This window comes from Hemicordylus capensis, chromosome 5 (genome assembly GCF_027244095.1).
Source record: "Hemicordylus capensis ecotype Gifberg chromosome 5, rHemCap1.1.pri, whole genome shotgun sequence".
NCBI lineage: Eukaryota > Metazoa > Chordata > Lepidosauria > Squamata > Cordylidae > Hemicordylus > Hemicordylus capensis.
The window spans coordinates 64,848,446-65,102,255 of NC_069661.1; the positions used below are offsets into that span (position 1 = coordinate 64,848,446).

The window sequence follows — 253,810 nt, forward strand, 5'->3', positions numbered from 1 at the left end:
GCCAACAGTCTTGTGTAAGAGTGCAAATATTTAAAAGTAGTGCACCTATATTCCAGAATTACTTAGACTGGAAACCATCTAAGTAGCTCTTTTGGAGTGTGGGTGTGCTGTTTTAAGTATCTGCACTTTTGTACAAGGCTACCAGCACTTTCCTTAGTCACCTGCAGCAGTGTTGGACAATCAGAGCTGCCTGAATTACATTATGAGAAATGTGGGCCACTATATGTACTGAAAAGGCACCACAGATCAACCACCAGTTGCTTGACACTTTCTTAGGAAGCCCATTTCCTATTATGGAATACTTTCACTAGTGCCAGCATCTGTTGGAAAAGTAGTAGACAGACTGGATGGGTCTTCTGCTTTGGGCAACTACTGCTGAGCAGACCTGGTCCTTCAGAGGGAGTGCAGCCCCATTCAGAACAAGTCAAATGCCCAGAAGTTGATCAATGTAAAGACTAGCAACACCTCTATCTTGTCTGGATACCATCTGTTTATTGGCTTACACCCAGCCCATAGCAGCCTCCATGGTATCCACTGACTCCTTGGAGCAGATGAAAACCAGGGATAGAGCTTGGTGTTATCTCCATACTGATGCTGAAGAGCATGGCAGACAAGATGATATGTGCAGGACCCCATAAGCCAAAGGACCAAGAGTAGCTCCCTAGCATTATATAAAGCTGCCTTATACTGAAACTTAGCATTGGTCCATCTAGCCTGGTACCACCTACCACCAACAGATAACTTCTCTCCAGGATCTTAGGTTGGTGGGGGAGGTATTGCCTAATTTTGCTACAAGAGATTCTTTTAACTGGATAACAAGGATTCAACTTTGTATCTCTTCGGTTTGCAAAGCATGTGCTTTCCCCTTCCTCAGGGAGTAGAGCAGTTTCTCTTTCTTTGTCCTAAACATATTGGAATAAGGCAGTGGGAGAAACAAGAATATTGCAAAATTCTGGGCAGAAATGATGACATTGTGAAGAGTTTCTACAGGTATAACCAATAGAAGCACTCACATGGCTTGAATGTTTGCATGATTTGTGACAGTGCAAGTCCCTTTTATTCATTAAACTTTTAAATTTCATTTGAAAGACAATATTTAAAGAGGAACAAGTGACTCCAAGAACTAGTGGAGCCGTCTTATCTATGACCACCTCCCACTCACTGTCAGTTTGGTTTGTATCCAACTGTCAGCACAGGGATTACAAAGGGGAGTGTTGCCTATACTGTGAGTAGCTGTCATTGCAAAACAACAACGATTTTTGCTGACTGATTTTTTTAAAAGAAGTTGGGATCCCTCTAAATCCTCCCCCACTGTGCTTTGAATTACATTTGTATCAGATTGTAAACACAAATGTTATTACAGAGCGATACATGGACATTGTGATCTCATAAGCCCTCTTCCCTTTAGAAAGGAGGCTAAAAAGGAGGACCCAATAAATAAATAGTGCCACAAAGGCAGGGCATATAACACCATTTCCTTGCAATAGTAGTCTCCAAGGCATTCTTTTCTTTCACGTGGGATATGGAGCTTACTGAAGTGAATAGGAATGCCAACTCTGACAAACTAGCCCTGAAGGTATGTTTTTCAATACTTTAAACTATATATTTTTCACAATATCAAGCCATTAAGATCTCCAGGATCGTTTTCAATAGTTACCCAGAAACCGATGCAGATTCCTGGTGACTCCAGGAGGGCTGGCAACTCTAGAAGTAAAAGGAAGAATGTTGTGCTCAAGCCTCCTCAGGAGGGTCTGCGAGATTCATTGCCAACAAACTATGGTACAACCCCTCCCCCTGCCCGGTGAAGATTCAATTATTCTTAACAAAATAGCAAGGGTTTTTTTTAATGTCAGAGAATATATCCCACAAGAGATGCCAGAATTAGCAGCAAAGAGACCCCTTAGGCTAGAGAACTTCCAATATGAACTGTGCATTGAACTGACGTTCCCAAATGGATCACTTCCCACAAATTGAAGGGATCTCTTTGCTATAATTCTGGCATTTCTTGTGGGATATTTTCTCTGACATAAAAAAAAAAACCCTCTGCATTCTTAACAAGGCACAGAATATGCATACGGACATGAAAGAACAAAAGCTGTACTGCTGGTGTGGCACTGAGAGGGTTAAGGGACCTCATTTTGCTCAGAGACCAGAAGATTGTGACAAGGACTCCTGATGCATCCAATCGTGATTGGCTCCTGTTGTAAAAGTTACAAACAGAGGGACTTATTGATAATTAAACTGTATATTGCTCCAGCTGTGAAAATATACCAATAAATGTGGTGTGTATGGGGCGGGGGGTGGGGAGATACTGAAACTGTGTTCACTATAGAATAGTAAACTCTATGTACAAAAATCAGTCATAATCTTAATTGCAAGTATATTAATAGTTATCTAAATCCCAAAATATGAAACATTCTCCGATCTTATTCAGATGCTTATGTATTGATCTGAGCATGGTCTGGTTCATTAAGAAAAGTAAACATTTGCACAGTAGTAGTTTGATTACATTTAATTGCATTAGATGAAAACAAATGATTCTGGCTATTTCTCAAAGACCAGAGAGCTGAGAGTTCTCCCTGTGCATGCCACTTATTCAAGTCACCGTGGAACAAGTTTGCTTTACCCAATGCAAAAGTCCCTTTCACACATGCACTCAGCACCTGGGATCCACATCTACACGGTAACCGTGTCAATTATGTGGGTCTTTTGCATGCAATAGGCATCCTAGTGGGAGGGAGCTCCTTATTGGAGAGAGACGAGCCTGTCACGCATCCTTTTAGCATGTAATGCACACATGGAACTGTGGTGCAATCCAATACAACGGCATGCGTGAAAAGGGACTAGGCCAGGGCTAGGGAACCTAGGCTCTTCAGCTGTTGCCAAGCTACAACTCCCATCACCCCCAGCCACCATTTATTGCAGCTGGGCATAATGGGAGTTGTAGTTCATCAGCCTAGAGAGCCAAGCTTGCGTACCCCTGGCCTAGGAGGTGGACAATACAACAGGAGCTGCCATAACTGCTATCTGTGAGGCCAGGCCTTGTCCTTTCAGCAGCAGCTGCAGTAGTCACTGTTGCCAAAACTGAGTGCATTGCATATACTTTTTTTTTTTAAAAAAAAAATTAAGCAAATTTATCCATCGCTTGTTAAACCAAGTGATCCTTATTCAAGTTTACTTGGTATTTCTGCAATATAAAAACCTAAATGATGGGAAGGTTTGTGGAAATATGAACATAACAGCAGGCTGTAACCCAATGGACAAATTTATTTCCTTTTCCTGTTCTCACTTGGTTTTGCTCCACATCTCTCTCCCTCAGGCCCATCCTGGCTTCAAGAGCTGCAAGGCTTTTGCTTCCTCTCATTCCCTTGTCTACTACTTTGCCTCTTTGATACGGTTAATGGACTAATACAACCTGATAATGGACTGACCTCCCTTTCTTCTTCTGCTCCCTTCTCATCAGTTCTGCTCTGGTTGTAATCCATACCTGTGGCCACTGTGATGATATATCCATAAGACCGTATAGAAATATGACCTAGAGATACATACTATGCAGTTTCTTTTTGTTGGCTCATGAAGTATATGGCTGTTTTAAAGTCCTGTACTATCATTAGGTTGTGTGTTCAGACAGTAGCTGGACAGCTTGCTGGTGACTTCTATATGCCCAATCCATACTAGTTTTTGATGCTGTTACCAGGCCTTTTGTTGTTGATATAGGGTTAGAGCAGTTGAAGATTAGGTAAAATTGACTTATTATTAGAGAAGGCACTGCAACTTCCTGCAAAGAGGTTTGAGATGATGATAGGGATTGGTTAAATATCAGATGTCACAAAGATGCAGAATGCGTTCTACTCTGGCTGTCTTGTTGCAGCTTTTGCCCACATGTTCCACAAGCAAAGCCTACTGCCTTTCCCCCTCTCATAATTCCACTGGTAATCTTCTACTCCCAGGACAACACCATGTGGGAGAAAGATGAACAAACCTGCTTGTAGACATGTGGATTATTATTGAAGGTCAATTCATACTTAGGGAACAAAGATTTCTAAACTGCCTGCTTGTATCTAATATTAGATTGAAGTACCAAACAGCTTTGAGTAGAGACAAACAGGAGTTTCTGTCCTTATGTTGATACATCAACTGTTTTGAAAGTTCCTCTTCTAGAAGTTTTTGTACCAGGATTTCCTCAATTTGTTTTAATCAGTAATTTTTGGTTTGGGGTAAACCTACACTGAGCCTTATTAGTAGCTTTTCACATTACTCCAAGAATGTAAGATGGCTTACTCTATTCTATCAATAATCACATTGATGTGTCAACATATTGACTGCATGGCTCTGCCATTGCAACTGGCTGCCTAATTCTATGGGTGAGCTATAGCTTTCATGGTGAAAACAGGTATTCATGCCACTAAAGTAACCTCCTATATTTTATAAAGGAGGCAGAACGTTTTGCTCCATTTGCCTAGAACTGCCCTTATTACAAAAGTTGTGCCACTCTTCTTGGCTTTTGGACCAAAAAATAAAAATAAAAATTGGACACTGCTTAAGGGAAAGATGCCATCCCCATTAGCTCACAGTACTGGGCTAAAAATCTGAACACAGATAATTTTATATCTTTTGTCAAGTCGTCACAGGAACAGAGTGTACAAATCATATATCAACACAGGCCAAACGACACACAATATGTGAGATTGTGATTGGAGGTCTTGATGGTTTTGTTTTTAAAGAAAAATGAAGAGGGGGGAAAACACCCCATGGGGCAGAGATTAGGGTTGCAAAACTGGGGAAGGTTTCCAACAAAGTGGCATAAGAGAAGTTTAAACTTCTCTCCCTCAGTGGTGAAGCCCTGATCCAGATTGAAATGTCCTTTAGCTACTTTTTTTTTAAAAAGGAAACATCAGGAGATCGGATCACAGGGTTCCTGCATATTATCTAGTTTGATCGGTTGTAACAGACTCCAAGATTGATTCAAGTGCTCATTACAACTCCCTCTCTTTTCCTAGGCACATTTCCAAACAGAGCATGATTTCATAAGAATCCCACACAACAGACAAATATCACAGCAAACAAGGCAGAGCTAAATAAACAGGTACTGTAGAATTGTGAGCAGAGATTAAAATAAAATGTTTCTATAAATGATTTTACAGATGTCGTCTTGATATTCTTCCACAGTCAAATTCCAGCATTTTTCATCATTTGTATTATTTAAAAAAAAAGTCACACTGGTTTTATTACCTAGAAATAGGATGAAACTAATCTGAATTGTATTTTGGGCTATACAAGGATAAAGAGCTGCCTTATATCAAGGCATGTCACTGGTTCATTGAACTTATTACTGTGTTCTTACTGATAGGCCTCTCAATGCTAGCTGCAGAGGAGCAACAGCAAGAGAGAGGGCAAGCCCTCACATCTTGCCTGTGGGCTCCCCAGAGGCATCCAGTAGTCCACTGTCTGAAACAGGATGCTGGACTAAGATGGGCCTCAAATGCCGGGTGCAGTCAAGAAGTGTACTGTTGTACATGCATTGAACATCATGTTTGAATAACTACCTGAACACAGATGTTAAACATATTGTGTGAATAGGGCAAAGGTCTCAGTTCTTTTCCAGTTCCTGCTGGTTAGAAAGCTATGGGCTCTCCTTGGATAGAACTATCTCCTAGGAATGGAGTTGAAGAACAAACACTTGGTAGGCTTCTTTCATGTACAAATAATGTTTCAATAGCTTGCATGTAGTAGCTTTTCCACTTCAGCCACTAGGCCTGTATTAGATAGTTTTGGTTGTATGGCACCTTCCCCCCTTTGCATTGGCATTTTGGTCAATGTGTTTTAAAGGTTTTGATCCTTCTTTTATTTTTCATCTTATGCCTTGGATGTGCAATTTCAGTGCATGAAGAGAAAGTATAAGAATAAATTCTTCTAATATCACTTTTCCCATCTCAAAGTATCTTCATAAAGAGCGAAGTTCTATCTCTGTTCCTATAAAATGTACTTGATTTGTTGCTTATTTTTTTCAGGCCAGTGTCCTGTGGAATAATATCTTCAGATATCAATCCATATTTATAACAGTGTCATGTATTGAACATGATAAGTTCAGTAAGATGATAAACTGAAGGCACCTACCCACAGGAAAAGAAAAAGTGAAAGATCGGTTGCTCTGAAGCTGTGCTTTTTCATAGCTCCTTAAGTCATAATTTTTAAAAAGTCCTTAAAACAAGTTGTGAAAAACAGCACTTGAAAGATTTAGCATCTTTTTCAGTAAAATTAAAATCTTGATTGTTTTCAGATTATATGTGAAATCCTATGCTTATTCTGATTCTAGTTAACATACTAGTCTAACATACTAATATTAAAACATTCAAATGTATAAAGTTACTGAAAGAAAAAGACGTATTAACATGAAAAAACACATTTTTATTGCACTTAAGTTATAAGAAAATAAAATTTCTAAGTGAATCAAATCATAGACACAATCCCTTTAAAGGTTGTTTTCCTCCATCCTGTCAGGTTGTTACATAACTAAAATTAACAAACTGAAATCTGATTTCTTAAAAAAAACAAAAAACCAGACTATAAATAAACCAAAAAAGGAGGAAAAAAACAAGATCGCCTAGGATACAGTGTTAAACCACTTTCACAGTTCAGCTTGAGTTGTGGCTCTTGGAGAATGAGGCAAACCATTTGACAATTTCATTCTTTTTTCATGTGACAACTTTACCACAAAAACTGAAGTGTTTTTGCTCTGTCAGTTACTCATCGTCATAAAATTGTAACAGTTATTCTCAAATTCTGTAAAACACTAAGACTGACCAGCAACTTTATTTTCATTTTTGTATGCTTTTCTTTAAAATCTTGTCAGTTTCATTATGTCTGTTTATTCCATTCACCACAGCCCTCACAAAGAAACGTTTCCCCACAGAACAGGCTGCAAGAGCTTTGTCCTAAGGAATGTGTTTTAATTTTTGCCCAGAAAAAGAAAGAAAGAAAATAAGCTTTGCACACACTCTCAATTCTTTACTTGCAAGCAAACTTCACTCTACATTGTCTGAAACTCTTCCACTCTCAGCCTCTTAGAGGCACAGTTGGCTCAAGTTTCAGTGGCAAAAAAGTCTTTTTTTTCTCCGTAACCAAACTAGAGCAAATTTGGAATTCAGTCTGGGACTAAAACGTCACAGCAGAAAAAAAAATAAAAATAATTTGCTTTTTTTCCTTTCATTTAGCAGCATAAATAAGTTTGGCCACTGGGAATACAGTACAGGGGTGGGACAACAATCCCATAGTTGAAGACCTACTTCTAGCACCAGCATCATGTATTAAATCCTTCTGAGGAATCTTAGACAACTTGCCACCTCAGAGCAACTTATGCATTGAAGAGCGTAGATGGAAGCAACAGTAAAAAGATCAACGGAGGCTAATACTGTGATTGACATTGGCAATGGTTGGCAAAATAAAAAAAAAAGCTGTAAAACTGTACAAAACAATTCACAGTAAGATTTAGCTTTTCCACACATGGAAAGGATTCTTTGCTGTCACAGATGCTCTCTTGTTTGAAAGACAATCAGTAACTGATATTGGAGGTATGAAGCTCCTTTCTAGATTTCTGTGGTAAAAGAAAAGGGTTAACAAGAATTGTAACAACTTTTAAAGTCTCCACAATGCTCATTGAACACTGAAAGAGAAAGAGAAACAAAAGTAATAATTGCACCTGGCTTGATTTAGAAAGTCATATTTTGCAAAGCTGCCCATTCAAAAGTGAAGCCTTTGATGTAATGAGACAGCAAATGCCTCTCTTGTCAGTTACAGTTTGTCAACTTTTTGTTTTCTCCTTTGTAGTCTGTAGGTCTTTAGGATCTGTTGCCCCAAGCCAACATCCTGCACCACCAAGGACAAGGGATTTTTTTTTTCTTTTTGCGGAGGGAGGGAGGGAGGATAGAACATCATTTGCATTTCTGGACAAAATAATCTTTTCAAGCTTCACTTTATATCCACGTCAAAGTCCAACACCAGCAGCTTGGTTTCCTCAGTCCCATTCCGGCTTCCAACTGCACACACTAGCTTCGTGTTGGAGGCTCTGATCCGCCACACGACGCCTCCACTCCCCCCACTTTCCAATGTAACTAGATTCCGGATAAATTCACCCGTTTTCAAGTCCCATAGTTTTACAGTCCCATCATCTGAGCTGGTAATTACAAAGTTCTTGTTGAACTGTAAACAGGTCACAGCACTTTGATGCTTGTTGGGACCTGGAGCAAATAAAAACAGCAGCAAACAAAAGTAACGTCAGTGGCTATTGTACTTCAAGCAAGTTTTTTTTTTTTTTTTTAAAAAGCATAACACACACTTGATCTGTTAAACATATATAAAAGCAGAGAAAGAACTGTGCTATTTGCCAATGGCTAATAACGTTCCTGAAGTATTTCCCACTTTTGAACACTTCTGCACATATATCAGACAAATTCAGAGAATTACTCTCAAGACACAAAAATAAATGGATCCAGGCAAAACACAGCAACTCAACTATTCCTGATAATTGGGAAAGAACAGTTCCTCCCAAGTCAGTCAATAAGTTCTGTTGCGGAACGATGAAAGGTGGCTTTTACCAACATGCCCATTCTGATTGGAAAGCGGTAGCCTTCTTGGGGAACAGCAATGGCAAGTATCTAAGAAGCAAAGTGCGCCTGCCCTTTCCCCTTCCTCCACCATCACTGCCGGCTTCCACAACCACTGCAGCATCTGTCCTAGCACTCTGAAGTTAAAGCAAGCAGCTGCCATAGTGCTGTCTCACAGCACTGGCATCTATACACAGTACTATGAAAGCTGTGCCCATTTTCTCTCTCTCTTGCATAATTTGACAGACAGAAACAGAGAAAGATCAAGATGAGATTTGCAGCTGTCATAGTGCTGTATTGCTGGCTTACCTGGGAAACACAGAATATACTGACTGCCAGCATGATATTTCGTGCCCAAACAAAAAAGAGTAAACTGAGACTTAAAGTTACCAGAGTGGCTTGTTTACAAGAACAGACCAGCAGTGGTTGTTCACCTTATTGAAAGTGGACCTGGCATAGGAAGGCTGTGGAAGAGGTTCTCTATGGGGCTGGCTGCACTTCCTTTGGCATGTCTAAAGCCTTTCATAGAGCTCGCCCAGCTAGGAGAGAGCAGTGCATCACTGTGGCAGCTGTGCATTTTTTCATAAGCATCAGTGACAAGGGGAAGAGAATGATGGAGCAGCAGCAGCATAAGTGAGCAGAACAAGAGCAGCCCTGCTGGACCAGACCAAAGGGCTATCTGGTTTCCATAGCAACTAATGAGATGCTTTTGGAAGCATACAGAGAGGACATGAGGCAATAGCCTCTCCTGCTGTTGATGCCCAGAAACTGGTATTCTGAGGTTTACAACCTCTGGACTTAAGAGGTAGCATATATGTCTCAAAGCCATTGATCTCCCATGAATTTATCCAACTCCCTTTAACGGGGGCTAAGGCCATCACTGCATCTTGGGGCAGTTAATTCCATAAATTATGTGCTATGTGAAGAAACCTTTCCTTTTGTCTGTTCTCAGACTCCTGCCAATCAATTTCACTGGATGATTCCAAGTTGTGGGGTGTGTGTGTGGGGGGGCTTCTTTCTAGCCACTTTCTCCACACCATGCATAATTTGATAAACCTATATTGTATCCCTCCCTTTGCTGTTTTCTCCATAAAAGGACAGAGGATCCCTTAATTCTAATCTGCAAGGCTAACATTTTCTCTCTCCTTTTACTTCCAGCTACATAAATAAATTGAATGTTAAGGGCTTTGTTTGAGAAATAAGCAGAATCTGCTTCACTGTGCTGTGGGCCTTCTATGAGGTCTGCTGTTTAGTGGAGAATACACTTAATTTGACAACGGGATACCCATTTCTTTTTAAATGCTTGAAATGCTCTTCTTTGAAAAGTATGTGTACATGTCTCTACATATATGCTCACACAATAAAAGTCAAAATGAACACAGAAACCTTCCCTCAGCTTCCTCCACTCTTCACATCTCTAAACACCATATGTACTTTGAAGTCATTCTTTTTGATTTATAGGAACAGGCAGTGCGTTCCTATGTACTGTCTCCCTGCCCAATTAACCTCTGAAACATCTCAATAACTCTGGAACAAAGATACTGACTTGCTGTTTTAATGACTGTATCTTCTATATAATATTGTGGTTTATTAGATTAAATAACCCCGACCAAATTTCTAGCTGTCTCAGGCTATTTTCTCTAACAATAAACATTTTTAATAGAGTAATGCAGAGCCAGTTCACACAAATATGCCCAAGGAAAAAGAGATGAAACCCTCATAACAAGTTTGATTCTGGAACTGTATAATATTTGCTGTACTTCTCTTGCTTTTTATAACGTTAAGTTTTCCATTTCTCTCTGTCCTTCAGAATGCTAAGGAAACAAGACCACACATTAAGCATACAATGTAGCTTCATCTGCAACTGAAGCAGACTCCCTAGTGTTACCTTTATCTTGTAACAAATAGTCTAAAATTCAAATTGTAATTCCCCCCAGAAAAAGGCCCACAGCCATTTTAAACCTACAAGTTCTAAACTTGAAAGCAACATGTCCCACCCCTTCAGGACTGCTCTCAGCATGCTTCTCCTTGCACAATACTGTACACTTTTGGTGCAAATGGGGCAGTAAGGAAGCATTTTAAATGCTTCCCATTAAAAAAAAAAGAGGAAAAAAAGCTCTTCCCCCCACACCAACACACAAAAAAACACAGTACAAGGTACACTGCAAGCAGCCACATCCACATGGTTGAACTCATAACCATATATATACAGTTATGAGTAGTGCACTGTCCTATGGGTTTAAATAAAAACATTTTATTATGAAGACACGAGAAGCTCACCTTGCAACGTTTGTAAACACTGTCCTGTTTTGATATCCCAGATTTTGACTGTGGAATCTGCATTCCCAGAGACTAGAATATTGTCCTTGAGTTCCATTCCGCTTGTTAACGACTGGTGGCCTGTTAACGTATGAATACAGTTGCCTGTCTCCACATCCCAAACTCGGATGGAAGTATCAAGAGACCCGCTCACCACATGGATACCATCAAACTAAAGGGGGGGGGGAGTGAATGATGTTTGTTTGTTAAAATGTGTTTTGGACCGTGCACATACAATTGCATTCATAGCTTGATATATCAAAAATACTAGCACCTACATATCTGTTAATGGGTCACCATTACCTTGTGTTAACTTAACCAAGTATGTATGTAATTTTCAGATATGTAAAGAAGTCTCAATTTAAATTATCACGGCCTACACGGAGTACTGATCTGGTCCAATTTCTGGCTTTCTAAAACAAATTTCTCATCATGGCTCACATTGTCCCAGGAAGTGGCTCCCAAATAATCCGGAACAAGTAGCCAGGGCTAACCTAGGAACTGCCACAAGAGTATATCTGCATCATTATGCATATGATTCATAGTAGCTTACACTCCATCTCATTTTTGTTTTGGCAAGGAGAGAACTAACCTGGAACCATTTTGTCTTCTATGAAAACACCCTAATATATTAAGATGCATGAACATTATGTACAGATGAAGATGAACACAGTTTTAACAGGTCTGCAAGCTTTGATTCTTTTTAACTGAAGATTAATAAACTAATCACAGGTTTTTAAAAAACAACACCACACCCCGTAATACATTGAGATTGAAAGGCATGCTTCAACACGGACCTATTTGATGAAAACTACTTGACCTTGGCGCTCATCTCCCCCCAGTCTATATCCAAGGCTAAAGAAGAACAAGAGAGCTCACCCTGAAATACAGGCTGTTATTAAGAACTAAACAGGAAAAAAGAAGTGGGATAAGTTGAAATTGATTTCAATACATATTTAAAATCTGGATCCTCTATTATATTGGTGGGAATGTATTTCTTTTTGAAGCCATTTTGGCTGTCTGCTACTTCACTAGGAAATACTCTAAGTCAGATTCTGAAACAGAATTATTATATATGGCATTCCTTTCTACTAATGAGTGGCAGCTTTGTTTATCAAATTGTGAGCTCATGTCATATTTACAAGACATCAGCCCTTCCTTCAATATCCTCAAGGAGGTAATTTTATGGAAGTTTTGGTAGCATGCAAATCTAATCATCTAGCAGCTAGCTGATTAAAAGTTTTATTTAACCTAGAACAGTGAGAACAAGATATGCTTTTGTACACTTCTAACAATTTTAAGGTTGCAACGGCATCACAATTTCTTTAAACTTTAGTACATTTGTACTTCAGATTCTTAAAGCTGGAAGAATAACCTAAAACAGTCAGAATACATTGCTCAAATACTTCCCCAAGGTAGCAGCAGAGATGAGTCAAACTCATCTTTCACTTATGTTTGACCCAGAGGTAAGTTCTTAGACTTGTTCTTTATGCTTTTGCTTGTTTATTTTACTAGCACTAAATGAGAGGTCAAAGTAAGACACTACCTCAAGAATTTAAAACGGATGCCAAACTGGGAGCAAGTAAATTTACCAGTGGGAACTTTTTACCTATGTTCTTCATATTATTTATCTATCAAATAGAAGGTAAATGCTTCAATTAACTCTGCTAGAACAATTTTAAAAAACCCTTTACTTTTGAAAAACTGAAAAGCCTAATGCTGGTTATTGTTTCTAAACCTATTGTATTATAATCAAAGTAATTATAACAAATTCATTTTATTTTCATGGGACAGCATCCAGGCCTTTAGGGCTATGTCCCAGTGAAAGTTTCTTCCTTTCATGGAAGGAGAGTTGTGCAAGTTAGAGCAGTGAAGCACTATGTGAAAGGTCTTAATCCACCCATTTATTACGATTTTATCCCACTTATCCTTCAATGGGCTTAGCACCTCCCCTTACTCCTCGAAAGATTATATGGCTTCAGTTTAGATTAGGCTGAAAGCTTCTGACTGTCCCATCCAGTGAGAGTTGGTGCTGAGTAGGGACTGGAACCTAAATGTCCCCAAGATAAGGCCCGCTTCATCCACAGGTTCTAGAGGAATCAATGAGTTCCTTCTTTTACTGAAGCAATTAATCTAGACAGTAGGGTCTTATAACATTTTTGGATGTCCAATCATAATAAAAGGAGTGCAGCTTCATACAGTTGATTAAAACAAGGATTGTTAGGATTGTAATCCTGTGCAGTCCACAGGTTCTAGAGGAATCAATGAGTTCCTTAATTTACTGAAGCAATTAATCTAGACAGTAGGGTCTTATAACATTTTTGGATGTCCAATCATAATAAAAGGAGTGCAGCTTCATACAGTTGATTAAAACACGGATTGTTAGGATTGTAATCCTGTGCAGTACTACTGTGAGAGAGATCCACCAAATCCCACTGTTCATATCAGGAGGAAACAAAACTCTTCCCCTGCTTAACATATGGAACAGAACTCAATCCTATATACGGACCACCCATAAGCTGCTTCCCTAACCAGTTTTTAAGCTGCATAATGCATGACCCAAAGGTTCAATTTGAACATAACATGCATATTAATGAAGTTATGCTTACATAAAATATTTTAGAAAATTCTGAACATGTGTGTGAGAAAGAAGTAAACAATTAACGCAAATCTGTTATAACCCAATTGTCTATAATTACCAGATGAACTCTCTCAAATGCTTTGTGTCTAGGTTTAGGCACAAATACTGAGCTCCAATTTAAACAAACAGAAACAGAAAAAAATTGTTTAAGAAAAAGCATGTCTTCATAGTTGTCAAAAAGTTGTTCTGTAGCAACACAAGAATATACCAAAGTAGGTCTCCTCTTCATCTCCATACCTTGGCTCTAACAACATCTGAATTCATTCTTTGATATAATAACATAACAAGCTATTAATTCCAAACACTTGGTCCACTTAAAATACAGGCTGTAACCTGTTTAAGCATGTTATCCAACGTCTATGCCTTGATTTTAGAATATCTGAAAGGTGAACAAGCAGCAAAGAAATGATTCTGCTATCTGGTTTTTCAGAATCCCCTGAAGATCATAGGGTGGAACATCATGGGAAGATCATGTTTGCTGGTCAATGACCGAATAAACTTATATCTATCATGGGAAGATCAGTCTAAACAGATATTTGCAGAATAGGAGGAGAGCTGGTCTTGTGGTAACAAGCATGAATTGTCCCCTTTCCTAAGCAGGGTCTGCCTTGGTTTGCATTTGAATGGAGCCATTCTGGGAAGAGCAACTGTATGTTTGCAGGTAGATGGTTCCAAGTTTCCTCCCTGGCATCTCCAAGATAGGGCTGAGAGAGACTCCTGCCTGTAACCTTGGAGAAGCCCCTGCCAGTCTGTGTATACAATACTGAGCTAGATGGACCAATGGTCTGACTCAATATACAGCAGCGTCCTATGACAAGTTTAGCTTGGGGGCCCCACAAGCTAAACTGAGTGTTTTAAATCTCTAAATATCTTGAGTCAAAGGTAACTTACAGAGCTGCTCCCCAGATATGAGCCTCCCCATGCATTAAGATCACCTGGCTGCATTAAGATCACCTTGCTGTATGCCTCCTTCTGACTGTCCTCCATTAAAAGAAGTGGTTAGCATCCTGACTAAAAGCAGGGTGTGTGCTCTTAACATCAGTGCACACTGAACACCAGCCTCCATACTAGTCCCACTCTGGCACAAAGTACAAATACTATCAGAGTTCTCCCCATAAGAACATAAGAATATAAGAACAGCCCTGATGGATCAGGCCCAAGGCCCATCTAGTCCAGCATCCTGTTTCGCACAGTGGCCCACCAGATGCTCCAGAAGCACTCAGTTAAAACTGAAACATGTCCCTGACCTTCAGTATTGTAGACTCAGTAATATATTCGGGAATATATTAGCCTGTTCTCCTTCTTTAAACCTTACAAGGACTAGAGGGGCAGAGGAGGGAAGAAAAAAAATAAATCCTGGGTGCATGTAACATGGTTCAACTCTTAGCTGTTTACTACTAATTCAGAGATGTGGGGTGGAAGATTCAGGACTTTCCATTTCTAAAATTTCTACTTGGCTACTTGGGAAAAAAAACTTGAGGTGCAGTGAGGGGGAATTAATATGATGGAGGTTTTTGTTTTGTTTTTACTGTATAAATAGGTCAGGTAACATGCTGAATCAGATCACAATCTATTTAGGGCACCAGGAAAATCTTGTACTGTTTTGTAATTTATTTATTTTTTTGAGTGGGGGGAAGGAAATAAGGGGAAATCTGCATGGGAATTCTTTCAGAAAATGTTCCAATTCAAATTTTTCTGGGAAACCCATTTCTCTGACACTATTATACTTGTTATTCTGCAAACATTCAGTTAGGCATAACAACTGCTAGTGGAATATTGAAGGCATTTTATTTCACCTGAAGCAAAATGCTTACCTGTAATGAATAGACTCTGTTAGTATGTCCTTGCAAGGTGTGTAGACAGGTTTCAGTTTCTGGATCCCATACCTTGACCATAAAATCATATGCTCCACTAACAACCCTCCTGCCATCATATTGTACACACCGGACTGCAGCAACATGACCCATCAGAACATGTAAACACTGGCCTGTCTCTATGTCCCAAACTCTCAGGGTGGCATCTCGAGATCCACTGACAACTCTGAGGTGGGGGGCAGAGAGAAAAGAAAAATGTTGCAATTAGTTACATGTGGTCAGTCATTTTAAATTGGGTCAACTACTAGTTCAGATTATTAAATAAATACTATGTAGAAAAGAAGACCATTAAATTATTCCCATTGACAGATATGGAAGCTACAATCCTTGCTTCTGAAATCTTAGCTCCAAATTTTAAGGTAGTAAATGAAGGGCTTGTTTTCCTGTGCTGCTTTGTAAAGACTCAGACTGACAAGCTTACATTTGCCCTCTAAATATATTAGAATAAAGGGTCAAGCTAGATGCAACATTCAGCACTCCATAGCACCCTTTTGTTTTCTCAAATGAAAACAGCAGCTCCATGGAGGGGGCGAATAGTCATCCACACAGTGAGTGGGGGGCGGGCGGGGTCAAACCCTTAATCCTCACACAATGGTCCCAATGAAAATGACCCGCCTATGGCTATTTGCCCTGGGATGGAAGCTGCCATCAAACAGGATAGGGATGTGTCTCAGTAGTAAAGCACTTTGTATGCAGGAAGTCCCAGTTTCAATCCCTACATCTCCAGATATGGCTGGAAAAACCCCTTGGAGCGCCTCTACCCGTCAATTTGAATAAGACTGAATTATAGATGGACTCATATGCATGTGCATTAGAACAGCCCAGGCTTATGAACCTGTAGGACCTCCTCGATGCCACAGTGAGGCGTCCAGTCATGCTGCACCTTTCTTCACCCAGTTCCATGCATTTCTGGTCCTGTAGGGCCTCTTTTAGAACTCAAGCTACATGGGCTCTGCTGGGGGATGCATCTTCCATCAGAGCCCACGTGTGAGATGCATGGGGATAATTCTGGGTGGAACTACATCTCCCTCACGTGTCTTCCCAAACCCCCTGACAGCACCCATGCAGCTCTGATTCTGGTAAAAGAACCAGAGCCGTATCACCCCCCGCCCCCCACCACACCCCATAAATGCATGGAACTGCATGGGAAAGGCCACAGCATGAGCAGATATCTCCCCATGACTCCAGAGGGAGGGATGGTTAATAGATTCATTGGCACTGGATGTTCCAGTGCACAGCCCTAGTATGTCATAAATGGCGCCTTCCCTCCCGAGACAAACAGCAGCCACGGGACAGGGTTGGAGGAGAATTTTATCAAGATCAAGAGCTAAAAACCCTCTTCCCTTGCCATAATCCCAATTCCTCTCTTCAGCAGCCATTAGTATTATTCCACAAATTGTTGACCTCACTTTTAGCAATTTTTCATTTTAATACTCTTATTTAACTTAACTGGTACACCAGATAACACAGCAATCAAGCATGAAGATTACAGGTTCACTGACTATTTGGCCCCAATTCTAAATTCTATTTGGACCAATTTGCATATGTCACACTGCCTTTTGTATAATAGGTTTGTAATTGCCACTTTAGTCTTCTTTTAAGAGAAAACAAGGGGAAAGAGAGAAATAATTAGTGTAACATTTTAGACACTGTTTTATTAAAAAATGTCATCTATTTTACAGGTTTCAGTTGATTGATTCTGGACTTATATTCTACTCTGCTTTCTGACTACTACTGATTACAGGTAAGGTGACATTTTAAGGCAATTATTAAAGTAAAGATTTACAATACAATAAGGAAACAAACAAAATAAAGATAATCCATTTTCAACTACTAGAGAAACATTTTATCACCTCAAGCAGTATAATTACATAAGATAATAGTGTAAGAAGATAACAGCGATTTCTAAGTTATGTACTGTTTCTTTGCACTTTCTCTGAGGTCCTCCTTCCCCACTTTTTCTCTTCAAAATGTTTTATATTACTGTATTGGTTTCTTTCTAAATGTATATAACTAATATATTTTAATATATTCTAAATTCCTGAATTTCCTGTATCATCTTCTTCTTTATATATATTTCTCTAAGGCATACCCATCGCTAATCCCATGTGTGGCAGCTCTCAAGAGAGTTCACAAGCAGCTGCCCGGATAGTGATGGGGCGGTGGTGAAAATGGTAGGGGTAGCCAGCTGGTCAACAGGCAAAGAAAGTGGTGGTGAATGGTGGTGGGTGGGTGGCCAGCCAAAGAAAACAATGGCAGCGGGTGGGCAGGCAGGAAGAAGACGAAGGCACGGGTGGGGGAAGAAGGCAGAGGGAGAAGACGGATGGCGGGGGGGAGAATGCGGTAGCGGGCGAACTAGAGGTGCAGATGCTCTGTGCCCGGCCCAGTTAATATTTTATTAATACTTTAAATCTCAGTAAAGCTTGCTTTCATTTAAAACACAGGAAAGGTGGTGGTGCTGGGGGGAACACTACCATTGTGTAGAAAAACATTTACCTTTTTTCATGGAGATGCATACAACGTACAGTTGAGGTATGCCCATATAGTGTATGTATACATTCTCCAGTCTCTGCATTCCATACTTTAAGAGTTCGGTCTGTAGATCCACTGATGATTATATTGTCTCTCATTTGTGATGACCAAACTCCACCTGTATGTCCAACAAGTGTTCTTAAACACTGAAAGCAAGCATTTGGCTTGGTTACCATTTAGACAAAAGGTGACAAAATAATGTACAACAAAACAGCTTAATTTACCCAACACTTAATATGTGTTTCACTTCATGATATTCCATAAGTAACTAAGTGGCTAGTCATTCAAGTAAAAGGTTTTAGAACAGTGGGTCCCAAGCCTCCTCCAGATGTTGCTGAACTACAACCCCTATCACCCCCAGTTATAATTTATTGTAGCTGCGGAAGATGGGAGTTGTAATTCAGCAACATCTGGAGGCCCCCAGCTTGGGAACCACTGAATTAGAATATTAAAAATGGAAGAAATGTAGAAAAGATTCCGCTCCCTCCATCGAAGAACCCAAATTCAGCTAGTAGTAGCTTTTTTATACAAAGCGATCAGGATTTTAATGAAAGTAAACAAGTAGAAGCAGATGCTTATGGATGTCACAGTCAAGTTAAAATCACCTTTCCCAGGCCAATAGTTACAATCTAGTCATGGGGATGTTTAGCTGGCAGAAGATGATGACTAAGAGGAGAGAGTCTCCAATTTTCAGAGTGGTTTCTGTTCCTCCCAAGGGCAGGACTAGACCCAAGGGGTTGAAATGTTGAGGAAGTGGTTTTAGGAAAGATATTAGAAGGATTATGCAAGAGCTGCTAAAAGTTTGCCCTGTGCAGTGGTGGGCTCTCCTTGTCTAAAGATTTCCAAACAAGGGCTGGGCAACCCTCTATTAGAGATGCCACCGCAGTTTCCTGGACTGAGCAGGGGGCTGGAGTAGAAGACTGCCAAGGTCCCTTCCAACTCTACAATTCTATGTTTTAGGGTTAAACAACATGTTAATTGGTGCCAGCTGAAGCTTTTCTCTGGGGGGGGGAGGGACAGCAGCCATGGGGTGGCCAATCAAGATAAGGACTATTAAGATCAGGCAAAACGATTGCTTAGCGTAACCTGTAGCTTGGCCCTCAGATTGTAAACTCCTTGAGGACAAGGTCCTAATAGGTAGGCACCCCATTTACTGATGGTGCTGTAAATAAGGGCTGATGTCCTGACTAATGAAATGCTGGCACTGTGCACATGCTGTGGCCTTACAACCTAAGCCAGTGTACATGCTCATGCAGTGGAATAATTTCTGCTAATTTCTCCAGCTTCTGAGTTACAGGGAGTGCTACTGGGGAGAGAGATAATAGGCTCCCCCACCGTGTGACCAGCAGAGCACTACCAGTTTGCAGCACAAAAGCTCCAGTGCTCCTCACAGAGCACTGGTGGTTGTAGTCAGCATTGTAGCCAATAATTATTATATCATCCTCAAAATGTGCCACAGATAATTGCTGGTATGTAAAATAGAGGCTTTCAACCTCTACAAGTAACAGGCCCTAACCCCTCAACCAAGCTCCTACCCAAGGTCAGGGGGCCTCTATAGCAGCATCTTAAAAAGCATGAGAGCTTGCCATCAGCATGAAGAGTTGTCTCTGTTCCAGGTAAGTGAAACTGCTTCCAAAAAACCAGGAGGCCCTCGTTTTCCACCAGATTGGGTGTAGGTTCCTGGCTACTACCACGAATGGCAAAACCATGGGGAATAACACACTGAGTCCATGGGAATCTGGGGATTAGGTTCCTTGGACAATTTCTACATCCCTCACGTCACCAAAAACCATCAAAAAGGAGTGGTGGAGCAGAAATAAGTGAGAAATACAGCACTGTACCTTGGCTGTTCCAGATCCCCAACTCCTGCACTAATGACCCTCAAAACCAACTTAGTCATTATTCCAGCTCTTAAAAATCACTGTACTCTTACCAGCTCCCCACCCCTGGCCTTCTCCTCCCCACAGGGAGGAGAGCTTATCTTGCGGTAGCAAGCATGAATTGTCCCTTTTGCTAAGCAGGCCCTGGTTTGCATTTGAATGGGAGACTACATGTGAACACTGTAAGATATTCCCCTTAGGGGATGAGGCTGCTCTGGGAAGAGTACCTGCATGCTTTCATGCAGACGGTTCCAATTCCCTCCCTGGCATCACCAGACAGAGCTGAGAGAGAGTCCTGCCTGCAGCCTTGGAGAAGCAGCTGCCAGTCTGAGTAGACCATACAGTAGTGAGCTAGAAGGACCAATGGTCTTATTCAGTACAGTATAATGCACTGTACTGTACTGTCCAATACAGTACTGTACAAAGCATGCACGCGCACACACACACACACACACACCCCGCTGCCAGAGGAACAATTCCAAAGGTGACCTGGACTTCACCTTGAGGGGAAGCTCCAAACGACATTCCAAAGCACAACAAACTCCTCCAAATAGACTCTCCAAAACAACCCACAAAGCTCATCTCTCACATCACACAGATATAAGGCACATGCTGAAAGTGAAATGAAAAATTGCGCCTCCAAAAACTGTGAATAGCTGAAACCACATACCACAGAAAACAAGACCTAGTATATGTTTGTCAACTGCGAATAAGCAAAACTGCAGGAAACAAACCTGTGGAAAATGAAGGCCTCTTGTAATAGAAAAACCAGACATGAAGATAATCAGATAGACATAAGAACCATGGGTTTGTGGGGGGAAAGTAACCAAGGGCAGAGGAAAAAGAATTAATGCTGTTTTGCAAGTGCCTGTACAAAAAGATCTACACAATACTATGATAGGTACATTCTATTGCCCTTCTCATGTTTCTGCAAGCTGAACCCAACATTTTGGGTTAATTTCACTTTTTTAAAAAATACAATGCTCTAGATAGCACAGAGCTCTTCTATGAGTAGAAGCTGTCTTCTGCATGTGAAAAAAACAGGTTGCTTACCTATTAACAGGTGATCTTTGGGTGATCTGGGTTGATTCATAACATGGGTTCTACACCTGCACAGTAGTCCCAGCAGAAGGATTTAATAGCTCCCAGAATGCTCTGTAGCTCTGCCCTTTGTATGCAATGCATACTTGGTATCTTTGGCGGCAGAGCACTCTTTGGGTTCAGTTCCTGAACAACCACTGGAAGACTTGATGTCTTGTGATGAGTGATGAAATAAGTCAATGCATTTAGAAGCATCCAAGTAATGGAGATTGAGTAGGTGCTGTAAATGATCCTGGATCACCCAAAAATAACCGGTTACAGGTAAGCAACCTGTTTATGTTTGAGGTGATCCAGGATCCTTCACAACATGGGTGACTATCAAGCTCACCAAGAAGGTGGAGGGCTACAAGGATGCTATTAAAGGACCTTTTAAAAAATAGCCCGCTCGAAGATAACCTCAGCCGCTGCTATCCATAGCATAATTCTTGAGGCAAGGTAAGTTGGAGGACCAAGAAGCTGCTTTACAAATGTCTATAAAACATATTTCAGACTATGAGTTGCAGAAGTCACCAATGCCCTGGTGGAATAAGCTTTAATCAACAGTAGGAGGCTTAACTTGCCGCCTAGAGATAGGATGTCCTTTGTTTTGAAACCTGAAGGCAATGAAAACTCTATGAGATTTTCGAAAGGACTTAGTCCTGTCCATATAGAACAGTGACCTTCTAACGTCCAAAGAGTGAAGATTCCGTTCAAGAGGTGTATTAGGGTTCATAAAGAAGTAGAGAAGGAAAATGTACTTGTGGATGTGAAAATCAGACACTACCTTGGGAATAAATGAAGGGTCAGTCCTCATTACAACCTTATCAGCAAAGAATCTGGTATACGGAGAGTCAGTTCTTAAGGCAGTTAGCTCACTAACTTGCCTTGCAGAAGTGATTGGTACTAAGAAGGTTGTTTTGAGGGTAAGAAGCTTAAGAAACGTTGAAGCTGAACATTGTTCATAGGGAGCTTCCAGCAGAGGGGATAGAACCAAAGAGAGGCTCCAAGCTCAACAGGTTTCCATACTGGAGAAAATAAATTAGTAATGCTCTCAATGAAACCTTTGGAGTCCAGGTGTGAAAAAAGGCTTAGCATCCCAGAGAGCCAGTGTGGTGTAGTGGTTAGAGTGCTGGATTAGGACCGGGGTCACCCGAGTTCAAATCCCCATTCAGCCATGAAACTAGCTGGGTGACTCTGGGCCAGTCACTTCTTTCTCAGCCTAACCTACTTCACAGGGTTGTTGTGAAAGAGAAACTCAAGTATGTAGTACACCGCTCTGGGCTCCTTGGAGGAAGAGCGGGATATAAATGTAATAATAATAATAATAATAAGAAGAAGCAGCAGCAGCAGCAATGAGCATGTGGAGTACACAGTTAACAATCAATGGTGAGACACTTGGACAGGTTAGCATTAGAAGAGGTATTTTCCAAGGCAACTCACTATCCCCTCTGTTGTTTGTAATCGCCATGACCCCACTTTCACAAATACTAAACAAAACAGGCCTCGGATACCAAACATCTAAAACATCAAGTCAAATCAACCATCTGCTGTACATGGATGATCTGAAGTTGTATGGAAAGTCCCAGTCAGAAATCGAATCACTGCTAAACACTGTCCGTATTTTCAGTAGCGATATAGCAATGGAGTTTGGACTAGACAAGTGTGCTGCAATAATAATTAACAGAGGGGAAATAAGAAAAACAGAAGGAATAGAACTGCCCAATGGAAGCAACATCAAGAACCTGGAAGAGAAAGAACATTACAAATACTTGGGCATTCTCCAGGCTGATAACATCGCACACGCTGAAGTTAAAAGAAGAATTGGAAGTGAATACATCAGGAGAGTTAGAAAAATCCTCAAGTCCAAACTCAATGGTGGGAACACCATACAAGCCATAAACACCTGGGCTATACCTGATATCAGATACACTGCAGGAATAATAGACTGGACCCAGGCAGAGCTAGAGATGCTAGATAGTAAGACCAGGAAAATCATGACCATCAATCATGCTCTGCACCCCCCACAGTGATGTAGATAGGCTATACCTCCCTCGCAGCTCAGGCGGAAGAGGAATGCTGCAAGTCCATCAAACAGTAGAGGAGGAGAAAAGAGGCCCTGAAGAATATATCAAGGACAGTGAAGAAGATGCACTTCAAATGGTGAAAACGATAAACTATTCAACACCAATGAAACAAAGCAGGCCTACAAGAAAGAACAAGTCAAGAACCGAGCAGAAAATGGAAAAATAAGCCACTGCATGGTCAATACTTGCACAATATAAGTGGAAAATCAGACATCACCAAGACCTGGAAATGGCTTAAGAATGGCAACTTGAAGAAAGAAACAGAGGGTTTAATACTGGCTGCGCAAGAACAGGCACTAAGAACAAATGCAATAAGTGCAAAAGTTGAAAAATCCACCACAAACAGCAAGTGCCGCCTTTGTAAAGAAGCAGACGAAACAGTGGATCACCTAATCAGCTGTTGTTAAAAGATCGCACAGACTGACTACAAACAAAGGCATGACAAGGTAGCAGGGATGATACACTGGAACATCTGCAAAAAAATACAAGCTACCTGTAGCCAAAAATTGGTGGGACCATCAAATTGAAAAAGTTGTAGCAAATGAAGATGTAAAAATATTATGGGACTTCCGACTACAAACAGACAAACATCTGCCACACAATACACTAGATATAACTGTAGTCGAGAAGAAAGAAAAACAAGTTAAAATAATTGACATAGCAATACCAGGGGATAGCAGAATAGAAGAAATAGAAATAGAAAAAATAACAAAATACAAAGATATTGAAATTGAAAGGCTGTGGCAGAAAAACACCAAAATAATCCCAGTGGTAATTGGCACCCTGAGTGCAGTTCCAAAAGACCTTGAAGAGCACCTCAACACCATAGGGGCCACAGAAATCACCATCAGCCAGTTACAAAAACCAGCTTTACTGGGCACAGCCTGTATTCTGCGACGATATCTATAACAACAGCAACAACATTGACAATAAAATTCTGGCATCCCAGGTCCTTGGGAAGGACTCGATGTCTGAATAGAACAAACCAGTCAATAACACCTGTCTGACGGTGTCAACAAGAAATAAATAATAATAATAAATAATAACCCCAGCCTGGTTGTACCACTGAGAGAGAAGCCATTTGCACCTTAATAGATGGGTTAGAAAGACCCAATTCTTTTATTGGATAAGATAAATCAGAACCTGCCTTATAGAAGCCTGTGAGGGATCAAAGCCTTTGGTTTTGAAGTAACTTACAACCATTTCCATTTGCAGCTGTAATTATATCTTACAGAGGCCTTACAGTCATGTAGTAAGATGTTGTCTAAAGATTCAGCCTCCATGCAGTCAAGTTCAGGGTCTGTAGACCGTGGTGGAAGCTTGACCACCTGCCTGAAAAAGCAAGTCTTGACAGTGTGGGAGGCAACTATTATTTCCCTTTGAAAGTCGTAGGATGAAGGGGAGTCATGGTTGCCTAAGCCACCATGGGGCAAGTATGATGCATCTTATCGGATCTTGCAGAGTACTATGGAGGGGAGGGAGGGAACAAGTAGAATACACGACCCTTCCATGGCATCTGGAAAGCATTGCCTAGTGACCCCTTTCCCAGACCTGCCCTGGAGCAATACAGCCTGCACTTCCTGTTGTCTGTCCACTTGTGGTGTACCCCTTTGACAAAACAGATCATAAAGAATTGTCCAATTGATTTCCGCTGAAGATAATGAGTGTGCATTACATGCAAAGGGTGGAACTACAGAGCACTCTGGGGAGCAATCAAATCCTTCTGTGGGGGCTACTGTGGAGGTGCAGAACCCACGTTGTGAATGATCTCTGATCATCTCAAAGATCTGTACTTTTGGATCTAACCCTATCATTTTGAATGAAGACAACAGACTTGTTTTGCTGGAGGAAATGTGGCCCAATTACTGTTTTGCCTCTTTCTGGTGAAAATTCAGCAACACAGTACAAGACATCCTACTAATTTCATTCAAATGTTCCACTAACATATTGAGGATGATTTTTATTTTTTTATAAGACATTACACTTATTTGGCTTACCTTTCCTGTAACTGCTGACCAAACCTTTAATGTATTATCATCAGAGCCACTGACTATTCGATTACCACAGAACTGTAGACATGTGATCACATGGTCATCATGACCTTTGAGAACCTACAAATATACAAACCATAATGAAATTATATAAATAACTATCATTGAATAAGAAAGATTAATTTGGACTATTAAAATACTAATAACCAATTTGGGAAGCACTTTCCTTAATAGCTTTTAAGCTTGTTATAGCCAACACTGTGACTTCTGGTCCCTTCCAGTCATGCAAATTACCACTCACTCAGTTGTGTAGTAAATAAGTAGCAACTGCTTGTTGATGAACAGCTGTGGGCAAACTGCACCATGGCACATCTTAACATTTATTTCATCAACCATTTTCTAGCACTGACTCTGTTACCACTCTTACTGATATTAAATGGTATTATCTTCAAATACTCCCCCCAAATGAAAACAGATGCTCCTTTACTACTGTGTCTTCTCTGAGCCTGTGCTATTCTCTAAGCTGGTTCCTTGTTCTCTTTCAGCTTGGATACACAACCCATCCCAATTGGCAGCAGCAGGCATGAACAGCAGCTTATACCTAGCTGAGTCACTGTTGATGCTTTTTCTTGGCTTGGAGTCCCTGCCTCAGGCTGGCAAATCTCTGCTGGGATCAGGCACAAAAAGGAGGAGACACTCCCTACAACCAATGCCAAATCTCACCAGTGCCTATTACTTGGGAGATTGGGGGGGGGGGATCCATCTTTCTTCCATATAACGCAAAGTGACTTATATAGAACATTATATCTGCCTAGCTTCAGCATCATGTACTTTCAAAGCCATGCTCTGGTCTGTGACAGGTGCATTAGGTGACATACCCCAGTTAGGTCCCAACATGGTAAGATCCCTTCAAGGTAGAGCTGTGCATCTAGTTAATTACCAGTTGCCCCTATCAAAATCTTTAACTGAAAACAAACAACACAGTTTACTACATTAAACCTTGTTTGTTTTCACAGATGATGTATACTTCTCAAACATTGCTCAGCTAAGCCAAAGCAGAATAACTGTCATGTTTTGCCCTCTAGTACAGAAATATTGATTTCATTCAAATATGTGAGTATAGGCTATTTTAACATCTAAAGTTTTTTAATCAAATCCATTGGGATGAAAAAGGCCCAAAAAATAACCCCTGCAGCAACCATTTACACATCAGAAGGCTTGACAGTGTCACAATTCCATTCATACAGCCTGATATATTAAGTGATATACTGTGTAGGATTCATTTCATTTTTATGAAGCAGTAAGGTAGCAGGTATAGATCTTTCTTTTCCATAGAACATGCTTGCAGCAATCTCCTGTGGTTTTGAAATAATGAAAGGTGCTACTTTTCAATCTAACTTCGTTAAATATTCTCATGGCCTGAATTACTTAGTGCTTAATCCGTAAGGTATTAAAACCAAAAGCTATGCTCCATCAAGCTATGACTAGTCATAATACTATTGGATGTACCTTTGTGTACAGACACACCCAAGTTTCTAAACATATGCTAAATTATAATAACACAGGTTAATGTTTTGGGACTTTGACTAGGGGGAAAGAGTTGTAGCTGTTTTCACAATATGAAAGGAAACACACCAACCCATATATTGTGAATACAGCAAAGATCATGCTAAAGATTAATTGTTATTGTGAGGAGTGGGCTAGGACCTCGCAATGGGGGGGACAATATGCCTCAATATAGATAGCATTGCATCCCTATAGGGCTTTGGTCAGTGAAGACCACATTACCAAATATTCTGCCCACACTGCAATAGTGTTCCATGTGTAGTACTTTTCTTCATGGTAGGTTATAATGGCAATCATTCACTTAACCTGACAGAAGTAAAGCCTTGTAGAGATCATTGTGATGTGGTCTAAACCTGACCCCTATTCAGAGTCCGGTGATGGCCTGTACAATTTTTACTTTGTACTGGTGCACTACATTGCTGTCAGTTTATTTTTTCCCATCAAACTCAATGGAAGTCAATGAGAATTGAGCTGCCATAGCTATAGCCCAACTATTGGGGCTATTTTATGACTATGCTACAAAGAGATGGAAACCATTTCCAGAAGTAGCCATGTTAGTCTTCAGCAGCAAACACAACAAAGGAGTCTATGGCATCTTTTAAAAGACTAACACATTTATTGTTGCGTAAGTTTTTAATTAAGATGCTGTACTAAATAAGTTCTTAAATAAGATACTGTACTAAATATGTATGTACATTCTGGGAATCTGAATCAGATAAACTACCAATATATCAGGGACAGCCAGCAAAAAACGCCTGAATTTCGATGCACTAAAAATATAATGCCTAGTAATGAAAAACACTGGCAAAATGAAGAAAATACCAAAACCTAAAGAAGTTGAATTACTCCTTTCTTAAGTTATTTGAACAGCTTTAGAAGGCTTTTGAATGTCAGAAGTGATTTAGTTCGTGTGGAACAACAGGAACTGAAGGAGTGTTGCTACTTAATTCATTATATGATATCCTTAGTTCAAAGATGGTTACCTTAGGAGATTTAAGTTCTCCTCGCCGCCAGTTAGTATCAATTCTGTGCTGTCTGATATAAGCACTTTTCCATGGACTATGAATGAAGCCGGGTTTTATTACTTTCCTCCTCTTGATATGTAATGGTTCATCAATCCCTATTTTTTTAGCAGAATCAGAAAGCAAGAAACAGACACAAATGTCAACTTCCTTTCTTCCTTACCCTTCTCTTCCAAGAGCATAAGACGATTAGAAACTTATACCACATTGTACCTGATATTATCTTTCCAAATCAGTTCTGCCCTTTTGTCTCTATCCACTGCCCTTTAGTCTCTACTACAATCTCTACTATAAAGCCTATATAAAGCCCTTACTCATTATCTCAAGCCCTTCATTTCTTCTTCTGCTGTCCAATCTCCAACCTCTTTTTCCTTTGAAGTCGATTAATCAAATGCAGTCTAATTTTCAGTTTTCCATATTTCGGAAGTTCACTTTCTCTAGATGAGATGATATAATGGCGAGGATATACGCATTCTCCCCTAGACAAGATTTTAAGAACTCTTTAATGTGTAGGTAAAACAAATAAAAAAACAAGTATCTTTGTAAAATCTTTGTTTTTTAATTTGTTTTACCTACACATTAAAGAGGCCTTAAAACCTTGTCTCTTGAGATGGGTGTTCTGTTCCTTGCTTCTAATGCAGAAATCTCTGCTGAGCTAACCCAGATTTTAATATAGCATCTCATACTCACCCATTATTTAGCTTAATCACACAAATTCAGAATGTTTTGCCACTGACACCTAACATATTTATTATCTAATTGCTTTTATTCACCATTTCTGCCAAAGGCTTTACACATCTTTTCATCATTCTTATTATAAGGAGGATCTAAAGTTCTGTTTTAACCCCCGGTGCATATCATTACTAGCTTGAAATAGTAGTTGCCAGAACATGTGGATCAACTCCCACCACTATAGAACTGCTTGTTCTCTCACCATTTGGTCTGCCAATCCTGAACAGACCACAGTCTTTTTATGAAAGATGCTTTAAAGTACAACAGGCCTATTTAGGATTAAAAGCACCACTCAAATTTAATCTGTTTGGTCTGTCTTTAACACACAAGCCAGGTTCCAGGCCCACAAATCTGGAGACTCATTCTTAAACCCATTTTCTTCATTAAAACAAGAAACAACACAACTCAACATAGCCACACATTGCCTTTAAGGATTTTCACAGAAGTGCAAGGTAACTGCCTAATGTACTGAACTTAATTAACATTGGCTTTCTGGTTTGCTTACACACCTTTGAAAATTCCTACCTAGCCAGATTATGCAACTGATAAGAGGTCACTGAAATCAACCATTTCATTTTCCTTCAGGGAATGGGTGGCTGAAAGTACAAAGGTTGCTAACAGTTAGAAGAATTGAGGCTATTCCCATGATCATCCGAAATCTGGCTAGGGGAGCCTAGCCCGATTTCGGATCATCGTGGGAGCCACTGGGCTCGCAACCGAACCAGGTTGCCTCCCGGCGGTTAACCCACCTAAGTTCCCCTCTCCTTAAACCGGGTTTGTGGAGCGAGCACTCCTCAAACCCGGTTTTTCTGATCGTGAGTAGCCACGGCGTGGGTCCGCGCCATGGCTGCTTACAAGTAGACCCCCAGAGGGGAGGCGAAAAGCCGCCTCCCAGCTCTGGGGGTCTCACCAGTATGCCCTGTGCACTCGCGCAGGGCATACTGGAACTTCCGGGGGTCGCGCGGCCCACGAACTCCCCAGCCCCCGCTGGCTCCGTCATGGTGCTGGCAATTGTGTGGGCAGCCAATCCGGTCGCCCAGGACTCCCGCCCTGCTCGCTTTCCTTCCCAAACCGGGTCTCATTGATCGTGATACCCGGCTCATTCAGTTTTTCACAACCTGTTTCATTGAACATTGATGCTTCCTTACCTTGAAGGCCCTCAGTTAATTTAGCCTGCAACTGACACTGACTTGATCTTCCTTATCACAGTATCCTGTTGCTGGTCTTGAAGTTACTAATCTTTAAATACACTTGCTTGAAACTTTACTAGTAGCACACTTCAACTATCTTCTTCTGCTCCCATTTTAAGTTACTTTGCCTTTGTAAGTTTTATCAAGAATTATTTACCCAAATTATTTAAAGCACTTTCTTCTTATTTGTTCTCTAACTGTAAAGGCAGACATCCCAAAAATAAATGTTATTTCTATTGGCTGACATCCAGACTCACACTGCATGCACGCTTCTAACAGCAACACACATATCTTGCTAGCCCTCATGCTTCCAAAGCATGGGCACTCTTGCACAAGAGCACAACTATTTTTTGGTGCTCTCCCTGTGTTCTGGAAGCACTATTACAGTGGAAATATGCTACATTTCCCAAAAGCCCTTTATGGCTAAATTGACACTTCACTGAGCCTTACCCTCTTCTCTGCATTTCTCTCTCCACAAAAGGTTGTCCTCTGCCAGAATTCTCCAGTATCGACATGTCTGTGCAGCCTGTAGCAGGTCCTTGGGTTCCAGAAATGAAAGCACATATAGAGCCAACTAAAAAAAAAAAAAGGCAGGAAAAAGTAGATTAAGCTCCTTGAGATCATTGTACATTTACTGGGTTTTGTACATTCATGTCACCAAGAAACAGACTGACACAAACAAGACATATGTATAAATATGCCAGACTGTGAAAATCAGATCACCCAATAGTCATAGGCCTATCATACATACCAGTGGGATCATACGAACCACAGAAAATATTAGACAAATCTCATAAACTAATTTAAAAATAATAAATGTTAATAAACCCCTGCTAGCTGAACAAAGAGGCACTTCCTAAAGTGGTGATTCTCTTATATTTAACAGGGGGAGAGCAACTGGCCCTATCCAAACCCAGTTTGGATAGCATCTGTCCTGTGGCTGCTATTGGTAACTTATGTTTCTTTTTCGACAGTGAGTCCTTTAGGGACAAGAAACCAACTTACTTATTTTTCTACAGGTGAAACTCGGAAAATTAGAATATCGTGCAAAAGTCCATTAATTTCAGTAATGCAAATTAAAAGGTGAAACTGATATATGAGGCAGACGCATTACATGCAAAGCGAGTTAAGTCAAGCCTTAATTTGTTATAATTGTGATGATCATGGCATACAGCTCATGAAAACCCCAAATCCACAATCCCAGAAAATTAGAATATTACATGGAACCAATAAGACAAGGATTGTAGAATAGAGCAATATCGGACCTCCGAAAAGTAATGCATCTGTCTCATATATCAGTTTCACCTTTTAATTTGCATTACTGAAATTAATGGACTTTTGCACGATATTCTAATTTTCCGAGTTTCACCTGTATGTAAACTGCTTTGGAAACTTTTAAAAGAGGTATATAAAAAGTAGCAGTAGTAGTAGTAGTATTGTTTGGATAAGAAGGAAAGCAAGTGAAACCATTTCTGCACAATATTTATTTCAAGTATGTAATAAGGGTTTACTAGACACAATAGCCTCTATTCTTTATCAGTGGCATGGTAGTTTCTTCAGCTCAAGCAAAGCATCTCTCTCCCTCCCTCCCTCTATATATATATTTGGGAACTGCTCATAAAACCCTTAATACATTCAGCAAATCTGTCAGACTGCTTACTCTGGATGCCGAGGGGAATAATGGAGCAGGAGCTCAGCGGGAAGTGTGCGGGGGAGCCTGAAATAAGCCCCTGTTATCACAAGGAGCCCGGTGGAGAAGAGAAAGTAAGTACAAATCCCTCCCCCATATTCTTGAGAAAGGCTGTTTGGACAGTTAAGTAGCTGACCATTACAGCTGAGATCTATCCTTCTAATAAACTATCTCTAAATACTATAAACAGCCAACAAAACTAGTATGAAGATAGAAAGCCAGCAGGAGAGGTGGCACTTCCCAGTGTATTGCACAGAGTGTTACATGTATGACTATCTGCTCCATGGGCAGAAGTCATGGGTGTGTACTAGGTGCAAGGAGCGCCTGGCTCTCAGGGAACAAGTTCGTTCCCTCGAGACCAAGGTGGCAGATCTGGAGAAGCTCAGAGAGACAAAGAGGCATGCGGATGAGACCTTCAGGGACGTGATAGAGGCATCCCACTCCACGGCTGATAGCTCCTCTGCTGTCAGAGAGAATGAAGGTCTCGGCGGAGGACATCGATCTGAGGAAGAGGGAAATGCTTCTTTAGAAGGGACCCCTTCCATGGAAGATGAGCCCATATCCTCTTGCACAGGGGATACTCCTCCGGGGGCTGGGGGCCACCTTTGTAGTGGGCGATTCGATCAACACAGAGAGATGGGTTTGTGACCCACTGTGACTTGCCTGCCTGGGGCGAAGGTTGCGGACATCACACAGTGTCTAGATAAGCTTTCAGGCAATGCTGGGGAGGAGACAGCTGTCATGGTGCACATTGGCACCAACAATGTGGGGAAATGTAGTCGGGAGGCCCTGGAAGCCAAATTTAGGCTGATAGGTGGCGTATTGAAGTCCAGGACCCCCAAGGTAGCATTCTCAGAAATGCTACCTGTTCCATGTGCAGGTACAGTGAGACAGACAGAGCTGAGGGGTTTCAATGTGTGGATGAGACGGTGCCAGGAGGAGGGGTTTAGATTTGTTAGGCACTGGGATACATTTTGGGGCAAGCAATGCCTGTACAAAAGGGACAGGCTGCACTTGAACCAAGATGGAACTAGACTGCTGGCGCTTAAAATCAACAAGGTTGCAGAGCAGCTTTTAAAATGATGCCTGGGGAATAGCTGATGGGAGCTGGGCAGTATCCAGTTCGGCAAATGCCATGTGCGAGGGTGCAAAGGATTCAGATAAAAGAGAAAGGGACAGAGCAGAATCACACAGAAGAGCAGACAGAAGGCTGTGCTAGCTGGTCAAAGAGTCAAAAGAAAGATAGCAGACACCAGGGAAGAGATTCAGTGTCTAGGTGCTTATATGCCAATGCTGGAAGCCTCCGAGCCAAGATGGGTGAGCTGGAGTGCTTCGTTGCTAACACAGAAATAGATATAGTGGGCATAACAGAAACATGGTGGAACAGTGAGAACCAGTGGGACACTGTTATCCCTGGATATTAACTCTATAGAAAGGACAGGGAGGGGTGCCTTGGTGGAGTAGCACTATATGTTAAAGAAAGGATAGAGTCTAACAAGGTAGAAACCCTTGTTAGGTAGGTGGACCCAAGGTAGGTGGACCAGAGTACTCCACAGAAACCCTGTGGGTGACAATACAAGGCCTGAAAGGACATGTGCTACTGGGGACGTGCTATCGCCCTCCAGATCAAAATGCTGACAGTGACTGGGAGTTGCAGGAGGAAATCAGGGAGGCCTCAAGGAGAGCAGTAATAATGGTGACTTCAATTACCCACACAGACTGGTTAAATTCAGTCAGGTAATGATAGAGAGGTCAAATTTCTAGATACGCTGAATGACTGTGCCCTAGAACAGTTGATCTTGGAACCAACCAGAGAGAAGGCAACCTTGGACTTAATTCTGAGTGGCACCCGAGACATGGTGTGTGATGTCAGTGTCATCGACCCTTTAGGGAACAGTGTCCATAGTGCGATCAAATTCAGCATACGTGTGGAGAGAGAGTCACCAAGGAAGTCTAACACAGACACTGTGAATTTCAGAAACTTCTCCAAAATGAGGAGTATGGTGAAAAGAAAGTTGAAAGGGAAAATCAGGAGAGTCAGTTCGCTCCAGAATGCATGCATGGAGTTTACTCAAAACCACAATACTAAAATCCCAGTTAGATTGTATACCCCAAAAGAGGAAAGGTACCACTGAGGGAAGGTACCCCCAAAGAGGAAAGGTACCACTAATGTCCAGGAGGATGCCAGCATGGCTAACAGAGACCATCAAGGAAGCCATAAAAGGGAAGCAGACTTCCTTCCAAAATTAGAAAGTCTGCCCAAATGAGGAGAACAGAAAGGAACACAAACTCTGGCAAAATAAATGCAAGGTGACAATAAGGGAGGCAAAAAGAGAGTTTGAGGAACATTCCACTAAAAGCATCAAGGGGAATAACAAAAACTTCTTTAAATACCTCAGAAGCAGGAAATCTGTCAGGGAGGCGGTTGGACCGTTAGATAATGAAGGAGTGAAAGGGATTATTAAGGACGATATGGAGGTTGCAGAGAAGCTAAATGAGTTCTTTGTGTCTGTCTTCATGGCAGAAGATACTGAAAATATACCTGTTCCTGAACCAGGCTTTTGGGGGACGGAGGATGAAGAACTGAGTCAGACAGAAGTGAAAAGAGTTGATTTTCTAAACTTTCTGGCAGAACTGAAAACTAGCAAATTGCCAGGGCCAGATAGCATCCATCCAAGAGTCCTCAAATGTGAAAGCTGAGAGATCAAAGAGTGTGAAGAGAGGAAGGGGCTAGATCCTGTCAGTTTCCTGACCTCTCCTGACGAACAGCCATCTCACCCTGCCTACACATTCCTGTCTCAACTGAGGAGGACTGTTTTTACAGCCCCAGACCTTCTGAAGGACCGGCTTGGGATTGCTGCCCTATTCCACCTGTGCCTTCTCATTGATTGACTAGTTTCACCTGTCCCCAAGAACCAGAGAACTCTCGTGAGAGGAGAGATTTCTGGAGTCCTTGGCAGCATATATTGGAGGGAGGCACGCCAGAGGTGTAGCCGACGGCTCGCCTGTAGGGGGCCGCCAAAGCGGGCCGGCCTTTGGTGCTGGAACTGAGGTCTGGGGTGAGGGGGAGAGTTATAAGGTGGAGTTGGAGGTCTGGGTTGTTTGTTGTTAGTTCTCCCTTTTATAGGGTTGTGCCAGGCCTTCTGTTGTCATGTGTTTGGGTTCTCTTGGTCAGAATGATGCCGGGTGTGTGTCCAGTGGCTCTGGGGCAGCTATTACTGTTATGGTGGGGAATAGAAGAATTGGCGTTGGCAGAGCAGCTGGCCATTACAAGGGAAGGGAAACTAGTAATTTAGTAACTGTTTCCACTTCCGGTTGCCCTGTCAGCTCTCTGGCCTCGGGGAGCAGTTCCAGCTTCTCACAGAACCTAGTCTTGCTCCTTTGCAACGCCAGGTCGGTTCAGAATAAGACCGAAATAATCTATGACTTGATCATGGATGAGGGAGCCGACCTGGCTTGTATAACTGAGACCTGGATGGGGGAAGCTAGTGGCCCAGTTTGGGCCCAGCTTCTTCCACCAGGTTACTCTGTTGTGGAGCAGGCTAGGAGATGTGTGTGTGGGGGGGGGGGGGGCTGTGGTCCATAAGGATACCATTTCCCTTACCAGAGCCCCTGTGCGTCAGTTGACTTACATTGAGTGTGTCTTTCTAAGGTAGGCAACTAGAGACAGATTGGGGATTCTGTTGGTGTACCGTACATACCACTGCCCAACCGACTCCCTAACTGAGCTGATGGAGCTGGTCTCGGAGTTGGTGTTGGAGACACCCAGACTTTTGGTGAGGCTTTTGGGATATCCATTGTGAGGCTGACTTGGCTGGTGTGGCTCGGGAGTTCATAGTGGCCATGACAACTATGGGTCTATCCCAACTAGTTTTCAGGACCAACTCATGTTGTCGGCCACACACTTGATTTGGTCCTTTGTTTGGATCGGGGGGGGGGGGTGTTCCCTGGAAGCGGGAGCCTGTGGTTTCCCCATTGTCATGGATGGACCACTACCTGGTTAAGGTTGGTTTCACAGCCGCAACCCAGCCCTGCAAGGGTGGAGGACCTATTAAGATGGTCTGCCCAAGAAGGCTGTTGGATCCAGTAGGATTCCAAAAAGCCTTGGAGGGTTTTGATGTTGATCCTGCCAGTGATTCTGTCGATGCTCTGGTGGGAACCTGGAATAGGGAACTCACCAGGGCATTAGACATGATCGCTCCTAAGCATCCCTTCCGATCTGCTTTAAAAGTGACCCCTTGGTATACAGAGGAGTTACGGGGTCTGAAGCAGCAAAGTAGGTGACTGGAGCACAAGTGGAGAAGAACTCGGCTTGAATGTGACAGGACACAGCATAGAGCCCATTTGAAGGTTTATGCGGACGCAGTGCGTGCAACAACAAAAACCAATTCTGGTCTACGCAACATTGCTTCTGCGGGTTCGCATCCAGCAGAGCTGTCCTGGGTTGTAAGGAGTTTGATTCAGGCCCCTTCCAATTCAAACCAATCCCCAGGGACTTTGTTCTGCTGTGATGCTTTTAATAGGTTCTTTGTGGACAAAATCTCCTGTATTCGGGCCGACTTGGACTCCACTGTTTCTGCAAAGTCTATTAAGGTGGTGTCCAGCAATCCCTCTTTCAGTATTAGATTGGAGTTTCAATCTGTGATGCCTGATGACGTGGACAAGCTGCTTGGGGTGGTGCAGCTTACCACTTTTTCTCTGGATCCTGGCCTGACTTGGCTGCTTTTATCTAGCAGGGAGATTGTTGGGGATGGCTTAGTTAATATCATGAACTCATCGCTGAGAGAGGGTAGGATGCCTCCTTGTTTGAAGGAGGCAATGATTAGACCACTTCTTAAGAAGCCTTCCCTAGATCCCTCAGTGATGGACAGTTATAGGCCGGTCTCCAATCTCCCATGGTTGGGTAAGGTGATTGAGAGAGTGGTGGCTAACCAGCTCCAGGTGGTTTTGGAAGAAACTGATTATCTAGACCCATTTCAAACTGGATTTAGAGTGGGCTATGGGGTTGAGTCTGCCTTGGTTGGCCTGATGGATGACCTTTACAGGGGAATCAAGAGAGGGAGTGTGACTCTGTTGGTTCTTTTGGATCTCTCGGCGGCGTTCAATACCATCAACCATGGTATCCTTCTGGATCACCTGGGGGAATTGGGGATAGGAGGCACTGCTTTGTAGTGGTTCCGCTCCTATCTCTCAGGCAGATTCCAGATGGTGAAGGTTGGTGACAGTTCTTCTTTAAAAGGGGAGCTATTATATGGAGTCCCTCAGGGCTCCATTTTGTCACCAATGCTTTTTAATATTTACAGTGGTCCCTCGACTTACGAACTACTCGACATAAGTATTTTTCGAGTTACAAACGGCAGTTTTAGATCCGGTTTTAGATGCGGTTTTTTCGACTTACAAATTTTTAGATGGGGTTTCCTCGACTTACGAATTTTACATGCGGTTTCCTTGACTTGCCTGCCTGTTTACTGCCTGTTTATTCTTGAAAAGAAATGTTCCTGTGCCGTTTGCAAGCCTTACTGGGGGTCTGGGTCTTTTTTCTAGGCTCCGGAACGCATTAATCCGTTCCCAATGCATTCCTATGGGAAACCGCTTTTCGACTTACGAACTTTTCGACTTACAAATGTGCATTCAGAACGGATTAATTTCGTAAGTAGAGGGACCACTGTACATGAAACCACTGGGTGACATCATCAGATTTGTTGCAGGGTGTTATCAGTATGCTGATGACACCCAAATCTATTTCTCCTTATCATCATCATTATCTTCATTATCACAAAATAGCATTCACCCCCTAAATGCCTGCCTACAGGCAGTAATGGGCTGGATGAGGGATAACAAATTGAAGCTGAATCCAAGCAAGACGGAGGTGCTCATTGTGGGAGATCGGAATTTAAGGGATGAGTTAGATCTTCCTGTGCTGGATGGGGTTACACTCCCCCCAGAAGGAACAGATACGCAGCTTGGGAGTGCTCTTGGATCCAGACCTCACCATGGTATCTCAGGTGGAGGCTATGGCCATGAGCACTTTCTACCAGCTTCGGCTGATTTGACAGCTGTGTCCATTCCTTGAAAAGAATGATCTCAAAACAGTGGTGCATCAGCCGGTAGCCTCCAGGATCAACTACTGCAATGCGCTCTACGTGGGGCTGCCTTTGTATGTAGTTCGGAAACTTCAGTTAGTTCAAAATGTGGCAGCCAGATTGGTCTCTGGGGTAACCCGGAGAGACCATATTATGCCTGTCTTAAAACCGCTGCACTGGCTGCCGATATGTTTCCAGGTGAAATACAAAGTGCTGGTTATTACCTTTAAAGCTCTGAACGGCTTGGGTCCAGGTTACCTTAGAGAGCACCTTCTTCAGTATGATCCCCATTGCTCGTTGAGGTCATCTGGAGAGGTCCGTCTCCAGTTACCACAGGTACATTTGGTGGGGACTCGGAACCAGGCCTTTTCTGTAGCTGCTCCTGGTCTATGGAATGCACTCCTGGCAGATATTCATAGTTTAGGCTTGCTGTTGGCCTTTAAGAGAGCCCTAAAAACCTATTTATTTGGCCTGGCCTCCCAAGGCTTGTAAAGTGTTGTTGATTTAAATGTATTTTCATTGGTTTTAAATAGTTTTAATCATTTTTGAATTGTTTTTATATTGTTTTTAGCATTGTTTTAATTGTGGGTTTTATGTCTTTTTGAGAGTTGTACACCGCCCAGAGCCTCTGGATGGGGTGGTTTATAAATGTAATAAATAATAATAATAATTTCTTAAGAAATTAGTACATGGTTTAAGTTGCAGAAAGACAGGTCAAGAAAACTGAAAAGATCTCAACAGAATAAAATAACAAGAAACATGTTTCCTACTTAAGCAAAGAAAGACTCACCACAAAACAAAGTCTGAAAGCTGCCTCCTAAAAATCAAGGAAAATAGATGCCTTTCTCCATTTAGGTTTGCCATTTTTCTGGCAAAAATAATAATCTATATGATTCTATTTCCCTCCAAAGGTAGTCAAATTATGTCAAACATTAGTCAGGAATGTTTCATATTGCTAAGCAAAAACTTCCAGATGGAAAAAGATTGCATGGCTATGACTACGCAATAAGGTCATTCACACGACTTACCTGTCCGGAGCCGGGAAGGCAATCTCCTACCTGCCTCCTCCCTCTAAGCTCTGCCGCTTGTTGTGGCACACAAGTGGCACTGTTGCAAACTAACAGTAGCACTGGGAGCCAGATAAGGAAGTCCTCCGGCATCTCACAATGCACCAAGACAGGAGTGTGGTGCACTGGGGGATTCCCCTGCTGATGCATGCTCTTGCCATCTGGCTTTGTGCACCCTCGGGCTACAGGCAGTCTGAGCGTGCACAAGATCTGGTGCTGGGGTAGAAGGGCACTCTTGCACCCTTCTACTTCAGTACTAACCTGGGTAAAAAACTCGGGCTACCTGATCCCAGTGCTCCATACAAGCAGCTCTACCCAGGTAGGGCTGCTTGTGTGCGTGCCCTCACTATTTAGTTAGAAGTGATGCTGTAACTCTTGTCAAAGCAAAGGAATTGTTCTTTTAAAAACCACTATTAGTAGAGTGGGTGACACCATAGTGCAAATGCTCTGGACAACAATTTGGACTTCGGGAGAAGGCAGGAATCGGTGCTTGCTAATGGGTGGTGATGGTGGGCAACAATATAGAAGGTATGCAGGAAGATCCATGACTTGGGGGAAGGGGACAATACACACACACACACACACACACACACACACACTCATTGGGTTGCAATCAGTGTTCCCTCTAAGGTGTGTGTGTGTGCGCGCACACGCACACTCACAAGTTTTTTTATGTCCATTGTCAGTTTTAGATTCCGCTCAAGTTGAATCAGGAAGGCCGCACTCTGAACGCACGTGGTCGCGCACGTGGTCGTACACTGCCTTGATACTAGGGGACTTAAGTTTTGGGAAATGGCACAGGGCAAAAAAAAAAAAAAAGACTAAGTATCCACTAGCATCACTTTTCTGATCCAATAAAGATATTTTCCTGAATGTCAATTATCATAGTCAGTTACTTAGTCAATAGCAATAGGAACAAAAATTGTTACTGTAGCAGTTGAAGTTTAAGAAAAATAAAAGTTGACTGAAAGTACAATCCTGGAAGTAGTATGAATGCTACCTTTCCCCTATTGGCTGACATAATTATGACTTCATTGTTAGTTCCTCCAGATACTGCTTATCAGCCTACCACTACTGAACTGGGTTTTCAATCTCTCGCTTGCTTTTAATAGCTCTGTTGTCACATGGCAGCCTCCAAAATCCTGTCAGTCAGTGCAGTTTCTTAAATGGAAGGAAGATGGGGGCTCCGTTTCTTTAGTTTCTGTTATTAACATAGACTTAATAGAATTTTAGATCCAAAAATAAAATGTTAGATCTAAATAATTAAAAAAACACAGAAAGAAAAATAAAGAGTGTGTGTGTGTGTGTGTGTGTGTGTGTGTGTGTGAGAGAGAGAGAGAGAGAGAGAGAGCGCGGGCGCAAACAAAAACATTCTATATATCTGTGTGGGGGGGGGGGGAATACTGGCCGACCTCCAGGCTAAGTGCAATGAAAAATGTTTTTCATGTGAGGTGATATTCAGTTATCTCTCCTTTCCTCTGCAGACCACTTTGTTTCCTGAAAATATGTCCCTGAGGGTTGCAGGACACTCAGAAACACCTCTGAAATCACCCCTTGACAGCTGTACATGCAAAATGCTTTTCAGTGCCAACATTAGTCTACATGTTAGCCATTGACAGCAGTGTACAATCTCCAGAAAATTAAGAGCTATCAAAATATGAAGTTAATAAAATGGTAGAAAGCTACAAGAGTTAAAAGTATGAAAATATGTTCACATTCTTCCCCTGTCTCCAAAAGGTAGAAACATTTTGGAAAGCCAGTGATAAGAAAAAGAACAGTGTTTGGTATAAGTTAGTTCATGAAGATTTAACAGAAGTACACCACAAAGTCGTACAGGAAGGTAGCTAGATCTGTAGGGGGTGAAAAGCAATCCGGGGGTGGGGATCCACAAATGTTTCCAAAATTAATGTTGAAACTATTTCTCAAAGATAAAATAAAGACTTTTAAAACACAATCAATCATATAGCATCCTCTTTTACAGTATTCCCAAGAAAAATTTACCAGTACATTCCCAAGAGAAGTTTACAAGTACACAGGAAGCTGCGTTATACCAAGGCTTATACCTTATACCACAGGAAGCTGCCTTATACCATTGGTCCATCTAGCTCAGTATTGTCTACACAGACTGGCAGTGGCTTCTCCAAGGTTGCAGGCAAGAGTCTCTCTCAGCCCAATCTTGGAGGTGCCAGGGAGGGAACTTGGAACCCTAAGGGATTCTTAGGGATGCTCTTCCCAGAGAGGCCCCATCCAGGGAAATAGCTTAGAGTGCCACATATACAGTCTCCCAGTACAGATCTTGCTTAGTAAAGGGCACAATACTTATTTGTTACTAGAGTTTTTATTTCTGCTGCAGCTACTATAGAAATCCTACCAGTACATGGACTAACTTCTTAAAAAAAAACCCCACACAAACAATTACACTTAGTGTATAAAAATCTAAAAAACAAGTTTGTTTTAAAAACAAGCAAAAGTGTGGTATTTGTTTTATAATTTAAAAGGGAAGTAACAAAAATGTAGGAGAGAAATACACATACAATACAGCAAAAATTTTCACAACTCTTCACTTATAATCACAGTACAAAAGATAAAATCAAGATGACAGGCCCTGCTGTAAGATTTACAATCCAACAGGCACAAGAAAAAAGGGTAAGTAGAAAGGGCACAACAGAAGGGAAATAATTAAGGGATTCTTAGGGATAGAGATAAATCTTTAGATTTTTTTAATTATTTTAACAGCAAAGAATGTGTCTACTTTATGGTCACAAAGTTTCACAATTCAAGAATATTTGGGACTGATAGGATTAATGGCTGATCAGTCCTTGGGAAGGCAGAAGTGTTACCTCTGATGCAATGGCAAGGGCTTCCTCTGCCATAATCTGCCTAATGGCCTAACTTTTTTCCTTGGTTTAAACTCAATGTCCGGAGGCTGCTTAGTCATATGGCAACTGGAGGAAGAAGCTACTTTTGCCCCTTGAGTTTATGAAATTAGGATCTTGACTTGTAAATAGATGATAGCCACTACTCTCAAGGAAGGGTTTTAAAGGATTTTTCTTTTGGTATGGTAACTTTTGTGAAAAATTGTGAAAGAAAAAGCTTTGACAGGCGAAGAACACTGGATACATGTAAGTATTAAGCAGCAATTACTTCCCCATTACAAGCAAACAATTAACAATGATTGCAATCTAACTGAAATACCCAAGCATTAGAACTAACAAGGGTACAACCAACTCCCCCAGTTAGAAATCCCAGCCCATAATGAATAAAGCACATACTCTGGGGTTGAATTCATGAGGCTGTAGCTCCCTGGTTCAACAAACTGGGCTAGGTGGTACTGGAAACTATAGTTCTGACAGATGGCAATGGGGCAGGACATTCCTGAGCTTGTTCAGAAATGCCCAGGTTTTAAGGATACAAGATTGCAGGTAAGGGGAAGGAAGAAGATCCATTGCTAATTCAGACAGATTGTCCTCCCCACCATTCACAAGGTTGAGTGTGCTTGGGAAAGGGGAGATTGCCAGGGGATGCTGGGAGGAGAGGACCAGCGGTCCCTGTAACAGGGATTCCCAGATACTGCTGACTACAACTTCCATCATCCCCAACTGCAATGGCCTTTGGCTGAGGATTATAGGAGTTGTAGTCAATAACATCTTGGAATTATGTTACAGGGAACACTGATGAAGACCTCAAGGCTTGGGTCTTTCCAAGTACTTTCCTGGAGAACTCTCTAAGAAACCCTGAACTTTCTCTTCAAAATACCTCAGTATAACGAGCAACTTATGAGGCAAACTGGGAGTGGGAGGCAACAAAGCACACCTTTTGCTAATTGAGACACAATACTGGAACAAAGAAAGGACAGGCGGATAGAGATTTTCTGCTCTTGTAATTAATTTATAAGAATAAGGGACTAGAACAGAAATACTAGACACAGGGAACAATAGAATGGTAAATAACAGCTTAGCGGCTTGGGACCAGGTTATTTAAGAGAGCGCCTCCTTTGTCATGAACCCTCCCGGTTTTTATAATCTTCTGGAGAGGTCTGGTTACAGTTGCCACCAGCTCATCTGGTGGTGACTCAGGACTGAGCTTTCTCTGTGGCTGCCCCTGGGCTTTGGAATATGCTCCCTACTGAAATAAGAGCATATCCTTCTCTGTTTGTTTTCAGGAAGACCTTCAAGCCTTTCCTGTTCTCGCAAGCTTTTAATTAGAATTTTAATAATTTGTTTTATATTGTTTTTATCATGTTTTATGTATTTTAACCTGTGATTTAATGTTGGGATTTGTACACTGCCTAAAAATTTACATATCAGGTGGTATAAAAAGATAGATAGATAGATAGATAGATAGATAGATAGATAGATAGATAACTATGGTAGTAACATTCCATCGCATACATTTTAAGGTAATACCCAAGTTAACACAGTGCAAAATGAACAAATCACAAGTGAAGCTAGAATGTAATTCTAACACAACAAGCTACCCAAAATGCAGCAAGTTCAGTGACTATAAGGATCCAGCTGGGCCAGGAAAGAACCCTAACAGATTATTCTGCATTCCTTTCCAGTCGTGTAGCATGTGATCAGGAAGCCTGTTCCTTGTTTAAGAGTCCCCTGTGCACAGAACTGCATCAGCATTTTATGTCTGGCACTTATGCACAAACAAATGTTTGTTCAGACATCAATAGCCATGCCAAGCCACAAGAAACACATAGCTTCTAGAGCTTTTCCTTGAGTCAAGAGGAATAAGCCTGCTGATTACCTATCCAAATAAAATGATATTTAAAAAGCACATGGAAGAAAATATACATATATTGGTAAGCTCAAGACTTTGTGGGAGATTCAAGCCCAGTCATGACTCTAGCAGTCTAGCACTGTATGCAACCAGCTAAATGAACCAAATGGAGATCAAATCCAGTCCACTCACCTTTCTAATAGCTACATGCCACACTGTGCCAAAGATCTGGGAATTCCTTGTTACAGGAATGTCAGTATTTGCCCTGTATCCCTAATGTTCTAGTTTTCCCAAAGCCAATGCAGTATGATTTCTGCATAGAAAATAATCTCTTAAATTTTCTGACGACCAATACTTATGTAATAATTGTATGCCATCAAAGAGCAGCATATTTCTTTTACCAATTCACCGGCTGACACTCCACTTAACGAAGCACCGTTGTAGCACAAATGCTTCTAAAGAGTTCCAGGGTGCTATGGTGCTAGTATGCGTCTGTGGTAATTTCAATGGCCTCCCCTTCTCCCAGAAGCTCTCTATGTCACCCGAAAACATGTCACTGAGGGCTGTGTGACCCACAGTAACATATTTTGGGGTGACACAGAGCACTTCCTGGGATAGAAAGGCGGAGGTGTGGGTTTTCTGGAAAATTCTAGTTTGAAGCACTGTATCTTACAATGATGCTTCCTCAGTATGATATCATTCTACAGTACAGAGAAAACATTTGTGAACCTCCTAGGATGGTCTGTATGTGAGCACAATTCTTATTCAAAGTATGATTAGATCCTAAGCTAAACTGTGATAGGGGAGAAAGGCAACCCCATTGAATAAGTAACTCAAACAAATAGAATATGTTTTGAATATTCACTTGACAGAAAGATTCAACAAAATAAAACCTTGAGTGAAAAAGTATGTGAACCTTTCATTCAGTAACTGATCACACCTCCTTGAGCAGCAATAACTGCAACTAAACATTTTCTTAACTGGTGATCAGTCTTGCACATCGACATGGAGGAATTTTGGCCCATTCTTCCACGCAAAACTGTTTCAACTCTGTGATATTTGACAGCCTCCTTGCATGAACAGATCACTTCAGTTCTTGCCCCATTTCAATAGGATTTAGGGTCAGGACTTTGACTTGGCCACTCCAAAACATGAAATCTCTTCTTCTTCAGCCAATCTGGGTTAGATTTATTTGAATGTTTATGGTCATTGTCTTGCTGCATGACCCACTTTCAGTTCAACTTCAGCTCATTGACAGAAGGCATGAAATTGTCCTCTAGCATTTTCTTATATGCAGCTGAAATCATGGTTCCATCAATGATAGCTTGACCAGGTCCTGATGAAGCAAAGCAGTCATGATGCCTCCACCACCATGCTTGACAGTCAGAATGAGGTTCTTACTTTGGACAGTAGTGTTTGGTTTTTGCCAAACAAAACGCTTGTGATTGTATCAGAAAAGTTCAATTTTTGATTCATCTGTCCAGAGAACATTGTACAAGAAGCTTTGTGGGTCATCTAGATGCTCCTTGGTGAATCTGATCCAGGTAGCAATGTGCTTTTTAGAGAGCAGTGGTTTCCAGTTTTCATTCCCATTCATTGGTGGTTTTCATTCACATTCATTTTTTTCCTAATAGTTGACACGTGAGCCTTTATATCAGCCACAGCGAGAGAAGACTGCAGATTTTTAGATGTTAGTTCAGGGTTCTTTGTGACTTTGGTGGATGATTGATTCCAGGTTGCTCTTGGGGTGATCTTGGCAGGACAACCATTTCTGGGTAGAGTCACTATACAACTTTTTCCATTTGTAAACAAACTATCTGAAGCAGATGGATGAAGCCCCAAATGCTTAGAAATGGCCTTGTAACCCTGTCCAGATAGGTGAGCATCAGCCAATCCTTTTTCATAGGTGCTCTGGAATTTCTTTTGATCATGGCATGGTGAGTACCCACTGACTATCATGGTGCAGTCCTATCTCAGGACCTTTGTACAGGGCAGCATGTCCAAATTCATTCAAGCAGCTTTCCTCTGCAGGGTGGTTTACTTGTTACCCAATTAGCTAGACAACTGATTGTGCTTAGCCCATTAATTGTGCTTCGCCCATTAATTGTGCCAAGGATACTAGGGATTCACTTACTATCTCACACACTGATCCGGAATTAGTCTCATTGTTCCCACTTTGTACATTATTGTGTTTCAAGAAACACAGCATTGTTTAATTCATGCCCTTTACTGCATTAGGACAGGCTGGTTTCCGTTACCAAGGGTATCACAGTAAGGCCTTGCAGTGTGATTTTCATTATTCTACTTGGGGTTCAGACTTTTTCTCAGAACTATATACAATATAGGTAGTTATCTTTTAGAAATCCCTATTAAATCATATTGTTGAAAGGGATCTGTGTAGGATGGACACAATTGTTATTATACAGATAACCACCAAGCTGGTAACTACTTCCTACAAACCCTTTTCATCCAACTTACAACAAGGCACAAAAACAGGTAATAAACTTAGAAGCCAGCTATGCCCTTTAATCAGCCAAAGTAACATTATGTGCAGACCCAAAGGCACCATCTACCAAATACACAGCACTATATCTGCACAAACACCAATGTAGTGTACTGTATATCATGAATCAAATATCCTTTAGCCATCTACATAGAACAAACAGAACAATGACTAAATGGTCTTAAATTTGACATGAGGAGCGCCACCACCACCACAAAGTCAATCTACAAGGACACAGCATCACAAACTTGAGAGTAACTGCTCTCAAAAAGATCAATCCTGGTGGACACATGGAACGGGAAACAGCTGAGCATAGTCTGGTATATTCCACATTGTAAGCTAGACTTAAGTCTTCAATGTTAACTGGACACTGGCTAAAGAAAGGTACAGAGAAATATAGTGTAAAGTTGACTACTAAAATGCAGTTGCCCATCCTTAAACAAGACTGAATGTATACAAATTCTATAACTATCTATATATAAAAGGCTTAGATGGTCCGTGGCAAATGGTGTGTGGCAAGCCCTGCCCACACAGTGCTTTACCAATCAGAGGTAACAGAGCAGGAGCACCATGGTGATTGGGCAGTGGGAATTCCATATGCAGACAGGGAAGAGGAACCTGTGATGGTTAAAGCCAGTTGGAATGCAGCTATTACTGGTGGGAAGATTGTAGAGGAGAGATCTATCTATCCATCCATCCATCCATCCATCCATCCATCCATCCATCCATCCATCCATCCAAAGGATAGTGGGCAGTGGTCTGCAAAGAGAGAGGTTGTGAGGGAGGAAAGAGCGCCTTCAGGAGAAGGAGACTGTCACTGTGCAAATTAGAGGAGGAAACAAGATGAACAACAATGTTAACTCAGGAAGGAAGGAAGGAGGGAGGAGAAGAAAGACAGAGGAGAAGAGCGAGAGGAGAGAGAGAAAAAGAAGGGAGGGGAAGAGAGAAAGTAGGAAGGTTGAGGGACAGGCCTAGGCCTGTCAGCAGCCTGAGGCTGGGAACAAGTGGCCATGGCGGCAGTGAGGAAGGGCACAGTCAACCGTTGTTGCTGATCGGAGCTACAGAGCCCATTGATGGAGGGGTGCAGGCAGGCAAGGGACGGGCCCTGAGCCTGTCAGCGTCCTAAGGGGAATGAGCAGCCATGGTGATGGCAGCAGTGAGAAAGGGCCCGGTCAACTGCTGCTGCTCATATGGGGAGCAGCAGGGCTCAGGTAAGGGTGGGGAGGTCTCTGGAGTTAGTGGGCTGTGGCTTGGCCAATCAGCGCTGGCAATGCTGCAGCTACGACCAAGGGGGGTAAGGAAGATGGAGCAACAGGATGGAGGATGTGAGGGGTGAGGGGATGGAAGCAATGGGAAGGAAGAGCAAGAGCAAGAGAGCAGCTCAGGTGAGGGTGGAGAGAACTCTGAGGTGAGGGGAGCAATCAAGTACTAGAGCACAGATGCTTTACATGGGTTAAGCTAGTATTCAATATATCTGAAGAGTAGTTGTGTGAACAAGTCATGTAGATGTTTTACTCCCTTTACAACATGAAAATAAATGCCAATAATATAGAAAATATTCAACAGTTTATAAATTACTTACCAAGAGTGCTCAAAAAACCTAAAATGTAAAAATCCATTGTAACAAACCAACATGGTACACAGCCTAGTCAGTGAAACTAAGTCACTGGTCTTGCAAGCACACATTAACTGAGAATTACATTATTAAGTCATGGCAGTTTGTCAACTTGCAGCACTCTTTAACACTAATTAACAGTGTTACGCTCACAATACTGAATTCCAAAATTAGCACAGAAATGTTTAAAGATGGCAGATGATGCATTACATAGTCAAACAGTACCTAAAGCCCAGTATTAACTGATAATCCTCACCTCTTTGGGGAGCAAGGATATGAAGTCTCGTTGAAATTGGGGCTCTATCACTTGCATCATATGCTTCACTTGTGTTGGTTCACAACTATCAATCAGTTCATCTAAGGCAAGTAACTTCTCTGGTCCACTCCAGCTCTGTGAGAGACAAATGTATGCTCAGTTTCTACAGCTTTATTTTTGTTTTAATATAACTATGTATTTCAAAAGGACTGCGATATTTCAAAGTTGTTATATAGTACAGTGGAAAGCATGATTACTGCAACAACAATACCAGATTCAAGCAAGAAATACTCAAGTATTCCTTAGAAGAATTAGAAACTTTAAATGATGAGAGATGTAAAAACCCCAAACTTTAAAGCAGTAACTTCATTTAAGGATCATTTGGTTTTGTTTATTGCAAAAAGGGGTTTATCGCCATATGTACATCTGCCACACTATAATCCTCCTGATTCCTGGCTTTAAACCAACATTTTATTTTGTAAACATCATTTTACATCAGGAAGGAAAGGGGGAATTTTGACTGGTAATTTTCTTACTTCATAGTCTTACTAATGGGCATCATAAAATTTGATGGGTTTAATAAGGCACTCATCTGCAAACACAGCAGATTAGCAAAACCATTTGCAGAAAAATTAATAACTGAATATATAGCACATCTGACAGGCATGACTTTCCTCAAACTCATCTCAAAGACTTGATTTGTTACTCAAATGCCAATTATCATGACAAACAATTTTGGGAGGAACACACAGTAAAATGAACCTCTTTTGAAATAGCACCTACACCACCTCAAGAGAAGCTGGAAAATAAAAAGACCACAGTTGTTTGCAAGCTAATATTAATGTTTTTCAGGGTACTAAATTGTAAAGGACAGTAAGGTTATGATTTACACATTCTACTTGAAGTGATACAATCTTATAATAAGCAAGCCAGGTGAAATTCAATTCTGTAGTAACTAACACCGACTGTGTAATTATCTGGTTTATATGGGTAATATGCAGAACCTCTCTCTGTAGATAGACAGGACATGGATAAATAAGCCACACATCCCGTTACAACAGTCTTGTGGCACCTTAAATATTAAAAATGTATTGTAGCATAGGTTTTCATAAACTAGAGCCCACTTCAGGTACATGAAGTGTTATCCTTGGCTGACCTCTCTCTCTCTCTCTCTCTCTCTCTCTCTCTCTGTGTCTCCCCCCTTACCCATGTATAAAGGGGAAGGGGTCCTGCAATATAATGGCCCTGCAATGTAAGAGGTGCAGTCAGTTCCATTATGTTTATGTAATATGCCTATAATATGCCTCATGCTTAAAGTAGTTTCTAATTCTTTTGCAAACTATACCTGCAATCTACTGTACTTTCATAGGAATAGCTGGTTTCAAAAGGTTGAGTCAGAAAGTACATGTTTGTGTAATAATTGAAACACAAGGCCTTTCTTAGCATTGACACTATCAGAGAAAACAATGTGGATATTACTAAAACCCAGATGTGAATTATTCATATGACTGAAATTGGCACTGAACAACATACTCTGTTGACAATTAACATGGCTAACCAAATCAAAGTAAAATGTGCATGACCTAACTGAAATTTGCACATCTACCTTAGAACTAAGACAGCTATATTCCCTGAATCAATAGTTTCCCTTACTTGTTGTAGGTTACCATATGCTACAATTTGTACTAAACACACAGAACATAATTAAATCTCTGTACTGTAGTAGTCAATGAAAGATGGGATGGGTATGTTGAAGATGGTCTACAAATGAAACATAATTAATTCAGATACAAAATCCTATTTACATAAAGATAGTTGTGAATGTAATTTGCTTCAAAATATTTTTGAAACCCTTGAAATCACAAAACTGAACAACCTGTTCAACTATGGACAGTTTGTTAGTATTATACTAGGAGTCACTCCCTATGGAAACAAAAGACAAAGTTTAATACTATGACAACTACCCTTACGGCACAATAAGATTAGATGGGGCGGGGGGGGGGGGAAACACCTTCAAAAGGAAAAACCCTCACACTTTAAGTCAGGGAAGTCTATATTGCTTCAGCTTTCTAAACTGACTAAAGGGAATTAGTAAAAAGTTTTATCCTGGTTCTCGTCACCTTTTATTTTAAGAAAATAAATTGATAACCAGAAAGGCGCTAAAAGAAGAAAAGTGTTGCCAAATGCAGTAATTTCTGTTGCAGCAAGCTAGCTCATAAATACTACTTGAACTAAAAAATGGCTTCTTTGTATGCAGTGATTGCTCCTCAGAGTGACATCATAGATCCAAAATGATCAGGGTACAAAAAAAGTAATGAATAAGAGTGTAGCTGTTAAAAACAAGTCATATATGACATTACAACAAAAAGTGCAATTGTACAGCCTAATACAACATTGCTAGTATTTGTATTTAACTAGAGAATTCCCATCAACAATTTCTCACTGCCACTCTCCTCTTCTGCACAGTTCTAATATACAACACCAACATATGAATTATATTTACATATATAATTTCTTCACACATAAAGAAAATTGCATGGCTGCCTATCACAAGTGCACTGGGAAACCACACGATTAATCTCTGCAACAGGCAATGCAAGTAGGGACCCTTGTCACTACCATTTCTTAAATTATTCTTGGTATCTAACAGAGACAGGTGAAAATGTTGAACAAAAATCAAAAAATGCCTTCCCTGGCTGATGTATTTGTCCATAGACCTACATTATAGCAACCTTTGGTTTCTATCACACACAAAGCATGCACAAAAGGCAGTGATATTTGCTTGCTTTGATGTGCAGAGGAGTGTTACTCTAGAGGTAATCATTTTGATAGCTCACATTCACATAAAGCATTGTTTATTTCTAAGCTTAGTGAAGTACCTGACTCCTTCCCACTATTTTTACCTCTCCACACTTTGCATATTGAAACACACACAAAGGAAAAAATAGCTCTGTATCTTGCAAAACCAGGCAACTAATCAGTTATATAGACATCACAAGAAGTCAAAGACTTTTATGGTTCATTGAGATATGTTCAGGTGAATCATGGGGTGTAGGGATGAGACCAGTGATATATTCAGTCAAATGTCTGATATAGCTATGTCAACAATTTAGACTGTTTGGGCTGCATCCAGACTAAGGCACAATGAAATAAATGGGACTTCAGTTAATTATGACGAAAACTTGACTCATTGATTTCAATGGTGCTTAGTCATGATTAACTAGTTTGGATACTATCTCTTGTGTTAAAATCCTGGGAAAGCAAGCTTATAAAAGATAGGTTGGAACCATAGTTTGTGATTGGAAAAAGGCTTCCTTTCTTTCTTTTTAAAAAAATTACATTTATAGACCACCCCATCCAAAGGCTCTGGGCGGTGCACAAGTTTAATAAGACACAAAACAAACACCATCTAAAACACACTTCTTGAAGCAATTTTAAAACAATTCAAAACCATTTAAAACCAATCAAAATACCCCAAAACAATTTAAAAACCTTGGAAGGCCAGGCCAAACAAATAGGTTTTCAGGGCTGTCTTAAAGGCCAACAGCAAGCCTAAACTATCTGCAGGGTGTGCATTAGAGTGGTGTAAGTGATGGTGCATGTTTTCAGATCTAATTTGGTCCATGTATCTGCACTTAACCTTGCATGGGATGCAAGCACCATGATCTGTGCATACTCTGCACCACTGCATAAGACTGTATGCCTCAATTTGTTTAAAAGTGTGCAGTGCTTTATTTGTACTCAGAGAAAAAATGTAAACAAGATGTAAAGTTATTTGGATGGACAGCTGTCTTTCAAACAAAAACCGATTCTGAAACATTAACAAACAAGGAATTAACAAGGAGGAGTTAGGGGTTCCTAAATTGTCAGAACCTCCACATTAATTCATTAATCTTATGTGAAAGATAATCCATGTATCAAGTTTGCAATGATCGACTGCAAGCCCTTGGATAGTTAGGGCCAACTATCTTTCTTCTGCTGATCTTTCCCTTATTGTCCCTCTTATGTAACACAGTGTACCATTTGTAGAACTCCCTCCCTAGAGTGATTTACCACACTTTCTCTGGCTGTATGCAGACACCAGATTAAAACTTTTATTCCAGAAGGTATTTAGTTCTGAACTGTTATTTTAGAAGTTTATGGTGCTGTTTCATCTTTGAATTATTTTACATTTATACGTGTTTTTATCTGCCTATTGTAAGCCACTTTGTGGCCTTTCAAAAAGAAGCAGCTGGACAAAAATAAAACATCAAGGTTAGATTCTCTGTCCTGATTCAAAGCTTCCAGCAGCTCATTTAAAAACACACACAGACAATGCTCTATTGTCTCACCCCCTGATATACTACTTACATTTTTTCTTCTGAGATTTTATCTGTCCTCTTACAGTTTCCCCCCCAAAAGTTTTTAAACTGCTTAATATTTGTATATTGCAAGTTCAGGTTAAGCTTTAGAATGGATGTACGAACGAATCCTTCAATCAGAGCTATTTTGGCATTATTACTACTGTGCTGGTGATGGTGATGACAGAGTTGTGTCTTTTGGCATATAATTAAGAAGAGCATCTTCTTCCCCTGCAAATTGAAGGAAGGAGGACACAGTGCACTTACATTCTTAATAACAGTCAGTGCTTGAAATCCAGAATAACCTTGCATACACCATACATTTTGTATGTGGAATGGGAGAGGGGCGATTTTTGTCAATCTCCTCTTCCTTCAGCAGCCCTCTGTGCCTCCCAAAAATATTCTGAGGGTTCTGCAGCTCTCAGGGACTTATTTTTAGGAGGCACAGAGGGTTGCAGAAAGAAGGGTGGGTTGGCAAAAATTGCCTCTTCCACCGTACATGCAAAACATGATTCAGCAACATTAGACTGGATTCCAGCCAGTATTCAAGGGATCCACTTTTATACTAAGGGAACAGGGAACTAATAGAACATTGACTCTAGCTACATAAGGATCAGTTTGTTTTGAATCTTAAGTGGAAGAACTACTAACGTATTGATTCAGAGCAGAGTACAGTCTGCCCTGTACTCTCAAATTAAAGTACTCTAATTTTACAGTTAAAAAAATAAATTAAATTAAAAAGTGTGCCTAGACAGTTCTAAACCTGCAACAAGAAAAGCTGAACTCCTCAATTGAAATATATTATGCACAGTGCGAAGTTACACAAAAATGAAATTTTTTAAAAAAATTGTGTAAAATTTGCTCTCCCCCCCCCACTATTTTGCCCAATTCTTTCCAGTGTTGCCACCATGGTGAGGGGCAAGGAGCTATGCATAGCACAAAACCATGATCCCCAACCATTGTTCCCTCTAAGGCAGGACTGCTCAACTTTGGCCCTCTTGCAGATGCTGGCCTACAAGTCCCATAATCTCTGGCTATTTGACTCTCTGGCTGGGGAATATGGGAGTTGTAGTTCAAAAACAGCTGGGGGGCCTAAGTTGAGCAGGCCTGCCTAAGGCATGTACACATGCACAAGCTCACAAGTTTTTTGATGTCCATTCAGTTAATTTTAGATCCTGCTCAGGTTGCATCCGGAAGTCCCTACTCTGAATCCACATGTGCACACACTGCCTTGATACTGCCACCCAGAACAAAACTCATTCCGAACACAGATGAAAAAATTAGAGAAAACACTGACTCCAACAACTGGAAATTAAGCCCAGCCTTTGTTTTTTATTTGTATGTTTTAATAATTTGTTGGAGCCAATTGTCAAAACCATAAAGCTATTGTATTGTGTATTGTACTCAGCCATTTCTCTGGCTTCTAAAATTTAAGCAGGCATTGCCCACAAAACGAATGCGCATACCTTGACACTCATAATGCTTAGAAACCTGTTTTAAAAAATAAAAGCTAAAGATTTATTAAGACTTGGGACTCTGATTCTCAAATACGATATTCTGCACATAGCTCCAATAATAATCTGTTCATATTTCTTCTTAATATGTGTGCTGGTTCAAAGTCTGTTTTTGTGCCTTTTTCAGGGCTTGTACATATCAAATAAGAGGTGAAAGGTGAAGGGTTTTTTAAAAATTTACTCTCATTAAGTGTGTAATTAATTTCACACAAGCAACCTTTACTGGGACCAGTACCACTCACTAGTTACAAACCCAAAATATCTTGTAGCCTAACAATGTCGATGAACACGATGGCATCAGTGGTCCCTCTAATTTTTTTCATCTCTGTGCGGAATGAGTAGTGTTCTAGGTGGCAGAATCAAGGCACTGTGTGTGTACCTGCATTCAGAGTGGGGCCTTCCTAATTCAACCTGAGTGGGATCTAAAATTAACTGAGCGGATATCAGAAAACTTGTGAGCATGCTCATGAGCGCACACCATAGAGGGAACAGTGGATGGCATTGCCTTTCAAAAGCAAATTAGTCCTAATATTTTATATTGCACACTTAACTGACACATCTTGCATGCTAAATGATTGTCCCATATTGGAAATCAGAAAGTAAATTTCTCTTGAAAGTCAGACCATCTGGCAATTGTGGAGATGTGTTCAACATCCTTCCAATCATCCAAAAATCCTACTGAATATACACCCAATCTTTTTGGTATCTCTAGAGTTGTTACACTTTGATCTATCTTGACTCTTCTTTCTGATATACTGTATGTAGTACACCGCTCTGGGCTCCTTGGAGGAAGAGTGGGATATAAAATGTAAAAATAAAAAATAAACAAACTTGGCTTTAGTAAATTTCAGCTATGAGGCTCATAGGGAGGTGTTGCACAATTTACAACACAATCCTGTACAGAGTTAGATTGTTTAAACCCACCAAAATCAAAGGCCTAAATCTGCAGAAAAATGTAGGCTGTTAATCTCATCCTAATCTTCCTCATAGGGTTGTTGTGAAGTTAAAAACATTTCTCTAGGAAAAGCCATGGACAATAGTAAGAAAACAGATTAATTTTTAGTGAAAGATTCAACAGACTAGAAAATGTTGCTTCATTGTAGAAAACAATACAATGAAGACAACATTCCAGAGTCTGATTCTTATTTATAAATCTAGACAATGCATTTAATGTTTATTTTTGCTCAGTCTATCATGTCACTTTTCAAACTGAAGGACAAGATTTCTTTAATTGCATAAATGTATAATTGGGGGGGGGGACAAAAGGCGTTCAAATTTTCTTTCTTCAGTGGCAAGAACAGACTTGATCCATTTTGACAACTGTTTGCTAACTTAATAATGTTGACCATGAATGACTGTATTTAATAACAGTTTCTACCCCAAATATCTTGTAATAAGCTTCCTACTAGAACTATACCATTCACATAGTACTTTTCAAGTGTCATGCAGCTTTGGCCATGTTGTAATAACCTGTGCGACCGTAGTTAAAAGGTTAGCTAAGACTGGCGAGCTTGGAACACTCCTGCAGAGCATAACTTGACAACCCATGCTTTAGTGCCTACTGTAGTCCACTGCCATGGTTAACTAGGATTAAACAAAGATGTGTAACTATGATCTGACTGTAATTACCAATCGTAGCTTAATACTAGTTAATTGTGGCAGTGGAACTGAGTGCGCCCGGCTCACTGTTCATAGTTAACTATGACTGCCTAAGATTGTGGCAACATGGCCAACTTGCACTGTATATGGTTACAGCATTAAAAGGAGTGTGGTGGCAAGCCCCGCCCTCACACTGACATGTTCCTCAACATGCCTCCCCCCCATGCATACAGCACTTGTTTGTGAGAGACAAGCATTGTACCCAGAGAAAGAGCCTCTAAGTGATTGAGAATGCTGGGTTCCCTCAATTATGCTGTAGAAATGGGAGAGTATAGTCAACAAGCACATTGGCAAAAGGTATAACAGCACTCCTGAGAAGATGTGCCTGGGTACATCATCTGTTTGTATTTTATCTAAGATTGTAATAAATTTTAATGATGATGATGGACACATCATCCATGGTGCTTTAATGCTTGAAAACGGTTATTAAGTCTGAGAAACTGTTTACTGATCATAATGGCCATAATTTCCTAAATTGGTTCATTTCTCCCTTTTATAGGGAATAGCACAATATACCAGCGATGAAATATTCATCACACTGCTCCAAAGACTAAATTCAAAATGACCTCTTTAATGCGTAAAAGATATTAAAATAACTTAGATTTTTACACAAAACATGTAAGTTCAAACAAAACCAAACAAATGTTTCATTGTGATACACCATTCTCAGTGATCCATTTAGCATGCCAGCTGAAGGCACTTAAATACAGAAGGTGAGAACCAAAAGCAGGTACAGAAAACTTTGACTAGGCATGGAGTTAAGGTTTGTACAGTACCTAAAACTTTAAAACAGCATTTAGTTAAATCCCATTGTATAACAGATGTGAAGGGAGGAATTGATCTATCTGTGAGGAGCATGACGGCTGGTGTAAGGTGAAGGGGGTAGTGTATAAAATTGAATGTGTGGGATGTGCAGTGTTCTATATTGGAGAAACAGGAAGGCGAGCCACTAATGAAAAGATAAAAAGAACATCTGCCTGATATGCAGCATAATAAAAGTTGAACTGTCAAGTTGTTCTTCAAGAGGGCTAAGAGTCCACAATGCTTAGTAAGTGTTTAGTAAGATCAGAAACATGTCACTGACCCTCCACAATGCTGACCCTCCACAATTTCCAATCTTATTAAGTGCTTCTGGAGTGCATGGAGCACTATGGACTCTTAGCCCTTGCACAAGAGTGCAAGCGCATGAGGACAAGAGAGTTGCACAAGGGGTGCTGCTATGTACCCGTACACCCTTCTTACATGCACGCTTAGTTAGTCAGGATGAAAACCACTGTCTGGAGGAATCTTTTTCTATTTGTCTTTAATGATAGCAATAATTGAAGAGACAAATAAGACTGGGGTTTTTAAAAAAATCAAATAATAATTAAGGAATTCTGAAATATTATAATTAATATTTGCACTTAATTTGTCCTAATACAACCCAGATAAAGTCTACCTTGAACATTTAAAACAAGTGGTTACAAACAATTCATATTACAAAGTGGGTGGGGGGAAGAGTGCTTTGAATCTGTACTGTTGCTGGTTATTTTTATTGTAACCAATGACAAGTTATTCAGCATTATTGTATATCATTGGCTAGTCAAATTCTATTCACCTGAAACATTTTCAGCCATTCCTGAAGTCCTGTTGGTGGCTGGATGGATGTAATTCGGCGTCGTTGCTGTCCTTGACCATTGGCTGCTCTCAGGTCTCCAAACGTAGTAGGTGTTGCCGAGCAAGGCACAAGCCCAGTAGTGCTAGGGTGGGAAGGCCAATGCAGTTCACAACATTATTTAACTGGTTACATATAACATACTATGAGCAAACACATTACTACATGTAGCAGATTCTTCTCTGAGTTTTTCAAGCAAGTTTTATAACTGTATATAATAACAGTATTGTCTCAGGTCTTATGAATGCATGCCTTTACTGTTTTAGGTTTATCTGCCATAGCATAAAGTATACAATATTCAAAGATATTCTGTTCATCTAGATAAAGAATATATAAAGTAACAAAACTTGAAGGCCATGTATTGGCCACGCCAAAACTTGAAGGCCCTGTAGGCCAACAGAGGATGCTATGCAGAGAACAACCTCCTAGGATCCAAACAATTATTTTAGCTGTACCAAAGGCTTGAACATTCACAGTGGGGTTTTTGATCTTGCTTCTTGGAAGAACAGAACCCCATATAATAAAACAAAATTTTAGTCTTTCGTTAAAATTGTTAGTCTTCCATTTACAACATGTCTCTACAGGATATTTATAGTCAAACACATACAATAGGGGAGATCTGAACACAGCTTTGGAGCCAAATAAATCTAGGCAACTGAGACACATTTGTTTTTATTACTCATTTCACTAGACACCTAGGATTACTATATGGCTCTAATTCATAACTGGCATTTGTTTTAATGTAATTATAAGTCAACCACTGATACATGGTCCTTTGTTTTTTGTTTCTTAGTTGTGCTGAATTTGGTGTATGCATGTCAAAACTTGAAGAGTAACAAAGATGGACAGTTTCCTAGGTGCAGGATTCAGTCACTAGTATCTCCAGTTAAATGCTGAGAAGCAAAGCTAGAAAAGACCTTGGAGTGGTAATCTGAGTGGTAGGTAGAATTGGACTAGACTCCAGTATAAGGTAACTTTTTATGTTATACAAAAGTATTTTTTCTATAATGGAGAATTTTATTTTGCAACTTATTTTGCCGACAAAATCAAGTTCATTAAATCTGTCAGCGTTCTAACAAGGATAAAACATTTTAAAACATTTTAAATTGAAGGATTTAAAGTTAAATCCTTCAATTTAAAATATAGCTTGGTGAGTTACTCCTATAAGGATCATAACACATAACTATTTTTCAATTAACTAAAGGACTTATTTTCACTTATTTTAAGCTGAGGAATATTTTTGAAGTTCATTGATGGAGGATATTTATGTCAAATGAACTCCATAAAGAGTTCTTGCAAATTCCAAGAAGGTTAGAAGGGGCCCATGTTGACACTGTCTTCAAAATGTAGCATTTTGCGTTCCAGCTTAGATTTTCAACAGAACTAAAACCATTTTTTAAAAAAAACACCAGTTACACAGAGATTTGTAAGTCTCAAATCCACTAACAGTGTATCTTATTTATTTAATGCTACTTCTACAGTTGTTCACAACAAATTCAGCAGAACTAGTGTTAGGCTGCAAATTAGCATGGATTAGCATTTTTGTTTGTTTAGGTCATATGGTATTTTAAAATTTGAATGTAATAATAATGAATTAAAAAGGTAATTCAAATCTAATCTTAAATGAGTGATAAATGGCCTGTGAAAGCAATATGTTACAGCAAGAAAGTTTTACAGTGATGCAAATCTGAACATGACGAAATGCAGGAGGACTGTATCTAGTTGTTATGGCAACTACCAAGTACTGAAGTTAAACTGAATGCATTTCCTAATACTGAAATGCCTAACGAAAGGAATTGAAGGACCGCTAAATCAACTACTCTGTCTCATGATGAATGTACATCCTTTTAATTTATAAATGCAACTCTATGTTTTAGAGTAGGTATTATTCAACATAATGGGCAAGGAAGTAACTTTATGTTGTTGTGTGCATGAATTTTGCAATTAACATCAGAGATTTTGTTGTTCCTGTATTTCATCTGCTACAGTAGAACTGATACATAACCTATTTTGAAAGTTTGTTTTCATGGGGATATTGCCATTAAAACCATTTAACAACTCTGAAAAATATTAATTTATTAAGGAAGTACAGAATACAGTGATATCTTAAACTGATAATCTGGTATTACACTGAATTTACCTTGTATATTCTGAGACTTTGCAAGGTTTCTTTCCCAGGGAGAAAGAACGGACCTCGGAGCCATGGTCCAACTTTCTCTTCATCTATAAAATGGGGAAGGAACAAGAGATTGTGTTAGCTTGCCAGCATCTTAGGCCTACTAAGAGTAGGGTGGTGTCCTTTATTTTTAATACCACCCCGACACCACAACCTATCTCAAAGCAACATGCTATTTCATAACTTAAATTAACAAAAGAGAAATTATTCCAATGACCCAGCAACCCTTTGTACAACTCAATGCATCATAATCAGTTGACAACTAGGAGATCCCCTGCTGCATTATGATTTCTTTCAACACATTTATTCATTTCAATTAATTATTCAATAATTCAATTAGATGGTTTACAAAAATCAACTTTGCACATTTTCTGCTATGAAAGCTAGTAATCAAGTGTTTTTTTAAAGGAGGGAACACTTTCATAACTTAAAACTGTAGATGAGAAATGCTTTATGAATAAGGGATTGATAAAGTATATAAAGCTACTTTCCTACTGGTAGATTCTTAAAATGAAGACCACAGTCAAGGAGTATGGTTTAGGACGGCCAGAATTTTGAAAAAGGGCAAGAGAAAAATACATATTTAGTACTCTATTTTCAAATACAGGGGCATTTATTCATTTTTAAATAGAAACACACCTTTCAATATTGCTAAAGGGAATAGTAAAGGAAACGTTAAGTCAACAAAATCTAGTTACCGTTATTAAAGCTTATGCACTAAGTAATCTCCAACTATACATTTTTAATATTAAAAAAAGAGGTCTATGCCAAACAAAAGATTTCTAAACAAAAATATATGGAATACAAACTTTTTTGGTTTGACAAGATTCAGCAGTAGCAGAACAGCAAATACCTTGGCTAAAATATGGAATATACATGTGCTTCAGCCCAGATGTGTGTGTGTGTGTGTGTATGTGTATATATATATATATATATATATAAAATTACATACTGTTTAACATGAATTGTTTTATATTGATTGTTGGCAACAAATAAATATATATACTGCCCTTCATATGCATATGTTTTATTTCAATTATTCTTTTATATTAGTTATTATACATTGTTCCAGTCTACCTGACACCAAAGATGCACTAGAAGCTTCCAAGGTTTTAAAAGGGCATTTGCATTAATGAAAAAGCCTTTCTCCCCCCAATACTGCACTTACTCATACTTAGATGTTGAAGTATTATGTTTTATTTTGAACAACACTCCCTTTAAATTGGTATGCTTATCCATTTACTTTTGCAATAATGCAGAAGCCACCTCTTGTAGTCAACCTTATTTGTTTGCCCCTGCCTCACATGGGACAAAACACAGCATGCTGCCATACAGAACCAAAAAGCCCAAAGCAAGAAACAACCTTCTCCACTAACAACCTCTCTATTCAGAGCAAGGCTGAGAATAATGGAGACCATCTTTTTATCCATGTATAGGAGAATGCCAGGAAAGCCACTGGAACACTCCCCATATTTAGTTTTTTTAAAATAATCTATTGTAAAGCATCTCCATGCTATAAATAAACTCACAGCTTTAGAAAAAAGATGTGCATATTAGAAGCTTTTAACCTTTATTAAAAATTAAACTGATTTTCCCCAAGGAGGTATCATGATATACCAATGGCTATTTTTGATTCCTTTTATGAAATTATTTACTTATTTAATTATTTACAAATGTGTCAGCAGACACATTTGTAGGGAATCAGCATTAGAATGCTAACTTTAAGCACATGAGAATCAAGTTAAAAGGGAGAATGCTGTACATCGTAAATATCTAGCAGTCCCTATACTTGCCTAAGGACATCACCAAACTCCTCTTTTCTCAATATTTGCAGGAAACTTTTCCCATCCATTTTAAGCCTAGCTTGTGAAATATACAGATGTTTAGTTCTTCCCACTGTATCAAACTTATATCCTAATAAAATTAGCACATCATACTAAATAGAAGTTTATACACATCAGAATAATCAAATTGAAACATCTGCATTTTTGTAGGGATTGTTATGAAATTCAGAAAGTTGTTTCATAGATACCTGAGGAAACACTAAAATCTTGAAGCACAGTGTTAATTTTTTTAAATAACAGAACCTGCAGCCTGTATTCTGCATTACTACTGGGAACACACCATGTCACCAAAATACTTCAGAGCATTTTTAAAATGCCTCTTTGATATAAGGAATATATGTAAACACCAATACTATCTGCATCCAAGGCCATCTGGGATAACAAAATAAAAAATAAAATACCCTGGGAGCCACTACAAACATACAGAAGGAACCTCTTATTAAAAAAACAAGCCTAAAGTGCTGAGCTGATGTGAAGAGCCAGTTCAGCCAAAGGTAAATAGTCTGATCTGCCTTTGGTTTCTCATGCAGATTCCTAAAATAAAAGGATTTCGCATCTCATTGAGCCTTTTCATTATTTGCCTTTATTCAGCGTATAGAATGTTAAGCATCCAGCCACCCACCGGGGGGGGGGGGATAGAGAGATACTGCAGCCATCTCCGATGATACAGATTTTTCCTTCCTCAACGGGCGCATGCACGCACAGACACACACACTTATACATATACAGAAAACACAACACCCAGATTACTTACTTTGTAAAAAATCATTTTTAAAGTGCCGTAGAAACCCATATTTTCGGTATTTTTCCCCTTCAGCGAGTCCGTGCCCCCGCGTGTCCGGCTGCTTGGTAGTCTCTGACAATATAACCCTTTTTCAGGTAGGTATGTCACAGACTCTAATGTGGACATGCTCGGGCACGTCAGAAAAGGAAGATTAGGCAGCAGAACCAGCAACCCAACTCCACTGCAAACGCGAACGCAGCTCAGTATCAAACAGCTTCTCCGGGCACACATACATACGTATAGCTCGTCTGAGAAGAACTTAAGGGAATAATGAGAGGGGGGGAAGATTATTGGAGGAGACTTTGCCCTGTCAAAGCCTTGACTGAACAGATTCCTCCCTTAGCGGCACGGAGATCAGATTACATCTTCCCTCACGCTGAGAATGGTGCAGTCCAAGCTTCAGCAATGCAGGCTGCACATCAATTATATGGTGCTCAGCTCCGAGGAGCCTGTGAGCACACAGCATGGGAAGGACTTCAGCAGGAAATTAAACCATCCCCACGCCATCCTCGTGTCAGCCACTGGGTTTGGGGAAAGGCTGAATATCTTTAACTAGCTTTTCAGGCTCGGGTAATTTATCTCCCCCATTTTAAACAAACAGGAGAGTACTGGATAATTCAGAATTACCATCTGAAGCAAACAAGATCATTTTCACTAATTACAGCTATATTGTGGCCCTCCGGCACATTGACTGGACCTTTATGTTAATGCATCTAGTAGGTACAAGCACTGCTGCATAAAAATCCAGTTAGTTTTAAAATAATTTGAGAGATAATTTGGCATACAGCCTAAAATTCTCATGGGGGGGTTTGAACTTTTTTGGAATATTTAATACTCAGCTCAGTAATATAGTATACAGCATCTGCTAGAGATTTAAATATTAATACCTTGCTACAGAGGCAAATTGTAAAGTTTCAATGACAGAATAACAGAACTGAAAAAGGTAGCTCATGAGGTTATTTAGTCCACCCCAAATAGGTGCCAGATGGATCAGACTTCATTTTCTAGTCCTCTCTCTCTGCTCCCTACCCATACGTGGTGGTGGTGGGGCTGTATTTCTGCTATCTAAATCCACTACCTGTGGCTCCATCCTCACATTTAAAAGTATGAAACTGCATATGAATAAATCTGAAAACTGCTCATGAAAGACTGTCCAGAACGCCAATTTATTTCTCGGGGCAAATTCAAGACAGCCACTTTTCTTCCAGGACAAGGTGATTTTGTTCAGTCACTTCTTGGGCAGATCTACAATGCAAAATTGCAAAACGTACAACATGCTAAAAACCATCAGGTTTACCAAAGTGTGAAAGGTGAAATGTAAGGTGAACACTTTCACAAGATCCAGCTCCACCTGGATCTTCTCAGAGAAGAACGGGGAGAAACCTACATCATAGTGGGGTCAAAGGAGCTGAACCTTAATATGCAGTTTTGAAATATATGAACACAAATATCAGCTGAAGCCTGTTAAGTCAGGTGGAACTGTCACATGTCTTGAACATGATATTTCTGCTACTTTTTATACACTGCAGTATGGCATTTGTGTGCAAGTATGCTCATATTTTCCCCAGATGGCATTCCTGCCATTAACACTGTGTTCCTTTAGTCCTTCCATTATAATAAAAAACATATCAGAAGGCCTCCAAGTTCTTAATTTATTTAGTTTGCCTTACAATAATTGGATTGTACTCTGTCAGTCTTGACTAAGGCTTGTTTCAGGCATTTGTTTTTATTCTTAAAGCTAGGTCCTGAGTAAAAATATGAGCATGGTGTCATATTCTACCTAAATACAATGGGCATTTCCTCACAAAAAGCATTCAAGTAGTTTCCCAGTGACGTCTAGACCCTGGCTTTATCTTGCAGACAAAATGGTATTTATACATGTGCACACCATGTACATGTACTCCAGATATGTATTCTGTTTTGGCAATTGGGTGCTGAGCACAAAAATTAACATCCGAAGTAGCCATGCCCCCCCCTCAAGCCACCCACTGAGCTATTCTTTTTATTTACTTACTTACTTATTTACTTATGTACATGTGTCAGGAAGCTGTGGCATAGGTGTTTAAAGATGGGTGTATGAAGTCCACATTGTGTGCATCTGCTGTGAGAAATGTAATACAACAACCATAATCTGTAGAGCTGTCTTTGGAGACCATGGTGTAACTATGCTTTCATGGCCAAGCTAACATTATAATGGACCAACACTTACTGATGGATAACTTCAGCTCTCAGACATCAGAAGATTCTTCCGGTCTTACAGAGGCTTGTTATATCCACTGACAGACATTAGCTCTACATAACAGATAGTGAAAAGGCTTTCATATTGAATTATGGAGACAGACATTAGAAAGAACTCACACATTTCGGGATACAATGTGTGCCAATCTGAGAATCTTTGCCTTCATTACTATGGAAAGCAGATCACACGAGAGCTGCAAGTACCCACCAGCAAATATTGGTCTAATATAAAATTATCAACCTGCCAATCAAAACTCACACCACCACCTCTACGGGACACTCAACACTTGATGACTGTTGTGTTACTTTAGTTTTCCCTACAGCAAATGTATACATTGTAGACAAGACATTGGTGATCCAATGACAAGCCCCTCCTCTCATAAAACATTTTTGTAAAAAGCAGTTGGGGGGCAATTTGGATCACTACAATGTTGGAAGAAGAGGTTTAACCCTTTCCTCGTGCCACTTTCCAGAGCACAACCTCAGGTGCCCCTTGGCAAATAGCTGTTTTGGGGAAACAACATGGGGGTGGTCCCCTTGCCCACACACTGTGATCTCAAGGAAAATCGAGGGTGGCAGATTTTGATAAAAAATGAAGATCAGTGATTGTGTCTCCAATGGCTTGTCCAGTTTGACTCTGAAATTAGCAATTGGGGAGCCTAGTTCCCATCTTCCTAGATGCTGAGAATAGAACATAAATATTGAGAACAGCTCACAGTGAAAAATCATAGGCTCTGTATATTGGAAGTCCTAGAGTGAATCCCTGGTGTCTGGACACAAGGTCTTGGGGAAAGAGGAAAAATCTGCCTGAGACATTACAGAGCTATGGCAAAACACAGTAACTCATACTAGCCTCAGTGATCTCACTCAGGACATAACTACTTAAACATGTAGATAGGAGGAGACACATCCTTTGCACATAAAAAAACCACTGGCATCTCCCATTAAAGAGGAAAAAGCTCTGTACAAAAAACAGATGAAAGAGCGAAAATCTCCATTGTGTTACTTCAGACTGCAGGTGAAGGGTCACTTAACAGATTGTTCCCCCCCAAAAAATAGATTGTTAAACACTGAAAACAAGTATGGTATATTAATTGTTTGTTTGTTTGTTTGTTTAACTAACATATTTATATCCCACCCAAAATGTACATCTCTAGGCGGCTCGCTATAAAATACAAATTACAACAAAATAAAAAGGATAAAAAGACACAATAAAATACAGATTACAACAAAATAAAAGGAGAAAATCACAATAATTTAAAATTTAAACAATGTTAAAAACTATCAAAATAGTATCTAAGTAAAAGCCTGGGTGAACAAATGTGTCTTGACTGACTTTGAAAGAGTTGCCAGAGATGGGGAGGCTCCTTATTTGGGCAGGAAGTGCATTCCAGAGCCTCAGGGCAGCAATAGAGAACAGGAAGAAGGATAAGCTAGAATGCTTCTCCCTGTCATCTAGATGCCTACGTACAGTGGAAATTTTTTAATAGTGGAATTTTCAAGAAATTTTTAGAGAAAATATAGTCTGAAGTGATGCAGACAAGAAACAGGTTTACCATTTTTAGGAACCAGACTTCTTCTTCTTATTATTATTATTATATTTATATCCCGCTCTTCCTCCAAGGAGCCCAGAGCGGTGTACTTAAGTTTTTCTTTCACAACAATCCTGTGAAGTAGGTTAGGCTGAGACAGAAGTGACTGGCCCAGAGTCACCCAGCTAGTATCATGGCTGAATTATTATTATTATTATTATTTTTACATTAATATCCCGCTCTTCCTCCAAGGAGCCCAGAGCGGTGTACTACATACCTGAGTTTCTCTTTCACAACAACCCTGTGAAGTAGGTTAGGCTGAGAGAGAAGTGACTGGCCCAGAGTCACCCAGCAAGTTTTAAGGCTGAATGGGGATTTGAACTCGGGTCTCCTCGGTCCTAGTCCAGCACTCTAACCACTACACCATGCTGGCTCACCATTTGAATCTGACATTCAAATCTCAGCACTGAACTAGGCATTATGAGAAGCATGGGGATGCCACCAGAAATAGCAGTCCTGTGTTAGCCCTTCCACTCCCCAGTGCCTCCTGACTTCACACGTTTGTGGACTTCCTCATCTCTACTCCACAATGACTGCTGAAAAAGTCAAACACCAGAGTGGGCCAACACAGGACTGCCGTTTTTACTGTCTAGCTCTGTCCTTAAACAAATATACTATATCTGAATCTCTCTAGTTACATAATATTATATGTACGTGCTTCACAATCTCATTTTCTTCTCAGATAAAAATATGTGACACTGATCAGAAAAAGAGTAAGAAACTAAATACATGGGACTCACTTCACAATCGTTGAGGTAATTACTCCCATTTTACAGAGGGAACCAAAGCACACAAATTAAATGACCTGCCCAAAACACAGTGTTTGTGGCAGGAAGAGTATTATTTAAAAACAAGAATAGTAAATATGAACAGGAATCAAGGGAGGAAGAAAGAGTCAAGCAGGAGACTTCTGTGAAATGTTACAGAAGACAGTAAGCTCCCCCAAGCTGCAGCTTGAGCAATTGCAAACCATTTATACCTATACAATCTTTTAGGCCTTTCAAAATAGCTTAATAAATTTCAATAGAAAAGTAACTCAGCTAAATGATTAGCTTCTAGTAATTTTGAGAATTTTAAAAGTCAAAATACATCCAATTTTTTCAGATCTGAATCTTTTAATGATGAGATGGGCGGGTGGGGTGGCGGCGAAGCTAACACAACTAAAGAGTTTGTTCTAACCTTTAGCCTGCATGGAATAACCATTTGATATCTTTTGCTAAAGTGCTTGTTCCCTTCAATAGTCATCAAACAGAGAAATCTGAAAACATAGAACCTGGCCCGTAAATTTCTTATGACTGTAGCGAATTTCAGCTGGTTCCATATAAGTGGATTCTAATGAATAAATAAGTTAAAAAAAAAAAAAGGAAGGAAAGTCTCAAGAGGAAATTGAATTACAGTCAAATAGGCCTTTGTTAAGATATAGTCCTTAAAATAAGTTTATCAGTTCTCCCAAATGGTTTGTACAACGGTCATATCATTTATTGATTTGGCTCCAAAAAAGGAAGACAAAATAAAAGCATAAATACTGGCATAAAATTACTCAAAGTAGCCCCTCTGAAATTAAAAGGGCAAGTTAGGTGATGCTTAACTTTTTGTTTTAATTTCAGTGGGGCTACTTTCAAGTAATTTCCCTTACTATACCAGCCACTGATTCTAAATTGTTCACTAGCATAATTTCATGCAATTCTTGAGAATTTACTGGTGCATAGCTGTATTCCATTTACTAATCTCGTATTTGCTAGTGCAATAATTCTTAAACCCCCCCCCCAATAAAGTTTTCACATTTCCTTCAGTTCAGTATAATACATACGTTTCCCTACAGTTCATCATTATATAATATCACTTCTTATGACTCCATCACAGTTAAAATAAACTTTCATAACTAAGAAGCACTATGTTTATAGTACTGTCTAGATAGCTTTGGTCTATACTTATTTCATTTTGGAAAGCAGGCCTGAATTCAGCTTATGAATAGCTACATTTCTTCTGGATGCCTCTCTGTATTGAAGCCTGAATTGTATTAGGAAAGAAGGTAAACTGTATTAAGAACTTCACCACCACCTTAAGTGGTGCAGCAGGGAAATGCTTGACTAACAAGCAGAAGGTTGCCGGTTCAAATTCCCCTCCCCACTCACCTAGCATTTCAGGGGCCCATACCCAGATTCACTTTAATATGAACTCAGGCACAGTCATCCTAAAAGCACTGATGTCTTCTAGAAACAAGAATCAAGATGTAAGAGAAGATTCCCTGGTTTTCCCTAAAATTTCAAAGGTTCTGACCTACTTCATACAAATTTTGCCCAACTACTCTTTTATATGCTATATGAATCTACAGTATAGGAGGTGGACAGAATGGTCTGGTTACTCTCAGAAGAGTTTTGGTTAGACATGCTTACCCATTTTTGCATATCATAATAGCTATGCTGCTACCAGTAGCCCTTGAGATAGGGCTCCCTCACTATTCCCTGTTGCATTTTCATTGCCATGTTAGAAAGTGGTAAAGGGATGCTTGACAAATACTAGGTCCAATGGTATATTTCGAGGCTGTGGAACTGTATTGGAAAATGAAGGCAGAGGAATAAATTAATGCCCAATATGCAGTTAAATACTAAGGACAACAGCAAGATTATTTATTTTAAAATATTTCTTTCCCACCTTTCCTGGCAAGACAATCCAAGGTGGCTAACAAATGCAATATACAATTTAAAAACAATGCAAAATTTGAAAGATTGGATTGGAACAATACAACAAAAATGGGATCATAGAAGTCTAGAATTGGAAGCAATCTTGACGTCTTCTAGTCAATGGCAGCCGGTGAGGGCAGCCCTGGGGGATGTGGTGAGAGGTGACTTTAAAATTAAGTTAGAAAGTGCTTACCAATGGTACCATTGGCACCTACAAGCAGCTGAGAGCAGCAGCGCTCCGCCTGGCATCTTGTGCCATGGCTCCAGCACTCACCTGGCCTCTGTGCATGTGTGGAGGCCAGCTGAGTGCCAGAGCTGCTCGTGGCAGCTTGCACTTTCTAATTTAATTTTTAAAAGGTACCTCTCACTCCCCCCAGCCCCCCAGTGCCGCCCTCACTGGCCGCCACTGCTTCTAGTTCAACCACCTGCTCAGTACAGCAACCTTGACAGATTTCCACCCAGTCCCTGTTTGAAAACCTCCAGTAAAGAGGAGACCACTACTGCACAAGACAGACTGTTCCATTGTTGAACAATGTCCTAACGTCTAGTCTGAATCATCTTCCTTGTAATTTCAACCCATTGGATCTAGTCCTGCTCTCAGGAGCAACAAAGAACAAATCTGGACATTATTTTATGTGGCATCCTTCCTACATTTGAAGATGGCAATCATATCTTCCTGTAACCTTCTCTTCTGTAGGCTGAACATTCCCAGCTCCATTAACCATTCCTCACAGAACAGCTTCCAGACCCTTCACCATCTTCACCACCCTCCTCTGAACCCATTCCCATTTATCAACGTCCTCCTTAAAACATGGGGCCAAAAATTGGGATTCCATATGCAGATAGGGAAGAGGAGTGAGTAGGCGGTAAGCGAACAAGTGAGCGAGCACATGGCAAGAAGGGGCAAGTGAGTGAGTAAGCAGTGGGGAGAGGGCGAGCAGCAGCGAGCGAGCAAGCGTCAGGGAAGGATGAGTCAGTGAGCAAGTGGTGGTGAAGGGGTGATTGAGAGTGGGTGGCTGTCACTGAGCAATAAAGCACGGGTTGTGGTGTGGGGCAAGGAGAGCAACTAAGTCCTAGTGCACAGATAATCTGTGTGGGTTCAGCTAGTTATTTTAAAAATATTAAGGCATGAATTAGAAGTGACAATACAAGCACACTTTACTATGAAAGTTACATATTTTAATGCTTTGACTATACATGATATGAAGAAAGGGTTAGGCATGGGTTTCACCATCTAAAACAGAATTTCTCACCCTTGGCATAGGCTAGTCTATAATTACCTTTATTCTAATGCTGCAGCTTGAAATAGCTTGCATACCATATCTTCTTTATGCCACTCATAATGTGGAGCTTCATTATCCATGAGATTTTGACTCACATCCCGGTAGTTAATGGTGGCATGGTAATTTGCCATTCAAAGTGACAGGAGCAAATGGAAAGCAACAATAAACATTTTAGAGACTACATGGGAAGACACCACACTTTGAGCAGCGGCATGATCAAGGTAACAAAGATCATCCAGTCCAAATTAGTGTTTGTTGAAGCATTCATCTTCCCCAATAACTTCAGTTGTCACAGTGGTTTCATTTAATCTAAGACTGTAATTGACTATAATTATATGCAGTCACATTTTAGATCATTACAGTTTAAACTAAGGCATAAAATTCAGAAGGTTGTTTTTGGCTATCTATTAAAAGTAATTTTACTTCAGTAATGTATCTACAACATATTCCAATACTTTAAATTGTAAAAGCAAACAGAAGACACTAGGTTAATATCAACACAAACTAGGTCACTAAACCTTTACATCTTAAAGTAACAGTCTAGTCCAAAAAGCCACACAACATTTTGCAACATAACACTAATCCTGATGCAACACAGAGCACCCATGGCTATTTCTCAGTTCAAATTTGAAAATATTTGTGCCATACTTGCTAAACTCCAGTTACCACCAGTACGTCTGGTGGTGACTCGGAGCCGGGCCTTTTCTGTAGCTGTTCCTGGTCTATGAAATGTACTCCCAGCAGATATTCACAGTTTAGGCTTGCTGTCGGCCTTTAAGAGAGCCCTAAAAACTTATTTGTTTGGCCTGGTCTTCCAAGGCTTGTAAAGTGTTGTTTTTAAAAAAATATTTTAATTGGTTTTAAATGGTTTTAATTGTTTTTGAATTGTTTTAATATTGTTTTTAGCACTATGTTTTGAATTGTGTGTTTTTATGTCTTTTTAAAAGTTGTTGTACCCCTCCCAGAGCCTCTGGATGGGGCGGTTTATAAATGTAATAAACAAACAAACAAACAAACCTTCAGGACACAGATGCACTGCAATTATACTACTATTTCTTGGAATGTCTATGCCTATCAACAATGAAAGAAATAAAAATGTTAAAATAAGCTTGTATTTTACAGATTAAAACATCTATATACATGGTTTAATGTATGTAGTCCCATGACGCACATATTGATTAATATGTCCTGTGTTCACTTGCTGTGGCTTATATATTTCTGGAGGGGTACCATGATTAGTTCCTTGTCCTCCATGTGGTGAGGGTGGAAAGGAAGATGGTAAATGAAACAGTCTTCTTGGGAAGATTTTTTTAAAAATTTACACTACTTTACTTAGCATCATCTTATGATACTGTTGGGAATGGAAGTTGAGTGAGCACAGTTTTTATGTTGCGGCCCTGTCTACCTAGGACATGACACATGACACAGGTCCATGAAAACTGTTGCCATCAACACGACAAGAATAGTGCCACACACCCCTAAAAATTCTCAAGTATCTTTGTGTGGCAATCAGTTACTAATATAATATTTATACATCTCTTTTTAGCCAACACTGGTCTACAATTACCAGCCAAAAAGGGGGGACAATATATTAAGGATACTGGGTAGGGTTTGACAATTCCCAGGTACCAGCTGGGATTCAAGTGTGGCAACTGAGTCAGGCACTGAGTCCTTCACCAGGAGTGAGCAAGCAAGGCAGGAGTGTTTTGCTCTCTTTTCCTAGTCATACCAGTCCATCACCTGCCTGAGCCAGGCAGATATGACCAGGAGAGAAGTGAGCACGTAAGGTAGGGGCAAGGAAGGTGGTTAGTTCACCTTCCCCCGCTCCATGGAGCAGATGGCATTTGCTGCGGTCTCCCATTCCCAAATTGAGCAGAAGGCAATCTGGCTCCTAGTGCCAAAGAGGCCTGGTTTATGACAATTCCTGACACAGAAGGAGGAGAGTGGAGGGAAGTTGCAGATGAACTCAGGGTCTGTCTAATTTAAGAAAAAAATGAGTCAAGCAGAAAACAGCTCCTCCACTTATCTGTAGGATTTTCTAGCTCTTGATGACAGGTGCCAGGCTAATTCCTCTAGGAAGGGGACAGGAGAAACTGCAGGTGATCCATCTCAAAGAACAAGTGTTGTAGTAGTGAGAGTATCAATGCCTCTATGTGCAGAATATTTATGTTCCTGAAGCAAAGTTACTATGAACAACTGTTTACATAACCAAACAACCAATTTTATTCCTTTGCTGCTGGTAGTACTTGATTATGAGTGTGGGGCCTGAGTGAGTCTGACCCAACAACAGCTGGGAATACCAGTCAGTCAGAAAACACAGCAGCAAAACTCAGAGGAGTAGTATGCATTTCAGCCTCTTTCAATACTGCAGCACAGTATGTAATCTCAAAGTAAGATGAGAGAACTCTTAGCCTTACCTTAAAAAACTATAGTACCAATTACAACATTCCCTGCCTTAGGAAAACAGACTATTTTGAAATCTTGTTAATGCTTACACAAACAACAGGCTATTGCTACTGAAATGTTGCAAATGCTAGCTAACTGAAAGCAACAGTTGTTTTCCTGAAAGTACGATATGTTTTAAAGCTGAAAGAGGTACTCTAATCAACCTAATTTTGCTTGCTTCCTTTTTGCTCAAATTATGATGACATTAGTCACTTCAAAGCTCAAGGTACTGCTAGAAGGATAAGTGCTTGAGCACTGGAATGGTACAACAGGGAACCACCCTGCTTCTAAATTAGTAGTTTAAAAGGTCACCAACTTATGGGTGAGTGAGAGAGTTGCCTCACTCATCATGGGAGCTGAACTTGTTGCAGGCCCTATCCAATAAGGGCCAGTGACATTTGCACACTCCATGCAGAACTCACAATTACAAATGTACTAGTTGAAGGAAGACCAGTATTTCCCAAGCAATGCCACATAACCACAACGGTTATGCTGGGAAAATGTGATTATTTCAAAAGGACATAATGGTAAAGGCACCCTGAGATAAACTAGGTCCATACCCTATAGAAACCGAAACTCAATTTTCTCTTCATTGGAATTTGAAGCCAAATTGGCAGTTAGTCCAGTTTGAGGATAATTAAATGCTCAGACCCATTTCCACCTGGAAGTGAGCAGCCATGTTTTGCATTAGTTGAAGCCTCCAAACAGTTTTGGCAGCGCCATGTAGAGTGTGGAAACTGATTCTGGAAGTTGTTTTAAGTGTGCAAAGCAGCTGCCAAATCTGTTCATGCTAGGACTTCAAGCAGCCTGAACAGTCAAAGGATATAACAAAGCAAAATTGACAGAAAATAATCTGGGCTACAGTGTGATCATGAGATTGTAAGTGTTGCTGGATCCAGTATTGCTCTCAGACTGCAAGTCTAATCTGCTATGGCTGGGGAGGCTTCACAAGCTACCAGTCACCCAGACTTCTGCCTTGTTTCTCAACCTATTCAATCTTATCAACTCACCATCTCCAAAGAATGGGTCAGAACTGAAACTTCTATTCCAGATTCTTTTTTCTCTTCAAACAAAATAACAAACAAAAAAGTCAGATATACCCAACCTACTGATAACACTTCAAACTTCTGGATGATTTCTGCAGCAGCTTCAGCACAGATGTTAAACAAGAGACTGTTACTATCCCGATCATTAACATTACATTTTAAAATGATAAAATTACAGTTTTTCTAATAAGTTTGTACTATTATATCAAAGCAAGCCACAACTCTGAAATCAGGAATGTTTTCTAAAAAGATAAAAAATTTCAGAGGAATGGTGATATGCTTCCTGATCCTCAGATCAGCTATATGGGTTTAACCTGCTTTAGTCCTGTTGACTTCAGACAGTAGATCTAGATGAAAAAGATATAGCTAAAGAAACAAGAACTCTGTTTTAAGTTACTGGTGTATCATGCTGTTTAAATGTGCCACTTATTCAGAGTTCAACAGTGCATGTGTCTGGTCTGCAGTATAACTAATCTCTTTAAACATTAAATGTGAAACATCCACATTTCAAGGACATAAGAATAATATTCAGGCATAACATTTTTTATTTACCAATGCAATTTTTTAAAAACTTATCCGGAGTTCAAGAATGCTAGACTATATCCCAAGCACTAATGATTGTTTATAAAATCTAAATTTCTACTGATGCTGAGATAAAAGTGTGTCATGTTCTGAGATGACAAGATACCTGACACTTCATGCCCAACAAGGGAATATTCCTCAAAGGGATGAGAATACAGCACTAGCTTGGTCAAGAGTGGTACACTGGTCATGAATGAAACTGGTGGCATATTGACCACAGAGCAATGCAAACCGGATACATCTATATGTAACAGCCTGTACGGGGGCTCCCTCCTGTTGCCTCCATGGTTGATGAAGAAGCTGGTGATAAACAAGTAGTTCCAAGTAGCAATAATGGAGTCTATTTTCCTTTAAGATGGTGGCTCTTACGTAGGGCCTACTTCCCTGTGCTATGAATCTGGTTTATATCCGTCAGCACATAGGTTACAAAGGGCTGTTATCTATACTTCAAATGGTTGCCATTTTGAATTAGCATAGCAAATAGGCAAAAAGACCCTCATTGGGGTCTCCCTAGAACTCCTTCCCTTGTGCTGTGAATGTGATTTGTATCGCATGCGTGTGTGTGCGCGCGCACACACAGACACACGGTCATCTCATAAGTCTTCTTCCCTTCAGAATATAGGCTAAAAATGGGAATGCACACTTAGAAGTGATACAAAGAGAAGAGAAGGCTCAGAAAGAGAAAGGAAATGACTAAAAATGGGGCTAGAGAAGCCTCTGAATACAGAAACAGTTTAAAACCAAACAGATACAGCACCCTGAACCTCTTGAAGAAAAGATAGAATAGAAATGCAGTAAACCAGGTAGTCAATCAGCCAACTTCACTGGGCAGGATTAGTATGGTATTTCTCTAGGTTGGCTGCAGTTTGCTTAAAGAAAGGGAGTATTTTGTGCACTGGAATATGAAGACTGCAGTGCAGTTGAAGAAACTGCACATGAGTTGTGCCCAGCAGATCTCACTTGCATTTGAGGCTTGGATGTGGTCTTCCATGCGAATTACCACCCAAAGAAAAAGCCCTCTGTATTGTAGGCTGCACACACATCACCTACTGATATGACTGGGCAAGTTACACGCAGAACAAGAACAACTTGAATAGAAATCATACCCTAGGGGAATGACTGAGATACAATTATCATATTTATTCATATTTTTATAAAACCACTATCTCCTTTGTAGAATATGGTTTTTAAAATGAAGAAAGGATTCAAACACATCCAGAATTTACTTTACCGGTCGTACACTAGTTTATATCTTTATCTACAGGATTATTTTTCTTCTTAATTGTACATCTATTAAATGTAACTTTAACTTATTTAATAAATATATCATTACACCTACTATAAATGTAAACCTATTTACAAATGCACCTATAAATGTGTCACTTGCTTAAATTGCACAATCGAGAAAATACTCCAGGGTTGAGATATTTAGCATATTTTTTAAAGATTAACATCTTTTCTGTACAACAGCACTGACCTAGTTTATGGACATTATATTATGATTTCTGGACATTACAGATGATAATGCAGAAGAAGATGAAGCTGTGAGCTAGCTACTAATCCTTAGTTTTATGCACAATAGCTGAAATCTTAATACTAGAGAACAACCATTTTGGAAGTAACAAAGGGAAGTCCAATAGCTTTGAAAAACCATAGGAAAACCTGCAAACACTTCCATCTTATACTTTTAATTTTCAGTGCTTATTGAACACTACCTCTCTCAAGGGAAGGCCGCTGCATAAATATAGGTAGCTGAAACTACTCCTCCACTGGAAAAGAATTCAATCTTTTCAATATCATATCTATTTCTCAGACATTTACCAAGTTAAGGCAGTATTACAGAACTAGCCACCTTAAGACACTGGTCAGTCACTGGCTCTATTTCTTTAATTTTTGAATTTACTGCCTCAACTTGGTAAATATCTGAGATACAAATACAAGAAAGAAGGCTGTGTTCTATCAAATGGGTGAGCCAACTGTCTTGGCTATTTGTGAAGCAATGATTCCCCTGAGGAACGGCTGTGTTCAAAATCTATTAGGAATTATAGAAACTTTATATCTACTTAGCTGGTACTAAATTGTGAACCAATACAAAAACTGGAGGAAAAGGAATGCTATATACTTCTGGCAAGAAATGTTTATCTAAAGACATTGTTCACATAATTGTATTTAAATATGATTGTATTTCCAACAGATTAGCTGTACTACAAAATCTGAATCTCCATATTGAATACACGACCAGTCCTGGAATACAGTACTAAGGGTTTTCACAGTGAGAAGCAACAATCACTTCTCCATTTTCCTGCCTGCACACAGGATTATAGAAGGCAGCTTTAGTGCTGGTAGGCTCCAGGCTTTCTGCAAGCACGCAGCCATTTTTCCAACTTGGTACTGCTCCACAGCATGTGGGCTAATGTCTATATGTTACGCACCCACCTGTTACCTAGTTACAACAGTTTCCTTTCTCCTCAAAAAATGTATTTGAACAACACAGTGTGGCAGAGCTTATCCTGTTCCCTTCATATCCCTATGGTCTGTTTCTATTTAATGCCATGATTCCCACACCTAGGTATAAAAGAGCAACCTACCCTGAAGTTTGGTTTAGTATCTTGCCCAGGCCTTGGTCTCTGAACCAATAGCAGGCATTCCCACAACTGTACACAGCAGAAAGGAATCTCTAGAATGCTGGAGGTTACACAAAGTTCTTTTAAGTTTGCCTAACGCATTGTCATTCATTGCCTGCTATATAATTTTCCTGGACTGAAGCTGCAATTAGGGCTGGTAAGCAAGCATATTTGCCCAACCCAAATACAGTACTTTTCTATAGTAGGAGTCTCAAAAGTTCAAAGTCAGTTTTGTAGATATTTTCTTATTCACAGGATGTCTGTCTCTTGGGATGTTTCGCTGTCACAGCAGGATATATTAATGTATTTTTGCATTACATTTAACAAAATTGAAGAACCAAACTAAACACTCTGGTCATTTCCTTCTCAGAATAGTTAGCAGAATAAGAGTTTGCAACAAGATAGGCTAAGTTCAGGAAAATGAACAGTGATGAATTGAAGAACTGAAGAAAGATCTTTGGGTCACCACCTTTATGCCCATAACTGTAATAGTGGACACTTCATTAAAACTGATACTTTGGAGAAATCTACAAAGGAAAATAAAAGAACAGCAAACAAACCAAAGGTCAGTTTTTCCTAAACAAGAAAACTGCAAGCTGAAACTTTTGTGTGTTTATTATTTTATTATTTTTTTAGATTTTATATCCTGCTCTTCCTCCAAGGAGCCCAGAGTGGTGTACTACATCCTTAAGTTTCTCCTCACAACAGCCCTGTGAAGTAGGTTAGGTAGAGAGAGAAGTGACTGGCCCAGAGTCACCCAGCAGCTATCATGGCTGAATGGGGATTTGAACTCGGGTTTCCCCGGTCCTAGTCCAGCACTCTAACGCTCTTTCCCCAGAGACATGATACTGCAAACTATATATATATATATTTAAAAATCTAGTTGCTTCCTGGTTTACTGTTCATTGTATAACCAAATTCAGATGCCAAAGAAAAGGGAAGGGAAACCCACCCTTTTTCCTTTAGCTCAAACTCACTTATATACATAAACTAAGACTGAAAGGCCAATAATGCATAATAATATTAAATGAAATATTCACTGCTTCAGAAGGAAGGAGGGCTGTGAGCTCCTCCCAGGGCTGCTTTACACAAAAATATTTAAGACTATTGTTGAGCTTTCATTTGAAGCTATGGGCAGAATTAGTTTTATGGTTGCAGTCCAGGAGTTCTCGCCTGAAATCTATTCTATTCCTCAATCCCTCTCTCTGTGGATCGTGGTTCCCCCAACATTACAGTTAAGAGAGGCACTCAGCAAGGTTTCTATTGTATTCTTTGCTTTGCTTTGTCTAGCGGTTTTTCAGATGCTGACACAGGAGACACACAAAGTTCCAAGTAGTCCCCCTCACAGAAGATGAAGGCACTGTTTCGGCAGGACTACAAAATTTACACCTTTGCAACCTCAGCCCACACAGAATCATCAGTGGTGGAGACATGGAGAGAATGAGAAGACTACTTGGTACTCTGTCTCAGACTTGCACACAAATAGGCTGGATAGATAGCATGCAAACATATGCCTCTGCCAACTACCGAGATTACCTCATCAGTAGGCTTGCCGGCTTGTGGAAAATGCACGCATACACTCTGGAAAGTTGCTTCTGATGTTTTATTCTTGAACTGATTTGTGAAAATTTGTGGTGAAGGAGACAGATTTAAGTCATTGTCTGTCTATCTATCTATCTATCTATCTATCTATCTATCTATCTAATTTGTACGCTGCCCCGAACTCTCATCCCTGGGCGGTTGACAATAGCATAAAACAAGTTAAAAACATATACAAAAGCTTAAAACAATTTAACAATTTAAAAATAAACCAGAGATTAAAACCTAAAAAATTTAAAAAGCTGAAAAAAATTGGCAAAAAGATGGGTTTTCAGGTGTTTTTTAAAAACTGCCAGAGATGGGAAGGATCGTACCTCAGCAGGGAGCGTGTTCCACAATCTCGGGGCAGCGACCGAGAAGGCCCGTCTCCGTGTAGCCACCAAATGAGTTAGTGGTAACTGGAGACGGAGCCCCTCAGATGACCTCAATGGGCAATGGGGCTCGTAGGGAAGAAGACACTCTCTTAAATATGTCATTTAGGGCTTTATAAGTTAAAACTAGCACTTTGTATTTTTTCCAGAAACCTATTGGCAGCCAGTGTAGCTGGCTGCACACACACTAACTAGTTGCCACAGCCAAAACAAAAAAGTGGGGTTAGAGGTCATTCTGTGAATGGAAGGCACTTTGATTTGCGTGATTTTTGCCAGAGTTCTCCCTACCATTACCCTTGTGCTTCTTGAAAGCACAGGGGTAATGGGAGTTCTTCAACTCTTGAAGATTGGAGAACTCCCTGGAGCACTGCACGCAGAGGCTGCGAAAGGGAGATTAGAAAAAAATATCTCACAGGGTTTGAGTATGCCTTGGGTATTTGTCTGAGGCTCTTGGGCACTGGCAGGCAGCTTGGATCACTAAACTCGCACAACAGGAATGGCAAACATGTCTCGGGAGCCTTCATACATGTATCTTTGGGGTGGGGGGAGAGACAGATTCTATCTGTCACACAGATAGAATCCATGGCTCTATCTGGGTGACAGCTGTCATCCATGGTTCTATCTGGGTGATTTTTAAAACTTCTTTTATGTCTAGTAGCTATCTGATTTCCACAACTAGCTCAGAATCTGAATCAGAAGTATATATTACTCTGCCTGACAATTAAAGAATATGGGCATTTTCCTTCTGTCTCATGGAGAATGCTGATCTGGCTAGTAATTCCTCTTTTGTGTTTGGATGTGGGTGAGAGGAGGGCAGAGCAGTTATAGGATAAAGAAAAATGGCAGACTAAAACAAAGGAATGCTGGGAAGAAGCACCTTCTAGTGGTGTTCTCAACCAACATCAGTCTACAAAAACTTGCAAAGCAAGTACCTCCTATCCTCAATTTCCCAGGCGATCCAGGAGGATACCATGGTTGATGGTATCGAACGCCACCAAGAGATCTAAAAGAACCAACGGAGTCACACTCCCTCTGTTGATTCCCTGGTAAAAGTCATCCATCAGGCCAAACAAGGCCATCTCAACCTCATAGCCTGCTCTAAAGCCAGTTTGAAATGGGTCTAGATAATCGGTTTCCTCCAAAACTGCCTGGAGCTGGTTAGTCACCACTCTCTCAATCACCTTGCCCAACCATGGGAGATGGCTTCTTAAGAAGTGGTCTAATCATTGCATCCTTCAAAATAGGAGGCATCCTACCTTCCCTAGGGTATGAGTTAATGAGGCCACCTCCAACCATTTTCTCCAACAAGGCTGCCTCCAACCATTTCCCTGATAGATAGAAGCAGTCAAGTTGAGCAAGGATCCAGAGAGCAAATGGTAGGCCGCGTCACCCCAAGCAGCTTGTGTACATCTTCAGGCATCACAGATTGAAACTAGTCCAATCTAATACTGCAAGCAGGATTGCTGGACCCCACCTTCATAGACTCTGCAAGAACAGTGGGGTCCAAGTCGGCCCGAATACAAGAAATTTTGTCTGCAAAGAACCCATTAAAAGCATTACAGCAGAACATAGTCTCTGGGGATTGTTTTGAACTAGAAGAAGGCTGAATCAAACTCCTCACAACCAGGGACAACTCTGCTGAACTTGAATCTGTAGAAGCAATTTGCGCAGCCCAGAATTGGGGGTTTTGCTGCATGCACCGCTTCCACATAAACCTTCAAATGGGCTCTATGCTGCGTCATATCAAATTCAAGTCAAGGTCTCTTCCACTTGCGTTCCACTTGCACCATAAAAATGTGGACCTTTGACCATTTCTGACCACTTTGCTGCATACATTTTTGGAATGCATGTCGAAAAATTAGATACGGAAGAGAACTGGTGGACCAGTCTTTTCCTTTTCTTAAGAAACATAGCAGTACACTACAAAGTAAGATACTAAGAAAATAGCCTGTACCTTATGCAGGAAGTATCACCAACTATTTCACCTGCCTTTGTCTTCTGCACCTAAGTGATGCCCCAAGTAGTATATAAGCTTATATCTAATTTCCTCTATGCTGAAGGACACTACTGCAAAATACTGTAAGCCATGTATGAACACTTGCAGTTTTCTTTTGCAAGAAACATGACAACTGTAATGTGGAATCCCTAAAACAGAATAGTGTATAGAATCTGCTTTTTCTCATGTAAATATTAACTGGGTTCCATTTTCTATTCTTAGTAAAAACAGAGAAAAGGTTGCTATACACAACATTCTCTGGAGGGTTTGCTCAAAAAGATTGCACAAAAGGGATGCACAGATGGAAGCTTCATGGATAAGAGGACAAAAGGAATACTTGCACAATGCCTGATACAATGCCAGTGTTTTAGGGACTTGAAGTATCATAACTGGTGCCTATAAGAGACTAAACAAGCTATTTTTTCAGTGCAAAGAACCCTACTCTTCTCCCACTTCAGCCAACCATGTACAATTTAAATATAGCTCTAAAAGGAAAACACCACACATTATAAGGCAATATTGATTATACCCAATGACATACCAGTTAAGCCATTGAAAAAAGTTATGATGGGACGACTCTGCAAACATTTACGTCAAGTTTCAAATCACACATAAAGGGAGTGGCACTTTGTAAATGGGCAACAGTATGAGTGTTTTGTGCCTGCCAACAATCAACTTGCTATATAAAAGAACAGCTCTAGAGGAAACCTGAATGTCATTTTCAATAATAAACATGTAGCATCATGAAAGATTATAGAAACTAGCATAAGAATGGACTGAAGAAGTTGAAATATGCTAACTTCTATTTTGCCATTGTTCTAATAGTGCATTGTGTCCTTTTTCCATCTTATTAGTGAAAGAAGGAGGTTCAAGTAACAATCCATGAAAGTGAAATTTGCAGTAAAAACTGCAAGGTAGTAAGGAAGACAGGAGAGCCTAAATATAGTCACACTGACATTAGACCATACAAATTCCATTATTTTTCACTGACTGTGAAGAAATCATCAGAATGTTAGAGCTTATTTCTATACATATCAATTGCATTTCTTATGGCCGATGTAAACATCCTTCTGGTGTATAATAAGTGCTTTCAGCAAACAATTAGAGAAAATGTATTACAATTTTCTCACAATGGGTTGGTTGAAAATACGTTGAAATTGTACCAGTGTTTAGTGTAGAAGAGATGGGCTTAATGTGGCAATAAGAATTGTTGATAGCCCATTAAATACTATTGTTCAGAGTGCACCTCACTTAACATTTTTTTGGATGTAGGAAAAATAGTACCAAACAGATCTGCAGAAGTGACAGCAGAATATAAGGAAGGTGATGAATCAAAAGAGATGGGAGAAACTGTGGACTAGAGAGATGAAACAATAGCACAGAGGGGGCAAACATCACTTGACCCACACGCCCACCCTCTCCTCAGGTACTCAAAAGCTAAGATTATTAAATTTAGGATTACACACCTTTAGGCTGAAACTCATTGTCCTTAGGCTTGTTAGTAACACTTTTTAGTCCCATAGCCTTCAATGCGCTTAACTTTATTTATTGTTCATTTTTCCCCTTTTTCCTTTCATAAAGAATCCCAAGTAGTGTTCCCTCTAATTTTTATTATTAGTGAGCGGAAAGAGTTTTGTTCTGGGTGGCAGTATAAAGGCAGTGTGCGCACTGAACACACACACTCTCTCTCTCTCTCTCTCTCTCTCTCTCTCACACACACACACACACACACACAGAGACAGAAATAATTAATGCGCTGTGCACAAAAGTTTTAGGATGCAGGGGGCTGCTCTGGGGAGCTGCCAGACATTCATCTATTAACTAAACTTTCTAGTATTTCTCTCTCCCTTTCTAGTAAATTTATTTATAATGATGAAATTATAATCCCAAGATTACAACTGGGCATTAGTAGTCAGAAAATCTCACTAGACTATGAGAAAAGGATGCCAATAACTCATGCACCGAAATTCCAATAACGAGTTATGAATGTTTTAAAATCATGTTTCACTCTTGAAAACCTCAACTTCTATTTGAATTCTGTGAAAATTAAAGAATTATTAAAATGTATATACTGACAGCTACACAGAAACAAACCAGAAATGATCCTCACTATATACAAAGCGCCTCTCTCCCTCAATACCTGTCTTTAGTGTCAGTGGTCTGACTTCTTTTAATGGCTATTAGTTTGTTAAGCCGCTCCCTACCGCTTTCTCTGCGTTAGCAGGGATATGGGATAAGCCGGGTAGAATTGCAGGCTTGGCCCAAGAGACAGGCATGTGGGCAGCCATTTTAGTCCCACAGCACATGACACCGGCAGACCAATCACGTACAAGGAGCAGCTGCATAAGCAGTCGGCTTCTTTGCTCTGTCTTTCAGTTGTTCTATAGGCTGGTACCCCCCACCCCTGGACTCAGTGAGGTATATTCTGGTCACCATTAGGGCCAAGTAGGAATTTTTGGGTCTCAAATGATTGGCTAATGTTGGGGCCTTTTTTTGCTTACTTCTCACTGATTTCGTTAAGGCAGTCCCTGGGGTTAACTGGTCACATTGCGTTTGAGTGTGGGTCAGCGTGGGTTAATTTACATTGGTGTTGGGCTGGAGGACCATTATGGTGAGTGGGAATACGGAGGAAGGCTTTGTGATCTTGTGACTCTCATCCTGGAACTGCTCCCACTCGGATGCATGCCAGCGAAATCCCCTCAGTGCCTTGCGACCTGGGTTAAGGTGGGCTGGCATGCATCTTCTCAATGGGGATAATCTCATGGTAGAGAAGAGGTCCAAACTGGGTACCAAGCCAAATCAAAGCCTGGTCCTTCGTCTTCCTGTGGATGCAGGAAGACCTCCTATGAGACTGACCCACACAGGGAATACCTGCATTTAGTTAAGATTCCTCGTTGCAGGTTTTGTAAATATTCAATAAAGTGGCCCTAGTTTTTTCCAACTATCCGTGTCCTGTCATTATTTGGGCCTGGTTTTGCAATAGATTGTGCTTTTTGTATGAATTATTTTCTGCATGCTGACTTCACTGCCTAGTTCAAGGGTCAAATCCAGTGCTTGGCATGCCTCCTCAGGGAGCCGCCGGGGGGAGGGGCATGATTAAACACACAGCCCTAACCGTGCAAATATAGTTTTCCAGAATATGACAATTCTAACAAACAACCACCGCCACAAGCCCCTCACTCCCTCAACACCTAGTTGCACCTCTCTCCTTCAATACTCCCTTTCAGTTTTTTGTTTGTTCTTTTGATACTAATATAGACTGAGAGACAGAAAAGCCCTCTTACAAGAAACAAATAAAGTAGAAACCATTCTGCAGTGGGTTGCCAGGGGAAGCCGCCACCGCTGCCTCCCGTCCAACTCCCTCCATCCTCCTCTGGGAGCCGGGGGGGGGCTGCTGGGGGAGCTGCCACCACTGCCTCCCTTCCTCCTCCTTCCGTCCTCCTCTGGCTCTGAAGTTCTTGACAGAGGTCTCGCAAAATATGCAGCTGGAACTGGAGGCAGTGGCAGCCCGGCCGGGAGGAGGCGGAAGCCCGGCTGGGGAGAGGGGAAAATGGGGCAATGCTTCCTGGTCGGGGAGAGGAGGAAAAGGGCTGTCAGGCAGTAGGGCGAAGGCGGCGAATGCAACAGAGACTGTGTGCCCACCAGAAACTGCTGTGCAGGGGCCTCGGGGGTATGTGCATGCACAAACCTTAGAGGGAACAGTGATCCCAAGGTGGTTTACAAAAGTTAAAATACAATAAAACTCCATAAAGATCACATATATAGCCCAGCAGAGGAGAGAGGAAGAGCCCATCTGCTCCCCCCTCAGTGTTGCTCAGGGTGGGAGATAGAGTATGTGCTGTTGGCTCCTTCTGCTACTGCCTGCCTGCTTTGGCTTCCCCCGTGAGCTTGTTCCCCCTGTGAGATCTTACCCAGAGCTTGCTGCCTCTGGGTAACATCTGGGAAGTGTGTGCAGGACTGGGGCCAGGGATACGTGACTCAGCAGTTCCTGGGGTCAGCTACCCAGCTCTGGGCCTTTATAGGAACGCTGCCTGTGGGGGTCACCCCTTTGGGAGAGCCACTTTGAGGGATAACAAGGGCGTGGGCTAGGTTTTTTTTGGCTCAGGATCCCCTGCAGTGTGTGAAGGTAGGTGGGTATTTTAAATTCAGCCTCTGTCTGAAATCATGGGTGAGTTGAGTTTTAATGTGTCTGGGTCTGCCTGGAGATGGGGAGACAGGGTGTATCCATTGATTATGGGGCAGCTATTCAGTGGTGGTGGGAAATAGAAGAAGTAAAGTTGACAGGTCAGCAGGCCATTGCAGGGGAAGGGAAATCTGCCAGCTCTTTGACCATGGAAAGCAATGCCAACCATTCACAGAGCCTCGCCTTGCTCCTTTGTAATGTGATGTTGGCCCAGTATAAACCTGAAATCATCCATGATTCTATTCTGGATGAAGATGCCGATCTGGTATGTATTACAGAGACTTGGTTGGGGGAGGATGGTGGCCCAGTTTGCTCCCAGCTTCTTCCTCCAGCATATTCTGTTGAGAAGCAGGGGAGGGGACGCGGGCGGGGAGGTGGAGTGGCTGTAGTCTATAAGAACAATAGTTCCTTGCCAGGATCCCTGTCGAAGTGTCTGACTATACTGAATGGGTGTACGTACGTTTGGGGACCAGGGATAGATTGGGACTTTTGTTGGTGTATCAATCACCCCGCTGCCCAATGGAGTCCCTAACTGAGCTGATAGACTTGGTCTCTGGCTTAGCATTGGACTCTCCCAGGCTTGTGGTGCTGGGGGACTTCAATATCCTAGAGATATGCATTTCAGGTGATATAAAAATATGATAAATAGATAGATAGATAGATAGATAGATAGATAGATAGATAGATAGATAGATAGATAATATTCACTTTGAGACCAATTTGTCCAGGGTGGCTCAGGAGTTCATAGCAGCCATGACAACTATGGGCCTATCCCAAGTGGTCTCGGGACCGACGCATATTGCTGGTCACATGCTTGATCTGGTTTTTCACTCTGAACAGGGTGGTTTTCCATAGGTGGGGACTCCGATGATTTCCCCACTGTCATGGAGGGACCACCATCTGGTTAAGGTTGGACTCATGACAACGTCCCACCTCTCTCAGGGGCCCTAATTGGTCACATTGCTACCACTCACGGAGTCAGGCAAGGTTGTTTGTCGGCACCTGCATTGTTTAATCTATTTATAAATGACCTGGCCCAGGTTTTGGGAAAGGTGGATGCTCATTCCCCTAAACTGGCAAACATACGAGTACCAGAGCTATTATATGCTGACAACATGGTGCTCTTATCTTAGTCTCGGCTTGGTTTAATGAAACTTCTCAAACCGTTTGGCCACTATTGTAACTCAAATAAACTTTCCATTAATTACGATAAATCAAAGGTTTTGGTATTTTCGAACTCTGGGAAAGTCTATAACTGGAGGATTAATCAGATCTGTATAGAACAGGTCACAAAGTTCAAATATCTTGGGATTTATTTTCAAGCCAATCTAAACTGGAAATCTCAGTGCCTATATGCTATTTCTTTGGCATACAACACATTATTTGCCTTTTTGTGCTTCTTCTTTAGAAAAGGCGCCCAATTTATACCTATGGCCTTGCGAGTGTTTCGCACTAAAATTGCATCTCAATTGCTCTTTGGTGTCTCCATATGGACTCAGGGGGTCTGTTTGGATATTGAATGGATCCAGTCTAGATTCCTTAGAGCTATCTTCCGAGTCTCTAAATGTGTATATTACACTGCTCTTTGTCTTGAGACTGGTTTTTGTTCGATCTCCTGTCTAGCTTGGGAGGCTTCACTCACATGTTGGCTCAAACTTTGTTTGAACCCCCTGGGATCTCTTTATGTTCAATATATGTGGAGGGATTCTTTTCCTAATCCATGGTTGTCTGTAGTTACCAACAAAATGATGGGCATGGGGCTTTATGCCTCCCACATTCTATGCTTGGGCTATGTAAAGGCAAAGGCCATTGTCATTCAGCACCCAAAGGATATTGAGCATCAACGTCTGGTTGCCCTTGGAAATAGACGTTGTTCCCCCTTATATCTTGGTGTCTTCCTCCCAGTTGGAAACCAGGCTGCCAGATATTTATCTTCCCTTCACTTTGTTAAATTCAGGTCGGCCTTTGTAAGGGCCAGGTTGAATGTATTACCTTCTGCTATACTCCTAAGCAGGTTTTCTAAGATCCTACTGCTTTGGGGTTGTGTTCATGTGGAGAGGGTAGCCTTGAAACTGTCATTCACATCTTGTGATACTGTCTCCTATATCGTGATTCTAGGAGAGAATTATTGTCTCCAATTTTAGAGCAGTTCCCTGGCAGGCCTGACTCCTTTTATCTTAACTACTGCTTGGCTGACACTAATGATGAAGTCACCAAAATAGTAGCTAAATTCATTTATGGGGCTATGAGACAGACATCCCGACATGGTTTTCTATAATGTATTTTTAGATTTATTTGCATGCTTGTTTTTACATTTTTGATATCCTTTTTGATATTTATTGCACCTCTGTATGTTCTTCCTATCATTTTTCTATCGTTTTTCTTCCTGGTTGGCTTAAGGCTGTAATAATAAAATTGACAGATTGATTGACGTCTCACCTCTGCAGGGACGGAGGGCCCAATAGGATGGTCCGCCTGAGAAGGTTACTGTATCCAACAGGATTCCGAGAAGCCTTGGGTGGGATTTATTATTTATTTGTTTAACATATTTTTATACCACCCAAAACACAAGTTTTCTGGGCAGTTTACAAGAAAAATTTAAAAAACCAATAAAAAGATTAAAACATTTCAACAATTAAAATTTTAAAAGTTAAAACTATTAAAACACAGTTAATTGTGTTTAATTAGTGTTGGCTCTGCTGGTGACCCTGTCGACACTATGGTGGAGAATTGGAATAATCAACTCTCCAGGGCACTGGACATAATTGCTCCTAAGCATCTCCTCAGACCCTCTTCAAAACTGGCTCCTTGGTATACAGAAGAACTACGGGACTCGGGAGCTGAAGCGGCGAGGTAGACAACTAGAGCACAAGTGGAGAAAGACTTGATTCGTATCTGACAGATTATTACATAAGAGTGCATTTGAAGATCTATTCTCAGGTGGTACATGTGGCAAAGGAGCGATTCTTTTCCTCCTGTATCGTGTCTGCAAGTTCACTTCCGGCGGAGTTGTTCAGAGTCGTGAAGGGGCTAATGTGCACCCATTCTCCCTTGAATCAGTACTTGGAACCAACAATTACTCGCTGTGAACTATTTAATGAGTTTTTTTTGTGGACAAAGTCTCTCATATTAGGGGTGACTTAGATTCAAACTCCACAGTTCTTACAGAGTCCGATTCCGAAGTGTCGGACTCCTCTTATGTGATGACACTGGATCAGTTTCAGTTCGTGATCCCTGAGGATGTGGACAAGGTGCTTGGAATGGTGCAGCCTACCACCTACCCTCTTGATCCTTGCCTAACATGGCTTATAATATCTGGCAGGGAGGCTGTTGTAAATGGCCTGTTAGAGATAATAACTGCTTCTCTGAAGAGTGCAGGATGCCTCCTTGACTTAAGGAGGCAAAGGAGGCAATCATTAAACTACTCTGAAGAAGCCTGCCTTGGATCCCTCAGAGTTAAGCAATTACAGGCTTGTCTCCAACTTTCCATGACTGGGCAAGGTGACTGAGAAGGTGGTGGCCTCCCAGCTCCAGGCAATCTTGGAGGAAACTGATTATATAGACCCATTTCAAACTGGCTTTCGGACAGGCTATGGGGTGGAGACTGCCTTGGTCGGCCTGATGGATGATCTTCAATTGAGAATTGACAGAGGGAGCGTGACTCTGTTGGTCCTCTTGGGAGCTTTCAATACTATTGGCCATAGTATCCTTCTGGTACGGCTGGGGGATTTGGGGTGGGAGGCACTGCTTTGCCGTGGTTCTGCTCCTACCTCATGGGGAGATTCCAGATGGTGTTGATTGGAGACTGCTCTTCAAAATCTGAACTTTTGAATGATGTCCCTCAGGGCTCCACATTGTCTCCGATGCTGTTTAACATCTACATGAAACCGCTTGGAGAGATCATCAGGAGATTTGGTGCAGGGTGTTATCAGTATGCTGATGATACCCAAATCTATTTCTCCATGTCAACATCATCAGGAGAAGGCATAACCTCCCTAAATGCCCGCCTGGAGGCCGTAATGGGCTGGATGAGGGATAACAAACTGAGACTGAATCCAGATAAGATGGAGGTACTTATTGTGCAGGGTCGCAACTCAGGAGATGATTGTGATCTGCCGGTTCTGGAAGGAACAGGTAAGCAGTCTGGTGGTACTTCTGGATCCAAATCTCTCTCTGGTTTCCCAGGTTGAGACGGTGGCCAGAGGTGCTTTTTATCGGCCTCGGCTGATACACCAGCTGCGTCCGTTTCTTGAGATGAACTAACTCAAAACGGTGGTACATCTGCTGGTAATTTCCAGGCTGGATAACTGCAATGCACTCCAAGTGGGGCTGCCTTTGTACGTAGTCCGGAAACTGAAGTTGGTCCAGAATGCAGCAGCCAGGTTGGTCTCTGGGTCATCTAGGAGAGACCATATTACTCCTGTCTTGAAAGCTACCAATACATTTCCGGTACCGATACTGGCTACCGATACATTTCCGATACCAACACTGGCTACCAATACATTTCCGGGTGCTGGTTATTACCTATAAAGCCCTAAACAGCTTAGGCCCTGGGTATTTAAGAGAATGTCTTCTTCGCCATGAGCCCCACCTCTGTTAAGATCATCTGGAGAAGTTAGTCTGCAGTTGCTGCCAACTCGTCTGGTGGCTACTCAGGAACGGGCCTCCTCTGTTGCTGCCCCTTGATTATGGAATGCACTCCCTGTTGAAATAAGAGCCTCCCCATCTCTGGCAACTTTTTAAAACGTACTGAAGACACATGTATTCACCCAGACTTTTAATTAGATTTATAGTTTTAAAATTTTCAATTCTGAGTTTTAAATGTTTTTAATGTTTTAAATGATTTTAATTGTAAACCACCCAGAGATGCAGGTTTTGGGTGGTATAGAAATATTTTAAATAAATAAATATAACCTTAAAATCAGTTAAACAGTTAAAACCATCACACACACACACACACACCTAAAAAGACAAACAGAAGCAGGAGAGCTGACATACCTGGCAGCCCCTAAGGGGTAAAAGCCTGAACAAACAAAAAGGTCTTTAATTGTTTTATAAAAGCAGCCACAGATGTTAAAAAATAGATATTCACTAAGAGAGCATTCCAGAGCCTGGGGACAACAACAGAAAAGGCCTTGTCCCATGTGCACAAAAATTTAGCTTCTCTCAACATCAGGACGTGGAGCAAAGGCCCCCCTGATGACCTTGTTTGGTGGGCAGAAGCTCTTGGGAGCAGGTGGTCCTTCATGTATCCAGGGCCCAAACCCTTAAGGGCTTTAAATGTAATAACCATAACACTGAATTTGATCCAGAAACAAATTGGCAGCCAGTGCAGCTCTTTCAAAATAGGTTGAGATGCTCCGAGTGAGCAGTTCCAGAGAGAATCCTGGCAGCTGCATTCTATACCAACTAAAGTTTATGAATATTCAAGGGCAGACCCATGTAAAGTGCATTGCAGTAATCCAGCTGCATCATGATTCAAGGCATGGTAACTGTTGCCAGATCTGAAGCTGTGCAAAGGCACCCCTGGCCACTGCCTCCACCTGAGTATCCAAAAGCAGAGCAGGGTCCAACGACACCCACAAGTTGTGCACTTGCTCTTTCAATGGAATACCATCCGAGCTGGTTGAATCACTCTATCCTGATTGGCTTTTCTGCCTTAATACTTAGGCTGAAGCATTCACAATGTAATAAAATAATAGGCATATTTTATTAAAGATGTGAAAAAAGCATCAGCATTAAGCAACATCTTGCAGCTGATTTATTGAACATTCCAACCATTAACATAAGTGTTGGATACATAAGATGGCTGTCAAAGCTGCAATATCTGACAAAAAGTGGCATTATCATATTTGATTGCATAGCAGATACAATACCATTACAAATCAATATGCTTGTGCAAATATGGTGTAGATGTGAATCACGATCAGCCTTAACCCAACTCTACCCAATTTTGTGATGCATGTGGGATTTGTATTAGGCCAGTATAAACTTCTCTACAATGTATTTGCAGACAAATATTTGATTATAATGGTTTCAGATAACTAGCATAAAATTTACTTCTGCAATTACAAAGGATTTGCTAAAACAAATGTAAGTGTATGCTCTGCAGAGGATACTAGCCATTATATTAAAGAGTACTAAATCATAAGCTACCACTCCAAATATATATTTGGTTTATATGTATCTGAGTTTTAGAAAGACTGTTTCAAACTAACAACTGTTGATCATAAGATGAGTGGAATGAGGCTTTGCCTGAATCACCAAGTCATTAAGGGAGATATGAAAACAGACTGTGCACACTTTTGGAAAGGACACTAGACTGCCAGGGGCATAACTATAATAGGGCAAGGGGAGACAGTTGTCTGGGAGCCCATTGCCTTGGGCCCCCCCCCGAAGCAAGTCACATGACTGACTCCCCCAGCCACGCACCCGCCTGGGCTTCCTTCAGTTGTATTCATCTTCCGAAAGCGATGTGAGTGGTAAGACCTGGAGCTACCAGAACAGTATGTCTTTCTCTAGTACCATTAAATGACTTGCATCGTTCACAATTTACAAAACCTTTTAAAAAATAATTTAGGATGATATTCTATTGTGGCACATAGGGGTGTGTGTGTGTGTGTGTGTGTGAATATATATATATATATATATATATATATATAGAGAGAGAGAGAGAGAGAGAGAGAGAGAGAGAGAGAGAGAGAGAGAGAGAGAGATATTTTATACAGATATAGATAAACACTATGCTTTTTGTTACCACTATTAAGCCTCATTTAAGATTTCTTTACTTCATGAACTGAGCTTCAGTGGGGGGGGGGCATTTTAAAATCTTGTCTCTGGGCACATTCTAACCTTGTTATGCCCCTGAAGACTGTAAAGTTGTTGTAAGCTTTCCTATGTCCATAACACGTGTGCCCATATGCACACACACGTTTGCATTCAACAATGCCCTTTCAATAGTGCTAAGCCAGAGGGAAAGTAACCCCAAATCCAAAGAAGTTCCTCCATTTACACAAGTTCTTTTACAAAAGGTCTTTTCAAAATCTTTTGATGGTCCACTGCTAAAATGTATATCTTCCTTCTCTACTATGTTTCCTGTACTGTAGTGCAATACTTGATACCTCATGGCTCAGACCGTGAGAAGTCTCACACAGTGCTTGGAAACGAGTTCATGGAAAAGCACCAAGTCATTTTCTTGTTCTTCTCACTGGCTGATATGCTGTGCAATCCAGTGCTGGTGTTTCCGACATGCTAGAGTGCTGTATATGTAAAAAGCAGCTCCACAGGTGTTGTAGAGGTGGGCAGTTGGGTAATGACCTACAATAGCACGTGGGCACTTCTGCAGTGCTATTTCCATTGGCAACAATAGCAATGACACACTGTTTTAGGTCTTTACACAACTGCCAACCTCTGCAACACTCCCAGGATTGTCTTTCACACAGAAGCCCCGGCATACTAGAAATGTCAGCATTGAGTTGTGCAGCACCTTGGCCATTCTTCTTTAGATTCAAGCCAATTATTTGCCAGTTATTTGTGCAACAACTGGCAAATCTACAGAATTTACACAGGCCAATATTTGGGAAAGTTTATATAAACTCTGAATATACTCTCAAGAAAAAAACTGTCTTCAGCCAGAGAAAATCCAAAGTAACCATATAAAGCCCAGCAGTGGCTCTCCAGTCCTGCAACATGAGATCTGTTAGCTGAAGATGCTACGGATTGAATCTAGATATGTCTGCATACAACGTATGCGCTATACCACTGTGTTCCTGCAATTTTTACCATCATTTTAAAAATTTAAATATGCCCCACCTCTCAAAGATTCCCAAGTCTGCTTTTATTGTGGTAAATAAAAATTAAGTAAACGATAAAAGAGCAAAACCTTTAAAAAGAAAGAGTAGGGACAGGAAGAATATCTGTTATGCAAACAGGCCATTTGTCACTTTCATGTGGTAGGTTAATTAAAATTCTAAAAAGGGTTTCCAAAAGCTGAATACCTCTCAAGCTCTGAATTCATAGGGCTGACCTTGGACTTTCTCAGAATGATTTTTAATGCAGTCTGTTATCAGCAAAACCCGTTCAAAACACATGCCCCATCTGCCAGTACCCCATTTGCAAAAGAACTTCTTATACTTGCAGACAGTGCAGCTTCTGCCTAATTCCCTCTCTCCTCTAAATACCAGCTGTATGATAATGAGCTCACACAGCTGAAAAATACTGCACAGTAACAAAGCTGGTACGAAATGGGCAGAACAACGCTCCCACTCAAAGAAGCAGTTGCAGCATGAACTTTGCAGATTAACCATTGAACAGAGGTGGGGGAGGCTTGGAAAAAAGAAAAGAAGGGCCTGTACAGATAGTGAGAGTATGTATGTATGTATGTATGTATGTATTTAGAAGAGAGTGACTGACTCAAGAAGGGGTATAAGCAGCCAATGAAAAGCCCAAGTTCTAAAGTACTTTTGTTAAACTGCATGAACTGATTCTTCAATTTTTCCTGCAGCTTATTTCTCATGCACTAATGATATGCCTACTGCCTTTCTGATAACTTGCAAGTTCAGTCTGTTTCCAAAAACAGAGCAACTTGTTAATGCAAATTTTCTATTGATTAAGAAACTTCTCCATAAGCTACAGGGGGTTATATGGAGGAAAATACACATGAATTAACAAACACTATTTCCCTTTTAAAAGTTTCTTCCACTAGGGACTGACCAACAATTACACTCTTCGAGGTTTACATAGCGTCATCTTAGTTTAAAGAGCTCTTTGTTCAATAACGCTTCTGTTTTGTTGCACATAATTCACATTTGCAACTGAGCTGTAAGAAACGTCAGGCTGGATTTGGAAAACCATGCATGATTGCAGGTACATCTGGTTTCAGCTTACTTGTTTGGATATTTAGCTAACCAAACACTTTGTACCACAGTAGCTCAAACTTAATGCCAAGTAAAATCACAACTGATATAAAGTTATGTAGATTAAGCTAGTAGTGGAGGAATAAAGACTGGAGATGAATGATGAACTAGATGCAAATTGGACCAATCCAGCTAGGCAACTAATTTCAGGGCTTGCTTCAGAATTATGGAGAACAAAGATGTGAGCATGCACCATGAATACTTACAGAATTTAGCACTAGGCATAACAAGTACATACAGTTTTTAGACTATGGTCAAACTAAGGTTTAGGACTATGATCTTCTAAACTACAGTTTAGGAGGCTCGTAAATGAGTCACAGTGGGCCCTGGGCTTGCATGCTCCCTGTTCTGTTCATGTGCATGGGGAGGAAATATATAAAACTTCCATTTCCAGTTTCAATTCCCAATTCATCCAGATACAAGAAACTGTATTTTGTTAAAACCACTTAGCAAACCAGATCAAACACCTATGCTTGTTGTCTATGCTTATCTATGCTTGTTGAACTTCAGCAAAACAACCACTAAACAAATAAGTGCAGACAATACAATCGTCAGTTCTTTCAATTTTTACCTTCTTTTCAATAGCTTTGGCTCGTCTACTGCAAATTTGCCAACTGTGAGGGTTTCCAGGAATGGAACCCACGCAGTTGGTGAAGGACGACTGTACTGATTGAAACGGACCGATGGTCTAAGTATAAGGTCACATTGTGTGTTCAAACAGGAAACTACAGTTTATCACAAATAATAAATTTTAGATTTATCACAAAAAAGAAATTCCCATAAGAAAATAGAAAGAAATTTTAAATGTCTTTCTACTGCATGTGAAAGCGAGAGAGAAGCATATGACCCTCAGGCATGCTACAACTTGTATCACAGTCCTCTAAACCAAGCTTCAGAGCAGGGGTAGGCAACATGTGGTTCTTCAGATGCTGCTGAACTACAACTCCCATCACACTCAGCCATGATTTATGGCTGAGGATGATGCAAACTGTAGTTCAACAACATCTAGTGAGCCACATGTTGCCTAACTCCGCTTTAGAGGATTGTCCAGGTTTGATCTATGTATGTCCTAAAGTATACATCAGGCAAGATAGTGAATACATTGCATACAATTGCTATGCAGTAAGTATTTTTCCTAAACCAAAAAAATATAAAACTCATTCTCAAAACGTAGTGTAATATTTCAATGGCTGTAACATGCCAACTTTGAAACTCTTTCCCTCATTAAAAGTAATCATTTCAGGAAGAACCATTTTGAATTTCATAGCTCACACATAAACAAATTTTCCATTTAATACAGAAATAAGCCTTGACCAAACCCAACTCAGTAGGCAACATACCAACGCAAACCAAATTGACATGCTAATTCTGACAACTGACATACAATCTGATGATTGTATGATTGCAAGACAAGGTTGATATTAAAAAATTGAGGTGTTTAAAAAAATCAATTTAAAGAAAATTTAAATGGAATTTTATTTAAATCAATTTTTAATTTAAATTGGATTTCAATTTTTAAAAAAACCAATTCATTAAAAAGAATCTAGGTCAAAGATATAATCATGAATATTAATCATAACTTCTAATTACATTCTATGAACATGTTAACAGAAGTAGATGGAGATGAGAGATAAAAGACCTGATCAATCTTATTCTGCAGGTGGTGCATATGCAGCACATACATATGCACACACCAATCAGAATCAAATGTATTACAGTCAATGACCAGACAAAAGATATAATACAACAGCACAGAATACATCATTGTATACCAATCTATTTACAGTGACGGGGCGGAGAGAGGGTGTCCTGCCTGTGTGTGTGTGTGTGTGTGTGTGTGTGTGTGTGTGTGTGTGTGAGAGAGAGAGAGAGAGAGTGTTTAAAATATGTATTAAGGTATATTAAACAAGAAGAATATACTTTTACTAGAAAATGATAATTAAATAGAATTTTCCTGACTAGTGATTTAAATCATTAGAATTGAGTCCTTCTGTGAAGAAATTTAAATTATGAATTAAATTGAATCAATCCAGTTTCAAATTCCCAAGGACTGCTTATCTAGTAATCAGTACTTCAGTCAAAGGGTTGTATGACTGTAGACACTTTAGTCAAGGATTATTTCATAATCTTTAACATACCTTAATCATACGTTAAACAGTAAAGAACTGTAGAAAGTGATGCAATATGTACTGGGCACGTTTGTGAATACTGCAATATTTTTATACATTAGTTTCATACAGCTTTTCAGAAACACATTAGAGTGTTGAAGACAGATATGTCTAGGTTCTCTATAACAGCACCCATTAATTCACACTGGAAACCAATTCCTGCATGTTCTACTCAAAATGTTGATAATCAGAAATGAAGTGCAACACAAATGAGATTTATTTATTTATTTGGGATTTGATACTACATACTACTGCTTACAATCAACATTATTGATGACAGCCATTCTTAACTCCAAATGTTATAAACTATTCAAAAGAACATTAGTTTTTCCAATATACATCTCATCTTTCACTACCTAGCGGATTTTTTTAAAAAGGGTGGGGGGGGGAATAATTAATATTAATAGAAATTAGGATAAGCTTTCCATTCCACATCCAATACCTGAAGTACAAGAAGAAAAACTTAATTTACAAGCTACACTCACTGTTTTGCTGTGATAAAATTTACTAATAATTAGAATATCCACAATTCTGGCAGTATCTGCAGAGTAACACCAAGCTTTCAGAGTACATATTAAATTGCAACACTTGGAACTTAAAAACAGTACTACACTGCCCCTATATGTTCATAGATGGAAGAACATCTCAACCTATACTTCCGACACTCAGTTGAAATAGTTAAACAGTCATATCCATTCTAAGTGTGTACACTATAAGTTTTCTGTGCAAATAGAAAAATGTGTATTCAGAAAAAAGGAGTGTTTTGGATGCTTAGATCCTGCAAACATGTTTCTGGAGAATGGCTGAAGGCTTTGACAGTATCTGGATGAAAACTGCCTGGGAACTCCATATACGCTGAGCTCCTTGCAGTTAAAAATAAAATTCTACATACTGCCATGCATGAGTGTGCTGGATGTATTTTGTTTTATTGTGTTTCAGCATTGTTTATTGATTGTTGTATTGGACATATTTGCTACTTCTATATTTGCTGGTCAATGGCTGTAATAAAATTGATGATGATGATGATGATGATGAGTGTGCTGGCTTGTCCCAGCCCCATGCTCTTAAACTGCACACCCCATTCTTCACAGCATGTGTCTGTGGAGACAGATGCCATAACTGAGGAGAGACACTCTCTGCAAGTGAAATGCCACAGGGTAGATCTCTCCACAAGTACAGGGCTTTTCTCTGTAGAAATATGCTTTATCTGAAATCATGGTTGAAGAGCACATTGGCACCAGGTGGTGGGGGGGCTGAAGCTCCTCAGTGCACTCTCATGGATACTGTAAAGGTTAAGTCATGGGCGCAACTGGGAGAAGCAGCCAGGGCATGTGCCCTAGGCACCACTGAGGGGGGGTGCCATGACAGTGCCTGCTACCCCCCACCCCATTGCCCACCTGCCCAGCCCCAAGGCCCCTTAGCCACTTGCCCTCCTGCTTGCCTTTCCCTCTGGCCTAGGATCAGAGTGGCCTGAAAACTGCAGAGCTCCTTCTCTGCCCGCCTCTCAGCTGATTGGCAGGTGGGCGGGGCTTCCAGAGAGGCCTCTGTGCAGGCCTCCCTGAAGCCTGAACTCGGAAGTCCCCAAGCAAGGAAGGAGGCAGGCAAAGTTCTCTGCAGCAGACCCTCTGCCCAGACCATCCAGCACAGCTTTTACCAGGTAGAATGTGAATTCTGTTTTTGTGGTTACCACCACCACCCCATATATAGGGATCTGCTTGCCATAGGGCTTTGATTGGGGGTGGGGAAGACTGAGAAGTCTCTGAATATTTAATTTAAAACAGACTGGAAAATTTGCTGGCTTTAAAAACAAAAACTATCTAAAAAGGCCTATAAGTGGCTTGTTTCATGGCAGAAAATTACAAAAACTTCTGGAACAAACAATATTATATCCATTCATTCATTCATAAATGCACTTGTGTTCAAGTTGTTCAAGGTCTGAGTGAGAACTGTGAAACATGTGTTGTCCTTTTATTTTATTTTTCTTGTGTGTGAACTGCTCCCCAATAACTCGCAGGTACATCTGGTCAACATGTGAATGCAGCACCTCCATTCCAGAAGAAGATGTGGGTTAAAGCCTCATGGGAAAAACTTCCTGGAATCAAACTTTACTGAATTTGTTCAGAATCCTGAGAAAACATACACAGGCTCACACTGCATGGTTGAAAGACTCCTTTGCTAATCTGCAGCAAGGGGCCCATTTTAATAATTAGTGTTTCTAGTGTGTTCTAGGCATTAAAAGTAGCACAAATATATAGTACTCAATGTATATCACTATATATTGTGAAGTGTGTGTGTGTGTGTGTATTCAATGAAATGTATTTCCAGACAGCATACTTATTTTGAAATATCAGACTTAAATCCTTGGGGGCCTGAAGTGTGCGGAGGCCCTGGACTTTGAGGGGCTGGGGGCCCATTTCAAAATCTCGTCTTGGCCCATTCCAACCTTGCTATGCCCCTGGCGGAATAGATACTTATGTACTGATCATTACACATGGGTTTCTGCACAACACCTGCACAGAAGAAACTTCCATGTAGAAAAATGTGTTTCTTGTAAATTGACCCTGAATTTTCCATCCATGACTGGGATATCTGAGAGTTAGAATCAATAATAAAGAAACAGCACACTGTTTGTGACAGGAAGGGGAAAATTACAATAATTTCTTAGTCTGGCAGGGGCTGGTTTTGGCCCTGGCAGAACTTGGCTGTCTGCTCCTGTTGCAAATTCCTCTGTCTAGTATGGCAAACTAATGTATCCTCCTCCCTCCTTGTGCCAAAGTAAGCACTAGTGTGGTGAATGCACATATACCTCATCATGAACCAACAGTCATCACAAGACAAAGGCTGGCAGGAATCATTCACTGGTTTATAGGCTCCCCACCCCCACCACCTTTTTCTTCACCTATTTTACTAGTGGCTATTTGGGCAGGTGATCCTCTAGGACAAAGTCGTGTCTCATCACATGCTTTTAAAAAGAGAACTATTAAAACTATTTTACTAGTGGCTATTTGGGCAGGTGATCCTCTAGGATAGTGTTTCTCAACCACCGGTCCCTGGACCGCTGCCGGTCCCCGAAGGGTTGAGTGCTGGTCCCTGACTGGGAGTCAAACCCCCCTCCAACTGAAATCAATTCCTCAATTTTGCACATGGCACGGAAGAGGAAGAGTATCACGGAGGCATGGGACCCTTCTTGTGCCTTGCCTCCACGTGCTGCTGAGATCTTCCTACAGCTATCTTATTCCCTATCTTTACAGCTTCAAACTGTATGCGATGCGGGGGCATGGAGGAAAAAGTATGGCAGTGGGCGCCACTTGAAGGGCTGCTGGTTCTTGCATGCTCATTGTTTGCAGCCAAAGGTTGGTTGATTGAAACCCAGCTGCCTGTTGTGGTTGAGGCGCCTTGAGAGGGAACACTGTTTCCCTCTTGCATCAGTGGGGCTTGCTTGTATGTTGTTTTCATTGGCCCCATGTAGCTTTTGAATTTTTCTAATGGCCCAACATCCCCTCTCCATTGAGTAATCACAAGCACCTCCACTCCAGACATACTGGAGACAAATTTGTTCACCCAGGCTTTTAGATTCAGGGGTTCTCAACCTTGGGTACCCAGACGTTGGTGGACTTCTACTCCCATAATCCCCAGCCATAATGGCCAAATGCCATTGTTGTTGGGGGTTATGGGAGTTTAACTGAGGGAACCAAGGTTAAGAACCCCTAATATTCAATGTTTGCAAAATATTCCAAATTTAATTATTTTAATGCTTATATTATTTTCATTCTAAACTGCCCAGAGATGCAAGTTTTGGGCAGTATAGAAGTCTGATAGATAGATAGACAGACAGACAGACAGACAGATAGACAGACTTGAAACCCCTTTACTAAGTACTGGTCCGGGAAACTGCGCATGAAGAATGTAGCGGTCCTTGAAACTCTGCACGAAGAATTTAGCGGTCCTTGACTCCAAAAAGTTTGAGAAACACTGCTCTAGGACAAAGTCTCTGTCTCATCACATGCTTTTAAAAAGAGAATATGACACTTGGAATCTTCACATAACTCCCGACGGTTGTTCTAAGTCTTTAACAGAGATGGCTCATGTTTTCAGGTTTTGATCAACAACCATGTCTAGATGGTACAGTGTTCCTTTTAACAGGGATTTCCAAATATTGTTGACTACAAGTCCCATCATCAACAGGGGCGCAATTTCAGTGCTTGCCCTAGGCTCTATTTTCCCTAGATACGCCCCTGGGATCAGTTGTGCCATCGAGTCAGTGCCGCTGTCAACTCCTGGCGACCACAGAGCCATGTGGTTTTCTTTGGTAGAATACAGGAGGGGTTTACCACTGCCATCTCCTACGCAGTAGGAGATGATGCCTTTGAGCATCTTCCTATATCACTGCTGCCCAATATAGGGGTTTCCCATAGTCTAGGAAACATACCAATGGGGATTCAAACCAGGAACCTCTTGCTCCCTAGGCAAATTACTTCCCCACTACACCATTAGGTGGTTTTCTGTAGATACTGTACCTGGGTACCATGTCTACAGCTTCCTGACACCTGAACTGGGCTAACTGTGTGTGTTCCCAGGCATTCCTTTTAATCCTGTTTCCTTTGGATGAAGATTATAATATCATAGAGGGAATGGGCATGTAGGAAACAGGAGAGAAAGAGGACACCCTCATCACGTATTCCTTTACTAACTCTGTATAACACAGAAGACCAAGTTTGAGATTGAATATCAGCTTCATCTCCCATAAAGCTGGGAAAGGAAAGTTGTGGAGAGCAGGAAAGAAAAGCTGTCCTTTTTCCTTTCCTTCCTCCTGAAACATCCCTATATAGTGCAAAGAGGGGAGTTTGTTTTGTTTTTTAGTCTCACAGCACATATCCTTTAGCTATAAACCCTGCAATTTTAAGACATATTCTATCTTTAAATTACTAGGAACTTGGATAATCATGTAAGTTCCCAGGGCCATTCTGTTTTGTTTTTTAAAATTTTATTTAAATAAATAAATAAATAAATTTCCAAACTTATAAGTGTATATACTTTTATTATAAATACTTCTGTAAACCTAGAGCAGGTCTGCTCAACTTAGGCCCCCCACATCTGTTCTGGAACTACAACTCCCATAATCCCCAGTAGCCAATAGCCAGGGATTATGGGAACTGTAGGGCGACATCTGCAGGAGGGCTGAAGCTGAGCAGCTCTGACTCACGAGAGTTCTCCAAGTATGCAGAAACCACTAGCTTATTTTTGTGTGGCCCTGCTTTGCTTCCAAACTGATTGGGCCATCTGAGCTCACTATTCACATATTAGATATGACCACGATGGCCCAACAGTCGCAGGCAGCCCCCCCACCCCATAACCTGTTGTGTGGCCTTCAGAAGATTTCTTTGAAAAAGCAGTATCTGTAGCGGACTGCCCCTTTTCCCACTCTAGGCAGAAAAAGGCAATTGAGTTTTGGAAACTCATTTCAAGTTACCAATTCTTGGAACTAAATGACTTTTCAAAAACAACTACTTCCATGCTCGTCTTGTGGTAGTAGGCATGAATTGTCTCCTTTACTAAGCAGGGTCTACCCTGGTTTGCATTTGAATGGGAGACTCAGAGAGACTCCTGCCTGTAACCTTGGAGAAGATGCTGCCAGCCTGTATAGACAATTCTGAGCTAGATGGGCCAATGGTCTGACTTCTTATGTTCCTATGCTTGGAAGGACACATATGTGAGAGCAAATTTATACCTCTCAAAGACAAGTCACACAAAGCACTTCCAGGGGGGGAGGGGCAACTGGTGAAAACCTTCCTGCCAGGTACAATGTAACTCTGGATTACTTACACTGTGGAGGAGTTTTGTATGCTGCACCTCGGCTTCTTATGGCTGAAATCAACATTTCAGCCATTGATAATGGTTCTTAAACAATCATTGGTTTGGGGTAGGTTTTATTCTCCCACGGCCCCACAGATTACTACAACAAACATGTGCTAATAGACATTTCCTTTACTTTATATGCTGAAAAGAGAGGGTGAAACCAGAGTGCTAAAGCACTGATTCATGAAATTACTGCCCCCCTCAAAAAATCCTGAATGCATTTCAAGCTCTTTCTCTTCTTTAGAGGCAACTATGAATGAGATATGTTGTACAATATGACATTAAGTTATTTTAATTTGAAGATATTTAACATTCCATGGAATATTAGATGATACAGCATTACGTTTTTATTAGCTAATCTATCTAGTAAGAGCTTGAATTGCATGAGGCATTTTGGGGAGTCATTTTATAAAAGAGTTTTTAGCACAGTTTTTCGCCTTTGGAGGGAAGCTCACATTGGTGCCAATTCTTCTCCACTCCTTTGCTTTCTTAATATTATCTTCCATACCTTGATTGTGAACTTTCCAGGTTATATTTGACCAGTCACTCTTTATTATCCAGAATGCCAATCCTTAAAGGCATAGATCAAACACATTTTACCAAGTACACACACTACGTTTTGTCTTTTGCAAAAGTCTAAATAAATGGAAGTTAAAATATCAAGTTCTCCATAGTAGATGTATGTTAAACATCAGGACTGTAAAGATACTGGCCCTAGTCAAATTGTTTCCAGAGAATGACGTCCCAAATGAATATTCATGACCCAGCCAAAGTTATGTGGAAACCAGCTTCTATGCATAGTTTTCCCTTCCTGGATTTGGAAGACAAAATGTAACCTCTGTGTGTTTGTGAGGAGGGAGGGAATACATCTCCTGGCTTGCCCTCCCAACTCTCAATTTCATTGTTATCTGACAACATCATATACTATTCATAATCTTACAACAGTGTTCTCTCTGTGACTCAAACTTTTAATTGGAACAGCAGTACTTAGCTTTCTTTACCATCAGTAACTATTTTTCAATATGAACCATCTGTGTAAAGTGGTAGGAAATGCCATCCCTCTCGAACAATGTTGGTAAAAGGAATAATCACTTAAAGACTACACAGAAGGCAGCTCAAGTTTTATTTGTTGATTAACACATACCATTGCAGAACACACTGGAGTCATTCATGGCCTTAAATGTTTTATGCAAAAATTGCAGAATGTCTAGGGAAAATAGGTTGAGACTTCTAACAATGTCATGAAACTAATTTGTTTTCAGAACAATAGGCCAGGGATCTTCCATGTTTGAGGGGGACCTATCTTATGGTGGGGGAGCAAGAGCTGCAAGTGGAGGTGTGGCTCTACATTCCAACTTAAATGCAGCAAATAATTTTCATTCATCACACTTGCCATGGTAACTGGGGCACCACTATCTGACAAACACATCAAGCCCCAGTCTTTCTCCCAACATTAGAGCAGGACTGCTGGAAGAAGTGCATCCCCATAGTTGCATGCTGATCTCCCACCTTTCCCCAGGTGCTATGTTGGGAGGATGGCAGAGGGTTATGGCAGAGGGTTATAGGTCAGTCTATGTTAAGGTGCTCAAAGCATCTTGCTCATGCAGGACCAAGTAAGAGAACATCATGCCTTGCTTTTCTGCTGTTGAGTGCCCTGGCCAAGCAATGGTTAAATGGTCCCACACCACCTGTTTCTGCTCAAGAGCCAAGTTTCTGCTTGGCTGCTGTGGCACTTGGAGTTATCAAAAACAGACCCCCCCTTTCCTTGAGCATGAAAGGCAGCTTCTTTGGCAACCCCAACTTTTTTTGGCTTAACAACAAAAGGCCAAGCAAAAATTGTTAATTGGGGACTTCTACTTAAATGCCTATTTTGAGTGAAAGTCATCTTGTTATTTCAGAATATTTAGGCTTTTGATGAAGTTTTTAACCTAACACACAAAGTGACTTTGCTACAGGAAAAATTACAACTTGGGGAGAAAAAAACGTATTTCGGATCCAATGCTAAGTATGAATATTGATACTACAGAAAGGAATAGCTCAAGACAGATTCAAATTATCTCTCAAGCATAAACACATATTTATTTAGTATAACAATACATATACACACCACTTTTTAGATAAACTTCCCAAAGTAATTGGGAAATAATACAATCACTAAGACAAACACACAAAACAGAAACAATATGAAGCCAGAATAAAACCACTAATTGTACTCACACACACTAAAAAGCCTATACACCTGCTACAGAATCAAAGTCATATGCATACATACACACGCACACATGCACACACCCCCTACAGTATGGTACTAAGCATAGATTAATCCAAGAATACAAAACTCTAAACAAGGAGGTTACTGTGGTTCATAACAAAATACAATGAATATTTATATACTGCTTATCGACAAAAGTTCCCAAAGTGGTTTACATAGATACAAATAAAGACAGATCCCTGTCCCCAAAAGGCTCACAATCTAAAAAAGAAACATGACAGCCACCAGCAACAGCCACTGGAGGTATGTTGTCATGAGTTTGGATAGGGCCAATTGCTCTCCTCCGGCTAAATAGAGAGAATCACCACTTTTGAAAGGTACCTCTTTGCTCAGTTAGCAGGGGACTGAGAAAGTTTGGCAGTAATAAGGATTTGTGATAGAAAAAATGGCAAAAAGAGAAAAGGGGGAGAAGGAGGGAGGAAGGTGTGTGGGTGTCAGGGGATTAGAAAACTACAAGCATTTTGTGAAGCTAGATCCAATTTCATAATCGTTTACAGATACAGAAGAGTAAAGGGCCAGTGAGTGACTACTGTGCATTTTCTAGGTTTGCAATGATTGTTTTTTGAACTAATTATAAGTAACAGTAATTTCTTTCACTGCTTTCATTCTCTTTCACTGCTGATGGATTTCATCACAGAGATTTTAACACAACATCTGCCTTGTATTCCCCAACGTAACATTGCATACTTGAGACTATGACACCCAATATCTGACATGTTTATTCTTCAAAGAAAATAAAAACATCTCTTATGCACACTTATTTTTCATTCTCAATACAAAAGCATGAACACAGTTTTCAGGCTTCCATGAAGCACTGTAAAATAATCAAAGCTAATGACCACTCTGGTGGTCTTGTTAGCAACTGATTTCTCCTCACAGTATTTTGGAGGCCATTTGACCTTGGAGCCGATTTCACATAGCAGTTTCTCATGTCTGATGTTATCAAGGTGTGCTAAAAAAAATTATTATTTACTAAGACCCAACATGTTTGCATTGCACTCTGTTCTTCAGGGATACTGACAAAGAACAGCAATATTTTATATTATCTCAAATCATATCCGAAGAGATCAGTACTTTACATTCCCTCATTGAAAGTGGACAACAAAACATCCCAACACTAGCTCATTCAGTCAATCAGCATCAAAGACTTCACCTTCACAAGCACAACATAATATAAACATTTCTAGTTTCAAAAAGAAGGAAAACAAGATGTACACAGTTCACTTGAAAACTGTTTGTTTTAAATTTGAATTGTTTTAAATTTACTTGAAAACTGTTTGTTTTAAATTTGAATTGTTTTAAATTTAAATTTGAAATTTGAACAAAAAAGGGAGAAATTTAGCTCACCAAAAGCGATGGAAATGGATAGAAGAAGAGGGGCAGGAGCCCCGTGTGTCTGATCAGGAGCGTAGACAGGAAGGAACTGGGGACACACCTGAGCATGCTCGGAAAGGTGGGTGGACCTACGACACCTGAAAGACCTGAGACTTCCTGTCTATTAGGAGCAAAGGAGTGGAAGATAACCCTATGTAAGCCGTGACCTCCTACTTCGAGGGAGAAAAGAGCCACACTATATGTTATAAGCTTCAGTGGCCTGCTGTTTAACTTCCTCGTAATTTTAATTCCACCTACAAAGGAATCTTTCAAGGCAGAGCCTCTTGGACTCCCTTCACATCTAAGGCAGAACTTTGCCTTCTGCCCATCTAACTCTGTACAGGGCTGCTCAACTTCGGCCCTCAAGCTGCTTTTGGACTACAGGTCCCATAATCCCCAGCTACAGCTGTCAATAGCCAGAGATTATGGGAACTGTAGGCAACATCTGCAGGAGGGCCAAAGTTGAGCAGCTAACCTTCTGCAAGTGTCACCATCGAGAGTTGGCAATATTCCTGCAAGACAACATTCTGAGATCTGTGAGTAAACATCTACCCACCTCCTAGACAGAGCACTAGAGACACTAGCATCACCACACCTGAGACTGGGCTTCCTCAGCCCGGCCCAAACTTCTTTTCAACTGAATTTAGGTTCACAAGTCTCTTTTATTCCCCAAATGTAATCATTTAGACTGTGAATGCCTTGGGCCCAATAGTATTTTCATACAAATACTACCTAACCTATGGAAGCAGAATATAAATCAAAGGAGAAAGAAACAGTCAATACAACAGCATATATCTTATTTTTTATTTTACATATAAGGCTTTAAAATGTATGTGCTTTTAACAATAAGACATGTTACACTTAACATTACTATTCAGCACTTGTGCAAACCCTGTATTTTATAGTCTATGCTGGTCATAGACTGAAATAAAGACTTGATTATTTTATAGTCTGGTTTAATTTAATTTCTGGCATATGAAAAGATGAAATTGAAATTGTATTGGCACCTAAGTTAGATTTTTCTATTAAGCAAACTGATTTTTGAACAGGTGAATTGTCTTTACAGAAAAGAAAAATATCAATTAATCAAGCTGGTGGGAAACGATTCTAAAAGTTACCCCATATTTATACTGAAGGTTTACACAAGTCAATTATTTGTTTGTAATGCATGTAACAATGATCTGGAAAGGCAGATTCAAGGTTTACAGGATAGGGCAAAAAGCACATCATGATAAAACTGAAGTAAAATGGACATAAGGTCGGCCTCGACATGTATAGTATGCTGACTGCAACCTAGGAAACTCAAGAAAAACAGAAATATTAACCTGTCCCCACTCGCAGTTTCAACTCTAATCTACTGCTAGTCGTGTTTTTTTTTTTTTTAGGGATTCATTTTGCACAACATTCTCTAGATGGTCACTCCAGTACTCTGTTTCCTGGCTTCCTGATGAAAAATAATGCACTACTTAAAAGGTCTAAACTTCTCCCATGAAGTATAGACTGAATCATCCATTGTCCTCCTTCATGGCTATCGTACTGGTCTTTTCCCTTTACGATTACAACCTCTCTCTCTCTCTCTCTCTCTCTTTAATGTTTGTGAATTTGCACCATTACATTCACACATCTGTTCACCCAGACACCTTGTCGTCTGCAAGCAATAATTAAAAACATAGCTACACTAAATTAGACTGGACTTGGCTACTGCCCATTTTAAGGACCCCAATCCTTCCCTTTCTCAGCACAAATGATACTGGAAGGTGTATAGATGCTTCAGTGCTATTTTTAAAGTTCAGTGACTGTGCTATGTAACTTCTTCACACAATGCTAAATTAACTTATGGAATTATCTGCCACAGGATCTGGTGATGACCACAAGGCTGGATGGCTTTAAAAGGGGGCTTAGACATAGTCATGGAGGATAGGTCTATCAATTGCTACTAGTCTGGTGGCTATAGGCCCCCTCCAGCCTCAGAGGCAAGATGTCACTAAATCTCAGTTGCAGGGGAGCAATGGCAGGAGAGGAGGCAAGCCCTCACTCCCTGCCTGTGGGCTTGTCAGAGGCATCTGGGGGCAGGGGCACTGTGTAAAACAGGATGCTAGACTAGATAGGCCTTGGACCTGATCCAGCAGGACTGTTCTTATGAAAGTATATTTTAAAAAAACCAACATCTATTTAATCTGAGAAATGTTTGTGCAGCAAGCATATCAAGCTTACAAGGGGCCAACAAGGGATTAAAACCTGAACTGAAATTAACTGATAAGAGTGTTAACCCTGATAACTGAGCAGACACACCTTTTAAAGTGGTGATTCTCTTATATTTAGCAGGGGGAGAGCAACTGCTCTATCCAACCCCAGCACAGCACTTTTCCAGTGGCTGTTGCTGGTATCTGACTTTATATTTCTTTTTAGATTGTGAGCCCTTTGGGGACAGGAGACCATCTTATTTATGTATTTATTTTTCTATGTACACTTGCTTTGAGAACTTTAGTTGAAGAGCGGTATATAAATATATGATGATGGAGGAGGAGGAGGAGGCTGCCACCTAATGGCCCAGCAGGGAAATGCTTAACAAACAGAAGGTTGCCAGTTCGAATCCCCGCTAGTACTATATCGGGCAGCAGCAATATAGGAAGATACTGAAAGGCATCATCTTATACTGCATGGGAGGAGGCAATGGTAAATTCCTCCTGTGTTCTACCAAAAGAAAATCACAGGGCTCTGTGGGTGCCAGGAGTCGAAATTGACTTGACAGCACACTTTATTTTACTTAGCAGCAGCAGTAGTCGTAGTAGTAGTGTTGGTATAGGTGGGAAAGAAACTGATAAGAGTGTTGGTAAAGGTCTCCTCCCACCACAAGTGGGAGGAGATGGCCTCCCTCTCAAGAGCAAAGAACTTTGCCAATATTATGGAAAGTGCTACCATCTTGAAGATGCTGGATGGGGGGGAGAGAAGAGTCTGTAAATGTGTTGAAGAACAATATGCTATGAGAAAAATGTGGATGGAATGCAGTCATGCTAAAGCAAATAGCCAAGATTGTCTGCATTCTTGTCAGCAGTTGGTGCTATCATGAAAATAAAATGTATGGCAGTGTTATTAATAGCAATTTGTCTTTGGGGAATGTCTGCTATTTGTAGTCTCAGAACAATCAGAAGTGCAGATTGTAATGTAAGCAACAAACACTCCAGACCATACTCAACATTTAATACAATTGTTGTATTTCAGACATTAAGGTGATCATTTCACAATGTGCTTCTCCAGATAAATATCAGGAAAAGCAGTGGTAGCTTGCTACCAGCAGTAGTTTGTAGTTAAGTTTTTGCCAGATAACAGCCATGTTAAATATGGTATAACTTCTCTCTGAGCACTGTGTGAGTTTTCTCCCTGCCAAGCCACCTTAAAGATCCTCCTCCAGCTGAAGGACAGCTGGGATAAAAATCACTTGATGGCACTCAGAGGAAACAAGAGCTGGACGATGTACCTCAGAGGCAGAGCTATATGAGATTATTGCTAGACTTCAGAGACTTGTGATGTGTGTTCTGGGGCCGAGGCATCTATCTAGTTTAGATTCTCCAGGGTTAAAAATGCAATGTCAATATTTTTCAGATTTCAGTTGTACACAGCAGTGAACCAATATAATAATAAAAGGCCAAATACAATATTTGACTATCAGAAGTGTCTTCACTGCACAAAAGTGAAACAGGATATTCTGTTTAATATTACAATGGAATTGCCACCAATAGATGTCTAAACTTGGTAGACACAGACACAGACACAGACACAGACACAGACACACACACACACACACACACACACACAAAAATCAAACTTCAGTATTTATTTCTAACAGTAGAAAATAGTATAAAATATCCAGTGGCCTGGACAGTTCCAATTGAGAGCATAAACTGGAGAACCACACAACACATACTACGAACTCAGCTGGGCTTCAAGCGGCCATTCTTGAAACAGAAGAATATTTCCTATTCTGCAATCAAGGACAGAGCACTACTGTTCAAAGAAAAAACAAAGTACGTCAAACGTTATAGTGGGTTTCCCTCGAGAACTTAAGCAAACCCTTTGGCTTGTTTAAAATCTTGTTTAAGGGATTATGGCTCAAGTTCTCAATAGTGGTAAAAATAAAATGGAAGTTTGATCAAATGATACTTGTGATAAATTTTGAACCTAGACGTTTTACAAAAGAAAATCGAGATGACAAAAGGATAATTTTAGTGCAGTGTTTGGAACATTATAACTGCATGTAAATGATCAAAGACTACCTTGACACTTTCAAGATTAACAGTATAACACTGACTGGGAACTTGCACGACTACAAATAAAATTCATACAAATTCCTCTAGTCTCACTATTTTCACGTGACATAGGAATAGAGAGCAAAATGCCTGTAGAAGTGAACAGACTTCTCAAGTTTGAAGTGACTACACTATAAACTCTGTTTTTGTCAGGTCATCTGCATCTCAGTGAAAGACACCAAGAAACCATCTACAAAAAGGCTTTCGAAACTTTGTAACCTTAACATGCTTCAAGTTGATCCAGGAAGAAGTGCTATATAATGTTCAAGATCCTTATCCAGACACTGACTTATGCCCAGTAAAATTTTGGAATTTCTTTACTTTGTATCAACTCATTTTAGGCTACTGGGTGCATTTTCCATGACTACAATCATCCACTTCCTCCCCAACAGGTCACTTTACTCAGGCCACAAATAGAAATTTCTGTGCACCACAACAGAGGGTCTGCCAAGCAAAATAGTTCCAGGTAACTCTAGCAACATGGTATAGGAAAATGCAACCCCACCCTATACATACACATTCCAAGGTCATAAGCCCATCTGATCAAAAAAGATGAACAGGCAGTCTGTGTGTATGAACAAACCTATTCACTGAAATGGAGAAGGCGACAATTACAAACTGAAGATTATTTCTCTGCTCCCTTTTAATAGTGCCACAGGGAGAGCTGCTCTTCAGGGCAAAGGAAATTGCAGTGACTAGTTGTTTTCTCATTCACATAAGCAGCTAACAAGAAATTTTACTTTTTGGAGAGAACCTAGCTCTATTAAATATCTAGTAGTGCAGACAACAGAAAGAATGTGTTATATCATATGGAAGCTTGTGGAGTATTAGCAAAGGTAGTGTAGCAATACGAGGACTGGGTCTACTGCTAAGAGAAATGGATTAGATTCCACTAGCACAAACTAGATGCCGCTGCCTAAAGGAATATCGAATAAGCACATGCAATCTTCATTATGTGCTTAAAATGAAGGGCAGCAGGTTAGATAGCTGAAAATTGGTCAGTAATCTGAGAGGAAAGGTATGGTTTCCAAAGTTCAATGAACAATGTTCTTAAGATTGCATACTTTGCTAAAGAACCAGTTGAAAAGCGGTATATAAACAGTAATAGTAGTAAACCACCATTAATTCTGGTGTTGTGGCAGCTCAATTGAAGCATGAACCAAGAACAGTAAGCCTCTTTGGAAACAGTTTAATTATAGTGAAGTATGTGGACCTTTAATGGATGCCCATGCCCAAGAAAAAGCAACTAACAATTCAGACTTTAGAGTAAACCACAAGAAGTGGGGAAAATTAAGTCGGCATTGTGTAATTTATGGTTTACACATTATACATATTTACTGAGATTAATGCAATGCTTACACAGTATTGCAGATGTGAACAAAGCTACATATTTAAACATTTTACAATCTGAAAACTGGGTATCATTGGTTCAGATTATGTTCTAAAGCACCACATCCATGATTATTTCAAGTATGAGCCACATATGCTGTTTTCAAGTTTAAAACATAACATTACAATATTGGTTTGTACCAATTCCAGTATTCTTAATATGAAGAGAACTAATAACTAGTGCTGAACCCCAGTTTGTTTCTTGACAAAAGTATTTTTTTTTAAACCAGATGGCAAACTGTTGTTTCTGTGACCATTTATAGTAATGTACTCAACAGAAGCTGAATATAACTAGTGCTAGAGATGCATAAGACATGAACTGTCAGATCTCATAACAAAAATATTTTTACTAGCAAGGATTACTATACATGTTTCAGAGATTTTTGACTGCTACATGATTGAGTTCAAACAAGGAGAAAATGGGTATCAATCAAATCAAGGTTTAAATAATTTTCAGTTCAAAATATCAGTCATTCTTAGAACTCTGAAATTTACTTCAGAGTTGTTTATCTTGTGGAACCTACTCTGGTCACCAGCAATTTACATTTCATCAAACAATAACCTTTAAAACTTCCATAAAGCGTAATCAGGGTAAATCTATTTTACAGTAAACTGTAGCACATTTTTAGATGCAAAGCAGCTCAAACCAATAGCCAGCCTGACCTGGAATGGGGGGAGGGGTCTTTTTCTAGCCCTAACTATGGTATTAAATACTAATAAGATGCATCAATTAAGCCAAAAGAGTTTAAGTAAAATTTCATCTGGCAAACTCCATAGAAGACTATACATGTATTCCCTTGGCTATCTAAGTATTATTTAGGGCAATTTAACTAAAACAAACCGTAATATTTTTGAGGAATATGAATAATATGTTCCAATCGGGCTTTCATCTATTACATACTTACTTATGGACTAAAATTGATATTATGAACAAATTACAAAGATTCCATGATATACAAAGTTGCTACCCTCAAGGTAACTTAAGTAGGTGCAGTAACTTAAAAGAAAAATTAAACAGGACTTACTTCCAAGTATGTAAGCTAGGATCAATATCCTATAATTCTAATGAAATAAAGGATAAAGACAGACATACAGGAAATGCTTTAGAACTCTGTTGTTAAAGCTACCTCCAATGAGGTAATGAGATGGAATATACTTGTAATAAGTTTTACTCTTATTTAAAACATTTGAAATTGCAAACAGCTACTGACTGAGCGCCGACGACTGTGTTGTAATACATACACTATCAAACTGTATTTAAATTTTCACCAACAGCTGCTTATGAGAATAAAAATTCATGGATTATCTTTTCCTGCAAAGAAGTTATAATTGTAATAGATTGGTATGTTGTCATGCATTCATCAATGATCTAAATTTCCAGTTCCTTAAGTATTAAAGAAGGAACTTTAACAAATACAAATAAATGTGGCAAATAAACAAGAGTCAAACTGTGTGTGTGCGTGTGTGTGTGTGTTTATAATTTTTTTTCATGGGGGTCCCCCTACCAAAATTTCAAACAAATATAAATTCCAGAAGAAAACCACAAAGATATCCAACACTTTTCTTTTTTCTTTTTAAAGAGGGACTGAAACCATCATAGCAGAGTTATGATAACTTAAAGGCCTGCAGCTAGATACTTTGGTTTTATGAACAAGAGGATAACAATATTAACACTTACCCGTCTGCGGCAGAAAGGGAGACCTTGAGCAATGATGCTGATGCTAAATATCTTCATCACAGTTTGGTGTGGCAAAGGCTCTTTTGCACTTGGAAGATCAACAGGAACCAAGCCATGATTTATGGAAACTTTCCCAGTTTTTGACATTGTACAGTTCTCACTTGGTCCAGAATTATATGCAGTGAAAAGGCATTACTAAAAAGCTTAATGAAAATTGGTATCTTGTGTAATTGAAGTTTTTGCACTAGGGATTCAGCTTCCCAAGGCCTGCTTTGCCTTTGTCTCTCAATCTTCTCAATCTTCCCTACCAAGTGTCTTGACCTGTCTGCTGCTTAGTGAAGTGCAAGCTATCCTAGTAGAGACCAGAATTATAAACGACTATGCCGACAGACTGTCCCTGCCAATCAAATAGCAATTGGCCCACCCATGCAGTATCACTAACACATACACGGTCTAAATAGGTGACATGACTTTTTTTTGCTTGTTTTTAAAAAGTCAATTGCTTAGAGCTAAAATAGTAAAGCTTTAAACTGGGGTCAAACTTACAAGTTATAGTAAACTGATTTTGACTGGAATTTTTTTTAAGACATGAGGAGACAGAGCTTTAACATCTTCAGTTAGAACAGTATGAAGAACAAAGGATATCTTGAAACAGTAAGTAGTTTTAATCATGTAAACCATACATGAATTCAGCCTTACAGTGTATAAAGTTAACAGAATACAGCATCATCATGTGTGTCAAAGTCTGTGTGTGTCTTGGTCATGCTCAGTGTGATCCCTATATGAGAAGCAAACTGTCATGACAGCAAAAGCTGCAGCCATTCAGATAAAGTGGAGAAGTGGACTCCCTGTTTTAGGGTTGGACAATTTAGCTAGTCTCCCACTGTTACAACATTCACATGAAGATGCAATTTCTATGGCAGTACTGAGAGAGAGGCTGATAGTTTTAGAGGGCTGCAATTATTGTACTTTATTTTGAAAACAACACTGAAACAATTATATTGTTAGACCTACTGAAATATTGGTTCTATCCTTCAGCAAATCACAATCACTTAATTCTGACAAGACAAAACTAAAACCCTGACTAATCCAAGTGAATTTAAAAAAAGAAAAAGACTAAAGTGACAGATCTCCACATTAGCAGGAAGATGATACTGTACATGTAAAGGCAATGGGTGTATAAGCCATTAAAGCAGCAGTTTCAGGATTGGAGCCAAAACTTTGCATTCATCCTCTAAGTTTTTACCACAGAGTGCTATATGAAGTACAGACCCATAGGCTTGAAAGTTGTTCATGCTCACATAATCTGGGAAAAGATGAAGAAGCAGGAAAAAAAAGCCCTTGATAAAAAGAAAAGGAGAGGTTAAGCTAGTAGCAGACAGTATAACAGAAGGAGAGATTAATGATCCAGGAAAGGCTTTGCAAAAAATGAGATTTAAATTGACCCAGCATAACTATCAAGTTATCAAGTATGACTGGAGATTATTGCTTAGTATGGAAACTCACTCTGAAAGCATTTATTTTAGTACTTTTATTATTCTAGTTTATAATCCACTTTCCTGAACTAGGTAGTAGCCTCTGGCACTTCATTACCATGGCTTAGAGCAATGTTTCTCAACATTTTTGCAGTCATGGACAGGAATATTATTCATGAGCAGCTTCCCGGACCAGTAGTTAGTTAGGGAGTCACCCCCCTTACCCCCAAGCTTGCCCTTAGGCACCCCCCAAAAAAAATTTTGGGCCAGAGGGGACCTCCACCACTGGGAGCTCTCCGGATCTCATTTGTAAGGAGCCTTTGCTGCTGGATAATGTTCATTTTGAGGAAGCAAAATGAATGTTATCCAGCAGCAAGGGCAGCTTGGAAATGAGCTCTGGAGAGTTCCCGCCAGTCCCTGCTGGCCCAAAATTGTTTTTTTTGGGGGGGGGGGGGATTTAGTCATGCTTCACAGACCAGTGAGGCATGACACCAGTGAGGTATGGCACCAGTCCGCGGACCAGCAGTTGAGAAACACTGGCTTAGAGGAATGACATCCTCAAGTCCCAATATATAAATACCCATAAATATTAATTAGGAACATTTGTGTGCACCTTTCTGCTGAATCATAAGAGTTTAGCAACTCCACAACTAAAAGGAGCTTCATAGGCTGCCTATTAGTGTAGTAATCCATCTGGTAATATCAACATCAATTCAGTACTTTTTGCAGTTTGTACTGGGATGCTTAGAACTGACCAAATTACAAAGGGAATTGATTCACATTAACTTGCCAAATGGAGTTGCCCTACATAGTTGAATATGGACAACATGGCTACATAAATTGACCCCCTAAGCGTTTCAAATTACTCCCAAGTGTGACCTGAGAGGAAGGTCAGGGGAGAGCATAACATTGGCTCCCATGGAGACCACCTCTGGCCTATGATGACTGTTGGGGCAACCTCTCTGCCACCTACCCAGGAATACTGAAAGACCTGTGTGACATGAGAAGAAGGCAAGAAAGGAGGCATCCAGGCGGGTAAGCTCTTCTCTTCAGCTCCTGAAAAGACCAACAGCTTGAGACCTTTTATTAACCTTATGTAATTTGCTTAGCCAACTAATGGCGCAGCGGGGAAACGCTTGACTAACAAGCAGAAGGTTGCTGGTTAAGATCCCTGCTGGTACTATATCTGGCAGCAGCAATATAGGAAGGCATCATCTCATACTGAGCAGGAGGCGGCAATAGTAAACCCCTCCTGTAATCTACTAAAAGAAAACCACAGGGCACTGTGGACGTCAGGAGTCGAAATCGACTTGACAGCACACTTTACCTTTAATATTGTAAACCACTTTGGGTGCCTTTGTCAAGGCAGAAAGGTGGTATAAAACTGTAACAAATAATAAATAAGTTATACTAGCTCAACTTTTTTTTATACTGAATTCTAATGTTATGGTGTAACTGAGATACCAAGAAGAATAGGCAAGATTAGGTGAAATGATGATTAAGGAGCTGATCTTAATAAGATCAAGCACCTTAAACACTGCAGTGCTTCCAAGGCAAGAAAAGTTGTTCTGTAGAAAATTTCATCCTCCACTCAAAAAGCAGAATGATCTTGTCATTAACATACATTTAAGCATAGCATTAAACATTTATTAGAACACAACAGGCCTTGACAAATTTCTGTTGGATCTAGAAGCCCGTCAAAAAAAATGTAGGAGCTAGACAGTGGACACTTGACAAAGTTACCGGAATTAGTGCCCGACTCTCTGGCGGGGAGGGTAAGTGGATTTCTCATCATTCCCTTTAGAACAGAAATAGGGTTGCCTGGGACACACAGATTTTATTAAGTACTTGTACATCTGAACAGCCTCATCTAGGCAGCACAGTTGAATTTCTAGAGACCCATGACTCTCTAACACCTGGGATTTGTTAAGCCTGGAAAACAATATTTACTTGGAACATGAGGGAGATTGTTACAGTACAAGTTAGTCAAAACCTTTCTAGCTAAGCTGCAGCCAATGATGTGTTTTCCATCAGCACAGAAACAAACACAAGCAATAGGTATTTGGTAAGGAAAGAACGATGTAAAAACACTAACAGCCATAGGATTTGAGAGGACAAGAAGTCATGGATAAAGGCTTTAGGAAAAAGAGTAAATGAAAAGATGACTGTTTTCAGGAAAGAAGTTTAATGGTCTGTTTTCCAGTGTTTCACAAATGAGATACAAGCATCCATACCTGACTTTACAGGCATGGAAGGAGCCTCCTCTCAACAATTAGATTTTTCATTCCAGTCAGCCTGGTTTATGTTTGCCAACAGGATAGACCTGCATAGCAAGGGTGCAAAAAGGGCACAGAAGAAAAGCTCTCTTTTCATCATATGTTGCTCTATATGGCCACCTTTACACTAAACAGATTTATCACAATTTATCTAGGAGTGTATAAAAGGGGGGGGGGGGAGCACAAAGACAGAAGAACAGTTAGTGAATTATCTCTGAAGGAATTGTTGCTTGCTGTTGAAACTTCAACTTCAGTGATGAAGAAAATTGATTTTTTACTGGCAGTGTGCTAAATGTTTCTTTATAGTAGAAAGTAGTACTAGCAGAACACATTACCTGCAATCAGACAAGGGCCAAAAGATCTTAGATACTATCAGATCTTAGATACTATCAACTGGTGATTATCTGCTTTCAAATGGATTTGTGAGCACTAAAATGTTTGATAGTGTTTACATTAATTTCTTATTTATTTATTACAGACATTTCCCAAAGTAAATATATCACATCTGCTAAGACACAAAATTTAGGGGTGAACAATTTTCACAAAGTGTGCTGTCAAGTCAATTCTAATTCCTGGAGCCCACAGAGCCCTGTGGTTTTCTTTTGGTAGAATACAGGAGGGGTTTACCATTGCTTTCTCCCGCGCAGTATGAGATGATGCCTTTCAGCATCTTCCTGTATCGCTGCTGCCCAATATAGTACCAGCAGGGATTCAAACCAGCAACCTTCTGCTTGTTAGTCAAGCATTTCCCTGCTATGCCACTTATCACATCTGCTAAGATACAAATTTAGGGGTGAACAATTTTCACAACCATAGATAGCAACAAACATCTGCCATCTCAGATTCAAACTTATCTTCAAAATAAAAAAGGTTAAGCAAGTTACTTTTTAAGATAAGATGTGGCATTTTATCACAGAAGAGCTTTAGAAGCCACATGCTCACAAGCTGCACCACATTTTACTTAATTTAACACAGCTGTGAGATTTATCATGTAGAGGTTTATCATACAAACATGAATGTGCCTCTTTTACTTTACCTTTACTTTTCAGTCGTCCTCCAGATGCCTCTGGGAAGCCCACAGGCAAGAGGCGAGGGCATGTTCTCTCTCCTGCTGTGGCTCCACTGCACTTGGTGTTCAGAGGCATCTTGCCTCTGAGGCTTGAGGTGGCCTGTAGCCACCAGACTAGTAGCCATTGATAGACTGTCCTCCATTAATGTATCTGAGCTCTTCTTAAAGCCATCCAGGCTGTTGGCTGTCACCATATCTTGTGGCAGAGAATTCCATAGGTTAATTATGCATTGTGTGAAAAAGTACTTCCTTTTTTCGGTCCTAAATTTCTCAGCAATCAGTTTCATAGGATGACCCGACCCCTGGCTATTGTATTATGCGAGAAGGAGGAAAGTATCTGGTGGGTTCTTCAGTTTTTATATTTCTCAGTTTTTAGCATTTTATTAACAATTTAATTTGAAACTGTGTGGCTTTAGCCTGGTCTTAACTTGTTTAACTTTACTCTTATTTTGCATTGCATCTATTTTATTAATGTTGTGAGTCGCCCCAAGCACTAGGGTACTGGAGGGGCAGGTTATAAATATCTTTAATATTATTTATCATCATCATCATCATCATCATCAATAGTTTCTCTCTATTTCACTCTCTCCACACCATGCATCATTTTATAAGCCTCTATCATATCTCCCTTCAGTCTTTTTTCTAAACTAAAAAGCCCCAGGTGTTATAGCCTTGCCTTATAGGGAAGGTGCTCTAGGCCCCTGATCATCTTGGTGGCCCTCTTTGTACTTCTTCCAGTTCTATAATGTACTTTCTGAGGTAGGTGACCGGAACTGTAGACAGTATTCCAAATGTGGCTGCACCACAGATTTGTATAGGAGCATTATGATATTAGCAGTTTTATTTTCAATCCCCTTCCTAATGATTCCTTCCCATGATAGCCTCAAAGGGGAGGTGCTGCTGCTACAATATACCTGGTACAGCAGTACATGGGTGGCAAGGGAAGGGGAAAAGTTGCAACACAGTCTAAACCTTCCACACACTGATATCCATACATGTATAATGGTGTACTTCAAGGAAAGCAGAGATCATTAATAGAAAACTTGGTAAATATATTATGTATACTAAAAAGGCATGCACTTTTTTTGTTTCCCTACAATCCCACAGCTCTCCTGACTTCTGGCTCACTTCCCCTACCTGTTTTTAAATTAGCATTTCAAGAGCATTTGTCTTCACTCTTACATTAAATATTTCAGGAAGTATTTCAGATATGTAATACAAACCCAGCTGCATCATCTTGCATTCTGCAAACATTCTAAAAATGTCAACCCAATCTTTATCGGCTATAGCATGATTTATCTGATGATTAAGTTCAACTCTTTGGTCGTCTCAGGATAGTACCAGCTGTTAAAGAAACATGCAGCTGCTCTTCAAGAATTTAGTTGCTGATTGCGTTTTTGTGCTCTAGTACTGTACACCTTTTAAATAAGTATTAGAATAATAGATACTATAAAGCAGGGGAACAAATAATATTTTTAATTATTTGCTACATGCTAGGAAATGAAGTTACATTTATATATTTACATGATGATTCATCAACAAGGTGCTTTACAATGGCTTTAGTTTGTTCTCTCAATCATCTTATGATATTCACTTAAGAAACTGATAGCAGAGACTTCGAGGATTATGACTTTCCCTTGGTCAATTTATGGCTCAGCTGCAATTTGAATCCAAGTCCAGGTTTCTATACAATGAAATAGACTGTTCACATTTTATCTGTGTGAAAACAAACCTATTTTATCATTCTATGTAAACAGCTTTGAGGACTTTGGTTAAAGGTAGTATATAAAATGTTAATAACAGTTCTCAATAGTAAGTTACATAAACTAGAATACCACATAATATTACCAAATTTCACCCCCTACCTGAACTAACTATAAAAAGCCCCTGCAGAAGACCTTCATAAGAGAAAAGAAAACCCAAACCGTTGGCAGGGGATGTGGTGGGGAGAAAGATCTTGTGCTAGCTTGCTGTCACATGCATGTTAACATCAGTGGATTTTAATGGCCACAAATAAAAAGAACTGTATTATGCACTTGTTTAAACAAGTTTATAAAAACTTGTTTAAACACCACCAGCACCATGGCAAGTTTACTCACTTTACAGTAGCCATTTTTGGTATCTGAAAACATGTTTTATGTATTTAAAAATATTTGCAAAATATATAACCTAGCTAATGAAAAGCAACCAATTGTTACATGGCATTCACATGGTAGTGGCAGTTTAAGCTGCATAATCCTGTTCAGCTGGCAATAGCATACTGAAAAGAGTGTGAGGTTATTAATAATAACTCAAAATATGCAAAGTAAAGAATGCACGAACAGTAGAAAAAAGCAGGTAGGGCTGCGCCAGGATGAAATTCCTTGCCAGTCTTGTTTGTTCTTATGTGCTCTATTGGGCCCAACAAATGTGAGAAAGATTTGTATATAAAATGGATATAGTTACATCATAATACATCATAATTAAGTTTACAAAGACTTGGCTGAAGAGAGCCACTGAGTGGTATCCCCTGCTAAATGAGCAAAGAGGCACCTTTTAAAGTGGTGATTCTCTTATATTTAGCAGAGGGAGAGCCATTGTTCCTATCCAACCCCAACACAGCAACCCTCCAGTGGTTGTTGCTGGCAATGTTCTCTCTAATTTTTTTCATCTGTGTGCAGAATAAGTTTTCTTCTGGATGGCAGTATCAAGGCAGTGTGTGCACATGTGCATTCAGAAGGGGGACTTCCCGATTCAACCTGAGTGGGATCTAAAATTAACTGAGCAGATATCAAAAAATGTGTGAGCGCATACACATGCACACACCTTAGGAGAGAACACCGGTTGCTGGTGTCCATCTTATATTCCTTTTTTGATTGCGAGCCCTTTTGGACAGTGAACTCTCATTTGTTTTTCTGTCAACTGTTTTGTGCACTTTGTTGAAAAGCAGTATATAAATAACCACAGCAGCAGTAGCACTATTGGCTTAAGCAAATCCTATCTGCAGGCCCATCCTTAGGGAGGATGACTGCTCTGAGCCCCATACTTGGACAGGCCCCCTGCTGCTTCTCACTGCACTGCCCCCTCGGACTGTAGGTGCAGCAGCTCTTCTGGGTGTTCCCTACCCCACCACACTGAAACACAGAATAAGCTGTAGGATTGTTGTTTTCCTGGATCCTGGCTACCTGCACAAGTGCTGCCTCTGCAGCTGGCCAGGGAAAAGCGCCATCTCCGCCACTGCAGCACCAGTGGCTGTGGTGAGCCCGGATCGCTGGGTTTGATGTTCCCCACCCAAGCCGTAGCAGAGAGCACGCTGGCACAGCATGTGAGCAAGCAGCAGGTGACACAAGCAGCACACATGTGTCGCCTCCAGTCTCGTAACTGCTACATGTGATCTCTGCTACAGTTTAACTGGGCAAAGAGGCACCTTTTTAACGTGGTGATTCTCTTTATTTAGCAAGTGGAGAGTAACTGGCCCTATCCACCCCCAGCACAGTACCTCCAGTGACTGTTGCTGGTGTCTATCTTGTGTTTTTTTAGATTGTGAGCCCTTTGGGGACAGGGAGCCATCTTGTTTATTCATTTGGTGTTTCTCTATGTAAATGGCTTTGGAAACTTTTGTTGAAAAGCAGAATATACATATTTGTTGTTTGATGTTTGTTTTGATGAAAAGAGAAAGGAAAGAAAACACCACCTTTGGCAGGTTGAAGCAAGGAGCAGGTGTTGGTGGTGTTAAGCAGTAAATTTTCAGCAGTGAGGCAAATGGACAGATTGAAGGGCTAGGGGGAGCGGGGGAGAAGGGCTTGGGTATAGAGCTGTCCAGTGCATAAGATGCCTGCTGGAAGCCAGGGACAAGGGGAGAGGTCCAGGGGCAGATCACTGAAGCTGGGCAGCAGTGTTTCCTAAGGCATACACACATGGGCGGAACTACCATTAGGCAAGGGGACACAGTTGTCTGGGGGCCCCACTGCCTGGAGGGGCCCCCCAGAGACACCTCACATGACTCCCCATTGCCCCCTGCCCAGCCCCAAGGCCCCTCAGCCACTTGCCCTGTTCACCCTCTCTCCTGCTTGTCCTCCTGGCCGGCAATCGAAGCAGGGGACAAGCTGCTAGGAGCTCCTTTTCTCCCTGCCTCTCACTTGATCGGCGGGTGGGTGGGGCTTCCAGGGAGGCCTCCGTGTAGACCTCCGTGAAGCCTGAACTGCAGTAGGCCTGCAGGTCCCAAGCAAGCAAGGAAGGAGGCAGGCAGGTAGAGTGGCCCCTACAGTTCTCTGCAGCAGACCCTCTGCCCAGGCCAGCCCAGCCCAGCATTTGCCAGGTAGAATATGAACTCCTTTTTGTGATTAACCCTCCCCTCCCCGATATATAGAGATCTGCTTGCCATAGGGCTTTGATATGGAGGGGAGGGAAGACTGAGAAGTCTCTGAATATTTAATTTAAAACAACTTGGAAAACTTGTTGGCTAAAAAAAAACACAACTATCTAAAAAGTCCTATGAGTGGCTTGTTTCATGGCAGAAAATTACAAATACTTCTGGAACAAACAATATTATATTTTATTAATTCAGTCATTCATTTATAAATGCACTTATGTTCAAGTTATTTTGCAGCCCAGAAGGTCTGAGTGAGAACTGTGAAGCATGTGTGGTGCTTTTATTTTATTTTTCTTGCGTGTGAACTGCTCCCCAATAACTCACAGGGACTTCAGGGTACATCTGGCCAACATGTGAGTGCAGCACGTCCATTCCACAGGAGATGTGTGTTAAAGGGCTTTAAAAGCCCCGTGTGAAAAACCTCCTGGAATCAAACTTTACTGAATTTGTTCTGAATTCTGAGAAAACATACATAGGCTCAAACTGCATGGTTGAAAGTCTCCTCTGCTCATCTATAGCAAGGGGGCCATTTTAATAATTAGTGTTTCTAGTGTGTTCTAGGCATTAAAAGTAGCACAAATATATAGTATTCAATGTATATCACTATATATACTGTATAGTATGTGTGTATGTATGTATGTATATATATATATATATATATAGAGAGAGAGAGAGAGAGAGAGAGAGAGAGAGAGAGAGAGAGAAGAGAGAGAGAGAGAGAGAGAGAGAATTCAGTGAAATGTATTTCCAGGCAGCATACTTATTTCCTATATCGCTGCTGCCCAATATAGTACCATTGGGGATTCAAACTGGCAACCTTCAGCTTGTTAGTCAAGGATTCCCCTGCTGCGCCACTTAAGGTGACCGGGGGTGGGGGGTGGGGATAGAGGAAGGCAATCCTGAAACAAGGGTTTAAACACAGGGGTGGCCATTGTGGAGGCAAAGATAGGGTGGAAAAGAAAGGCTTGGGTGGTCTTGGTCATACACTGAGATGTGCTCAAGGATTGGAAGCACTATTCTTAAGTAATTATAGTACAGTGCATCTTTAGATCATTCATAACATTTTGCATTATCTTGTGGCAGTCTTATAACAGCCCTGTAGGCAAGATTCCATATTTCAGATGGGTTGAGCCTGAAACTTGCTTGTCTAAGGTCAACATCCTAGACAAGGCAAAGAGTTCAACTCAGGGGCTTAATTGATAATAAGACGGCTAAGTCTGCTTAGCCACTGCTCTACAACAGCTATTTAGTACAAACTTGTTTATCTTTAAAATAAATGTGAACATTGTCACTTTAGAAAGATCAAGCATAAATTATAAAAGCATAAATGATAAAAACAAAAACAAATTTTTTAAAAATCAGATGGAATAAAACACATTAAAAAGCCAGACTACACCACCCAGTAGAAGATCATAAAAATGCATCATTGTACAGCATCCTATCCACCTCATCCCAGAAAGGCTCTCTTATATAAAATTATCTTTAACCATTCTTACAAATGTGAATTCATGCACATACTGCCCTGGTTCAGGCTATCATCTGGTTTAGATTACTGGGAACGAGCATGGTTTTGAACCAATCACAGTTCTCCATTATGTTTCAATTTGGGGAACAGGATCAAGCTGTATTCTTGTCTCTTAACAAAACACAATGGTAAACAAAACGAATTTCACTGCACAAAGTGTAGTGTAGATTCAGGTTTTGCTGAATCGTACCCATTTTTCTTCATGTTATTCCTGCTTTTGTGACAAAAGCAAAGTAATGCTTTTTCGCGTTTCACTGTCAGTTTTAAAGACAGGAGCAACTATAAGATCTGGGTTCTTGTCCAATATATTCAACTAGTAAGTGAGGCCTGTTGATTGGGCAAAGTCATTTTGCTTCGTTTGCACTGATAGAGGAATTAAATTTAACAGGAGAAGCTCGATATTCATGTATCCTGCATCAGTGGATTTGCATATCTGTAGCAACGTTGCTTCTAAGACGTGTGGCTGCGTGCCTGCTCACAAAATTTCATTGCCCAGCGCAGAGGATCTCAACATCCGCACAGTTTCACACTGTACTCCAATGGCTGCTTAAAATGCTGGCAGTCCCCCCCACCCCCACGTTAGACCTTGCTGTGGCCAGAGCAGGGGAAATCGGCTTTCTTGTGCAAGCGAGAGAGCAGGTTCTCCCACTTTGACCTCAGCAAAGGGCTACTGAAAGTCTTTGCCTCCTCCTGGAGTGGCTGGCAGCCTCTCTCTGGGTTCCAGGAGCCTCCAGCTGCAAGAAAAGCACCTGCGGTGCTGGCTGCCTGTAAGATCCCTCCTGCCTTCACTGGAGCCCAGAGAGTGGCTGCCAGCCAGTCCGAGAGGAGGCGTAGGTTTGCAGGCACGTGTGTACTCTATACCCAGCCCGCACCACCTTCGGCAACTTTCTAATTAACTGATTAAATAACACATTCCTCCAATATTTGGCTAGAAGCATTGAAGAGGGAGAGCTGAGATGAAAAAAAGTCTGTCCCCCCTGCCCCGCTCCACGGCCATGCTCAACTCTGAGCCACCCTCAAGAGTTCACTGGGGATGCACAAGGGTAAATACCAAACTAGGAAATAGGCAGGGAACGGAGTGAATGGCAGGGACGGACTGGGGGCACTGAGAGGACAGTGGAACGTATGTGGGAAGAGCGCCGGGTTTTGAGCAGAATAGGTAATTAATGGAGTTGGGGCGCAGGGCAGGTAAGGCACACCAGGAATATGCCCTGTTGCCCTGTGGGCCAGTCTGAGCCTGGTGAATGGACAGTACAACGAACAGATGGCAGGGAGTGGAGAAAGCAGCCAGAGGTGGTGGGCTGGCTGGCTCTGATGTTTTCAGCTAGGGGAAGCCTTGTGAGCAGCTTCCCTTCCCTTCTGCCTCCCCCCATCCCTGGCTCCCTACAGGCTTCCTTATCCAATGGGAAAGCCAGGGGAGGGTCTTCTGCCGGGAGCTCCAGTGCACCAGCACTGGGAGAGAGAACAAGGGAGAGAGAATGTGTGCACTACAATAAGCCAGTATAAAGCTTTGAAGAAGCCAGAAGGAGAGGTCAAGGGAGTGCTGAGGAGGAGAGGGGACAAGACACTGTGTGTGCGCATGCGTAGACTGTAGAGGGCGATGTATGAGAAGGGAAGGGAAGAAGTGTATCAGAGGGAGTGTGTGGGGGGGGGAGGGAGGTGTGTGGATGGGAAGGAAAGGAGTGAGTAAGTGTGTGTGTTATGGAGAGGAGAGCTGGTCTTGTGGTAGCAATCATGACTTGTCTCCTTAGCTAAGCAGGGTCCACCATGGTTGCATATGAAAGGGGGACTAGAAGGGTGAGAACTGTAAGATATTCCCCTCAGGGGATGGAGCCGCTCTGGGAATAGCTGAAGGTTTCAAGTTCCCTCCCTGGCTTCTCCAAGATAGGATGAGAGAGATTCCTGCCTGCAACCTTGAAGAATCCGCTGCCAGTCTGTGAAGACAATACTCAGTTAGATAGACCAATGGTCTGACTCAGTATATGACAGAGGGGGGTGTGTGTGTGTGTGTGAGAGAGAGGGGGGGAGGGAGAGAGAGGGAGGGAGGGGGAAGGGAGAGAGAGGGAGGGAGGGGGAAGGGAGAGAGAGAAAGAGAGAGGGGGGGTAGGAAAGGAGTGTATCAGAGGGACTCATGTGTGTACAAACCATGTTCTTTATCTCTCTGGAAACTATTGCCCAAAATCACAGACTAAAGGCTGGTTAAGAGTAGCTTTAAGGGGGCTTACTCCCAAAGTAATTGTGCACAGAACTGCAGCCCCAAGTACTAGAAATGAAGCAGCTTTCAGTGCCATTCCAGTTCGTTTCTTCTGGAGATCGCCCCTGTAAGTTTCTTTAATGGACCAAGCACTTTGCTTACTTGAGTCACCAACAGAAGCTATTACTCTTATAGATTCAGGAAAGACCCTTAGGGATATTTTATATGAAAGTAAGTTCCCCTATATCGGCGAAGTCTTCATTTGAGGAATTCAGATTTACTGTTACCTAAAGCCAAGCATTTCGCTGCAGTGAAGCTGTGTTTTACATCCCTCTCACTGCTGGTATTTAGCTAGCTACAGGTATAGCAGAAGAGTAAGTGAATCTGCGTTCTTTCCATTTCTCTCTTTCACCTGTCTATAATGAAAATTTTCACCAAAATCATGGAGCAACTTCCCAACTATTCCCAAGCCATCACCTGAACTATCTGAGCCATTTTGTTCACACAGGGCGATCCTGCCTCACTGCAGGGATTCCTGAAACCTCCAGATCCCATCTAGGATTCTATGCAATTAAGTATGCTGGGTAGGGATTTACCCTCAAGGGTGTAGTGCTCAAATTGTAGTACTATAGTAATCTCAGTCAGTGCACTGTGACCATGAATGATCCAGTCTTCTTAAAGCCAGTATTATTGCTTTTCAACAAGTACAGTTTGCACTTTTAAACTGTTTGTTTCAGAATCAGAATCATTGTGATGCTAATCTAAATGCATTACATTCTTATCTAAGTGTATGAAAATCTGAATGTATGACATCCTTATCTTGCAAACTTTGTGTTGTATCTATAGTGGCACATAATAATGCACATGCGCCACTTGATAATGCCATTCAGAACAAAACTCATTCTGTTCACTGATGAAAAAAATTAGGGAAAACACTGATCCGAAGCCAGGTAATGGACATCCAACCTCGGTATACGTGGTGAATTAAAATCCGGGGTGGGGGAGAGAGGGATAAACCTACATATCCATGGGTTGGAGTGGCCAGAAATGACCTCAGAGGTCATTTTGAGGAAAAGGGCCATTTTGTAGCTCATTTTTTAAAAAGAAAAGAAAAAGGGGGAAACACAGTTTTCTGTTGATTTTTGACTCTTGGGGTGCACTGCAGGATTGCTAGGGACCCGTGGATCACGGTAGGGTACCTTACCATGCTTTTTTGGACGTTTTGAGCCACCCCCACCCCAAAGCTAACCTCCGCATTGTCATTGCCCAATTACTCCATATTCGCGGTTTCAGTATCCATGGCACTAGCCAGAAACAGAACCCCCGTGAATACTGAGGTTTTCCTGTATGTAATAGATTTTTAAAAAAAAAAATGGCTTGCAAAACAAGAGACAAAAAAGAGCAATTTGAAATTTGTAGGATTCAATCTAAATGTTATTCATTTAATTGAATGACCATATATGGTGAATGTGAATCTGAGAAAGATCTTCTGCTTCTCTGGGGAATTATGTGGTATTGGGAGTTACAAATCTGATTATGAGTGGTAATATATGTGGAGAACAACAACATTTAAGAGCTGATAGTTATTTTGAGGATTTCTTCTGGTTTAAGTGTAAAGGATATTGCATCCAGCTAATTCTAGTGGCAGGATGGTTCATGCAAAATTTGGTGTCTGTAAGTTGTTGCCAGTTCGAATCCCTGCTGGTATGTTTCCAGACTATGGGAAACACCTATATTGGGCAGCAGCTATATAGGAAGATGCTGAAAGGCATCATCTCATACTGCATGGGAGGAGGCAATGGTAAACCCCCTCTTGTATTCTACCAAAAGAAAACCACAGGGCTCTGTGGGGTCCAGGAGTCAAAATCGACTTGACGGCACACATTACCTTTAAGTCATTAGAAGTTTATTCAAAATATATAATAGATTATTTAACTATAACTATATACTCAGTGGCCACCATCCAACTTTGAGTTAACTTAAGTGTGTCTAAATGCATTGAAAGCAATCAAATTATGTATTGGATGATATTACATAAGTGGAGTACAATGTAATGCCATAAACAGATTGTTTTCTTCCTTTGAAATGAAGGAGCAGTGGGCATTCTGTAAATAATTTGGATGGGTAGTTCTTTCCATCAGGCTGTAATTTTGGCTTAAAATTAGATTTCTCCTTTAAAATGGTTGTAGAAATTTCAGGTTACACATTCACTGTGTATTGTGATGCTGGAGGAAAGAAACATGCTTCATATGACTAGGTAGTAGTAGTAGTAGTAGTAGATGCCTTTCTGCCCATCATTGCCCTGGAAGATAAGCCTTTTAAGTAGAAGGAATCTAACCCACTGAACAATTTGATGCAGAGTTGTTTTCAGCCACCCTTTAAAAGACATACCGTATTTTACGGACTATAAGACGCTATGGACTATAAGACGCACCTTAATTTTAATCCAGTTTTTCAGAGTTTTAACATATTAAACTGTTAAAACATATAAGACGCTCCTGAATTTTGGCGGATGTTTTTCGAGGAAAAAAGTGAGTCTTATAGTCCATAAAATACGGTAGTTGTTTCTCCCCATCCTTTAATGAAGGAGCAAAGATTGCATTACTTCTGCCTCCATGTAAAAGGGTGGAGTGCCTCATTCAAATGATACCTGCCCCTTGCAATAAATGTACAGTTATGTTGGGAATCCAAGTGTCTTCCTTATTTTTATTGCAAGAGAATTCAATTTTGGAATGAAAGTTATGCAAATGTATATGTTTGTGTTTTCCATATAATATATATTAGATTGAAATGCTAGGGGGCCCCAACTCATGCTGTTTCGCCCTCAGCCCTATACCTTCCTAGGGACAGCCCTGCCTATAGGATCTAACACTTGGTCAAGTTGCATTGTATTTCGCTTTGCACTGTTGGTTAGTCTAATATCTTACTTGCTAGGCTCCTGTAAGCCACTGTTGAGTCCCAATCTATTTGGAAATCCCTGTATAAAGAACACTAGCAATGTGAATATTCTATAAATTGGCTTGATCTTCCAGAGTCAAGGATAATCCTACATTCAAACACTGCAAAATATTCCAGTTTGGCCTTCACATTTCTCTATGGTAAAAGGGAAGTGGGAATGAGTCCAACACCTCTCCCAATCTCACAGCAGGGGGAACATCAATGTCTGAACTAGTCCCTAGCAGTGTTCCCTCTAAGGCGTGCACACATGCCTAAGCTCACAAGTTTTTTGATATCCGGTCAGTTGATTTTAGATCATATTCAGGTTGAATCAAGAAGGCCCCATTCTGAATGCATGTGTGCACACACTGCCTTGATACTCCCGCCCAGAACAAAACTCATTCCACACACAGATGAAAATATGAGAGAGAGAGAGAGAGAGAGAGAGAGACAGAGACAGAGAGAGAGAGAGAGAGAACACACTGATCCCTAGGATCTTCATTTTATAGTATTAACCAGCTTCAGAGAAACAAGCGTAAGTGTGACACACTGTTTTCCCACACATTTTAAATAAAAACTATTGTAAGGAAGTAGCAGTATGAATCAGTAGACTGTTTTGCCGTAGTCTAAAAGAAAAGCCAGGTAACCCAATCCAGGAATAATCGAGGAAAGAGGTCTACTTCCTATTCTGCAAACTGATTCAGTTTCCAACTTCACAGATGTTTCAAGTCCATGGATAAATAAGGCGCATTATTGTATGGCGGGGCCCTGCCAGCCTTAATGGTTCCCTCAGTGACCGAAGCCAAAGAGAGCCCAGGCAGGCAGGCGGCCGGGCAGGCGGCTGGGCAGAGCAGCCCAACGAGCGGCCAGCCAAGATCCTGTGGGAGCAATGAGCTGGGCTAGAGAGGTGGGGGTTGCATCAGCTGTAAGGAGGGATTTAAGGCAGGTTTGGCCAGTGATGAGAGGCAGTTGGAGGGCGAGTGGTGGAGGTCTCCAGAGAGAGACTGCCACAGTGACCCCAAGGAGCCTGGAGGACGACGACTAAGGTGAACCAAGCCCCCTCCCCTCAAAAACTCTGAGTCCCTGCCTGGGGGAGGTGAGAAGGAGAAGTAAACAAGAGAATGGCCATGGAGACGAGGCCAGGGTCATGACAATGATTTTTAAAGGTTCTGGTGAAAATACAATCAGAAGGGGAGGTTTTAAATAGCTTTGAAACACATTAAAGAACACTGTAAATAGAATGATAATTATTTCCAGAATCATTACCTTAAGTGGTGCAGCGGGGAAATGCTTGACCAACAAGCATAAGGTTGCCAGTTCGAATCCCCACTGGTATGTTTCCCAGACTATGGGAAACAATTATCAGGCAGCAGCAATATAGGAAGATCTCTGGCAATCTCTGGCTAGCTAGTCAAGTCATTTCCCCATTTTGCCCAATATTAAAGCAGGGTAGACTGGATGCGTTTTTCTCATATTTTATTCATTGTGCTCATATGGTTTCTGTTTTGTGCTAAATTTTCTAAAAGAACTATTGTTTTGAATTGAACTATTTTAAAGTAAAATTTTATTGCTCTGAATTTAAAAATGTATAAGCTTCTGTTTCCCCACCCCATGCCTCGAAGCCTTTCTACCCTACCTAACCTTGAATGAGACAGAGGTTTGGAAGGCTGTTTTAGGAGACACAGCCAGAAAAAATACAAAATCTATTTGGTGGCAGCAGAGAAGCTTCAGATCATGGGGCTGGTTGAGACTGGGCCATGACACATGGTTGCAGCATGGTGGGATCCATGACACAAGGTATGCAAGCAAATATAAAAATTTACCCATTCTTCACTGGTCAAAAACTTACATACAAAAGAGTAACACTGAATCAATATCTTAAAAGTGCCATTCTAAAAACATCTACCAAGAACACTAAAACAATACAGAATATTGCACTGAAGTGTCCAGCTGCACCCTCTAGTGCTCAATGATCTAAAATTAAATTTTGTTTCAAAGCTGAGATATCTACACATATACACAAGACACAGTATCCAAATAATTTTAAACTTTGTTGCAAATGTTATTTCTGTAAAACCATGAAGTGCATGAGAACCTGTGTATCATGAAGCAATATTACTGAACACAAACTGCACCCCGCCCCCTTATGATATCTTGGTAAAGATCTCATTCTCTACCTCTTAAAGACAGCAAGAAGTGTACAAAACTGATCTTTATAACATTCACAATTAGTGATGAAGAACCCACCTATGTATTCAAGAGAGTCAGTTCAGCAGATGGATACAAAACTCTTAAGTTGAGAAAGCAAAATACGGCATAGAACCCAGTCAAACGGCAGAACTGAATGGAGCTCTGTAGAAAAAAATAGCACAACAAAGGGAATACGTCTGTTTCCCCTGCCAGCACTCTTTTTAAAAACGGTCCGGCAGGGCAGCAGTGTACTTCCGTGTCGTCCCATTGCCTTCTCGGACTGGAAGTGACTGGCATGCGTGCACATGTCAGGCGCACATGCAAGTGGTGCGACATGAACAACAAAGGGAATATTTATGAGTCTGCCACAGTACAGCGACAGATCTGAAGTAACTCCACATGCTTTCAGTTAAGAATAAAGTTCATGACCATAACTATCCTGAGCACTATTTCCCCCCTCTAATTTTTACTGGAGCTAATTTTTACTGGAGCTAATTTTTACTGGGAGCCCACGGGTAACACTTTAGAGTAGTGGTGTGCACAGAACCGGTGCCTGCTGGTTCAAAGGTGTGTGGGGGGGATAATTTTCAGGACTGGGAAGGGTGAACAACTTACCCCGCCACACACACACACACACACACACGTTTTCTCCGCCGTCACTCTCTTTAAAAACAGTTCGGCAGGGCAGCAGCGTACCTCCCTGCCACCCCATTGCCTCCTCTGATCAGAAGTACTGTGTGTGTGTGTGTGTGTGCGCGCGCGCGCTCGTCGGGCATGTCACACCACTCATGTGCATGCCCAACATGTGCACGCACGCCGGTCACTTCCAGTCCGAGGAGACATTGGGACGACAGGGAGGTACGCTGCTACCCCACCAGACCGTTTTTAAAGAGAGTGCCGGTGAGGGAAACACGGGGGTGTGGTGGGGTATGTGCACCCTCAACAGTCCTTAGTTACCCCTCCACCTCTGAACCAACTGAACTGCCAATCTTTCAAACCTGTTCAGAGGCCCATAAAAGGGCCTCCAAACAAGTTCGTGCACATCCCTACTTTAGGATGGACCTCCAAGGGGTCCATATGTGCAAAAAGGTTAAGAACCACTTTCTTAATGGTTTTCCTCTCTCTTTGCTCTTATGTTGACACTTTCCCTCCCTCTCTCATACTGCCCAAAGATTACTTCAATTTGATGATTACCCCACATATCAATGGTACAGGAGAATCTCCATATTTGCAGACTCCATATCCACAGTTTAGCATATCCGGTCAGGGAATTGGCACCCAACCCTGGTATATATGGGGGGAAACGGAAACTAAGGGGTTAAATTTTGTGTGTCTGTGGGTGGCCAGAAATTATCTTGAAGGTCATTTCCAGCTGGCATTTTGTGTTTGGGAGGCTCAAAATGGTTCCATTTTAAAATAAAAATCAACAAAAACCACAAATTTCAGCCACTTGGGGGCACAGCTCAAGAAGAACCATAATTTTCAGCCACTTAGGGGCACAGCTCAACTCAAGAAGAACAGCAAAGTATCGTCAGCAGCTTTCCCCCCACATCCCCCCCCCAATTTTGCCAGTTTTTTATGATTTCCCCCGGCCTCCAGGAACCTAACCCCCACAATCCCACTGCACAAATGCTTCCGTATTCACATTTTCCATATCCACGGTAGCAGCAGAGAATGGAACCCCCACTAATACGGAGGTTCTCCTGTATCAAGAACAGATAGCATTCTGGAGAACAATACTACAGGAGTTCCCATGTAATCCTCCTTAATTACATTGCTCCTGGACATAGATGTCCCTGGGGTGGAGTGGGTACCCACCACACTTAAATAGCTTGTTCTCATCAACACCACAGCACTAATTTCAAAATTGGCCTAACTTAGAAGAGGCATTGAATGCTACAAAGGATCTACAGATATCTATATCATTCTGACAGAGCAAAAAGCAAGTTGATGACTCAGCTCAGCAGAGACTGTTCATCACATTTTTTTATTTAAAAAGTTTGAAAAGTGTTAGCTTTCTTTGTAGCAAATGTGCCCCAGGACCCTGATCATTTTGGTCGCCTATTTCTGCAACATTTTGAGCTCTACAATACATTTTTTGCATCATGGCAGCCAGAACTGCATCCAGTATTCCAAGTCTGGTCATACCATAGATTTGTATTAAGGCAGTTTTAATCTCTTTCCTAATTATCCATAGCATGAAGTTCATCTGTTTTTTTTACAGCCGCCACACCCTGAATTGATGTTTTCACTGAGCTATAAACTATGACCCCAGGATTTATCTCCTAATTAGTTAACACCAGTTCAGATCCTAACAATGTATATGTATAATTTGGATTATTTGCCACCAAAGTGCAACACTTTATGCTTATATACACTGATATATACCCATTCACCCAATGCCATTCACCCGGAAGGCCACTCTGCACTCAGAGTGAACCGCCCCCACCCCCACACCACTGCCCGCATCCTCTCCTTTCACAAAGGATAGCAGCCAGCTAATGTACCAATTAGCAGGAAGAAGCTCACAGAGGTGCTTCCTCACCTTTCACAAAAGAGGTTGAGTCAGCAATATGCACCCATTAAACGACTGATCGGATTATTGGACCTTCCATCCATACAGATTTCTTCTTCTCACATCTATGCACTCTGTTTTCAGGACAAAAGCCTTGGCATACCTTGGCAATCCCCACATTGTTACACACAGGAAGAAAGATCAGCAACACTGGAATCCTTGCCGGTTCCACCCAACAGGAAAGGTCGATTGAGATGTGCCCCATTCCATACAAATATGATTTTGGGTATAAGAAGTTCCAATTTCATGATCCAATTGTACCCACTACCTTGGAGTCACCAGTTGCTGTTTGGGCGATTTACTGTTCACAGGCCACCACGCAAGGCTGTGTCCAGAACTTCATGCCACCCTTCAAAATGGCTCTCTTGCCCAGCCTGATCTTCCCAGTCTTCCTTGCTAACATAGGAAGCTGTTCCCAGAGAGGAAGCACCCTCATGGATTCATCTCTCACAACTAACCCCTCCAACCTTCTTGCACCCACCTTTGCCAGAGCTGTCCCCAAGGAACAAGGTCCCTCGGTAGTTCCAGGAGCCTTGTGATCCCTTCATCCAGATCAGGTGATATGAGCATTTGCCCCTCATTGGGTCCAATTCTATCTCTATTCCCCTTTCTTGAATCCAACCACCTCCTCTAAGAAGCCTCTTTCTCTTGACCTCCTGGGTACTTATACAATTAGGAATTTAAGCTAAAACACCTCAATTGCAGTAAATTTATTTTTATTGCTTTAATCACACATTTCTTTCCACTGTACCCCTCCCTACAATAATACTCTCCTTTGATTTTGAAACTTAAATCTTGTCTCAGTCCAATCATTTCCTTGGTCCATAACTTTGCGCAAATTAAATCTGATGTGAAACTGTCCTTTCTGAGGTAATTTTCCCCACGTAAGCCCAAACACAGATTTAGGGGTGTTCACCAATCATCCCGGGGCAGTTTCATTAACAATGACCTCCCAATTTCTTTCTCCAAGAGACAACAATTACTGTACATTACAAACCAGCATGGGTATGTCCTAACTGTAACAGTACAGATTTTCTTAGATTGCCTGGAAATTATTTCTACAGGAATCTAAGAGAGAGTGACCAACTGGATGCAATGCAAAGAAAACATGTACTTCAAGACACTATCTAGAAAACTTATTGAACAATGTAATTGCAGTCCATTAGAACAAGCAAAATTAGTAAAGTATATGTATGCTTATAGTACAACTACATCTAAAAACGTAAAGTAATTTCATGTAGCACTAACAACTCTGCTTCTCGCATCTTCACATGGGTGACAGCAACAAACTACATGATGGAAACCCATCTGCAAGGCAAGATACATGAGGTGGCTATGCAGAGGCAGTTTATAAAGAGCTTCTTGTGTGACAGCAGTATCCTGAAACAGTCCCCAGTTAGAACAGATATTATAAAAGCTACAAAAAAAAATTTTTTAATGAGTATAACACATTATTTTTATCAAATTGTGGTTAGCAGGTGCCAATCTCTGTGCACTGCTCACTAATTTTTTAGTATGATTTAAATGATCAGACAAAGCTTACATGCTATTGTATGTGAACTTTGTCACAGGTCAGACCTTGAATGGATGTGGATGTTTTCCAAGGAGCTAAGCCAATGAAGTCCAATGTATGGAAGGAATGACAAAGCAAGATTATTCCATACTATCCCTTTAAATACTAGATTGGGTAGAGTTGGTCTCTGCTAATCCCAAGAGCATTTTCTGGTTCAGCTCACTACTTTGATGTGGCTGGAGACTTGTCTTCAGCTGCTCACACCATAGGCCTTACTGTGCTCCACTCTGATTCAAATGGACACATTTAAAACTGTGCTACTACTTCTATGCCACCTAGATCAGATCTCCCTCGCCTGTGTAAACCATTACAGCTCAATAACTGATGTCCTCAAAAACCACACTCCTGACTTCTTACCCATGCTTGCACTTTCCAGGAATAGCATCTGACAAGCATATTTAGGCATAGATGGTGACTGGCTCATTCTCTAACAAACAGCAGCACTTATTATAAGAGGATAAACATTTTTCAGCCTGGAAAGATGATGGAATTAATATTGCCTTTTCAGAAGGAAGAACAAATTGGTCTGGTAAGAACTAATCTGCCTACTTTCCTTTCACTATCATCTTAATTGATAATTACCTTATTTACAAATTAGTCCACTTCATCCACACATCCGCCATCTTGAATTGGGGTGGATGTCATCATCACAAACTATGCTGTTGAGGTGTCCCTATGTGTCATGCACTACAACTGTACCAAATTTGGTTCAAATTGGTTAGACAGTGCACAAGTTATCCCACTTGTGCCTCAACCATTCACGCATGTGCAATTTTGAATGGAGGATGACATCATTAGAAACTATGCTGCTGAGGTGTCCTTATGTGTGACTCACTAAAATTGTACCAAATTTGGTCCAAATTGATTCCAACTTGTGCCTGAAATGTTCATGCATCCGCCATCTTGAATCAAAGTGGATGACATCATTACAAACTATGCCTTTGAGCCATCCCTATGTGTTACTCAATACAACTGTACCAAATTTGGTTCAAATCACTTAGACAGTCCACAAGTTGGCACACTTGTGCTTCAAAGCGTTCATGCCTCTGCCATCTTGAACTGGGGTGAATAACTTTGTCACAAACTATGCCATTGAGGCATCCCTATGTGTCCTTACAGTTGTAGCAAATTTGGTTTATATTGGTAAAGGCATTGCAAAGTTGATAGAGGGAAACACAGACACAGACACAGACAGACAGACACACACACGGACAGACAGACAGACACACACACGGACAGACAGACAGACACACACACGGACAGACAGACAGACACACACACGGACAGACAGACAGACAGACACACACACACGGACAGACAGACAGAGACACACACACACGGACAGACAGAGACAGACACACACACACACGGACAGACAGACAGACAGACAGACACACACACGGACAGACAGACAGACAGACAGACACACACACACACGGACAGACAGACAGACAGACAGACACACACACACACGGACAGACAGACAGACAGACAGACACACACACACACGGACAGACAGACAGACAGACAGACACACACACACGGACAGACAGACAGACACACGGACAGACAGACAGACACACGGACAGACAGACACACACACGGACAGACAGACACACACACGGACACAGAAGGCCGGGTGGTCTCATAAGCTTACTTTCCAAAAATGGGCTTTAAAAAGGCATTTTCTTGTTTACCTGTTAATTTCAGTGAGCACATCACCTCCTGAAACAGATTAAGTAGGTTTTGAGAGAGAAGCTTACAAACTCATTACTTTAAACATGAATTGCACATCTTCTCTCACAAAATCTGGTTAATCCAAGCAATTTAGGGCTAATATGCAGAATATCAACTGTGCACAATTATACAAATTCCTTTGCATTTGCTTTGAAGGGAAAACAGCACAGAGGTTTCTGAAGTGCTGCTTTACTCAATAAGATCCGCACATAGAGGAAAGATAGCAATACTGTAGTGCTTAGTGTTATTAAAGAACAATACAATTATTCTCACAGTAAATTTTTAAAAATACTTGAACACTGATAAAACAACTTCACAGCAAATCAACATAGAAGTACATTATTCTAGTAAATGCATGATCATTTTATATATTTATATGAAATTTTATAGAGAGAGTTTGGGAGCAACTGCCGGATAGGCAAGGATGGAAAGAGACGGCTAGGTCAGCGGGCAGGAAAAGAGCCGCCAGAGGGCGATGAGAGAAAGCAGACTGGGAGGGGGAGAGTGAACTGGGGCTGAAGGGTGGGGGGAGAATGGACTGGAGCTGAAGATGAAATGAAGATGGAGGGGGAGAGACAGGGAGAACTAGGGGAGAAGATGCTCTGCGACAGATAAGCTAGTTTAAATTATTACTCTCCATGCTTCAGTGCTTTACTTAAAATAATTTAAAGTTACTCACTTTTGACTTTATGTAGAACGGAGATGACTGTTGATGTATTGCTAAGTCCATTATACTATTTGAATTTGTGACACTATTACTATTAGCATGTTCATCATCTCTGCTGCTTTCATCAGACTGATCAAAATCATCACTGTCCTGGTCCATATCTTCCTCTTCCTCCATCTCCTCCTCATCTTGTTCACCAACGTGTTCATCATCTTCCTCTTCTTCTTGATTACCAGAGTATTCTTCATCCACTGCAATAAACCTGTTGTTGTTTTCTTCTAATTGTTCCTGATGTTCATTTCTGTGGCAGAGTCCAGCCTCCCCTCCACCTATTTCCCCATTCCTTGCAACGTGAGCCTCCTCTTGCTGCCGTAACTGCTGCTGCTGTTCTTCCTCTACAACTCGATTCATCTGCTCTTCATCCACCTGGCTTGAGGAAGCATTACCTCGAACAGACCCACCAGTTCGTCGTCTCTTGCTGCCGACAGACAGCAGTTCCTGATTCATTTCCAAAAGCCAGCTTGCTACTTCTTGGACCTTTGCTAGACTATCTGAAGATGCAAATGTTTTCACATTCTAAGGAGAGAAAAAGAAGCAGAGAATAATGACAAGGATTGTACACTATTATCTCAGTTATTTATACAAAGGTAGATTTCAACTCTTTCTCTGGCCCAAGACACTTCTGAGCAAACCATGGCAGAATTATTTTGAATCTGAAAAAATTGTATGGTCATTCCAATTTCAAATTAATCCTGATGTATTTTATAATAAGTAATCAGTTTTATAATTTTGGGTTAATCTGCACACCAAGACAGAAGAGAGAACATGAACCTCAAATACCCCCTCCTCCAGGGCTGTCCTTAGTGCATGGCAAGCAGGGTGACTGCCCCAGGACCCGCTCCTTTAACCACCATTAGAATTAAATGGAAGGGGGCCCTGCACTGGCTGATTTGTCCTGGGCCCTGCATCCCACCAGGGCTCTCTTAAGGACAGCCCTGCCCTCCCCAATAACTATAATAAAGCTTTTGTGATCCATGAATTTTAAATAAGGCATCCCGGACAGTGCCAATTTTAAAGGAAGTAATACAGATAGTAAAATGTATTGCTTATATCAAGTTACTTCTAAACATCTATTTCTTTCATAACTGGTTGCAAACAATGTGTACTCCACTATTACATTAATTATTTCTTTTGACAATTGTCTTAGGCAACATACTTGTGAGCATGGTTAATTCCAGCCTGAAAATTTGGGAAAGATTTTCAGATTAAACCAACTAGTTTAAAAATAACAAAGCATTTAGATACTCTGAGTACAGAGGCTGCAAAAAAACAAAAACAAAATATTTTTAAAATCTTTAAAATTCTCCTTTTAAAAAGGAGAAAAGAAAGATTAAAGGTATTATTGGGCTTGAAAGTGTTTGCAAAATCTCCATTTTTTAAAATACAGTGGGTGCCATCACCCTACTGCAGATAAGTGAATGTGCTGGCAGAAACCAGCTTTCCTTGCATCCCAGTTACTTTGCCAAAAGAAAAAACTGGCAACAAAAGGGGGGAATTCACATGCAACGCTGAAGCATATGTGTGAAGCTCTCATGCATCATGTGGTGTGACAGTTAGAGTGTTGGACTAGGACTGGGAAGACCCATGTTCAAATCGCCATCCAGCCATGAAACTCACTGGGTGACTCTGGGCCAGTCACCTATCTCTTAGCCTAACCTCCCCTCATAGGGTTGTTGTGAAGATAAACATAACCATGTACACCACTCTGGGCTCCTTGGAGGAATAGCGGGATATAAATGTAATAAATAAAATAAAATAAAATAAAATAAAAGTGGCCCCCAGAGTTAAACTTGAAAACATGAAGCACCTGTTGAGTATATGGCAAGTCAGGACATAGATGCAGAACAGTGCAAAGGCACTCCTTTCCGCAATTCTGCCTGACCAGCATTTTGTGGGTTTTGACAACACTGATCTTAGAGGATAGGTTGCTGGAACAGGAGAAATAGAACTCTGAGAATAACTGACAGATTACTACAGTTGTCCCTCGCCAACCATGAGGGTTCAGTTCCTGGAAAACCTCGTGTTTGGCGAATCCATGGTAGACGAGCAATAGGAAGGTATTAGAAACGGGGTTAGGGGAATCGAGGTCTCAGAAGGGCTGAAAAACAAGGTAAAAAAACATAAAGAATCGCCCAACCTCCAGAAATGACCCCCTGACCCTTGGAAATACAACCCCCCCTACACACCCAAAATAGAAATTTTTTAAAATCAGGAAACCGTGGATACTCAGGTTGTAGTTGGTGAGACCTGTGACAATTTCCCCATCACATATACTCAAATCTGTGATTGGGAAAACCACGGTTGGAGAGGGATAGCTGTACTGTGTTTATAGATCTCTTGATCAGGGTCACTGTCTGAAAGGCAAGTTGCAGTACAATTTGTACCTTATAACAATGTTCACACACATGCAAGATTCTTCACCGACCGTTGATATTTCTATGCAAATTTGGAGATCTATTTCTAAATGTCTGGGTAATGGATTTAGCATAGGAATTGTTTGTTTTACTTAATTCCTATAGTTTCTAATTGAAATTTTTTATACTTATGCCATGACAAAACAAATATATGATTTATTTTTTTTAAGAAAACCTATCTTTACTTTAAAATCTTCATTAATAATATATACAAAAAATTAAAGCTTTCTATGTTTGTGATAAAACTATTCTGAACTAATATGACAAGGCAGGGCCATTCATATAATTTTAGTCAAAATGTATAATGGGGCAATACTTTTAAAACGTTCCTTTCACTCATTTTTTGTATGCGACTGACTTGCACATAATTTTTTTCCAAAAGAATTCAGTGACTCAGAACCCTATTTGGTTAACATTCCAAACTAAAGCATACATGGAATCAAGCTATTTATAATCATCCATAACACTTAAAGTGCTATCCACATATTTCAGTCTAACTGCTAACTTGGCAAAGAGGCACCCCCTGCTAACTTGGCAAAGAGGCAACTTTTACCGTGGTGATTCTCTTTATTTAGCAGGGGGAGAGTAACTGGCCCTATCCACCCCCAGCACAGTATCTCCAGTGACTGTTGCTGGTGTCTATCTTATGTTTCTTTTTAGATTGTGAGCCCTTTGGGGACAGGGTTCCATCTCATTTATTTATTATTTCTCTGTGTAAATCACCCTGAGCCATTTTTGGAAGGGTGGTATAAAAATCGAATGAATGTATGAATGAATGAATAAAATCTATGTATTGTACTAGAACAAGAAACAATTTTCTGTATATAAAAACAGCAATAACATATTTCTCCAAAGCATGTGGTTTTAGCTTTGTACATTCACATCTTTCTAAGCAAGTATACACTTTTAATACAGAAAAACCCTCAACTGCATTTAGCATGTAAGAATCTTATCACTATAAAACTACAAACTCCTTTCCAAGTCATCATTTTCACTAACAGGTACCACTGATAGTTAAGGATGTAGTATGGTAGTATTTTTAATAGTTATTTCTAAATGCACCTGCAAAACCTAAGAGGAATTATGGTCATGATCCAAAGAGATATTTTAGGCTAGCCCAATGACATATGACTGCTTTTTCTTCAAACATCAAAGTGATATGTCATATCAAAGACTGGTTTCCCAACTTCCCTCAACTTCAAAAAAAAGTTTTATCATGCATTCATGGGTGAAGCCTAAGGCGGGGGTTGATTTAAGAAATGTAAGAACCAAAAGAACACTTGGACATTCAGAACTAATAGTTCAGTTCTTTAGAACCTAGCCAAAAATTCCATACATCACATACTAGGGCTAGCACAACCACTGGCTTAGAGGAAATTTTGATCAACAATCTCCCTTTCTTACAGGACTTAATACTGGTATAATCTGAGCTGGTATAGTGCAGTGGCTAAGAGCAGTAGAACCTAGAAGTAGAGATGTTAAAACACTAAACAGTTAAATGTCTAATTGTAAAGATGAGCAATTTCAGTAAATGACCCAGTTCAATCTCTCCATCAGCTCTACAACTATTTATATATAATTTCTGAACCAAAAGCTCCCAAAGTGGTTTACATAGCAAAAAAAAAAAAAAAGATGGTTCCCTGTACCAAAAGGGCTCATGGACTAAAACGGCTCATGGCCTTGAGTTTCATGGACCTGAAACCCAAGGTGGACACCAGCAACAACCACTGGAGAGGTGCTTTTTTGGAGTTGGATGGGAGACAGCTGCTTTCCTCCTGCTAAATATAAGAGAGTCACCACTTCAGAATGTGCCTGTTTCCTTAGTTAGCAGGGTCCCTGTATTCCTGCTTGCAGGCTCTCGAGGTTTGTTTCCAAAAATTGTGATATGATTGTATATGTGACCTTGCAAACACTACCAAAATGTGACACAGTTTCCATAGCAATAGCAGCAGAAAGGAATTTATGGAAGCTAATATTCCACACATTTTTAACAGGCACAGTCGGTACCTTTTCAAAATGGACATCAGGTATAATACCTACTGAAGTCAACTGCACAATTAATGTAACATCATGTGAAATGGACATGAATTGAAACTTTTTGTGTTTTGTTTGTGCAATTAGAGGCTGTGGGTGTTTTATTTTTTTCCTAAGGAGCTTAAAAAATAAAATAAAATAGATCAGAGCCAACCATGTTAATAGCAAAACAATAAAAGATTAATCATTTAAATGTTTAATAAATTAACTCATATTTACAGACCCACTTAGAAGCCCTTTTCAATGTTTACCGTATCTCAGCCACAAACTCAGAAGAAATGTCTTTGCTCAGCCTCAGTGGCAGCATCCCTCCATCTACAAATATGGAAATACTAATACTAGAATCTAGAAGTGGTCTGAATGTTCTAAACCAATTGCATTTAGGTCATTATCACCATCTCATTACTTAATGGTGGTGCTTAACCCACCAGTTAAGCAAACACATTTGATTCTGGAAATGCTGTCACAAAACACAATGAAATGTGTTTCAATGCAACTATTGTGAGCCTTAGACATTGAAAATATTGCAAGGTATAAAATATACTCAAAACAGAAGACATGAACATTGATTATAGTACTGCCAAATGAGGATGTGTACGATACAAGAAAAAAGTGGATTCTTATATTACTCCACCAGAGGGCAGTCTTATCTGCATATCAAGTTCACTATGAGAACAGCTAATAAATATGAACTAACAACATGTGAAAGCCGCACAAGATGCCAGAGTCATGAGCTTAGAAAGGGCTATCACTAGTTCTTAATGTCTTTTTATCATTTTAGAACAGATCTTGAAATTATTAAGAGACACCAAGGACTAAGTTTACAACCCCTTCAAGAAAAAGTGTTTATATGCAGAAAATATTGAGTTAAAAACAGATAATGGAATCATAACAAGAAGGGAACTAAATCTTTACTATTCCCAAGATCCTATCTTAAGGCAGGACTCTGCACACAAGAATAAAGAATATTCTACTGATACATTTGACTTGTGGGTGATTACTATGTGCTTGATGGGTAAAGAAAGGATGCAGGTGATAGACAGGTATGCAGAACAGAAGAAGGGAAAAACAAGTAAAGTCAGGGCTCTCCTTTTGTAATCCTGAGCATTTAGTCTTGCATCAGAACAAAGTAAATAAAACTATATTACTACACATCTATTGTACCATAAGGGTCACTCTTGTCTCTCACCAATAACCCACCATACACCATTTTAGTGCTAAGCATCCGGAAGTGCAAAGATAAGAACTTTAGAAATATCCACATGAAGGTCCCTGTCTCTGTTTCTTGCAGGGGAGGAGACAGGGACAGATGTTACATTCACAGGAGGGAGGGGAGTATAGTCAAGCGTGTCAGCATACTGCAGAAGATAAAAGTATGAGCTGGGAAATCCCCGGTTCAAATCTCACCTCTGTCATGAACTCACTTAGGTGGCTTAGGCAAGCTACTCTCTCCTTGGCCACAGACCCTACCTAAGGTACAAGGATGCTACCAGCTTATTTCACAGGGCTGCTCTATGGATTACTGAGATTGCACATGAAGTTCTCACAACACCCTAAAGCACTTATGTAGTATGCCAAGTGCCACTAAGAGGAGAATCCAAATCCTCTTCCCCAGAGCAGGGCATGACCATTACCTCAGAGCCTATTTACAAGGTTTGTAAACCTCAGTTCAGCCAAAAGCAAGTGGTTTTGGTCACTGTTCCAAATGCTTAAAGCAGATTTACCTTTCCAGAACAGATTCACTACCAACTACATGATCTCCACAAGACTCTTAGCAGCGTAGTGACTCCCCCGATTTAAAAAGGTTAAGAAAGAAGTGCTCAGGTCCTCCCTGGAGGCTGGTGATATCCCATACTCAGTTGGGAGGCTTATAAACCTTCCAGCAGCCAGGCGAAGAACCTTGTTTTTCCTTCTGGTTTTCTGAGACATGATTGCATGTTCTCAGTGACCAATACAGTGGCCTTAACCATCGACTGAGAGATCAAATACGAGCCATCAGAAAAAACAACACTGTCCTCTAAAGCAAGTCTAATACCACTTATTAGCTGAACATCAGCAACAGCATCTGAAATATGCCAGTAAAATAAAATCATGATTTTAAAAGCATAAGCAGCTGTTTAAAGTTACCTTCAGTGGTATGTTATTGATTATGGGTTATAACAATTCACTCCAATGCCTGGAGGTCAGTGGGCAGTTCCCATAAGCCAAGTGTAGATCTCTGACTTGTTTATGAAGCCTGTGCAAAGCTTCAGCCAAAGTCAAATACTCCACATAGTCCCTGGCACCATGTGGAAGTGGCCACTCCCTCCATGGGGCTCTGTAAAGGGAAACGGCCACCCTCCTACACCCCAGCACTATCTTGTACAGAACACTGGGAATATAGTCCATCCCAGCACTTCCTCCCAGAGCCCTATGGTGAAAGCACTGAGGAGGACTGAACTTCCCAGCACTCCATGTAGGTCTTCCCAGGATCCAGACATCAACTGGGCTTCACAGTTCCTATTAAATACCCTCTTGGAGCTGGGAAGAGTGCAGCACTGCTCAGAGGCCAGCACAATGTGGAAATTGCTCTCACACTATCTATCTACTTGCCAAAGTGGTCCCCACTTGAAATACAGTGAAATCACTGGGTTACAAAGTGTACACACCACTTTATTTTCAAATTGCCATGTTTCCTTTCATAAATGCATCAAGTTTCCATGCCTTTTACTACCTCAAGTTATACAATTAAAGCTACCACACTGGCCAATGAGGATAAAATTGATCAATTTTGCACTCCCTCGCCTTTTGGCATTTAACCTTATCCTTAATATGTAATCAAATTTTTCTCTCCACTGAATTTCTCTCTGTTTAAGTGAATACTACAATACACTCTTACATTCAAGTATATAAAGTTGATGAATGATGCTCAGCCTTATTCTACATTGGGACCTGGTACTGGTCGAGATATTATTTTCCCTTCACAGTTTTCGAAAGACTCTGTTATGCCTGCTTTTCCTCCCAAAAGGACCGCATGGGGGTGGGAGAACCATAGAAAACAAACGTTATCACTTTAGATGCCAGCCTATACAGAACTGAGCATGGGCAACCCACAACTCAATCTTCTTCAGAATAGAGTTTTTCCAAAGCTCAGTCCTTTCCTCCATGTTCCCCCTTGACCATCAGATCCTTCACATTTCCACTTATAGGTAAGCCCCCCAGCTGCCCCTGCATAACCCTGGCATGCATGTGGCCTCTGCACACACATGGCAGCCATTTACATAGTCAGTTGCTGACCATGCAAATGGATACTGCACATGCGCAGAGGCCACATGTGTGCCAACGTGGTGTGTGGGCAGCTGGGGAGAGCACTGCCGGCACACCAAGGTAGCTGGGAGGAGCACCGCCAATTCAGGAAGTGGCAGTGAGCAGCATGGGAGCAGGTATGCTGCTCTCCTCCATTTTAAGGGTGCAGGGGATGTGTTGCAAATCGCCCTTCCAATTGTGATTTGTGAACATCCCTAGACTAATATGCATGACTCTCAGATTCTCCAGTCTGCAAGTGAAGAGGGCCATGACAACCCCTTCCCACAGATGAAAGCGTCTGCAGGGTGGTGGATTATAGCCTTCCCTTTTAAAATAAACATATGATTTTAAAGACACAAACTTCTGTCCTGGCAACTGTACAATATTTCATTTCTTAGACAATAATATTCTGACTGGCTGTAAAAAGCCTGCAGATAAGCTTATGATGCTCTTGAGTGCAGATTCCTTGGAATGACAAACAGCTTCTGGCAGAAGGAGGACGACACATCTAACAATCCTATGTATGTTTTCAATTGCTGTCTTCTAGTAAACTTAACACGTTTACAGTTCTGCCAAATATGTAAAGAAATCTGCAAGCTTCAGATAATACCAGATTATACCAACAACTTTAAACAACGAAGCCCAACTGAACAGTAGAGTTTACTTTCAGGTTTGAGTTTACAGGATGCTATTAGACAGAAAGGTATTTTTCTTTAATGAGCCTTCTATAATTTATTCAAATCATTTTAATTCTTAAGCTACCCTGAAATTTATCTCACAGACTTTATCTGAAAACATTGAAAGAGGGGTTCTCTCTTTTCTTTTCCACAGTATGTACAAAGAAAGTATTTTTGACTGAAGAAAAACAAAAAATCAATCTTACTAAGTTACATTTCTTCCCTCTAAGGCTAATCAGCTATTATTCTGGTATTTAAAACTTCAACATAATGAAGGACAAACACTAAAACCAGTACACCTGAATTTATCTGAGTTCTGAGATTTGTCCTAGATTGTTAGGCATTGTGGTACTAATATTTTAACTTTAATAACTTTCAGCTTGTCTTTTTTCTCTGCCAATATAAAGAAGGCAAGGTAACTTATTTTTTAAATGTTCTGTTTGTACCAAAAAGAACACTTTCCCTTCAAGCCAAAATTCAGGGGGAAAGGGAGGAGGAGGGGCACCTCTAGTTCCCCTTACAAGGAACATAGGAAGCTGCCTTATACAGAGTCAGGCCACTGGTCAATCCAGCTCAGTATTGTCTACATAAACTAGCAGCAGCTTCTCCAACAAAGTAGGCAGGAGTCTCTCTCAGTACTATCTTGGAAATGCCAGGGAGGGAACTTGGAACCTTCTACATGCAAGCATGCAGATGCTCTTCCCAGGTTGGCCCCCATCCCGAGGGGAATATCTTACAGTGCTCCTACATACCATCTTCCATTCAAATGCAAAGCAGGGTGGACCCTGATTAGCAAACGGGACAATTCATGCTTGCTACCACAAGACCAACTCTCCTCCCTTCTTTCATATGGAACAGAAGTCCATGCTCTACACTACAGTAAGGACTTCTGTTGTGAAGCAAGAAAAACTGTGCATAATGCCCAGTAATAAAACTACTATATTTGGGGTTGCAATCTGATCCTGCCCAATAAAGCTTAACTTTTACAAATTAACTTCCATTGTGTTGTGAATATAGTACTAAATAAGGGAAAATAAACAGATATTAATCCTGTACTTCCAACAATACCTCTTCCCAATGTCTCACTAAAAGCCAGATGTTTTGTGGAAGAAAAGAACAGATGCAAGATTCAGTTAGTGAGTTGTCGCACAGAGGCAATTTTCTTTTCTTAAAAGTAAAATGTTTGCACAGGTATCCTTACTGAATTTTCCATTCAGCTGTTTTAGATATGGATTTATTTATTTTTTAAAGACAGAGAGACTTGCATATAGTACACTTTTTAAAAAACAACAACAAGAAGAAGAAGCAGGAATAACAAGGGGGAAATATCTTAGCGAGAGATCCTTAAACTTTGTTAAGTGTCACTCTTATGTCCATAAAAACACAGTTTAAATTATTCTGGTTCACTGATAGAAGGGAGAGAGAGGGGAATCAAACTTTCGAACAAGAATGGTCCCATGGGGGCATGGATGGGCAAGCAGCCCCCCCCCCCAAGACTTCCTCCCCACCACCCACAATTTCTGTTTCAGAAATCTAATACAAGTGAAACTCAAAAAATTAGAATATCGTGCAAAAGTTCATTAATTTCAGTACTGCAAATTAAAAGGTGAAACTGATATATGAGATAGACGTATTACATGCAAAGCGAAATAAGTCAAGCCTTAACTTGTTATAATTGTGATGATCATGGCGTACAGCTCATGAGAACCCCAAATCCACAATCCCAGAAAATTAGAATATTGTGAAAAGGTTCAACAGTCTAGGCTCCAGGTGTCCCACTCCAATCAGCTAATCAATCCATAACACCTGCAAAGGGTTCCTGAGCCTTTAAATGGTCTCTCAGTCTGGTTCATTAGGAATCACAATCATGGGAAAGACTGCTGACTTGACAGTTGTGCAGAAAACCATCATTGACACCCTCCATAAGGAGGGAAAGCCTCAAAAGGTAATTGCAAAAGAAGCTGGATGTTCCCAAAGTGCTGTATCAAAGCACATTAATAGAAAGTTATGTGGAAGGGAAAAGTGTGGAAGAAAAAAGTGCACAAGCAGCAGGGATGACCGCAGCCTGGAGAGGATTGTCAGGAAAAGGCCATTCAAAAGTGTTGGAGACTTTCACAAGGAGTGGACTGAGGCTGGAGTTAGTGCATCAAGAGCCACCACACACAGACGGATTCTGGACATGGGCTTCAAATGTCGTATTCCTCTTGTCAAGCAGCTCCTGAACAACAAACAACGTCAGAAACGTCTTACCTGGGCTCAAGAAAAAAAGAACTGGTCTGTTACTCAGTGGTCCAAAGTCCTCTTTTCTGATGAGAGCAACTTTTGCATCTCATTTGGAAACCAAGGACCCAGAGTCTGGAGGAAGAATGGAGAGGCACACAATGCAAGATGCTTGAAGTCCAGTGTGAAGTTTCCACAGTCTGTGTTGATTTGGGGAGCCATGTCATCTGCTGGTGTTGGTCCACTGTGCTTCATTAAGTCCAGGGTCAACGCAGCCGTCTATCAGGAGATTTTGGAGCACTTCATGCTTCCTTCCGCAGACGAGCTGTATGGGGATGCTGACTTCATTTTCCAGCAGGACTTGGCACCTGCCCACACTGCCAAAAGTACCAAAACCTGGTTCAATGACCATGGGATTACTGTGCTTGATTGGCCATCAAACTCGCCTGACCTGAACCCCATAGAGAATCTATGGGGCATTGCCAAGAGAAGGATGAGAGACATGAGACCAAACAATGCAGAAGAGCTGAAGGCCGCTATTGAAGCATCCTGGTCTTCCATAACACCTCAGCAGTGCCACAGGCTGATAGCATCCATGTCACGCCGCACTGAGGCAGTAATTGCTGCAAAAGGGGCCCAAACCAAGTACTGAATACATATGCATGCTTATACTTTTCAGAGGTCCGATATTGTTCTATTTACAATCCTTGTTTTATTGGTTTCTTGTAATATTCTAATTTTCTGGGATTGTGGATTTGGGGTTCTCATGAACTGTATGCCATGATCATCACAATTATAACAAATTAAGGCTTGATTTATCTCGCTTTGCATGTAATGCGTCTATCTCATATATGAGTTTCACCTTTAATTTGCATTACTGAAATTAATGAACTTTTGCACGATATTCTAATTTTTTGAGTTTCACCTGTATGTGAGACATACCCACCCATCCATAATGCACTTTGCTCATTTTGTGTCCCCATCCTCAATTTTTAAGCCTTTCCAGTAGGCTTATGAGATCACCCAGCATTCTGTGTGCGTGTGTCCATTCATGCACCCGTTCCCCACTATCAACTTCACAATGCCTGGACCAATATGAACCAAATCAGGTACAGTTGTAGGGACACATAGGGACACCTCAAAAGCGTAGCTTGTAATGATGTCATCCAACCCAACTATGGCAGACGTGTGAAAGTTTGAGGAGCAATTGGGCAAACCTGTGAACAGCTTAACCAATTTGAACCAAATTTGGTACAGTTGTAGTGAGTGACACACAGGGACATCTCAACAGCCTTGTTTGTGATGATACTGTCCACACCAATTCAAGGTGGCAAACGCATGAACATTTGAGGCATAATTGGGCTAAATTGTGAACTGCCTAACCAATTTGAACCAAATTTGCTACAGGTCTAGGGACACATAGGGACAACTCAAAAGAATAATTTGTTATGATGTCACCCACCCTGATTTAAGATGGCGGACACATGAACACTTGAGGTGCAAGTGGGAACCGATTTGGACCACATTTGGTACAGTTGTAGGGACACATAGGGACACCTCAAATGCATAGTTGATGATGATGTCATCCATCCCAATTCAAGGTGGCGGGTGCGTGAACATTTGAGTTGCAAGTGAGCTAACTTGTGAACTGCCTAACCAATTTGAACTAAATTTAGTCCAGTTCTAGGGGAAGTGTAAGGAAAGTAGGCAGATTAATTCTTACTAGAACAACTTGTTTTTTTCTGGTGCCAGCACTGTTTTCAAAAAAGAAACATGTTCTATAAATTGGATTTCTTTATTTGTGCCAAGCAACGAACTTAATGCTAAGTACACAGAATCCACTAATTCATATCCACATTCTCCCTCACTCATTACTGTGAATGTAATCCCATTAATGGCCTATCTATAAAATTTACCTCATTCCCAATATGGATGCAATGTTAGGGGTTACACAGAACTCTGGATTTTACTTCCCTATACAACACTCTAGCACAAAGGTGGAAAAAGCAATTGCTATCCATTGTGTTTTCCTTTCTAAAGTGTGGTTGAATCCTATGCATATTTTATTTCAAATCTCTATTAAGTTCATAGTAGTTAGTTCTAAAAGTACAATAATACAACCAGATGCACCTAGGTAATTTTAAAGCCTGAACCTAAAGGCATTTGGAGGGCCCCCCCCCACAAGTTAAGCATCATTTTTTAACACCTAAGTTCTTGAGGGCATAGACCACACCACCCAGGACAGACTAAAGAGGATTGGGGGGCCCCAGGGGGTGTGAAGGCCCTGGACTCTGCCCCCAAAGTCCAGGGGTAAGAGCACCTCTGAATACAACACAATCTTTCATGTTACAAATACTAGTAATACTTTGCTTGACAGACTTAATACTTTATGTCGTAACATAATTCTTATATTCCTTATCTTATATTTTTTATAATTTCTGCCATTCCTCCCCCTCCCCCACTCTTTTGTGAGGACCATATTCCCTCTGCAAATCTGAACAGATGTCGGGTTACCAAAGAATATCCGTAAGTTCCTCACCATTTGCATATTATTATGCATTATTTGTTCCTTTGGATTCTGTTTTGGAGCCTTGTTTGTTGTCTAAATTCTTTACAGACTGTGCAAAGCAAGTCCTAATGGCTGGAGCATAGACAGCTCCCCACTGTAAAGCTTGTTTGCAATGTGAAACTGTGAATGCCAGTAACTGGGGCTAGCTTTGTAAAGCAGAACTTCATATATAAGCTACTAGGATCAGGGATTCCAAGTGGCCAAGCTTGCTGGTAGTTGCTACAAGCATTTTGCAACAGGAAATTATTTGCATCTTCGCTATTAGGGCTTGCTTCACAATGGGCAAGCAGCACTAGGAACAGCCCTACCACGTAAACTCCTTCCACTCCTGCTTCTTTAGAACCAAGCCTATGATAATTATCACATCATCATCATTCTTGGCTAATGCAACCCCCACCCTCAATTTTATAAACACTCCTCTCCTTAACATCTACTCCTCTACATATATACCCCCCATCTTGTTAAATATTTGTTAACATTTGCTTAACATGCATTCTCTGGATCACCCATCATCTCAAACTTGGCTAGGAGACTCACAGTATCCTCCTCTGCAACCCAACACATTTCATCCCCTTTGAAAAATGAACATAGGATAAATTTAACCCTTTAAAAAGTCTTTATGCTAGTGGTGGTCACTACATCCATACGTTAATTATTTGTTGTACAAAGTAGTACTTTTTGGTCTGTCTTGAACCTATAGCTGAGGTCTTTGGGTGACCCAAGATCTAGTATAATAAGGGATGAGAAAAGTCTGTATGCAAATTTCTGCAGCTAACAGTGATGTTCTTCAGAACAATATAGAGGTAACAACAACAACAACAACAACAACAACAACTTGATTTCTATACCACCCTTCCAAAAATGGCTCAGGGCGGTTTACACAAAGAAATAACAAACAAATAAGATGGAACCCTGTCCCCAAAGGGCTCACATTCTAAAAAGAAACATAAGATAGACCCCAGCTACAGTCACTGGAAGTACTGTGCTGGGGGTGGATAGGGCGAGTTACTCTCCCCCTGCTAAATAAAGAGAATCACCACGGTAAAAGGTGCCTCTTTGCCGAGTTAGTGTGGTGTCAAGTCGATTTCAACTCCTGGAGCCCACAGAGCCCTGTGGTTTTCTTTGGTAGAATACAGGAAGAGTTCACCATTGCCTCCTCCCACAACAAAAGCATCTGCTCACCATCAGCCACAATGAAACCACACATGGCATGGTGTGAAGAAGGGCCACATGAAAAATTATTACCAAAACAGCAGACTCTGGTAGCGTTGCAACATTATAAGGGTTCACATACATTTCACACTTAGGGCTGGTTCAGATAATACCATCCAACTGCCTTGTCATTGCATAAGGAGGACGTCTGTGTACATCTCCCCTGCCACATTCATTGCTCTGCCTTGCATCAACACGTGGGCACAGTGTGTCTTAACCATCCCTAATCCCCCCTCATTAAAAAGCTAATAATTTGTAAAAGCTACTGTAGTATTTCTCATAATACCCAATATGTACTGAACTTCAGGCATGATATAGTCCAGATATGAGAGACAGGTGTTTTTTTGCAGGAAGTTTTCCAAAATGGAAAAGGGAACCATTCTTTATTTTCCCATTACTAAAAGTTCATTGTTTAATAAAATTCATTACTAACAATGAACGGATGCCAACGCAATACTAGGCAAGCTTAGTGTTTTCAAAGTTGTACAGGTTTAAGTTGACAGGTGGCTGGGTAGTGTGTGAGGCTACTTCCACCATTGCAGTTCTACCATGTATTACCCGTTTCTGAGCCTTGTGATGAATCTATTCTTGGCAATGTCCCTAGAAAGTGTATGACAGAGTACATATATGTTTTATTGGTTTGTTTTTATATTTGTGAACCACCTAGAGCCATCTGGGTGAGGCGGTATAAAAATCAAATAAAACAGGAAGGGCTTTTAACACACACACACACACACACACACACACACACACACACACACACTCTACATAGATCAAATGACATGCCAAATCAGCTCACAGCCTATTTAGGGCATCGGGAAAATATGCACAGTAGAAGCCTGAGGAGAAGGTACATGGGGAAATTTCATGGGGTGGGGGGCATTCTAGAGAAAAAATTTCCAGAAAAGTTTCCAAGTCAACATTTTCTAGAAAATCCACATTACTGATCTAGCTCTTCCACAGTGAGGCCTGAAATTGAAGTAGTACAGTTTAGGGAGGAAGGGAAAGAATTCTAACTCTGGCCATGCAAAAACATGGCATCTCTCAGTTATGCCTTGGCTCTAACCTAACTTTTACACGGTCTGGGCAGAAGACATCAGTAGGCTATGTTGCTGATGTGTGCGCACTTAGGATTGCTGGGGGAGGGGGAAGGAAGCTCCATTAAATACATTATCCTGAAAGCTAGAAACCGTTGTTGATGGAATGATACATCAGACCTCCGAACTCCACTTGCACAAAGGCCTCTGCACAAGGGGCCAACAATAACATTATATTCCTGGTGTTGGTTTCCCCCCGCCCCTAAATTAATATTATTTTGAATTCTTGAGATCAAAAGATACTTGAACATTAGAAGATGTTAAGCAAGTGCTTGCCTCTATAATAATCAGAACTGACATCAGGATTATTTCCTTGGTCTGCAACTTTCAAGAAAATCTAAATCATGGAGAAGTTACAGAAATGGCTTCTAAAAACAGGGAGGTTTTTTTTTTTTTTAAAGGAAGTTGAATACACACACACACCCTTTTAGTTATGTCTTATTTCTGTAAGATGTAAGGCAATATATACTAGGCCCATTACCTCTGGAATCGGGTTATAAAGCACAAACTGATATTTACAAAGCCATATGAAGATCTAGTCAATCATTAACAAAATGCTCAATGTACAATGCAAAACAAGGCCAACATAGCAAAAATTAAGAGTTATGATTATCATATCAGCAACTTCACTATCCCTCTTCTAGCTTGATGCCAAAGCAGTACACCCATTATACTTACATGGACTGGTCGGTAAAATAAACTTTCCTTTGGTGAATGCTGAATTGTCAAGCTTTGGCATCTATACCAGCTTACCTCATGGACAGATGCTAACACACATGAAGAGTACCCATGTGACCACCATATGTTTATGGTAGCTACTGGGATGAGAGACTATGCAAAGTAGCAACAATTCTCATGGTAAAGTACTGCAGGAAATACAGCCCAAGCATGCAACATTTGCCCAAGAGAGACTGTTTTTATGGACAAGTCCTAAAATTCAATATAAAAATATTGAGAAGACGACACAATAGCCACTCTTCTAGCACAATGGAATACCATATCTTGGCATCACAACCAGACCATGGATATTGTACCAAAGCAACACAATAGGATTATGCCAGGGACATTCCCAAGAATCGATTACTCACAAGGCAAAGAAATGGGCAGAAACAGGGAGAGATGTGGCTGAACAGGAATGGTGGAAGTAACCTAACACACCACTCAGCCACCTGTCAGCTTAAACCTGTACAACCACATATGGAGCAGTAAGTAACTAAGATAGTATTAGTAGAAACAAGCAGTACAAGAGAACAGACCCACACCACTTGCCTTGCACATATCCCTGAACTAGTAGAAAGAATGTGGCATGTTGCTCTGTGACATTTGTCTCTAGGATCTGGAGATCAGTTGCTAATTATTAAATTTTAGTTCTTACTATACAACATTTTTAGGGGCTATGAGAACTCTTGCCCACCTTCGACCAATCTTCTGCCCCCCTGCTTCTTGAAGAGTTCAATTTAAAGATCTTTCTTTGGCATTCTTAAACTTGAAGGAAAGGATTCAAAGGGCCAGTGGTATCCTGTGTGCAAAACAGGGCATTTTCAACCTGCCTTCCTGCTGCAGACCTTTATGCTCCCGCTCCAAAAGAAGTGCTGCTATATGTTAGGATGCCTTACATCATGGTTATGCAACTGTGGCCCTCCAGCTGTTTTTGGACTACAGCTCCCAGCATCCCCAGTCACAATGGCCAATAGTCAGGGATGATGGGAGCTGTAGGCCAACATCTGCAGGAGGGCCGAATTTTGAGTGGCCCTGTCCTACATATCTGGAGCATACAGAACAAAGACTGCAGACAGAAAAACTAATCACCAACCTTTCCCAGAAAGTATACTCTCCCATCACTCACAAGCTGTTGAGATCCCATGCTAAATAGAATTTTCCATTGATATCAGTTCTACCTACATATCAATAGATAAAATGAAGATAACTATGCAGTATTATGTTAATGCAATATATCAAATAATATTGTTGTATATTATATTATTGTGAGTTGCTACTATATGATGATATGGAATTAAGAAATTTTAAAAAGATCAAAGGTGTGGGTGTATCACTAAAAGGAAGACTACAAAACAATGTATTTTGGGGGTATTTACTTTCACCAGGTTATTTTTCTATACTTCAGCTTCAAGGGATTTGTAATACTCATGTGGGATACAGCTCTTTGATCTTATCAGCTTTAAAAGCCAAAGATCAAGTCACTGAATGCAGGTTAAGAGGATAATAAAATGTAATAAATAATAATAAATAAAAATGGACATGATTGGGAAATAAAATTTTAGTAAAAAAATTAAAATGAGACAAGTGATTGGACATACAAGACTGATTCTGGGACAGAAATGGGAACCGTTCATAACTGGAAACCAAATTATTGCTATAGAGCTTTGGAAGTAAGCACCTAGAAATAAATGTTCTTTAGGACCATATATCATTTCTTATATTTAGTAACAGCTGAAACAGCAAGAATAGATGCTTCACGGAATTAACGAGATTACTTTCTGTTTCAAGGTAAATTGGGTTCTGCACTCAAAGGAACACTATCATAAATGCCACCAATTTAATTTATTAATGTAATGAGATTTAAACTTTCCAAATGAGAGAGATGAAACGAATCCAAGAACAATATCTTCAGTCGTTAACATGACTAACAGCAGCATCATTTCTTACAAACGTAAGACTCTCAGCCAACATATAGCTCTGGCAATTTCCACAATGGAGAGTTTTATTTTTATTATATTATAATAGATATATTTCATGTGTTGTGTTTTTTAATGGCAGGATCTAAAAACCTGAGCTCAGAAACGTGCAGGGGGGGGGCTCTTCAATATCACCTATGGAAACCCTTTCACTCATGGATTTCCATCTCCATCACCATCAGTGTGTCAGACTGCAGTGTGCATGCATTTGTATATTTAAGTGCTTCTCTTGAAGAAGTGGGGGACTAACAGCAGGAGGGAGGGCATGCCCTCAACTCCTGCCTGTAGGCTTCCAGCAGCATCTGCTTGGCCACTGTATGAAACAGGATGCTGGACTAGATGGGCCTTGGGCCTGATCCAGCAGGGCTGTTCTTATATTATAGCACTAGCAATAGCACTTACATTTATATACCGCTCTATAGCCGAAGCTCTCTAAGCGGTTTACAATGATTTAGCATATTGCCCCCAACATTCTGGGTACTCATTTTACCGACCTCGGAAGGATGGAAGGCTGAGTCAACCTTGAGCCCCTGGTCAGGATCGAACTTGTAACCTTCTGGTTACAGGGCGGCAGTTTTACCACTGCGCCAGCAGGGGCTCATATTCTTAAGTGGATCAGGTTTTTAGCTCATATTTGAAAAATTCTCTAGGCTGCTTTTCCCAATGGGTGAGGATGACTACTCCATAATTTTAATCCTTCCATCACTCAAAGGATGAAGCACAGATTAAAAATGTATTCTAACTATTAACAGTTAACATGCAGCACAGAAAAGAAGAAGAAGTTTGGTTGACAAAACTACTTTCTACCTTATGAGATAACAAGGCTATTCACACACGTGTGCAAAATCGGGCTAAGGGAGCACAGCTCAGTTTTGCACGAGTGTGTGAACCACCAAGATCAGGCCTGATCTCGGCGACAAACACACCTGTGCAGCCTCTCTCCAAGACAAGGTTTGGAGAGCAAGTGCTCTCCTAAACTTATTTTAGCAATCATCTGGCAGCCGCGGCTGCTATGCATTGTGCACTCGTGCTGTGCATTATTGGAGCTCCCATACGCCACTCCCAAAAGCTGTTTGAACCATAGTTCATGCACACTCCTACCACAGAGCACAGTGCAGTCCTTTATTTCTAACATTTCTGCCTTTTAAAGCACTTTTTTTAGCCTCCAGGAACCTAACCCCTCCGATTCCCATAGCCTCAGTGTCTCATCTGAGATTCCATTATCCATGGTTGTAGACAAGAATGAGGTCCACCTATAGCACTAAATTACTGCTGGGTTTTGTGGTACATTTATTTTTATTTTGTACTGCAAGTCACTGAGAGATCTCATGATGGGCTAGTCAAGCAGATTATAAAGATGGATCCCTGTACTCAAAGGGCTCACAATCTAAAAATATACATAAGGTAACCACCAGCAACAGCTACTGGAGGAATGCTTTGATAGGGTTGGACAGGCTAATTGCCCTCCCCCTGCTAAATAAAGATAATTACCAACAGTACTACACTCACATAGAAATACTGTCCCACAAACAATATGCTTCTACTCAACAGCTTTTTAATAAGTATATCTAAGTAAAGTCAGATGTTAGCTGTTGGCAAATCTTTACAGCTGCCACACAGAATTTAGCAACAGTGCAGGTAACAGAGGATTTCCTATCTGATAGAAGGAATGTGGTGTAATATTATCAGTTCAACCAGGGAGATGTAATTGTAAAGTAGTAATAAAACTATATCAACTATCACAATACAGCAACAGATTTGACCTCGCCTGAACCACAGGGACAGATTCGGCTGACCATACAGACTCGAGTAAATTTCCAATATAGAACCACTGGTGGCAAGACATTATGTCTCGCTCTAAAGAACATTCCTTGGCAATTAGGAAAAGAGTGACAATAAATAGCTGGCAGTTTCTCATCTAGAATAATCAAGTTGCTCTCTTATGGCCTCTGGAATAAGGCTCATTTCATTTTGATGATCTATGTCTAAGATCCTCTGTTTCAGAGTCTCCTTGGCCTGATCCTATTCTAGTAACAACTGGCATTCTACAGAAAAGCTAAGTGATAAGTTTCCCCAGTAATGTTTGTGTCCAAGAAGAATAAAATCTATCAGCCCAAAACAAAGGGAATTAACCCTGAAGAGGAAAAGTTAATCTTGAGCCAATAATTAAAGATTTGAATCCATGTCCTTGTTTCCACCCTCTGCCGACCCACCTCCAGCCTTAATGCATCACTGTAGATACATCTGGGGGGCCCAAAATATTGCTCTTAAAAATTTAGATTGTATGGTCTCCAATAATCTGATCACTATGATATTAAGGAAATTGCTTATCTGCCCCTCCCCCAGGCCACATTGTTCTATTATGCTAGATTACACAACTTGGTTTTGATTACCAATTACCTATACAAGTAACAGAACACAATTTAAACACACTGCTGTGATAGGAAAGCTCCTGAATAAGGGGACCCATCACAGAAAGTGCACCATTCAGAGAGAAGACTGGGAGCACGAGATGGATGACTAGGGTGAAAGATGGCAGGAAATAAGGAGAGACAGTTCTTCTGAGAGATGAAGCAAAAGTACCAAGGTAAAGGAAAAAGCAGGGCAACACTGAGAGAGCCAAGGGGCGTCACCATAAACTCAATTGGTATAAGGACAGGGTGAGGGTGAGGGTGAGAGAGAGAGCACAAGCATATCTTTTCCCCAGGACAACAAATGGAAGATACTTATCTATCATTCAAACTCCAGATCACTCAGCACAACTTAGAGAGAATAATTTCCTTGAGGAACAGGTCCCCTAAGTACAACATTTTCATTTCCTACTTCACCCTGTCTCATTATTACATACATGCACTGGAATAAGGATCTGCACTTTTGTCTCTCCTTACACTGATTTGGCATCATCATCTTCCCATTACATTTGAAAACTGGAATTGCCAGTGAAGTGCAATGTGTTCCTTTGTAGCAAACAACCTGAACTCGCAACCTATCATGAATCATTCAACCAGTATACAAATTACAGGTTGTCAGATGAAGGAGCTTGCTTTTAGCCCATCATATTTAGCCATTTGGTTGATGCATCAGTTTACAAAAGAACCTAACCATAAGCTTTCCACCAGACAACATTTTGCTGTGACAAGAAATTGTAAAGAATAATAGTGATTCTGGATGAAATGTAATATCCAAATGGATTGTGTTTTTGTATACATTATGATATTGTCAAGACAACACTTAACTCATCCTTCAGCATTGAACATCTGATGGGAAGAGTATGAGGTAGGGGGGAAAGCGTGAAGTGGGATGAGAGAAATTGATAAGACGAAAAAAAGCAGCACCAAATCAAAGAAAAGTAGCTAGAACTACAAGAAGTGATAGAGGTAAACTAGACAAGCATATGGATAATCTACACAGAGTAGAAGCTTAGCCTGAATTCAAGCCCAGCTACCTCACATTTATATAATGGCCCTTCCACATATCACTATTCAAAGGATGAAGTTCAATCATCATTTTGTACCTGCATGTTATCTGTTTGTTCCGATAAAGTGTTACATAGGTTAACAACTAGACCAAAGTTGGAAAGGTAAATATAACATTTCTCAAAAACTCAAGGTAGCTTGCCCTGTTTAAGTGTCTTTTCTTTTTTAAAAGAAAGTTTCATAATACAGGGGGTGGCGGGGTGTCTTGGTAGCATCAAGAAAAAGAGGAATATACTATTTGTCCTCTTACATTTATCCTGTTTTACATATAATTTGTAAATGCTAGGTTGACAACCTTCCGCCTTGGAGGCTAATTAGTTGGAATAGACCATTTGATCCCTGCTATGTCACTTGAAGTAGCAGCTGAACATCATCAAGTGGCAAGGCACAAAGATTAACAGTATAGTAGTAAAGTTCTGTCATATAAACATTGTATTGACATCTCTACCTTTCTTGTGGTTTTATGAAACAACCCAAAAACAGGCTCATTTGGTTTATTCTGATATTTTTTACATTTATGTGCCTATTTTCCTCCCCCAGAGCAGTGTACAAGGCTTATATTTATCCTCACAACAACCTTGTGAGCTAGACTGGACTGAGAGACAAGTGACAGGCCCAGTGACAAGACAAGTGACGAGTCACCCAGTGAGTTTCATGGTTGAATGGGGATTTGAACTCAGAGCTCCCTGGTCCAAGTCCAGCACTCTAACCACTACACCACACTGACTCTCTTTAATGCGATTCTGTTACCCAGGCCCTGCTCCCTCTTATCTATACCTCCAAATCTGCTAGCTATACCCCAACTTGCCTGTGTTCCAACCAGGTGATCCTTTCCCCCCAAGTTCTTGTCTATTTGTACATTTGGGTTGTTTTTTTTTACAGAAGACAGACATGTACCTTATCACCAACAGAAATTCTCACTCAAAATAATAAAAAATAACTTTGAACAAGGGATAGGTTTCAAAAACAGCATTCCGCATTGAGATATGCCTCCATATACTGCTACTATAATAGGGATGACGTCACTATACACACACTCTTGATTAACAAGATTTTCAGGAGTTGAAAATACATTGTCCATGCTGTTAGAGCAAATACACATTCCCCACCATGAGAAGGGTAACTGGAGGATGTGCTGTGGGGTAAAGAGTTTTTGTCTGGCTTCTGAACTCCACTCTTCTTCTGGGCAGGAAAAGGGTATAGCCAAGGCATTTCTGTGCTCTTTTCCTCCTCTTTGCAGCCTGTTTGTTATCTGAGGCTGAGCTCACTATGTGCTTTGATGTTCTGCACCTGGCCAAAGTACTTGATTAGTGGGGTGAGAGCAGTACCCATTGGGCTTCTGATTTCCTGGTCTTTATTAAATAGGGTGGGCGGCCTTTCATGGCAGCCTTTGGGGGTGGGACTGAAGGCTAGGTCCCACTTATTGTCTTAGAATGCTGGAAGGAAGACTCCTGCTCATTTCATTGTTGCCTAGTACTTACTTAGGCCTGGTACAGGTATGTGTTTAGGGATGAACAGAGATGGGGGGTTACCCTGGGTCAGCTATACCAGTGGTGGTGGGGAACTGACGAAGATATGGCATTGGTAGGCCAGCAGGCTGTTACAGGGGAAGGTAACTGAGAAATGTATATGCTGTTTCCCCTTCCAACAGGCCTACCACCTCTTTGATTTTGGAGAGCAATGCCATTCACCCACAGAACCTCACCTTATTACTCTGTAATGACAGGTCAGTTCAAAATAAATCTGAGGTAGTCCATGACTTGATTATGGATGAAGGAGCTGAACTGATATATATTACAGAGATCTGGTAGGGAGAGGCTAGTGGCCCAGTTTGGTCCCAGCTTCTCCCAGAGGGTTACTCCATGGTAGAGCAGCTGAGAGGATATGGTCGGGGAGGTAGGGTGGCTGTAGTCTATAAGAATACCATCTCCCCTACCAGGATCCTTGTCAGGGGTTTGGTCTACACTGAGTGTGTGTACCTAAGCCTAGGACATCTGCTTGTGTACTGATCACCCCGCTGCCCAGTGGAGTCCATAACTGAGATGACAGACCTGGTTGCTGAGTTGGCACTGGAGTCACCCAGGTTGTTGTTGGTGGGGGACTTTAATGTTCATTTTAGGATTAGTTTGTCGGGAGCGGCTCAAGAGTTCATAGCAACCATGACGACTGTGGGCCTATCCCAACTGGGCTCTGGACTGACACATGATGCTGGTCACACACTCGATGTGGTATTTTGCTCTGATCAGGGTGGTGTTCCATGGGTGGGGACTCCTGTCATCTCCCCATTGTCATGGACAGATAACCACCTGGTTAAGGCAGAGCATACAGCCACGACCCACCTCTGCAGGGGTGAAAGACCTATTAGATTGGTCCACCTGAGGAGGTTATTGGATCCAATAGGATTCTAAGAAGCCTTGGAGGGGTTTAGGGTTGGCTCTGCAAGTGATTCTGTCGATGCTCTGCTACAAAGATGGAATAATGAACTCACTAGAGCAGTAGACACAATTGCTCCTAAGTGTCCTCTCCGACTTGCTTTAAGGACAGCCTCATGGTACTCGGATGAGTTACGGGAGTTGAAACGGTGAAGTAGACTATTAGAGCACAAGTGGAGGAAGACTCGGCGTGAGTCTGATCAGGGACAACACAGAGCACATTTGAAGATCTATGCTCTGGCAGTGTGGGTAGCAAAGAAGCATTTCTTTTCTGCCCCCACTGCTTCTGCAAATTCACATCCAGCTGAGTAGTCTAGGGTTGTGAGGGGGCTAGTATGTACCCACCCACCCCTTGAATTTAAACTTGGAATCATTGGTCACTCACTGTGATATTTTTATTGCCTTTTTGCAGATAAAATCTCTCATATTAGGGCCGAGCTGGATTCCACAGTTACTGCAGAGTCTGCTATGTTCAGCAACTCCTCCTATGGGATTAGACTGGATCATTTTCAGTCTGTGACTCCTGAGGAAGTAGACAAACTGCTTCAGACTGCGCATCCTACAACCTGTTCTCTTGACCCTTGCCCAACTCGACATAACTCATCTGATAATCATATTATCAGAGAGGGTCTGGTAAATATTATAAATGCTTCTCAGAGAGGACAGGATACCTCCTTATCTTAAGGAGACTATTATTAAACCACTTTTGAAGAAAGTTACACTGGATCCCTCAGAGTTAGCTATTTACAGACCTGTTTCTAACCTTCAATGGTTAGAAAAGGTGGCTGAGCAGGTGTTGACTTTTCAGCTCCAGGCAGTTTTGGATGATGCAGATTATCTAGACCCATTTCAAACTGGCTTTCATGCGGGCTATGTGGTTGAGACTGCCTTGGTCGGCCTGATGGATGATCTCCAACTGGCTATCAACAGAGGGAGTGTGGCTCTGCTGATCCTTTTGGCTATCTCTGTGGCTTTTGATACCGTCGACCATGGTATCCTTCTGGATCGCCTGAGGGAGATGTGTTTTGGTGGCACTGTTTTACAATGGTTCCATTCCAACCTTTCTGGCAGATCCCAGATGATGTCACTTGGAGACTGTTGTTCTGCTAAGCAAGAACTGAAGTGTGGAATTCCACAAGGCTCCATACTGTCTCCAATACTTATTAACATCTACATGAAACCACTGGGAGAGACCATCAGGAGATTTGGTACTGGGTGTTATCAATATGTTGGTGACACCCAGATCTACTTCTTCATGCCAACCTCATCAGGAAATGGCATATCTTCCCTAAATGCCTGGAGAAAGTAATGGGGTGGATGAGGGATAATTAACTAAGGTTGAATCCAAATACAATGGAGGTACTGACTGTGGAACACCAGGACCTGAGAGATGGTTTAGATCTGCCTGTTCTGGGTGGGCTTACACTCCCCCTGAAAGATCAGGTACATAGCTTAGGAGCAGAGGTACACCCAGGTAATTTTGGAGCGTGGATCTAAAGATCTCTGGAGGCTCGCCTCCCTTCCTGAAAATTGATGCTTAATTCATGGTCAACTGGAGGACCACACCACCCAGAACAGACAAGAGGATTTGGGAGGCCCCAAGGAGCTGTGGAGGCCCTGGACTTTGGCCCGGAAGTCCAGAGGGAAGAACGCCTTTGCTTGGGAGTGCTCCTGGACCCCAAGCTCTCCCTTGTTTCTTAGGCTGAGGCAGTGGCTAGGAGCACTTTTTATCAGCTTCAGCTGATACATCAGCTACATCCATTTCTAGAGGTAAATGACCTTAAAACAGTGGTACATATGCTGGTAACTCCTGGGCTTGACTACAGTAATGTGCTCTATGTGGGTCTGCCTTTGTACGTAGTCCAGAAACTACAATTGGTACAGAATGTGGCAGCCAGATTGGTCTCTGGGATAACACGAAGAGACTGCATAACACTGGTTTTAAAAGAAATGCACTGGCTGCCAATATGTTTCCAGGTGAAATACGAAGTGCTGATTATTACCTATAAAGCCCTTAACGGCTTGGGTCCAGGCTATTTAAGAGGGCGCCTCCTTTGTTATAAACCCTGCTGCCTGTTACGATCTTCTGGAGAGGTCCAGTTATGATTGCCACTGGCTCATTTGGTGGTGACCTAGGGATGGGCTTTCTCTGTGGCGGCCCTAGTGCTTTAGAATATGCTCCCTGCTGAAATAAGAGCATCTCCTTCTCTGTTTGTTTTCAGGAAGAATCTTGACTCTCCTATTTTTTCAGGCTTTTAATCTCGTGACTTAAATATTTTAAATTTTGTACATCGCCTAGATATGTACATATCAGGCTGTATAAACATATGATAAGTAATAAATAGACACACACACACACACACACACACACACACACACACACACAGAGAGAGAGAGAGTTATTTGAGTCTTTCCTAGCAATTGCCATTCTTTAGGGCAACCCAAACTACATTTTGAAAAAACTCAGCTGAACAACAAGGAAACCTCCAGTTTTGAAGGAAAAGCTACTAGAATCGCTAGTGCTGCTAGACATTCCCAGCCCCCTCTGTTCTCATTAGAGAGAAATTTCTCAGTATTCCTCTGCTAGGATAAATTGTACTTGGTTCCAGGTAAATTGCTGACCTGATTTTCCCTGATAATTAGTATGAGGCAGAAGCAATGGTTTATTAAGAATCAAAAAGTGCTAGAAAAAATTGTATAATTAAAAAACAACAATAAATCATTAGACTCAAACATCCCATTTGGGAACTTCAGAAGAACATTAGGAAGAGGCCATGCTGCTAGCAACAATACACAATCTCATTAAAATCCACTATTACACCAGATAATTGGATTGCAGCAAAATATTGTACTCTTTCTATGCATTTTAAAGCATTTGAGTAGATATGGGCTATTTACAAACTTGCAAGCATCACCTCTCTACCAGAGAAATAAATACTTTTAAAATGACCACACAGTTTTAAATACAAAAATGTATCTAACAACTTTAAAACATCAACAGAATTAGAGTTACAAATAAAAAGACATCAACACACATAAATACATTAGGGATGTGCAAAAAACCAGTTTGCCCCGTTCGGTTTGAATTCGAACCGGGTTTGAACCAGGAGAGGGTGGTTCGGTTTTGGTTTTGCTCGAACCACCCTCTGGTTCGGTTCAAACCTCAAAAAGTGGATGGGATGGTAGCTGGCACCCATGGGTACCTGCCACCAAAACCCCAAAGCAATCGGACACTCGTACAAATTTTTATGAATTTTTGAAATTTATTCTTATTTTTTCTCATACGGTATAATGGGACTCGAACCAGCCCATTATTCCCTATTGTGGAGCACCCATGGGTGCCAATAACCACCTAAACCCCGAAGCATTCGGACACCCCTATGATTTTTTATGAATATTTGAAATATTTTAAATTATTTTTCTCATAGGGTATAATGGGACCCAAACCAGCCCATTATCCCCTATTGTGGAACACCTAGGGGCACAAAAGTGGGGTGGGTGGTAGTAATCCTAAAACTCAAACATTACTTTGGGGATAGAAAAAGGGGAGAAGGAATAGACCCCTTTAGAAGGAAATCCTCTTTTGTACCCAATATAGATAACCCGAATATAACAGACTTTTCTGAACAGGTGGAGAAGGATTTGCAAATTGTTGAAAAAGAACATAGAGAAAATTGGGGTTCTATTCTAATTTCTCTAGGAAACAATGGGATATTTTACAGAGATTGAGTAAAGACTCTTCAATTACCATCAAAAAGGCAGATAAAGGTGGAGGAATGGTAATAATGAATACCACTGATTATAATGCGGAAGCTGTGCGACAACTTCAGGACACTGATAGTTACAAACCACTCACGTGTGATCCTACCTTGAAGGTTTATAGTTAAAATGGTTTTGAATGAGGCAAATGTAATGGGGTATATTTCAGATTCCACCAGTGAATTTTTGTTGAATAAAACATTGAGGGTCCCCATATTCTATGTGTTACCTAAGATACACAAGCCACAAAGACCACCAGTGGGTAGACCTATCATAAGTGCGTGCAATTCCTTATTGGGAACCCCTATTGATTTATATAGATTATTATATCAAGCCATTTGTGATGGAATTGCCCTCATATCTGAGAGATACTCAAGACCTTATTGCCAAATGGAAGGCATGAGTGTAGAAGAGGGTGTTATCATAGCCACATTAGATGTAAAATCCATATATTCGAATATTCCACTACAGGAATTGAGGCAGGTTATAGAGGAAAATCTAGTACAAAGGAAAAGCAGAGAACCTCCTACTTTTTTCATTATGGAACTAGTGGATATTGTTTTGGACAATAATTTTTCTTTAGATATAAGGAACAATTCTTCCTTCAGATATGTGGGGTATCCATGGGATCTGCCTTTGCCCCTAGTGGAGCTAATTTGTTTGAGAGACATAGAGAGGAGATTCATTTTGAATCCAACTGTAAACCCTTTTTTAAAAAAATATCATTTACTATAAAAGGTATATAGATTATTTATTGATTCTCTTTAAACCAGAAAATAAGATGGGGGATTTTGTTGGTTGGCTAAATGAGATACATCCCAAAATTCAATATACGTACCAATACAGGTAAGGAACAGGTGCCCTATTTGAACACCATAGTAAAAATAACAGGAGAGAGAAAGGTAGTATTTGAAGCATACAAAAAACCCAGTGATAAGAACACATTGTTACACTTCAACTCAAGAGCGGGGGGTATCCTAAGGATGTCATACAGGTGAAACTCGGAAAATTAGAATATCGTGCAAAAGTCCATTAATTTCAGTAATGCAAATTAAAAGGTGAAACTGATATATGAGACAGACGCATTACATGCAAAGTGAGATAAGTCAAGCCTTAATTTGTTATAGTTGTGATGATCATGGCGTACAGCTCATGAAAACCCCAAATCCACAATCCCAGAAAATTAGAATATTACATGGAACCAAGAAGACAAGGACTGTAGCATAGAAAAATATCGGACCTTACGCAAAAACCCAGCTCCCTTGAGAAGTCCACAATGCTGGGAAAAGTCAAAAGAAAGAGAAGAAAACGACGACCAGCAGCAAGGTGAATAGAATCATTTATGACAGCAATGAATGCACCACTGAGTGACAAAGGCCAAGTTGAAGACAGATCATCCTGGAGAGAATCTATCTATGTGGTCGCTAAGAGTCAACAATGACTTTATGGCACTTAATCTCTCTCTGATATATTATGTATTATGTACTATTTTAGTGTAACCCACCCTGAACCACTTTAGGAACAAGGGTATAAAATTTAAGTAGGTAGGTAGGTAGATAGACTATGTTAGCAGCAGTATATGGGTATGAGAGGTAACAGACCTGATCAGTCCTATTCTGCGAGTGCTGCACATGCAGCACGCACACACATAAGCCCTTGCTACCCACCCACCCCAAAGTGCAAAGACAAAAAAAATGTCATTGAATGAACAGAGGATTTGGGGAAGGGCAGGTCAAATGAGCAAGGAGGAGGAGTCTGTATATAAATGCACGGGATGGGAAGGGTAAGGGAATAGAAAGTGAAACCAAAAGTGAACAGAACATGTTCATGTAGTCCTAAGGAAACTTCTTCCGAGTGTATCCTCCATAGTAAAAGGGAAACACCTATCATGGCAGCAGGCCATAAAAGAGAGCCCATTTGGGAATATTTTAATAAAGTTCCTGTACCTGTGGGTAAGAAAGGCATGTGTGCAAACTGCGAACAGTGCAACAATGAAATTGCAAGGCCTGTTTGCCCAAATAAAACAGCATTATGAGAAATATGTACCTATCACACTGAGTACCTTATCTTCTATAAATGAAACCTTCATCCATCTCTAAATATGTGTTAAGGTTACATTAGACAACAGTGTAATTTATTTTGCACAATGTATTTAAATTGTGATTTAAATCAGTAAAATTGAGTGAAGCAATTTAAATCAGTTTGATTTAAATCAAATCAAGCCTGTTCTGGACTGGCCACACTTACCAAATACAGCTCTACATAGGGTACACTGCAGGAATCCTAATATTACTACATGGCCAGTTCTAACTTGGCTAGAAAAAGGTGTTGTTGGTACACTTTGACCACCTAGATATTCAAACTCAAAGCTGAGTCAAGGATCACACCCAAACGGCAAGGGGAGTGCTTTATCATTCAGAACAGGCTGCACTCCAATTCCTAGGTCAGTAGTTTGACAAGCCAGGAGCATCTTTGCGGATTACACTCCAATTTCCTTTGCGCCCATTCTTGTAAGGTAATTCTATACAGTGGTCCCTCGACTTACGAAGTTAATCCGTTCCGAATTCACATTCGTAGGTCGAAAAGTTCGTAAGTCGAAAAGCGGTTTCCCATAGGAATGCATTGGAAACGGATTAATTCGTTCCGGAGCCTAGGAAAAAGACCCAGACACCCAGTTTTATGTGCACAACTCTTTATCAAGTGCACTTTAAAGGCATGCAAAATGCAAACTCCGCAAACTCCTGCGGAGCATTGCTCGCCATGGGGCAACGACCACATTATCAAAATTCGTTAGTCGAGGAAACCACATCTAAAATTCGTAAGTCGAGGAAACCGCATCTAAAACCGCCAACGGTTTTCCGTTCAGATGTCAAAAAATTCGTAAGCGTGCGGCCACTTTTTCCTTTCGTAAGTCGAAAAATTCGGATGTCGAGTAGTTCGTAAGTCGAGGGACCACTGTATATGGTACAGAAAAGTGAATCCAGCTTCATATATGGCAGGAGGCTCACATGTACAATGAAACATGCAATAAAATGCATGCTAACGGTAACCCAGGAACTGCAGGGATTCATATCAAGCTGTGGTCTTTCGTAACACAATTGGAAATTGCTGACTTGCTCACGCCAGTCATGAGCTACATAGCCTTAGTCAATCCACTGATCAAAATGCAATGTAATTCACTGACCCTTCACTCTCATCCATAATACCGCATGGAGGACTGTTATAACAATTATTAGCATAATGTATGTAAAGCATTCTGAATGCTGAAATTCACTATATATAGGTCAAGTACTATTAGTATAACTGACTTGAAAAACAAATGTATCCAATGGCCCATTTCCCAAATTTACCACATCTCCTCACAAACCCCATATGGCTGTATAGAAATAATATTTGTTTGTTTGTTTAGTTTTCTATACCGCCCTTCCAAAAATGGCTCAGGGCGGTTTACACATAAAATAAATAAATGAGATGGAACCCTGTCCCCAAAGGGCTCATAATCTAAAAAGCAACATAAGATAGACACCAGCAACAGTCACTGGAGGTACTGTGCTGAGAGTGGATAGGGCCAGTTACTCTCCGCCTGCTAAATAAAGAGAATCACCACGTTAAAGGGTGCCTCTTTGCCAAGTTAGCAGGGGTTATTTCCATTTAAAACATCTGATTATTTAACTATTTAGTTATTCCACAGACAAAATTCAGACAGACAAAGGCTGGACTGCAGATTGGACATAAAGAGAATTGAATGTGCTATGCAAAAACAAAGTTACCCGGAAGAAGATCAAAGGACTGGAGCCACCGAATTTAGAACTAAAATTGAAGTCCAGTTAGAATGAATACCAAAAAGAAGGTACTACCAAAGTCTAGAAAGATGCCAACATGTCTAACAAGTAAAGTCATGAAGCTGTAAAGGGGAAGAAGAAGAATTCCTTCAGAAATTGGAAGGCCTGCCCAAATGAAGAAAAGAGAAAGGAACACAAACTCTGGCAAAAGAAATGCAGAGACAATAAGGTAAGCGAAAAGAGAGTTTGAGGAACATTTAGCTAAAAGCACCATAGGGAGTAACAAAAACTTCTTTAAATATCAGGGAGTTTTCCTGACTACGGGATTTGCAACGGGTAAAGCGTTGCAAAATGTGATGGAACAGTGCCATGGTTAAAACCAAGAGTAAAGCATTATTCAATAATACATTGTAGGCTGGTGGCCATTCATATTTTCCCTCTATTGCAATGTGTTTTCAAAGCAGGACTGTCCATATTCTCTTTGAAACACATTTATCTGCCCCTCCTCCTGCTCAATTTGGGCCAGTGAAGCTCCGCGGGGGGCGGGGGATGTGAAATTTTAAAAAATAATTTATTTGCTGCCCTGCACAAATCTGACAGCAGGGCAATGTTCCAAAATGAAAATCATCAGGTTGCTTACCTGTAACTTGGGTTCTTCTAGTGGACATCTGTGCTCTTACTCGAATGGGCTTTGTACCTGCGCAGAGACCACATTGGAGCTTCCAAACTAGAGTTCTAACTTTTTGGCGGTAACCCCGCTCCCACGGTATATAGGCGGCTGTGCGGGCGTCCCTCTTCAGTCTTCTGTGTCTGCCAATCTGAAAGACTTGAAGAAAAGACATTAAAAGAGGGGAGGATGGGAGGGCGTGTAAGAGCACAGATGACCACTAGAAGAACCCAAGTTAAAGGTAAGCAACCTGTCATGCTTCGACATGGTTTCTGTGCTTTACACGAAGCTGCACCCGTGCCATGCTCACCTGGAGAAGGGATCAGGCGAAGATGGACTGCAACACCGCCCTGCCAAACACCGTGTCTTTTCTGGCTTGGACATCCAGGGTGTAGTGCTGCACAAATGAGTGTTTTGATGCCCACATAGCTGCCTGGCAGATGACGTCCAAAGGAATGGATCTGTCAAAGCCAGCGGAAGCCGTGACCGCCCTTGTTGAGTGTGCTTTGATGGAGGATGGGAGAGGCTTCTTGGAGAGCTGGTACGCTAAAGTGATGGAACAAAGCACCCATCTGGATATAGTCTGTGCAGAGGCCTGCTTGGCTCTGTTGGGTCCAGAGTGAATCACAAAGAGAGAAGTAGAGGTGCGGAGAGCAGAGGTTCGGTCTACGTAGAAGGTGAGCGCTCTAAGTACATCAAGGTGTGGAGACAATGAGACAAATTCGGCCTCAGACAATGGTTCAGAGAAGAACGCAGGTAAGGAGATTGGTTGAGAGCGATGAAAGGAAGTAACTACCTTCAGGAGGAAGGCAATGTCTGGACGACCTTCTCTCAATGGAAAACCAGGCAAGGAGGGTCAACTCTCAGTGCTCTGAGTTCACTGACCCGCCTGGCAGAAGTGATAGCTGTAAGAAAGGCTACCTTACAGGAAAGGAGATCCAGAGAAATCATGGCCATGGGTTCGAAGGGAGGGTGCATGAGAGAGGAGAGCACCAGGGTCAGGTCCCATGCAGGTGCCATGACCAGCGGGGTCCAGGTAAAGGTGGGTGGGTCCTTTCAGAAAACGCTTGACCATGGAGTGTTGGAACCACGATGGCGTAGACGGTGGAGAGTTAGCCACTATGGCTGCGAGATGAACTCGCAAGGAAGACATCTTCAGCCCAGCCTCGAGGGACAGTTAAGTATGAACAAACATGTTCTACAGAGACAGAGTGTAAGAGAACATTCCTGTTTTCTAGAAATTTCAAAAATGTGTCCATTTATGGGAATAGGAGGTGAGGGTACTAGGTTTACATAAAGCATTAACTATTCTCTGTAGGTCTACAGGCAGGTTGGGACTATGTGCCAAGCCGTGAGATGGAGAAGTTGTAGGTCTGGATGCAGGAGGCGACCATTCTGAAGGGAGAGGAGGCAAGGGTTGTGTGGCAGGCGGAGGTATTGATGATTGGAGAGGCGGAGGAGGCGGGGAAACCAGGGCCTCCTGGGCCACCACGGGGCAATGAGCATGCAGTGCAGTCAGTCCTGGGAGATTTTCTGAAGAACTCGAGGGAGTAGAGGAATTGGGGGAAGGCGTAGACCAGAAGTCCCGCCCAGTTCATAACAAACGCGTCCCCGAGGGAGTTGGGCCAATCCTGGACCTGGAGTAATACAGGTGACATTGCGCATTCGTTTCTGATGCGAAGAGGTCTAATTCTGAGAAGAACCAACAGCAGAAGAGGGAGTGGAGTGTGGGGGGATGTAGCGGCCATTCGTGGGACGTTGAGTGAGTCCTGCTCAACCTGTCCGCCGTGACGTTTTCCTTGCCCTGAATATGGACCGCCAGGGGGGTGCCGCCATGGCAAATGCACCAGAACCACATTTCCACGGCTAGGAATAGGAGGAAGCTGGAGGAGGTGCCGCCTTGCCTGTTCAAGTAGGCCTTGGCAGTAGTACTGTCTGTTTGGACCAGAACGTGAGAGTCTCGTATCAGAGGGAGAAAGGTTCTTAGAGCCTTGAAGATGGCCAGCAGTTTGAGGTAGTTGATATGATGAGCAGCTTCGGCTGGGGACCAGCTGTCGTGGATGTTGTGGTTGTTGGCGTGGGCACCCCAGCCTTCCATGGATGTGTCCGTAGTGAGTAGAAGGGTATGACACGGAGGCTGGAAGTGGGAGCAGACCCTGAGGTTGGCAAGGTCTGTGCACCACAGGAGGGAACGTAGGACTTGAGGAGGGATCGGATGGGTGCGGGAGAGGGAATCTTTGTGTGGGGAGAATACGGAGAGGAACCAGTGTTGAAGAGTCCTGGCATGCAGATGAGCGTGAGGGAGGACGTAGGTGGTGGAGGCCATGTGGCCCAGCAGGCGCTGGATTGTATGTGCAGACTGACACAGGTGGTAGAGGAGATGGGATGACAGGTCCAGGATAGCCTGGATCCTGCACTGAAGCAGGAAAATCTTTGACTGAATCGAGTCAAAGATGATCCCCAAAAATTATATGGTTCTAGAAGGGCTGAGTTTCGACTTCTCGTAATTCACCTGGAGCTGCAGGTTGGAAAGGAGGTCGATGACCGTGTGGAGATCCCTCAGTAGGGACTGTGGGTTGTCGGCTACCACGAGCCAGTCGTCAAGGCATGGACAAATTTGAATGTCTTGTTGCTGCAGGGCCCCCACCACTGCAGCCATGCATTTGATGAACACCCGCGGAGCGGATGCCAGCCCAAAGGGGAGGGTGCGGAACTGGTAAGTGGTGTCTGCTATCTGAAAGCGGAGGAAACAACAGTGCTGAGGTCTGATGGTGATATGATAGTAGGCATCCCTGAGGTCTACTGAGACAAACCATTGGTCCCTGCACAGGAGGGAGATGATGGTGGGAATGGTGACCATACAAAACCTCCGGTATGTGACATAGGAGTTCAGCTTCCGGAGATCCAGGATGGGACGGAGGGAGCCGTCCAGCTTGGGTACCGTGAAGTATCGGGAATGGAAACCCGGGGATTGTGGGTTGTGAACCAGTTCTATTGCAGATTTTGCAAGTAGACTTCTGAGAGAAGAGCCGAGGTGGCTGGTGTGGCGAGTGGAGGATCGTATGGTGGAGTGGATGCAAACTCTATAGCATAGCCAACTCTCACAATGGTAAGAGCCCAGGAGTCAGTGGTGATTTTCCCAGGTGGAGGTGAAATGGGAGAGCCTGGTGCCCCATCTGGGAGGGGTTTTCAAGTCATTGTCTCTTAGTATGGGGCTGGGACCCCTTAGAGCGCTGCTGCTGATTGGAGCCGGTGAAGTTGGAGTGCTTTCTGTAAGGTTGATACCTGGTAGAACTAAAAGGACCAGTCTTGTGGTCAGTAGTACTGGTGTTTAGAGGAGTATGGCTGTTGTTGCCATTTCTGGGGCCTATAAGGCCGGGATGAGGACTGTTGGAGCCCCATAGAGCGGGCCGTGTTACAATGTTTCTGCACTTTCTGAAGGGTAACATCCATTTTTTCTCCAAATAGGGATGAGCCATCAAAGGGAAGATCTTCCACTCTGGATCTAGCGTTGGGTGTCAGTCTGGAAGATCTGAGCCAAGCGTGGTGGCGAAGAGCGACTGAGGATGCCATCACCTTAGAGGCGCCTTCCGTTAAGTGACAAATTGCGTGAAGTTCCTGTTTTGAGACCTGCGTGGCTTCACGCAGGAAAACTTTAGCTGGACCTTGTTGTTCCTCAGGCAAATGGTCCAGGAAGGGGGCAACATGGTCCCACAAAAAGGACTGGTATCTGGCGTAGTAAGCCTGATAGTTTGCAATTCTGGTCAATAAAGACAAAATTGAATACAAACGCCTCCCAAATGTGTCCAGTTTCTTCCCCTCTTTGTCAGGTGGTGTGGAAGAGGTATATCCAAGGAACTTAGAGAGTGAGGACTCTGCTACAATGGAGTCAGTAGAAGGGTGCTGTTTTAGAAAGAAGTCATCCTGGTCAGGGGAAGCGTGCACCCTATAGAAGGAATCAAGTTTCTTTGATGTCTGGGGAAGGGAGGAGGGTTTTGACCAAGAGGCCTTGGTGACCTTGAGGATGGAGGGATTCAAAGGAAGCGAGACTGAAGGATGAGTATCATCTTCAATCAATTGGAAGAGAGGATCTGGCTCTGACTTATCCCCTTGGGAAAGCTGAACTCCCAGGGAGGTAGCCATACGGGAGACAAAGTCAGTGTATATTTGGAAGTCCTCCAAAGGAGAGCTAGGCCTTAGTTCCATAATGAGTGTAGGGGGCGAAGAGCCCAATGATATCTTGTCTGAAATCGAGGACTCTGGTCCCTCTTCATCTGAAAACGAGTCACTTGAAATCAGAGGAAGGAGGGGTCAGATTCAAAGCCGAGTAGGAGGTGGTCTAGAATCTGGAGTGATCATAGCCGTGGCTGCCTGCAAGGGAGAACTCCTCGGTGGAACCCGCGGCGGTAGCAGAGACGTGGTTCGGGGTGGAGGCAGAGGGAGAAGAGGTGTAGCCTCCGAGCGAGGGTTCGGTACTGATGCCAGTACCAAGATAATCAGCCAGGGTGAGGTAGAATGCCAATGGGGCGGTTCAGTAGCTGCCTGGGTTCGGCGGTGTTGGTGAAGCTCCTGGTGGGCATAAAAATAGTCCAGCTCATCCTAAACCTGACGGGCGTAGCGCTCATCGAGGGCTGCCTCGAGTTCTCGATTAGACCATCGACAGGGCTGTTTCGGTGGAAGAGCCTCGGGTTCAGAATCCCACTCAGATTCGTAAACGGGATTGTGGGGACTAGATGCATAAGCCACCTCAGCATCTAGAATAGTCTTCATCTGGAGTGTACAGGACCGGTGATCGGTATCATACGTCAATCTATACTTTTTCTTAGGGGGCTCCACCGGAGCATGACGGGCCTTCTTTCTCTTCTTGGCCAGTTGGAGGGAACACAGTTCAGTGAGTGACGCTGTCGAGATCGACACTGCCACAGAATTCTTCGGTACCGAGGTCGAAGCCCGAGCCACAGGACCGACCGGTACATTGGCCTCTGGTGTGTTCACCAAGATTCCCAGTGGGGAGGAAACAGGCTGTAAGCCCCGGGGCAAAGGAGAAGCGCTCGAAGAGGACTCTATAGTAGGTGGTTTGTCCGAGCCCGAACACTTGAAGGCTTGTTCCCAAAGCCAAGAACGAAGATGTGATACTTGATTCTTGCGTGCCTGTTTGGTAAAGGTCACACAATGAGGGCAAGAACCAAGCTTATGGGCCTCGCCCAAACAAAAAAGGCAAAGTTTGTGGCCGTCAGTCAAGGGGATCTTAGATCTGCAGTGACCATACTGCTTAACGTTTGTAGTCTTGGCCATAGGCCAGTGAAGGACCAAGGAAACTGTAACACGCTGGGACGGAACGGTGAAAATCCAAGGCAACGTTGAGGGTGGGGGGGGGGTACCGGGGACAAAATAAAAACGCTAATGAAGGTGAATACTAAACAAAATATAGGGTAAAAACCGGCAAGGGTAGATACTCAACAGCATGATCTAGCAAGGAGTGCTCAACGATGTGTCTATCGTGGACGAAGAAAGACTGAAGAGGGAAGCCCGTGCAGCCACCTAAATACCTTGGGGGCGGGGTTACCACCAAAAAGTTAGAACTCTAGTTTGGAAGCTCCGATGTGGTCTCTGCGCAGGCACAAAACCCATACGTGTAAAGCACAGAGACCACGTCGAAGAACTAACTTTGTCTTGCATCATTCCAGTTTTGCACAAGAAGTAACCGGGGGGGGGGGTGTTAAAAAAGATGGAAGTGGGAGTGGGGTGCGTAAGGAAATCCTTTCAAGTGACAAAACAAGGGAACTGCTTATAGGGGGGTGAAAGGGAATCCTGTGGTCAGCCAGGAAGGGGGAGACAATAACTAGCGCGCTTCCATAGAAAGAAAGAAATAGGAAGGAGGAGGAGGAGGGGAGGGGAATGCTCCCCCAGCAAGGGCTGTGGGATTGCACATTAGTAAATGAATCATGATTTAGTTCAATGGGCTTCCTCTTCAGTAAAAAGTGCACGAGAAAGGTTTAGATTCAGAAATCTGCTCAGCTGCACTAGTAGGAGTCTCTGGCCAAAGTAGCAAGGGAAACGCACAAAAGAACCCTGGTGGGAAAATAATAATAATAAAATCCCTTCGATCTCCTCCCTCCCCCTCCCCTTCTGTGATGTCAAACTCAAGTTATATTGGAAGCAAGCGGAAGAGGACGAGGGAGCAGTGTTCCCTCTAAGGTGTGCGCACACTCGCATGTTTTTGATGTCAGCTCAGTTAATTTTAGATCCCACTCAGGTTGAATCAAGAAGGTTCCACTCTGAATGCACATGCACACACACTGTCTTGATACTGCCACCCAGAAGAAAATTCATTCTGCACACAGATGAAAAAATTAGAGAGAACACTGGGAGGGAGATGTGGGGTTTGGCATCTGTGGAGAAGAAAGGAGGGGAAAGCCAAGATTTCTCCCTGCCTGTTTCTCTCCCCACAGTGAGGGGACAGAGGAAGCAAGCACAGGCAGGGGGGTGGGGAAGAACTATCCCTACTGCAATACTCTGCAATGCATAAACTACGTTGCAAGCCTCCCTACCACAGAAAAATACAACTACTTTCCTGCAACATTATTACCATGTTACTACCATGTTATAGGGCTATAACATATCACTAAAATTCAAAACAAGGCATCAGAAATATGGAAAGCACCCTGCTAACAGTGCAACAAGTGCTATGTCAAAACACTGGCAATATGGAGGGGCACTTATGGGACATGTGGCAACATGTAATCTGGATAATGCCCAGAAACAGGAAACCTGCCAGGGAGGTGGTCGATCCATTAGATAAGGAGTGAAAGGAATTATTAAGGAGGATAGGAAGGTTGCAGAGAAGCTAAATGAGTTATTTGCGTCTGTCCTCACAGCAGAGAATACTGAGAGTATATCTGTGCCAGAACCGAGCTTCTCAGGGACAAAGGCTAAAGAATTGAGTCAGACAGAGGTCACAAGAGAGAACGTTCCAAAATGTCTGGAAAAATTAAAAATTAAACAATGGTAGAGTCAGATGGCATCCACCCAAGAGTCCTTAAAATGAACTCAAATGTGAAATTTCTGACCTTACAAAAATATGTAACATCCCTACAACCAGGCTCTGAACCAGAAGACTGGAAAGTTGCCAATGAAACACTGATTTTCAGAACGGGATCCGGGAAATTCCAGGCTGGTTAGCTTAACGTCTGTGTCAGGTAAATTGATGAAAAGCATTCTCAAAGATAAAATTGTTAAGCATATAGAAGAACAGGCCCTGCTTAGGGAGAACCAGCATGGCTTCTGCAAAGGTAAATCTTGCCCCATCAAACTTTTGGAATTCTTTAAGAGTGTCAACAGGCATGTAGATAAAGGTGATCCAGTTGACAAAGAATACTTTTGACATTCAAAAAGCTTTCAACAAAGTTCCTCATCAAAGACATTTGAGAAAAACTAGCAGTCATGAGATAAGGGGACATGTTCATATGTGGATCAGTAACTGGCTGAAGCACAGGAAACAGAGGGTAGGAATAAATGGACAGTTATCTAAATGGAGGGAAGTAAGAAGTAGGGTCCCCCAGGGAACTATGCTGGGACCAGTGCTTTTTAATTTATTCATAAATGATCTAAAAGTTGGGGTAAGCAGAGAAATGGCCACATTTGTGAATGACACTAAACTATTAGGGTAATAAAATCCAAAACAGATAGCGAGGAGCTCCAAAAGGATCTCTCCAAACTGGGGAAATGGGCAACAAAATGGCAGATGCAGGTCAATGTAAGAAGTGATGCATATTGAGGCAAAAAAACCCTCAACTTCACATATGCACTGAGGGTCAGTGACTGACCAGGAAAGAGACATGGGGTTGTAGTGGACAGCACATTTGAAGTGCCCAGCAAGTGTGAGGCAGCTGTGAAAAAGGCCTTTTCCGTGCTTAGAATCATTAGGGAGTTGAAAATAAAACTGCCAATATCATAATGCCTTATTCAAATCTATGGTGGGGCCATATTTGGAGTACCGTGTACCGTTCTGGTCACCATACCTTTAAAAAGGACATTATAGAACTGGAGAAGGTGCAGAAAAGGGCAACCAAGATTATCAGGGGCCTAGAGCACCTTCGTTATGAGGCAAGGCTACAATACCTAGAGCTTTTTAGTTTAGAACAAATTGTTCTAGTAAGAACTATTGTACCTATTTTCCTTTCACTCTCCCTACAACTGTACCAAATTTGGTCCAAATCGGTTCCAACTTGAAACTCAAACATTCATGTGTCTACCATCTTGAATCAGGGTAGATGGCATCATTTCAAACTACACAGTTGAGCTATCCCTAGGGGTTTGGATAACTTCAAGGAGGAGAGGTCTATCAACGGCTACTAGTGGGAGGACTATAGGCCATCTCCAGCCTCAAAGGCAGAATGCCTCTGAGTACTAGTTGCAGGGAGTAACAGCAAGAGAGAGGGCATGAAGCCTGATAGTCCTTAATTCAGGACCCAAAGAGCGTTATACAATTACATGGCAGTCAAGGATATCCAAATTGATTTAACTTGAACACATAAATGAGACAAAAAATACAGGCAGAGAAGGACAATATATTTTAGGAAGAATGAAAAACCAGCACGTCAGAGGGCAATCCTGTGAACACAAACTGGAGAACTGTGGCTAATGCGTACATATTTTATGTAGCTTCTGCAATAAGTGTTTAGTACAATTTGTGTGAAATTAGCACTGTGATTATGGATGTCAGGACATAGCTAGTGGCACCACTAGGATGATACTATTAACACAGAATTAAGTATGCGAGTAGAAAGGTTCTTAGTATGTTTTGGACATTATAATTAATTCAAATCTGAAAGATCTGTAAATGGCTATTCACAGCAATCAGTCTTTAAATTAAAAAGAAGTTCCTTTTCTTACTGCACTACAGCTTTTCATATTCTTGGCTTTCAGCTTTTGTTTTCAGTAAACAGTTTATCACATACTGAAAAGTGTGACAAATTCCTTTTCAGCAGTAATGCTCTTCAGTTAGATGAGGTGAACAGTACTGTTAACTCCCCAAAAAGCAGTAGGGTATCAAACCACAAAATTTCTGGTGGCAGAGACACAGTTCACTTAGACCTAAAAAAGCTTCCTTTCCTTCCCTCTCAGTGTAAATAATAGACATGTGCCTGAAATGTTTCAGAGCCCATTATAAAGGCCTCCGAAATGTTTCGGCACGGGGGCGGGGTCGTCATTTTGGCACGGCAGGGGTAGTACTTTAAGGGCGGGGGAGGGTGTACTCACCCCTCCAGCCGCATTTCCCATGCCAGCGCTCTGTTATCTTTAAGCCCCTTGGGGCAGCAGCGTTCCTCCCTGCCAACCCATTTCCCCCATCAGCCGGAAGTGACCGGAAGTAGCGAGCGTGCGTCCACCCGTCGTGCACATGCATGGCAGATGGGAGCACGCGTGCTCGCTACTTCCAGCCACTTCCGGCCGATGGGGGAAATGCTGCTGCCCCAAGCAGCTTAGAGATAACTGAGCGCCGGCGGGAGCGGTGTGTACACCCCCCACACCCTTAAAGTACTACCCCCGCCGGCACCAAAGTTATTCATGCACATCCCTAGTAAATAACCTCACAGGAGTCCTTCCCACATGAGTCACCATTCTTGCTGTGCCTCCTCTGCATAAAATCTGCATAAATTTTACTATATAAATTTTCCTCGTGTCCTACATTGAGATAGACAGACAGACATATATTTATGTTTATTTTTTGGCATGATGGGCAGAGGGAGATCAATGGCTACCCTTCCCAGCACTCCGTGCATGCCTTCCAAGACAGTGGAGGGGCTCAAGAGGGCTACTTAAAGGAGCTCCATAGAATCTGGGCAAGTGCAGGACTGCACAGGAAAAAGAGTCACCTCTGAATGGTGCCAGGGGGACTGGGTGGAGTATTCCACTTCAGTCGAATTTTTGCACAGGCCCAAACAATTACCAGTGAACCACACATCAGGTTGATGAGAGTCACCACTGGCTCCCAAGTCTTCCCATGAAGAACACTGCCCTAGGTGGGTGGACAATTGAGACTTATGGCACACTAAGAGTTCTCTTGCCACATGGAGTTTGGTGCATTAGTCATAACTGGATTAGTTTATCATCGTTCAACTTTGGGGTTTTCCATTTTCAAGATACACTTTCAAAATGATAAGCTTTCTGCTCAACAGATTCAAAAGGATTCAGTAAAAACGATAAAATTTCCTAAAATGTATTGATAGCCAAACCCATAACAAAGGCTCATTAACAAAAGCAAAAATGCCCTAAGCCAGCCTAACCAGAAAGTCCTAACAATGCTTATGAAAACTTCACAGGCTTAGACTATGTGCGCTTAAGGAATTATTAGTAGCTGTCCCTTTTCTACAAACATGAGGGGAGGGACATGTCTTAACATGAGAAATGTCTATCATCTGCATAAAATTGCCTTGAGAAACGTAGCTCATTTCAAATGTGGCAAAAGCAATGATTTACTTGGTCAACAGGTGTAATGCAATAGTTAGAAATTATTCAGTTCATGTTCTTCTCCACATATGAAGTTCAGGGAAGCAAAGAGCAAGTCACCATCACCCGCCTAACCTACCACATGGTACAGGAAAGATAAATGTGTGAATAACTAGCAACTCAGATCTGGGAACAATAAGGCTCATTTTAGATGTACATCCTTGAACATTAGCTAGGTTACTGTGTTTGAACTGTAAATGCCAAACAATCTGCTTTCCAGATCACAGTATTGTTTATTCAGACTAGGTTACCCCAAGGTATCGTTACTGTTTTACAGCTGATCTTGGAATCTTTTCTTCACACTAAACTCACTTATCTGAAACACTTATCTCAACTCATTCATCTCAATAAGTTAATATACAAAACTTGTACTTGAAAAACTATCTGTGGCCTAGATCCAGCCTAGTGTAACAAGAGAAAATATGATCTAAGGAAGTCCATTGATCCTCTAAGCAATATTGAGCAACTTCTAGAAGAAGCAGATCCACTCATGTAACTGAGAAGTCACAAACCAAATGAGAACTCTGTAACAGCAGATGTTTGCAAAAACTGTTCCAGTTACACTCTCAGTTTCCAATTAAACATGGAAACACTGCTTTGCTGCATCATCATCATCATCATCAAGTTAAAACTCCATGGTGCAATAACGCAACATCTTCTACTAGTGCACCACTAGTCTGAAACAAGTTTCTTTCTTTGTACAATTTCATTTTGATATTTCTTTACATTGCCAACACTAATCAGGACATAGGCCTACATTTCAAAAATCTGTTACTTTCAAAAAATATAGTCACAACTTTCCTACATACTATATACTCTCATGCTATTAGCTGTAGGGATGTGCACATACAAAAAGAGAAACCTGAATGTGTGCATATAGGCTTTAGTTCAATGTAAGAGCACATGTTTTCCATGCAGAAGGCCCCAGGTTCAATCCGTGACATCTCCAAAGAGGTCTGGGAAAGATCCCCAACTGAGATCTGGACAGCCACTACCAGAAACTGCAGACAATACTGACCTTGATGGAACAATGTTATAAAGCAGCTTAAACTCCATATGTCCTTACATGTCTAAACCAACTTTTGCAGTGCAGCTTTGAAGTCAATTTCCACAAAAAGCACAAGAAAGAATATTTGTCACTGTTGCCTAGGTGCATAAGTGAAATTTTCAACAAAAGTTTTAAGAAAAATTGGGTAGCTACTATAAGATCATGAAAACTCAGAAACTTGTCAGTTTCCCATTTGTATGCCACAGAGTGACAAGTGCAATCTATGTGAAGAAAAAGGCCACTGCATGTCAATCATCTATGCAAGACAAGTTAGAGTTCTACTGCACTAGGGGAACTACACACAACATCCACCAATTCATTACTCTTGAAGTAATGAATTGGTGAATGAACCTGCTGAATGAATGAACCTGCTGAATGAATTGTACACAGGGCACTGTGCAGACTGGAGCCTAACTACTATTCAGCTAGTTCTACACACCAAATGACTTTGGAACAGCAGGTCACCATGCCACATGGCAAGCCTCGACACAGAAAGGAACATTGGACTTACCCGTGAAGGGCTCCTTTTCCCTGTAGCTGGAGATCATCATTATGGGATCATGAACTGAGCATGCTCAAGACAGGCCGGAAATAAACAAAGCTAGGTCCTCCCACCAAGTGGCGCCATCCCCAGTTGGACTTCTGCAAGTCCAAGTGCAGATAATTTGCGAACAAAGCCAGAAAAAACAGAAACAAGGAAGATAAGCACACCAAGCTGACATATATAGCTCAAGTAGCTGAGAGAGAAGAAAAGGAACAACAAGCAATAAAGATGGAGGCAGGCTAACTCTAAACCCTGGAGCTGTCTCCACCCAAAAGCGCTGTAACCCAAAGAACCAGAACTACAGACCAACTCCCAGAGCAACATCAGTGTGGGCCTGATGATCTCCAGCTACAGGGGGAAAGAACCCTTCATGGGTAAGCCCAATGTTCCTTTTTCCCCTGTAGTGGAAATCATCATTATGAGACATGCCCAAGCATCGCAACAGAAGAGGGAGGGAAGGTTGTTCTAAACCACTTGCTGCAGCAACCTGCGGTCAAAGGAGGACCAGGTGTCCAAAAAGGACGGAATCTTATAATGCCGAATGATGGGAGTGACCAAACTCCAGGTAGCCGCTCTACAAATGCCGTCCATTGGTGCCTGAGTGGAGAAAGCCACGGAGACAGCAGCACTGCACGTCAAATGAGCTGTGATGCCCCAAGGGGGAACAAAGGGTCCAACTTTTAATACAGCAGCCTCCAGCTGAAAAACAGAGAGCTCCTTGCGAACTGACAGCGCACCCAACTCTGATACTCTGCGCGCTGAGGAAATGGCAACTAAAAACAGTGTCTTATAAGAAAGCAATCTAAGAGGAATGAAGCCCAGAGGTTCAAAAGGAGATGAGGTGAGGGCATACAGCACTTTATTTAAGTTCCAAGAAGGAAAACGGGGAACAAGAGGAGCAGCAAGATTAGCCGCCCCCTTAAGGAATCTAGATATGTAGGGGTGCAGAGATTGGGTGCCCGGATCCAAGAGGTCTAAGACTGACATGAGGGCATACACCTGCCTCTTTAGAGTGGAAGGTTTTAAGTTAACTTAAGGACCAGGCCCAACTGAAGAAAAGAGAGAACCTCCGAAACTCCCACTGAGGTGGGTTCAAAGTGTTTCCTGTGGGCCCAACTACAGAAGGCTGGCCAGGTAGTCTGGTAAATGCGTTGAGTTGCCAGACGGCCTGAGGCCAGCATCATGTCCATCACTGGCTTGGAGTATCCACAGTCCACTAGAACTTAGCGCTCAACCTCCATGCACACAGATGAAGCCATTCCGCGTCCGGGTGCCAGATCAGTCCCTGCGACAGAAGATCTAGACCAGTGATTCTCAAACTTGGGTCCTCAGGTGTTATTGGACTTCAACTCCCATAATCCCCAACCAAAGGCCACTGAGGCTGGGGATTATGGGAGTTGAAGTCCAGTAACACCTGAGGACCCAAGTTTGAGAATCCCTGATCTAGACAAAGAGGGAGGCGCCACGGAGGTTGCACCAAGAGGTTTATGAGGTCACTGAACCAGGCGCGCCTGGGCCAGTGGGGCGCAATCAGGATGATCTTCGCCGCCTCCGAGCGCACTTTTCTGATGACCTGTGGAAGAATCTGAATTGGAGTGAAAGCATAGAGAAAACCAGGCAGCCAGGGAGACGAAAGGGCATCCATGGTCTCCGCCAGCTGGGTTAGGAATCTGCTGAAGAACCGAGGAACCTGATGGTTGGACGTGAATGCAAACAGATCCACCAGAGGAAGGCCCAGCTGGGCAGTGATCTGACTGAAAACTTGAGGAGGAAGCCTCCATTCCAATGGATCCACTGACTGGCGACTCAGCCAGTCCACTTGAAAATTCTCCAAGCCACTGAGATGTTCTGCTGAGAGCGATAGTAGGTGCTCCTCCGCCCAACCGAAGAGAAGGTCTGATTCCCACATCAGACCCCTGGATCGGTGCCGCCCTGCCAATTTATGTGGGCTTTGGCGGACATATTGTCGGTTCAGATAAGAACGTGACGGCCCCGCAGCTTCTCCTCCAGGTGGATGAGCACTAGTCTAGCTGCCCATAGCTCTAACTGATTTATGCTCCACTTCTGCTCCCGACCAGGTTCCCTGGGCTGGAAGGCCTTCACAGATCACCCCCCAGGCCATGAGACTGGCACCAGTCGTCACGATCACCTTTTTAGTCTCTGTGAATAGAAGGCCTTTCTCCAGAGCCAGAGAAAGCCACCATCGGAAGGATGCGAGAGAGGGAGGAGCAGATACTCCATCGCCATGATGGAGTCCTGGAATGGCAGTAGAAACCATTGGAGTGGCCTGGAGTGCCAACTGGCCCAAGGGGTGCATTTCATGGCACCCCTTTAGCCGTCATCATCCCCAAGAGGTGAGCAATAAGCATAAGGTCCACCGAGGTGGACCGAAGCAGAGGTGTAATGGCTTGCACAATCTTGTTCCTCCTGTCTGGGGGAAGGGTCATTGTGGCCAGGACTGTATGGAAAACCACACCCAGATGCTGAAGGGACTGGGCAAGCCGAAAGTGACTCTTTCCCAAGCTGACCACAAATCCGTGGTCTCTGAGACACGTGAGGGTGATCTGCATGTGCGCCTTGGCTACAGGAAGGGAGGAGGCTCGGACAAGCAAATCATCTAAATAAAGGAAGATGCAGAGCCTCTGCAGGTGCAGGTGGGCCATGAGGGCCGCCATTATCTTTGTGAACACCCGAGGGGCCGAAGCTAGGCCGAACAGGAGCGCATGATACTGATAATGGTGGTCGCAGTAGGCAAAGCGGAGGAATCTCCTATGTTCTGGAAGGATGGGGACATGCATGTAGGCTTGGACAGGTCCACTGATGCTAGGAAATCATTGGACAGAATCACCACCTTGATGGACTGCAAAGATTCCATCCTGAACTTCCGCTTGGAGATGAACTTGTTGAGGTGCCTTAGATTGAGCACTGCCCTCCAAGAACCATCCTTATTGAGGAGCAGGAAGAGAAGTGAGTAAATGCCGGAACATCTTTGTGTGGACGCTACTGGTTCGATAGCTTGAATCTGTAGAAGACGATATATAGCCTCCTGCATCTGGAGAAGTTTCTCCCTCTTCCATGAGTGAGGGGTTGCAAAAAAGAAATCTGGTGGGGAGCAGTACAGATCCAGAGCATAGCCATGAACAATTGTGTCGGTCACCCAGCGGTCTTGGGCCGTGGAGAACCAAGTGGGAGCAAAGTGCTGGAGTTTGCCCCTTATTGGCCACGAGTCATTGTCACTTATTGAAGGAACCGGGGGTGTTAAAGGTTCTGTTACTCTGACCCCTCACTACGCATCTGAAGCATTGTCTGGCTTGGAACCTGTTGGAGCCCCTGAAATATGAGTTTCTAAATTCTGTAGAACGGACAGATGAGGAGGGGGGAAATTGCCTCTGAGAACAAAAGGGCTGGCCAGGGGGGCGAAAAACCCTTCTAAAATCTTTTTAATTAGAAGGCATAGCCTTCTTTTTACCCCAGGTTTCTACCAAAACCAGGTCCAGAGGCGGGCCGAAAAAGTTAGATCCCGAATAAGGGGAAGCCATCAAGACTTGGACTTGGTATCAACCTGCCACCCTTTAAGCCAAGGAGACCTACGTAGTGCCACGCCCACTGCCAAGGAGCGGGCTCCCTGCTGTACACAATCTAGACTAGAGTTGGCCATAAAGACCGCTGCCTGGCCATCTTATTGATTCCCTACCTCAATTTAGAGTTGCCCGGAGGTACCAGCAGGGCAAGCTGTTTGGCCTATAGGACAGAGGCCCGAGCAAAATTAGAATTAGCTGTGGCTCCTCTGATTACCGTAGGAGTCGCCTCATGGGCTGTCTTAAGCCACTGGTCACATTTCCTGTCCTCAGAGGATCGTAACCGTTCTTGACTTTCAATGTTGAGCAGTGTCCCAGAAACCATTTGAACCACGGGCAGGTCCAGTGGAGGGATGGCCAGCAGCAAAGAGGCCTCGGGTACCAGAGAGTAGGGCTTCTTGGGATACATCCCAATGGTCCTACTGGATGCTGGGTTCTGCCATTCTGCCAGTACAACTTAAAGAGAGAGGGGAAAGGCACAGCAACAGCAGGGCAGTAGCTGAGGGAAATACATTTTGGTCCAACTCAGAAGGTAAGGACACATCAGCAAGAACATCATCATTTATGGCCCTCTTAGCTTTAGATACAAGTAGATCAAATTCAGCAAAGGAGAACAGGTGGGGAAAAATAGATGGCACAGGAGTGACAGTTTCATCAGAAAGCTCACCCTCCTCCTCTGTGGAATCAATAAAGTCCTTGCAGGAGCAACCCCAGGAATGGTCTGTGTGGCTAGAATAGGTGGCAGTAAAGGTCCTCCACAGGGCCATTTAGGAGCCCTATTCCCTGAATCAGAGTGGGAGGATACATGTCTATGATGGAGTTTGTGGCACCGCTTAAGTGGCCTAGGTACAAAAAGCCCCCACTTACTGGGAGGGATGGCATCCCTTCTAGGACTGGAGTCTGCGGAGAAGGGGGAAAAACACCTGTGTGGATGGGCAGGAAGCGTAGGCAGGTCCAGCAGAGGCGGCACCATGAGAGGCATGCATTCTTTAGTTAAATTCTTTAAGCCAACCTGCCACATCTGGAGGGAAAGCAGGGGCTGGGCAAACAGGCAGAGGTTCCACATTACCTGAAGGTATCCCAGGTTCAAGCCTTTCATTGGGCAACAACGCGCCCTCTTCCTCCAAATGCTGCCGCTCCAGATTGGTGCCCTCTAAGGCCAGGGTAGGCAGAGCTGCAGAGAATAAATTCCCAGCCCGGTCTGTGTCAGCAATGACTACTGGGGAGCTAGTAGATGACACCACTTATTCACCGTCACTCTTGCTCTTTTTAGCCTTGTGCTCCTTACGAGTGTGCCTGCAGACTGCTTGAATAAGGAGTCTCTTGCTAAGGTGGACTGAAGCAGCAAGCTTCTTAGGCTCTTTTGACATTCCCCCATTGTTCTCCTTAATGTGCTTGCTCCGTTTAGCAGCCTTTAGTGGAGAGACTGAATAGTCCAAAGTGGAGGGCTGAGAGGGAGCAGAAAGCAGAGCGACAAACTGAGCCTCCGAAGATGCTGACGCCAGGGGCAGACCAGATGAAACCAGCTGCTCCAGGGCAACAGACCCCTCAGAGAGGGAGCCCTCTAGAACCTCTCCAGCGTGAGCTGCTTCCATTAGGAGGCTAAACACCAGAAACACACCCAAACAAACGGCAAACACAAAATTAAAAGTGGAGCCAATGGTCAAATTAGTAAAAATAAATAACATCTTTGGCAATTTGTAGAAAATAAAAGGAAAAAAGCCTATAGGCAAGCTCCATCCCACTCTTGCACAATTCTAAGAAGGTGGGGTGGGGAGGCAGAAAAAAAAAGAGAAAATATAGCCAAGTTTAGAAAGCAAAAAATCCTGCGTGTGAGTCAAGAGCAGACAGAGCCGGAACTGGGGATGGTGTCACCTGGTGGGAGGACCTAGCTTCATTGATTTCCAGCCTGTCTTGAGCATGCTCAGTTCGTGGTCCCATAATGATGATCTCCACTACAGGGGGAAAAAGGAGTTTCAAAAGCAGTTTGTGATATGGCATGGAACTGGCCATGGGAAAGAAGTTAAATACTCTATTGGGCCTATCCACTGGTTTCTTTGAAACCCAGCCTTTATCTACAATTCACAGCCAAGGCATCAGCTGTTTCTGCAACATTTTGTAGGAGATTGATTGTCTTCAGATCTTCCAAGTTTGATACACCTATGTGTATAGGGGTTTATATTCTTCTTTATCAACTTCAGAATGGAAAAAGAAACCAATTCTACTGATAAAACAGCTATGCATCTCTCTCTTTTTTTTTAACCAACACCATCCTTTAAATTTACCTGACATCTGCATGCTAAATAGCAACACAAGTCACAAAGCTCAACCCAAGCAGATTTTAAGTGTAGAATTTTAACACCATATTTTGAAACAAGAAAATGCCAGCTGAATGTTTTATAAAATAGGGCTGCTAGAGAGGGTAGAAGTTAAGCAGCTCTAATTTAAACAAGAAACTCTCTTTCTGAACATCTAGGACTTTCAGAGCAACTCCAGGCTGCAGTCACAAACATCCATTAGAGTGTTCCACAATTCAGAGCAAGCAAGTGGTTGTCAGTGCAGCCAGTAAATCATCTGATCCTATTACAAAATCAATTACTGCAGCACATTTCTATTGCTACATAACCTGATGATGGCAAAATGATATTGGATAGCTGCTGCAAGGTCAAGAAACCTAAAAACACTTTAAAATAGGTCTTATTTTTAGGTCCACATTGTACCCATTTTAAAAGTAATATTTTAAATAAATCTGTATAGTTACCTTCTTTGGCCGACTGGGACATTCGATGGATAGTCTCTGCAACTGGTCTGATGTATGGCTGCAAGATAGGAGATCGGAGCAGCAGGTCGAACGGCCCAGCCTCTTCATTAAAGAAGAAATAACGCTGCAGCCACAGCCACACATTGACTTGCTCATCGGATGAGTTTATTCCTTAAGAAATCAGTATTGGTATTTGCCCACACACAATCAAAACTGGCCGACTGCCTCATTCTGCAGCTCCCTGGCAAAAATTAAGACTGATTTTAAAAAATAAAATAGTGTTCCTCCAAAACTGATGCTAGCCACTGTCTTTTTCGCCAAGCAAAGCTCGCAAATTTCAAGTGCCTCTTTCCAGCTACACATTCACAAGGCAAGCTGTTTTGATGCTCTCCACTGTTTTGTAAGAGCGACATCAACTTAAAGTAACAGACACTGCATACCGACTACAATTTGCTCTTCTGTAGCACTTCAGGTCTGCTAGGATATCAACTATACAACCTGTTCCCACTTGGAACACATGGTCTCCCAACAGCCAACAAAAAAGAACCACACCCCTTTGTGTTCCCATACACACTATTCAAGATCCACTCAATAACTGGAAAGTATTGTTGCTGCATTGCTGAGTGTAACAACAGGGAGCAGACTGCTGGCTGGAAACTGACTTGCCAACCAGAGCTGCTGACCCTTAAGACTCTAATGTACAGGGGAACCTGCCAATTACACTTAAGGTGGATGCATTTTTCTCATGACTAAATGCAGCAAGTTTGCCTGTATTATGAATACGCCCCCAGAGGGAAGCAGTCTTATGTATATAACAACTCAAGATAAAAGAGCAACACTATAACATATGTGCACCAGTACATCTACAACAACAACAACAACGGGAAACAAAATGCCACCTAAGAAGCCAAAGAACTGGAAGACACACAAGTGCTGTGTAAAGGAAACATAAAATTAACTCCAAAGGAAAGCTAATTTTGAAATAAAAGTTTACAACATGCTTTTCATTCAGGTGGGGGTAAGGAAGAGTCGGGGGCAGTAAGCTTAATCTTAATTAATCTACCTGTTCTTTCAGGTACTATAAAAACTACTAATTCTAGTATTAAAATAAAGTAGTTTTCCATAGAAACATAATCATCTTTATAGTTTCACCTGTATAACTGATTCTGCACATCAAAAAAGCAGCAGCAATAGCTTGCAGATGCTTCCAAAGCAGCACTAAGTGGAAGAGCTGGAAGATGACATGCAGGTCTTTCAGCTATTAAAAGCTGTGCATTTATCTGTCTTATTGCAGCATGCACTAGAGTATTTGAAGAGACAGAGAGTGCTCACGTTAACACAGATGCTCAACCTGATTGCAGGATAATCTGCCGTGAGATAATTGTCACTTACATTGACAGAGCTATCAGTAGTTGTCTACAGCATCCCTTTTATCAAATGGTTAAGAAAAAGCAAGTGGCATGACAGCAGCTTAAGCACACGTATTTAAGCAAAACTTCTTGTTTTCACTCTGCATCAAAAGCTGTATTTCCTCCGTTTCCTCCCCTCTCCTCCAGCCCTGGTTTATAGCTATATCAGCCAACACTGCCTCTTCCTTCAACCTTGCTCTGCCCTTTCGATATTCACATTTCTATTAAATCATTTTCCAGTAATATTTAAATGCAAGCAACCAATACAAATTGAATAAAAAGCATTTTGTAGAGAAAGACTCTGCATGCAAACAAGCAAATAATGCAGTAACCTTTTACTCGCCTGCTGGAGGTACTGTCTGCTGCATAGAATTTTAAATCCTCATCTGCAGATGCAATTGAGCTGGTATTGCCAAGGACTTTGCTCTTCCTGTGCCGATTCTACAAAGCTATTCATCAGGGGGGAGGAAATTATGGGGAAAATGTAAAGTAGTATTAGGTGAAATTACTCAGATGGCCTGAAATGAGGCAACTTCTAAAAATCAGCTGCCATCCTGCCTAGTCAAATTTCTGAGCTCATTAAGGAAGTCTCATTGCTGATATATGTTTGTCACCAATATGCAGGATAGGAAATCACAGGAAGCTAATGAAAAAATTAATACACAGAATTAAAGTGCACGCACCATCCTTACTCTTGTAACTTCCCAATGCCTTTCCTAGCATAAAATTGCATTTCAAGATTAAAGCAGCTCACAGAACCAAGTGAGAGTTGTCTCTCCCTGCTCTACTGTTTCCCCTCCAGTGCATCTAAAGATGCAGAGTCTTAATAAATACAATTAGAGCCATTTTATACTATTGTACTAAGCGAATATATAGCCTTCTTCTTCTAGGTTCTTGAATAGTTCATTAGGTGAAGGATATGCCTCTGAGAATCAGTTGCAGGGGAGTAACAGCAGGAGAGAGGGCATGCCTTCAACTCCTGCCTGTGGCTTCCAGCGGCATCTGGTGGGCCACTGTGCAAAAGAGGATGCTGGACTAGATGGGCCTTGGGCCTGATCCAGCAGGGCTCTTCTTATGTTCTAATAGATTCTCCCTTAATGACCACTAGTGCACTATGAGGCTAGTGTTTATTTTAAAAATCTGCCATGGAAGATATCGGAAGTCAAGCCAACCTGCAGGGTGGAGGATAAAAGGAACAGTATGCATTTGACCAGAGAAGGTCAAATGACACCTTTTGGATCTCAAGGCCCCAGAAGCGCTGCTGTAACTTTGGGGATTGATGCCAATTTGAGATCACCATTGCCTACTTGCTCAATGTGTACATGAAACATTGTTAGGGTCCATTAGCCCCTCTCTGTCCAGGAAAACCTGGCCTATAACTTTCCACTACTCAGGGAACTGAGGAGTGAAAAACAATAAATCTAATTTTAGGTTTTCTTTCACTCTATCCATTTGACTATTTGGTCTAACAAATAAGCATACTGATTATAATGAATATAGGTAAAGTCATAATTCTGAGTTAAATCTGATATGAAATTCATAGATAATTCAGTGAAATTTGTATTGCCCTTAACAGAAATGAAACACTAGCAGTAAAGGTTGTTATTCATTATTTATGTGCTTTCCCCACATCACCTCATGTCAGTTTCCTTAATGTACTATTGATTCTCAGGATGCATAAAGATGGAGCCAATGACAGACCACACACAGAGCAATCATCTAGTAAAGAAAACAAAGTGATTGTTCAGGTAAGTATCATCGCTGAACAAGCTCCATATACAGAAAGACTGCAATGAGACATATGCAGATTGATCCCATAACATATGCACAATACTTTAAGGAAGCCTCTTATGCTCCACAATCTCCCAAGTAAATCAGATATATTTAACCATATTAAGTACATATTCAACACACTGTATTTTTGTATAAAACTACAATTGTGTGTCCTGCTTTAAACAAGAAAACAACCTAATTTTTTTATGTATCTTAACATCTGCTCATGCACTAATGCTATCAACATACAAATGTGATGCTAAAAAGTCATGTACTCCCCATGGACTATACTTTTGCCATTTAGAGATAATAAAATGTTATAAGTCACATCAGTATAGTAACAGAACAATTGCTGCCACCATTGCATATGTACATTACTCTTAAGTATTTACAATGTAAATAGTTATTTTACTTTTTCAAGATATGTTTATTAAACCCCAAAATCAGTTGTCTCACTTTACTAAAGATGTACCGTATTTTATGGACTATAAGACTCACTTTTTTCCTCGAAAAATATCCGCCAAAATTCAGGAGCGTCTTATATGTTTTAACAGTTTAATAGGTTAAAACTCTGAAAAACTGGATTAAAATTAAGGTGCGTCTTATAGTCTGTAGCGTCTTATAGTCCGTAAAATACGGTAAGTATATTATTCTGCAGTGGCCTATACAAAATCAGTCTCAGAATTCCATCATCTTCTGCTTTAAGAACAGTAACTTAAATGATAATTAACTAACTCATTCTTATATGCATTAACACATAAGGCAGACAATGACATTCCTCTTATATCTACAAAACCTACCAACACAAATATATTACAATGCCATTCAAAAATGTGGAATACAGTCCTGTCTGAAAGCAGCAAGTTGGAGATGCAACCTATTGTTAATGAAGACCTCCTACATTGTGTGAGAAACTGTGATACAGACAAATCTTGGGAAGAAGGGGAAAGCTTTTTAGCTTATAAAAAGACTTGTAAGATAAGGTGACAACATGTATATAGTTATGCAAAATAATCAGAAAAGCATAAATACAATAGCCACTTAATCATGATAAAGCCTGCATCACTGGAAATACTTCTGATGAAACAACTGCCTACAAAAACCACTTTGTCAGCTGCCACCCCATGGATTTTGGAAAGAAACGGAGTAGTGGCAGGGGAAAAGCAGGACGAGGGACAAGTGCACCCTCCCCTGCCCTTAAAGAGCCACCCCACCCAGCGTCAAACCAGCGGAACCACCGATTCTTCGAACCAGTCTGAAGAACCATAAAGGGCCTCTGGACCAGTTCCGTGCACACCCCTACTTAGACTCACTGATCCTTCCAAGCAATGAAAGCAGCAGATAACCCCTCCCTATCTTCGGACAATGAGATGGTACCATTTTTGCTTGGATGCACCATTTCAGATTGCAGAAGAATTAGCTATATGTAAATGGTGCCCCATTCACAAATTCAAAGCTAGCTTTGTTAGGGAGGTACCCAAACATGCTAGTTTACTTGAACAATTGCTTCCCTTCCCCAATATAAATAAATCCTCACACCTTCCTATATGAGGCAAGATCCAGCAGGGAAATGACTTGAATAGTAAGTCAGATGTTGCAGGTTCAAATCCCTGCTGGTATGTTTCCCACACATATCAGGCAGCAGCGATATAGGAAGATGCTGAAAGACATCATCTCATACTGTGCAGGAGGAGACAACGGTAAACCCCTCCTGTATTCTACCAAAGAAAACCACAGGGCTCTGTGGGTGCCAGGAGTCAAAATCGACTTGATGGCACACTTTACCTTTTACAAAATAAGAAAGGCTAGGGCAGATACCGAAATGGTGTCCTATCCATGCTAAGGAAGTCATCAATAATGCACCACTTGATACTTTTTAATTTGCAGTGCAGAGAGATGCTGTTGTCGGAACAAATCCAAATCAACATTTTCTTTTCTGAACTGCAAGAATCTTTAAAGAAACCTTTGTTCTTGTCAAGGGAATGAGGGATAGTAAAAGTATCCAGTTATACTTACTTGCTGTATTTATATCCTGCCCCTCCAGCACAATCCTGCTCAGGTCACAACAATTATATAATACCCAAACTAAGTTGTATTAGAGTGGTGTCTAGGCAGAAGACCCAAACATCCTCCTTGGTAGCAAAAATATAGAACGAAGGGCAGGTTCAGACAACACACCAAGAGCCGAACTCCTGGTTCCCAGGGTTTGGCAGCAAGCCCAGCTTCCAGAGTGGGATGAGGAAGATATGCCGACAATGGCAGGTTTGCATGACACACTAGTGTCAGCATACTCAGACTGACTTTAGAGTCCAGATCTGACAGCTGTAACCAAGAGCTGAAATCTTCTACAGATGTCGAGCCTGGAACCTAAAATTCTGGATATGTCAATTTTGGCAAGTTTGCATGACATGTCCAGTGACAGCATATCGCACGCACCCCACACTGGAAGTCAAGCTTGCCGCTGAAGTTTGGGAACAGGAAGTTCACTTTTTGGCATGTCATCTGAATCCACCCTAAATGACAAGTTGCTGTCTTTTAATGATTTTCCTAAATCTATTACCTGAAATGACCATGGCTAACAGCAAGGCTGGCCTTAACTCCAGCTTCAATGTAGGGTCAGGGAAGACAGCACAAGATCTATTTCATGAGTTTCTCCTTTAGCAGATGGCTAAAATGTATGCTATGGAATAGTCACAGAAACTTGAGTATCTGATCTTGGAAGAAATTTAGTTCCAATGAGAACACTGTGGTCCTGACTTCCCAGAAAATCAAAAGGAAATCAGATGACAATTTCTAGCCCCAGACTGTCAAATTACTGACAAATCTATCTCATATTGGGGAGTACACAACATTAGGAGTACTGACCAACAAGACTGAGAAGGGATGGGGGGGGACTCCTGAAGAAAGGGGGGGAGCATGTGAATAAGCACACAAGCAAATATGAGATTAACAGGCAAGTTTTCCCCATGAAAGTTCTGCATAGGAACATGATGCTTATTGCAATATAGATGGAGCTCCGTAAGTTTTCCATTTAGCTGATTCTTGCACACTGGGGACATTTTGCTCAATCTATTGGACATTTTTAAAGAACATGCTTACCACCAATTTGCTTGATATTATTTTCTTGAAAAAATTATTTTAGTTAACTTATCTGTTCAAGTCTAATAAGGTTGAATCATTAAGAAGTACCAGAATTCTAGAAAATACTTCTGGGACTTGGTATAAGAACTTCCAAAAGGGATGTGTAGTAAAAGAACAGCAATTCAAGCATCAGGAGGCAGATTTCAAAAACAGGGTTTCATATAGGAACTTCAAGGGACACTCAAATTATGGGGCATCCACCTTCCTCGGAGTCATTCTGTACAATGTATTCTGCTTTTGAGATTCAGATTCTGAAATAATTTTGAGTTTATTGGCAAAGGAAGTGGAAGGGGGTAGGTAAACTGATAGACTTGGAGATAAAGGTTAAACAACCAGGAAATGCAAAATATATCAAAAAGCAAGCCAGACCATGGGCAGACAGCAGTTGGCTCAGGAGAAATGATGGGGGGAATAGATAAACAAACCAAGTAAGATTCGGGGTCAGGAAGAGACTAAGGCAAAAAGCAGCTTCAAGCAAATCCAAGGGGCAACCAAGCTGCTTTGGACTAGCTTGTCAGGCGGGTCTTCCTGCTTCCTTATATAGGGTGTGCTGGGAGACTGGAACCAAGGTGAACAGGGAAGATCCGCTGACTAGGGATGTGCAAGAGGCCCTTTTACGGGCCTCCAAACAGGTTCGAACACTGGCCGGTTCAAATGTTCGGCAGTGGGGTTAGGACTTTAAGGGCATGGGAGGGTTCACTTACCCCTCCCCGCACTTTCCCCCTGCCGGCGCTGGAGTTCTGTAAAATTCGTCGGGGCGGCAGCGTACCTCCCTGCCACCCCTTCCCCTCTTCGGCTGGAAGTACCGGGTGCGGGCGCAGGCGCGTACGCACATCGCGATCACGCACGAGCCCGTCTTACTGCACGGGCAACATGAGCACACGCCCGGTACTTCCAGCCAAAGAGAGGAAGGGGTGGCAAGAAGGTACGCTGCCGCTCCAAGGGATTTTACAGAACTCCCGCGTTAGCAGGGGGAAAGCGGGGAGGAGAGTTAAGTGCAGCCACCACCGTCTTTAAAGTCCTATCCCCCTCCCCTTCGAGCCACCCCCGCCCAGTTCAGTGCACATCCCTACTGCTGACCTCAGGCAGGCATTACAAGGCAGCGGAGAGTTAAGTAGTAACTGTTTCTGACAGTTACAGGAGCTATGGAAAACAAACAAACTGTGCAGGACACTGAAACCGCTCACAGATAGCCATATCTCCTCTCTCTTTGCCAGACACTGCTCATAGAGGTGGCTTTCATCACTCACAGTTTCGGCAACCATGGTTTTGAGTATCCACAGACAGGCCCTAGAAACCTGGTTTTCTCTGTGGTGCGAAAACAGGCAAAAATTCATCTATTCACTGTTGCAGAGTGGCCAGAAATGACTTCTGGTGTCACATCTGGCTGCCATTTTATAGCACCGAGTAATTTTGAGGCTCTTTGTTTTTTAAAAAAACTACACAAAAATTCAGCTGATTTGAGGGTTTCCAGGGACATTTTGGGAGCCCTGCAGAGCAAAGTACTGTGCAAGTTTATGCTTATTCCTCCCTCCTTCCTAGGAAGTTTTAGGCTTTTGGGGGGGAACCTAACTCCCCAATCCTCAAAGTTAAGGTTTCGTTATTCATGGTTTCCATATTCATGCTAATCGGAGGGAACAGAACCCCAATAACAAAGGCCACCTATACTTGGCCATGCCACTCTCCACAACAATAAGGTCAACCTGCTTTACATGCCAACATTATTGCAGATTTACCTTGGAGCAAGTCCCATCAAATACAGTGAAACTTACTTCCAAGTAAACATGCACAGGACTGCATTGTTAATCTAACTGTGCACAAGTTACCATAGTTCTTTATTTAAAAATTAAGACACATTGTCTTCAAGTCCTACAGTTAGCTCACTTTTTCTTCTTACAGTCTCCATACGACTCTTAGAGGGGAGATAAACTTAGAAGTTCTATATATGAACTATTTGTTGTGTGCTTTCAAATCTCTTCACTAAACGGTCAATGAAGTAACTTTCAATCATACCCTTAACAGCTTGGGCCCAGGTATTCAAGGGAGCGCCTTCTTTGTCATGAACCCTGCTACCTATTACAATATTCTGGAGATGTCTAGTTACAGTTGCCGCTGGCAAATTTGGTGGTGACTCAGGACCAGGCTTTCTCTGTGGCTGTCCGGGCTTTGGAATAAATACATAATTTATTATTATTAATCATATTTTTATACTGCCTGATATGTAAATCTATAGGCTGTGTACAGAATAATAAATAATGGTTTTTACAAGTATTCTTAAATTCTTTCAAGGCATTATTGCTACTACAAGAGTTATTCGTTATTTCCATATACCAAAGTACATGGAACATTCAACATCCAGAGGGGAAGTTATTAATTGTACTTCAGAAATCACATATTTTGAATCCTGGATTATCAGGGTTAAAATTCCTTGCCTTGTTAAATTCCCTTGAGAAAGTAGTCCACTCTTCAAAACCACCAATTCCAATTAGACACAAGCTGCCCTTCTCAGCATGAAAGGCTTTAAGCTCAGGAAATTAATTATACTCCTAATATTTACAGAAATGTAAGGATTTGGGACATAAAAATCTATCCGTAGTTTTAAAAATTCAGTTTAACTATATTCTCATCTTGTGAATCCTAATAATATTCACTGCGAAAGTTATTTTTTATTTTAAAAGGGGGGCACTTCCAGAGTGAGTGACAAACACCACATATTTGCACCAAAAAACCTTCATTTTTCTGTCTACCATAAAGCACATTTTATTTACTATATGTTAACATAAACACAACTGGGACAAAAAAACAAATATTATAGGCACAGGAAATGGGGGGGGGCGGCCGCGCCGGAAAGCACATCTAAAATTGTTTCATTGTCAATGTCATTATTTATCTAATGTACATTTGATTGACTGACTGAGTGCCATCAAGTCGGTGTCGACTCTTAGAGACCACATAGATTGATTCTTTCCAGGATGATCGGTCTTCAACTTAAGTTCTCTCATTCATTGCTATCATAATAGATTCCATCCACCTTGCTGCTAGTCGTTCTCTTCTTCTCTATCCTTTGACTTTCCCCAGCATTATGGACTTCTCTGGGGAGCTGGGTCTTCACATAATGTGTCCAAAGCATGATAATTTGAGCCTGGTCATTTGTTCCTCGAGTGAAAGTTCTGGATTGATTTGTTCTATGATCCATTTGCTTGTTTTCCTGGCTATTCATGGTATCCTCAAAAGTCTTCTCCAGCACCAAGAGTTCAAAAGCGTCAATACTTTTTTTATCTTACTTTTTCAAAGTCCAGCTTTTGCATCCATAGAATGTCATGGGGAAAACCATTGTCCGAACAATTCTAATATTTGAAGGAACAGACATGTCACGGCATCTAAATATCCTTTCCAAGGCCTTCATTGCAACCCTACCCATTGTTAGTCTGTGGTGTATTTCTTGATTGCTGGATCCTTTATTGTTCATAAAGTAAAGTGTGCCATCAAGTCAATTTTGACTCCTGGTGCCCACAGAGCCCTGTGATTTTCTTTTGGTAGAATATAGGATGGGTTTGCCATTGCCTCCTACCGCGCAGTCTGAGATGATGCCTTTGCTGGTCGATTCTAAAAGGCAGAAGCTATCCACCACTTGAATGTCTTCATTATCAATTCTGAGATGGTTGCTGTACCTGTTGTCATTAGTTTAGTCTTCTTTACATTTAGTTGTAGTCCCATTTTTTCACTGTGCTCCTTGACTTTCATTACTAGAGCTTGCAGATCATCCGCATTCTCAGCTATCAGAGCCGTGTCATCAGCGCAGCGCAGGTTATTGATGTTTCGTCCTCCAACTTTAAAACTACGCTCTTCTTCTTCCAATCCAGCTTCTCTCAGTATATGTTCAGCATATAAGTTAAATAAATAAGGAGAAGGTATACAGCCTTGTCTTACTCCTTTGCCAATCTGGAACCAGTCCATTTCACCATGTTCCTTCTGGATTGTGGCTTCCTGTCCTATGTATAGGTTTCTCATGAGAACAATGAGATGTTCTGGGAGGCCCAGAAACATCAAAAAGTGGGTCATCTTTACTCTGCGAATACAATATAATCGAATCACAAAGATTGTTTACACTTGAATATTTATATATCTAGAAAAAAACATTGCCAGAGGGGTAGCCATGTTAGCTTGTAGCAGCAAGAACATCAAGGAGTCCTGCAGCCTTAAAAACCTAACAAACAATTTGTAGAATAACCATTCATGGAACTACCTGATGAAACTGACTGTAGTCTGTGAAAGTGTATACTACAATACATTTGTTAGTCTTTAAAGTGCCACAAGACTCTTTGCTATTTCAGAGAAAACACAAGGGCAGTGTGCATACCTCACCTTTTACCCAGAATCCCACTCCTTCAATATAAGCTACTTGTTCAAGCACTGTCTTCAAATATCCCAGGTGAGCTAGTTCACTCATCATATTGTTCTCTCCAACCCAATTCAGGGCTGAATTCTATATAAGGTCAGGTGTGAGAGTGCCCGATGTCTCTTCATGGTTTCAGCCCCAATCCCTCCTACTCTCTGCATTGTAAAGTGTAGTGGCAACAGGCCACCATTTGGAGATGATGGTAGCAGCATAGGGCTTCCATTTGCTCCATGACAAGGAAGGAATGACAGTGTTTTAAGGTAAACATGACAACAGCTTCTCATTCAACAAATCACCTTAGATTTTGACACAATACAAATCTATTTCTCTTTCTCAAATCTCTTCTCCTGCTATTGACTCCCTTACAGAGGTCCCATTCACACAGCTTTTTAGTGCTCATACTCACATTTTTACATTGGAAGTAGTACTGCCCTGCATAGCTAATATTCAGGGGCATCTACTAGTTACTCCAGTCTTATTTGACTAAGATGCATCAATTAAAGTTAAGAATATGGTGCTTGATAGAGCAGTAACTGACACTGACAAGTCCACTTTATAACTGACAGTTATAAACTCATCGCACATAAGCACAACTGAGCCAGCTGTCTTGTTAAAACCAAAATGAATAAAAGACACAGGCTCTAATCCACAGATCAGTCAATTTACACAGGAATATCAGAGAACAGAGTATATAAGATGTTTGTAAGAAAAATTATTCATGAACTTTAAGTATGCTGATATAAATTAAGTTGCTGAATATGAAGCCAGCACAAACATATTATACTCCATTTTCCTATTGGTGATGAGCAGTGTAGTGGTATGGTAGTTTCCTGTCCTGGTCTCCGACCAGAAGTCAGAGAGATCACCATTAATTAAGCACTGGATTTCCCTGGACAGAGAGAGAGAGAGAGAGAGAGAGAGAGAGAGAACGCGCAGACAGTGGTCAGCAGGCTGGCTTGAGAGGCCAGATCCTAGGAAAGTGCACCACAGATTAGAGAAGCAGAATCCATGGAAGATATCTAGACAAACCAGGAGGAAGAGTAAAATTGACACACCTGTATAGCAGAAAAGGAGAAAGAGAGCAGTTGTATTATGTTAAGTGGTTTGCAAATATAACAGTTATTTAATGAAGTATATTTTGTGAACATTATTTATAATCAAATCATCCTCTGTGATATTCAACAGGAAAATAAAGAGGAATCTTCCTTTCCTCTTCTCTTCTTTTTGCCCTCCTGCTGTTTTCTTCAGTCAAGCCCTGAAGCTTACCTGCAACCAATCAAGGATGGCTGAGCACCCAATCCTGAGTGAAGCTGTAGCAGGGTCTGATTTGCACAAAGAGGAAAAAAAGCAAGGCTGCATTTCCTCCCTTCTATCTCACTGGGTCCATGGCACTTCAGAAGCAGAACTCAGCCAAGTGCTCAGACCAGTCCCAGCCTAGAGACAAATGATGGGCACCCCTCTAAGGTGTGCGCATGTGCACACGCTCACACATTTGTTGATGTCCACTCCATTAATTTTAGATCCTGCTCAGGCTCCACCCTGAATGCATGTGCGCGTGCACTGCCACCCTGAACAGTGCCACCCAGAACAAATCTAATTCTGCGCACAGATGAAAAAAATGAGATAACACTGGTGGGGAAGTAAACAGAAGGCTGTTCTTTACCCACAAAGTAAAGATAAGAAAGTCTCCCTGCTAGTAATACTGCACCTACGCACATTCCTCATGAGACTGAGGGATACACACACATGCCACGTCTCCACTGCTATGGTTTTAAGGGATTAGGGCATGGCTGTACAACATTGGCCCTCCAGCTGTTTTTGGTCTCCAACTCCCATAATCCCCAGTTACAGTGGCCAACAGTCAGGGGATTATGGGGAGTTAGAATCCAGCATCTGCAGGAGGGCCAAAGTACAGCCCTGGATTGTGTGTAGGGGGTGGGTGGTGGAAGGCTCATTTTGACAAGCACACCCAAGACCTTTATTTTTCATCAAGGGAAGTTTTCTACTATGGACATGCCTCTCCTGTCCTACATAACCCCCAATTTGCATCTTTTTATCCATGTACAGATATGGATTATACTAACATCTATACCAAGACAAGATAGATAAATCCAGAAAAAAAAGGGGGGGGGGTACAATTCTAACTTCTTGGTTTTAGTATGCAGTAAGCTTTATATTATTCCCTTGTTCGTCTGTGAAGGCAGGTTTTTTTCCCAAGCACAAAGAAACTAGGCAATATGAATTTATGAAAAAGCATGCCTGTATCAACCAAGTACCTACCAGCAGAAATGTAAATCTTGGAGGGCATATTTTTATCAAGTGGCAACAGAACTTCAAGCTTTCCAAAAATATGACTAGAAAGTTCCCATGAAGTTTCATTGTAAACATAGTTTAAAATTAAAATGTATTCAGTCAAGTTGCCCAGAACTAAACAGAAGGATAAAGGCACTCACTCAACACAAACTCTATTATCAGCAGTCCATTTTATTTTGTTTTGTAAGCTAAGCACTTTGAATCCAAGAACATTATCTTGATATTTCATCCACCGAAAGGTTTCACTACCTTTCAACTAAGTCTATTGTAAGGCAACTTTCAAAAGCCTATGTTGTGTTTTTAGGTATGCATGCTGAGAAACCAAACAAGAGTCTATCTGAACATAGGAGCTATGAAGATTTATTTTAAGTCGCAGAGCTGGAGTCCAAGAACTGTGTTGCAGTTTTCCTTGCGCACTTTTCTTCTTGACAAAAAACTTTTTATTGTGCTTTAGTAGAAGGTCAATGGCTATCACTTCACTACTTGAGCACAATGGTGAATTGAAACAAGAACTCATGGCTGTTTGGACCGACAAAGCTACCAGTATGTCTAAGCCAATAAAGCGATTTGTTCATTAAAGCTACTAATAAAGCAACCTTTTGTTAGTCTATGAAACATCAGAAGCCTCAGAGAATGCATCTAACTGCAATATTTCTGGCTTTCCCACAAACTCTAAAATGTCTCTTTTAAAAAGTCTCAGTATTTTGATTTTCATATAGGCTGAATACACTAGCTGCACTTAAGAGAATAATTCCATATTCTTACTAGAGAAAACCAGCATCACATCGCTGAAAGGCAAAAACCTATCAAGACAATCACTATTCACAGTAACAATATATTATACTTTGACTGTTAAACCAGACTTCACAAACTACAAGGCTAGCCTTTCAAGCAAGACTGGCATTTGGTAACAAATCGCACTATGATGCTGCTTGACCAAGTTTGTGTATGTTTGACTCTTGCCTCCCGGCCCTATAATAAACTGTGTCATCCCAATTAGTGCCAGATAGGCAGCTTTGTGGACTTTCCCCATCCTATGTTTGCTGACTGACAATATGAGCCAACAGGATACACTCGATTGGCATGCATTGTTAGCTTCTCCTTAAAGATCATCCACTCAAGATCTTAGGGCACCAAAGTACTCTTTTCTTATGCATTTTTTCCAGTTCAAAGGAGTGTAGTGTGATGTACAGGGTGTCATTTTGTGAACTTAAGAAAGCTTACTGTGAGTGCTAACTATAAATCATAGTTATATGATAGTAAATCATAGTAAGAGTGCCAACTATAAATCATATTAAAGGAAAGGTTAAGAAGGGGGGGGAACTATCCAATCTCAAGAGGGAAAAATATTCTGCCACAAAAATTTTAGGTCTTCCTAAACCAGGCCAGTTCAGAACAAAGTTGATGAAATATCTAAAACAGAGTATGCATGTGTATTTCTGTGATTCACAATGCAGAAAACTAATTGTTCTTTAAACTTTAGACTTTAAAGTCTTATTGCCTATCATAGGGCTTACTGCCTATCAAACACTGAAGTATGTTTAAGTATCAGTTTGTCCATACAAAAGGTCTGATCAAGTGTTTCTTCCCAATTATCATGGAATCAAAAACATTAACTGGGCTGTACCAGACTGAAAGCAGTAGCTCCCTGGCCACCCAAATACTAAGCCTTCATTCCTTCGGGGAACAACGAACTCCTGGTTAAGCCTCCATTATCAATTACTATGCAGACAACCCATTACCAACACTATCAATTCTTTCTTTGGGTGGTGGCGGGAGAAGGGTATACATTCAGAAAAATAAAGGAGTGTGTAAAAGATGAAGTACATAAAACACATACAATTAAAGGGGTTTTAGCAAAGAGAAGGGAACAAACAACATGATGTATGGGTTGTTAAGAAATACAAGTACATAGGAAGGGGTGACTTTAGTGCATGAGCCAGCTGGAGTGGTCGGTACCATAGGGTGGGGGGAGACATGTTTTTGCTCATTGTGATTTTTGACAAGGACTGTGCCCCTAGAGATGAAAAACAGCATAGCAATACTGTGTTTTTTGGTGTGTTATCCTGACCATCGGGCCTGAAGCAGCCAAATTTGCAATAGTGTTTTAAAAGCTTTTTTAAAAGTTTTAAACACACAGTGGCTACTATAAAATTTTATCCATGTTGTCAGAGGAACAGAAATGAAAATTGGTAGGAATGTCCTCCAAAGATTATTCCATGGAGAAAGTACAACCATTTGTTCATTTCTACCTTAAATCTTTCCTCTGTGCAATTGTTTGGAGGTAAGGGTAAAGTGCAACAATACTATCACTTATGGACTAATTGTGCAAGCCATGGAAAGGTGAGCAAGATAGAATTATCTGCCACACTTAAGAGCAGGCTTACCTCCAGGTAAGTGTGCATAAAATTGCAGCCTAAGGACAATGATGAATATTTATATACTGCTTTTCAACTAAAGCTCCTAAAGCTTTTATATATATATTTTATATTTTTTTTCCTCTTTATATAGAGAAATAAAATAAAGAAAGATGGATCCCAGTTCCCAAAGGGCTCACAATCTAAAAAGAAACATAAGACAGCCACCTGCAACAGCCAATGGAGGAATGATGTGCTGGGGCTCGATAGGTGCCGATATACAAGACTAAAGTCCTACCCAAGTTTACCAAATAAGTCCCACTGAACTCAGCTGAACTTGCTTCCACGTAGGTATGCATAGGATTACGCCACAAAACAGCATCACACAACACACTCTGGGGGCTTATTCATATATGCACATTGTCAACTTGCAGCTGACATCTGCAGGATTCTATTAAAAGCTATAGATGTTGACCTTTCAGTACACTACACAACAAGGAAATATACTATGGAAAATGCTGGCCTAATGCATATAATACCAACACTAATTTAAAGTTTGTAGCGAGCTAGCTATTCCAACAAAGCACAATCCAACAAGAAGAATCCTAGTCTTGCTGACTTTTTTTGCTATCTCTACCACTGATATCAATAGAACTTAAAAATGCTTATAATTAATAGATTGTGCCCTGCAAATTTAGCATCACTGGCCAAATTCAGTAATCCAAAAACCTTTGGTTTAAGATGAATGTTAAGATGCTTTACATTTTCACTCCTGCTCTAAAATGAATGGGAATTGCAAGTTTAGGTGCTCATCAACTTCCACATCATATATGTTGTAAAGACTTTGTACAGTCTGGTATATGATGATGGCTTTAGAAACAAGGCTCCACGCACCCACAATCTGCCTTGATCAGAGATGCATCAGGCAGAAATTCATCAGGAGCATCTCTAGGAAGTTATTAGGAAAACTGTACCTGTTAAATGTCTATCTGGATGCATCCCTTCCCAGACCGATGTGCAACAGAAAGACCAAAGCAAAGTGTGGGTGTATGGTGGCTGTTCTGGACTGGATGGGGGCAAACACTCCAGATAAGACAGAAGTGCCCTGGGTTGGTAAAATTGATTATGTGAGTAGTGAGGTAAATCTGGTGTTGGATGGGGTCACATTCCTTCTGAAAGACAAAGTCTGTAGTTCGGGCGTGCTTCTGGACCCAATGCTGTCCTTGGAGGCACAGGTGGCGGTGGTGTGCAGAAGTGCCTTTTACCAGCTGCAACTGGTGCGCCAGCTGCGACCCAACTTGGAGAAGTCAGACCTGACCTCAGTCACTCATATTTTGGTAACATCCAGATTGGACTACTGCAATGTGCTCTATGTGGGGCTGCCCTTGAAGATAGTTCAGAAGCTTTAGCTGGTTCAGAATGCTGCCGCTAGGATGCTCGTGAGCACAAGTGGCTTCATGAGTACTACACCCATCCTGTGGCAGCTTCATTGGTTACCAGTCCACTTCCAGGCTAGATTCAAGGTGCTGGTCTTGACCTTTAAAGCCCTACACCACTTGGGGCCGGGGTACCTATCAGACCACATTTGCCCATATGAAGCTGCCAAGGTCTTCCACTCAACATCTCAGGCCCTGCTCATGGCCCTGCCATTAACAGAGATCCAGTTGGTGGGGACTAGAGACAGGGCCTTCTTGTTTGTGACCCCTCAGCTATGAAAGACCCTCCCTCAGTGTTTTTAAAAAACAGCTAAACACACATCTTTGTAAAGAGACTTTTTAATGTTTTACCTGTTGCTTATATCTGGTAGATTCTTTCATTTTTATAGAATTCTTAGTTTTTAGGTTTTAAAAGAATTTAATTTGAAATTTTAAAAAGCTAATTTTGATTGTGGTTTTAGCCTGGTTCTTTTAGCTTGTTTAATTTGGTTAATTTTATTAGTCTGATTTTATACTGAAACTATTTTATAAATGTTGTGAGCCACCCCAAGCAGTAATGAACTGGAGGGGCGGGGTATAAGTATTTTAAATAAATAAATGGAGCCTCATTCTAAACCCATCATCATATACTGGACTGTATTTTACAGCCTATATGGCACAGAAGTTAAGATGGCACCATAACTTGCAATTTCCATTCTTTTTAGAACACGAGTGAAAATGTAAAGCTCTCATTTTAAACCAAAGGCTTTTAGATTACTGAATTTAAAAGGTATCTTACAGTGCCCACATACAATCTCCCATTTAAATAGATACCAGAGTGGACCCTACTTAGCAGGGGGGACAATTCATGCTTGCCACCACAATACCAGCTCTCCTCCACTAGTGTGGCCTGTTCTTGTCTTTAACAGCAATTTGATCTGCAGAAATAAGCAGGTGAAGTTTTTTACCACATCAAGAAAAGCATGATCCCCTTAGCAGTACAAGAACTGGCAGGACTACTTTGTAGCTTCCTAAGCTTTGTATATTTGGCCTTCTATTTCCAACTCTATTTCCAACTCACACACAGATACTGCAGCCACACTTAGACACAACCCACACCCAGTCCGGCATGCACCTTGCTCTGGCGCTTGGCCAACCAGTGTTCCCTGCTGGCTTCCCCATCCTTGCATGCACGGAGTCCACACATACACGGAGACCATCTCAGCCCTAGGAGCAGGGCAGCTGACTGGGAACTTGCCGAGGCCCGGCTTGCCCAGACAAGGCACGTGCCGGACCACATAATGCACTGCGTATTGGGCAGGACTCAGCAGTGGGCAGGGACCAGTGGGAAAGCTGACCACATCCTTGACAAAATTGTGTGCCGCAAGACTGCCATGGTTGTGGAAAATGCTGTGGACACCGCAGCTTCCGACGTCCTACTGCACAGACTTTTTCAGCAGGCAAGATGTATTTTTTGCCTCTTAATGCAACTTTGAGGATCAATTGTGAACTAACCATCAATTGGGTCCCAGAAGGATATACAGAAGGCATTTTTCTAGCATGCAGTCTCTAAAGGCTGAAACTATGAAAATGGACTACAAAATCATCACTTCCTGAGTCCAAAAAAATGCCACCAATGCTTTAAATCCCTGTTCAAAAGAGCAAAACTTTTAACTTCTCTAAGCAAGCCACTTTCCAACTGATCATCAAATTTGCAGGGGAGGTGTCTCTTGTCACCTAGTGAATGTGTGCTGATGACCAGGCAGTTCGGACAAACGGTTTTGATTTTATAAGCAATAGAATGTTCAGGGCTTATAACAGTGGGACACTGAAAACACTCTCTCCATCTTAACTATTTTTAAAAACAATAATGACCAAATTTTTCGAACACAAGAGTGCTGTGGTATCTTAAAATTTGTTCTGGCATAAGCTTCTGTAAACCGGAGTCCATAAGCCAGGAAGTAAGTGCATGGTTTATGTACAGAGTACAACCCTCCAAAACAAAACAAAAAAGTGAGGGGGAGAAAGAAACATTAGTCTTACCATGAATGCTGGACTAGGACCGGGTAACTTTCTGTTACCTGTTAACTTTCTGGCCTTCCTCCCAGCAGGCGGTGGGTGCAAGATGCACAGTTCTGGAATATTGGACATATCAAATATTGATGTGTCGCTTTCAACCAAAGCTCCATATGTGTGTGTGTGTGTGTGTGTGTGTGTGTGTGTGTACACACATATGTACATATGCGCGCGCACAGGCTCCCAGTCCCCAAAGGGCTCACAGTCTAAAAAAGAAACATAAAATAGACAGCAGCAACAGCATTTGAAGGGATGCTGTGCTGGGGATAAATAGGGCCAGTTGCTCTCCCCCTGCTAAATAAAGAGAATCACCACTTTTAAAAGGTGTCTCTTTGTTCAGTTACCATGGAGCTCCATAAAGGATCAGTGCAGAATAAGGGAAGAGGTAAGTCAACTTAGAGGGAGAGAGTCAAGCCAAAGAAAATATGACCCACCGGAGAACCATCTGACTGATCCATGGGTGGGCTGGATGACCTCCATTCTCTGAGGAGAAAAAAACATTCACAGTACAACCAATGTTTCTTTCTCCCTCAGAGTAGGAGGTCATCAGCTACAAAAGGACATACTAGAGCAAGGAATGAGGGTCGGGTGGATCAGAGACCAACTGTTGAAGGACCGCATGATCAAATATGGTCTGCGCAGAAGTAAAGGAATTTATCTTGTAGAAGCTTAATGAAAGGCGAAATGGAGGAGCAGTCGCAGCCTTGAACATCTCCACCAATGGGGTATGAACTGAGAAGGTGGCACTGGTGGAGGGACTCCATGTGGAATGAGTGGTGATGTCCCAAGGTAATGGAAGTGTCTGGTAAGCTGTGGTGGTGCAAGCCCTTATCCTAAGAGCAAGAGTAACCTTCGTGACCTTGAACCACATGGGGATGGGGTGAAAGGAAATGCAACTGCTTCTAATTTATGTAGTCCCTGGGTCTGCATAGAGACCTGTGTACATCTAGTTTATGCCAGGCCTGTTCCCTAGGATGCTGTGGTTTCGGACAGGAGGAGGACAGAGCCACCCCCTGCACGTGGTGGCAGGAGTTAAGCTTTAGTATGAATGCGGAATCGGTCTTCAAGACCACCACATCCAGTTGGAAGACACAAAGATCCTTCCAAACAGAGAACACCCCTAGCTCATAAACCATGCAGACAGATATAATGGCTACTACAAAAAGAACCTTGGAGGAAAGAAGCTTAGGGGAAAGAAGTTAGTGGTTCAAAGTGTGTTAAGGACCTTGTTAAGGTTCCAGGAGGGAAACCGGTAGACTGGCTATGTCAGTGGGCCGCCACAGAAATCAGGAGATGTGTGAGGTGTAGACAGAGGGAGTCTCTGAACCCTTGAGCTTAAGCACTGAAGACAGAGCCGATGCCTGTCACTTTAATGTGCTGGGACTAAGTCTAGTCAGCCTGTAGAAAGGCCAGCACCTATAAAAATACGACAAAGATTTATATAATCACTTTTCAACAAAAGTTCCCAAAGGGGTTTAGATAAATAAAATGGCTCCCTAGCCTCAAAGGTCTCAGAATCTTAAAAAACAAACAAACCCTGATAGACACCAGCAACAGCCACTGGAAGGATGCTGTGCTGGGAATGGATAGGGCCAGTTGCTCTCCTCCTGCTAAATAAAGAGAATCACCACTTTAACTGTGCCTCTTTGCTCAGTTAGCAGGGGTTAGCACCTGTGGAACAGTAGCAGAAAGGGCGTCTACCCTTTTCCTCCTTGCTCACCAAAGGAAGGCGGCCCATGTGGCCTGATAAATGTAGTTAGCAACTGACCAGCATTTATTTATTTATTTATCTATCTATCTAACAGGTTTTAATACCACCCAAAACTTACGTCTCTGGGTGGTTTACAACAAGATAAACACAACATTAAAACATTAGTTAAAAACAAAAACAGAAGGTTTTTGAAGCTGAAATGGTATTCTGTACCCCCTACCCTAGTGGGTTCTCTGAGGGGCAGGACACCCCCCCCCGCCCATCATAAAGGAGATCCATCAGTGCAGAGGCTGGCGCACTGAAGCCGGCAGGGGCACCCTCATGCTGATGTGTGTTGCAACCTGGTTATGAAAAGGGAGAAGGAGCCACTGCAGTGACCGAGCATGCCAACTCGCCCAGGGAGTGCATTCTATGCAAGCAATCATGGAGCCTAACCACCTGAGCGAGGCTCATGAGATCCACCTAAGAGCTCTATAAGAGGGGAAGAATTATCTGTTGATCTTCTTCTGGCTTTCTGGAGGAAGGAAGATAGTCACAGTGATGGTACTGAACCAGGCCCTGAGGTGTTGAAGGGTCCAAGATGGAGTTAGGTGGCTCTTGGTCTTGTTGACCATAAAGCTGTGGGTTGGATGGAAGGTATGCCTGGATGCACATCTCTTCCTGCTTTCTGGGGGTGGGGTGGGGGTTTACAATATTATCTAGTTATGCATGTACGTGTAGGCCTGTGCCACGAGGTCCGCCATGATCTTGGCGGACCTCATGGCACATTCATTGGGCATAAGGGAGCTCAAAGTGTCTTTGGATATAATGAAACCTCAGAAATTTTCTGTGGGCAGGGAGGATCGGAACACAGAGATAAGCCTCGGTTATGTCTATGGAAGCCAGGAGGTCCCCTGGAGCGATGGCCTCCTTGATGGACCTCAAGGACTCCATGTGAAACTTCCTCCTGCAAATGAAGTGGTTGAGCCACCTGAGTTTCCAAATTGTCCTCCATGTTCCATCTCTCTTGGGTACCAAACACAAGATAGAGTAGACGCCTTGACATGAATCTGTCGATGGCATTGGCTCTATCTCCTGAATCTGAATCAAATGAATCGCCTGATTCATGAAGCGATTTTTGGCTGGATTCTTGGAGCCCAGGGAGTCAATCAAGTGATTGTGTGGAAAGGAGGTTAGATCTAGAGAATAACCCTTTTGTTAGAGTGTTAAACACCCAGAGATCCTCAATGGACCTGGCACACCTTGAGGTGATCTGCAATCTGCCTCCTACTGGAAGATAGTAAGTATGCTTATAGAAGGTTCTCGCTCCTGATGGAGGAGTGTTGCTATAGTGCCTGTCTGGGTACTGTCCGATTCTTGGTTCCCCATCAGGTGCAGCCAGTGGATCGAAAATGTTGATTGTCCCTGAGCCTAGAAAATAACTTTTGGGGATGAAAGGAATACTGATTAGTGCTGGATGGCCTGCAGAATTTCCTACAGCTAGAAAGCATAGCATTCTTCTTGTCCTGAGTCTCAATGAAAACAGACTCCAGAGATTCCCAAAACAGCTTGCCTCCCCTGAAGGGAGTAAAGGCCAAGTTGGACTTTGAATCCACCTGCCAACTCTTAAGCCACAAGGCCCTGTAAATATCAACATTTACAGCCATTGTTCTGGATACTACTTGGATAGAATCCAGGCTGACATCTACCACGAAGGCAGTGGCCTTAGCCAGCTTATTCAACCCTTGGTGTAGCTTGGTTTGCCCTGGAAATACCATGCACACTCCCTTAGTTTCCCCTTCAGTCCCCATAACTGTCAGAGCTCTGCAGCAGTTAATCAAGGGCCTGTGCAAGGCAAAGGTAGGGGCATACCACGAGAAGCAGTGGTAAGCAGCGATGTGGCCAAATTTGCAGATGATACCAAACTCTTCTGGGTAGTGAAATCCCAAATGGATTGTGAGCAGCTCCAAAAGGATCTCTCCAAACTGGGGGAGTGGGCGACAAAATGGCAAATGCGGTTCAATGTTAGCAAGTGTAAAGTGATGCACATTGGGACGAAAAACCCCAACTTCAAGTATATGCTGATGGGATCCGAGCTGTCGGTGACGGACCGGGAGAGGGATCTTGGGGTTGTGGTGGACAGCTCGTTGAAAGTGTCGACTCAATGTGCGGTAGCTGTGAAAAAGGCAAATTCCATGCTAGGGATCATTAGAAAGGGGATTGAAAATAAAACGGCTAACATTATAATGCCTTTATACAAAACTATGGTGCGACCACACTTGGAGTACTGCGTACAATTCTGGTCACCACATCTTAAAAAGGACATTGTTGAACTGGCAAATGTACAGAAGAGGCAAACCAAGATGATCAAGGGCCTAGAGCACCTTTCTTATGAGGCAAGACTACAACACCTGGAGCTTTTTAGTTTAGAAAAAAGACGACTGCGGGGAGACATGATAGAGGTCTATAAAATCATGCATGGTGTGGAGAAAGTGGAGAGAGAGTGATTCTTTTCCCTCTCACACAACATTAGAACCAGGAGTCACTCCATGAAATTGACTGCCAGGAGGTCTAGAACCAACAAACGGAAGTACTTTTTCACACAACACGTGATCCACTTGTGGAACTCTCTGCCATAGGACGTGGTGACAGCCAACATCCTGGATGGCTTTAAGAGGGGTTTGGATGACTTCATGGAGGAGAGGTCTATCAATGGCTACTAGTCGGAGGGCTGTGGGCCACCTCCAGCATCAAGGGCAGGGTGCCTCTGAGTACCAGTTGCAGGGGAGTTATGGCAGGAGAGAGGGCACACCCTCAACTTCTGTCTGTGGCTTCCAGCGGCATCTGGTGGGCCACTGTGCAAAACAGGATGCTGGACTAGATGGGCCTTGGGCCTGATCCAGCAGGGCTGTTCTTATGTTCATACACACTTGTGACACAATACAGAGTGGGATACTCATCAGAGCTGAGAGACCGGGGGTGCCAGACCACAGGCCTCACCAGGGAACACCACAGGCGCCATCATTCATCATCGGGATCTGCCAGGGTGGATTTGATTTAAATCAAACCGATTTAATTCACGATTTAAATCACGATTTAAATCACTAGTCAGTAAGGCTTGATTTAAATCATAGTTTTCTACATAAAGACTAATTCTTGCTGGTATAACTTTAATATGCAAGTAGATGAAGATTTTTAGAACAACAACTTTTCATATTAGTTTTTTTATCCCCAGTTTAATAGGTTAATATTTGGACAACTTTTCTGTTGTACTTAGGAAGGAGAAAAATAATCATTACCTTAATAATAACAATTTAAATAGATTTATTCTACTGAAACAATAACATTACAGCATATGTTATTTGCTTAAACAAACATCCATGTTTGTTAACTAATTTGGCTAAACAAAATATATATATTTTAAGAAACTTAGACTGTCAGCCCAGCCTACACATGAAAAACTTAAATACTGTCCTCTGTAGCTCACTCGTCATCTTCATCTTCTTCTTTGTTCATAATCTGGAAAAGAAAAACAAGCTTTCCTGCTTTATCGGGTCCCAAACGATTTCTCAATTTAGAATGAATGAGTCCAAAGGAAGAGAATATTCTTTCAACGCCTGCAGAAGAAGCTACTGCTGTTAAAAGTGAAATCATTACTTGAAAAGTCTCTAAATCCAAGTGCTTAAGTGACTTCCACCAGTTCACTGGTGTGACTTTCTTTAAAATATCCTCAGCAAACATATATTTCTTGAATGGTTCCCCCTTAGCTTTGAAGTTTATTATAGTTGGCATTACAGATGGATGATTGCTGGATACCCATGTCATAGCTAACTCCTCTTCCTCAGCACTTAAGTTTAGACCCTGGTACTGGATATTGACAATATTTGCCAAAAAATGAGCTGGAGACAGTACTTGTCCCATTCGTTTTTTTAATGCTTGTAATTTAATTCTGTCCATGTGTAGTTCTGTTTTTAAGTGTTCACTCAGTTCCTTCCAAATTTCAACAGCATCAGCAATAAAACAGCTATTTTTCTGTATTTTGTTTAAAGATTCAGAGATGGGTTTCAGGATGCTCAGAATATGTTCAACATTTCTCTTAAGCCCAATGTTGAGGATTTTGGCCGTGGCAGTGCCATCTATTTTATCTCGATTTTGTTCACAAACTGTCATCAGAATAGGCCAGTTCTTGATATACTGCTCAAAACAGTCCACCACAGAGTTCCATCTAACATCTTGTGGGAGCGTTAGCTTGGTTCCACCCATCCTTTTCAGAGCTGCTGCAGCAAAGTGATTGTTACGGAAGTATTTAGCAATTTCAACAACATTAGTCTTTATTTCTGGAACACTTAAGTCTTTAGCTAAGAGGTGCAGCAAATGAGCACTGCAACCATATGTTATTAGCTTTGTATTCCCTTCCTGCTCTTCTAAATTTCTTCTCATCTTGGATACATTTGCAGCATTGTCTGTGACCAAACTGCGTACTAGACATTTGAATTTTTGTTCACATGTTATTATAGCTTTTACTGACACTTCTTGTAAGTATTCTGCTGTGTGTGCATTTCCTGACGTATCAATTGTTTGTGCAAGGAAGACTTTCCCTTCTTCTGTTGTTATACAAGCACATACAATAGGATCATTGTGGACATTACTCCACCCATCAATACTTAGGTTAACAATTCTACCCTCCAGAGCTGTTGCACATTGCTCCATTTCTCTGTCATACACTTTATCTAGCAGTTTCCCTGCAACATCTGCTCTGCTGGGTGGACTGTATCCTGGTCTCAGTGACTGAACCATATTAATGAAATGTGGGTTCTCAGACGGAAAGAAGAGTTCGTTGCATAAACAAACTGGGCAATTTTTTCATCAATTAACTTTTTCTAATCTGCTAGTTTTTATCACAAACTTATCTATGGTGGTTCCAGGAGGGAAGGATTTTTTCTTTCTTTTAGGTGATAGTGATATGTGGCTGTGGGTGTCTGATGATGATGCTAATGAAGCACTATCCTGGATGGATAACTCTGAAACTGTAGAACAGGAGGATGGTGATCTTGAAGGTGGATAGTTTCCAGAATCCATGAATTCCCCTAAACAAAAAAGTCAATGCTGTTATTTTATTGTTTATACAATTTCTGCTTATTATACACAGCACTGCCCCAAAAGGAATATTTGCTTTTCTTCATAACTGTATCAAATGACAGTAACATGCAGTAATAATAAGAAATATAATTTTGCTCAAACATGACAGTTCAAGGCAGTCTTTAGAAATATTATATGATTCAATAAAAATGTTTACCAACCTGAAGATCCTGCCTGTTCAAATGTGTTTCTTTGGTCATCTTCATCACAGCACTTCTCATGATGTTGCCTCATTCGGGCCACCAGGCCTTGCATTTCTTTGTTGCAGTGTTTGCATTTTGCACGCATGTCTGCCTTACCGATAGGTAAAGGAACTTCATTAAAATATTGCCAAACTGGTCTCTTTTACGGCCTGCTGCCATTATAGGTTTTTTCCTCCAAGGAAAGAATGTGATAAACCTCAGGTCATACACACAAAAAGATCCAAAGACTTGTCTGTCTGTGGCTATGCAGTATTGTGCTCAGAAAGTTTCACTTTCATTTTGTACTGCTTGTCTGCTTGCCCCTCCCTCCTCACACTTAGTTTCACTTTCTTCTTGTGCAGATCTATTCCACTCCAAACAATCAGAAAAATATTGTTTCTATTCTATTTCACTGAACTTCTTGAAACTTAGCACTGAAGGGGTTGATTCTGTATTCAGAGGTCTGTAGAACAATAGGATTAAGGTCTTTTTCTCAACTCTGTTCATGTCATAACATTTTTGCTGTGAAGAAGAGGCATGTGATCTCTGCTGAGTCAAATTCAGTTTTGAGAACTGCAAAAGTAAACCAAGCATCTGTGATAATATCTTGTAGGCAGAGAAACTGCCCAATAATCTTACAAAAACCTCTGGAAGAGCATGACATTGTGAATGGATTAATGGAATTTATTTACCAAAAAAATTAAACATATACAGCCTTATTCTACATAATTAAAAAACTAATCTTTATTTCATGATGGAATAACCTTTGGATGGTAATATATTTTCCTCAAAAAGCATTTTACTTAAAAAAATCCAATTTAAATCAAAAAAATCCAATTTTTTTGATTTTTAAAAAAAAACATTGATTTTTATCCACCCTGGGATCTGCGAGTGAATCCCCAGAACCCAGGTGTCCTTGCTGTTTGGCACCAACTAATGACCTGCCTCTCACTGCCAATGCTATGGTAGTGGCTATCTAGAGGCCCACATATATGTGTGACTTACGAACTAGAGTCATTCTTCCTATCCTCAGGAGTTCTCAGCTGCTCTTGCCCGTCCTTGTTCATGACAGAGATGGATACTAGGGCTGCGACAGGTGCATCAATGACAGGAACAGAGATCTTGGACACAGCATCTCTGGAGAGGACATAAAACTTCTAAAGGAAGGAACCAACCTATTTGGTAGAAGTCCGGCTACTCCAGCATGGTATTGTGAAAAGCAACAACAGGGTGATGGTGGATAAACAGAAAGAACAACGTTTTGTGATTATGAGGGCTGGGCCGCATTCTCTGTAGTCTCTGAAGGGGCAGAGGCGGATTTAAAAACCCTTTTAGCCTTGGCCAAGAGTACCACATATTCCTCCTGAGAAAACAAATGGGATATGTGGCTTGCCAGTTGGGAAGACTCTTCCTCTGAAAGCTCGCCCTCTTCCCTGTCTGTTAAAGTATGGTTAGTCAAGTCCTTGGCTTCTTAACATGAGTCTGGAATTGGCAGTGAGAGGCAGGTCACTTGGGTTCTGGGGTTAGGGTAACCCTAACTCACAAATCCTGATGATGAATAGAGGTGCCTGTGGTGTCCTGTGATGAAGCCTAGAAGAAGAATCAGCTCACCAACCAACTACCAATGAACTCACTACAAAGGAAGAAGAAACAAAACTGGAGGCTCGATTGTAGAAGGAGCAGGAGCTCCAGATAATGTGTCTGACCAGGAACATGAAAGGAAAGGAACTGGGAATCCTGCTCCCACTGCCTGCTAGGAGGAAGGCCAGACTTCCTGTTAACTATCCTGTCTACTGGGAACAAGTGGTGGAAGTTACCCCTTCATAGCCGATGACCTCCTAGAGGGAGAATGTACTTTTACCAAGACAGACCAGACCAAAATTAAGCAATACAAGATAGGTAGTACTATGTTTATCAAATAATTATGTACAACACAAATAAATACAGAATTCAATCATAATGAATGCAAGACCAAATCAGTGCAAGTGTAGCAAACCCAACTATGGGCCATTGGTGATGAACAGCAATGGTCCCTCTAATTTTTTTCATCTCTGAGAGGAGTGCATTTTATTCTGGGCAGCAATATCAAGGCAGTTTGTGCACACATGCATCCAGAATGGGACCTTTCAGATTCAACCTGAGCAAGATCTAAAATTAACTGAATGGACATTTTAAAACTTGTGCACGCCTTAGAGCAGGGGTTCTCAACCTTGGGTCCCCAGATGTTATTGGACTTCAGCTGCCATAATCCCCAGCCCCAATAGCCTTTGGTTGGGAATTATGGGAGTTCAAGCCCAACAACATCTGGGGACCCAAGGTTGAGAACCCCTGCCTTAGAGGGAACAGTGATGGACAGGGAGAGCAGAATCAACACTGTAAACACATGACTATTTGTTCTTCTCTTTTCTGTAGTGAGTTAGCTACTCCCAGGATTTGCTGAGACCTAATGCCACAATGTCAGATTTGCTAGTGAATTCAACATTAGAAGCTTCAAAATGGATTTTCCGTTTGAAAGTGGAGGTGGGGAGGAAGAGAGAGAGAGAATGCACTAAAGTGTCATAACTGAGGCAGCACAATGTCCTAGGAGACTGAAATGCTCTATCATGTTTCTGAGTATTACCCATTTTGATGATGTGCTCTTCAAAAATTACAAAAGTAAAATAGGGCCACATGTGTACTAAAGACAAAAAACAACAAACCATGTGAGTACAGAAAAATATCCAATCGTGAATACAAAACTTTCAAAATCAAGAACTATATTTATAAATAATTATGAAATTAGTAATACATATATCCAAAATCTAAATCCAAGGATTGTGCCATACACCACCCAAAAGTTCTTATATGGGTATGAGAATAGGTACTACACAAAAAAGATAACCCCATACATGCTGAACATGTTGCAAGGGGAAACCATACAATAATCAATATCCACTAAATGGATCAAATAGCAAATATTCACCACAAGGAATCTGCAATGATAATATGATAATAATGTCCATCCTGTTGCATACACAAGCTATTTCCAATATTTCAAATACATATAAATCTCACAAAGATGATTCCAGGATACAAGTGATGAAGTAAATCCTTGCTAGTGAGTCCTTGTAAGTCATAGTCCTTGTTGGTGAATCCTTAGAAGTCCTTAAAAAACCTGTGCGGATAGCAGTCATTTTGAACCACATCCATAGACTTATATGAAGGAAAGGGACCAAGTTGTGCCCCATATAATAACTTGCTCCTAACTTTAGCCACAAATAATTTCAAGGGGGCCGAAATGATCTCACCTCCTTTAACATAGAAAAATATCCGGATAACCAGAGAACTTCTCTGTGCCATAAGGTTAACTTGATCTATATGCGCCTTCCATGAACCCCGTGCTTGCAAGGTCACACCTAAATATCTATATGTATAGACCTGTTCTAACTGTTGATCCTCAATCGACCATCTTAACTGCCTAAGTCTCCTTGCAAAAATCATTACTTTATATTTTGAATAATAGATCAAAAGATAATTGGCTCTACAGTAGAGGGCCAATCTTTTCAAGGCTCGCCTCAGGCCCACTGGAGTCCTGACTAAAATAGCAGCATCGTCTGCATAAAGAAGAAGAGGAATACACACACCTGTTGCAGATGGTGAGTGTAGGCTGGAATCGGTTAGACAAGGGGCCAAGTCATTAAGATATAAATTTAAAAGCGAGGAGGCAAGGATACATCCCTGCCTCATTCCTTTATATGTAGATATAGGTTGTGAAAGCTCCCCTTTAGGATGACATCTAACCCTGATATTCAAGCCTGCATGGAGCTGTTGCATGAAAAAAAGAAGCCGCTTATCAATGTTCGTTTGAGCTAGCTTCTCCCAAAGCAGTCCTCTAGATATAGAGTCGAACGCCGATTTTAAATCAATGAAAGCCACATACAAAGCCAACCCAGGCTTATCACCATATTTTCCAATCAGATGTCGGAGGATAAAGACCTGATCAATGGTAGATCGTCCAGTTCTAAACCTGGCCTGCTCATCCCCCAAAATACTCATCCTCCATCCAGGCATGAAGTTTGGCTGAAAAGTGCCTAGGATACAGCTTGCTGACTACACTTAGCAGTGAGATGGGCCTATAATTCGAGGGGAGATTTCTTTCCCCTTTCTTATAAATTGGCACTATAACAGCCGTACTCCACTCTTTCAGAATTTGTCCAGTGGAGTCTATATTGGTGAAAGCCTGGCCAGCACAGGTGCCCACCATTCAATATCCAATTGAATAGTCTCACAGTTAATACCATCATATCCTGGGGCCTTACCAGTTTTCATTTCACCTATTAATTTTTTCACCTCCAATTCCATAACTGGTGGCCATCCCAGAACAGAGTTAAAATCCAACTTCCCAGGAGCTGAAGGGGACTCCCCAAGATTATAAATATCACTAAAATGAGTCACCCAGTCGTTCATAGATACTACACAGCTGGCATTAAGAGAATGAATGCACTACTGTGCATTCACTAAGCGCCAACACTTTGAGTCACTGGCACCTTTAGCTGCTCCAAAAGAGGTCCTTCCATAGGGATCTTATGGCCAATGCTTTCTTTCCCTTTAGAAGGCCTTTATACTTCCTCTTCTCAGCCAGCAAGTTAGGGTCCTGCTAGGAAGCTCTAAAAGCTACAACGAGGTCCTTTCTAGCCACTTGACAATCATGGTCAAACCTGGGTTTAAGAGAGGACTCTGGACCTGGGTTTAAGAGAGGAGTTCCCTAAGCTGCCCTGACAAAAATGCTCCTGGATGCATTGTATCAGATGGTGATAATTATCTAAAACTCCAGAGCATCCAGCTTCATCTGAAAGCTTTTCCCGACTACATCTCATCTCCTTCGAATTTAACAGGGTATGAATCGAAGCAGCCCATCTAGAATTCCAGTTCACCCGAATCCCACCCAAATTTGGAGTACATTTAGTAAGGGAACGCTCCCAAGGTTGAATGCTCCCAGAAGGGATCTTAACACAACAGGAAAATGATCACTATCATCACTGATAACTGCTCCACATATGGTACTAAATCACGACAAGAGAGCCAATAGTAAATGGTAGAGACACCGCGGCCTGCCCAAAAAGTAAATTATGCAGGACGATCTCCAGGAACGGTACCATTCAAAAGGTTTAAATCAAGGCAGGTTGCCAGCTGGACAAGGCATAAACCGGCTAGGTTACAAACCCTATCCTTAGCGAGTTGCAGGGGAAGCATAGATAATCCCCATTCCTCAGGCTGGGCCTGCTTAAAATAATGGTATAACGTAACATCGTCTTGGCCCAGCCTAGCATTAAAATCACCTCCCAAAAGTAAAGAGGCCGTGGGATACATTTCAATGCAAGTCTCTATATACATTTGCAGGTTATGCCAAATAGATCTTGTATGTGAGTAATACCTGAAAAGGCTCAAACTGCAGGAGAACCGCCAACACCCAAGAGGCAGGAGGGGATAGGGGAGTCAGTGTAACATGTAAGGAGGCGGCTACCAGAACTGCCAGACCTTTACTCGGGGTGGCCGAATAACAAACTATCTGAAAACCCTCAGAGGTTGTATTATCATTACAAATTAAAATTTAAAAATTGATAATTGCTGTAATACTGAAACTCTTAAGTATTACAGCAATTATCAATTTTTATGATAATTTGAGTGAATACAGACAACGGTCTTACAGTACAGAGGTTGACATTTCCACAAAGCTGATGTGTGTAATAGCTATATTAGAAATCCATATTAAAATCTCCACTCAAGAACTTCATATAAGGTATTTTGATATTCATCAAACTTGGTAGCTAGATTTGTACAAGTCACCATCTAGCAGCCTAACATATCTCATATGACTGTCATGAACTAAAACACTTCCAAGTTCCTTCAAAGGGAAGAATACACAAAACAAACATTTGTACAGCTTATTAAATAATACAGATGCATACCAGAGTGCAGGCCAAAGAACAATAGTGCTATTTTTTTTAACCAAACCAACATTTGTCAATTATTCCTGAGTCTTCTACAGCCTCCTAGTATTTACTATCCCAACTACAACCCCAGTCTTAATCAAAGCTACATATTCCAACTTAGTTACTACTGTTTCACTCTGAACAGTAGTAGTTGCCGGGCTTGTTTTTTATCCTTGCATACAGCCAACTTTTCCTTCCAGGCCCACCTCAATGCACTGTATATGCTGTTCTTGGCATGCTTCCAGTTTTGCTCTGAAAGCCGTCTTGGCTTTCCTTTTCCCTCCAGCAAACAGCTGGAACAGCTATGTCTTTTTCTTCTGCTGGAGAGAAAAAAGGTGGCCTAAAAATCCAATTTCTCTTCCCTTCCATAGAGGAAAATATGAAGCCTGACAAAGAATCTGAGGTGAGTAAACTCAAACATTAGAGAAAATACGTTGTTAAAAATAAATAACATACACCTCTTAAATCCAAGAGCAGAGTGCAGACAAGCACCTCATATTGTTCTGAATTCTTATGAAAATGAAAAGAAAAGAAGCCATTAAGCCTATCACAGACATCCACAGGGGCAGAAACTAGACTCTTGATCCAAGATAATACTATTCACTGATGACAGAAGTAACACTCAATGTACAGTGGACAATCAATGATCATATCTACAGCTCTACTGGCCTCTGGGTATTTGACATTATTATTGGTTACCATTCTATCCTAGTCTTCCACTGAGGAGCTCAGGGCAGTGCACAAGGTCCCATCCATTAACAAACCTGTATGGTGAGTTACGCAAAATGATGGTAACTGACCAAGGTCAACCAGTAACTTTCATGGCTGCACTGAAATAGTCATAGTAACTAAATTGCATGTACACTCCTATGTATATACTCTGCCCCTTGAAGGATACAGATTATACATTATTGCACATACATGCATCAGTATATGCACTTCTATCAAATATCATGTCTAAATAAAATGTGAGGATGCTTCAGGAAAGGAGAGAAGAACCCTTCTTCACATGCACTGAATATACCCAAGGTTCTGAAAATGCAGGCTCAAGGCATCAAACATGGCTTTTGACTGGGAACGAAGAAAAGCACATTAAAAGCATATCCCAAGTTCCCTCCCTGGCTTCTCCAAGATAGGGCTGAGAGAGATCCCTGCCTGCAACCTTAAAGAAGCCGCTGCTAGTCTGTGAAGACAATACTGAGCTAGATAGACCACTGGTCTGACTCAGTATATGGCAGCTTCCTATGTTCCTATTAATGAGATGGTTAGGAACTTTCTTAACTTCATATAGGAAACTAGTATTTTTAAGCCCGTTAAAATAACGGGTGCTAGTTGGGTTACGTTTTTTCCCTCTCCTCCACCCGCTGACCCTGTTTCTGCCACTTCTCTGCCCGCTGGGTCGGGTCCGGTCCCATCGCCGCTCCCTTTCCCTTCTTGCCGCCATTTTGTATCTGTCATTGTGGTCCGGCCGGTCTCTTCTCCCCTCTCTTATCTCTCCTCCGCTGCTGGCTCGTGTTTTTTTTTTTTCGTTCCCGCCGCTGCCGCCTCTGCCCTACCGGTCCCCTCGCAGCCGCCTCTGCCCTCCCGGTCCCCTCGCAGCCGCCTCCGCCCTCCCCGTAGCCCGTTCTTCAGCCGTCTCTTCCCTCCTCCCTCTGCCCTCCCGGTCCCCTCGCAGCCGCCTCTGCCCTCCCGGTCCCCCAGCTGCTGCCTCTGCCCTCCCCGTAGCCTGTTCTTCGGCCGCCTCTGCCCTCCTCAACATTCGGCCGCCTCTGCCCTCCTCAACATGGCCACCATGTCTCTGCGGCTGTATCTTTCTCGGACATTCTGGGCATGCACTCCGCGCATGCCCAGAACGGCCGAGAAAGATACGGGCAGACACGGGATTACACCTAAGCATTTTACTATAGAGGATTGCCTTATACCAATTCAGACCATTGGTCTAACTCACTATTGTCTACTATGACCGGCAGTAGCTTTCTAGGATTCCAGAAAAATCTCTTTTCCAACCCTATCTGGAGATCCTAGGGACTGAAAATGTAAACTTCCACATACAGAACCGATGCTCCATCATTGATACACACAGCCCCATTCCAATTTAACCAGGCTCAGCATCCATGTAATTTGATATGTAGCACATGACAACCAGAACATATTATAAAAACTCTAAAGGAAGAACAACATTATTTATTACGATGTTTAAGTTGTTTTGTAAATATATTGTACCACTTTCTATAAGCCCTAACGCACTGGCAGACATCCAGAGTAGCATTGTGAATGTGCAGCAGTGCGAGTTTCAGCCAAGAGGCCTTTCTAACACGGTCATTAGGTATAACGTGTAGATATAAATTGAAACTGGTTTGGGGGGATTTCAATTAGTCTGTGGGCAGGTTCCACATGGAAGTGGGGGTATGTTTTGTCTTAAATCAGAGTTGACCATGTTAACAGTTAAATAAGATTTCAAAAGTTTATACATTTAATGGATTAAATTAGATTTACATCCCAAATCAGACTTATTTTAATGGGATTACTCCTCCTTCATGTGCCAATGATCACTGTCATGCATCAGTAGTTTTCAAAGTGTTTAACTTCAGTGAATCTTTTCCACATTTCCGTGCCTGCTCCAGAACCCCTGTGCACTTTAGGTTCTGAAAAACATTCTAGGATGCACAGTCACTCCACACAGAATAACATCTATATTTCATGCAAAGCAAAATAAGTTGAGTGCACACTACAGAGCACACCTAACATTTTTCAGAGGCTGTGTATTATAGATAAAGACTATAATGTTTATCTATAACCCCTGCTAACTTGGCAAAGAGGCACCTTTTAATGTGGTGATTCTCTTTATTTAGCAGGGGGAGAGTAACTGGCCCTATCCACCCCCAGCACAGTACCTCCAGTGACTGTTGCTGGTGTCTATCTTATGTTTCTTTTTAGATTGTGAGCCCTTTGGGGACAGGGAGCCATCTTATTTATTTATTATTTCTCTGTGTAAACCGCCCTGAGCCATTTTTGGAAGGGCGGTATAGAAATCGAATCAATAATAATAATAACGGGGGGCAACCTATCAGGAAAGTTTCTGACTAAGGAACCCCAAGATTCCCCAGAATGTAGACTGAAAAACAAATGAATGAGATATGAACCATCACTTTAATTCCTATAAATATCTTATTGTCATATTCGTCTCAGAGAATAGGCTGCCCAACAAGTTACCTTTTTATTGATCCAGAAGTAGAGCAGTTGCATTCAATAAGATTTCTACATTATCTCAAGATTATCTGAGCCAAACAATTAATTTAGAATCACATGAGCCAAACAATTAGTTTGGAATCACGCTTTAAACACATATTTTAAGTTAGTTTTTCATGGGGTGCATTTATCAGAACTGAATGTCATCTCTATCCTACAATAATTCATTGAGTTCCATTAGGAATCTTTTTGTAATTTCACTTCCCTTTGTTTATTTTTATTTACTTGTTTGTTTTATTTTGCTGCTTTACTATCCAGTACTGCCCGAGATGCTTTTCAGAAACCATAGACATCAACTGATTTATACACCTTGCGTTATCAACACTGTGCAACACTACAGGTCCCAGAATACATCTTTGAAACAACTGTTATTTGTACACAGGTCTGCATCAAACATATATACAGTGTGTGAATATGCACTACAGGTAGCACACTGGATTATCTATATGCAAGGGGAAAAAAGAGGAACGCTTGTTATTCAGTAGGTCAGTCTTGAGATTCTGAAAAAAAACCAATCTAAGGCATTTTGAAAATGTAGAGTATTACCTTGAGATCTCTCCAGAAAGGAATTGCTCATTTGCAGTCTATCATTTCTGTTCAATTACTATACACAAGGCAACATCCAGAGTTAGTCATGACTAAGCATCACTGAATTCAGTGAAACAAGTCCCATTAATTTAAATGGGACTTAGTCTGGATGTTGCCCAGTAAATTTAAGCCAAAAAGTGGGGGGCAGGGGGGAGCACACACTGGCTCACATATAGCGATTCTCCACAGAATAGGGTCTGTGCAATCTTTGCCTCCTCCCCAGGCAGCCCCAGAAAATCCTTGTAGAGAGTCACAGGATCCTCTCCAATGCTGTGGAAGTGATGGAGGAAGCTATTGAGTGAGGGGCGGAGCTGGGAGGAAACACCTGCTCCACTAGATGAAGTTTACCCATTTTCCTGGCTCTCTCTCCTCTACCTGAAGCCATCCACAACAAAGCTCTCTGCAAATACTTTTTTGGAAACTCAGGGAAGAGGCAATGATTTTGTGAATTCTGCATTCCCTATTCATTTTTCTATATGCACAACACCATTTTCTTTTTACAAGTGTCAGAGGTGCATACAGCTCAACCCCAAGAATGGAGTAAGCGTTTCTAACAGAAAACAAAGAACATTTTGCTTTAATTGTCCCTTTTGCTAAGCAGTGTCTGCCCTGGTGTGAACTTGAATGGGGCACTACATGTGAGCACATTTTAAGATATTCTCCTTAGGGGATGGGGCTGTTCTGGAAAGAGAATCTACATGCTTGCTCCCAGAAGGTTCCAGGTTCCCTCCCTGGCATCTCCAGAAAGGTTTGAGAGAGACTCCTGTCTGCAACCCTGGAGAAGCCACTGCCAGTCTTTGTAGACAATACTGAGCTAGATGGACCAAGGGTCTGACTCGATAAAAGGCAGCTTCCTAGGTCCCTAAGAGACTGTGAAATCAGCAGAAGTTTCTGAATATTCTGCCTGCATCAAGAATGTAGCTGAAAGGGGTTTTTCTTCTTACTGCTACGAAAATCTGATGGGTCACTATGCTGCTGAGCATCAAAACAGATGATTTCCCACTGCAACCTAACTTATCAAAAAGGAAGAGTGTTAACCATATCATGCCAAGGATTGATGGAAGAAATCTGTCAACAATAAGACAAAACGAAACCTTGGCAGATACACAAAATAAACAGTATAGTACTTCTACTGCAAAAGCACAACTCTCATGTCTCAGAAGTTGTAAAAGCTTTCTTTCAGCTTTAATTTACAGAAGGTACTTTTTTGTGACTCGACGGCACACTTTACTTTTTGCTTACAGTTGTCTTATTCACTTTTATACCAGCTCTCTCCAGAACCTAAATCTCTAGAATGTTACATATTCAACAGCACAGCACTAAAAGCCAGAGCAATGTTGCAAAACAAAGTTAAAGAAATGCTATAGAACGTCTACCAGACAACATAGTTCTGCGCCCATTTGTGCACATGTGAGTGTGAGTATACAGCCTTTAATTATACGATTTCATATTACTTTAGCTACACAACTCCTACATTGTTCAGAATTTCAGATAGGCAATGTTTAAAAACTTAATCAGACCTGTACATTGAGTGAGGCTCTTTGAGGACATCTCCCTTGTTTTCTGAATAGTTTTAAACTTCTACAGAAAAAGATTAGGAATGAACTAGAATGTCTCACAATAAAGAAAGTTGAGTGTCAGTTCAGTATTGCAGCTTTCTAAAGATTCGGAAAACATACAACAATCAGAAAGATATATGAATAGTGTTTAAAAGTTTTTTTAAAAAAAATTAATTCCACACTTGGCTTTGATTTATCTTTTAAAAAAATAAGCTAAAGTTTTATTTTATATAAAAGGGAGCATATTTTGAGTTCAGCACTGAAGGACACATTGGAAATCTTGCAGAAGATGCTGACCAACATACATTTGAAGTCGATTCCACATAGATTAGTGGACTAGCAATATGAGAACCAGTTGTGAACAGGTAAATAAATTACTCTTAACTGGTCAAAGAGGCACCTTTCAGAGTGGTCAATCTCTTTATATTCAGAAAGGGGGAGAGCAACTGGCCCTAACCAACCCCAGCACAGCATCTCTCCAGTGGCAGTTGCCAGAGTCTACCTTGTGTCTCTTTTAAAGACTGTGAGCCTTCTGGGGACAGAAAACCATCTTCTCCTCATTTTTCAATGTAAATCTTTTGATGAAAAGTGTTATCTTCATAGTAGTAATAGCAGCACTCGACAAGTTTTATGGCACAGTGACAGCAAGATAACCCTGGACTAAAAGCTCAAACTAGGAGAAGCTTGTTTTTGTATTTTGCCTTTCTGTAAATATATACCTTGATTATCAATCTTGTTGTCAAATTATCAAGGAAACCCGGAGTAATTGACATATTGAGAAGTTTTGGATATTGTGTAATTTGTTATAGCTAAGGCCCTCTTCTCATATTATGCTCTGCACATATAAATTCCAGATAGCAGTTCAGCATATAAATTGTTGCAACATAAGAACACCATGCTTTTTCTGCCTTACTCCAACTCATACTAATACTAATGGTCCATGTAAGCTATGGGAGAGCAAACCTGACTCTCCAGTTGTTGTTGAACTACAATTCCCTTCCTTCCCAGCCACAGTTGCCACCCTTGGTCTAAGCCCATTATTGTCTCCTGACTGGCAATCACTGTCCTCACTCTCAAGCAGGGTGTCTCTCTTATATTAGTATTTCTTTAAGAGACTCTTTTAGCTCAAATCAAACCTGAGACTTTATCCATGCAAAGCACATACTACACCACTGAGCTATAGGCAGATCCATGCAAGAGTCAGTTTGCACAAGCAGCTGCTGAAATGATTCCAGCTGTTTTAACCTTAACAAATCAATTCCACCTTTTTCTTCTTCTTACACAGTTTACAGTAGTATGCTTGAAAGCTAGCAGAATTACATGGGTGACTCACTCAAAGTGCTTACCATGTGGAGCTGCCTTTATATATCCATGTTTCAAGTAGTCACTCATGCATCTTCTTTGGTATGTGTACTGTGTCACACATCATGATCACCATTCAGAGGTTCTCTCAAGCAACCAATATAGTACCCATAACTTGTGAAGCAGTTAAGAACCCACTATGTAAATGATTATACATACAGGAAGATGACTTGTCTCTGCACCTCTCCACCACTGCTGTCATTATGTGTCACAGTTTTGTAAAATTGGATTGGAAAAAGTCAAGAATAAACTACTGCCCTTGCCTGAAGTTAAATAAAGATTTAAAGACAGCTAATTGGCTGATCAATTATGTTTTCAATCATACAAATCAGTGTATTGCCAGAGGATGACCAAAAGTCCTGTAGCAGGACATATCATAGCCAACTTCATCAGTTCTATTTTGTAAACTGTTGCCAATAAGAAGTAATGGCACAACAAATGTGTTTGTCTAAGGACTTGGTCTTCTGTGGCAAATATAACTGCTACTGTTCTTGAGCTTTTTAGGAAAGTAAGATTCAAATTGCCTCCTATGGAACTGAAAGATAAATGTTTGGCTGACAGTATTCACACAGCCTTAAGTTCACAGAAGCAGATCAAAGGAAGAGGCCAGATGCATGTCCATGGATCAATTAACTTCAAGACCACAAAGATCTGGGGGCGGGGGAAAGGGAGATCTAGCAAGTGGGGGGCGGGGTGAGAAGGTAGAAGAAACTGACAAGGAGGAGCTGGGAATCCCAAATCTTAAGTATTTCCAGAATCCCTGGTGCAATAGACAACATTCCTCACCACTTCCCCAATTGCTTCAAATGTTGTGACCAACACACACCACAAGAGGTTAGGATATATAGACATTTATAGTTGATGGTATAGAAACAATATTTCTGTAAGACTGGAAGCTGACCAGTTCTGGCACAAAACTGAGCATGCCCAATACCTCAACGATTAAGTTTTCTTGGAAGCACCATTTACTTTAGCCAGAATTTACTTCAAAGTAAGTATTTTTAGAACTGCAATCTAAGAATGAATCTGTGCACATCACTAGAGGTACTACTACAATACAAAAATGAATGGAATAAAATGAAATAAGACACAGTATAACCACTTGGCCAGCCACCTAATGGCGCAGTGGGGAAGTAACTTGCTTAGAGAGCAAGAGGTTGCTGGTTTGAATCCCCACTATGTTTCCCAGACTATGGGAAACACCTATATCGGGCAGCAGCTATATAGGAAGATGCTAAGGCATCATCTCATACTGTGCAGGAGATAGCAACGGTAAACCCCTCCCGTATTCTTCTAAAGAAAACCACATGGGTCTGTGGTCACCAGGAGTCAACACCGACTCAACGGCACAACTTTATTTTATAGCCACTGGCAGATTATAAACAATAAGGTGGGTTTGACTACAAAATCCTATCCATAATAGGATATACAAGTCCAGAATAGCATTAACAACTCAAGAACGCTGTATCGTTCACTACAAATCTTCAAACTGTAGAAGACATGTCTAACAACCAAAATAAATAAATAAATTGCATAGTTCAATTAACTAAAAAAACATGCAGAACTATGACATGGCAACAGAAAATATTGAAAAGCAATACTCTACGGTTTTCATCTCACAGAAATACAAAATGATAAAAGAAAAGGTGAAGTTCAAGTGAATAGTCATGAAAAGTTACAGAAGAGGAAGGAAATGCCAGATGTACTATATCAAAAATGGACACCATCCAGGCGAGCCACATTGCTGCTTTGGACAAACACACTGAAGGATATTTGAATGAAGACCCAGTGCCAGCTGTTGAGACAAGGAAAAAGAACAGCGGAAGCTGCAAAGGAATAGAAAGCTAACACATGAAACAATTCTAATGGGATTCCTTTAAAGTGTATATAATCACTATTTCATAAACTACTTGACCCTTCAGTGACACTGGACATTAAGAACTTTTTAAAAGTAGCTTACATCAACCGTTAACATTTTGTTTTAATGTTAGCCCAATATGTTTACACTGAAGTAAGCCCTACTAAGTTTAATGAGAAGGACTTTTCAGTGTTCATGAGAGCACAGCCTAAGTGTTTTTCTTAGTATAACATTACTTTGGTTTAGTGGAATAGGATGTGGAGAACCACACATATACGCAGCAGCGATATAGGAAAGTGCTGAAAGGCATCATCTCACACTGCATAGGAGAAGGCAATGGTAAACTCCTCCTATATTTTACCAAAAAAAACCACGTGGCTCTGCGGTCGAGGGCACAACTTTACTTTTACTTTACTTTACTTTACTAGAGCCCAGGAATATATCTCTGGATCTAGAGTTAAAACACACTCACTCTCTCATACACCCCTCTACTTTGGCCACAGAGTGTTTCTGAAATCACTCCTATTACCACCACCTTCCCCCCTAAAAAAAAAAAAAACCCCACAGAAATGAAAGTTACATACTTAAAAGCATTCCAAGGATTACACAGTGATGCTGAATGATATGATTCCCAAAATGTGAACCAAGATGCATAGCAATACTTTCAATGGCAAACCACATTAAACAAAACTACGAATTTATACATAATTTTTAATCACATAAGGTGCTGGTGTACTTGCACATTAGAAGTAGGATATGTAGTCTACTCAAATGCAGCTGTCTCTTCCAGTGTTCCACATCTTCACCTAAATAGCTTGCAAGTGAATGAGACCTACCCCTTGCCCATTCTTGCTCCTGGAGACTAAGCTAAGGACGTCCTTGTTCGCGCTTCCACATCACACAATAGTTAGCCTCAAGCCAGTTTAAGAAATATCACTACGCGCATAGTACCTTAAATACTTGGATCTCAGAACTTTCTTTCCTCTCAGGAAAGGAAGCAAGATAGAGAAACTCTCGGAGGAAGTACGATGTCCGAACCTGTTTCTTGATTGGCTCTCTCGAGCCCCTCATTAAGCTACCCAACAACGCAATTAAAGTCCCCTGAAGACACAGCAATCGTTTCTGCCTGACCCCGAGCAAGAGAGATTTCCCCGTCGTGGCCAGGAGAAGGAAGGGTCACTTAGTGCAGCAGACCGTGCAGAGCGCCCGGCAACGTGAGGCGCATATGAAACGAGGGGCAGCCGCAGCCCTCCACACCCTCCTCCCAAGAGCCCCCGGGAAGCAGCCAGAGCAACTCCTTCTGCAGACTCCCACTCCTCATCTCTCTCCCCAGGAACCAAGGACGGTTCTGAGCCCACGTGCAGCATCGGCAGAGGCGCAAGCCGGGGATGCGGATGCTGCGGCGGTGTGGATCAGAACGGGGACCTCCCCGCCTTTCTACCCCAAGCCGCCCCGACGGTTTTACTCACTTTGGGAACGAGAGCAGCAGCAGCAGCGCCCGGCTGGGTTTCCTGCTGCCGCCGCAACAGACCCGCGACCAAGGGGGAAACGCGGCACCTGAGGCGCGGCAGCCAGATGCTCGGGGGCTCGAAAGGCTCAGAAGCAAGTTCGCTGTGAGGGAAGCGTCGACTCGGGCGTCTCTCAGGCGCACGCCTCGAGGGTCCTGGACGGGTGGCTGAAGCTTTCTCGCCGCCTCCCGGCTCCGGGGAGCTCACTAGCGCGTCCTGACTCGCTTCACATGGAGGAGCCGCCGCCGTCTCCGCCTCCACCGCAGCGCCGCCCGCCGCTTCCCCCCGGGGCCGGTCCGGCCACCCCCGGCCTTGGAGGGGGAGGCGGCCCCAGCCCGGCTCTGGCTCTCATACACTCTCCTCCGAATCGCTGCTAGGGCCCCAGCCAGGCAGAGGCAGCGCGGAAGCGGAGCCAGGCGGCCAGGCTCAGCGCCGCTCCCGCCCCACTCCCAGGCATGTGGGTGACTGAGTCTCCGCGCGGGGTCTGGCTGCTCCGCGGAGCGGGAGGGAGAAGGGGGAGCTGCGTCTGAGTCGGGAGGGTGGAGGAGACCCAGAAGCCACGGGACGGTCCGGCTGCTAGTCGCGCTCGGAGCGCCGCTTGTTTTCTGCCCCTCACACACAGTCAGCGGTGGGAGGGAAGAGGAAAAGAAGGGACGGTCCGTCGACGGTGGCGCGGGAGGATGACACAAGCCGTAGCCAGGCAACCGCTCCCCTTCTTCCACCACCCTCCCGACGCGCGATGATGACGTGACAAGTTGCTATGCAGGTTGGGTTGTGGAGGCGTCGCTGCTACGGAATGGTGTTGTCCAGGACACTAGGGTGAATCGATGAGAAGGAGAAGCACGAGGTCGTCCCGTCACCTAGCTCTGCGCAGTCGCAGTCTGGGATTTGGCCGCTGGGCTGAGACAGCGGGGAGGGGAGGGGAAGATTAACTCGCTCCATGCCATGCCATGCAATGCGATCGGAGGAGAAGGTGGCGTAAGGACAAGGTTCGGGAAGGTGTTGCTGGCTGTTAAAATCGTCCCAATCCCAAAGATGTTCCTTTGGGTGCGGGGTGGGTGAAAGAAACGCATTCGGTGCAGAGTGCTCACACTATACGACAGCTTCTTGATTGAGACGAGCCAGTTTGGTGCAGACTTGAACTGGGGGGAGCTGGGTTCAAATGCCGGCTCAGTTCATGAAACCATCTGAATGACCTTCCATGTGCCAAACACTGCTTCACAGCGTTATTGTTGGGATAAAGGAAAACTATACTCCCCTAAGCTCCTTGGGAGAGGAATAGGATAAAAATGTAATAATGACCTTGCCCACTTCACGCTTTGGACTAACTTTGAGGCTTCTCCAGGCAACCTTCGTCTCTGAGACTGTCCCCCCCCCCCCCCCGTTGTAAGCACCTCAAATATATGCTGTGTGATTAACAATGGTGTTGGTATAGGACGTTTTTCTCGTTGCTAAACTGCCAGAACTGTCGGGTCTGCAAAGCCATTTTATTTTTCCCATGCCTTGTAACACTGCTGCCCGCATATATCCTTGTGATAGCTTGGATTACATGCACCGGTATTACATTTATTTGCTGTTTTCAAAAAATCCACTGTATTGACTTAGAGAAAAATTTATAACACTATCACATGTATGAACTAGTACTGATGTGCCATGGCCAATTTCCTGGGGAAACTATTTCTTGGCATTTGCATAGTGAGGCATTCTTTTTAGTCACCAGTAGACATCTACAGAATCAAATGAAACCACCCCAAACTTCCTAATGTTTTGAAAGAGAATGTGAAGAGAAGACAAAACACACTGATGAGCTGTCAACCATCCAACTCCCAGTATTTCCTGCTGAATTGCCCTCTTCCCCCCACTGGCACCACAGGGCAGGCATCTTGCTCTCTCAGAAGGTGAGAGAAGTCAGAACAGCCTTTCAGATACCCTGACTGAACAGAGTAGCATGAAAAAGGCATATATTTAAGATGCCAATTAGCCTATGACAAGCATAGAAGGCAGCTACAGCAAACAGTTTTTGAACCCCTGTGGTGGTATTTGTATTCTGTGCTTTTTTATTGTTCATTGCTTCAGGCACTCTTTAGTGGAGAGGTAATTCATATATAATCAATAAATACAGGATTTTAAAAAAATGATTTGCGTACTGCAGAGATTTTAGTATAAAGGCAGGATTTAAAATATTCAATAATAAATGCACTTAAGTGTGTATTTCCAAAGATCCAAGGGCGTAGGGTTACTGAAGGAAGTACTGAATTATGTTTAAAATAGAAGACAATGCAAACAGGCGGTCTGGGGTTTGAAAATATTTCTGCATATTGAGCAAGTTAAATAAGTATGCTGTTCTTGTATTGTATCCAACAGTGTGTTTGTCTCTAAATTGAAAGGTGTGGCCTCTTGTCTATAGCTCAAATTGAAAATGTCCACCAGCCAGAGGTGGCTCCTCCCAGGGGCGTATCTATGGTGGGGCAGGCAGGGCACGTGCCCCAGGCGCCACTTGAAGGGGGCACAATTTTTTAAAAATGGCTGCCAAAAACAAAATGGCCACTGTGCATGCTCACTGGGAATGGCACTGTGCCTGCTGGCCTCTAGGGCCTCACAGAGACCATTTGAGCATGTGTGGTGGCCATTTTTTAAAATAATGTTGTTGTTTTTAAAAATGGCCGCTGAAAACAAAATGGCCACCGTGCATGCTCAAATGGCCTCTGTGAGAGGGCCTGATCCAGCAGAGCTGTTCTTATGAGGCCCTAGGCCAGGCCAGGCCTCTCATAGGCCATTTGAGCATGCACAGTGGCCATTTTGTTTTCAGCGGCCATTTTTTTAAAAAAACATTATTTTAAAAAATGGCAACCACACATGCTCAAATGGTCTCTGTGAGACCCTAGAGGCCAGCAGGGGAGGGGGAACCTTTGCAGAGGGCCCCCCCCCCATGGCCTTTAGGAAGCCCCCCAAAAGGGCTACAGGTAAAAAACATTTTAAAACAATTTAATATAATATGTCGCTGTACACATATTCAGTTTGGCACTATGTACAGAGAATCAGGGCTTGTGAATACTGAGATGAAGCTTATGAGCTAGGATTGTATTCATTTGCTCTTACTTTGCTTCTTGTGATAAGTGAGTTAAATGATGTCTTCATAATATGGCTATTAATGGTGAGTTTGTCTTTGAATCAGTGTAAAATCCTTAGTATTAAGGCCCACTGGGAGTTTCTTGCTCTCTTTCTCTCATTTTAACTGTCTTTCTGAAATACTAGAATATATTCCAAGCAGTCACACAGTTTACTCTGCATATCCTTTAATTATTTTCAGAGTATCTGGGAAAAGTCAAATTCTCCATTTATTTTTAAAACTTATGTAATAGTGATGCTACAATGCATAGTAGAGAATTAGACAGGCACTTCTGTTTAGTTTTCCAAGTATACCTCCACATAGTATTTGGGTATTTCATGAGCCCCAACATACTGAAATTTGTAGTTTTCCAGCATTTTTTGTCTGGCTACGTCCACTGCTAAATAGTTATTGAAATATTAAAAGATTAATGAGCTTGACTTGTATTTTTGAGCTGATATTATGGTAATCTGAAGAGATGGATGTCAGATGTTTGGGCAGGGGATGCAATTTCAGTGCTTGCCCTAGGCGCTATTTTCCCTAGATATGCCTCTGGCTCCTCCATTGTGGACTGCTGGACTACAAACATTACAGACTTTTTAAAAAGGCACGACAAAAAGAAAAGTCCAACCATCCCGTGGCTAGCCTATCCGGCAGCTCTCTCAACTCTTGTGAGAGCTGCCACACATGGGATTAGCCAGGGGTATGCCTTAGAGTAGGGTTTTTTTTAACCCTGGGCCCCCAGATGTTGTTGGACTACTACTCCCATCATCCCCAGACATGGCCTTTGTGGCTGAGGATGATAGGAGTTGTAGTCCAACAACATCTGGGGGCCCAAGGTTATGAAACCCTGCCTTAGAGAATTAAATATATAGATAATCATTAATTAATAAATAATTTTATTTGTTAGCTGCCCCATAACAAATTGTTCTACGGGCAGCTCACAATAGCCCAATGGTAAAAACCCATAAAACAAGACAGACACATTATGATATAAAATAAACATTTTTTTGCTTGTGGCAATCTAATGAGGATGCTTAGTTTTATTTTAGGTCAAACCTGCACAACTGGTGCACAATAGGCAGCAGAACTAGATTTCTTTTTAACAAAACGTAAAGGAACTAGAAAGAAAACCCTTAAAAGTCCTGCTCCAGCTTATAATATCAAGAGTTCTAAATTTAACCCTATAATAGGCAGATTTTCGTGACAACAGACTTTCAGACAATCGAGCAGACAATCCAGGCTGCTATTGTGCCACAATCAGAAAGAAAACTACTTGCAGATAGGCAACTTAGGAAATTGAGCCAAGTCATAGGCCATAACCCATAGCTAATGTCACACACATTCATATATGTGAATGAATGAAGCATAATGAAGTGTTGGAAACAGAAACAGCTTCTCAAAAAATTCTGTTGCACAAAGCACAATTTCTCATAACATGCACATACGTACAAGATATCAAAAACAGAGATTCAAAACCTTCGCTCTTGCTCTTACATACATACATACACCACAGATGGTGATGTTGGCCCTGACCAGGACAGGTGCTGTGAGCTGATCCTCTGTTTCTGTCTGAGCAACAGACCTTTCTAAGTCTTTGCCACTCAGTCCTTTTTTCTTTCCTCAGTGGGCAAGCAGCCAGGTAGGTACTGGGCTGGCCATTGTGGGCTTACCTTACATGGAACTTTGGGGAAGTAGAACCTGCTTTGGAATTTTCTAGGTTATGTATTCTGCTGAGAAGATTTGCAATGCTTCTCTACCATGCAGCCCACTCATCACATGCCTGAGCTTTCCTTTCTGCCCTTATCTTTGACACCACCTACTCACTCACCAGAATCAACCACCCAGTGTGGCTCTAATGGAGGTGGCTCTATGCTAGCACCGGTTGTGTCACTGGATCTTTGTGTCTTCCATTTCTCACGACCAAGAGAGGGTGCAAAGCATAGATGCATATACTGAAACAGCATCCACCAGCAGATCTGGCCCCATCATACATGCCCCGTGGAAAAAATAAACTGTTTTGAAATAAAAAATGATTTATGGGGAGGAAAGATACTGTGGGAGATGACTTTTCCTTCTTGCATCTGATAACAGCAGTCTAGGCCACCACCACCCCACCACCCCTAATAAGTAAGCAACCTATCTAGCTTCCATGTTGCCTGTTCATATGCAGACGATATAGTATGAAGATGTGGTGGGTAGCTGTATACTTTCACAAAAAAGTTTCTCATAGCTCCTTTTGTTTCATAGGAAAACTGAACTGTATGCTTTCATGTAGATCACCATTTCAAACTCTGTGTGTACTTATTTTAAAAAATAAATCATTTCACAACATTCAGTTCATGCCCTTTAATGAAATTTTAACAGAATTTTAACATAGCAAGGATCTGATAAAATAGTCTGTTGAAGTTATATTGGTACCAGTCTTGAGAAAAACAGGTTAGGAAGAGCAAACGTGTTGTACGTTGGTGTCTGATTTGTTTATATTATTTATCATATTTTTATACTGCCTGATACGTGAATCTCTAGGTGGTGTACAGAATTAAAACAACAAATATAAAACAGAGTAAAGACTTCACGAAATAAAACAATCTCTTAAGATAAAGTTTAAAATTAATTTCAGTTACAAGCCTGAGAAAACAGGTGCACCTTGAAGGTCTTCCTAAAAGCAAACAGAGAAGGAGATGCTCTTATTTCAACAGGGAGCATAATCCAAAGCCGTGGCAGCCACAGAAAAGGCCTGGTCCCGAGTCACCACCAAACCAGCCGGTGGCAACCATAACCAGGCCTCTCCAGATGATCTTAAACAGCAGCAGCCAGTGCAGTTCTTTTAAAATCAGTGTTATACTGGTGTTTTTTTAAATCAGTGTTATATCAGTGTTTGTCATGACAGGGTTCATGATAAAGAAGGTGCTTTCTTAAGTACCCTGGACCCAGGTCACTGAGAGCTTTATAGGTATTAACCAGCACTTTGTATTTAGCTCAGAAACAGCAGCAACCAGTGCAGTTCTTTTAACATTGGTGTGATGTGGTCCTTTGGGGTTGACCCAGAGACTAGTCTGGCTGCCACATTCTGTATCAATTGTAGTTTCTGGACTACATACAAAGGCAGCCCCACGCAGAGTGCATTACAGCAGTCAAGCCTAGAAGTTACCAGCATATGCACCACTGTTTATCTCCAGAAATGGCCGTAGCTGACATATCAGCCAAACCCCAAAGCTGATAAAAAGCGCTCCTGGCCACTGCCTGAACTTGAGAAACCAGATAAAGCCTCCCTCCGCCCCTCATTTGAATTTTACTAAGCTACATGCTAGCAGTTAGCCACCTAATGGCACAGCGGGGAAGTAACTTGCCTAGGGAGCAAAAGGTTGCTGGTTCAAATCCCTGCTGGTATGTTTCCCAGTCTATGGGAAACACCTATATCGGGCAGCAGCGATACAGGAAGATGCTTAAAGGCATAATCTCATACTGTGCAGGAGGAGACAATGGTAATGTATTCTACCAAAGAAAACCACACGGTTCTGTGGTTTTCAGGAGCTGACACTGACTCGAGGGCACAACTTCACATGCTAGCAGCTAGCACGGTTTATAATTCTATGCAATAATCAGCAAACAACAACCGCCACCAAAAACCATGGACTCCAACCCTGTGCAGCCTAATCAGCAAACAACCACCAAAAACCATGGACTCCAGCCCTGTGCAGCCTAACTCTGAAGTCCTAGTGAGTTTAATTGGACTTATCCCAACTAAGTATGCCTAGGATTAATAGTAGATATACATACCTGCCAACATGCCCCTATTTTCCCATTCACCTGACATGTGAATGGGAAAATAGGGACATACAGGTGAAACTCGAAAAATTAGAATATCGTGCAAAAGTCCATTAATTTCAGTAATGCAAATTAAAAGGTGAAACTGATATATGAGATAGACGCATTACATGCAAAGCGAGATAAGTCAAGCCTTAACTTGTTATAATTGTGATGATCATGGCGTACAGCTCATGAGAACCCCAAATCCACAATCCCAGAAAATTAGAATATTACATGAAACCAATAAAACAAGGATTGTAAATAGAACAATATCGGACCTCTGAAAAGTATAAGCATGCATATGTATTCAGTACTTGGTTTGGGCCCCTTTTGCAGCAATTACTGCCTCAATGCGGCGTGGCATGGATGCTATCAGCCTGTGGCACTGATGAGGTGTTATGGAAGACCAGGATGCTTCAATAGCGGCCTTCAGCTCTTCTGCATTGTTTGGTCTCATGTCTCTCATCCTTCTCTTGGCAATGTCCCATAGATTCTCTATGGGGTTCAGGTCAGGCGAGTTTGCTGGCCAATCAAGCACAGTAATCCCATGGTCATTGAACCAGGTTTTGGTACTTTTGGCAGTGTGGGCAGGTGCCAAGTCCTGCTGGAAAATGAAGTCAGCATCCCCATACAGCTCGTCTGTGGAAGGAAGCATGAAGTGCTCCAAAATCTCCTGATAGACGGCTGCATTGACCCTGGACTTAATGAAGCACAGTGGACCAATACCAGCAGATGACATGGCTCCCCAAATCAACACAGACTGTGGAAACTTCACACTGGACTTCAAGCATCTTGCATTGTGTGCCTCTCCATTCTTCCTCCAGACTCTGGGTCCTTGGTTTCCAAATGAGATGCAAAAGTTGCTCTCATCAGAAAAGAGGACTTTGGACCACTGAGCAACAGACCAGTTCTTTTTTTCTTGAGCCCAGGTAAGATGCTTCTGACATTGTTTGTTGTTCAGGAGCGGCTTGACAAGAGGAATACGACATTTGAAGTCCATGTCCAGGATCCGTCTGTGTGTGGTGGCTCTTGATGCACTAACTCCAGCCTCAGTCCACTCCTTGTGAAAGTCCCCAACACTTTTGAATGGCCTTTTCCTGACAATCCTCTCCAGGCTGCGGTCATCCCTGCTGCTTGTGCACCTTTTTCTTCCACACTTTTCCCTTCCACATAACTTTCTATTAATGTACTTTGATACAGCACTTTGGGAACATCCAACTTCTTTTGCAATTACCTTTTGAGGCTTTCCCTCCTTATGGAGGGTGTCAATGATGGTTTTCTGCACAACTGTCAAGTCAGCAGTCTTTCCCATGATTGTGATTCCTAATGAACCAGACTGAGAGACCATTTAAAGGCTCAGGAACCCTTTGCAGGTGTTATGGATTGATTAGCTGATTGGAGTGGGACACCTGGAGCCTAGACTGTTGAACCTTTTCACAATATTCTAATTTTCTGGGATTGTGGATTTGGGGTTCTCATGAGCTGTACGCCATGATCATCACAATTATAACAAATTAAGGCTTGACTTATCTCACTTTGCATGTAATGCATCTATCTCATATATCAGTTTCACCTTTTAATTTGCATTACTGAAATTAATGAACTTTTGCACAATATTCTAATTTTTTGAGTTTCACCTGTATTGGCAGGTATTGATATAAATTCATTTGGCTATAGGGACACAAACCAATATATTGAGTATTGCAGGGGTGCTTTTATTCTGCACTAACATTGCCATAGTATGCAGCAAAATCACAGAACACACTTGCTGAAAGCTGTTTTAAATTAATTGTTTGACTTCCCACCAAACCAGACTTATCCATGAAACAACAAAAAATGTTCACTTGGAAACATCATAAACTTAGCACACCCAATCGAATGCTAATTTTGTCAGATGTGTTTATGCTTGATGGCTGTTTAATATTGGTATTGTCTAATAAGCTCTAACACATGAACTTTATCTTCATTTTGCAGACTGCCTGGCAATGTCTGAAACTGTTACTGTTCAATTAACATACTAAAAAGGTTTGCTCAAAGGTGTTGCCTGGCCTATTAACAATTCAGCCGGGGAAATTACAGTGTGTGGGAAGTTTATTTCCTAGACTAACTAATGAAGAAATATTTGTGACCATTTTGTTTGCTGAGGTGAAAAGGAGACAATGTAAGGAAAGGAAGGAAATTGGAGTTCTGTATTCACAGCATTCCTTGTGAAAGAGAAATAAACATCTCTTGTGTAACTGATAATGCTTTCACATCAAAGGAGCAAGATAGTGGACTATATTCTTTTTCACATGGCTGTAGGTCCAGAGTGAGTAATCAAACCTAAAACAATCAGGATTTTGCTGTCAAAGTCAGAAACTGTCCCCACTTTACCTTATGTGTAGGGGGGACACACACACCAGTTTAGCAGATTAGCACAGACTATCACAAGTGTTGATGGAAAGGCTATAAAGATTAAGAAGGCATTAACAGCTGGCAAACAGCTTTAGTTTTTGCCAGTATCTTAACATTTACAAATGCATCATTTTCAGTCTCTGCATTTCGTTTTTTCAGGAGACCTGGGATGGGAACTTTGGGTCAATATATTTTTATTTTGTAATACAAAAATAACCCAGTTAGATCTGCATGCTGCCAGGGGGAGAACTCCTGTCCTCTAAAATGGGATAATCTCACATATGCCAGTCTGCCCTCCTTGAAGGAAGGATAGGATACAGCTGTGATAAATACATATATTGAATAGCTGTATGACATGCTAACAAGTGAAGATTTCCTCATCATTGAATCCTTTTTAATTAACTGTTTTATTAATTGTTTGTTAGTCGTTATATTATCTGAATATAGACAGTTATCACTCAAGCCAACCCTTCCTTTACCTATATGCTAAGTACACATAGGTGCATATCTCTATGTGGATTAGGGTGTAACTGCAGGGGAATGAAAAAAAGATGGGAGAGACAGAGGGATTACACTGGTGATTATTGCTACAATAAGAAGTTGTACTTCTTTGCTATACATCTCAAAGGCTTTTAACAAACCAAATCTGAAGTCAAAAACTGGTTCAGAGAGGATGTTTTCAGTGAACTTGAACAACCCACACCTAAAATCTCTTGGTTACTTTTAACCCCAAGTGAACTTCTAATAACAAAATTTGGTAACCGGTTCAGAATAAGTGCTTCAATAATCGGCAGTAAGCTTCAGTTGTATCTCTAACATTTTGTTTGCCTGGATCAGGGGCGTAGCAAGGTTGGAGTGGGCCCAGAGACAAGATTTTAAAATGTCCCCCCCCCCCCCACTGAAGCTCAGCTCATGAAGTAAAGAAATCTTAAATGAGGCTGAACAGTGGTAACAAAAAGCATAGTAAAATAATAGAAATAGATATAAAAACAGAAATATAGAAATATATTATCTATCTATCTCCTATGTGCCACAATAGAACATTATCCTAAATTATTTTTTAAAAGGTTTTGTAAATTGTGGACGATGCAAGTCATTTAATGGTACTAGACAAAGACATGCTGTTCTGGTATCTCCAGGTCTTAACACTCACATCAGTTTTGGAGGATGAATACAACTGAAGGAAGCCCAGGCGGGTGCGCGGCTGGGGGAGTCAGTCATGTGACTTGCCTCTCAGGGGGGGGCCAAGGCAGTGGGCCCCCAGACAACTGTCTCCCCTTGCCCTATTATAGTTACGCCCCTGGCCTGGATGTTATCCTGTTGTATGTGTTTTGTCTGTAAGCACCATTTTGAAACATAAAAAATAAGTTTTTTAAAAATAATATATTTTGTCTTCTCAAGTTAAATAGATTAATTTATAGTTCAGAGTTACATTGCAAACAAAGGAGTTTGAAGTCATTCTACATGAAATGTATTTAAACTGTTCAAACCAGTTAATGGACTACTTTTTAAAGTTAGTATCTGAACCAGAGAGTTAAAAAAATAATCATACCAATGGACCTGAACCTCAGTCATACCACAGCCTTATATTTACAGCCCTTCTTCTGTAAACATAAAATCCACTGGAAATCTGAGATACTACTTCAGCTTTTCAGAAGTTAGTGAGTACTTGCTGCTTAAAAACTGAGGAACACTAAATAGTGGACTGCCATTTCAAAATGCTCTTCCATGCAAATGCTCTTCTCCCTGGGCTGGCTGTTATCTGGTGTTTTTGCTCATTTTAATTGCTGTAATACCTTGCACCTAGGCTGAGTTTTCCAAACTGGGTGGGTGAGAGACACACTGGTTAGGTTTTTTAATTCTGGGCCCTTGAGCATAAGGTGAGCAGCACCAGTGGCACAGCCCACAGCTGGGTGGATTGCCTGCATGCGGCCACCAAAAGGTGCTCTCTTTTGTGGGTGGGATGGAGGGCTTGGGCCTGGGCCAATGTATTGTTTTTTATTCCTAAAAGTCCTTTTAATCCTGCTCACTACACTGTGATTGCCTTGTAATTGGCTGGGCCTGATACAGGTATATGTATTGGGTTGTTGAGAGATGGGGAGGTGGGGAATGGCTCTGGGGCAGTCATATGTTCTGGATACTCGGACTGGGAGGGGAGAAGAAGAAAGATGATGCAATTTTGGACCAGTTACGAAGTTAACTCCATTATCATCCTCACGTGGTCTCTGGTCAGTCTAGACTAGGCTTTCCCAACCTATGGCCCTCCAGATGTTGCTGAACTACAATTCCCATCATCCCAGCGACAATAAGTTGTAGCTGGGGGTGATGGGAATTGTAGTTTGGCAACATCTGGAGGGCCGCAGGTTGGGGAAGCCTGGTCTAGACTATAAAAGAAGGACTCCTTAAGTGCCTAGAGTTAGTTCCATAACCCCACCGGCTACATGCATGTGCTGCATGTGTGAAGAAAAGCACCCAACTCTCTTCCAAGTCGACCCTGACTTTCAAGTAGTGTCTGTCTGGCCAACACTACAGTGGAAAGCAGTGAAGTGTAATGGGTAAGATTAATCTAGCAATAGAGTTAATTTGATATATTAGTTGATAAGCTAAGCCATTATTTAGTGTGTGAATGTGCGTGTGTGCTTGACAAGGATAAAAGGAATGGTATTAGGGAACTGAACTGTGATATTGGTGTATTAAATTTAAGAGGAGTTATGTTTTGTTTGGGAATGGAAATCTGCTGGTTTTGTGTTTGCGCGGGGGGGGGGGGCACAAATCCCCTGATATTGTTTTATGCATTTTATTTCAGATGGAAACCCAGATCTTGTTAAGCAGTAAAATAATGCCTTGCATACAACCATTTGTGGTTTGCTTACTCATCTCTGGTGAAAGATCCCAGTTATAAGTCAAAGCCCTTTGGATTTCCCACAGATCACAGTGGCTCCTCCACAGGAGGTCTGATTTCCCTGTTATCCACTGTAGGTAAAAGGTGGCTGTAATAGCATAGGAGTGTGTGTGTGTGTGTGTGTGTGTGTGTGTGTGTGTGTGTGTACATACATATATGTAGAGTGGTTCTCAATGAGACCTAAAGCTCTGGCAAAATCTGGATGATGTTTTGTGCCTCTGGCATAGGTTTCTGGAATACACTGAGGGCAGAATTAGTTGTTATATTAACCAACATGTGGTCAGGACCACATATTTACAAACACAACAGGAACTGTGGGGTCAGAGGCCACTTGCAGACAAGGATCAGCAGGAGCAAGGGAGGAGCTCTTTTTCTTAACCCTTCTCCTACCCACTCATTAATTTCTGCTCATGTTCCCCAAAGCAAATTTTCCTCCAGCCAGGCTCATTGACTCATTCTCAGTTCTGAAGAACAGCAGAAAGGAGGGGAATGGTTTGAAACTACAAGGGCACTTGCAGAGGAGCATTAGTAGGAAAGCTTAAATATCTCTATTCAGTAGTGGCCCATACAGGTGGAGCAGTGGGGGTGGAGTAAACAAGCCACAGGTTCCCACTCTCCTCTCTCTGGCCAGCCTGCCTCATTCTTCTTCTCCACCCCCACTGCCATGTTAACCCCAGGCATTTCAGGCTGCTCATCTGCCCAGTTTGGGAAATGGAATGAAGTGTGAGAACTCCTCTCTATGCACTCCTATTTGCCTCTTCCATCATCACTGCTGCCTGCTTCCCAGCTTAAGAAACTAGAAACAAAATCATCCAGAGGCATGGTGTGTGTGTGCACGCGTGTGCGTTTGCGTTTTACTTGTATCACATTTGCCAAGAACTTCAGTCACCACTGATCTATATCAAGAAGTTAATATTGTGCCCCAGACAGATGGTAATGTCAGGCCCCTTGGGACTCATTCTGGGGCCTACTGATCAGATCACTGAGCTACCTGCAGCAGCCAGTGTTCCTCCTGGCCTGGGAAATCAGGTGATGCTGGAAAGCTGAACTAGTGCTACTGGGGACAGACCTCCTGACTTCCTTCAGTCTGTGCAACTCATCACTGAGAAAAGTGACCTGGCGGAAAGTGACCTGAATCAGATGCTCGACTTCCAACCGGTGATCTTCAGCCTGACTATCTGACAGATAAGAGCACAGAAACATAACTCTCCGAATGTAGTGGATGCCCCTCACACAATGTCATTAATAGTTTGTTAACCCGATTCCACATTGTACTGAGGAAAGAAGAATAGATCGTCCAGAGTCACCATGCATTTTGAACTAGGAGAAAAGGTCTTCTGAGTCCCAAGTGTATTTTAATTAACTTTCTGTTAATACTTGAGGTGTTACAATTGTCCCATATATTCTCAATGTCATAGCATGCAATGTCACAGCAATGTATTGCATGGTGAACAAGATTTTTGTTTGTGGGGGCGGGGACAGGTGACTAGAGGTAGGAAAGCTGAATGAATGCTTAGAAATTGTGGCTATGTATCCTTTATAAATTTTAAAGGAGCAAGAGAACATATTCTACCTTGCAGGTCACTTCAGACAGCTGAGTTAACATTATTAAACATCCTACAGTTACCTGACAAAGTTATCTGACAGGAGTTATTCCATTCAAGATGAGGTGTTCATGTTGGTAGATTCTGAGTTATGAATGCACTCTCTTGTGCTTTAAAAAGATTGGCTGTTAACAAGGTTTGGGACCCATTTCTTTCCTTAGCACTGGATTTCATATACCGTGTTGTTTTCTTTTCCCAAGGGGTAGCTGAATGTTTTCTAAGAAATTTTGAATTATTTATGGGTTTCATAATTATTCTGTGGCTGTGGTTACTTCAGATGTTGGCCTTGCATTGTTCTAGCTTGTTAAAAATTTAACAGCAACAACAAAAAAGAAAGGCATAGGAGTCAATTCCTTCTGCCACATTGTTGCAAGATATGATTCTGTAAGGTGTTCACATAGTCACAGACTATTTACACTGGTGAAGTCCCAAGGGACAAGTGAAGGCTTCTGTGGAACTACAACAGTCCATGTGGTTATTCTATACACCCCCAGATCGCTTAAATAACTAATATCTGCTGTTAACAACAACTGCTTAGCTCACCTTAGACAAAAAGAACAGATCTATTAACTTTCTGGACCTATGTATGTAAAAATATTTCTATGCCACTTTCCAACAAGTACCTTGAGCCAATTACATAGCAAAGGGTATGAGAAATGGCTCTCTGTCCCAAAAGAACTCTCATTCTCAATACAAAAGAAATACAAGGCAGACATCAGCAACAGCCACTGGGAGGGACACCACGCTGGGTTGAAGAGAGACACAGTTGTTTCCCCTCCTCAGCTAAGACAGCACCTCTTTAAAAGGTGCCTCACTGCCCAGTTAGCAGGGAGGTTTATGACCACTTATTCCAAGATAACTATTCTCAAAACCCTCAATTCTCTAATTGGTTTGTGCACTCAGGGCTGAAAGGAAGGAAGTGAACCCTTGAATAATTATAGGCCCTTTGTATCTCATTATAAGTGACCTTGTAAACAAGAGCATGGTCATTATCTCAGGAATTTGATTCTGGATGAAGGTGCCAACCTGGTATGTATTATAGAGCCCTGGCTGGGGGAGGCTGGGGACCCAGTGTGGTCCCAGCTTCTTCCTCCAGGCTACTCTGTTGAGGAGCGGGTGAGGGACTGTGGGCAGGGAGGTGGAGTGGCTGTGGTCTATAAGAATAACTTTTCCCTTACCAGGATCTCTGTTAGATTGTCGGACCATATCGAACGTGTGTACTTAAGTCTGGGGACCAGGGATAGACTGGGACTTCTGTTGGTGTACCGATCACCCCGCTGCTCAATGGAGTCCCTAACTGAGCTGACGGACTTGGTGTTGGAGTCCCCCAGGCTTGTGGTGCTGGGGGACTTCAATGTTCACTTTGGGACCGATTTGTCTGGGGTGGCTCAGGAGTTCATAGCGGCCATGGCAACTATGGGCCTATCGCAGGTGGTCTCGGGGCCGACACACATTGCTGATCACATGCTTGATTTGATCTTTCACTCTGATCAGGGTGGTGTTCTGTGGGTGGGGAATCCTGTGATTTCCCCATTGTCATGGACAGACCACCATCTGGTTAAGGTTGGACTCACAATCACTTCCCACCTTCACAGGGGCAAGGGACCTATTGAGAAGGTTATTGGATCAAAGGTTACAAGAAGGTTACAAGAAGGTTACAAGAAGCCTTGGAGGGATTTAGTGTTGGCTCTGCTGGTGATCCTGTTGATGCCCTGGTGGAGAATTGGAACAGCAAACTCACTGGGGTGGTAGACATGATTGCTCCTAAGCGTCCTCTCCGACCCACTTCAGAATTGACCCCTTGGTATAGGGAATAACTACAGGGGCTGAAGCAGTGAGGTAGACGACTGGAGCACAAGTGGAGAAAGACTCAGCTTGAATCCGACAGATTACAACATAGAGCTCATTTGAAGACCTATGCTCAGGCGATACATGCGGCAAAGAAGCTATTGCATCCACATGTTCACGTCTGGCGGAGTTGTTCAGGGTTGTGAGAGGGCTAGTGAGTGCCCCTCCTCCCTTGAATCAGAATCTGGAACCATCGATTACCCACTGTGATGCGTTTAATGAATTCTTTGTGGGGGAAATCTCTCATATTCGGGCTGACTTAGACTCCATCTCCACAATTACTTCAGTGTCTGATGTGGAGATGTCCAGTGACTCCTCTTGTGTGATTAGGTTGGATCAGTTCCAGTTTGTGACTCCTGAGGATGTGGACAAGCTGATTGGAATGGTGCGGCCTACTACCTGTTCTCTTGACCCTTGCCCGACATGGCTTATATTATCTGGCAGGGGGGCATTGTTGTAGAAGGCCTGGTAGAGATTATAAATGTTTCTCTGAGGGAAGGTAGGATGTCTCCTTGTCTTAAGGAGGCAATTATTAGATCGCTTCTGAAGAAGCCTACCTTGGATCCCTTGGACTTGAACAACTACAGGCCTGTCTCCAACCTTCCGTGGTTGGGCAAGGTAATTGAGAGGGTGGTGGTCTCCCAGCTCCAGACAGTCTTGGAGGAAACTGATTATCTTGACCCATTTTAGACTGGCTTTCGTGCGGGCTGTGGGGAGGAGACTGTCTTGGTTGGCCTGATGGATGATCTCCAATTGGGAATGGACAGAGGAAGTGTGACTCTGTTGGTCCTTCTGGACCTCTCGGTGGCTTTCGATGCCGATATGTTTCCAGGCAAAATACAAGGTGCTGGTTATAACCTATAAAGCCCTAAACAGTTTGGGCCCTGGGTATTTAAGAGAACGCCTTCTTCGTCATGAACCCCACTGCCCACTGAGATCTGCTGGAGAGGTCCGTCTGCAGTTGCCAGCGGCTCATCTGGTGGCCACTCAGGGACGGGCCTTCTCCGCTGCTGCCCTGAGGCTTTGGAATGTGCTCCCTAGTGAAATAAGAGCCTCCCATCTCTGACAGCTTTTTAAAAAGTCTTTAAAGATGCAGCTGATCACCCAGGCTTTTAATTAATATTGTTTTAATGGTTTTAACGCTGTTTTAAGATATTATTTTAAAAATTTTAAATTGTTGTAATGTGTTAAATTTTTCATTTTTGTCTTAACTAATGTTTTGCTTTGTTTTTATTCTGTTGTAAACCACCCAGAGACATAAGTTTTGGGCATTATAAAAATGTTTTAATAAATAAAAAAAAAATAAATAAATCACAGAATTAAGAATCAGTGTGTCTATTTTCAGATGTTAAAACTGAGAAAATGTTTTGTTGTGTGTGTAAACTCATGAGGAGACACAAATACTAGTGATTTAATTGGAAAAGTAGGGATTATCTTCTCCATAGAGGAATGTCAGTGGAAGAACTATCATGAAAAACATTGTGCTACAATACGAAATCCACAAGGATTATGGTTTCTCATGCAGCATTTTCAAATGTGTTTCCTCCAAGGCTTCTCCTCTGTGAAGAAAGAATTTTATGTTGGGATCATCTCCAGGTTGCTCAGACCTCCTAAAAACAAGACTTAATAAGTCTCAAAGCGTTTACCCCCTTAACATGGGACCTGTGTTAGAAAGTTATATACAACATATGTAAGTAGTTGAGCCAGGTGTATGTTGCATCATAAAATAGCCCAATGCCATAGCTAATGTAAGATGGCTGTCCCAGGAGGCCCTGCTTGTGTCTGTGCAAGCAAGTCCCCAGCCTTTGTTAGACTGGGAGTGTCCGAGAAGCATCAAAAGAAAGTTAAAAGAACATAAAATTCTGGAATAGTGCTACTTACCTCCTGGCCATCCCTAGCAACTGCACGGGTTCCCTAGCAACTGCAGTATTCAAGCACCAATTAGCATGTCTTCAACATGTGATTATTCCTCAGGAGCACCTATATGTCTGATTAGTACGAGACATTTTTTAAAAACCCATAAGAAATGCTCTTAAAATACACTGCTTTGCTTTTTTGTTTTTACAGTTTGACACGGAAGATAACTAAGCATGGGTCTCTGAAACTTGCTGAGAAACGCCCTTCTCTTGACACCTGAAATTGCTTTGAACAGGAATGCCTTCTCCTACCACATGTTAGACTTCGTGGGATTCTGTCAAAGGTAATAACATGACATCCAGTCCTCTTGTAAGGGATAGGGACAATCAGTCTTGCTGGAAGAAGGATTGCCCTAAAGTGATGAGAGATGATAATCATGCCATTGCCTTTCCCCTCTTCTTCTTCTAGTGCATCAGAGGCAGGGGCGTATCTAGGGGTAGGGCAGGCAGGGCACATGCCCCAGGCACCACTTGAAGGGGGGCGCCATTTTGTAAAATTAATTTTTTTTTAAAAAAATGGCTGCCAAAAACAAAATGGCCACCGTGCATGCTCAAATGGCCTCTGTGAGGCTCTAGGTCATGCCAGGCTTTGCAGAGGCCATTTGAGCATGCACGGTGGCCATTTTGTTTTCAGTGGCCTTTAAAAAAAAGATTATTTTTAAAAACGGCCACTGCACATGCTCAAATGGTCCCTGCGAGGCCCTAGAGGCTAGCGGGGTGAGGGGGAATCTTTGCAAAAAAAAACCCCAGCCTTTAGGAAGCCCCCCAAAGGGGCTACGGGTAAAAATAATAATAATAATAATATAATATAAGACACTGTACACATATTCAGATTGGCACTATATACAGAGAACCAGGGCTTCTGAATACTGAGCTGACGCTTAAGAGCTAGGATTGTATTCATTTGCTCTTACTTTGCTTCTTATGATAAGTGAGTTAAATGTGATGTCTTGCTAATATGGCTATTAATGGTGAGTTTGTCTTTGAATCAGTGTGAAACCCTTAATATTAAGGCCCACTGGGAGTTTCTTGCTCTCTTTCTCTCATTTTAACTGTGTTTCTGAAATACTAGAATATATTCCAAGCAGTCACACAGTTTACTCTGCATATCCTTTAATTATTTACAGACTATATGGGAAAAGTCAAATTCTCCATTGATTTTTAAAACTTATGTAATGGTGATGCTACAATGCATAGTAGAGAATTAGGCACTTCTGTTTAGTTTTCCAAGTACATCTCCACATAGTATTTGGGTATTTCATGAGCCCCCACATACTGAAATTTGTAGTTTTCCAGCATTTTTTGGTCTGGCTAAGTCCACTGCTAAATAGTTTTTGAAATATTTAAAGATTAACGAGCTTGACTTGTATTTTTCAGCTGATATTATGGTAAAGTTATCTGAAAGTCAGGTGTCAGATGCTTGGACAGGGGGTGCAATTTCAGTGTTTGCCCTAGGAGCTATTTTCCCTAGATACGCCTCTGATCAGAGGTTTGGGTGCCAACACATGAAGGAAAGAGGAAGGATTGTGTAGAAAGAGCTAAAACTGGCTAGTCTGGGTCAAACTAGATGCATCAACATATATCAGTCCTTCACATTTTTCTTCTTCTTAAATAGCAACCACGGGAGGGTCTTCTGATCCGGACCAGGACTACAGCATGGGGCGGGGGGCAGAGAACGCTTTCTACATGCCCTTCTCCCAATTAAAAAAATGTCCCCCTGAACTTCTATTTTGTCTTAGAAGGAGGAAAAAAAATATGGCCACAAATAGCAGCTTCCCTCTCAGGCCAGATTTATAGAGACAATGTTTATCAGAAAAACACTGTGATGGGAAATAGGTTTGACCACCTTGCCCCTCCCCCCCAATACCACTATTTTAGAAAATACAAAGCTCCTCCTAGGTTTCATTTTGGCAGCCAGTCAAGCTAAAGCTTGAATGGTCCACCTGCAGCTCTCTAGCTATTGCTGGACTACAACTCCCATCAACCCCAACCACTCAGGTTGATCACCCCTGAGCTAAAGTATCAAGGCAGAGAAAATCCATAAACTTGTCCATGAAGGGGCAAGCTGAGTGACAAGGAGCTTCTGCACATCTTTACTTTAAGGCCAGTCAGTTTCTGCTCCTGCTCAAGTTCCCTTTTCCAATCTAAAAGACCCCGTTTAATCCTTTCTTTCTCTCCAGCCTCTCATTTACATCTGACCTTGGAGAGGTTTCTCCCTGCCACACACACTCATTTGTTAGGCTTTAGAGATTTCTTATGGCAGTTCGTGAGTACCACAGTATGCTCTGCCTTTTGTTAGAGAAAATTAATCAGCCTTTGATTGCACCATCTTCCTGTTATAGTCATTGACCTTTTGACACTTTACATTTTAGAATGAGTTTAACTTCTCACCAACACACATTGCTACTTTTTTTCCCCCAGGGCATGAGACTTTTCAGCCTTTTATATAGGTAAGATATCAAAGAAGAAGTCTTTCTATTTAGATAACCAGTGCTTAAATGCCAGTCTTCTTTATTTTCTTTGGTTGCAATATGGCTCATTAGCTAAGGTTTTACGTTCATCTCATGAAACAAAAAGTTCATCTAGATGTCCTTGGAGGGCATCTTAGTTGGCCTCTGTTTTTAAAGTTCTAAAAGAATGAAAGTGGGCCACAAACACTGTGGCTGATGTGGCTAAAAATGCTTTGGAGAAGTACTTGCTTTCTGGAATGAGACAAGATACAAGGGTTCAAGCTAGCCTGCAAGTCATCATGTTTGACTTGAAAGCTCTTCCGAATAATCCTAGATGAGTGGACCCTGGTTGGGATGACTTGGTGGGGAGAGACAGATAGCCAGCATATGATCAGAAGCCTCTTCTGTTATTATTTCACTAGTAAAAGTAATGTCATTGTGATGAGCTGTGAGTGTTATAAAACCTTCTTACTATTGGTACCACCCTCCTCAAGACTCATCCTCTAATCTCCTTCTCTGGCATGATGCACCACCTTGACTAGTGACTCTTGGCTTGCTTGGCTCTTAATGCCAAGCTTTGGTCTGCTCTTATATCATAAGAGGCTTTTACCTGCAGTGTCACAGCCCTTTTAGCCTCTGTCTGTCTCAGGCTGAGCTTCTCTTATGTCACAGAAGGGCTGGGTAGCCTGAGACTAAAAAGCTAAATGATTTGGTGAATTTGAGAGAGCTTAGAATCTGAGTTCCAAGATCAATGAGCAACTTCCTGTTAAACAGAATCACTTGAACTTTCAGTTTCACTTGGTTCAAATCAGTTAGATGGTTTCATTGCCTGGAGATAAACATGAGCAATATTTGTTACCCATGGGCATGTGATATCCAATATGCATGAACCCTAGAAATCAAAGCAGATCCTGAGCCTCAGCTCACAAAGAGAAGTGGATAGTCCTTGGCAATGAAGCTTAGGGCATATCTTCACTGGTTGTTTTTGGTTAGAAGCATTTCTTATCCTGCTTTTTTCACTCTTTAGACCTCAAGGCTAGACCTCAATGAAGTCAAAGCTGTCAATAAAAGCACACCAAATAATCCAGTTATAACAGTATCAGCTCAGGCAGTAGCAAAATCATCTGCAAAACAAAGGAGCCAGGCGGGTCTCTCTTGGGAAGGCCTTCCACAGTGCTGCAAGTGATCTCTTGGGTCTGCCTCCCACTGCTCTGACAGCAGGGATTCAGCAGACTTTGGTTGTTGACCTAAATGCACAGTCAGGTTTGTACTAGTGGATGCAGTCCTTCAGATAGCCAAGTCCTAAACTATTTCAGCAGTGGCATAGCCACCACGGCAAATACACCCGAGGCATACAATATACTCAGGCTGTTGGTGCCTGCAGGTGCCTGGGCGGTTTACAACAGAATAAAAACAAAGTAAAACATTCGTTAAGACAAAAATGGGGGGGGGATACGCACATTACAACAATTTAAAAATTTTAAAATAATATTTTAAAACAGCATTAAAACCATTAAAACAACATTAATTAAAAGCCTGGGTGAAGAAATGTGTCTTTAAAGACTTGTAAAAAGCTGTAAGAGATGGTGAGGCTCTTATTTCACTAGGGAGCGCATTCCAAAGCCTCGGGGCAGCAGCGGAGAAGGCTCGTCCCTGAGTGGCCACCAGACGAGCTGGTGGCAGCTGCAGACGGACCTCTCCAGCAGATCTCAGTGGGCGGTGGGGTTCCAGATCAGCCTGGCCATCTGGTTTTATACTAAAGAAATATTGCCATTGCTTCCTCCAAAGAACCCTGCAAATTGTGATTTAGTGCCAATTCTCTTTGGAGATCCTCAGTCTCCTTCACAGAACAACAGGTCCCAGAATTGTCTGAGGAGAGAGAATGACTAGTTTGGTGCAGAAGTGTCCCCCAGAAGCTATTTCTAATGGGGCTGGAGCCACAGCTCAGTGTTAGAACATCTGCTTGCATGCATAAAGTCCCAGGTTCAATCCCTGGTATCTTCAGGTAGAGCTGGGAAATACTTCTGTCTGAGAGCTGCTGTCAGTCAGAATAGACAATACTGAGCTAGATGGACAGTATAAGGAGGCTTTCTACATAACAGAATGATTCTTCCGGTGAAAATAGTAGCATTTTTCACATTGGCATTGATGGTATCGTATCCAGATACATTTTTATTTCCTTTATTCCCAGACATGCATACTGATTATATCAGTATTCATGGACTTTTTTTTTTTTTTAAGAGAATAGTCACTCAGTTGATCACTTTCAAAAACAATGGTACATCAGCTTAGTTTAATAAGACTACATTAATATGTACTGTTATATGTGCCCCATTTATCTGAGCAGTGATATGTTCCAAACACTGTGCTACAGAATATAGTTTCATTCAACTGAAATAACAGTTATGACATCTTTGTAATATTTGTTTTGTTTACAAATAACAAATATACAACCAGAGTATATTGCAAGCAGCAGGCAACATATCCACCAGTCCTGCATCAGATTCCCAGAGGGTCCCTGTCCCTCTTAAGAACATAAGAACAGGCCTGCTGGATCAGGTCCAAGGCCCATCTAGTCCAGCATCCTGTTTCAAACAGTGGCCCACCAGATGCCACAGGCAGGAGTTGAGGGCATGCCCTCTCTCCTGCTGTTACTCCCCTTCAACTGGTACTCAGAGGCATCCTGCCTTGGAGGCTGGAGGTGGTCTATAGCCCTCCAACTAGTAGCTATTGATAGACCTCTCCTCCATGAAGTTATCCAAACCCTTCTTTAAGCTTTTGAGGGTCCTCTTTGAGTGTACTCCTCTGCAAGTGCAAACTGAATAGACTTCAAATTGTTTCTCTCCCTACCCTACCCACATTTACCTCTGAGTTACCTCCAAAGGCAGGGGAGAGAGTTTTCCAGCCCTATCAGTTCCAAATTAGGGATCATCCCTGTCAGAAAGGAATCAGCCTGATAAAGGAGGGTGTCCAGCACCAATGACAATATATTGGGAATGGCTTGTTTACATTTATACATATTTTTCCTTAGTATTATATAGAGCACTTGGTATTCTGAAAGAGGTACTCCGGGAAAGCAAATGTGGAAGAAGGGGGAATGTTTTAATCTAAACTATATTGCCTTTTATGTGATTAAATATAGAATACTAAAATAACTCAACTTTCAATAAGAGTTTATTGCAGAAATGAGATGTAAATTATATAAAAAAGTAAACCACATGCTACAATTAATACTTTTGCTACACACATCACCAGATGGTACTCAAGCAGACTGCTTTTATGTTGCAGCAGATGTTACACACTGGTGTTTTTTGGTGTGGGTTTTTTGGAGTAAAAAATAATTAAAGGCGCAGCTGCAGTCACTCTTGAAACAATGTGCTATAGTTCTCTGACTGGCACAGGCAGTTCATGCATACCTTTTCTCATTCACATTTCTTTGAAAGATATACCTGATTTCCCCCGGTCCTGACACAGCAAAAAGTCCAGTAAGGTAAAGTGTGCCGTCAAGTCAATTTTGACTCCTGGCACACACAGAGCCCTGTGGTTTTCTTTGGTAGAATAAAGGAGGGCTTTACTCCTCCCCCCGTGCAGTATGAGATGATGCCTTTTAGCATTTTCCTATATCACTGCTGCTCGAGATAGTACCAGCAGGGATTCAAACTTGGAACCATTTGCATGTTAGTCAAGCATTTCCCTGCTGCGCCACTTAAGGTGGCTTTAAAAAGGTCCAGTAGACTCTCTTTAATGTCCAGTTCTTTATCATCACATTATGATGTTTTTCTTCTCACCCAATGGGAGGTTAGTCTCCATCCCCACACCACCTCTGCTAAAGTGGTATTGGCCTAGCTTGTACTACTACAAAACTGGCTGGCTAAGTAACTATTTGGCTTGATGATATGCTGTGCTAATAAGGTCATGATAGACAATCTAAACCTTTTACCATGATATGTACTGTGTCATATTAAAGACTCAGTGTGTACCTTCATTACTGACGCCCTGTGCACACACCTATGCTTGTTGCTGGTATATATTACACACACAAAAACTCTTGAAGTTGCCTTATACTGAGTCAGATAACTGGTCCATCTTCCTCAGCATTGCCTAGCCTGCCATCAACTTTACAGGGTGCCAGTTGGGGATTTGGCCCATCCCTTTTACTTGGGATATTCTGACTAGAGAGACAAGGGACTTAACAACAGATCCTCGGTATGGAAAGCACATCTCTATATATCACTTCCTGCTCAAGTGTTTCTTATCCTTATTATTTATTCATTTGACATATTTGTATACCACCCAAAACTTACATCTTCCTTTGTATAAAACAATACAAACAAAGCAAAATAAAAAAGGTTAAAACACAATACAA

At 41.6% G+C, this 253,810-nt stretch overlaps 1 protein-coding gene across 8 annotated transcripts; it reads right to left on the minus strand.

Annotated features, from left to right (window-relative positions):
• Positions 1-6,387: 6,387 nt before the first annotated feature.
• Positions 6,388-230,138, minus strand: FBXW7 (F-box and WD repeat domain containing 7). Of its 8 annotated transcripts, none has more exons than XM_053253806.1 (12): positions 229,370-230,138; positions 136,611-137,174; positions 58,764-58,846; positions 56,567-56,708; positions 47,457-47,591; positions 29,965-30,088; positions 27,554-27,690; positions 25,011-25,124; positions 17,934-18,115; positions 15,378-15,603; positions 10,884-11,094; positions 6,388-8,237 (listed from the first exon to the last, which is right to left on the minus strand). In XM_053253806.1, the coding sequence occupies exons 2-12, from the start codon at positions 137,103-137,105 to the stop codon at positions 7,969-7,971; spliced, it is 2,118 nt and encodes a 705-aa protein (XP_053109781.1). In that variant the 5' UTR covers positions 137,106-137,174; positions 229,370-230,138; the 3' UTR covers positions 6,388-7,968. The 8 variants fall into 8 exon arrangements, with proteins under 8 accessions (XP_053109781.1, XP_053109782.1, XP_053109784.1 ...); XM_053253807.1 differs by lacking the exon at positions 229,370-230,138 and adding an exon at positions 228,737-228,803; XM_053253809.1 differs by lacking the exons at positions 136,611-137,174; positions 229,370-230,138 and adding an exon at positions 61,398-61,874.
• Between the last annotated feature and the right edge of the window lie 23,672 nt (positions 230,139-253,810).

Excerpts from the sequence above, each read along its gene's own strand:
- FBXW7 (XM_053253806.1), bottom strand. The coding sequence starts at position 137,105 with ATGAATCAGGAACTGCTGTCTGTCGGCAGCAAGAGACGACGAACTGGT. Across the intron at positions 47,592-56,566 it reads AATGGCTGAAAATGTTTCAG|AGCTGGAGTGGACCAGAGAA; the intron begins GTGAATAGAATT and ends TGTCTCTCACAG. Across the intron at positions 11,095-15,377 it reads ACAGAGTCTATTCATTACAG|TTTGATGGTATCCATGTGGT; the intron begins GTAAGCATTTTG and ends CCCCCCCTTTAG.